This window comes from Lycorma delicatula, chromosome 2 (genome assembly GCF_047948215.1).
Source record: "Lycorma delicatula isolate Av1 chromosome 2, ASM4794821v1, whole genome shotgun sequence".
NCBI lineage: Eukaryota > Metazoa > Arthropoda > Insecta > Hemiptera > Fulgoridae > Lycorma > Lycorma delicatula.
The window spans coordinates 220,864,745-221,118,059 of NC_134456.1; the positions used below are offsets into that span (position 1 = coordinate 220,864,745).

General features: G+C 30.2%; 3 protein-coding genes across 5 annotated transcripts; all 3 read left to right on the top strand.

Annotated features, from left to right (window-relative positions):
- Positions 1-23,601: 23,601 nt before the first annotated feature.
- LOC142319665 (uncharacterized) lies at positions 23,602-80,133 on the top strand. Its single transcript, XM_075357216.1, has 4 exons — positions 23,602-23,687; positions 23,940-24,502; positions 63,577-63,745; positions 78,557-80,133. The coding sequence occupies exons 2-4, from the start codon at positions 24,192-24,194 to the stop codon at positions 78,848-78,850; spliced, it is 774 nt and encodes a 257-aa protein (XP_075213331.1). The 5' UTR covers positions 23,602-23,687; positions 23,940-24,191; the 3' UTR covers positions 78,851-80,133.
- A 22,602-nt stretch (positions 80,134-102,735) lies between these two features.
- IFT46 (intraflagellar transport 46) lies at positions 102,736-123,147 on the top strand. 2 transcript variants are annotated; one of them, XM_075358083.1, is made up of 8 exons: positions 102,736-103,010; positions 105,097-105,296; positions 106,554-106,723; positions 110,281-110,355; positions 111,746-111,974; positions 114,163-114,275; positions 116,885-117,012; positions 122,947-123,147. In XM_075358083.1, exons 2-8 carry the CDS (start codon positions 105,168-105,170, stop codon positions 123,051-123,053), a joined length of 951 nt encoding a protein of 316 aa, XP_075214198.1. In that variant the 5' UTR covers positions 102,736-103,010; positions 105,097-105,167; the 3' UTR covers positions 123,054-123,147. The 2 variants fall into 2 exon arrangements, with proteins under 2 accessions (XP_075214198.1, XP_075214197.1); XM_075358082.1 differs by having other exon boundaries at positions 102,736-102,929.
- An 8,359-nt stretch (positions 123,148-131,506) lies between these two features.
- l(2)k09022 (HEAT repeat containing 1 homolog l(2)k09022) lies at positions 131,507-228,870 on the top strand. Of its 2 annotated transcripts, XM_075357218.1 has the most exons (28): positions 131,507-131,700; positions 138,844-138,994; positions 145,398-145,614; positions 151,192-151,432; positions 153,335-153,589; positions 156,201-156,496; positions 158,021-158,297; positions 162,457-162,820; positions 169,183-169,427; positions 170,870-171,157; positions 174,294-174,628; positions 176,956-177,142; positions 179,646-179,879; positions 185,810-186,036; positions 188,762-188,899; positions 193,298-193,523; positions 193,720-193,848; positions 195,125-195,335; positions 197,171-197,299; positions 203,039-203,187; positions 205,335-205,514; positions 207,470-207,763; positions 209,505-209,704; positions 217,773-217,952; positions 220,989-221,363; positions 224,024-224,282; positions 226,715-226,864; positions 228,557-228,870. In XM_075357218.1, the coding sequence occupies exons 2-28, from the start codon at positions 138,850-138,852 to the stop codon at positions 228,758-228,760; spliced, it is 6,135 nt and encodes a 2,044-aa protein (XP_075213333.1). In that variant the 5' UTR covers positions 131,507-131,700; positions 138,844-138,849; the 3' UTR covers positions 228,761-228,870. The 2 variants fall into 2 exon arrangements, with proteins under 2 accessions (XP_075213333.1, XP_075213334.1); XM_075357219.1 differs by lacking the exons at positions 224,024-224,282; positions 226,715-226,864; positions 228,557-228,870 and having other exon boundaries at positions 217,773-217,921; positions 220,989-221,153.
- Positions 228,871-253,315: the final 24,445 nt, after the last annotated feature.

The window sequence follows — 253,315 nt, forward strand, 5'->3', positions numbered from 1 at the left end:
TACTTGATATCAATCAATATTAAAACTGTTAATATTTTAAAACTGAAATTATTTTGGATTCTTCTATTTTCTATTATATTGCTCCTGTATATTTATACATACTTCACTTCCGAGTTATGCGTAATTATCTTCTACTATTACTGCAGTTTTGAAAAATGTGACATTTTTACAGCAAACTGTAACATACTATTAATAAATCCATTTGCATTCCAAAATAAATAAAAATTGGATTGCAATAATGCTTACATTCTGATGTAATTGCAACATACTATTTTTAGTCATTCCAGTCCAATCATTTGACTTAATATAACTGAAGAAAAGGAAATTAAAAATGCCAGACCAGGGGTTTTAAAAATGAGTGTTTAGCATTGTGATCCCTCCCGCAATAGATTAATATTTTTAAAATTTATTAATAAAGTTTGAATCAATAAATCTCTTATAAATAAGATTCTATAATTTATTTTTATTTTCTATTACAAAAATGGTTAGTGAAATTAAAAACTATTAGTTGTCATATTGCAATTTGAAAAAATGATTTTAAGATTTCATCTGAAGTGTTCTTTTGCTCCCTTTGATTATATTGTTTTTTTTTAATAATCATATTATAGCTTCCTCCAAGAATTATATCCAGTTGTGTATATATACATTAAAATTAAAAAATACTATTATACAGTATGTTAAGTTGAGGTTTTAAGGGCCTGGTGTTATATTAATTTTATATTTATATGTATGTATATATATAAATATATATAATTTTATTTTTAGTATATTAAATATTTTTGCACATTACCTTATGATATTTGTAAATGTATACAATAACATTGATTTTAGGTATCTATTTAGACACCTTTTTACATTAAAATCATTTAAATATTTGTTTACCATATTTGCTTGTAATAAAAATAAGAAACAAGGTACCACCTGAAAGATTTGTTATTCGTTAAAAAATATTTTTCTTTTCAAAATAACTTTCACTTTATTTATATTTAATACTTAGGTATACTTTTGTAATAAATAGGTTGTTAATCGTGCATTTAATTGCTTTTATTATTAGTTAAAACTTTGTTGTACTTAATTAATTTACCATGACTAACCATTAGTGTTTAAAAAAATATAAAGAAAAAACAAATGTGCAGCAGAAGTGAATATTAAATATATATTATTGTTATTTTTTTAATAAAAAAAAAAAAAATCATTTTAATTAATGTTACTGTAATCAATGTATTTTTGGAGCTTTCAGTGTAATTATATTGTATTACTATTACTATGTCTTAAAACGTTTTTAGATATACAACTATTTTATAAGGGTAAATATTTTGTTAAATAATGTGATAAGAGAAAGATTTTTATAGCAGTTTTTTTTTATTTGAACTTTTTAAAATGTTAAGTTAATTTAGTAATTAATTTAAACAAGAAAAAATCTATGAAGTTAAAGAACTTGTGAACAGTTTTTAAAGTTGTTTATACTTATATCATAATTTCATTTACAGACGAGCTTACTTATAACTATCTTACGAATCATATAAGTCATTCTTATCACAAGATTTTTTTTTTATCAGTGTACTTACTTGTAGAACTTTAATTATTTCTTCCTTTTTACACCAAGCACTCTTTATTTGTAAGTTTTCTATTTATCTGTATAAAAATTATGTTCATGTTGTATAAATTTGTCCTTTTTCCTTTCTTTTAAGAGAATTGTACATTAAGGAATTCTCCTTTAAGGAAATTCTTAGGAAAAACAATTTATATGTATTGATTTCTCCGTTAATAGATCTTCTAAAGCAGTTTTCTCCTTGTACTTACACCATTGAATCTCACATGAACAAAATTTATTATTTATGTTATGTACTTAGTGTTTTTCTCTTGCGATCTAGCCTTCTAGACAAACTTCTGAAATATTAATTGGAAAGTTTCTGGGTTTTCATTTTTCTCATTTGCCAGTAGACTTTCATCTGTTCTGAGAAGTTCTTTTTTTTCTCTCATCCGACTACTGGGCACCTCCTTGGTGGCATCTTCTTTCATTTGCAAAGACTCTGATGTTGTGCAGATGTTTTCTATATTTTGGTCAGTTGTTGCATAATTCATTTATGATGTTTTGTTTATTAACCCTTTCAATGTTTGGGTGAAGGTTTAGTTGGTTTTGGTGTTCATTACTTTGGTAAAGATTTGTTTCATCCACCTTTTGTCTTCCATCTCTTTTATATGTCTGTGAAATTTAGTTTTCGTCTGATTATTGTTGAGTAAATGTTGTCTGTGTTCACAAATATTTTATGTAGGCATTCTTCTTCAACTGAAGAAGGGTAAAGACCCTTCTTCAGTTTTTAACAGCCCATATTTTATTCTTAGTATCTTCTTTATTATTTTCTGAAGGTTTTTTGGTACTGTATTTAGTAAGAGTATTTCTGATTCATAAAATATTACTGGTTTGATGACTGCAGTGTAGTGCCTCAGTTTGGTTTTTCTTGTGCAGGTTTTTGATTGTGCTCATTAGTTTTCCAACTTCCTTTCTATCCTACAGTGGTGTTTTGTCTAGAACATTGTCTGTCATTGTTTCTCTTAGATGTCTGAATTTTTTTTATAGTTTTGACTTTGTCTCTATTTCTTTTGCTATGTGTTTGGCTACACTGTTGGGCATTATTTCTGTCTTTGGAATGATATTTGTAATCCTGTCATTTGTGCAGTTTCTTGTGAGTTATTCCACTTTTTTAATTCCTTCCTCTTTTGTTTCTGCTAATAAAGCTGTTGTGTCTGTGAATGCTAGACATGGGAAGTTTATTTTGTCCTTTTTAGGTCCCAATTTTATGTGTGATGTAATTTCTTTCGAAAAGGTGTTCATCACTTTGTCTAGAATGCAGTTGAATAGGATCAGGGAAAGTCTGTCTCCTTGTCTCAGGCCTGCCTTGATTTGAAAGAGTCTGTTGACTTTTCCTCTGAATTTCATTTGTGACCTTGTGTTTGTTAGGGTCAGTTGGATTAGGTTTATTGTCTTTTGGTTGACTCTATATTCTTTCATGTATCAAAGAGTGTTTTCTGCCTAATGAATCATTAGGCATGTCATTGTAAAATCAGCAAAAGTTACGTAGAGTTTTTTCTTCAGTGTTTGCAGTTCATTAGTAGTTTTGAGTATCTGTTCAGGACATAAATGCCCTTTTCTGAAGCCTCCTTGATATTCTCCAGTTTTGGGATCTGGTTGGGATTTTAGTCTGTTGAGCAGTAATTTTGAAAAGATTTGATAGGTTACTTCTATGAGGGAGGTATGTCTGTGGAGTTTTTTGTAAGTTTTGTTTTGTAGTCTTTTTTTTTTTTTATAGGGGTTGTATTAACACATTCATTGGCATCATAAAGCGATATAAACTGGTAAGTTTACTTACCAGAAATCAAAATTTTTTTCTTATTTTACTTTAATTACACTAAAGCAGCATTTTTATCAATAGTCGAAAATAGTTGTTATTTTCAAGCAAAACTGGAAAGAACTCTTAAGTGGTGCCATCGAGCCAGTGAATGATATACTGCTATGGAGCTGGTTGACACACAGGTGGCAGCTGACCAGATCCTGTCAATGTCTGCCATCTACACTCTTTGTTTCATTAAACTTGAGACAAATTGTAAGCAACTACAAAAATAATAATCACAATGAAGATACTACTTCTACTTAACAGAAATGGCTAATCCTAATAATAATGTTTAATTTTATTCATTACTTGAATGTGTTCACCATAGCAGAAATAATTATAATGTTTACTTATGTTTAGAGTAGAACAATTAATTATCTTCACTTGAAAAAGTCTGTAATTTTTTTCTGAACAGTTTCTTCACAGTGTTTGTGTGGTGCTATATCACCCTATCTCTTCAAAAGTATATCAGATGGTGTTGCCTCCTTAGCCTGTTCCACAAAACATAATAATCAAGGTAATATCGAGCCGTTAGATTAGTCTCTGCACAAATCAACTCATACTTTGAACAGACATACAGAACATGATGTACATCATCCAATTATCCACATTGCAGACACATTTCTGAGTCCACCAGGTCCAACCTCTGCAGCCTGTCCTGGAAATCACCATACCCAGAAAGATATTGCATCATGTACTTATTCAGGCGTACCTAAGAACTAGCAAACTAACAGTGAGTCCTGCAAACTAACAACATCAGGAAATAAACCATGTGTATAACACCCGCCCTCTGCCCCTTCCCATATAGCCTGCCACAAAGCATTACCATGTTGTTCAGATTCCCAAACTTTGTCAGAAGTTAACTCGCCTAACTTCTTGGCGACATAACGCTGTTGCTACTCTGATGCAATCAAGTTATCTGTTTCATGCTCACAATCACCAAGATTGCCTCTCGTGAAATTGTATGGAAGCCACCCGCTATCATTAAAATTATAAGGCGTTGAGCCCTCAAGGTGCTGCATATAGCATAATTGCCTCGCAGACACCCTTGTACAGGATACTCATGGTCTTAAAATTAAGACCCCCAATCAGGATTGACTACCCACCAAATACCAAAGAAGGTACTACAGGTCTTCTCTGCAATGTAGTGAAGGTGCTTCTTGATTTGCATTTTCTCATCGAGAAACAACCCAAGGTATTTTGAGCCTGAATGTATTTTATGCGCTGGCCTGCCATCGAAACATGAACCTGCCTCCTCACTCTCAAATGGCTTTTAAGGAGCACCATAGTGGTCTACTCTGAGTTGAAAGTCATTTTATGTTGATGACTACACAGCTCAAGTATCCTGCAAGCTTTGAGTGGCTCTGAACTGAACCTCCCTCCATGAGCATCATTCAACCAGCAGGAGCCAATCATCAAAATAAGCCACAATGCAACACCTGCTGGACAACGTCAGTCACAGAAGAGAATCAAACTCCACCACCCACAACAAAGGACCCAAAACACTGCCCTGGAGACACCCCTTGGAAAGCGTCTTGCCTACCTCATGCCTGCCCTCGTGGCGCAGCACATCCCGATCACTGAAGTAACTTTGCATTACCTGCAATTCACTCATAATGCATCCTCTTTTCTGCAGATGATAAATGGCCGAGGGCCACCACAAATTGGACTCTTCTGAAATGTCTAAGAAAATTCCCATGCTTCTTTCCCTATTTTCTTCACAGCCTTGACAATTTCTTCATCAGTTAGTTCTATTTCCATATCGTCAGACTGTAGCCATTCATTAATTTCACTTCAACATCATTACAGTCTGGTATTTTTTTACCATGACTTGCACATTTTCATAATTTTCCTCTCCTCCTTCATATTCCAGCCCATCATACAATTTATTCCATGTTTTATTTAGCATAGTATCTGTAATCTTTTCCCAGCTCCATGTGCACCAATAAATTACATGTTTCATATTGATTGACATTAATGAATCTGTTACGCTTTTCTCAGATTTCTCACAAGCTTCCAGAATGGATCTTAACTGAAATTCATGATAGTGGCACTTGACAGCTGCCAATACACTCTGATCCATAATTTGATTAAAATTCATCACATTTCCCAGTAAAAACTTCACGAAAATATCACCACTTTGTAGCTCACTTGAGTATGTTGATGCATTGTCTATTAACAAAATAGCTTTTCTTTGTAGTTTTTTGGACTGGAGGTATTTTTCTACACCTGACACAAAGTTCTCATAGAACTAATCTTTAAAAAGATCTGTAGACATCCAACCATTCTTTTGGCCATGATAAAGAACTGGAAGTGCATAAGAGAAATATTCTTGAGAGCTCTGCGAGATTTAGATCTTCCAATGCACATCAGAGGAAATCTGTGATTTTCAGATGTCATTTGTACACGCTAAAATTGTGATGCTCTGTTTGTTTATTTTGTGCCCTGGTGCACATTTTTCCTGTACCGATGCTAACGACTTACTTGGGAACATTGTAATAATTCAATCCTGACCCATCTGCATTAAAAATATGATCTTTCGTGGGTCCTTCTGTAAAATCAAGAAATTCAATTTTAAATACATTAACAGCGTCGGCATCTGCAGATAACTTTTCACCACTCACATTTAGCTACCTGTTTTAAACCTGTCCAGCCACCATGAACAAGCAGTAAAAGTGTTGTCCCCTAACATCTTAGCTAATAATTTAGCCTTTTCTTACAAAATAGGGCCAGACAGTGGTATTCCTTTGCTTTTGCTATGTGAACCACAGAAATAAGAGCTTCACTTAACGTTTTTGCGATCTGCTAATTTCATTGCTCTTTTGGCTTGGCACTTCACTAGAATACTCAATAAGTTTAGGTTTTGATTTTATCCAATCTGACACCATTCAGATCCAACATCATAATTAGTAGCTATGTTTTTCAACAGCACACCATTTTCAACTTTTATTGTCAACCCTTACGTTTTCATTTATTTGACATAATAAAAATAAACATTTTTAACAAACCAACCAACTGTACCTTCAATACTGTAAACTCAAAACAAACTGACATGAAATAACCTTGTGCACAGTACTATATAAAAGACTGTATTGTAACGAGTGTATACAAATGCACAAACATTGTTCACACAAAACACGATAAAGGAAGAACATGGTCAGGAATGCATCCCTGTCCAAAAATGAGTCATCTCACTTCCTTTGCTACCAAACTATATAGTAGTTGATTAAAGATATTGTGGAGTTGCTGATATCTTTAAGTTTTAATACTGATTTTTTTTTACAGATTTGATCACCTGATTGAAACTAGAGCATTCAATCATAGAATATTCACTTGATTGTTAATTAATTTATTCTGAAACTGTTTTTTTTTTTTTTTTTTCGAGTTCTGTTATTAATAAGCATAGTTATTTAAAATCATGGATGGTATTTTCACTTTCATGATGTTATGGAAGTTTATATGTCTTCATCACCATCATATCAATGATATGAATTGCAAATTTCTTTTACCAACAAATGGTTTTTCTAGCACTCTGTAATAGAAAAGCACTCGGTTTATTATATTCTGCAATAGGTTTCAGTTTCTCTTTAGTCTTATTCCTCCTGTTGACTGTTTCTACATGCACGTTTTTATGTTCACTTGATATGTACATAACTTCTCTTACCGATGCCTATAACTTGCCACTTACCAATGCCTATTCCTTCCAGATATTGGCAATCAGATTCATCAATTTTCAGTTTTGCCTTAGAATCATGACAAAGAGTGTCTTTTCTGTTATTATGAACCGTATCAGTGATGTATGCGTCAAGTTCTAATAACTTTTTGAATAAATTAAAAGAATTATAAAAATTATCTCTATAAAGTGAATGACCTACATTCAGTTTCTCCCCCATGAAATGGAGAACATTAGCAGCATGACCTTTTCCACCCATATCATCCATACGCCTGAGTATACTTTTACTTTTAAAATAGTCCCACCATTTTCCGTAAGTAGATGGTATCTTAATGCTGTATTTGTGCTTTGTATTTTTTATATACTGTTGAAATATCAAACGACTGCACCACAAAACCATCGACTCATAAATGCAAGTTCTTTATTGGAGTTGTATAAACAGTCTAGAAGCAACTTTGGTTGATTTTCATAAAAATGAAAGCATCTAATAATGAACATGAATCTGTTTTTCCCCATAAAATCAGTTGTATATTATAGAACTGATGAGTCAGCCAAGTAATCCTTTAAGATCATTAGTCTAATATTTCCCATGAGAAGTACAAGTTATAAAAATATTTGAAGTTCATCTCATTCAAGCGATGACCGTATAGACATTGCAAGTGAGGAATCAGTTTTGCTTTTAAATTATTTACATGACTAGTTTCTACCATAAGTGAAAAGAATTCATCATTAGCTATTAAATAAGAAAAATGATAGGCTTACCTTCGTTTGGTATAGGAACAAGTAAACCAGGATTTCTGGTGAATGGTATATTCTTCAAGCTTGGTGGGTTGGAAACCCATTTATTATCATTATTAGTTGAAATAACTGCAACTTCCTTAAAATTTGTAGTCTATTTATCTGCATTGTCTGGGTAGTTGTTTGAAGTCGGGTTGTCTGCATCATCCAGGAAGTCTGAGGGATAGAATCAATATTATTGTCATCAAGATTATGACCATCAATAATTGATTTTACATATTCACTCAGTATCACTACAAAATTCATAATCGCTATTCCAAAAACAATAATCAGAATCATTATAACTACTGCTATAATCCTTGTCACTGCTTTCATTTCCGATCTGGCCTTGAACAGGAAATCAATGCACAATGTTGTTCACTCTCTTAGATTCTGTTAGGCTCATACAAAATTGGATAAATGTAAGATTTATAATAGTTTTATCAAACATGGCCTATTAGTATGATATGTATTAATAATTAAAAAACCCACTTACCAACAATTCTTTTATATATACACGTTCAAGCACTTTCAAAATAAAATTCCGTCATCAGGAACTTAAAAAAAGTATGTTATAATCTTAATAAAACAAAAACGTGTTCATCATGTAAATTTGTTTGTGTAATGTAATATAATATAACAGTAGTCGTCAAATGTTTAAAATTATGTCAACTTAACATCCTGTCATTGTGTATGTCTCCACCATTATGGTGAAATATAATGGCAGTGGTATGGTCAATTCACTCTATAGTTATTATTTAGTACTTTTTTAGGAAATTATTTTTCAGAAAATATACATATTACCAATAATTAAAAAAAATACCATATATAATTTAACAATGATAAATTAATAAGCGAACAAACAAGATTTGATAGTGATGTATTGTATAAGCGAGTAATAACTATTGTATAAGCAATAATAACTATAGACCGAGTTGACCATACCATTCCCATTACATTTTACTAGTGGAGACATTCATAATGAAAGGACGTCAAGTCGACGTAATTTTAAACATTTGACAACCACTGTTATATTATATTATGTTATATAAACAAATTTACATGACGAAGAAGTTTTAGTTTTATTAAGATTATAACATACATTTTTTAAGTACCTGATGGAGTTTTATTCTGAAAGCGCTTGAATGTATATAAAAGAATTGTTGGTTTTTTTAATTATTAAATGTAAGATTACAATTTTGTGTCGGGCGTGCATCTGAGAGAACAGGAGCCAAGTTTTGATAGTATTGGGCCAAAAATTTTGAATATGGTATAAAAAAGTATATACTTAATTTGCAACTTTTTTTGCATCTCCTTCGGTGTAAAGATATATTGCATAAGTATATTTTTCATATTCATTATGCAAAATGTAAACACTGATCTTAAATTTCCTTCACAGGAATGTTTGGCAGTGAGAGATTTTGCATGAAATTGAATACAACACCACACACGGTTTCATTAGTTTGGCATAATTCTTTTGCTAATTTAAGTTCTGTATAGAATCGTTTACTTCTGTATTTATGGATCATTATTTCACTTTCTGTGGCACATTTAACCGATTCACAGACATATGGGGTTTTTAATTTTGATTTGCACTTACTACAGATATTTGTTTGTGGTCTTCCAAAATTTAATTTAAAATTTGCATTAAGATATGATAAGTAGCTACTTATCAAAATCCGAATTATTTTGTTACTTATTCATAAAAAAATACAATTACTTTTATAAACAACAAAAATAACCTCACAGTACTAGTTACTGGCTACAAAACTTCACAGCAGTAAACAGTTGTTATAACACAATGAAACAAGTGGTAAGCATGCCCTATGGGTATTAAAAGGAACTAAGTACAGTAATTCATCGTTTTCTCCACCAGCTGAAAAAAGTATGATATTCATTTTTCTGTAGCAAATAACCATAGTTCATTTCATCACCAATCAATATGTGTTGATTGGTGATAAAATGAACCAATAAATTATAAAATTTGAACCATAAACTATATAGAACATGCTGTAACCCATTTTTGAAAAAAATTGTTAGTGCCTTTTAATTCTAGCCAATTGATGTCTTTTTTATCTTTTGTGGAGATTGAAAAATGATAGAGTTGGAATTCTCCCAGCATTGGATTTGGGGAGATTCATGTTTTCTGTAATCTTTGATTACATAAAAGATTTATCTGTAATCTTTGTGATTGATAAAGTTTGATCAGTCCTATTGTTTGTATTTGTTTCTCTCCCCAGTTGTGCATTGAAGTCTCCTAGGAGTATTTTGGTGTGTTTGGAGTCTACTTTGTCTATTGTGTTGTGTCCTGATGCCAGAAGTCATCTCTCTTATATGTGTTTTTTTTTTTTTAGTATGTATTTTTTGTTTAATGCTTTAATTGTGAGTAGTGAAAGACATTGGTTTGTGCCGTTAAAGTCTGCTATGTTGCTTAGAAAGTTGGTTTTCATCAGGTGTTGCTTTTATGATTCTTTTCCCCCTGGTTTTCCTTTTAGTACTCTGTAGCCATCTGATTCAAAGGCATCTGCATTCATGAATTTTCTCTCTTGTATAGCTGTTATCACAATGTTTGGTATGTGTAATTATGTTAGTGTTTTCAGTTACCCCACTTGTATCAGTGAATGAAAGGTTTATATTAGTGTTAAGTTTTATTTTGGGTTGGACCAACATCCAAGTTATAACTAGACTGTTAGCGTAGAGGTTTCCAATTTAATTCTATCTCCATTTGAACTGAGCTACCAGATGGCTCACACATGAAGATTGCTCCACATGGAAGCTTGAAATTTATTTGGAGATTTTTTGACAAATTTCCAAAATTTTTGCAATCCGTACTTAGTGTTCATAAAAACAGTTTATATTTAGTCTAATAGTATATGAGTAATAAAGATGAAAATTAGTTTCCCTATGTTAATCTAACTAAAGAAGTGCAGATCAATTTAAAAATTATATACAAAATTAAACTGTAAAATTAACATACATTATATATTGTTTATTTTGTGGCTAAAGGCAATTAAACAATTGGCAAATGTAAAAGAAGTCTCTGAGAACAGATTATCTGAAAATTTTAGCATCACAGAGATGAAGAAATGTGGAAAAACAAAGCCTAATTAGGAAAATATTAAAAACAATTATATATAATTATTTTGCACTAATATATAAGAAATTTAAAAAAAATTAACATTTGCAAACACATTAAAAGTATGACAACTAATAACAAAATTGGCTGTGTCCATGCTAAGTTATTTTGAGATAATCTGCACTTTTTATTACTGAAAATTTCACAGCATTACATTCAGTTTTTGGTTCATGTTCTGTAATTAAGATTAAAAGTGGAGAATTATTTGAATATTATTATTAAATCATTATCCTCAAGTTATCAAGGAAAAAGCCTGGGACATGACAAGATTTGATAAGGATGTTTCGACATGACAGGTTCTGTTTCTAAACTGAGCAAACTGAGATGGTTTTGAGATTAACAGAAAGAACTTGTAGAATTTATATTGCTATAAAAAAACAAACATTTTATTCTTTAAAAACTAAACTAAATTATTGTAATCAGAATAAACAGAATAAAAAAATACATAAAAATTATCTTTTAAGAAATTACTGATACACTTTAATTACAAGAGAAATATATAAAATTGCATTCAAAAAATAATGATTAACTTGAACAGTGTAAATAATGTTGTCATAAATAGAAATTACAATTTAAAAAAAAATGAAACTTGGTTCATTTTGATATTCATAGATATTCTTCCTCTTCATAATCATTTTCTGCAAAGCTACAGGATTGTCAATTATATCTTTATATCACTGCAAAGTCTGTATTTCTCGTCACTCGTCAACAAAATGTTTTTTCAACAATTTGTTGACATCTGTAAGTTTTACCTTTTTGATAGCATCTCTGTATCTTTTCATGCATCCATATTAGTTGTGAATTCAAGTTCTGAAATTTAACTACCTGTGGACGTAGCCCATTTTTGAAAATGACTTTATTTTTTATTGCTGATTTTAAATAGTATACGACTACTATTGACCACAACAGCCTCTGATTTTATGGCAAGGGTGTTATAAACTAAAACAAAATCTCAAAGTTATCTAAAAGTTGGATAGCCAATTTTGTTATTGGTAGTCACAAATAATTTTAAACTAAAAACATATGAACATATTAAAAACCCGTTTTTTAGTAACTTTTCTTTTTTTGGAGTATTTTTTTCTCTGAACTGTTCTTTTCCTTTACTACGACAGGTTGGTGAATACATGACAATATGATCAACTTAATTATTTTTTATTTTTCTTTCTAAATATCAAATTCATTGTATGAGCATTTCACTACATTCTTGAATGTTGGCTTATTACGTGGTCAAATTCGCTTTATCTTCAGAAAATAATATTTTTTCATCTGTGACTGAAAAGCCATAGACAACACTGACCATCAAAGCTTGATTATTACTCTTTTCGACAGAAAGTATAATACATTGATCAGTTGCCTGCTATTCTTTTTTCACTTACCATTTATAATGGAGAAATATTAGGAGAATATGCTACTACTCTTGGTCTAATAAATATTTTAATTTTAAATGTAAGCAACAATTTATTTTTTACTTAAAATTTTATATATCACTGACACGTGTTCTCTCATCCACTTTATAAAATCTTAATCTGATTTTTTCAATCCCAGTTACATTTTCTAGGACATTTTTTATGTTTTTACATAAACATTTTTGTCTTTAAAAATAGATGACATTTTATTTAATTTCTGTTCGTCTAAATTAATGTTATTAGTGTTGTCATTTTACAAAAAATTAATATTAAATATGCTATGCAAACAATTATTTACATAGCATATTAATCATAGTAGCAATACTACTAAGATTTAGATTAACAGAAATTAAATAGCAAAAATGTTTTTGGAAAAATAATTATTTCATGTCAGTTAATAAACTGGTATTATTTGGTATATGATGTTTTTTATCAGGAAAAGAAGTAAAGAATATAAGCTGTCATCTTGCCCATTATTCATCCTTTAAATTACCTCTGCCAAGAGTAGACTTAATAAAGGTACTATGAGAAATTATGTCCATAGAGAACCAAAACTAGATAAGCAATACAACATATTTTATATTTAAATTTTTTTCTATAGAAGAATAAAAAATATTTATTTGATATTTGTCTAAGACAAGTCGAATTATATATCTGGAGTTTTATAACAGGCACACTGAAGAGGTTATATCTTAATGAACAGTTGATTGAAAAAAATTGAGTACTTATATTTGGCTCTTTGTAAAAATAGAATTCTTTTTTATACCGAACTGTATGTTTTAGCAACATTATTATTAAGGTATGTGTATAACTTCAATTAATGGCTGATAAAAAAATGATTGTGAAGGAATGAAGAATTTCCATTATAACTATTAGCAGTTCTGACTTTCAGTTGATAAGGTAATAAACACTGTTCAAATAATAACAGTATCAGTTATATCTCCATCATATTTGAAGCAACTATACCATTTACTTACAATCTATGAAGATTCCTGATAATTATAATAGAGATTATTTCCTTTACAATCTGTTTGCCTTTTTTTGGTTAACTGTAATTATATTAAATATAAAAAATTATGTTTTCTCTTACAGACACAAAATAGCAATTTTCTTTTTAAAAAGTGGCCATTGTATTAAACTGATCCTTGGAATAACTTCTATTAATAAAGTAAATTAATGTTGGAAGTGGCAATAACAGAATGAAAAAAAGAAATATTTTGTATGTGTAATTTGACCAATTTCTACTGTTTGCTGTAAATAAATTGAAACTATCAGGAAAAGAACTATGATATGTATAAACTCCATTTTTTCTGTTAAATGGCTCGCACCTTTCTAAATAAAAGGTTTACAATTAGGGATCTTCCATATTAATTTTATTCTATCTATAAACTTCCTTATATTATTTACCATCCACAATTAAAGTGGCTTCTAATAAACAATATGTTTTTCATTTGCTACTGAGATCTAAAGCAACACTGCTTCTATAATAATTGTAATTAAATAAGCCATATCTTACATTAAGGCACTTTCTAAAATATTGAATGAAATAATGATAAAAGTTAATGAATTATACAAGTTTAAGGACATTTATATAGGTTGTTTTGTCAGTTACTTTGCTTGTCTTATCATTTTTCTGTAACTTATGGAGAAGTGGTCTTTTATTTTAAGTCTGCTATATAATCAAAAGAATGCATACTTTCTCATTAAAAGTGAAGTATTTTTTATTAGGTTCTAAACAAGAATTCTTAATGAAAACATTTTTTTATAATTAACAACAAAAGTAAGCTTGTTCGTTTTAATTTTAACAGGGTTTTGATGAAATGATTTAAAGTGTAATTTATATATCAGAGAAAATGGTGCCATAAACAATTTTGTAATACTTTTATAATTAGTTTTTTTTTTTTATTTTTAGTTTTAGTGAACTTTTATCCGTTGTGTAATGATTTTATTTTAATTTGTATTTTATAATACTTTCCTATATGCTATATACAATTTAAATTATTTAATCTGAAATTGTGGTTGTAGAAAATATATAATCAATTAAACACTAATGTAATAAATCATTATCTTGTGTACTTCTGTGTACAGTGTAAAAATACATTTATTTTTGGTATATGAAACAAAATTTATAGTTCCTATGACATAATCCATTATTACAATATTTTGTTAATAATAGAATTTGTATTTGAAAAGGTTTATTGAGTATGACTTTTAAAATTATTATTAAATTTTAGTTAAAAGAATTTTACATTTATATCTTTAAGAATTTCAGTATTTTACTTTTCTAAATTTTGAAATCTTTATTTCTCAGTTTGTTTTAATATTTTTTTAAATAGAAATAGATTGTCTTTTTTAAATTATTTGAATTTTTTTAGTATGTGTGTTTGTAATTCAGTTAATATGAATTTTAAGTTTATTTTTAATAAAATTACATTAATTTATTTTTGTATTGATTACCATGCATTTCATAGCCATATTCTACACTCTTCTTTTTATTTTGTTGATCCCACAAACATCAGGAAATCCAAGGCATCCCTCTATTCCCTGGTGAAATGATGATTACCAAAACACAATTAGGAAATGACAGCAGCTCCTATGTAAATTTAACCATTGACCTGCAAATGACTATCTAAATTTATATAGTAGAGCTTGAGGGAAATGTCGTCAAGTATTCATAAAAACTAAGAGAAAGTCATAGAGGAATTATGTAGACACCATCTCATGCACTACTCCCATGTTTGCTGTGTGGAGAAAACTTCATGCAATTTGTAGATCTCACAAACAGTCTATCCTCGCCCTTATTCATGAAGGAGTGCTCCTTACATAATCACCTGCAGTCGCAACTAACCTAGCTGATTGTTTTCATTCGGTGTCCCTAACTTCATCATATACCAATGAATTTCAGAGATGTAAGATACGAATGAAAAGAGTATTATTAAAAATTGGTGATTTGGTCGGGGAATGAAATATGCCTTTTACATTCAACAACTTGTCACATGCATAAAAAACCATGTAACACCTCCCCTGGACCTGTTAACATTCATCTTAATATGCTTTCAAATCTTCCTAATTCGGCTCTTCATCACCTACTGCATATATATAATGTTTGTTCTCTGCACAAATCTTCCCACCCATCCGGTTGGAAGCAGTTTTACCAATCTGTAAATCTGACACAGACAAAGCATGCTCCTCAGACTACCAATCTATCTCCGTGACGAGCATTTTGTGCAAAGTTATGGAGAAAATGGTTAACCGGGCTTACCTTTTATTTAGAGAAGCACACTCTGATATCTCCAGAGCAATGTGGTTTCTGCCAAGGACTATCTTCCATTGATAATATGGTATCACTGAAAACAGTTATCCAAAATGCCTTTCTGTTCCGCCAAGATGTTGCCATTTTCTTTGACATCAGGAGAGCATACAACACAGGCTGGCGACAAGGTAACTCTTAAAGAATGGGGAGTTGTAATATGCTTGCCTGTATTAGGGGTACCCTAATGATCATCCATTCCATGTTCGTGTAGGAGATTCTGTGTTGAGTGAATGGAGAATGTGTTCACCTTGGAGACTGAAGTGCCTCAAAGAAGTGTATTAAGTGCCACCTTGTATTAAGATCCAGCGTATTCAGTTTTTAAATGAAGGTTGGCATCCCTGCTAAATTCTCACTTTTTTGTTACTCGTTAGCTCAGGTTGGCATCCCTGCCCAATGTTCAATTTTTTTGTGACTTCTTTTTAAATGAGGGACTTTAGATTTTATTTAAAGAAAGACTTAATTTTTAAAAAGTCCTTTGGACAGCTGCACTCAGCATCGTATGGCTCACACAGTTCACTCAGCAACATCCACACTATAAAACCTGCCTCCGCACTAGAATATTTTAGTCTAGTTCCTTCATCCAGAGACTCAACTTATGTTTGTTATGAATGTACAAGTAATTAATGTAATAATGTTAAATATATAATTTACAAATTAAATTAACAATAATGAAATCAACACTTTTATTTATTTGTATGAACCAGCAAACAACAGATATTTAGAATAATTTAAACCCAATCGAGGTATTAAACCAAGGTGGCAAATTATTCGACACCTTGTTTACTATAGCCAACAACAGTACTACTAAATGTGTGCAACCACCTGTTTCATGTTTTCTATTTGTTGATTTTGCTACATATATCACGACTCTTTCAACAGCCATGGCTGAGAGACTGTACAGAATATCTCGCCTTGAAACTTGGTCCAAAGTGGTCCACGTTCTTACTGGGAAAACAAAATGTATAGTCTTTTCTTGTCTATGAGACCATTTAACTCCACAAGTCCTGCTCAATGGAGATCCAATTGCTATCTCTCCTGACATTAAATTTCTAGGTTTACTTTTTGACAGTCATTTTATATGGGCCAAACACATTAAACAGTTAAAGATGAGATGTTCAAAAATTCTAGATATGCTGCGAGTCCTTAGAAACACCAAGTGGGAAACTGGCTGATCATTGAGTATGCACGTGACATGGTTTTGGTTCTTCCTATGGAATCATCTACAACAGACACACAGTTGCATAAACAAACACGCTTGGACATCTGACAAAAAAATTTGGATTACTATGGTAACAAACAGGACATCTTAGACAGAATCATCACTGGTGACGAAACATTGATTCATCATTATGAGCCGGAGAGTAAACGGCAGACTATGGAATGGAAAATCCAAATTCGCCCTGCAAAAAAGAGCTCAAGGTCTAACCATCCGCAGGAAAACTGATGCTTGCAGTTTTTTGGGACTCATAAGGCCCAGTACTGGAACATTATGAGGAAAGGAGCACGACAATAAACAGTGTGCGATACAGTGAGATGCTTACTGTCAAGCTGAAGCCTGCAATTCGAAGCAAACACCGAGGACTGCTGTTGAAAGGTGTATTGTTCCACAACAATGCCCGTCCACATACTGCTGAAACGCTCCAGAAACTCAAATTTGAAGTACTGGCTCATCCTTCATGTAGTCTTGATCTTGCCCCTTCTAACTACCACTTGTTTGATCCACTCAAAGAGGCATTAAGGGGCCGTCGATTTACCTCAGATGAAACAGTGAAATAAGCGGTGCATTCCTGGCTTTTATGAGGTTCAGTGCTCTTATCTTGGAAATCTGGATCCTCTTTTACCTTCTTATTTTCTAAATCATCATAGCCTTCTTCATTGTCAACATTTTCTTCTAAACTCCATGTTTCTGGTATAGAACTCTTAACAGGTAACTCTTTACTGCGTGGAATAGGTCTTATGGCTGAAGGAAGGCTAGAATACCCAACAGATTTCTGGAATTTATTTGTGATATAAAAATAAGTCTGTTGAGTGGTTCTTAGGCTATTATAGGATATCATATTATACTATGATAATATGATATCCTGTAATATACCGATATCCTATTTTATACCTAAATACCTAGAGTTCATATGTTTTTAACCATATTTCTTTGATATTTAAAGTTAATTCACCCACAAGTAGTAAAAACTATTAGAATGATTTATACAACTACAAGGTATTTTTATATAAATTAGTAACAAAAAAACAATACATATCTGTTAGAAAAAATAAGAATAAAACAAAAGACCAAACTTACAACAGTTCTTGCAAAGTATTACAACTTTGTTGTCAGATTTTTTTGAGTTATAAAAATAAGCACAATTTTTTGACAAAAGATTATACAGTTAGTGAATATTAGGTGAGATTATGGAATGCAGTTGAAATAATAAATCAGAAGATAAGATGACATATATGATATTTATAATAAACTCTTAATAAAGGATTATCTTAGTAAGGATAGATTCAAATGTATATACATCCTCCCTCTTACATATTTTGTGTACTGTTGATGTACTAGAAAAGATATTTGAAAAAATGATGAGAACTAATGGCAAACTTGATTGATATTAAAAGAGCAAGAAAAAAACAGAAAATAAATGAATTTAAGTTAAGTGAGAGAAGAAAAGAGATTTTGCTTTTAAAATTCTTACAAAATATAGGACCATAACCATAGAACTGAACCAGGTGGTAAAATCTGTGGGATGGCATTACTGCAGATTTATAAGACACTATAAGTGTCTTATGGTGATAAGTAAGATAATAAAAAAGTAACATGAAGAATTACTGGATTAATATTTATTATTTTTATGAGTGAGCACTATCAGCCAAATATTCAAATATTGAGGATTTTCATATTTGTTGTTTTTACTAATTACAACAAGGGAAAAAATTGTGCAGACAGGCAATGTTTGGAATTGTTAAAGATGTAGGGGGTATACTGAAATGAAACGACTAGCTAGATAGGGAATCTTGGACAGCTGCATCAAATGACTGGAGACAAAAAAATTACAAGGGATGCTAAGATCAACAATTTGTTTACATACATGCTAGGAAGCTTATAAATGATTTTTAGTTTTGTTTTACACTGGATGTGCAGTCTAAGAATAAAAAAAAACAGATTCTGGAATTGCCAATTTTATCTATAGGTTGGGAAAAGCTCAAATTATTGACTTGTTTCACTGATGGGAAGAAAATGAAAATGTAGCACTTCTTGTGTAGTATTCTGTGTAAATTTTTGTTTACAGTATTATATTTTTTATAACTGCTGTACAAAAATATATAAATAATTTAGTACCATTTATTGGCAATATGAATAGTATGGTATTATTTGTAAAAAAGTTAACATTTAGTAGTGACGACTGTATTTAATTTTTGTGATGTGACTGGTTTGGAAATTAAATGTGTGTAAAGGTCAAAAGTTTCCTTAGTAAAAATAAGTGAAATAGAGGAAAGGAAAATTGATCTTCAATCAGGGATCTAAGTTTGCTACCTCTGGTTGTAGCAATGTAAATTAATGATTGCAAACACAATTTAAAAAAATCATAAGATGATGGATAGGGATGGGAGATGAGGGATGGTAGACAGATAATGAGTTGAGATTTCATAATCAGAGTAATAAATTGTAAGATGTATCCGTGAACAGTTATGTATACTGATCATAATTTACTTACAAAATGTAAATTAAAGTTAATGAAATTCTATAAAAATGTGGGATTCAGTTCAATTAAAAGATAAAAGCAAACTGAAGAAGGAATAAGTAGAAATTAGTAAAAAAATATTATGTAAAAGAAAATGAGTGGATGAATAAAAAGGAAAATATTAAAGTAATAGGAGAGACTTTATGAAGAAGGCTGATGACTGGAAACCTTCATAACAAAACATATATTATTACTAACAGATCTTTGTAAAATGTAAACTTTTTTATTTAACACATGAGATTATAGATATTCCAATTATTTGTAATTGTTAAAATGTTTTTTAAGGTAACTGCCATAATCAGTTAGCTAAAGAGAAACATAATAAAATGTTTATCTTTACAACAAAATATTATAGAAAAAAATGTAAAAATAAAGATTTTCAATAAATGCATGCTAGTATTTGCAGCTGGAACAAAATTATATGATTCCAGATATTATTGAATCGATGTAAATGCTGACTAGAGTTTGTTAAAAATCTGTTTTTCCATCTGTAATTTTGTATTGAACTTATTTAAATATGTTGTTTTTTTATAAATCTCTTATTGAATAGACGTTTTATAATTTATCTGTTGTGTAACTGTATCGCTAAGTGATGATGAAGATATGTACTTCAAAATGTATTTAATTGAAACTTAATTGGAATGTCTACAAACTTTATTCATAAGTAAAATATCTTATACTTTTTATAAATTTTGAACGCATTCTCAACTGACTAGTTTAACAAATGAATGAATAACGTAGATAGTGTATACGACAAACTGTGCGATTATGTATGAGTTATTGTGAAATAAAATAAATAGGCATTAGTAACTGGTAAAAAAGAATTGGTTGGAGTACTGGTGAGAAAAATTATTTTCTATTTTGTTTAAAAATAGTTATGAGGAGTGGCTGAAGTATATTGGACAGTTGATTGCAACTCACAAATGAAATAAATATGGCATAAAAGTGTTTTTATTTTTGTAGATTTCATAAGAAAGCTACCTATTGTAATGGGTACCATGATTTGACTTCCATAAAAGTTTTACATATCTTCACGTTTGACATCCCCCAGACCTCAAAACCAGTCTCAGCTCAAAAGTTTGTATATACATTTATATATATATATATATATTTCACTTTCTTGTGGATACGATAACTGCTGTAATTTTGTGCCAATCACTTTCAAATTATTCTTTAAAAATAACTCATTCCATAATCAAAGTTGAGTTTGTTAATGGCCAAAATCGGACCATTGGGGGTGGAAATGGAGGGCTTTTTCAAAAAAACAAAATATTGCTATAACTTTCTTATTAAGTAAAATATCGAATTCATTTAAAGTTTCTACTATTCTTTAGATAAGAGCCTAAAACTTATGTAAGTAAAGTTTTTTGATATCACCAACCATTGGCCCACGGGGTGGAAAAAATGGGGGTTTTGAAGACAAAAATAATCATACCTTCCTTAATAGGCACATTATCAAAGTGGTTGTTAGTTCTCTAAACATTACCTAAAACTATTGTCTTAAACAACTTTTGATATGACCAACCCTTACGGCAAGGGATGACCAAAATGTTGCTGGAATTGTAAGATGGGACTTGTCATCGGCTAAACCGTGAAACTTTTTTCACATGCAACCATTGTTGTATTGAGTAAATTTGAAGGTGGAAATCTTTTTTATCCCCTACTTAGCACTGGTGAAATCTACTTCCACCTTCTAGCATGCCAAAAGGGATTTTTTTATTTGTTACAGTAAATTATGTTTATTTTTCCACTTGTCAAATGTACAGCTACATATTTCTCTTAACGATGAACTAGTTTTCTCATTGATGGTTTTTCCTTGATTCAGAACCTTCCTGCGTCCTTCAATTCATCATCTGTGGTAAAATGAATACGCTTAATATCCCTCTTTAATTGCAGAAAGAAGTGAAAATTGTAAGATGCCAAATGTGGTGAGTATGTAGGGTGTGGAGTAGGTTGAAATTGCGACTTCTCAAGAGCCTCTGCAGTTGCAAGCACTGTGTGTAGCCGAGCATTATTGTGCTGCAGAATTATTGGCTTCATGGATTGTCGAACACGACATACTTTACTCCTAAGGTGTGTTAGCATATGTTTTTAAAAGTTCTCATTAGTCACTGAAACTAGTTGACTACTGCAAGATTCATACTTCATATTTGCTTTACTAACTTCTGATGGATAAAATTTTAGTGCCCTTCTACTCACAGTACTTCAATCAATAGTTTCATCACTATAAATTAATTTAGTTGATGATGAATGTTGCTAGCATTCACTTTTTCCACTGCTAAATATTCAGTTACTACTTGTTTTAGATCCACTGACATAGCAGACATACTCAACTCCTCAATGAAGTGGTGACTGACTCAATGAAATGAGAGGGTGTGAGTCAATGTGTTTTGGAATTGTAGTAGTACAGGAATGAAACTATAAGAAGACTCCTGTGACTTTGTGCAACATTTTTTTTCCCATTATGTTCCAGTGTATATTACAATTCATATGCCTCCAGTACATTTTACATGAAAATAATTTCAGGGAAGTAAGATATAAAAATTAGAATAATTAAGAAGAATTTCAGTCAAATGAAACCTAAGGTGGCTATTTGTAGTCAACATGAAGAGGGAAAGTAATGAAGGAAGTAGTAGGTGGCAAAAATATATAGTAAGACAATATAGAAGGGAAAACTAACTGATGACTTCTGTGAGTAAGAGAAAATAGTTGGCAAGTTGAAAAACTGGATATGAATTTGACTGGGATTTAAATCACTTAAAAACAGAAAGAGTGGATAATGTACTATCTAAATGATGGAATTTAGCTGAAATAGAATTTAATAATATATAATAATTACTGCAATTTCGAAGAAATCAGCAGTAGCAGATAATTGAGTGAACCACCGTGCCATGAGGTTTACATTTTATTCATAAAAGATACTGACTAGGATAATTTTTAGGTGAATTGAACAGGTAATGAAGGTACCTGCACAAGGTGCAGGTACATCTTTCAGGTATACCTGCTAGGATGATTGTGTATTAGGATTCAGAAAGAGGATGGGAACTAGGAAGTAATCTTAACTCTAAGATTAATCTCAGAAAACAGGCTGAAGAAAAGATATGGCTTTAGTAAAATCTGAGGCAATCGGAAGCAGAATAAAAGGTATAAAATTTGTTAGCAATAAAAGACTGAAATTTATTTAGAAAAAAAGAGTTATTTGTAATCTACACAAGAGTCAGCTACCAGTGATTAAAGTATAAAGCCATGCTGTAATACAGAAAGGAATAAGACAAGAATGAAGTCTATCCTTGTTACTTTTCAGATTGTGCATTGAAGAGGCAATAAACTATTTGAAAGAGAAGTTTGAGACTTTATAACAATAAAAGAAAAAAATTACTAAAATGTTAAGATTTACAGGTACTTATCTATAATTGAAACTTAAAATGAGTTAGAAAAAATACTACATGAACTGACCAATTGTTAGGAAAAGCAAAGAAGTGTTTTTTGGATTTTTTTTAGGATATTGATTTTAAGTAGATTGAGGTTTTAGGACAATTTGGATGATAAAGAAGCTTGAGGCAAATTCTTGCTAGAAGGAATTTGGTTGGTAGATCATATATAAAGGCCCCTATGGTTAGTTAATTTAATAATAATTTTTTCCAGGTCTAGAAGGTAAAAACTCTAGGTGGAGACAAAGGTTGGAATAAATAAAGCAGTTATGAAGCTGAAAAATTAATTTAACTCAGTGGTGGAACAAATAATTCAAGTAACTAATGGCAGAAAAAGTCAGCTGTCCATGCTTCAGTAAATGAATTCCTTATTTCTTTCATAAAAAAAAGGTTATTACACATTATAAAAAAATTATTTTACTTGTTTTAATAGAAAATTCTAAATATCTTTCAGCAAGTTTTTCTTTGCTTTTACCGTCAGTTTTTGTATTTTACAGGATAGAATTTTAATTCGTTTTAAGTTAAAAAGATAACACTCAAATAATATGTAATAATTGGTATAATTTATACGCCCAGTGAAATATTGTTTTATTGTGTATTTAAACTCTGGCGGTACGAGGGGCCATTGCCCCAGTAATCAAGAGCAGAATGACGTCACACAAGTACAAAGCACGTGTTTCCTCAACATGAATGAGAGCAGCACTGTGATTGGTCAATCGCGATTTTAGAAACGTAGTTAGTCGTCACTTGTTTTTCCTTTCACATTGGTATTGCAAGTTCATTCTCGATCCGTGTTGTACTCGATTTCAGTTTAGTTTATATGTAAGTAATAATAACAACCTTTTAAGTGATTTTAAGTTTGTGTTTTGTATACATTTCATTGATTAGTTTTGTAAATGTGTAGCTACATTAATAATACAATGCAAACAGGCAGGGTTATCCACTTAAGAGTATAATTATAGTATGGTGTGGCGATAGAAAGTATAGCTAGCGTAGGCTTATTAATAGTATCTTACCTACGTGGCTGTAACGTTGTTGTTTCTTTGTTTCTAATTCTAAATATTTCATTTTCAGATTCTTCTTACACTTCGTTTGGGAAGTGGAGAAACGAGTAGGCTTAAAGCCTTGAATGAGGAAAATATTTTTATAAGTTTCGTAGTGATAGAGGTTGTGTTATTGAGGAAATAGTGCAAGTGTTCATCGAACTGCTACATTTACATTCATTTGGGCCTGAATAGTAGCCTTTTTTTGTCAAAACACATATGTGTGTCAAGCTGCACGCGACTATTTTTCAACATCATAGTATCAACTCAAGTAATTTGTACAATGCGAGACGAAATTTCAGCAGCAGTTCTCTTTTTAGCCCGCCTGATCGAGAAAAGCGAAAACTTTAACAAAGGACAATTAGAAGAATTCAAAGCCCGTTTATCTGAGCTTCTTGTTGAACGTTTTGAAAACCATTGGTTTCCTGATCAACCTTTTAAAGGGCAGGGATATCGGTGCATTAGAGTGAATGAACGTGACAGAAGGGATGCTACTTTAGAACAAGCTGCTCGAGCATGTGGGATCAAGTATGAAGATATGAAGTTGCCTGTGGAACTGACCATCTGGGTAGATCCAAATGAAGTTTGTTGTCGGTAAGTTATGCATTTAGTTATCTTAATTTTTTTTTATATTTTTGCATTCTAGAATAAATATGTAGAAAATGAATGTGCTGAACTACGCATGATGTTGTTTTTAGGCCTTAGTAACATTTTATTTCCTGTTTCATTAAACTAAGCTCTTAATTTACCTTAACTGGAGATACTTCTGAAATCAAATGTTACTGATGTAAATTTTTACAATTAATTATCTACAGGTGGTAATATTGTGTAGTAGTTCCTGGAAATGAGATAGGATCTTGGATAAAATATTTCAATAATTTTCTGTATGAAAGCTTCATCAATTGCTTAAAAACTGAACAAAATTTCTTTGTTTATTTTTTGTTATATGCTTGTATTTTCTATATTCTTAAATCACTTTTAAGAATAGTTTCTACAATTCTTAACAACTAACTTACTAATGTGTTATAGAATTATGATTTGCGTTAATTATGTGTATTCTTTTGAAGGGTTCTCTTCATATCTAGGTAGATATTGCTGAAATTATCACTTTATTTGTTCCTTTGTTGGCTAGTTATCTGTACTTACACTAGTTAAATGGTTTGTTGACATAATTTTTGTCAATACAATGGGTTATAGATAGAATTACATTTAGGCCTATCTTCATAAAATTATCTTTATTAAAACTATAGTTTAAATTTGTTTTGAACAATTATATTATCGCTTATAATATAGGTCTGGTTAAATTGAATTTTGTTTTACGTTGACAAAAATGTCAATAATTTAATGATTTGTATAATCATACGATACTTGACTCAAAAAGAACAAACTTAAATATAGCTGAATAAAGGCGACTATTAAGTTTCCTTCTGGTCATAAAATAATTTTTTTCTAATTTATATTTTATAAGGACTTCTCATATGATAAATTATAAGTATAAAAACAAAAATTAATAACAAAAATGTATGTGTTTAAAATCTATATTAATTATTTATATATAAACGCTTTAAATAATATTAATGTTTTTCTAAAGTGAATACTTGTAAGAGCCATATTTCTCTGTATCAATATATTGTAATTTTATAATCAAAACCCAACTTGAATAACCCAAGTACGGAATTACAAAGTAAATGAAATGACACCTTACATTTTTTATTCTAACGGGATCCTGTATCCTCAGTTTTATATAATTTAATATAAATAATTTTAGTTTAATTTCATATAAATATATCTTATATACAACTGATGCGGGATCCTGCAAAAGTGCTTTTGGAAAAAAAAAAGGTAATTGTCGTTTCATTTACTTTGTAATTCTGTACTTGGGTTGTTCTAGTTTTTTGTTGATTATAAAATACAATATTAAGATTATCTGATAGTTAACTACAAAGATGGTTAACTACATGTAACATCATTAGATTCTATTAATCTTTTCTATGACTTAAAAAAAATTTACTTATTGAAGTTAATACAATTAGTGATGCATATTTTAAAAAATGAACAAAAATGTATTATTTTTATAAAATTTATTAGAAAAACATTAAGAAAGGTATAAATTGTGAAAACTATTAATAAAATTGACAAAAATGTTAGTTTAGTATGTCTAAGAAAATCAGTTTAGTTAAAAACTATACCAATCTTTCTGGTGTCCACAAAAACAAATTTTGCCCCTTTTACTTCTGATGCCACAAAAATTTCACAAAATAAATACAGTGCTGTTTAGAACATAAGATTTAAATGTCTGGCAGTATTAAAATATGAACAATATAGGATGAAATGAAATGAAATCAGTCTGACAGAAAATACTTGAGGTGTTTGTATTAGATTTCTTTCTGCAAAAACGTATTAAGGTAATTGATTTATATTAAAATTGAATAGTCTGTAATTTTACATCTGAAATGGAACATTTTTTCAATTGGTAATGGATATTGGTGCACTTTGTTGATTGGGGGTTCAATTAACCACACATCTTAGAAATGGTTGGCTGGAGTCTGTACAAGATTATACCTCATTTACATGTCATACACAGCATCCTAATTTCATTGGGGCATGCAGGAGTTGCTTATTGTTGACTGGTTGAACAGTTTGCAAAGTACACAATAGGAATAATAACAATAATCATCTGGTAGTTGATTCAATTTTTTGGAAAGATTTCTGTCCCAGGACTATATGTTTTTATTCTGCAATTAATAGTATTTTTTTTTGTTACTCTGTATTTATTAATATGTTTCACTAGTGCAAGATGGTCAATGTAATGTTTTAATTTTCAGATTTTGCCCACTCATTTATATCGCCATTTATTATGTTCATGGTTTTCATTTTGAAAGTGTTGAGGAATAGAGTACTTTTATTAGTGCACTTTAATTTCTGTTGTTTTTTATTTTTTTATTATTTTTGCTGTATCATATCCTTTAGAGTCGCTTGATTTATTTTTAATATTACTTCAGAAAAAAAATATTTCCCTACTCTGTTAGACTAAATAAGTGTTTGTGATTTTTATTCTAATCCAGTACAGGACAGCTAAATTTACATATATACTTTTAATATTATTCAAAATTTCACAATATAAAACATAATTTTGAATAAATTGATAAACAATTAAAAGAATATTTTTTAATGTAATAGATATAAAATTTAATATCAACTGAAGGTGTGAGATTCTGTGAAAACTAGTTATTGGAAATTAATTTAGTAAGATTAACTAAAATGATTACTGTGTTTTAGTGGTTTATATTTCATATATATATATGTATTTTTTTATTATAAATTTATTTATTTATTGGTTTTGTGTTAATATTTTTGCACCTGGGTGCTTAACATGATTATAATATGTTTAGTAAAGAATTACTATTTTTTCACATCATACATTTTAATTTCTTTGTGTTCTGTTTGATTATTTCTGAATGATGGTAGATTTATTGTACAAAATTTTGATGACCTGAAAAAATCAACCAGAATGTGAAAGAATTAGGCTTGTGCGTGAAGTTGATTATTTTTATTATAATCATATGCCCGAACAATATAAAAATGTAGGGCTCAATATTTAGCTAATATTTTGATTTATTGTTTAAATAGAGAAGTTGTTTTATATTTGTGATTTTTCTTTGATATGTCTGTTAACTTCTTTATATATTTATTAATGAAGTAGAGTGACTTTATTTTCATTAAAAATACATAGCTACAATTTAAGTAAAATAATGCCTTGTTAAGATTAATTTAAACTGTTGTATTAATTTATGGTTGAACAATGACTAAATGTGGTTCACAAATGTTACTTCAATTAGTTAAATCATGTAAATATTATAAATGTGTGTGTTCAGAACATCTAATTTTTTTCCACTTTGTCTATATTCTGGTCACAATATTAAATAAAATGTTAAATCTGAAAATGTTTTGTTTTAAACCACCTATTTTGATAAAGATTAAAGTATTTCATCTGCAAAGTTTTGATTCCACTGTGTTTTGAATAGTCCACCAAAACTAATTAAATTTAAAAATCTTAGGCTTTTAAAACTCTTAAATTTGTATATTGTGAACATAATGTTACACTTTTTTTTTATTTATTATTACAGTTTTTAAACTTATTTTATCTTTTATCAGTCCTTAGTATTTTTAATTAATTTATAATTTAATAAAATATTGACTTTCATAGTTAACATAGATGAAAAAAAAAATGGTAAGTTGAAATTGGTGATAAAAATTACTGTTTTTTTTTTTTTTTAATTTTTCTTAGAATGTTAAATTAAAACGCTGGTAATAATTAATATTTTATTTTAAATTCCCTTTAAGGTTATTGTGTAAAAATAAGGTATAATCATTCGCGCCCGCGCCATCTAAATTATCTAATTAAGAGTAAATTGTGACTATCTTAAAATCTTCTCGTATTTTTTGTTTGTGAAAGAAATCCCAACTACTAAAAAATCGGTCAGATTTTTTTATTAAACTATTTCTTTTACCGTTTAAGAAAGTGTTGTATGTTTACAGTTTGGTTACAGTTCAAATATTTATTCAGTGAAATATATTTTTGTATTTTAAATGCGTGTAAAAATAAGTTTTTAAATTAGCGTACTGCATATGAGCGACAATAATCCTAGCAGTAATAAAATTTTCTTAAAGCTCTTAAAAGATTGTAAAATTTAATGCAAAGCTATATTACCGTCCAATTAAATTTAAAAGTGGTTTCTTTTACATTTTATTTATTTGTAAAAGGAATTAAGAGAAAAATCTACGGCTCGGAAAACTACTTAATAAAATGAACAGTTTAGATGTACAATTATATATAACTACATAAAGAAAATAGGGAATCAAAGATTCTCTTTGATAAAGGCTCTATTGTCGTTTAAATTAATTTCAAAAGTGAGGCAATGCAATTCGCAAAATTACAAAAATACGATGGAGAATGAGACGCACATTACGCATATTATTACGTCACTCGTTAATACGAATTTTTTCATTGCCGTCGTTGGTAAATAAGTCATCTGTTTCCGGATTACCTGATTATACGAATTTTTCATGAAAAAGAATCTAATATTTTTTCCACGTTATCATGGGATTGTTTATAGGACGTAGCAATATAGCAAATGCATTATCGCGTTGCAAATTTTGTGTGAAGGTTCGATCAGAATTTTAGTAAATAAGACTCGCGCCGTTGAAAAGAAAACAGTAATAAATTTTTAAATTTCATCGCTTTCTGATTACTGTTCATTATGAAAGCATTATTCATGATTTACTTTGTGTATGTTAGAATTACGTTAAATTTTATTAGAAAAAAGTATTTATTGTAAAACCAATAACATTTAGTTTTTTAATGCGTTTTTATTTATTAAAGCGTGTTAATTAAATTGTCCGATTTTTTTTTTTGCCTGCATGAGGTTTCTAGTTTCTTTAGAAAACAATTTTTTTTTAAAGTCTACATATTTGTTATGCCTGAGTAAGAAATTAAAAAAAATATTATTACGAAAAAAAAAGTTGTATGTTGATGTATATTTGTTAAAGTGATTATAATTATTTAGATATTTAATAATAATTTTAAGAAATTTATTGATGTTAATTGCCATAAAAGTAAAGTGAATGTATTTGTGTTATTTTATGGTAAATTTACATATATTTTAATATATGTTATTAAATCTTAACTTTTATAAATTGACTCCACTTTATTTAACTAGATTAAAAGTTCAAATTTCATTTGGTTACTTGTTCAATTTTATCATATTTTATATGAGATCCTGTTTGTTTAAACAAAAATTTTTGAAGTATTTACAATTTTTCTTTAAAAAAAATAATATATATATATAAAAAGTATTTTGTCTCATTTTTTTTTTGTATTATTTCAAGTACAGTTTTTGTATGTAGCTATGGAATTAGTTTTCATGATGTAGTATATAGTAATAAGACTAGTATGAAAATAAAAATACCCTGGGCTTGTTTGAATACATCTGCTTCCTAGCATATGCATCTAGAGTACATATGGTGGTATGTGAATGAATTACCATTAATTTTGTGAGGAAATAATAGTATGGAGTCACATTTGTATGGCCTATATTGTGTTATATACTGTGTAGGTATAACTGGTTTTCTCAACAGGCTTGTTTTTTTCTACAATCAAGTTTTTTTACCTGGAAGTTCTTACTTGGTTTTGTTTAATGCTAACAATAGCATAAATTTATGCTTTCCCATTTTAAGTCTACTTATGCTTATTAGTTTACAAAATTATTATTATTTTACTTTGTTAAAAGAAGTCATTTTACTAACGTATAGTTTACTGTTTCCTGGAAACTTGCATTATTTTTATCCTAAATTTTTTTTTAATATGCATTACTTATGTATGAAATTGCCCTCTTTTATTAGTTAATATTATTAATTTTTAAATCTTTTCTACAGTTTGATTTTGAGTGCAGTATTTTAATTATGCACCAAAAGTTCAATAATACTGTATAACATTGCTGTTCATTAAGATGCTATGGTTATTTTTTTATTTCTCTATGGTTTTTAGGTTCTTTGATCCCCCAAAGCTTTCAATTAACACATAAGTCCTCTTCCTCTGTGTGTGTGCATGCGCGCGCTTTGTGATTTTTAGATGTATTAACTACATAACAGCTTAAGATAAACTTCTAAAAATTGCAATGATTATTCCTATGTGTGAGGAAATTTTTACATTATTAAATTTTGGATATGATTGGATAAGGCACTTAAGCGATTGATTTTAAGAAAATTATTTTTCTGAATAAATAAAAGAGGGTATTTGCAAAAATTATTTTTGGAAAAAAAAAAGTTTACCGTTTTATAATATAACGTACTTTGTAAGGTATTTTATATTTTTTTAGCAACATGGCTGTAAGTGAGTAAAAAAAACTTTTCTTAGAAATTTCATTTTTTACTGAAAATGAATGTTTTTTAAAATAATTATTATTATGAGTTTCCTTACATTTAATTTACAAATTTTGAATAAAAAAAACTAAATTAGTAAACTTAAAGAATTTTTAAAAAGTAGTAAATAAATATTTTGCTGCATATGAAAATTGAAAATAAACTTTCAATCTTGTATTTTTAAATAAAAATTGAAAAAATGTGTGGAGTTCATTTAATAGAGAACTTTACTTAAAGTACTTTTAAAGGCCATCATTTATGTTTATAAAGTTTTTGGTTACTCCAAGATGGTTTGTAATTACGTTTTCTTGTTAAAAAAAAACTTTGATTTTTATCTTTTCTTTTATGTTTTATATGAGTGTTAACATACTGCAAAATATCAGGCATTACTTGAAACTGTTAGTGTTACACTCAACTTGTTTCCTCTTTTGCAAATTTTTACCTCTGATGCAACTCATTTAATATTATCAGTTGTCTTCTAATACTGATTATTTATTATTTACATATATATTACTTTTTTTTTTTATTTTAATTTTTAAAGAGTAAATGATATGTTAAAAGTATTTTATTAGTCATTAAAACGTTTAATAAATACTTGATACTTCTAATATAAAATATAATATATATAAAATAAATACTTCTAATTTCTAACTTAAAAATTAGCAATCCACTTACACCATTTATATACCTAACTACGTACCTGTAAAGCAATTTGTCCTAACCGACTTACTTATTGTCTGACTGATTCATCAACGCTTAGCTAAAACTACCAAAGATAAATCGAAAATTTGTATACATGTTTTTCTTACGGTGTAAGTACTAAGAAAGAATTCTTTGAAATTGCTAGTTTAAAGGGTTAAAATATAACAATAAAATTTACAATTTTTCTTTATTTCTTGTTACCAAATGAAGATATCAATTTGATTTTTTGTATGTGTTATCTTCATGTAAATATCTGAGAACTAATATGTAGATTTTTGAAATTCTGAGTTTAAAGGGTTTTTGCTACAAATCATTCATCTCATCCTCTGAAGCAATACTTAACGGCGGTCCTGGAGGTTAAACACAATAAAAAAATGTTTAAAATTAAAATGGATTCTGAGATTTTTGAAACCCGGCTATTTTTTTCTTTTTTTTTAATTTCTAAGTAACAAATGAAGATATCAACTTGATTTTTGTGTGTGTAATTTTCATATAAAAATTTAAAAACCACTATCTAGATTTTTTGAAATTCTACCATGAAAGCTTTCTTGATCCCTTTGAAAGTGGTGAAGAAGGTAAAAAAAATTTGGACATTGATTGCAAATTATATCTCCAACTATACCAAACAGATATTAACTAGATTGGGGCTTGCAAATACTCTTCAGATAAATTTTTAAAAACCATTGGGTATTTTTTTTTTAATTTCAATTTTTTAAAGAGTGCGACTGTATGGCAATGGCGGCTCAACCAACATAGCCACTGTTACTGTATCTGCAATGTGACTGGTTACACCTGTCTCTGATTACTTGACTAAAAAAGTATAAAACAGAAGTAATTAAAAAACTGAAAAAAAAGGGAAACGAAGTACGGTCACCTAGTGGTGTTTGTTGGGTAATGCATAGAACCGGGCAAAATACATTTTTACCTCTATGAAATATGGGTAACCGGTTATAAATAATATTTTTAAGATGGAAGCCGACTGTTTTGAAACCAGCATTCTTAGATTACTCATAATTTGCTGCTCTGAAGAAATTATAATATACAGATATTTTTTATAAGTTTAAGAGGCTTTAATTTTTATCAGTACTATTCTCACAAGCACAATTTTAATGAACAAAATGGGGTCTGAGAGGCAGAGCCTGCTGGCTAGATGGGAAGGACGAGTTGAGTGAGCCAGATCCCTTGACCTGTTAGAGAAACGCATGTAACCGTTTAGCACAGGCGAAGCTGCAACAGGGTGAAAGGGGGTAAATTTTTTTTTTTACATTTTTGTGCATTTCTTGGTAACGAATTTAGATATCAATTTGATTTTTGGATAGAACGTTCATTATCTAAAAATCAATTTCTCATTTTTCCACAATTCAACCACTAAAGGAGTCTGCAATATCAAAAAAATATATGCAACACAAGCACACCGCTGGAGTGTGCGTCAACAGCAACACTTTAGTGACAGACACACTTCACTAGCTACAGCAATAACTTTACTACTTCCTTCTCCTCAGCACTTGAGGGTGAATTATTGCAGGTGAAGCCATGACGGGGAGCACTGTTTTATGTATATATATATATATATACATATTTTTTTAATTAGAAGTATTTTTTAAATGTACCTGCCTGTGTATGTTTGTCAGATAATTCCAAAAATTTTGCTTTGCAATGTAGTGTTTTTATATTTTTTAAATAAAATATCCTTTTTTAAAAGTATTGGTTTTTTCTGTTATTTTTTTGTTAAATTTTTGAGTGAGCTGAGCTGTTGTGTGGCATAATGTTCTGTTTTTTTTTCTTTCTATACATATTAACCTGTTTAACAACAAATATAGTTCGGTTTGCTGTTTTTAGGTAGATTTTGTTTCACACCGGGTTGGTTACCTACCCGGAACGCGTCTTCTCAAATCAGCTGATTTGGAAGCCGAGAGTTCCAGCGTTCAGGTCCTAGTAAAGCCAGTTATTTTTACACGGATTTGAATACTAGATCAGTTTCAATTAACCACGCATCTCAGGAATAGTCGAACTGAGAGTGTACAAGACTACACTACATTTACACTCATACATATGATCCTCATTCATCCTCTGAAGTATTATCTAAACGATAGGAGGCTAAACAGAAAAAAGAGAGAGGTATATTTTGTAACAAAGTTATGTATCGTAATGGATACCATGATTCAACTTCCACAAAATTTCAACATATCTTCGCGTTTCACATTACCCCTGACCCCAAAACCACAGTCAGCTCAAAAGTTTATTTATATATATATATATATATATATATATACACACACAGGGTGTCCGATATAAAAAGCAACCCAACCTTATATTGGTAGGTATTGAAATAATAAAAAGGCATATGTAAATGTAAATGTAATTTTTATTATTACCATCCATTACCTTACATTTAGAGTAAATGTCGGAAGTGGCCGCCACTTCTTGAATACAAGCTTCAATTCTTTTTACTCCGTTTCTTGCAACTTTTTTCAAAGTTTGTGGCTGGATATTTAATACAGCATGTTCAATATTGACTTTCAAGTGTTCGTGGTTTGTTGCTGTAGGCTTTTTCTTTGAGGTAACCCCATGGAAAAAAATCCGCCGCAGTCAAATCTGGAGATCTTGGTGGCCACAAGCCTCGACCGATAACACGATTACCAAAGAATTCCTCGACGAAATCCGAAGTTGAACCTGCGTAGTGCGATGTCGCACTTTATGTTGTAGCCAGCAGTGTCTGTCTTCCTCTTCCAAGAGTGCGATGAACTGAAATAAAATATCCTGATATCGCGTTCTGCATTAATGGTGTACTCGAAAAAATAGGACCGATTATTTTCTTCCGCGTTATCGCGCACCACACGCCCTACTTCTGCGGGTGTAATTGTTTTTCGTGATAAACGTGGGGATTTTCAGCACTCCAAATTCTACTGTTTTGGCTGTTTACGTAGCCATCCAAATGAAACCGTGCTTCATCTGTGAAAAATATTGAATCCATAACATTAATTCCCTCACGCAGAAATCGACGGAACCGTTGACAATATTGTAGCCGTTTTTCTTTGTCGGGCTCAAGAAGTTGAAGAACCGTTTGAATGCGATAAGATCGTATTTGTAATTGTTTGGTCGCCCGATGAACACTTGATTTAGACAAATTAATTTCAGCAGACAAACGTCTGATCGATTTATTTGGCGAGGCGAGTAATCGGTCTTTGATTTCAGTGACTGTATCTGTATTCAACACTGACGCAGATCTTTTGGGTTCCTTGTTATTAACAGAACCGGTCTCTCTAAATTTTGCAATTAACCTTAATACTTATGTTTTGTTAGGAGCTGGTTTATCTGGGTACTTATGGCGAAACAAGTCTTGCACTGCAACCGCTGATTTCGTACTGAAAGTACGACTCAACAATGAAAACACGTTCATCTACCGAAAACACCATCTTGTCTCTAGCAATACACTGAACGTTATGATTGCATAGTTGTTACTATCGGTAGTGTTCTACTGCGTCGCCGCGATGTTCAGATGTTGGACGAGTCCATTTCATTAACTAGTAGGGGAGTAACTTGACTTTAGAAATTTCATGGATGAGTGATTGATGGGTTGCGTTTTATGTGGGACATTCTGTATTTATATTTATATTTTACTTTCTTGTGGACACGATAACTGCTGTAATTTTGTGTCGATCACTTTCAAATTATTCTTTAAAAATAACTAGTCCCAAAATCTTGGTCTAGTTTGTTAATGGCCAAAATCACACGTGGGGGTGGAAATGGGAGGGAGAACTTTTTCGGAAAGAATATATCACTTTCTTAAGTAAAATATCAAATTTGTTGAAAGTTCCTACTATTCTTTGGCCTAAAACCAGTTGTATTGTTTTAGGACCTAAAGTTTTTTGATTTCGCCAACCATTGGCCCAGGGGGTGGAAAAAAATGGGGGTTTCAAAGAAAAAAATCATACCTTCCTTAATAGGCACAGTATCAAATCTGTTTAACGTGGTCGTTTGTCCTCAAAACTACCTAAAACTATTGTCTGAAACAATTTTTGATGTGACCAGCCCTTACGGCAAGGGGTAATCAAAATATTGCTGGACTTGTAAGAAGATGGGGCTTGTCATATGCTAAACATGTGAAACTTTTTTTGCACAATTGTCATAATGAGTAAATTTGAAGTTTTTCTTAACTTAAAGGTGGAAATCATTTTTATTCCCGACTTAGCACCAGTGAAATCTACCTCCGTTTTCTGGTGTGCCGAAAGGGATTTTGTTTGTAATGTTTGTATTTCTCATGGTACAATCTATATTTCATATTGCTTAACATACTTTTTTATCTATGCATTTTAGATAGTCTTACATGAGAACAGAAGAAATGCATTAAATTGCTGGCATTTTTTTTTTGTGGCTGTACATTGTATTCTATATTATTATTATTAACTATGTTGAAGTTAATAATTTTGGTAAATTTCATGTTTTCTATTTGTTGGACTATTTCATACTACGATGGGTAGTTGTTTGTTACATACTTTTAGTTACCTTAATTCCAACAGTGCTATTTTTTAACATCTACGTATCTTTTGTTTATTGTGGCTTGCTAGGATTAGTAGTGACAGTAATGTTTTACATGTACCTTTGTGTATTTTAAGGCAGTGTACAGCTAGTTAAAAAATATGTAAGTAGTGTTTTATGAACTTAACACAGCAATTTATTTTTTAAGTTTGTTTTCATGTATTGCCTTTTATTTTATTTTTCATTTGTTTCATATTGCTGTTTGTATTTTACTTTATATTGCCATTTGTTAAAGAGCTTATATTAGAATCCATAGCTATATAAACCAACTCAGGATATGTAAATGAAATCTATTCGTTTGTCTTATCTTTCTTATAAATTACATGTGCAGTTGTATGTTTTACTATTACAGTAAAGAAAATTTGTCAACGATGTTGTTGAACTTTCTCAGCTTTTGCATAAAAGTTAAAGATTTATCCTTTCCTCAATGAAACTGTGAAAATTTTGGTAATTTTTTACCTAACCGATTTTCTTATCTGATTATTAATTTAGTCAACCAATTGGAAAAAAAAAATTAAGCATAATTTTTAAAACGAGTGAGTAACCAGGTAATTTTTAAAAAATACTACCTTCCCACCCTAAGCTGAAGCATAGCCTGAACCTAGATAAAGTCCTACATCACTTTTTACAAGTATTTCTTCTTTAAAATTTGAAAGGAAAAAGAATACTATTATCATTTTCTTCACTTTTTTTATTTGACGGATGGTGGACAAGGTAACAGTTTTTCAATTTTTTTTTAACAGTATTACTAATAGTCTTAAACATGTTCCGTAAACTTTCTTTAAATTGCATCTGGGTCAAGATAATAATCATGAGTCCTGTATGGCCCATCCCTCTGCTCTGTTGGATTTCTTTGTTTTAGGATGAAAGATATTTTTTTTTATTTGTTGCTAATATTCTTTAAAAGCTTTCCTGTGAAGTTTTTACCAAATTGCACTTTATAAGACGGCAGTCAGTGTTAAAGAATCCTTCCATTATGTCTGATATCCGTAAAAATTTAATAGCATCACTTTCTTGTTTATACAGATTTTCATACTAAACATCTTGATTATACAGTCGCTCATTACATAAAATTTAATTAAAAAAACCAATATACACATATTGTACTTACAGAACTGCACTAGTTTATTTATTTTCTTTTATATTTTTAAACTTAGATAAACCAGAAAATATGTAGAAATGTTAGAAAAGCCAAATTCTAAAATAACTTGTTTCAAAATGGCCCCTTATTATATTTTTGTATTTACCTACCTGAAAGGTAGGTAAAAACTAAAGACAAAAACAAAATACGAGTTTTTTTTTTTACGAGATTACATTATTTATTAAAATTATTTGTTAATTTCAGTTGAAAATTTTTAATTTATTTTTTGTCATAGCACAATTTCAGGACCAAACATCACCGGATTACATACAAATTTATTATTAAAAATAATTTAATTGTAATGATTAATTGGCTTAAAAATATCCTTGTATTGTGATTAACGCTAAAATGTTTTTGATGTTTAAATTAATATCTTATTGGTAATATAGTTTTGTTAATATTATAATGTAACCTCATAATGTAAATAGTTAAGTACAGTTCACAAAGATTAGGTTGGTGATTAGTTTTTTTAGAAGCTTGTATTGTTCTAAATTTTTTTTTGAACTAATTTGAATGAAATACATATTTTAATTCAACGTAACACAGTGCGTGTTACTGAACTAGGTGGATCTTTATTAATTTATTGTTTTCTTTTTTTGGCTTTAATACACTGACAGAGACTGTTATCATTAAATAAATTATTTACATTTTTTATTGTGAAAAGATTAATGGATTTTTTTATATATAAAATGATTGACATGTACAATGTGACATATACTATATCATAACTCTGTTGGGGTTAAAAGGTTTACAAGTTATTTTTATTGTTTGTTTTGGTAGTACCATACAGCAAATAAAGTCACATCAAATGGTAGTATTTTTAATAAATTATCCCAAAAGAATTGCCTTTTAAAACCAGGCTTTTAAAACAAAAACAAAGTTTTTGTTTTACTTACAGGATAAAAATTTGAATAATGCCTCATTTAGAAAAATAATAACTCAAAGATATATCATAAATATTGTGTCCAAGACACTAGATGTCACTGAGATTGATAACTGTTAAATGGTAGTTGCAATACATCCCATGTTTTTTTTTTTTTTTAAACTACAGTTTATATAATAAACATGTATAACAAAGTTAATATTTGGTAACTAATATGTACAAAGAATACCTGCCAGGCAGTGACTCAGGAATGACAGCTGTCATTGACACACTCTGCTCATAGGTTTAGCAATCTTAGATAAATTTTTTTCTGTGGAGAAAAGGTACAGAATTACCACTTAAAAATCTAATTCTCTAGATTACCAGTGTGATTCAGATTTTGATCAGATTTATCTTTTAAGTCGTATGGGCTAGAGACTGCACTGGCTCTCATTTTTAAGTTTAGTACTTGTGTTAAAAATCATTACATTTATGTTACTTTCACCTAACAGTCAGAAGGAAAGCTATGAAAAAATTACATAAAAACTGGAAAATATATTTGGTTGTGATTGCAACTGAACTAAATTTAACTAAATGAACAAATGCCATTTGTTTATTTAGTTAAAATAGGACCTCCTCTTCACATGTTAGGAAAATTTCAGTTTTTTATAGTTCTGGTAAGCAAAAAAAAGGACTATGACTAATATTGTTTCATGAACTAACTGAATAGTAGTTTGATACATTCAAACAAACAAAGCATTGAATAAAAAATCTAGTGTTGTAACAATTATAAATTAAGTATTTATTTCAGATTACATTTACTGAAAATTTGAGTTTCTTCTTTACCAGCATCTTTTAGTGTTTTCCAAAATGTCAGTGAAAATTAAAGAGATTTATAGGTATAAAAATTTTATTAGGATAAAATTATATCATGTTGGCGTTCTTGTGTATTTTACTTATCATATAAAAGGTCATTTCTGGTTACATCAGACTTTTCCATTTGTATACATTCACTTAATGTGTATGTGACTGTGTGCATGTTGTCAGTATTTAATACTATAAAAAAAGCATGTTATATGATTTATTTTTTTTCTTAATTTATACATTATGCCGGTTCTTATTTAAAATAAATAGTATATTAATTTATTTTAATTCAGCATTTTAAAAATGTTTCATAATTCTCTTCATTGATTGTGTTAGTAGCAGGCTAATAACTATTTTAAATTAATGGCTTTTGTTGATGTAACCTACTTTCTGCTGAATAATCATAATGTTAATTTGTTAACTGTTTTTCATTATTTATTTATCTAAAATGCCTTATCTATTGATTAATTTAAAACTAAATCATTTATTTTAGTCCAAAGAAAAAGAAAAAAAACCTGTTGGAAATATATATATTCTTTATGTGTATATTTTTACTTTAAATTTAGTATTGTGGCATAGTTGTTTTATTATGCGATACCTTTTTACTGTCAAGTCTTCATTTCTTAGTAGTGCTCTGTTTACCTCCTATTTTTCACTGTTGAGATAAATTATTTATTTATTTTTTGGTTCATTAAGGCCTGCTGTTAACCACAGTTAAGTTTTGGTTTAGTGCCTTTTTTAATTTTTAACTTTTTCTTCTCTTCACAATACTTCCTCATCTTCACAGATTGGGCTTTCTTTTTGTTATTCTGATCTGGTGTTCCATTCTGTTTTCCTTCTTTTTTGTGCAGTCTAGGAGTCTCTTTTACTCTAGACCAGTGGTTCCCAAACTTTTTCGAGTCTCGATGCCCTTTTTCAATTAAAATTTTTCCATGGCGCCCTACCTTAAGTAAAAGTATGACTACTTGTAAGAGATAAAAATAAATAAAACTTGTGTATCTTCATTATTTTTTTACTCTATTCACATTAAATTAATAATTATAAATATCTTGGTTCAATTAATTATGAAGCTTTTACAATATTTTATGGCAGCCCCTGTGAAGAGGCTGTGGCTCCCTGGGGTACCATGGCGACAGTTTGGGAATCACTGCTCTAGATCATTCCCAGTACTCTTGACTGTTTTTGATCACTTCTGGTTATATATTGTGTTTTTTCATGTGATTATTATTATTCATCATTTCTTAAAATTATTTTTATTTTTTTTCATACTCAAGATATTTAATTCTAACGTTACAAAATATTGATAATTAAATGTTTTTTTTTAATTGTATAAATACAAAATGTATAAATACAGATTTTTATATTATTCAGTCTCATCATTATATTACAGAATTTATATGGACCCCCCAATGTCTGTAGTTAGATGATAATCTAATAAATAAACCACATATGATGTGGTTGGTGATATGTAACATCAGTTTGTAAATTGTTTATTATCAATAATTCTGTATGTTATATTAGCAGGAAAAAAATTTTAAAAATTATTATTGATATAATCCTACTTTGTGACCTAAATTAGTCAAAAATTATGAACGTCAGATTAATTTGATAAAAGTATACATTTTACGATTGGTTTATTGTTACAAATTTAAAAAGGGAGTGATTACGGGCAGAGATTCATTTAATTAAATTACATTAGACCAATCACTTAACTGTAAGTTTAATTTTTCACTTAACTGTAGTTGGGTGGGTATGTGGACTGCTGTGAGGCAAGTCTCAAAATAGAAAAATATATCACTGGTAGGGATGATCTCAGGAAAAGTTAATGAGGCTCAGGGAAGTTCTTTAAAATGTACTTTATTTTATAATGTATGAATATAGAATTTTTTATTTTTATTTAACTGGTAGGCAGAAGTTTTATTTATATTCAGTTTTTTAAAAATTGAGTTGGCTATTGTATCTAATGTGAGTAGACATCCTGTTAGCATATGAAGCACCATTCCTTCTAAGAGCCTTCTAAAAACTCACTCAGATGCTGATATTCAGATTGATTTTTTTTACATATAACGTGAGTGGGAATATAATATGACAATTTTATAGCGTTTAAAAAATACAGTGCATATCTAGATTTTGAACATGGAACCTGGATGAAAGAAATGCATGCTACCATTCCACTCTGAAGGTCAACAATGTATTCCTGTAAAATAACTTATGAAGTTAAACGTAAACTTTGTTAACATTTTGTCAAGAGTTTTATTATTTGATAATTCACTTGCCTTAACTGATAAAATAATAAAAAAAAGAATTATAAAATATGTGATCACAATTATGTTTTTGTTTAACTTGTGTGATTTTAATTTGTTGTTATTTGTATGAATTCATACACTTTTCTTTGGGTTCATAATAAGTTCATTCTTGTTAACTTTTGGTTTTTCCCAGATTGGCTTATTAATTTGTAGTGAGCCTTATGGTTCTTTTATTTTTTTTTTTTTTTTTAACAAATCACTGACCTATTTAAAATGAAAAAAAATTCCTTTGTGGAGTCAATGATACTTATTTTTCAATTAAATTTTTAGTTGTACTTGTGTTTATATATATATACACACACACACAAACATACACAAGATATATATATATATATATATATATATATATATATATATATATAATTTAAATATAATTTAAATGTACAAATTGTCTGTGCTCAAATAATTTTAATTTTTACAAAATAGATATTTTTTTACTTAATATTTCATATACTGGATATTTCTAAATTAGTTAATACAGAAGTAACTTTCAATTATAAAAAAAGTAAACAACTTGCAGAGTTGTTTGATACATCAATGAATATCTTCAAGTTTCATTCCCATCTGACATCCTTGCTAGGTGGCAGTTAAGAATTAGTAATTCCATCATTCATCATGGAGTCATATACCAATGCAGAACGGTGCTCAGTGTTGTTTGCGATGAATCCAGATTGCCTACTACTGTTCAGAGACAATTCATGACTAAATATCGCAAGCAACCATGTCAAAGGCAGCCTGTTATTGCATGGTACAGTTGTTTTATTTTGAAACAGATTGTTTATGACATAGAGCACCAGGTCAAGGTAGACCTTCTGAAGTGGCAATTGGACAAATGCGGCAGATATTCATTCGTAGTTCGGGGAAATCAAAGGGACTTGCCAGCTTAGAATTGAGTATTCCTAGGGTTACAGTAAGGAGGTATTGCATAATCAACTGTCATTTAGATTATACAAATTACAATTGATACAAGCTTTGAGTGTAGGTGATAAACAAAAAACGAACTGAGTTTTGTATAAACATGTTAAACAAAATCGAGGCTGAAGATAATAATAATTTTTTTTAATAAAATTGTGTTCAGTGACGAAGCAACCTTCTATACCAGCAGTAAAGTGAATCGACTTAATGTTCGGATATGGGCTGGGTGGAATCTACTTTACAAAATCAAACATGTACTTGCCTAAGGTAAATTTTTTTATTTTGCTTTAAGCTGACACAAAATTTACCTTTTTTTTTTGCCGTCAACTATAACTGGCATATGTACTACTTGGTCATGCTTGAACATTATCTAATGCTACAGTTACAACAGGTTATGGGTACAGAATTCATTTTCCAGCAAGATGGGTGCAGTGCCACATTGTTATTGTGCAATTGTTGTGCATCTCAATAGCAAAGTGCCGACTTTGATTGTACGTGGTGGAACAATTTTCCTGGCCACTATGACCATCAGATTTAACTTCAATGAACTTCTTTGTATGGGGTTACTTTAAAGACAGTGTTTGTTCCTCCACTTCCAGGAAAAATTGACGAGCTGCAGCACTGTATAACAGCAGAAACAGTTACCACCATAGATCAAGTCATTCTTCATAAGATTTGGCAGGAAATTGATTACAAATGGGACATCTGCCATGTTACAAAAGGTAACATTGAAAATTTTAAAGAATTTTAAATGAAACTTGAAGATATACTTTATTCAGTGTTATATCAAATATATTTATTAAGTTATTTAGTTTTTTCATTATTAAAGGTTACTTTTGTGCAACTAATTTAGAAATACTTCTCTGCATTTACTTTTTTTTTTGTCCAAAGTGAGGACAGAACTTGTACTGGTAAATGTATTGATTTTATGATCCTAGCGTAAAGTTTGTTTTAGCTTTCTTTTAAAGTTAAAAAAAAAATTGACTAGTAATATTTATTTTTTCTTAATTAACTTCATATTTTGTGATGTTGCACTTATTAGAGAATTTTTTCAAGGATTTTTCCAGAATTCCGATCTAAATAAATACTAGGATATTAATTTTTTTATTTGTGTATTAGGGCACTTAAACAATTAAGATATCTCTACAGTATATTATTAGATATTGTTCAGAATAAAGTTGTTATTTATTTACTGCAGATTACTTCATTTCACATATTTGGTTGCTACCTTTGAACAATAGATTTTGTGAGTAGTTTGCAGGATGTGAATTGTGTTCTTGTATGCTTTTCTTTTTTTCTCCTTTGTATCTCATGGTTTATTAATCAAATTGTTGCATTTTGTTAAAGTTATATATGTTTTATTTTGGTAATTTGTTACATTAGTAAATGCAACTTTTTTTTCACCATAGAATAATTTTCTTTCATCGGTTTCTCATGGTTATTGTCAAACTATAATTTCCATCGTTTTTAACCCTTTATAGTAACAATATTCTTTAATATTGCAAAATATTTCAAGGTGCCTTGACAAGAAAAAATTGATTGTTTTTTTTAAACAAAGTGACACTGCATTGGATTTTTATTCTTTATTCATGAATACATAATATAAAGATTACACACACACACACACACACACATATATATAAAAGCATAACAGTTTTAGTAGTTGCAAAGAAAAAAAGTAGTATTTTATATAAAACACCATTTACAGTTTTTGTAGCTATTGTTGTTTTCTTCCCAAAAAGAAATGTTGTCTATTTAAATAAAATTACATTTCCTGTCAAAGTATCAAAATTTTTTTCTGTCAACTTAACAATTTAGTAATTAATTTTTCTGGTAGAGTTGAAACAAAAACCTTATGTGTTGTTAAGTTAGAGTAATGAATTTTGCATGTTATTTATTTTCTTAGATTGCCTGTATTGACAGGCATATTGGATCAGCTTATTTTGACAGGCTGAGAACAATCCATTTTTGAATTCAGTATGTATGTGTGTGAGTGAATACTTATTGTCTTTGATTTTGGATTAAGCATTGTTAAAAGAGGATTACAAAAATACATGAATAGCCATGATTGTCCGCCTGGTTCACTTGAAAATTGCCACCAAAATAAAAATTTTGCAATCATAATGCAATAACAGTGTAAGCTGTCAAGTTTGTTCAACCCACTAATGAAGGTTTACTAAAATATATAAATATTAGTTTTATAATTCAGGTGTTAAGACTCAAAAATGGTGGAAAAATTAACTTCTTAATAATTGAAAAAAGATAAAATGTGCTATAAAATCGCCAAAACACAAGATAAATAAATTGCATTAATTTAGCATATGTTCCTTTAGTAGAAGTTAATATAACTGTGTTAGAAATTAATTAATAATTAAGAGGACAGTAATAACATTAGAATGTTAGTTAAGGAAAGTCTTATTAGACTCTTCATTGATAACCGATTTGTTTTAAAATGCATAATTAGAAATACAATTTATAAAGATAATTAAGTAAGTTGTATTAAAAAAATAATTAATTGGAGGAAATATTAGTTTGGTTAAGACTTTGTGTTTGTATATGTGTTTTTAAATATGTATTTTACATTTAAACAATTTTATTGAGTAATTTGTAAATAGCAAATACATTTTGTGGTTTCATGTTAATAATACTCTATCCTTCAGCTACATTAGAGAGGCTTATAAGGTTGTAAATTTATATTTATATTTTCATATTGAATAAAATTCACATCCAAATATAAACGTTTGAACTATTGAGTTATGTATTTTACTGTACGTTTACTAATTCACTACTCTAGTGTGTTTGTGTTTAGAATGATTAATCATAATTTTGTGACCCTAACTTCATGTCTTCCTTATAGTCAAGGATTGTATCAATATCAACTACAGCGTATCAATGCTTAATACAGAGTGTACTCTTGAGTCATTACCTTATGTAATGTAGACTTTGCAACTTTTGTCACCTTTGAATTCTATTAAAATACATTTTGTATTTATTTATTTTTATAGTAAAAAAAAAAAAACTTTCTTAATTACGTGTTAATAATTTAAAAGGAAATTAATTATTTAAAGGCTATAGCCTTTAAATAAACTGCCAATGGCTTTACGGCTAATGGCAATATTAACTAAAAGTTTATGTGAATTACTTACATTCTACAAGTTAATACTCTTTCACCCCCCCCCTCTCTTAGTGGGTGTGTGTGTGTGTGTGTGTGTATGTGTGTGTGTGTGTGTGTGTGTGTGTGTGTGTGTGTGTGTGTGTGTGTGCGCGCACCCGTGTATGTGTTGACCTTAGTGATACTAGATAGAAGGGTTTGGATTTCTTAACAATATTGCTGGGTAAAATTAATACATTTTAAACAATATTAATGTAAATGAAATTAATGAAGTGTAAAAGAAAAATCCCTGTTTTAATGTACAAAACAAACTTCTAGTATTGTTATATTAGTCAAGAGCATCCTCTGATTTACTTTGTCACTGCTTACTAATAAACATTTATGTAAACTATTTTAAGTTAGTGTAATTTTATTTATAAAACATTACAAATTTACTACTGCATAGTTTAACATTGACTTACAGAAATATTTCTGTTTGATGTAGTATATATTTTAAAACAAATTATGTTTTTTAAACACAGTTTGCTACACATGAATACCAGATCTAAAATTTTGATTTTTGTATCTGTTCTTATTTACTTGTTATATTAATAACTTTCATTAATGTTTACTCGGTTGTTTTCTCTGAGAGTAATATGCTTGCTGAACAGCTAGTCCTTGAGGTAATCAGAATGAAGTTGTCATTTGTAGAGTTGATGATCACTTGCCTTTCAATGAGCTTGGCATACTGATTTATAATTATATGTTTGGCTTGATGAAGAAAGAAATAGGAAATGATTTCCACTGTGGGATTAGATGTTTGTAATTCTTGAAATTGGCTTTTGTATTTTTGGAATTTTTCTTATAATGATTCATTCAGCTTGCCTGGCAACTGCTATGATGATGCTTAATTGTAAATTTTCAGTTCTGTAAAAATTGCTTTAGTATGGGTTCATTGCTATGTCAAGTTTTCTTGTAAAATTTAATTCTCATTCCAGGGCAGATTATAACTCAAACTTTTATCAGACAACTGTGTTAATGAACCCAAAACTTCATTTAATGAATTCATTGTAAAATTAGGTTTAAATCTGTCATAGACATCCTTATCTTTGTTATTCTTATATTTAATTTTTGTCACCTACTTTTCTGTCAGTTTTTGTTCTTAAATTAAAACAAGCTATATGAATGTGTGTGCGTGTGTGTGCACACGTGCTATAGCAACAGCAATTGAATGCAGTTAACCAAAATTTTGAATAGTGGGGGATTACTAAATAATAAATATTTTATTTGCTATATTTACGTAATTGAAATATGGTTTTTCCTGTAGCCGTAGAATATTTTTGATAAATCTACAAGTAGTTTTGTTTTTTATTACTTACGTTATAAATTCTCCATAGTGTTTATTTATGCAGAAAAATATGCATATAAATTTTTTATATTACTCTTATATTGGTTAAGCCTATTAAACCTATTTAATGTTAATTCAGGAAAGTCTTGTTTTATTGTGGTTAGACCTTTAAAAAAATAGTATTTTATACCATGCTGTGGCTGAGTTGCTGTTTTGTTTGTATTGCATGCAAAATGTTTTGTCTGTATTAAATTGTCGGTATTAAATATTAGGAATAAATGATAGAGGAAGTTTTTTTTTTAATAAAGATTTAAAAAGAAATTAATGTATAGTGATAAAAATGTAGTTAACTGTAACTGTTGTAGTAAATCAGAGGATATTATAATATTAGCCAGCATTAGTAATTCATATTGACATAAACCAGAATACTGAATTGCACAGTTGTAGGAAATGTTTAGTTTGTCTTCATCTGTTTCATTTTATTTGGATAGTAACCAGATTTAAACTTTTTTGAGAAATATTTTATTCATTTAAAAGTTTTCTTACTATAGAGTGCTATTAACAGTAAGTAAAAGCTGGTACTGTGGTTGTGATTCTTTTCCTGCCTTTTTTAAAGGGAACATACCCTGCCCCTTATCCAATTTTATAAAGATTTTCACTCCAGAAAAAAAATTAAGTAAGAAATTCACTCCAGTGTTTAATCCAAGACCCAAATTGAAGTTGTAACACCTGGAAAAAAGGTTTTTTTGAGCTCATTTTTTATCCTTCCCTGGAACCGGACCTGCAACTAAGCATAAACACAGCTCAGGGGACACCATCATCTCAAGCTACCTTGTTGAAAACCATAGTTCCCCCCCAGGTAGCCTGACTCAAGTCTTTAAGTTATGTACCATTCCTTGAATGAGGGGATCCCAAAGGGATCTTTACGTCATGCCTCAAGTGAGGAACCCCAAAAGGATCTCCCACCGGAACTGCGGTCTTAATTTATCCCCGAATATGAAGTTTCAAGATAATAAATGTTAGGAACATTCCACATGGAAAAAAGCTTGTAAAGATGTGCCAACTCTTACCTCAATTTCACATTTACCTTGATTTTCTGTTTCAAGTAATAGTACAGTTTTTTTTTATCACACTATATCATCCATATTCATTTACTTAAAAAGGTTTGGCTATTAGCTCTACCATTGTTACAGTCAGAATGTCATAATCATGTGATAGTGGGTATAGTGATAATATAATAAATATTTATAATATTGTGTTGGAAGTAATAAGTTTTAATTTAAAAAAAAAATAATATTTCATTTTTTATATGTTATTTATATAAACTATTTTAATAACATATTTTAATTTTCAATTCTACAATCTGCGTCTTATTCTCTAGTGTTATTTTGTTGATTTATTGCCATGTTGTTTCAGTTTACTCGTAGGTCTTATACACCAGTAAACCGTTACTGGATTTTATATCTGTGTCATTGTATTCTCTACATACAATATAAACTACACACATTTGCTCTTTGTGCTTGTTCATTAAAATGTATGAAATGAAACATTTATTTAAAGCTTCTGTTTGCTTTTTAGTATTATGTATTTAATGTGTACTTATTTGAAGCGTGTAATAACTGTGTCAGTAAACATATTTATAATCTATCCTCTTTCATACGTTAATGTTATTCTTTCAGTTATTGCTGTTTTTTAGATTTTTTTTTTAATTTTGTAATTTTTCATCACTTTCTTTAACTTTTCATTCTTCTTGGTTTTATGATTTTCCCACCACAATTTCATATTATTTTTTACATTATGTATAAGATTGCTTAAGTATAATCGTTTAATTATCAACAATTATAATGAACGTTATTATTCTCTTATCGAAGGCAATAATGAAATGTACATAAATGTAAAATGTAAATGGATAACAAATGTTCATTTAAGAATGAATTTATTATAATGTCTTTAAATTTATATGTATATTTGTTCTGAGCTTAACGATTTATCTCTCTACTATTATGAAAATGTAATTATCTTTTAATTATTATTTATTAGAAACTTTGGAATTGTTTATCAAGTTTAATTCTAATTTAATGTTCATGGTGTACATAAATATTACTGGAAATCTTATCACTTAATTTTCTTATAAGATTCATAACTATTTTAATAAATAAGTATATTTTGAATTTAACTCATATTTTTTGTACATATACTAATACATACAAGTCTTTATAATTATGACAATATATGGCCCTCAAACTGTACAATAAGTTTCCACTGCAATATCGTACCTGACTATTTAAAAAAAATTGCAGTTAATAGGCATATTATTCTGACAATAATGTTTAAATAATAATATGAGTTATTTGTGAGCGATCTTGAATAAACAGATTAAGATTAAAAATTGTATTTGTAGTCATGAAGTTTGCAACAAACAGAAATTGTGTGAAAAGTTGTAAGGTTTTTTTTGTTATATTATATTCTAATACATTTAAAAATGTATTATGCTATTAAACAAAAACCATTTAATGTTTTCTATTTTCTTGTAATGGATAAGTAAATAAATAAATCTTATTTTGATTGATACATAATAATACATTGTAGAGATCATGTCAGGAATGGGTTGGCGTGCTACTTCACAGAAAAAAAGAAACTGTTCCACCTTTTGTCTTCGTTTAATCTCTGGGACCACTGTTAGGTATTACTCCACCTTTTGTCTGGATAGATCAAGGGAAACCGTGGTAAAACTAGTAATCAAAATTGTATTAAAAAATACAAAATTATTATAAAATAAAAAATGGGATAGATGATCTCTGCATTAATTTAAAATAAGTTGCAACATTTTGCAAAGATTTTAAATCCTTATACAGGGCGTTTCATAATGTTCTTAGGAGTTACAAAAATTCAGTACAAAAAAAGTATTTCACTTGCCTAAATGAAGGTTGTACAAGGTGATCCAGGGACTCATTGTTAAAATCTATAAATGTTCAATATGTGCTCCTCTGGTGACACGGCACACATCAACACGAAAGTCTGGCTCTTGCCAAACTCGTTCTAACATGTCATTTTCAATAGAGTTGATTGCATTGATTATGCAATCCTTTAGCTCAGCGATTTCGTGCGGAATTGGTGGGATAAACAGCTTATCTTTCACGTAACCCCAGAGAAAGAAATCACATGGCGTGAGGTCTGGTGATCTTGGTGGCCACAGCATAATGTGTTGGTCTTCTTCAGAAGCACGTCCTATCCAGCGCCGAGGTAGTGTTCTGTTAAGGTACTGTCGAACCTCGTTATGAAAACGGGCAGGACAATTGTCTTGCTGGAAAATGAAGTCGTTGAGTAGCTGAGGCATAAGCCATAATTGCAACATATCCAGGTATATCATGCTGGTTACTGCCGTTTCCATAAAAAAGAACGGCCAATACACTGCCTCACGAGAGATCGCACAAAAACCGTTTACTTTCGGAGAATCCCGAATGTGTTCCACATAAGCGTGTGGGTTTTCAGTTCCCCAAACTCGCACGTTATGACGGTTTACTTGCCGCTAATATGGAAAGTAGCTTCATCGCTGAAAATTATCTTGTTTAGAAAACCTTCATCTAACAACATCTTTTCCTGTAACTGTAAACAAAAATCGAGCCTACGTGTTTTATCTCCATCAGAAAGACTCTGGATTAATTGAAGATGGTACGATTTGCATAGTAAACATTTACAGAGAACTCTCCACTGTTGTTTTCAGAATTCCTAATTTTCTGCCTGCAGCCGCAGTCGATTTTGACGGGCTGCGAATTAAACTTGCACTCACCTGTTCTACATTGACTTCTGAGGTTGATGGACGACCGGTTGATTTTCGCCTGCACAAGCAACCTGTTTCACTGAATTGTTTATACCATGCACGAATTGAATTGTCACTTGGTGGCTCCTTATGAAATTTCAACCGAAATGCACATTGCACAGAAATTGCTGACAAGTGAAATTCTAACACACAAAACGACTTCTTGCTTCCCGTGGCAGCCATTTTCTCTCCTGACGACGCCTAGCGAGCAAATTGTTTACTAACTGTCTAGTATATGTGGAAAAAACTATTTGAAGTACTCTTTCGTACAGTAGTTGCTTTATTCTTATGAGTGAAATAGTTTTTTGTTAATGAATTTTTGAAACTTTGATGAACATTACTAAACGCTCTGTATAATTTGCAGTGAAGGAAGTTTTAGAAGTTCAAAAAGAAATTTGCTGTATAAATTGAGTTTGAATTAGCTGTAATTAGCATACATTTTGCTTACTTCAGGGACGTGGACAAACACAAATATGTCATGAGAGAGTAGCCATTATTAGTTTCTGCTTAAGCCAATAATACTAATAAATTTTCATTAATTCATTTATTTCATATAATTATTTTTTTCAAGTTTAAAAAATGTTTAACTACATAATTTTTAGTAAATAGATGTAATTAATATAATATGTAGATTTAACTTAAGGTGCTATAAAGCATATGAAATTATAATTTAGTAAAAAATTAAATGTAGGTTCTTCATTGAAGTCAATTGATTTTATAGAAAAAGAACAAATATTCCAGAAGCAAGATCTGAGTTGTCTTCCTCATGATTAGCGAAAGAATGAAGACATTTAAAAAAAAATACCTTAATCAAAATTTAATTTGTGCCGTTTGAGTGAAGCCTATTGGCCTGAAGTAAAACCATCTAGCAGGTTGGACATAAATCCCAGTAAAAATGTTTGTTGATGTGTTGTTACTATTTTCATTACACCAAAATTTGGTAACTTAGTTTTTTTTTAATTTACTTTTAATAAAATTTTTATATCACAAATTGCATTTTAATAAATTAAAAATCAAAGCATTTTACTTTTAGCTTCATTGTTTAAGATGACCCCCGGTATAAAAGTTTTAACTTTTATGCTGGGACTTAACAATAATTGAACATCCACCTCGGTCTTCGGATTGGAACTTGCCCTTTAATTTTCAGACAGAAGTTCAAAATGTAAGCATTGCATTGTAATTCTTAAATAAATTTTAGTTTGAGGTACCTGTAAAAAAGTGGTTACATTTGAAATTTTGTTTTTGTTCAAAATTCCATGTGTATATAGGGCTTCTTTCAACAAAAAAGGCCTAAAAAATGAATTTTATTTTTAAATTCTTCAATGCTTTGAACCCTGAACCCTTGACTGTAGAAAGTGGGGTTAGATCCGGTATATCTATGACTTATTTACTGATAAGTGGATTGATGTCTTGGACAAGTCTTTGAGCTATCCTAATCTATGCAGTGCTTGCAGTCTCTGTGGTTTGAGTATCCTCTCATTCACTCTCCACTTCCTTGCTCTTTTTTCTTGAGCTCTTTTCCCTGAATCGGTTACAAACTATTAACAGCAGCTGTATAAATTGCTAAATAAAAAAATAATAGCTCCTTGACAAACCTTTGTGTGGCTTCTCCATAGTGGCATATAAAATGAATTTGTTTATTTTTATCATTTGACCCCTGTTTATAAGTACGCATATTGCATATAATATTTCATTGTATTTCATGATTTTTACATGTTATTTTTGTTAAATTTATCTTATCTGTTGGTGGGCCTGGTGTGCATTTAAAACAGTTTATAGCTTAGAGGTTATTGTGTTAAATGATTAAAAAAGTTACTGTAGTATTTATTCAGTTTTATGATTATCTTATACATTATTAGTTAGTTCCTTTCTCTTCGCTGTATTTAAAAAGGAATTCTTCTGTAATATATATGTTTTTAATTTAGTAGAGTTACTGGTAAATTGGCAAATAGTATGTGTTTAATCCTTGCAGTTGTTAATAAAAATACCCTGGATGTATTTTAGTGTGGTTTCCAAAATTTGGAGTCTTAAAAATTCAAGTTTATTTTCTGTAAATTAGTTCAAATTTAGTTTGTTAAAATACTGTAAATCGAATTATATAAAACTGGCTTGATTTTGAAGGGCATTTTATTGGATTAAAAGATGATATGCTGCATATTTGTTGAGTTTAAATTACTTTAATTTATTCTGTTTTTACTATATTTAAATTCTAGAAAATTACTGTAAGATTATTTCAGTTTTTGTATTTTTAAAGAAATTGCTGATGTTTATATTTTTAGGGTAAAATACTCATTTTGGTAGGAAATGTGTATAGAATGATTCATTTGTAGTAACAACAAGGCTAACTTAAAAAAAATGTTATATTGATTGTGTTAAATTTTTTTTAATATCTTTCTGTATAGTCATTTTATATATATAAAACTTATACATACGTTTATATATAAATAAAAATATGTTTTTATATTAAATTACCAAATGAATTTTTAGTAGTTTTAATGTTAACAGTGTGGGAAATTGCTGTTTATGAGTACTTAAATTTGTTAAATGTAATTTTTTTTTCTTTTCAATAAAATTTTAAGTAAGTTTTTTAATTACTGAAGAGTTAACTGCATGTATACAGTTAAGTTATTACCAATTTTACATTGGTAAAAAAAAAAAAAGATGAGCATTTGAGTGATAATAAATTATCAAGGTTCATGGATGTAAAAAGCTTAGAGGCCACAAAAATGCCCCTCTGCTAGGATATCAAACTTCAAAATTGTTATCATCATATTACTTGTTTCAAAGGAAATAATTGTTCAGTTAATGTTATTCAGAACGTGTTGTAATAATAGTTTGAATGTATGTCTATATTGTTATTATTAATAAATAAATACTCTAAATAAGTAGTAATGTATGACAATCGGTAAAGTTAATTGAGCCTGTTGTCCTTGTATTCAATTTACAATTATTATTGTTATTACTGCAACACAAAATAATTTTTAACAAGCTCAGTGTTAATAATGATTACTTGTTAAATTTTGTTAAGTATTTGATAATATTTCACTGTATATTGTTTCTTATGAGTGTTTACAAAATCATAATATTGATTTTATATAAATCAGTTATTTAATGTTTTTCCCTTCTTTTCATTTTCTGTTTTGAATTTATAGCTATTTTAATTTTGTGTGTAACCTTCAGAGAGAGAAATGTTGTTGTATTGAGTAGCAACACACATTTTTTAAATTAATATTCTGTAATTTGTTTTATTATTAAACTAAACTAAGTCCTACTTTTTTGCCTTTATTGACTGTTTCATATCGTCTTTGTGCTGATATTTATGTACATTTCCGTATGAAATATTTATGTATATGTACAGAAGTTTATATATGTATTTGTTTTTTAAATTTTCTTAAAATTATTTTATTTTAGAAGATAAAACTTTTTGTGATGTACATTTTTCAAATTAACTTTTTTCCATTATCAAATTAACTTTTTTACATGATGATAAGCTGATTTAATTGAAAGAATTAAAAAATCTATACATCAAATAAAAAATTTAAAATCTATACATCAGCAGGTAAGTTGATGTTAACAGTTTAGAATTATAAAGGCCCATTTTATTCCGATCATTTAGAACAACATAAAATCAACAGTGTATTATTGTGACGGCTAGAAAATTTGCAGTCAACAGGAAACATCCCAGTTTTTTCTCAAAAAGTGAAATTCTTTACAACACCCCTGTATTGCTCAAAAGATACAGGAAGCTATGTGAAAGGTGGGTCAGTTACTGGCTCAACCACTTTTAACGTAGTTGTTCTGATGGTATGAGATTGGACTCGCACCATCAGAATTTTTTTTATTTGGTTCTCAAAAGAGTTTTTTTATGTGGCACAAAGTTTGGCAACAATGAGCGGGTCAAGAATGAAGTACAAGAATGATTCTGACATCGAGGTGAACAATTCTTTACGTCTTGAATGAGAAAGTTCACGCAGACGGGACGTGTCTAAATGTAGCCAGAGATTATGTTGAAAAGTTGCATTACCTTTATTTTCATTGAATAAATAATAATTTTGTTATAGGCATTTGTCTCTAATTATTTAATGACGGTCGTATGTATGCAAATTTGTTCAGGGTTTCTATTTTCAAGATTGGTAGATGCTTTGTGTGTGAGAAAGGATTAATAATTTAGTTGTAATTTTTTTACTTCTACAGCTATATAATTATATGTATTATTAATATGCACTCGAAATAGAATTGCACATATATGTGTATTTATTGTTGTTATACTTTTAATTAAAATGAATGATTTTATTCCTATTGTATAAATCCTTTGTTTTATGTAATCGATTTAAATTTATACAAAAAAAGTTCATTTGATGTTATTAATAGTTGTCATCTATTGTTACTTGGAAACTGTAATTGAATGACAGTATTAATTAAACCTTATTTAACATAGTCATCTGTAAACTGATGTTCATTACGTGGCCACATGCAGTGATCACTCGTCACATTTAAAAGGTATATGTTAATATTAACTTTAATTTATTTGTTAAGCATTATCTGTTCATTACATTTATTTAATTGCCTTTAAATAAAGAGAGTAATTGTATTTCCTTTTTTTGCCAGATAAAGTATGTTAAAGGTCACTATTTGTATATTTGTTAAACTTTTTTATATTGGATTTTTATTAATTATATGAAGTAAAAAAAAGAAGATATTTTAAGTTGTTTATTAGGTTTATCTGCTTGTAGTACGTTAATAGCAACTATCTTGCTGGGGAAGGTGACTAGTACACACATGTGCTCATGTGTGTACTAGTCACACACACACATACACTTACAAACTTTTCCCTTTACTCCTCTCCCCTCTTTCCCACTTGATTTAGACTGCGTATAAAAATAATAACTGATAAGTAATGAAAAATAACAATTTTTGTTATTGAATAAAATAGCACTTTTGGTAATAATCATTATTTACTTGAAAACAAAAGATAATTGTTATTACTATTATTATACATTACCCATTTTCATTATATAAATTTTTGCACTGATGTATTTATGCATTTCACTAGGGCCTATATCCTTATACTAGGATATTCATCTTGTATGAGCAAAATAATTTAAGTGTTATTAATTCTGGTGTAATGTATTAAGTGTGTTCCAGTAATTAGTTGTGTGTTATAAATATCTGTATAATTTTAAAAAATGTCTATTATCAATAATATTTTCATTTCCTAAGTAAAAGGAAGTTATAATGTAGGGGAATCATTTATTTAAAAAAATATATTACAAAAAAAAACAATTAAACAAGCTTGCTAAATAGTAAAAATAAAACTATTTTAATTCCTTCAAAATGTTAACTTTTAGAAGTAAATACCACTTATTAACAATGACTTAACTAGCCCTTAATTTGGTTTTGTCTTCAAAAAATTGAAATTTAAAAAACTGAAAAAAAAAAAATTATATATTTTTTAAATTATCTGGAAAATGTAGGATTACTGTACCCGAGTTCCTCAACAGAAGTAAAAGGTGTCATCAAATCTCTCTTGGGTAAAAACTAAGGCTTGTACATAATAAAAGAGCATGGGTTTAATTAACAAGTCTTTCTACTTTTTTTTTTCAAGACTGTTGAAAATAATGTAATTATTTGTTGTGCAGTCCTGAAATAAATCTCTTCAAATTTTTAGAAAATAATTTTGTTAATTTATTTACTTTATCTCTTTTCTGGGTTTTGTTGATAAGTTCATTATAATGCATCCTTGTATTTAAACAATCTTAACAGTTGTTAGCTTATGTAAGTAGTTATACGTGCTCTATGTGTATGTTGTTGATGTACGTAAACGCATGTGTATATTTCTATGTAATATTTTTTTTCTATACCGCAAAATACAGAATTAGAGAACACTCTTACCTTTACTATTTTATATTCAAAATGTTTAAAATAGGATTTTAATGTGTAAATTAAACAGATGGAAGAATTAATACAAAATATCATTGAAGATGGGCTTAGCTCAAAAACATTTTGAACATAAAAAAGTATTTTGCGGAGGCTGAAAAAATATTATATTACATATAGTTATTTAATGTACAGAGGGGAAAAAACAGACTGTTAAAAATTTAATCTAAATAATTTAATATATTTAATTATATAATATAAACTTAGTCAGTCACTCTACAAAGTACAGAATTAAAGAACACTTACCTTCCTTTTTTTCATTTTCAGAGCACGGTTGGGCGTAAGCCTATCTTCAGTAATTTCTTTAAATTTTTTTCTTTTTTACATTTACATGTTAAAATACAAGATATTTTTAAATTTTTAGAACAAATATTTGTTCAGTCGGCAACAATTTTTTTTTTAAATTTAAAATGTTAGATTATTTAAAATCTAACATGCTGTCAATTTGTCAATACAGTACTGTAATCAATACTGAGTATTTTTTATTGACTGAACAAATCCTGGTTCTAAAATTTTTAACATATCATTTATTTTAATGTGTAAATGTAAAAAAGAAAAAAATTAAAAAATTGCTGAAGATGTGCTTAGCCCAAAAGTGCTTTGAAAATGAAAAAAAGTAAGGCAAGAGTGTTCTTTAATTCTGTACTTTGTGGAGTGGCTGAGTAAGTTTTTATTATATAATTAGATATATTAATTTTAGATTAAATTTTAAATGGTCGATTTTTTTCTTTTTTCTCTGTACATTAAATAACTATTTATAATATAATATTTTTTCAGCCTCCGCAAAGTACTTTTTTATGTTAAAAATGTTTTCAGGCCTATGCCCAACTTCAATGATATTTTTTAATAATTCTTCATCTGTTTACATTTACACGTTAAATTTTATTTTAAACATTTTGAACATAAAAAAGTAAAGGTAAGAGTGTTCTCCAATTCTGTACTTTGTGGAGGCTGAAAAAGAATTATATATATATATATATAAAGCCTGAAAGCGCTTTGAATATGAAGAAAAAAGTAAGGCATGAGTGTTCTATAATTTTGTACTTTGTGGAGTGGCTGAATAAGTTTATATTATAACTAGAATTTACATATAGAGGAAATAGGCTATAAAAAATTTAATTTAAATAAATTAATATATATAATTAATATTTTTATACAGACAAATATTTATATTATCAATATGAAAACCAACAGTTATTAAGTAATTATTTAAAGACTATTATTATAATCAATACTTTTTTACAGTATTTTTTTTCTTTTCTTGTTAGTGTTGTTGACAGATACAGAAAGACCTATTTGATATTGTCAGTCGTAAAAAGGTTGAATCAGTTGTGTTCATATTCATATATTTTATTAAATTGTATTTCATTACAATTTAGTGTTATTTTCTCTGCTTAATTGTTGAGATATTGCGTAATCTATCAATTACATACATGTTTGTGATGTAAAGAGATAAAAGTATTAATTTTTTTTATTCTAGTTTGTACTTAGTAATGAAATATCCTCTCTGGAAAAGTAAAAGCTATCATATCAGTCAATACTATCGTATCGATACGTTTTTGTTTATTTTCTTATATGATTCTTGATGCATTTTAATAAGTTTTGCAAAAATGTGGTGTATTGGTGCATGCACAATATTATTTAAGAACTAACAAACCTACTTAAGAAGAACTTTAAAGTATAATTTTTCCGGTACAAAAAAATGGATGTAACTGTATTTCCAGCATTTAAAAACTCAAATTTCAAGTTCCAGTGTTTTTTTACTATAAAAACTTTTGTACTTGGCATTATTATTACTACTACTATTATTATTATTGCAAAACATTTTTAATTTCTAGTACTCAATTCTGGCAGGAAACCAGTCTTGCATATTTTTATTTTATTTATTTTTCTTTACATTCAGAGCATAGGTGAAGCTTTAATGATTGCTGTTCCTTATAATATGTCATATTTTGCATATTCTTGTATATTTGTATATTCTTGTAATGTTATATTTTATAAATGCTCTTCAGTTTAAAAATCCTGTTTTTGCCTCTTTGTTATTTCTATTCTAATACAAAAACCTATTTTCTCTATCGCTGTGCCATGGTAGCTAGCAGTTGGCACTTGGCCACAACACTATGGCTTTGTTGAACCCTTGGAGTGATTTTTATATTTTGTTGTTTTTTTATTCCAGTAAAACAAAATGCAGAACTTCAATGTATTTTGTTAACTGTTGTCTATTTTTATTTATTATTAAAAACTTCTGTTGTATTGATTTATTTTTTATCAGACTTCTTTCATAGTTCTAAAGTGACTCTGCACAGCAACATATGTTAACTTGAATATAACTTAATTAAAATATAATTTTGTTGTAGTTTTTTAATATAGTTTTAATTTCAAATTGGCTTTATAGAATATTGTTAGATGGTTTTTGATTACATTTTTATAATTTGGTCCCACTCTTGTTAAAAAGAAGCAAATTATAAATATGTGTATTAAACTATTGTTTACTGTTGTTTGTAGTAGCATCTTTGCTTTTTCGTTCAGAAGGTTCAGGGTTTAATTCCCAAACAGGCTATCTTTTTCATATGTCAAAAACGAAATTTTTACCTTTAAAAAAATATAGTGTCTATTACTGCATTAAGGTGTGAGCATGCAGTTTTAAGAGTGAAATAAATAAATATTTTAAACTGGAAAAAATTAGAAGATAAAAGTACAGAGCTGTAATGTAGTGTATTGATAAAAATAGTCGAGTTTTATGTTGTACTTCTGTATGTTCTTGTGATCGGACTTATACATTTAGGATTATGTTTTATCTGTTTGTTAAATGATTAAATAATGAAAGGAATTCAATTTTTCTAGAGTTAATTTAACTCTATAGGAAAATCTAACCAAACTATAAGAGATAATATCTTTTTATCGAATTTTTTCTGGAGGCTGTGCTCATTTTTTCCTTCATTAATTGTATATAAGTATGTCTAGCCCACTTAAATGAAGTCAATATCCATGTACTAGTAATACATTGTTCTCCAGGATTGCCGCCGTTCTGTGCAGGAAGTCTATAGATAGTGTCTTTGTACGGCAAGTCTCTGACACGCATCATGTCGTTGTTAAGCATGGTTAAGCATGCTGTGGATGGTTTCGACCTAGTTGTGGTTAGTTCGTACTTTCAGTACAGAGATCCCACTGATTTACACTTGGAAAGATGGGATAGAATTATCAGGTTGATATCGGATTCTTCTTGAACGCCAAATCGTTTCTTTGGCACAGTGGGATCACAGATGACGGCGGTGAACTACTAGAAGGCTTCATCGCGCAGCACCGTTTTGAAGGCTTCATCGCGCCGGCGAGTTGGCTACCTTCGCCGGCGCGGTGGATTGCGGGAGGACCTTCCTTGGTACCAACATTGATGTTACCATAGGCAAGGATATCCCTGGTAGGATTCTGAACTGGTCTGTAGTCGATGATTGCGAAAGCGATCATCGGCTCATAGTTTTTGATTGGATAGGTGGGCTGCGCGATGTCTTTAGGGCGGACGCCCCTGTTCAGCAGGGACGCTTCTTGCACAGGCGGGCGGATTGGCCCAAGTTTTCTAACATTCTTGCGGCCAGGATGCCGGTGTTCACTCGTACCCTGGACGAGGTCCCTCTAGATAACCTGGCCGAGAATTTCTCTTCTGCGGTGGTTGAAGCCGCAGAACTCTCAATCCCTCGGAGTACGGGTCGAGAGAGAGTAGCTGGTTGGTGGTCTCGGGACTTGACTGCGATAAAGCAGGCCGTGGGCCGACTCAGGAGAGCCGCACAGCGTGCGCGTGATCCTGACCGGCGCGAGGCCTTATTTGCGGAGTATGGTCAGAAAAGGAACGAGTATTTTCATAGAATTAGGACTTCTAAGCGATTTTCCTGGCGCTCTTTTGTTCAAGAGCAGGGAAATAAGGACCCTTGGGGTGTTGTTTATCGAGTACTTATCGAGTCACAAGCAGAAAAAAGACAGTCTTCTGTCGGCTCTCTCGACCCAAGACGGCGTTGTAGTTGAGAAAGATCGGGTTCTATCTCTTCTGATGGACGATCTGCTCCCCGATGATACTGAGGTTGGTGAGACCTCGTATCACCGGAGAGTTCGAGCGGCGGTTGTGGATTTCAATACAGACTCTGTGTCTTCGGAGATTACTGAAGCGGAAGTCCGCCAAGTAATCTGTAGCCTGGCTAGGAACAAAGCCCCCGGATATGATGGTATTACGGTGGAGCTCCTTGTTCGCACCCTGCCTGTAATTCTTGCTGGAAGCGTGGAATTTTGAAGTTATTATTCAAAGGTTATTGTCAAAGGTGACAAGGACCCCACCGTTAGTTCTTCTTACCAGTTGTTGGAAAGGTTTTCGAGAAGGTACTTTACCTCCGCATTAATAGTAGGCTGACTTCGAATCAAATGCTGATGGACGACCCCGTAAGACCCCGTAAGAGTACAGAGGATGCGATTCTTAGGGTCCTGGATCTGGCTTCAGGCAGTGAGTGCAAATATGTACTCGGTGTCTTCTTGGACATATCCGGGGCATTTAATAACTTGTGGTGGCCCTCTGCCTTGTTTCAATTGCAGAAGCGTGGTTGCACGCGGGATGAAATTAGGACTCTCTCGAGTTACTTCAGCGAAAGAACTGTTGTCCTTCGTGACGGCAGCTGGCTTCCTTCGCATCCTCGCCCAGAGCAGGACTGCCGAAGGGATTTAGTAGGTGATAGGAACCTGGGTGGCTAGGGACCGCCTGGGCAGTTGACTGGCCGAAGGTAGGCGCTTAAGGCAGCGTGCCTCGGTTAGATGTAAGTGGTGTCTTGTATTGGAATTACGCTGTCGGCGGAGTTGCGGCCGCTGCCAACGGGCATGGTTATCCTTGCCCGGGGGGGTGCGGTCGCGCTCCGACGAGGGCATTTATGAGCCAACGATGCTGTCGGCGGGGCGTCTCTGGGTGCTGCTTTGGTGGTATGCAGGGGCGGTTTGCGAAAGATGGTGAATGTCACGCGGGACTCCGCGATGGAGCTGTGTGGGAGTAGGCGTTTATTCTCCTCTAACGGGCGGACCGGAGCGGAGTCAGATAGAAACTCACTTTGAGTAATAAGCGGGGTTGTTAAGGGAACTAGGTCTAAATTTCGCTGTGTAAAACTTTTAGTGGGAAATTTTGTTGTAGAGGCTGTTAGTACGGATCTGAGACATTCAGTAATTGGCTCTTTAATAGTCAGGACTAGGCGTGGGGTCTTCATTCCGCGGTTAGGCTTCTAGCTTAGTTCCTGAGGGCGATGTGGTAGCTGCAGGTGTCCATTGTCTTCTTTCTGAAGGCATAAACATGTAAAACTATCTCGGGGTGAACTTTACCGATGCAGATGTCCCTCGGGGGACATCTGCATCGGTGGCATCTCTGCGGGGCCTGGACTGAAAGCTGTGGTGCGCAATCAGTTTGAGGGCGAGAAGATGTCCTCCGTTAAAACCACTACTGGCTAGGAACAGAGGGGATGGTGTAGTGACCAGACACGCTACGAGGTAGGATCTTCTCCCCTCGGGGGGGAATCGAGATGTTCTCCAGGATTGACTAGTGTGAACATAATTACTTTTAAAGCAAGTTACTAATTAATGGTGCATCTTGGATTGTGTACTTCATAACCATAAGAAAGAATAGAAATGTTAAACAGTTAATTGTGTACCTGTTTTCTGTTACTAAAAATTGCATGCTTCTACTGTCTGTACCCTGTGGAGAAAGTTTAGAAAGTTAGTCTACACAGAAAAAAAAGTTCCTAAATGTTAAACCAAATTATGAATTGAAGTGAACCCCATTTTTTGTTAAATTACATTTTCGTAATTACATAAAAATTTTCATCAGCCCAATTAAAATAATTGTAATGGTTTAATAGGTCATGAAGTTTGATGTATGCTTCATCAGACCATAGCACTGAGCTTGAGAAATGAGAATCTCCTTCAATAAATAATAAATATCTGTCAAAATTTTAATATTCTTTTGAATTCATCTTCATGAAGTAATCTAGTTCAGTTCTGTAAACTTCATTTCCTTTTTATAATCTTCGTAAAATGCAGCTGGTAGTTCTAGTTCTGCCTGATTATGGAGATTTTTTCAGTGGCTTCAGTGTTTTAAAATTGTATGTTCAGCTTACATTTTCATATAAAACAAATACAAGTGTTCGAAAAAAAAAGTTACATACAATTTGAAAATACATTCTTAAACTATTTTTCTAAGTAGTCTCCAAATAAATTGAGATACTTGACATATCTGTGGATGTTTTTTGTGTTCCTTCATCAAAAAATTCTGCTGCTTGGTTTTTCAGCCCCTCAGCAACAAGGGATCCTGGATAAACTTCCTGTTAAAACTCAATGGGTTTGTGGTTTTTTGCCAAAAGAAACTTAATAATCAGTCTTGCTTCACAAGTGGCAGGATTTTCTATAGTGGTACATATTTTAATAAACACATGTCAAAAATCAGCAAGACATGTACAGCCGTTCACATATCCCAGTTCAATGTGTACTGAATCAGGTTAAAAACAACCTCCAAGGTGGTGCCACTACCTCCCTCCTTCATGAACAACGGCGAAACATAAGTTAGTTCCTGGACAGCTATCATAGTAGAGAAGCAAAAATTTTTTCCACCAATGCTGAAGCATAAAACCTTGTTGTTGCTTGTGTATTCAAAAGCAATTATTTTCAATGCAAATAAAAAAATTAACTGAACAACGGTTGAACAGCAATTATATCATTTGATTAGCAACTGCAAATCCCAGTTTTTCCATCTTTTAAACAATTTACATTTACTTACAGGAGAGCTAACTTTTAACCCACTGTTCTTACTGGACATGTGATTCAGTACAGATGGTGCAGTGGACAACGTTTACAGCAATGTATACCTAAGCAGATCTGGGTATATTTGTTAGCGTTACATAGTATGTTGTAGTATGTGTATATAAATGTGCTGGATATGGATTTTAAATCTATTGAAGTGTTGCTTTAAGTTCTTTATTAATAATAATTTTATTATGTTAGGTTATCAATATTGTCCTAAAATTTGATTAAAACTAAATTTTTATTCTAATTTAGAAATTTTACATAATTAATTACATAATAATTATTGCTTATTAATTTCTGGCTATTTTTTTTATTAATGTATATCACAATTTTTCTATGGAATCATCTACGGTTTTTCATAGATATTTTATAAGTTTTAAAGTGTTTAATTTATTATTTGTTTCAGATTTGGTGAGAACAAGGGCTCCTATTGCACATTAGCTTCATTTAGTGATAAAGAAAACAGGATGGTCGATAGAGAAAGAGATACTGAAGAATCATCTGCAGGAAGTGAAGAAGAGGAGCATCACCCTAGTCCTCGTTCCCCTGCAGAATCAAAAGATGCAAAATCTCAAGTGAGTTTTAATTACATCATATGAGTAGAAAATATCATAATTATTCCCTAAGAAACATGTTCTTAAAAGAAAAGCTTTCGTTGGTCTGTGTTAAAATGTTTTTTTTTTTAATGGTAATATTATTTTTAAGAAGTAAAATTTTATTTTAAACTTCTACGTTTTAAAGAAATAAAACTGTTAGCCAGATTAAAGCTCCTCTATCAGTGATGGTGAACCTTTTTGAGAAGTGGGTCAAATTTTGTTCATTATTTTTTAATACTAGTGCGTGGGTCACCTAGTCAGTGGTGTCGCTTGGAAAGGGAGAGGCGGGTTGTGGTAAAAAGGTAACAATAATTTGGAAACTTTGTAAATTTGTTAACAGAAAAAACTTGACAGTTGACCCTTTATTTTGGTTCTCACTTTTAAAAATCCTCCAAAAGTTTACTTTTCCTTTTTGTTTTAAAAGTTTTACTTTTTCAAGTGAAGAGCAAAAAATAAAGGTTGACATCAAAAAATTTATATCGATGGTATGATACCATGAAATACTAGCACCAGGTGAAACCATGCATAGTGGCACCTTTGCACTGAGTATTTGAATGAACAAAGAATAAAGAAAAGCACATATGTATTATGAAATATTCTTTTTCAATATAGCTACAGATATGTGTATGTGCAATAAAGTTGATAAAAGTATATTTAATGTGAAATCTGATGTTGCTTATTTTCAAGTAGTTTAATATTAGGTTCATATTTTGTACTTATTAGTTTAATACATTTGCAATCAATTTATTTCTGTCAATAAATTTTACAAAATACATTGATGAAAACAATTTTTCATACAAATATGTAGACCCAAACATCGTTAGCATTAGCAAGTTTCTTCATCGATATAAAATTGTTCGAAAAGATTCCCATACACTGAATATTTCAATTTTTAATGTGGGATCATTATTATCTGCACTACTTTCAGAAATCAAGTTTTCAGATTTATTTTTCCACACTGTCTATATAAATTCGGTTAACTCCACTGTTATAATTTCATTTTGTATGGCTGTAAAATAAAGTGAAATGTATTTTCCAAACTCTTATTGTTTTGTTTCCTGTTTAATGATGAAGTATTCTTTTAATAGCATTTTCTTGAAAGTCAAAAGCATATCTTCAAAACTTATTGTGTTCTGAAATTGTTTTTGTAGTTGAGAAAAATATTTCATGATTTCCATTTCCAAATGTTAAGTGAAGATGTCAAGTTTCGTCATAAATATTTTAATATTTTTAAACATATTTAATACAAGTCATCCATTTCCCTGAAGTTTTTTATTCAGTTCATTGTAATGCTGAGTGATGTCACATAAGAATATTAAATCATTTAAATCTGTATTTGAAAATTCATCATAACAATTGTTTTTTTTCTTCATTCAAATAGAGATGTACTTCTTCTAATAAATTGAGAAACCAATTAAGAACTTGATTGCAACTGAGCTATCAAACATTGCATGTCAAAGTCCCAGAATATTGGCATTCAATTTTCTCTTATTACATTGGAAAATGTTTTTAAAGCTTGCTTTGCACATAGAACTTGCCAGTGTGTTATATAATAAAATTCAATCAGAGAATGTCTAATATTTTGCTTAAGCTGCTGAATAAAAGCAATCATTTTTCCCACCATAATGGGTGTACAGTCTGTTACAGAAACAATTTTCTGTAGGTCTATGTAGGAGAGTTTATAAAACAAGTGTTTTTAGAATGTAGTGCTACTTTGTTTGCAGAGACTTTGCAAGACTTTATAATAAAGTCTTTTTCTTTAAAATCTGCAAACAAAGTAGCACTACATTCTAAAAACACTTGTTTTATAAACTCTCCTTCTGAAAGAGGTTTCCCGTGGTGAGTAATATAATGGGCTACTTGAAAACTAGCAGCTGTAGTATTATTTTTTGGAATCAAAAAAGTTTTTAAAACCCTGGTTTGTGAATGTTTTTCTTTTTTAAAAATTATTTTCTGCTTTCTTCATCTTTAATAAGCCAAGATTTGAATGCGACTTTTTAAAATCTGTTTTTAAATTGTTTGTACTGAAGTGACTTTTTTGTTACAAACTGCACACACAATCATTTTATTCTTTTCAATAACACGTTTTATATATGAAACCATTCCCTTTGACATGGTGTGGAACTTAATGTCATTTGTTTTTATTTTTTAACCACCAATGTCGTACCGGGCTACAACTAAAAATATTTTTATTTAGAATAAAATAATTTTAGAAGAAGTTTCTTATTAATGTGCTTGCTATACATACATATTTAGATGAGAAAATTTAATAATAAAAAAATAAAGTTGAATTCTTAAAAATATCTAGACCCGTATGTACACCAAGGCTGCCAATTAGTTCACTGTTGCTAGCTTATACATCCCCATACTACGATGTAATGAATTTTCGCACTAAGTTTGTAACCAACTGCCATGAATCATACACAGGCATTGATATAGAAAATCAGTCAGCCAATATCCAGTTGGAAAATTCAGTGTAGTCCACTGTGTAGTTCATCGCTAGTTTGTGTTCAACCTATTTTAAACTTTGCAACCCAGCGTTTAATTGTTGTATTTGATGAAGAAGAGTCTCCCAATGCCTTTCAGAAAAAAGTATTTAATCGCTGCATGAATTTCAGTTTTTCCATTTTTCAAAAAAACTCCCTAATTCTTCACTTTGATGGACTGTAAATACTATACTAAGTGATGCAGTAACTTGAAACTCTTATTATAAAATAATGAAGAATGGAATCATGCTATGCTGTCAAGAAATTAAGCATACTAATACCATCTCTGTGCGAGACCCAGAACGTTTCTCCCCACCCTTGTGTAACAATGGTCTCCAAACTTAACATATTTTCTCAAAGAAGAAGGTTTTTGGTCGGTCACCTAGCCATTTATGCACTGCTTTCCACACTTCTTTGTAGAAAATCTATGACCTTGTAAAGCATCATTGAGCAGTTCAAAGAGATGATAGTTAGAAGGGACAAGATGTGGACTGAAGGCAGGGTGCTCCAACACCTTAAAACCCAAATAGGTAATGGTTTCAACAGTGGCCGGCTGTATGTTGGTGTGCAGTGTCATGTAAAACAACACTTTCTTAATAATAATAGGCCTTGGCAATTGGTATGAATTGATGGCTAATTAATCATGAACCATGATTAATTTTCACAAAAACTCCATTGTGAATGGTAACTCGCCAGTTTGCCAGTACCGTTACTCAAGCTTTCTGAATCTTACTGACGGTGGTAGAGATTGACAGGTGTCCTGTTCCCTCTTTATATATCACACTTGTCCAGCCAGTTAAACTTTTCAATCAACTCATATACACATTTCTGTGTAGAACTCTGTCTCCACATAGCCTCCAATGAAATTCAGCCCCTGGATCACCTTCGTACCAGAGAAATCAGTTCACTGCTCCTTGCTCCTCTTTGATGAATACTGCTAGCAGTGCAGGCATGGTTATACTGAAATAGAAACAAGAGCAATGATGCTATTAAGATCGTACATGAGTACCACAGTAATAACAACTTTAGCAAGCATTTCTGGAAGGCATGCTTTTTGAAACGACTAATGTTTTTAGGTTTGTGTGACAAAATTAAAGATGACAAATGTGTGGATAATTTTTGACTCATCTATGTATATTAATTTTATTAGAAGTCCGATTGTAGAATTATATTTAGTAAAGTAACTTATGATGACTATTTACTGAAGGTATATATTCTAATAGGTTAATGCAAAATTTGTTCATGTTTGAATTATTTTTAAAGAATGATTATCATAAATTAATTGGTAATATTTTATGTGATTTAATAATTATGGTTATAATTTGAAAAGTTACTGGAAATATTTTTAGTTGTGACAACTGTTTGGTATTAATGTTTTCTGATTAGTGTGCATTGATGAAAAGTTTTTTCTAAACAAGAAAAATAAAAAGAAGTATTGTCTAAAGTGTTTATTAAATATGTTTTTGGTGCTGAAAGTGAATAAAGAAACTATTGAATTTCTAATCATAAACTGTTTAAGATCTGTAGATGATATGTATTCAATAGGATGGTAATGTAATGTAAAATAGTATGATGCTTTTTAGATGGTAATGTGTATAAGTCATGGAATTTTGTATTCTTTTCTATGGAATAATTATAATAAATCTTTATATTAGCACGTTGCCTCACACAGGTTACTGAACTTATTTTAAAATGATGTAATTAAATATTAAAATAGGGCATTTAACATTTTCTACTTGTTCAGGTGTTTGTTGCAAAAAATTAAACTTCTTTTATTATAAAATGTCTTCAATTTTTTTACAATATTTTTTAATAAAATTACTGTCTGCCAGTAGTTTATATATTATATTTTTAGAAATTATAAACTTAATAAGTTTAATTTTTTGTTTCTATTATGGCTTTATAGCGTATATTATGCGTATGTATAGTATTATAACTATTGAATTAACTATTTATGCATAATTATTTTTAATGATTACAAACTTATCAAATAACACGAGTTAAAAATTTTATTTTATGATAAAGATAACAACCAGCTGTCTGTTTCTTTTTGTTTTTTAATCTAATTAAAAAATATAGCAGTTAATTCTTATTAGATTAAAAAGTCTTTGATATTTTTTAAGGTTTTTTTTTTTCAATTTAAGTTACAGTTAATTTAAAATGTAAAAAAAACCTAATGTCACAAATAAGACATAATATATTTAGTTTAGCATATATAAATCAATAAATAAAAATCATTGCTTATTGAATTGCATGATATTTGGAATGTGGTACTGCTTTTGAAAAAAATTAATTTTCTTACAAATGTTTTACGAGTTAGGCTCCTAGAATCATTGATTTGTTTATATCACATCTATGCACTAACAGAGGTACAGATATAAAAATCTGTTTGTACGTCAAAAGATCATAAAACATCTTTAATATGGCATCAAATTTTACGTTATAAAATCAGATTCCACTAGGTAATGTTTCCACTTGATACATTTAATTTTCAAATAATGTATTGCATTTTTCATCTTAAAAGATCTTCTGACTAGAAAAAACAGTAAAATATTTTCATCTCATGTTGCAGTGTTAAAACGATGCTGAGGTACCTTCTAGATCAAGTAGATATATACTTAAAAACTCAGATGTGTTATACTTAATATGTTATACTTAAAAACTCTGATTATGTGATTATCTGATTATGTGTTATACTTAAAAACTCTGATGTGGACACCACATGACTTCCTTGTATTGTATACCTGTTGAATTACATAAACACATTTTTTCTGCACTTCATTTAAACTTATTTCATTTGAAAGTGAGATATAATCCACCGATTCTTTAATAAACTGGACAGTTAGACAGTTGCTGAAATATTAGTTTTTATTAACATCAAATATTTATAAAATTATTAATTCAACAATCTTACATGAAATATTAGGATAGAGTAAAAGTCCCTTTATTACTCGTATTACTAAATCAGTATTATTCATATCTTCATGAGTTTTTTTTTTTTTTGTCTTCAGTCATTTGACTGGTTTGATGCAGCTCTCCAAGATTCTCTATCTAGTGCTAGTCGTTTCATTTCAGTATACCCTCTACATCCTACATCCCCAACAATTTGTTTTACATACTCCAAACGTGGCCTGCCTACACAATTTTTCCCTTCTACCTGTCCTTCCAATATTAAAGCGACTATTCCAGGATGCCTTAGTATGTGGCCTATAAGTCTGTCTCTTCTTTTAACTATATTTTTCCAAACGCTTCTTTCTTCATCTATTTGCCGCAATACCTCTTCATTTGTCACTTTATCCACCCATCTGATTTTTAACATTCTCCTGTAGCACCACATTTCAAAAGCTTCTAATCTTTTCTTCTCAGATACTCCGATTGTCCAAGTTTCACTTCCATATAAAGCGACACTCCAAACATACACTTTCAAAAATCTTTTCCTGATATTTAAATTAATTTTTGATGCAAACAAATTATATTTATTACTGAAGGCTCGTTTAGCTTGTGCTATTCGGCATTTTATATCGCTCCTGCTTCGTCCATCTTTAGTAATTTTACTTCCCAAATAACAAAATTCTTCTACCTCCATAATCTTTTCTCCTCCTATTTTCACATTCAGTGGTCCATCTTTGTTATTTCTACTACATTTCATTACTTTTGTTTTGTTCTTGTTTATTTTCATGCGATAGTTCTTGCGTAGGACTTCATCTATGCCGTTCATTGTTTCTTCTAAATCCTTTTTACTCTCGGCTAGAATTACTATATCATCAGCAAATCGTAGCATCTTTATCTTTTCACCTTGTACTGTTACTCCGAATCTAAATTGTTCTTTAACATCATTAACTGCTAGTTCCATGTAAAGATTAAAAAGTAACGGAGATAGGGAACATCCTTGTCGGACTCCCTTTCTTATTAGGGCTTCTTTCTTATGTTCTTCAATTGTTATTGTTGCTGTTTGGTTCCTGTACATGTTAGCAATTGTTCTTCTATCTCTGTATTTGAACCCTAATTTTTTTAAAATGCTGAACATTTTATTCCAATCTACGTTATTGAAAGCCTTTTCTAGGTCTATAAACGCCAAGTATGTTGGTTTGTTTTTCTTTAATCTTCCTTCTACTATTAATCTGAGGCCTAAAATTGCTTCCCTTGTCCCTATACTTTTCCTGAAACCAAATTGGTCTTCTCCTAACACTTCTTCCACTCTCCTCTCAATTCTTCTGTATAAAATTCTAGTTAAGATTTTTGATGCATGACTAGTTAAACTAATTGTTCTATATTCTTCACATTTATCTGCCCCTGCTTTCTTTGGTATCATAACTATAACACTTTTTTTGAAGTCTGACGGAAATTCCCCTTTTTCATAAATATTACACACCAGTTTGTATAATCTATCAATCGCTTCCTCACCTGCACTGCGCAGTAATTCTACAGGTATTCCGTCTATTCCAGGAGCCTTTCTGCCATTTAAATCTTTTAATGCTCTCTTAAATTCAGATCTCAGTATTGTTTCTCCCATTTCATCCTCCTCAACTTCCTCTTCTTCCTCTATAACACCATTTTCTAATTCATTTCCTCCGTATAACTCTTCAATATATTCCACCCATCTATCGACTTTACCTTTCGTATTATATATTGGTGTACCATCTTTGTTTAACACATTATTAGATTTTAATTTATGTACCCCAAAATTTTCCTTAACTTTCCTGTATGCTCCGTCTATTTTACCAATGTTCATTTCTCTTTCCACTTCTGAACACTTTTCTTTAATCCACTCTTCTTTCGCCAGTTTGCACTTCCTATTTATAGCATTTCTTAATTGCCGATAGTTCCTTTTACTTTCTTCATCATTAGCATTCTTATATTTTCTACGTTCGTCCATCAGCTGCAATATATCGTCTGAAACCCAAGGTTTTCTACCAGTTCTCTTTATTCCGCCTAAGTTTGCTTCTGCTGATTTAAGAATTTCCTTTTTAACATTCTCCCATTCTTCTTCTACATTTTCTACCTTATCTTTTTTACTCAGACCTCTTGCGATGTCCTCCTCAAAAATCTTCTTTACCTCCTCTTCCTCAAGCTTCTCTAAATTCCATCGATTCATCTGACAACTTTTCTTCAGGTTTTTAAACCCCAATATACATTTCATTATCACCAAATTATGGTCGCTATCAATGTCTGCTCCAGGGTAAGTTTTGCAGTCAATGAGTTGATTTCTAAATCTTTGCTTAACCATGATATAATCTATCTGATACCTTGCAGTATCGCCTGGCTTTTTCCAAGTGTATATCCTTCTATTATGATTTTTAAATTGGGTGTTGGCAATTACTAAATTATACTTTGTGCAAAACTCTATAAGTCGGTCCCCTCTTTCATTCCTTTTGCCCAGCCCGTATTCACCCACTATATTTCCTTCCTTGCCTTTTCCAATGCTTGCATTCCAATCTCCAACTATTATTAAATTTTCATCTCCTTTTACGTGTTTAATTGCTTCATCAATCTCTTCGTATACACACTCTACCTCATCATCATGGGCGCTTGTAGGCATATAAACGTTAACAATCGTTGTCGGTTTAGGTTTTGATTTTATCCTTATTACAATGATTCTATCGCTATGCGTTTTGATTCATGAGTAGTTGATTAATAAAAGTTTCAGATTTCTGGTTTGTTGTGTAAATAAAAGTTAATAATTAAACTATTCTGTTTAGTGGACTCATGTATACTGGTTTCAAATATTAATTTCGACCTTACGATGTAAAATATTCAGCTTTTATTATTAGATTATTTGGTAAATAATCAAAAATGTAAAATAAAATCATACAGGAAAAAGAAAGATGACATGAAGAAATAGATCTCTAAAAAACGACAAAAAGATGAATATGAAGAGGAAGAAAATGTTAAGAACAAGGGAAGAATAAAAAATTAAGAGAAGATGATAAATATAAAATATGAAGAGGAAGAAAACGTTAAGACCAAGGAAGGAATAAAATGATTAAGAGAGGATGATGAATATAAACAGAGAGAAAATTTGAAAACTAGGCAATGTGTGCACAAGTTAAAAGATCAGAATTATATCAAACCAAAGAGTGATTAAATGATTGGCAACAAAAAACAAGTAAACAAAAAAATGATCAACTCTGACTTAGGGAGAATATTATCTAACAATATCAGAGAAATAATCAACTAAAAGAACAATTTTTTGCAATTTATTAAAGATCGGGCATGTATGCCTCAGTTTATATGTTTGTTGTTCTTGTGAGGGTCTATTTTTCAGTCACAAATTAAACAGAAATTCCTGAATAATTAAATAAAATTGAACACAAATTAAACTAGAAATTCCAAAAATAATAAGATTCTAAATTATAATTTTCAATTGATATTAAATAATCGGATTTTTCACCAAATCTATTACATATACACATGTAATAATGCCTATTAAATTACATATACACATTTTTAAAAGTACATAACATTTTATTTCACTAATAGCTCCTGATTTTTTTATTTTTTTTATTATTGAAAAATTATTTACTGTAAATATTTATTTACAATTGCAGGTTAATAATTATTAATAAATCAATATATTTAAAAAAAAAAAAGAAAAAAGTTAAAAAAAGGAGATGAAAGTTTGATTCAAATCGATGTGCCTTTCCGTGTAAGATCCAAATATTTCATTAATTAAAATTTCATTTGGATCTAACTCTGGAACTAATGAAAATAAGAACTACTTATGATATATTGTTGAAAAGCTCTAAATGAGGGCTTATTACTGCAGTTAAGAAAAAGTCCAAAATCCAAGTTTTCTTTGAATTTTTGGCTTTTTTTTTGGCACTTTTGGTTCAGATTATTGCAATCAAAAGGAGAGGTGCACAATTAGATGTTACAACAGTTTTAGTCCAAAATTTCAACATCCCATGGCTAATCGTTTTTGAGTTGTGAGAGGTATGTACAGACATCATGCTGAAACTAGTCAAAATTTATTCAGGGATAGTCAAACTGGATAATTCCGTCTGAAAACCAAATTTTTTGCAATCACAATACCTCACAAGGAAGTAAAAACGTTTTTTTTTTAATTATAAATTGCTACATCACTATTAATAATTTAAAATAATTAATCATACAATTTGTATTGCTATTTTAAAAATCCATCCGTCTCAAGGGTATATTTTTTATGATCTGTATACAAATATTTTGCAGCTATTCTCTTGTAATTTCTCTGATTTTATATCATGATAAAACTTTTTTTTCCACTATTACTGTTATAAAATATTTATTTTTTATTTACATGTGGATAATTGCAATAAAAGAAGGAGACTGTTGATTCAATGAACAGTCTTATGACTTTATAAATAAAATTATCTTTCTAAATAAATACAATTTGCAAAAGAGAACATTCCAAAAATAAACTATTTTTCAATTCTTGAAATTTCAATTTCAATTTATTTTACTGAACAGGCTCTATTTTTTTTGTTTTTATTTAAATAAAATTTATGTCATATAATTTTAATTTCTGATATTAAATATCTGAAGTACTGTTCTATTGAAAAAAAATGCTCTTGGAATACTTTATTATATGTTTTTACAAAAAATAGGAATTCAAGACAGATTTGTTAATTACAACTTAGCTTATATGATATACAAGTTATTGGTGACTTGATATATTGAAGAAGTACATATCATTTCCAAAATTAAAATCTCCTTAATAATAGCTGAATAATTAAGATCTTAAATAATTGTTGTGTACAATCCGTAAAAGGTCATTGCCTTTCCCTATCTGTTGTTAGATGAGCTAGCTGTAGTCATTTAAATATAACTGAGAATATGGCTTATTTTTATTATAATGTTTATAAAAGAATGATTATTATTAGATAAATCGTTAATTTCATCTGAACTGAGGAAAATTATAATGTATTTTCTTGCTATTTATTGTTATTATTTTTATTAAAGGAAATATACTTATCTTAAATAAAGTAGATAATAAGTAAAATATTATTTTGTTTATTTACAAAAATTTACTATTAATCTGTTATATGTCTTATCAGAGTAAATTTTAATTCGATAAGAGTAGTATAATCTGATATACTTAACTTATTTAATTGGTTGCTTAAAAAAAATAACAATTTAAGAAATGTTTTGTGTTTATTGTATGCAAAGCAAAGTTAATTAAATATATGTTAAGACTGTTGATTCACTGCTAATATATTTCTGACTAATTTTATCATTTGTATTATGTGACAAGCATAGCATAATAAATATGAGTTATTTTGTGTAGTATATATAAAAAAAAATCAATATTAAAAAATTTTTATGAATTTTTTTCATAACATCTAATTCTTTTTTTAAATTATTTCATTAAGTTAGTTGCAAAAAAATGTATAATGGGAGCAACAATATCCATCACTGAATAAAGTAAGGATCATCAGACTTCACTCATAAATAAGGCTTGAGCTACAAAAAAAAAATAAAAAAAAATAAAAAATAAAAAATAAAATGTATGTGTGTACTGTGGGTTAAATTGAGGAGATTCTCTTTTAAGTTTTTATACTTACATTTTTTTTACTCATAATACAGTTTAATTTATACTGTTATATTCTGTTTGTAGTTGATGATAAATTTGCTTGTAATTCTTAACCTTTCTTTTTTCTAAATATTTAATTTGTTTTCGTTTCAGAAAGTACTATTTCTGTTTCAGTAGTTTAAAATCAAACTTACTCTGACCTTTAATGAAGATTTAAACATTTACCTCTTTAACTTTAGAATTGCTTGCTATTTTTGTTTTATTATCATGGCTGAATTTAAAAAAAAAAGAAGAAAATCATTTATAATAATTTGACCTTTTTTGAAATTGAAGGTTATATAAATACAGTATTATATGAATGTTTCATTATCTTGAGTAATTAGTAAATAGTTTGTATCATATTTTTTTATTCTTATATTAGGTTATCTTCTTTGTTTTTATAATAATTTAAAAATATATTATTCTGATTTACCATAAAAATTACATCATATTTTTTTAAAAGATTAAAAGAGTAGTTTATTCATAGATTTGTTTTTTAAAACGTTATCGGAACCCTTTTAAAAAAATTATTTCTATAAATGTTTATACTGGTATAGATATAGTATTCTTATTGTGTTAATCAGAATTATTAAGTTGCTTAGCATCAGATTTGTTCAGAAAGTAAGGTTAAGGTTATAACATTTTACAAAAATAAAAAAATGCATTCATATTAATGAAAATTATGACATATTACAAATATACTCCACTATTTTTTTTACATATCCACCATTCATATGGTGGATATCACAGCTGTCCAGTCAGCTGTGATATCAACTTTGGTATTCTTGTGTCACATGTTCCTGCTGCCATCTCCTTTGACCATTCATACACAGTATTCTTCACCTCATTGCTCAAATGGTCATTTAAAAGGCTGAAAAGAAAAAAGTCACTAGGTGTCAGGTCAGGACCATGGGCAGAATGGTTCAGAATATCTCCTCAACCAAAAGTGTTGATGGGATCGACTGTTTTGCGTACGGTGTGGGGCTGAGTGTTATCTTATAACAGACACACTTGCTTTGTCAGCTGCCCTTTTCTTTTGTTTTAAATGAAGCAACAATGCTTTCAGGGGTCGCTCAGTATCTGTTAGCATTTATGGATTACCTCAATCATCTCATCCTCTGAAGCAATACCTAATGGTAGTTCTGGAGGTAAAAAAAACACCATCATCACTGTTTCACCATGGAGCCCCTCGTGCAGAATTAACCACCCATAGGAGATTATTATATGCCATATATGAATGAATAGGGCACACTTGGTTCACTCCATGGCTAACTGATGATTCAAACAGATGCACCAGTTTGTGCTCACTGCCACTGCCAACTCACAGTGCACCACCACATCCTTGTGGATTGTATCTGTTATGTGGCATTGCATCACAAATTTAAACTGGAGGCTGCTAATATGCAAACTATTCTTTAGAACAATGGAATGTTTTTATCTTATGTTTTACAGTTTCTTAGGGCCATCAGTCTATATTTATATTCCTGTAGTGTATTTCAGCTATTCATGCCAGTTGCTGTATAGCAGTTGGAAATTTTATTACTTTAATCAAGACATAAAATGTAATATCCGTTTGTTTATTACAACAAAGTGTTGTATCTGTGCATTGATAACACTGAAGTATTTTTCACCCAGAATAAAATAAACTTCACACTTGATCCGATCAGAAATGTCTGGTTCATGTTAAGACATGATTCTGACATAATCAGTGAAGCTACTGACCCCCACCTAGGCTTGTTCTCTTCACCCTCCTTTTCTTGCTGCAAGCTTCCCTTGGAGCTACCGACATGTTGTTATAACCTTACTTTCTGAACACACTTTATAGTTATCATTGAAATTGGTGTATTATGTTATTATATACAGGTTATGAATTATTATTGATTAGGAATTAGAAGAATAATAACACTCTTTTTACTGTATAATAGAGCCCATTTCAGGTGAATTTTAACTGATCTTTGTTTTACTAGTGATTACTTACTCTCTACAATCTAATGATCAGTTAGTTATACATTTATTTTTATTAATTAAATCTAATTACAGTAGATCCCCATTTTGTGATCGCTCATTATAGTAATCCACAGATATCTTTGTTCATTTTTGATTTCTGTGTTCATCATCTACATTCTAAGGCTATCATCTTGGCTTCAACATTTTAAATTTTTTTATAGGGCAGGTATGTTTGCCCTATGCCCAATCCTCTTAACTGTAATCTATCAGGCTTACTATACCTTAACCAAAGGTTCTTTGTTTTCAGTCACCTTTTCATCTTCTATTCTATTACGTAATGACAACCTGACATTTATGTCTGTTTGCATCAAAATCAAAACAAGGACTGAGGAAAATAGGTTTTGCTAGCAGAACTGACAAACTACTTGTATAGCAGACTCTGTCCCATTTAATATCATCAATAAGTATATTAATCGGTTCAATTATGGAATCTGTTTGACGTCTGCTCCCCTTCAGTGCCTTTTACCAGAAATGATGTTTCCCCTAGGGCTTATAACAATTTCCTTATTTTTCTAAAAGACATAGGCGGTTGAAGGGTCATTTAAAGAAAGCTGTATTTATATATACTCACACTTATGTAATGCCAATGTAGTGGTATTTAGCATTAGTCCTTGGAAGAAGATTTTAATATTTTTTTGTTACATTGCTCTCTTGATTTAAAGCTTCCTTTTGAATGAGTTGACCATTCAGTGCTACTTTTTTTAGTCGCGTAGTGTTGAACTAGATTTCTGCTACTACGTTTTTCAGTTGTGTGCTGTGTCGTGTACAGTAATATTCTACATTTTTTTATGTTGCTTTATTTTCATGAAATAAGCTATTGCTAAAACTAGGATTATTGAATTTTTTTAATAATATAATCACCAAAAAGGAAATAATAATAGTCTCTTCAAAAATCCGCAGAAGGCATGGTTTATAAAACTTTTAAAGAAATTTACATGAAAATTTAAACTAACTGTATATGAAAGTAAATGAAATACTTTTAAAATATAAATTAAACAGATGTAAATATAATAATATTGAAATAAAATTTATAAAAAATAAAGAAAAAAGTATTTGAAAACAGCAAGAAAGACTAGTTCTGTTGAAGATAATAAGAACTGGAATTCTTATATAGGAATTACAAAATTTTAAAGTACTTGTCAAATTCTAACCCCAGTCAGCTCATATATTTTTAACTTATCTTTTGGGAAATCAAGCCTGAGACTAGCCAATAGTGAACTGATTAGGTTATTATTTAGGTGGGGTGTATACTGTACTAGCTGAAATTGCAAAAATTTAACCTGCCCGTGAAAATATTTTCATGAACTGATTACATTTAAGGAAAGTACCCGAACTTAGAAAAAATTGTTAATAAAATAATGTATAAAAATAATAAATGAATCCTTTATAAACAGTTATAACATACATTGATGCAATTTATCATTTGGAAAACTAATTACTCTGTAATGTGTATGTAATAGATTCTTTTTTTCTTTGCTTCTTTTTTTCTAGACAATAATTTTTTTTTTAATTTGTATTGTTAATAAAAGCAATATGTATTTTTCAGTGACATCATTATAATATATTATTATTCAAATAATACAATCAGCAGTATATAGTCATTTAAAGTAAAATTGTGAATGGTTAATAGAAAGTGTTTTATTTGGTAATGTTGTATGTCTATAGTGATGTTAAGTGTTTAGTGATAAGTCTGAGTGCTTTCATTATTATGTAATATTTTTAAATAATATATATATATTTCTATTCCAGGTGTCTCCATTAAGTTCAAATAATGCTCGGCAAGGGAGTGGTGGAACTGGAAAGAGAGGATCAGGTGGGTCAAGACAGAAACAGAATGGAAGACGCAACGGTGGCCATGCAGGTGCTGGCAGCAACTTTCATCATCCTCTTCAGTCCTGGTACAACTTGATCTCACCGCATTGGCTTCAGCCTTCACCTCCACCTTACCATCCCATGCTGAGAACACGAGGCGGTCCTACTCCAGCACCTCTAAATAACATCCCTCGATATCATAACTGGCAAAAATCTCCCTTAAAGGTTTAATAAATAATGAAAGAAAAAAAAACAATTGATGTTCAGATAAGGAAGAAATTGTATCTATATGTTTTGATATTTATGTAAATTATTGGATACTTTTAAATGTTAAACCCTTTCATTGTTAAAATTTTATTTATGAACTACATTTTTGAACTTATTATTGAATTTATTATTATTTTTAATTCATTATAAGGGCATTTATAAATTGTAATTTCTTTCAATTTTATTATTTCAAATAATCAATTTGTTTTATTTACGTAATTACCCATTTACTTACTGTCCTTATCTATCTATTTATTTGTATCTAGTTTGTTTTAATGCCATGTAAATTTTATATGTTACTTTTAAATTCATTTAAATTATTTTTTTGGTGGGGTTTATGTGTTTATATTTAAACTCTTTAAGTTGTCATTATAAAAAGAAAGTGTAGTGTAAAAAATTATTTCAACAGTGAAAGGGTTAAGATTTTACTTTACAATATTTTTTTGTGCTATTATTTAATAAATATTTGTTGTATCAATGTACAATTTATTATTATCTAAATAATGAAATTATCATTGTAAATAACACATTTATATGATTATTTGTATATAAAAGCCTATATATAATTAATAATTGTATTCTGCTAAGTTGAGCATGATTCATTTGATAATTTATTTAGACGGTTGAGTGATAGATTCAATTGATTGATTATTTTGTATTTTTGTTTACAATTTCAGTTTATTGTACTTATTTTTAGGGGTAATAATAATAATAATAATTATTTAGTTGCCAATTGTATCATTCCATTTCTTTATGATTTTCATAAAAACATAATGTCAGATAGTATTTAATTTTTTTAATTATTTGTAATCTTTGTGATGAAAACAGAAATTTACTTTTTTATGTAATAATGAATGAATATGCTTGTCTTTTGCTCTGAATATATTTTCACTAGTAGTTTAAACCTTTATTATATTGATATTTTTTGTGATTTCTCTGAATAATTAATAATTACATGACAGTTTTGATGTAGTAGAGCAAGATGTTCCCGTTCTTACCTATTCCCATGTTTTAATCTTAACAACTAATTAGGCAAATAGGATATTCAATGCACTGCCATTATTATATTGTATTTAAATTGTAGGCTGAAAGTTTTGGTGCGATCCCTCTTTAAGACAATTTTGTGTTTATTTTCTTTTCAGTCTGATTGCGACTTCTACATTCTTTTTTTGTCTCTAAAAAATTCTACCATTGTGTGTATAGTGGAATAATTCATTCTTCAAGTAACCTTTTATCTTATGCATATTCTTATTAAAGTGTGTTTTCAATTGTAATTATATATATATATATATATATATATATATATATATATATATATTTATCTTTCATTTTTATGGTAATTGTAGTTTAATTAAAAATGATGAAACTTTATTTTAAATTTGTCTTAATGTAGGTATAAATATATGTATGTATCTGTGATAAACAAATGAAAATTAGTCGGTATATGATATACATTATAGTGCAATAGGACTTTTTTGTATGTATATTGTAAGTACATTTTCCTCTTTTTTAATTAATTGTCACTTGCCTGTTAAGAGATACTTCAAGTAAAATGTAGTAGTTAAATTTATGAAATTCTTAACTTTTAGAGTAAAGTGTCATTTATTAGTGTTCAAGATATCTGTAAAAAAACCTCTAATAAGATTATGTTGTATTTATTCTTTTTTAAATTTCCAAACCATATATTAAAGAATTTTTAATTTTGTGCCTTCTTCAAATTATTTAACAAAATTTTTTGTTTATATATACCATTTTCATTATATGAGACAGCAGATTACTTATAAGGAAACGTTAGATTATTTGAGGCGCATTTTATTTTTATTCTAAAATAATTATTAAATTTATTAATATTTTATGCGGTAATTTTGGTTGATAATAAGATACTTATTTTTGTACAAATGTGTAGTGCAAGTTAAAAAATAAATTGTATTTTAATTAATGCATATTGTATAATAATTAATGATTAATAAAATGTTATCGCTTAGTTAGATTTTAATTTATGATTGTGTTCTATGATATTTTAACATAAAATTGTATTTTTTTTTTTACAATGTGTAAGAGTCCTGATTAGATTTTAGTGAACTGCATTACTTTTTTAAACTTCAATTTATATGTACGTTTTTAGTATATATTGTCATTTGAGCATTTTAAACATGTTTTCTAAGATTAATTACGTTGTTTCTAATTTTTTTTTCTACTGATGTATTATAAAGTTATTAAGCCCAAGAAATTAATTTCTAATGATGTGTTTTATTTTTTGCCAAGTTTTAATTGTCAGTATTAATACTTAATAGTGTAAAATGTGTATTTTTTAAGGTGGTGTTATTAATAATGTGAAATAATAGATGGTATATTGTTTCTTTTACTAGTTATATATTTTTATATAAAAAAATAAGAGTGTCAGTGTTTCATATAATTGATGATTGTATGTCTAGTATCAATTAAATTTTAATTAATATTTTTTCTTGTCATTTACCATGCCAGGTTTTAAAAGATTGTTTATTATTGTAGTACATGGTTCATATTCGTATGTTGTTATAGATTGTCATGTTATCAATATTGAATTATATGGCTAACATGGTATATAAATCAATCAATGTTAGCTGATTTCTTTTAAATATACCTTTATTGCCATGTTATGAACTTTTGCCCAATTTTTTTATATGTTAGCATTATTAAGATTTACATTGTTTCATACCTTCAAGAATTGTTCTCATAGTTTATAAAATGTTCAACTTTCATAGTGTATTTGATAAAAATATTATAAGAAACAATAAATTACTTCATAATTAAGTTATCTTAAACGGTGAGTTAACTTTTATGATAAATAAAAACATCAAAATTTTTCTTCAGGTTGTCACCCAACACTCGGCTAATATTCTTGCCAAGTTTTTTAATGGAAATTTTTGTTTACAGCTTTTTTTTATCATTAAATGAAACATTTTAATGGTGTTGTGTGAACAGTTTTCTTATCTCAATTTGATATTTAATTTCAAAAAGTTGACAAGTGTTCATTAATTTATCATATTTAGAGTTTTTGCCTTTCTTTTTTTTTAAATTTGTTAAAAGATGTCTTTTTAGTATTTATAACTATGTTATGATCTCATGTAGTTTATGTTCCTTTTTTCTCATAATTACAATTTTTTTAAAGACATTTTAACATAAAATTTTTCCTCGTACCTTTAATTCCAGAGTGTACACCAAGCTTTTAGATACAAATTCATTTAATTGTATATATTTAAAAAGAAGAAAATTATTATGTGATTTTTATTATATTTTGAATTTAAGAATGGTAGATAAGTAATTTTTATAATTTTATTATTATATAGCTGTGAAATATCAAGTACATGTATAATGAGTACATTAATTGTAAATTTCTGGTATGATGATTTGACAGATACAATATATTGTTAATTATATAGAGACTTTTTCTGTTATTTTACTGGTGGTTCTTAAGTTTTCATAGGTATTACTGGATTTCTATCTGTGGTTCTTATGAAATGCTTAATAACAATTATGACAAAATATATTATCATTGTTAAAAAATATTTATCAAGTTGTAACAATTAATATTGATAAATTTTATTAAATTATTAAAAAAAAGCTATTTATATTGTTCAGCTGGTTTAGTATTAATTTAAATGTGTTTCTCTTCTTTAGTAAAGCTAGTATTAATTTTCAGATTATGTATAGTGAATTATGTATTTTTATCATGTATATCAGTTGTGTTTGATTACGCAAAATTACCACAGAAAACTGACACTTAAATTCTAATTAAATATGACATATGTATCTGACAAAAATGTTTTTTTTTGTGAATAAAATTATTTTACTCAAGATGATATATGCTTTTAGAAAATGGAGTGGATATAAATTAATGTTAAAATATGTAACAGCAAAAGATTTTTGTTTTATTGTACAATTTTATAATTAATAAAATTTATTAAAATGTTTTATGTTATTTTTACAAATATACAGAAATAAATATTTTCATTAGAAAATAACAGGTTAATTTTGAAAATATTAATAATAAATTATCTTATTTATTTGAATAAAATAGGGCCAAAAGCAATATAATAAGGCAAGTCGGGCAGTAATGCAAATAATATGTAGTTTTGTAAAAATTTAATTTACTTATGCTTGATTATGTATTACACTTCACACATACTAAACTCTATTCTTAACACATGCACATTTTAATAGCAGTTTAAAAGAAGCAAACTCATGTGTTAATTTTAAAATATTTTTTTATTCATAATACATCTTAAAACAATAAAAAAAGTATTTTAAATAATAAATGTATCGCCATTATTCTATTGTGAGAGTAAAAAGATACCCTTTATAAAAGCAACGTAGGAAAAATTCAATTTTCTTACTTATAAATAAAATTTGGTTATGGATTTTATTTAATGTATTTTCATAATTTTTGTGGTATTTATGAATTTTTATTTAAAAATTAATGGTATCATTAAAAATGATTGAGCTGTTTAACCATATTGTTTCCATTATTAAAAATTTGTATTGTCTATTAATTTGTTAAAGAATTTAGGTTGAAATTTATTGTTCTCAAAAGCAAAAATTGTTCTCAAAAAACATGAATTTGTAATTAATTCGGTCTGTATTAACACACGATAACTTATTGTAAAATAAATACACTCTTAATAGGGACAAAAACAATTATTTTTATGTTTATATTATTTCTTTAAATTAAAATAATTTATACTTTTATTTGTTTTATGTATATATTTATCTCTTCTTTTGATCATTCCTTTTTTTAACTTATTAATTATTAAGACGAAAAGTATAGAAGTGAAAATTTTTACCACATTTATTAATCAGAAACTATTTATATTTTATGTAATGTATTTGCTCAGTAATCTATACATAGTTGATATGATGAGTATAATATAAATTTTAAATAATAATTTTTATGCCTTAAATTTTTATCTACCGATTGCATTAATCTTTATGTATATTTCTATAGTGAACAGGAATTGGTTGTCCTACTCCCATAACTACTTCTAGTACGTAATTTCTGCATAGGCTTTGTATACCAACTGATTGGTTAGCGCCAGTCTTTGGTATTATAAATTATGCAACTTGTTCAGTTACATTAATTACCTACTTTATTAAAGAATGTGTAAGCAATTCTTTTTTAATTTCTTCTTGATTAAAAAAAATAAATAAATAAATTTATATATATAAAACTCATTCATTAGAATTAATTCTGAATTTTAAATTCTTTGATTTTAATGTTATCAATTATATTTTGTTTTTCCTTGGAATTATACGGTTGTGATTTTTTTGATAATTTACAAATATATATACATATATATAATAAAGATATGATTGAGTCTTAATGATATGTTTATAATGTAAAACATTGATCTTGAGATTTAATTTTATTTATTATTGATGCCAAACAAACTGCAGATACTGCCTGTTATTTCATATTGCAATTAAATTATTACAAAATTAAAAAAAACTTTTACATACATGTTACATTGATTTTAACCATAGCTGTCTTTTTTAATGGTTATTAATTAAAAGTGAATGAAAATATTCTAAAATTACTTTTATTCCCTATTTGCCTAAATTTTAACTATTGTTGCATTTTTCATTACTTAAATGGAAAACGTTTTTTAATATATTAGGTAACTGAAGAATTATTTATTGTTTTTGTGATTAGATTTTACTTTTTAATGTACACTTTCTGTACTGGCTGAATAACTTTGTTATTCATGAAGGTATAAGTATGAAATATATTTTGACAGTTTTTGATATTAAATCTACTTTTTTAAAGTACAGTTCATTTTTTTTTTTTGTTTGCTAGGATCTCGGATTTTCTTTTTACCCAATGTACCTTTTGTATTTATATTTTATAATATTCTTATAATAAACTGTATTCTGTTATCGATTATACAATTATATATTTATATGCATATACGTAATATAATTACTTTTTACATTTATATCAGAGTTTTCCTCCCTTTTTTTCTTATTTTAATTATAGTATCTAGTACGTGTTCAGTAGTACATTTTGATGTGCTTTAAGGCTATATGTGCTGTTGGGCTATATTTTGTGAATCTTGTACTCTTTAAAACTTTTTTAAGCATGATAACTAACAGAATTTAGATTATGTAGTTTCTTAAAATTTTGTATTTTTGTTAATTGACCATTCGTGTATAGATATTAAATGAACATCAAACTGTAGATTGTTATATAAATGTACCTATTCTAGTAGGATAGTATTTTTTAGATTTTTTCTTCTTGATTAAAATTGGCAAATTTTGTGCATTTCAAGTTTAAGAAAACCTTTGGCATTCATTTTTTATAGCTTTATGTAGATATTAATGATGTACAGTTAACATTTTATTAGTCTGTGAAATAATTTTAAATAATTAACTATTACTGCATTTTGCACACATTAAATAATTAGTAAATCTTATAGCAGCATAAAAATGAGATAATTTTTATTTTTTTAAATTTAAATTTAATTATCTAGAATATATTATGTAAATTGGAGTGTTAGAATTCGCGATCAAATTAAATTATATACAGGTTTTTAATATTTAGCGATGTATTATTGTAATTATTAACAATCATTATTAAAAATATAGTTCAAAGATTTTAAATTATATTTTCTAAAATTGTAAATAGTTAAGCTGCAGTATTTTAATGAGCACTAATGATTTTATACATAATTTTTAATTGTTATATGAAAATTTGATAGTTTGTAAATATATTGCATAATGAAAAAGTTTTTTAATAATAGTAAATTTAAACAATTAAAGAATTTTGAAAATGCACATGATTAATATCTTTGTTATTATTATTATTACTTCTATAAATTATATATGTTTCTATCACACATTTACACATTACACTCCACATGTATAGTTGTTGCCAAATTATTATTGATTGGTACAGTGTAGATGTTTATTTACTGTATATTTCATGTTCACTGTTAACAAATTTAAAGGGCTGGGGTTATATTTGTATCATAAATAATTTTTTACACAAATTTTGAAGTATTACAATTATGTATTTTTTATTTATAGATTTTCTGTTTATTTGTATTACATAATAAATTTTGGTTTAGGCATCCTTTGATTTATACATTTAATTTGCTCACAAATATAGAAAAAACTATATATTTATATAAAATAAAATTATATTCATACAATTATTTTATACATACATACATATATATATATATATAAAATCTATTATATCATATAAGACCGTTATGCTTATAACTGCCCAATAATTTATTTCTTTTTTATTACAGTCGTAAGAATTATTTATTTTTAGGTTCTTGGAACTTCTTCCCACTAGGATTCCGTTTGTGATGCTTCAGCTGCTTCATTTGACATATTAACCTGAGTATTTTCCTTGTTACAATAAAATTATAATATTCTGGGTATGCAATGTTGTGTCAAATTTTATACATTTTGAAATAATGTGATGTAAACATATTTTAAATAATACAACATTCTGCTAGCAAAATTTAATAAGTTTTACTTTAGAATTTCTGATGAAAACACAATGTGATAATAGTGGGGGTTGATGGAAAAAACTAATTTCTGTATTGATTTAACGACTGTAAGACTCCTTCAGTTTTTTTTTAATTGTAAACTTTGAATGTAACCACATCAAGTCATTTAAAAAACTTGATTTTTCAGTAATCCTAATTTTGTTTCTTAAATTTTTAAATGATATGAATCTTCTTCATATAAGGCATCTCAAAAATGTCTTCTTTAATTACTCTTGACCCGTTATTACTGATGAATTTATATAATGAAGTTTAATTTTTACCAGTTAAAATTATATTTTCATATAGAACTATTATTTAAGTTATTATTATCTAAATGAAGTTATTTAGATAACATTAATTTAAGTAATAAATACGTTTCAAGTGATGAATTACTCCCGATTGAAAGCTACATTGTTTGTTTATTTGTTAATATCTATCTCTAAAAGAAATTAACAGATTGAACAAAAGATGTAGTGAAGTGTAATGTTAAGCATATACACTTAATTATATGTTACAAGTTTGAATTAATTGAATTTGATTTATTTAATACTTTCCTTATAAAGTTAGCGGTACAGATTACAATAAAATGATTCGGAAATTATTCCATTTAAAAAAAATAACCATGTTGTTTTACTGTTTGGAATATACTTCCATAGAATTTTTTTTCCGCTGATCATGTTGCAGTTTTGGGATTAAATTTTTTAATATTTATAAATATGTAGTTTGTAATTTTTTTCTTATGAATTTTACGTAGCTTATTCATTTTTTATAATTGTAGACTATGATATGATTTTATGTTTGTGTATGATTATGGAGCTTTAAAAACCAGCTGAATAAGGTGTACAAAAAATATATTAAGAACTATTAAAGAATTAAATATATTAAAATGTGTGAATCCAAGGGATGCCGTTGTAATTGTTTTAGTGAAATATTTTTACTTTTTTTATCATAAAAATGCTTATTTTCTTAGCATATTAAAAGAAATTATGTATAGAAAATGGAAGAACACAATTTATAAATAGGATCCCTAACTTAAACTTAATTACAATTGTATTTTTCAAGTGGAATCAATTAATTGTATTTGGTCGTGATGTACTATTAATGAAAAACGGACTGATTTTGTAAATGTTTACTACTTAGAGGTGTGTTTCCCACTGTGAATAATCTTTACTTGTTTATTTAATTAATAAAAATAACAAAAATAAAAAAGTATTCTGTTGGTTGCATTTTAGGTTCACTTGTTTGGTTATATTTAACTGATAAATTTATTAATTCCTGGCCCTTATAATATTTTCATTATTAGATATGTTGTGTATTTCACTATTTGAATATTATATATTATATTCTGTTTAGTAATGAAACACCTCCTTGGATGGATGTTTAAATATTAAATTTATAAACATTTTGATAATAGAAATTGGATTTTATAAATAGGTATAGAAAATGATAAAATAAATAAATATTTGTATGAATTTAATTCTGATTTGCTTTTGCTTAACTTATAGTTAGTTTCTGTTTTTATTATTGTTTTCGGAGAAGACAAAATTAAAAATCACAAAAAATTGTAATTAAAACAAATAAATTTGTGTTTTGTTAATATTATATACAGAAAAAAAATTACTTTTAAAATAGTTTTCTTTTTGTAAAAGTGGTAATAAATAATGAACATATTTACATCTTTTAACTTGCAACTGTTAAAGATGATTATGCTATTCTGTATCATAATAAATGCATGCTGCATTATTAAATACATAGTGAAAGGTCGCAATTTATTTTGGTTAAAATTATTTATTTTAAGTTATTAAAGCATCATTATTTATTAGGTTTAAATTTCTTTCAATTTAATCATCATAAAGGATTTTATTTTATCTGCAGATTTTTTTTCACTAAATTGTTTTTACGATATGTATTGTGTGATTGATTTATTTTCTGTTACTTTAGATAATTTTTCAAACGAAATTAAGGAAAAAACCAAAATAATTTATTATATAAATACAAGATTAACTAGGACTTAATCTAACCTATGTTTTATTTGTATAGATATTTTAGGCTATAGCAACCTTCTCAGTATATAGTGTAGTTTTTTATATTTAATGATTTTAACCCATCTTATTGCCGTTTTAATTTATATAAAGCATTTGTAGCGATCACTAATTCATCAGGTTTTTATATTATACAAAAAAATTTTATATTAAAAAACGTTTTTTTAATATATTAGTAGAAAGAGACATCTGTTTTCTTTCATTTGAAAAACTGTTGTTTATGCTGTTAGTATTATCAGATGATGACAGATGTCTCTTTCTATATATATATATATATATATATACTTTTTTTTCACCAATTTAAAATTTGGAGAAGTAGTGATTGCTTAAGACATAGAATGAAAATTATTTTAAGTGAACAGGTACAGGTTGCCCTGTTTTTGTAGGTTTTTTGGCATGAATCAAAATCAGTGTTAAATTTAAATATTGGTAAAGGTTCCCCCTTTAGATTAATCAGTGAATTTAATTACCGCCCATTGAAAAAATAGTTTTGGAAAGTAAATTATTATTTTAAAAATCTGAAAGGGTAAATAAATAAAATCTTTCATTTGGATTTGTCTTTTTTGTATATTTTATTGGGGGGGGGGGGGGGCTTTTTTAAACAGATATTATGTTGGTTATTCATATTATTCAGTCTGTCAAAATAAACTTGTATTTATAGAAATTTTGCATTTTTAATAATAATTCATCAATTATGTATTCATCTACTTTTGTTTAGTCAACTTATATCTATATTTTCCTATTAAAATTGTAAAATAAATGTAATACATTTATGTAAAATAAATCTTATACATAATACTATTTATATTTGTACACATGCATACATAGCTCATATGTGAGCTGTGTTATGTACGTACATATGCATAACATAATTACATGTACAGTACCATCAATATTGTTAATGTAAGAATTTGATTGTTATCAAGCAGTATATCACTTAAAATATTGTAATTAAAATTATAATTTAAAATGCTAGTCTTTGATTTATGTAATTAGAATTTCTAACAGAAGTATAAAAAGTTGTAAATATGTATCTAATTGATTTAGTTTGTGATAAAACTAATATTTGTTACCATATTATCATATAACATTCAAAAGTTATATTCAACTTTTATTTCGCTGATTTGTCATATTTATTATTTTTTTAAATTGCGTAATGTGATGTTAAAAATTTATTTAGATTTTATTACCTGTTACTTGTGATTAGAAATTGTATGGATTACTTAATAATAATAATAATATATAGTACAAATAATGCAGAAAAAATTATATATATATATATATATATATATATATATATATATATAAATCTGTATCGAGTAGTTTTGCCAATTTTATTCTACCAAATATTAATATTTAACCTTTTATTTTTCTTTCTGTATTTAATAAATAAGAAAACAAACTTGTTTATGTGTGTAATAATAAATTGATCAAATTGTTCCTGGTTAAGGATGAGTAATATATAAAAAAAATATATATATACATATATATTTATATTATGTAAATTATTTATTTTTAAATTATTGTACAGATAAATTTTAAAATTTTTTAATCATGTGTTTCAAAATGAATATTATATTGTTACTTTTAATAATATATATATATATATTTGTATATTTTATATCTGAATTAGAATTTTAAATTTTAATGCTGCTATTTTTTTTTTTTTTTTCGTAGTACTTAACATATTGATAGGAATGAATATGTATAAAATGTAGGATTTTAATTTTTATTTGCCTATTTTCTTGAGAAATTGCTGTCTTAATTATTTCAGAGAACTAGTGGTAAGCGGTTTTATTTTAATATAATGTGTAATTATAATTATTATTAGAAATGGAATTTTAAAATGTAATGTGTAGTAGTTATTTTAATATTATATGGTCAAAGCAGATTAATTTTTTGATAGTATGTTATTATTGTGTTTACTTTTTTATATTTGCATAAACCAGTATATTGATAATAAATTTTATAGATGGAAATATGTTAGCCTTATGTGATATTACTAACTTTTGATATTGTGTTAGTAAATTTATTTTAGTCAATGCATATTTTGCAGATTTTCTTTATTTCATATAAATTATTATTTATATTAATAAATCCAAGGAGGGATATTTGTAATTATTAACTATTGTTGGTGTAGTAGATTAAAATTTAGTTTTGCATCATGATTTGTATTGTGTTTTTTGTTTTCATTTCCTGTTAAATTCTTCAAAACTAAAGTTATTTCAGAAAAATACCACCAATTGATTGATAAACTTGAAAGACATGATCATTTTGTTTCTATAATTTTTTATCATTTAATTTTAAAGATTGTTTATTTACCTTAACTCATCAGGGTTCTGGCTGAAACTAATAGTAAAATCATTTCCATGGAAAAGTTGAACAGTGCACAAGTTTTAAAAAAAGTCCCTCATAAATTAGCGAGAAAGCTGTTGAAAGATGAAGTATTGTCATTCCAAAAAATTATATAAATTTTAAACAATCTTTTAACTTGAATTCAATCTTTCTGTAACTTTATTGACCAACTCGTTCTCAGGAATCTCTCTAGTATTAAAGTATTTTCATTATTAGTATGGAGCAGATGTAAACAAAGTGAAGTATACAATGAAAAGCATATACATCTTGATCTTGATAAGAATAGTTTTCATTGTATAGAAATGAAATGTTGGGAATTTAAAATCACTTTCATTACATTCTACCATACTGGTATTGTGATGTAAGATTTATTATTTTTTTAAAGAAACAATAAAGAGTTGCCATTAAAAAGAATAAATTTGAAATTTTCTTTACTTGCATGTCAAAAAATAAAAATTTTAGTATAAATGTAATATTATTCCGACAAATTAAAATGAGTTTTATTGAAGACAAATAAAATTTTATAAACAATTAAATATAAGTACTTGTCTATATACATTTCTGTTATAATGAATTTTAGTTAGGAGTCATCATCTGGCAAAGGAATAACACTCCCACATTGCATTGCGATTCTAATTCAGTAGATTCATTTTCATTCAGGTTATTTAATTTTTTAACAATGATTGACAAATTAACAAGTTACCACATTTTTTCTTCCTGTACAAGATTATTTGTATAATGGTCCAGTTTTGGTCATTATATTTTAATCTACCACTTGCCTGTCATTCCTTGGATACGGCGAATGTTTTGGGATAATTTAAATTTGTGACGTAAGGAGGCATAACATACGCAATCTAACAGGAATGGCGCACAATTAAACAGCAGTCGCATCTTACGGATAGTGATGCATGTCCTGCTGACGTGAGATATTCGTGTGTGGCTCTGTTAAGTCCTAACCGCAATTACAGAGGCCCACTTCTTCATGAAGAGTTTTTCTCTATGAGGAGTCCCATGGCAACACAAATATGGCATAATTTGTTATTAGTGGTAGCTGTCCGTCACCTTGCCACTTTGCTCAAAGAGACTGTTTTATACAATTAATAAAGTCAGAAGCAGCAACACGACTGGTGAAAGGAGGCTGATTACATGTGTGTTTAGCAGCAGAGTCTGTACATTCATTACCTGGAATTCCCATGTGACTAGGAAAGAGCAGAAACTCACTTGTGTGTTGTGATGGTTCAATTCAGTGATTGTGGTATAAATTTCAATGACCAAAGAATGTCTAGAGTAAAAATCTTCCATAGCTTGGAGTGCACTACAAATAAGGATATTTCGGTACTTAGGGCTAATGATATACAAAGCCTTATTTATAGAATACAGTTCAGCAGTAAACACATTTGTAATAGCAGGTAGACCAAACATATAAGTTCTATCACTGAGAATAAATGCGCAACCAATGGTATTGTTCTATTTCGATCCATCTGTGTATACTACTGCGATTATGAAGAGAATATAGTGAAACATTTGTTGGAAGACAGCAGGTGGTGTTGATTATTATATATCGTAAGGTCAAACATAGAATTTATAAGGTCGATTCCCCATGAAGGTAATGAGCACGAATGTATTGGAAAAATAGAAGGTGTGTCGACATTTATAAGGTGCAGCAGACGTCAGGAATGAACACCTACAGGTAAAGTACAACATGGATGAGCCTCACACCTTCCTAAATTAGGATTCCCAAAGAGTGAGTCAAAAGTCGGGTGATTTGACTGTTGTTTTAGACAGGCAAAATAAGAAGCTAAAAGCTGGTTCCGTCTATCCCAAAGTGATGGCTCACTGTACTCAACAAGGATGCTTACGACAGGGTTTGATCTAAATGTACTTGTAGCAACCCAAAGGAAAGCATGATGTACAGAATCTAAAGCTGAAGGGTAAACGACAACCATAATCTAAACGGGAACGAACTAATAAAAACGTATACATGACCGATCGGCTCCCCAGTTGGTGTTGCTAAGAACTTGCATCATATCAAAAAGTTTGGAACATTTTGTTTTTAATTCTTTGATGTGTTTGACCCAAGTAAGACGGCTATCAAAAATAAACCTAAAAAATTGACATCAGGAGAGGTGGCAATAAGCTATCCGTTCAGAAAAAGTTGCGGAATGTAACTGTCTCGCAGCCGTTAAAAGACTACACATTATGTTTTCTCAGGAGAAAAGGTGAAGCTGGTAACCCTGGACCAAGCTTTAAGGCAAGATATAGTCTTCTGTAGTAATCTCTCTGCTGTGGGTGTTGAATGTAACACAATGTGTATAGCAAAACATTGTGTATAGATTTACTTTTATACTGTTAATTTACTGTTTTAGTACCGATTGTGGTAAAATACTGTCGTTAGGATTAGTAAACTGTAGATTTTAAAGTTAGAATAGTCGATTGTTAATTAAGTAAGACTTTAGGAAGCACATTGCTAAACTATAAAGCCACGTGCTCGTGTAAATAGGTTAGTATCCGGTCGGTTGGTTTAATTTATAGTAAATTCGAAGTTTTAGCAACTCTTGTACCAGCCAACGAGATCCATACTTTCAAGACATCTCTTTGTTCTGGCGGTGAACTCAAATCGAGCCAAGTTTTTTTTTGAGACTAGTTTCCATGATAAAATGAAAGTGAAGTGTTCTGAGCGTCGAGATGACATAGAAGACGCAACTGCAAGGGCCAGCACTAGTCCGACAATGACTGTTGAACAGCTTGGATTGTCCCCTAGAACTGACACGGATAATAAAAAACCCAAACACACGGTGAAAAAACCCAAACGGAAGCAAATCCTCGCGGAGGGAGATCGCACTATGGAACTTGAGAACATAGTATTGAGATTAGAAAGGTTGGCTTCTGATCTCCGTAAGAGTATTGACAAATATGTAAAACGGAGCATCAAGGAGGTTGACGAGGAGTTGAGCAAAACTGTGAAGGAACTTAGAAAGATGATGAGCGATAGTATCCTTATACAAGGGAAAAACAGACAGTGGAGGTGGAAACACAAACACTGGCTGCTACGGGCTGCCCTATCCAGACGACCTAGATGAAGTTATCCCTGGCGCACAAGTGGCAGAATTCATTAAAAAGGTATGACCTAAAAATGCGTACCGTTATACCTCCTCTGGACTACCGGATAAAAGAGATGGCGCAATGGACACCAATTCGATCATTGATATAAAAAATACATCAGAGAATAAGCAGAAATTGGCAGCAAGGCACCCGTAAATTGTGTGGCTACTAAACGGTTCAAGAATTAAGGCTGGGAACGTTCAGACGGCTACCCTTGAGGCTAAATTCATTGGAGAAGACATGGGAGAAGGGGTCCCCGTTAAGAACTTATTCCACCTGGCGTATGTAGATTCTGGAGGAAGCAACGACCCTACACAGGATTTTATAGACGTCGTTGGCAAGGTTGACAGGATTAACGGTGGGAAGTTGGGCGCAATGCAGGCGGAGATTTATGGCCCAGCGACCGCCACTCTCACAAGGAATATATTGGAGTACGAAGGGAGAAAGACGGGGAAAGATTTCATATAATTGTCCCTGGAGGAAAACTCCCCTTTGCGGGTAGTGAAGTACAGTCTGCTCACAAACGCAAAACGGAAACGATAATTCTGAAATCTGATGCTACATATGCAGAGCTGCTGAAGACAGTTCGTAGCGGGGTTATGGTGTCTCCAGCTGCAGAGATTTTCTCCATTCGGTGGGCGGGAGAACGAATGGAGATAAAAGTACGAGAAGACAAGAATGCGGGAGAATTTAAGCAGGTAGTCACTGCTGTTATCAAGGAGGGAACTGTGACAAAAACTAGAACTACTGCCCTGCGCATTAGAACCCTAGAAAACCCTAGTTAGAGGATATAACAGCAGGATTACGCGAGGTTGTTGGTTTCGAACTGCCTGATAACAAACAGTACACGTTGAGGACTGGATACGGAGAGACTAGGATTGCCATCTGCCAATTGCCGGCCCCCATGGTTGCCTTCATTGCAGAGAAGAGCGGTGTGAGGATCGGCCTTGTCTCCTGTAGAATCGATGTTAGAGGACAGCCCCTACGATGTTACCGCTGTTTTGAAGTGGGTCATACTGTTCGTGAACAGTCATACTGTCACGAACAGTGACAGTGGGTCATACTGTCACGAACAGTATGACCCACTGACGGTGCCATCCGAGGGAAGACCGGCCGGATTATGTCACAACAATGAACCTAAATATTGTACAAGTTAATCTAAACCATGCGAGGTTGGCCGATGGTATGCTGGCGAGATATGCCTTGGAGATGAGTGCTGATATTGTGCTCATCTCAGAGCCGTATCTCTCTCTCATCTTAGACTGGGATGGATCCTATCGGAGGATAAAATTGCTGCCATATGGACACGCAAACAAATGGCAGCTAGAGAGGTGCATCAAGGGTTAGGATTTACCAGAGCTCGGATAGGAAGCGTGTACTTCTATGCGTGCTATATTTCATCTAATACATCCATTGAACCGTACACTGAGACTCTGACGTCTATTTCGAAAGACCTTGCACCCATAGTTATGACTGGTTGATAATGACAATCGCGAGCTTGGTGTGAATACGGTGGCAGGTTGGAGTGTTAGGACTCTCAGTGCAGGGGTATTGGCTGAAACTCTCGACTTTCGGTCTCATTGGACTAAACTCAGTGGAGAAAGCCTCTCATCTGACAGACACTATCAAAGTAGCTTGTGATGCAATTCTTCCAAGAAGATATTGTTAATGGTCATCCACCTGTTTACTGGTGGGCCCATAACATAAATGAGAAACGGAAGGAGTGTCACAGACTTACGAGACTGGCCATACGCACTCGCCTTGATTCGCTCAGGGTGCTATACATCGCCCAATTTAAGGAGAGCAGGAGGCACTCTGTGTGCTCATACGCGTGTCCAAAAAATACTGTTGGCGACGTCTACTAGCTGAAGTTGACTCAGATCCTTGGGGTAGACCCTACCGGATCTTAGTTAAAAGAGCCTTGCGATCCAGTGTACCCGCTACTCGGGATAGAAACGAGATAGGTCGAATCATTAAAGGGCTCTTCTCCCTTGCCGAACCTGTTCCGATGGGTGAGCGAGGCGACGGGGAGCCTCCACGCGTTTTCACCAAAGAAGAGCTGGGAAGTTTATAATGCATGCCTGGTAGAAGGAGTCTTTCAGGACGGATGGAGAAGACAAAGACTAGTACTCGTCAACAAGCCCGGGAAAGACCTTCCCTCGTCTTATAGGAGTAATGCGTGAGATAATGTTCACGTATTTCGTCCCTGACTTCCTTTTATCGTCCAAGAATACTCGATGGCATACCGCTCTAGCCCTGCGGTGTAAATTTAGATATTTAGTTGCCGGCCTGCGGTTAAATTTGCGTAGTGCCTGCCGTCGGTTTCTAAGAGCATTTTGGCAATCATCATTCCACCATGGAATGGAAGGACGTGTAGGGTAATCCGATGTTTGTGGGTTATATCATTTTCTCAGGTATCATGGACATAAACTAGGAAAGTTGATTAAGGATGTCTGTGCCATCGTCATACTGTGATTGAAAGGCTTTATGGTATACGTTCCAATCCGCCTTTTCAGCAGTCCATCTTCGAGGCTTTTTTTTCTCCTCGCGGTCATAATCGAAAGAAATAATAATTGGCCTGTGATCACTGCCATGGAAGTCATCACAAACAGACCAGTTAAGATGAGGGAGTAAACTCGATGAGCATACGTAGAGGCCGATGTTGGAAAATGTAACAGATGATAAGGATATGAATGTGTGTGACTCATCATTCAGAAGACAAAGCTCCAAGTCTTGTCTCATCCTATTTATCATATTTTTTTGAGAGCAGCAGAAAGATGAGCACCAGGAAATATGGTGGGTATTGAAGTCTCCTAGTATTAACGACGGCGATGGGATTTGCGACAGGAGATTTGACATTTCTAGATTATTGTAATCAGAGTTCGATGAGAGGTACAAATTGCAAATATACAATTTTGAAGAGAATAGAGACCTTCACAGCAACAGTAGGAATAAGGGTGGCTAGTAGAATCCTTGTAGCCGACACCTCATTCTTCATGAAAATAACAATTCCACCACTCTCGTTATTATCAACCAGATAGTCGTCATACCTCTCACACGTTTAGCCTCTGAGTGTTACAGCATCTTGCTGTAATAGATACATTAATAACATGCTTGGAAGCATGTTATTAATGGTTCATGTGTGCTCATCAACACTATAACAACTTCATTCTGGGACCGAGGACGTCTAATGTTCCACTGAATAATGTTCTTAAAGTATTTAGACAGATACAAAAATACAGATAAAATGTATGGAAAAGTAGTTGTACATAATCCGGTTTTCTTTTTCGCATTTTTAATTTTAAAGAATTCCGATGCCCTCGGGTTGGGCGGTTCCTCAATCATATCCTTCAGTATACGAGGTGATAGAGGAGGAGATCTGGAAGAATGGGAAGTCAAAGACGACATCCCAGAAGAGGTGGTTGTGTGGGCTCCCTTAACAGCAAGCTTATTTGGTAGCTTACCACCAGCTGTATTTACTCCTGTCCGCAAAGGTAAAACTTTAGAGACCGGAACTTTCATAGGGATCAAACTTTTGGTTTTACTGGCTGCAACTATCGACTTTGTATTCATTTTAGTAAGCTCTGATATAATAACTGTAAGTGAAGAAACTTGATCAGTTAACATCTGCTCAAGCTTCTCCAACTCACTGTAGGATCCACATTGTTGGTTATCTGCATTTAAATGAACTTTGCTAAATGGCGGCGAAAGAGATATCAGGTTTAACTAAGTTACGAGAGTTGATTAATTTTCCATATTCTCTTCGTGCTGCTGGAAAGGATAGTTTCTGCTCCGTAAAGATTCTGAAAATTGCCTTCTCTTCTTTAAAAGTTGGGCAATCCCAGGAGCGAGCTGTATGTGATCCACTGCAGTTTGCACGTTTCTTGTTTTCTTGGCAGTTAGTGTCACTGTGGCCTTCCTTAGCACATCGAGCACAGATCTCTGTTTTTGAGCAAGACGTTGTAGTGTTCCATACCCTTGGCATATGAAACAACACCGTGGATTGGGTATGAATGGTCATACTTGAATCAATAGATAATCTACTTTTACCTTCTCTGGTGGTAATGAAAGGTTAAATGTCAAGATAAGGGAAGATGTAGGTTCTTCCACTCCGCTTTGCGTTTTCATTATTCGTTTCATTCCGCAACTTCCTGAGTAGAAAGCTCAGTAGCTATTTCATTAACATCCATCTACAGAAGATCCCAGCAAAAGATTACTCCTCGACTATTAGTTAAAGATTTATGGCATGCCGCCTTAATGTTTATATTACTCATATTGGTAAGACGTAAGAGAGGTCGGTTTTTTGGAGAACCAACTGAACCCATTATCAGTTTATTTATCAGGAAGGGAGAGACCTTTTTGAGGGAGCCTCCTTCCGGATTGTTCTGAAGAATGATAACTCGTATATTTCTATACAGTGGATGGGATGCATCACCATTCAAAGTAGTTTCTTCATTTCAGTTTTTATCCTCATCGGGCAACGCCATGTGAGGTCTTTTCACATGACTAATATTAATGGTTTTTCAGATTGACCACCAACCACATCGTTATTTTGACCACCAACCATAATATTATTTTGTGGACTAGAAATTTTGGTACCACAAGTACCGGTGGTAATAACGGACACTCCAGCAGAGCACATGCGTACTGGAGCTAAAGCTAAATACAACTGGGTTCGCTCTGGTGCCCAGAGGACATCATTCAAGACTTACTACGTAAAGACATTCACCTATCGGCATGATAGTTCGTTCCCACCTTGGGTTATGGTTGCATTTTGTAAGATGTCGCAACATCACTGAGTGTAAAGCTGCAGTGGCTCTACTTTACCCCCTGCAGCTTTACCCCCGACTTTGGGGGTTGGGATGCCAACCCCCAAAGTCTTAAAGAATAAGAATCCCCATCAGGGTTCAATCCCTCTTGAAGGTTTGTTGTGTCTACCCACAATTTTGGTGTCGCATGACTATTACCAATGTTGATTTCATGTGTGTATACTATCGACCTTTCTTCTTCTTGAAACAGGGAAATTTGTTGTAGAAATTTTATTCTTTGCATTTTCATGTCATGCATTTCTATCAGTATTTTCTGGTTGTCTTCTGTTTTTTCATCTGAATCCCATTTTATATAATATTCTTAAAGATCTTTACCTCCGTTTGAAATTAATTTCACTTTTGCGTGCTTTTTGCATAATTCTTCTCACAGTAGGCACGAATTTTTCGGTTACATAAAATTTATTTATTAAACGCCCCAAAGCATCCATGTCAAAAACATCTAAATTGCACACAGCAATGGTGCGATTTACATGTTTTTCGATGAAACAAACATGGATAGATTCTCAGTTTCAGTTTGTTTTCCCTTTTGCTATAATTCTTTGGACTGTTCATTGTGATACTTTTGTCGCTTGAACAACCATATTCAACACTTCACTTTTCCTCACTACTCTGGTTCCAGCATTGTTTTGTAAAAAGAAATTGTAAATATTGAATACAATTTCCCTCGCCTGACTATGAACTACTTTTTTCTTTTTTCAGTTTAGCCTCCAGAACCACCATAAAGTATTACCTCAGAGGATGATATATATGAATGTAAATGAAGTGTAGTCTTGTACTGTCTCAGGTCGACCATTCCTGAAATGTGTTGTTAATTGAAATCCAACCAACAAAGAACACTAGTTTCCATGATCTAGTATTCAAATCCGTATAAAAATAACTGCCTTTACTAGGATTTGAACCTTAGAACTCTTCACTTTCAAATCAGCTGATTTGCGATGATGAGCTCACCACTAGACCAACCCGGTTGGTTAAGACTATGAACTACTGTACCTTTTCCTTCTAACTTGGGCATTTTTAAAGAAAATAACTATATTGAAATATTAAAATTTTACGTAACTGAATTTATGACAAAGCCATAAAAAAAACAAAAAATTGTAAAAATAAATCGCTAACACTTCATTAATTAATTTACTTCATTCAAGTACATCTTTAATAACATCTCAGTTCTTTCATCCTATCAACTTTCAATTACTAGAAATCCTTATTACTCTCCCTGACAGCAGACTCCACATTACACTCTGTTATAATTGTTGCATCATTACATAACACAACACGCAGATAATTAATTGGAATTAGAAAATGCTGCCAAATGTGTTATGACAAATAAATAAAAGTGTAATTTTTGTGAAGTGTGTGAAAACAGCCCCTTTGTTATGAAGTAGTTTGCTTTTCAGCAAACCACTTCAGGTGTGAGTAAACTCCATGCCCAAAATTAGAATTATAGCTAATAATACATTTGTTTTTTTTATCTTTGCTTTTGTACATTTTGAGTATTATTGAAATTTATTTTTTTGTTTGGTTTAATTTACATCATTTTATTTATATTTTTATTATGCAAAACAATGAACCATATAAAGTTAAAATTGAAACTACATTTTATGTATGAGTATGAAACAGATATCATTTACTTTATTTCTTAGAAAAAATTACTCATTCTTTTAAAATGTATTTATTTCATTTTATATAGTAATTTTTTTGTTTGTTTTAGTGTAGAGGCTTAAAAAAATTACCAAATGGAAAGTTACACTATATATAGTATGTATGCATGCGCACATCTAAATAATATTTATAGTAATACACTATAGATTTAGAAAATTGTATTTAACATTCTAATATAATTTTATTTCATTCCATATTTTGAATAGTTTGTAAATTTGTAATATTTATAATCAATCTTTATTTAGCATGTTAATTACTATTCTTTATTAAGTTAAAAAGTAATTGAAGACAAGTCTAGAATTAATAATTAATTTTTTTTCATTTTGCCTAATTGCTTATTTTTTTAAACAAAACTTTTGCTTGAAACAAATAAAAGAACTACTACATAAAATTATATGATAAGGAGTTGAGCTGAATTGTGAAAAAGGCTAGTTCATTATAATACATTACGTGTTAATGAGTCATATAAGTTTTTTATGTATATATGGCTCAGACTTGGTGAGTACAAATGTTTTCCCTTGCCGTGCTGAACATGTTAATTAGGTAAAAAATTAATGTAGTTGAAATTAATTGGTGCAATATTCTATGTTATGCTGATGATAGCTGTTCTTAAATAATATTATTGGACTAATATAGAATAAACAGTTGCTGGAGAATTTAAATCAACACTACATATTTCAGATTGCTTTAATGGATATTATTCTCTTAGGTATCTTAAACTCAAAACTATTTATATGCAGATCAAGTTGTTTTTACATTATAAAATGTACATTTTCTTTTATATCTTTCATTTATGAATATTGTACAATTTTTTAAGGCTTTTGCATGTCACCTTTAGCCATGAAAATTGATTTCTAGGAAACTGAAATGACCTAACCAGGAGGAAGTGCAAGAGAGCGGTAAAAAAAATCCTGACTTCTGAAAATATTGTTAATGTAATATTTATAATGAAAGAAGATATGTTTATTACATGCTTATAATTAAATTTCAAATAAAAAGTTTAATTTAAATAATAAATTTTTGCAGTATGATTTTTTTAAATCTGTAATGTAAATATTAATCCACCGTTTTAACTGCTACTGTAGTAATAACTTTACTGTAGCCACTCTTTTCCAGGATCTATTTTTTTATTTCAAATCAATATCACTTTTTTCTAAATCCTCTTTAACAGCTTTACCACTTAAATTTCTTAAATCTTGGAGGATAAGAATATCTAACTGCTGAATCATCTCAGGAAGTAACTTCCTGGAAATTAAAGTGTGAATAGAGATGACAGCAGGAAGCAGTTTGTTTGTAGTTAGCGGCTGATAGACCCACGGGGTTGGTCTAGTGGTGAACTCGTCATTGCAAATCAGCTGATTTTGAAGTTGAGAGTTCTAAGGTTCAAATCCTAGTAAATGCAGTTACTTTTATACGGACTTGAATTCTAGATTGTGAATACTGGTGTTCTTTGGTGGTTGGGTTTCAATTAACCACACATCTCAGCAACAGTCGACATGAGACTGTACAAGACTACAGTTCATTTACATTCATGCATATCATCATCTTAAGTAATACCTTACGGGTGTTCTGGGGGCTAAACAGAAAAAGAAAAAAGTTACTAGTTAATAACCATCCAAATCAATAGGACTTAAATTTATATAAAAAAGTTAACAATTCTGTTAAATATTTTAACCCCGTCTTTGCTTAAAATCAAGCGAAATAATCCAGAGTTGATAACCATTTATTTGGAATAAAAAATGTCGATTTCTATTATTTAAAATTTATGGCATAGTTCACAAATATGTTTTTATTTTAAATTTTCCAACTTACTGATATATTTTTTAGTTTATTACTGATATATTTGTTCACTTTTACGAGTAAATTACATAACATCGCCATATAATTTAACTTTTACCATTCTTGATTAAAGCGCAAAAATGACTTAAAATAGTATCTGGTTTCAATAATGATTTTTAAAACTATAAAATTAAATGCTAGTCGAACACTTATTTTTCATTATGTTACATCAAAACAGTCGTTTTTTTTAAAGTTAAAAGAATATATACAGATGAAACGAATTTATATAATGCTACATGATTCGATATTTCATGTTGAGTACTGAAGAAAATACAAGCACCAGCGGTGTTAGTAAATTATAAATATTAATATATATATATATACTAGCGGACCCGACAGACGTTGTACTGACGCGGCATTAATTTTGATAAGAGAGAAGATAAATACTATTTTACGAAAAACATATGTCATGTTAGCTGTTATAATCAGCGTTTATGCTTATTATACGCATAGTTTTATTTTGTACTAAACGCAATGCACTCTTCTATTCACTTGCTGTGGTGGCAATACTAATATTAACATAGCAACGGTTGCTATGACAAGAATGGTTTCATCATGGAATGTGTGTGATATTAGCGTTCGATTGTCAATACGCTATTTTGTTTAAATTAATCTGCTTAATTACTGTGTAATGATATGGTTATGTAACTCATATATTCCACTGATTAATGGGAATTAGGTTTGTCTGTTATTATCAATGAGTTATTTTTAATGTAATCCCGATTGTGTGGCCGTTTATTTAATTAAATATGATTTAAAGGTAGTTCAGTTTCAAGTTAATATGCAGTTTTATTTTATGTGGTAAAAATCATGAACCTAAAATAAAAATATAAGTTTTTATGAGCAAAGAATTAAAATGTCTCGTTTTTTAAATATGTAGAAATGTGCTTCCAGAAGATATTTTCGGAACTCATACGCTTTTTTCTCTACCGTTAGCTACATTAGTTCTTAAAAGATCTGAAGCGTATTTTCATTAAAGCTGGAAAATGTTTTATTACAGCGAGCAGTTACTAATTTTAAGATGAAATAAAGAGTTGGGGGGAAGGTACATTAAATTTAGAGAAAAAAGTGTGGTACAAATAGATCTCTATAAAAATTACGTCGTAAAGAAACGATTAATATTTTATTGTTTACTAATGAATGATTTGTTTAACTTTGTGGTTTAACCTTGACATTGATACGGTTTTATTTTTCAAAAATTCGTTTTTTTTCTACAACACTTTTTTCAGTATATGTTTTCATTTATGGACCTGGCCATTTCACTTTCCTAGTCTTAATTAATAACTAATATGTCTCAGCAGTGAAAGCATGTCGTTAGGAATAAGAACTGTTATTTCTTTGCTATCGTTTTCTGTATAGAGTTCGTCGGCACTACGTAACGTTTGTTGATTTGTTTTCATCATGGCTCTGTCTGTAAATGTTGGAGACTCGTTTGTTTTCGTTGGCAGTTACTTGCTTATGAAAAATTTAATGTCGTTCTTACGCGATGATATATTTAAGAAAATATAGGTTTGATTTCATTTTCTCAGGTTCAGTTTTTAAAAAAGGAGAGAGAAATAGTAACTTGTATTATTTTAACATTACGTGCGCGCATGCTACTTTTATTAGATTATTGGGAAAATAAACATAGTTTTTATTTCATTTTAAATTTATCGTTTGTACCGTATAAGTTGATTGCTTGAAATTAGGTACAATGTTTGAAGGGAGGTGAACCAAACATTTGTAGCTAACGGCAATGTTACTTGTTATATAGGATAATAGCTGATACATATATGTACTGAACTCTTTTTTCTAAAATGAACAAATCATTTATATTATTGAAAATTGCTTGTGGATGTGATGCATGACTTAATTAAAATTAACAATTTTTCTTGTTAATTTATTTTTCAAATGGAAATTTTATGTTGTTAGAGAAATATAATTGAAACGTCACCATCAGTTGGAACATGATTAATATGTTCTTTTAATAAGTTATTTGTGTTATCCATATTTAGAAAGTAATTTGTTTTAAATAAAAATTTAAGTTAAATTTTGTCATTATGATCTGTGTGACACTTATATTGATATTTTGTTTCAAAAAGGCGTTTCATTTAAGAATGAATAATTGTCTGAATATGGTGGCATCTGGGCAATTGCCTCTCTGTGCTGAAGGTAAGTGTACAAGGCTAGCTCAGACCAGTTGTCTTGAGCCATTGAAATGGTTATATTAAATTGCTCCATAAATGGGTTCCATTTAATATATCCTCGTCTGGTTCAATTTAGAGATTGGTTCTAGTGACAGCTGCTTACAGGTTCTGAATTTATAAAGGACAAAATATCTGCTTATGAAATATTATATGAATCAAAGAGTGGAAGGTTCTTGTCGAATGAGTTTTTGGCTAAACCAAAAAAAAACCCTGATTGGTATATATTAGTATCATATTCACATGTAGTTTATAGCAATGAGATCTTCAAGAATCAATCTCATTCATTCTGAGCAAGAACTATCCAATGTACTTTCTTATAGTAATGAAAAACATAGCAGTATGTCATTAAGATGACTCATGGAAATTAGTAATATTGTAATTTAACAGTTTTAAGCAATTTATTTACTACAATAAATTATGAATTGTAAATCTGCTGTTATAATTTACACATATGACAATTTATATGCTATGTATTGTTTTTAAAAAGTTCTTTTCTAGAGTACTAATTAATAAGAGATTATGTTGTAATTACAGCAATTTGTTTACATTAGTGTATTTCTTGCACAAAATAAACCTCTGCATTCAAAGTAATTTTGCCCTGTTGCATTCTAGATCTCTTTTGTAATGGGTATTTGAAAAGTAATTATTGATTTTTTTCAGCTCGGTTGAGAAAGAGAAAAATTAATTAAAAAGATAATTCAGTATAAAGTAACATTAAACATCCATTTACAATGTACGATGAAACGATTGATGTTCAAAATGCTGAAGAAGTTAGGAGTCCTACTCCTGAAAGTGCAGAAAGTGGATATGATAAACTAACAAAGCAAACTGGCGATGAGCTTTCACAAATTGTTAATAAAGTATGTTGAATTGTAATTTTATTATTTTGGAATAGACTAAATTGCTTTGTTTACGTTTGCTTTGTAAAACCTATTGCGACTGTATAGTAGGATTAATTTTTCATAACTGCATTAAGTTTTATTGTAGTTTGTTGGGTCTGTAATATCACTCAACAAATACCTGTTGACTAAAACCAGTCAAAATTTAATTTATTTATTGTTTAATTTCCAATTTTTAATTTATTTTTCCTATATATTAATATATTTTTTATTTATTTTAACTATTTAATTAACAGTCAATAAACTCATACCAAAATGTGGAGCAGAGGACAATAAATCCTTTGAAGAAACTCTTCTTTGCAGTAATCTCTTATGCCAGTGGACTGGTATTTTGTATTCTTTTTACTAACAGACAATATATTATCTTTTTTAAAAATAAACATTTAGACTGAATCAATCAAATTTTTTCGTGCCACTCCTCTTTCCAATGTGCTAATTTACACTATAATTGTTTTTATTTAGGAAAAAAGACATTGTAGAAAAATACAACTTTTTTTTTTAATATCTATTAAATATATTGCCTGGTGAGAATAAATGAAAAAATCACAAAAAATCAGTAATTTTGACCTATTGTGTTTTTTGTAATCTTTACTGAGAAAACCTGTTGCTATTTTTCAATAGCATATGGTTTTGTTAGTAGGGCCAGCTCAGAAAAAATTATTAAGAGGCTATTAGTCATCTCAGGGATCTGTTATTGTGGAGCATAAAGAGCTTACTATATAAATTTTTTTAAATTAACTAGTGAAGGGTCGATTATGAAAAATGAGAGTTAACTGAAGCAAGGAGTATGATTTTACATTAGGTCTAATTTCATATAGAAAGTTAATATGGCTATTAACCCATAACGTTCAAGTATGTTATAACTGTATAAAACCAGTGCACTAAGTAGACAGTTTAAATTTAATGTAAGAGTAATGTACTTTTTTACCATATTTAAAACTTTTTTTCTTATTCATATACTTCCATTAGTAATTTTTGTTCATTCAAAGACATCATTTTTGTCTTTTAATATAACCTTAACGGCTGTTAAAAATGTTTGGATGGAATTAGAATATGCTTGAAAAGGATGGAAAAATATGGGATTCACTTGTCATTTGGTCAGTATAAGACCATAGTAATGACAAGTATCTTAAAGGGCTTTATCATTATCATATTATGTTGTATTTCAAAAGAATAACTAATTTTTTTATTTGTTTGACAAATGGGTATGTATTTCAGGGATCATCAACATTAAATCGACCAATGTCTGCTGTGAGTAGATCTGATCATTCAGTGATAAACCCACATCGTATAACAGAATTAGAATCAGATTTGTCAGATCATTCTGATGACGACGACGATGAAGATGATGATGATGATGATGATGTTCAAGCACCAATTTTGGAAGGGTAATTATGAGGGTCACTCAGTAATTAAAAGAGACAAGTGACTAGAAAAATTATTTATTCGAAGACAATGAAGCTATTACTATTTTTCATTATAATCCCTGGCTACATAAGGCTCTTGTCCTATCTTTCTGTAAACTTTCTTATTTCATTATTAAAGAATTGTTCACCTTTGTGTCTGAGCTATTCTTGTGTGGTGCAAGAGTACAGCACAATGGTAGACTACTACCTGCTCATTGTTCCTGAAATCTGTGTCAAAAACACTTTGAGAACACCAAACAAAAAAATGTGATTGTGTGAGATCGGAACTATTAAGAGAGAAGTGGCAACACTCAACTTTACAGTAGCTTCTTGTGTTTTAGAGGGTGTCTTAAGAGGCTTCTTGTGATAAGAGGGTGGAAGAATTATGCTTTTGAGAAAAAGAGAGAAATATGAAAGTGACATTACTTCCTTATTCTAGGTTTCATTTCATTTTCTAGCATATCACAATAATAATTACTGTTGATTGAACATTGTACTTCCAAATAATCACAATAAATCTGATCTTTATAGTCCCAAAATACAGGTAGCCTCATTTTACTGGCTGACACATAGGTTTAGAATTCTCTTCACGGTGAGCGAACTCAGCTGTTTCTGTTTCATGTTTTTGATCTTTTGATTCTGGTCTTCCACAACAATGAAAATCTGTGATATTTGTTCTGTCCTGTTTAAACTATACAATCCACTTAAAAAAATTTGGACACTTAATAGAATTTTTACTACACTGTTTGCAAGTGAATTTTGGCTAGTTTTACACCTGCATTAAATAAAAATCTTATCACAGCATACTTTTCTTCTATAGTACAAATCTAATGTGAAGCCAACATTTTGAAATGAAACAAAAGAAATTAGAATAATGGAAATTCTTTTCTAACAGCTGATATTTTCTATGACAGGGTTGCCAATTTGGACATTAGTCAGTTTCAAATTATTCTATACATAGTTTTTCCATTGTTGCCATTTGTCTCTTTAGTTACTGAACAGCCCTCATATTTTATGAGCTTCATGTATAATTCATAAATATATACAGTTTTTTTTTTTATTACAGCGTATATTATAATTGATATTTTTGAGGTTATCCATTTTTACTGTTTTGTATGTGTAAAAGGTGTGGTTCAGAAGTAAGGCCAATTGGTAACAAAAGGAGAACAAAAAAAATTTAACAATTTATTAATGGTTTCAAATACTATTTATGTTAATTTCTACTCTATCACCATTTTGTTCCAAATACTTTTGATATCATGAAACAAGCTTCTTCAAATCCATTGAATAAAATTCTGCTGCCTGAGATTGTAACCACTTTTGCAGAGATATTTTCATCTCTTCACTTGCTTCAATTGTTGAGATGCAAGCCAGTTTTTGAGTTATAGGAAGAAATGGTGGTCATATAGTGTGAAATCATGATTGTAAGGGTATAATAAAAAATCTCTCATCTGAATTTTTTAATAGTTTATATTGTGCATGCATCCATGTGTGGATGTACATTATTGTGAAGAATAATTTCTGATCTAAGCACTCCTTGTTGTTAGTTTTGAATGGCATGATGAAGTTTAGAAAGTCACAATATACTTGTGATGCGATGGATGTTCCACATCTCAAGAAATCAGATCAATCATTGGTCCCAGAACACATTTGCAATGATTTTGGCACATGAAGTCCCTCAACAATAGCATCAGAACATGATTTTGTTGAACAGTGCGAACTTAAAACATACATTTCATCCAAATAAACAATTGTAGCATTGCTTTGTCTGTACTTAACCATTGCCTGCAAATATTCAATTCTCTTCCACCTGATACATCAGATTTCTCAATTAAAAGTTTTCTGTTTTTCAGTTTTATGCCATTTGAAACCTAACTCTTTCAAAATAACAACCAAAGTTGATTCACTGCCTTTAAAATCAGTAGATGACTGAAGTTCTTGCCTTATTTTTTTTTCATTCTTCTTTGAATGAAATTCATTAATTGTTCTTTTAACTATACCTAAATCAAAACTGTCCAGTCCAATGACAGATTTCAACTGTCATTTATACTTTTTCAGTGTGCTGAAAGAACACAATTGGGATGTTGATTGAAGAATCATGTTTTTTTTTCTCTTCTGAGTTTTTGAACCTGTGTTATTGATATCCCTCAAGCAGCAGCAGTTATTTCTTTGCATTTTTGAATGCCAATTATATGTTTGTTATCAGTTATTTACAAATTTAGAGTTTCTTTTTTCATAAAATCATAAACATTATTGATAATTTCACGTGCTTGACTCCTAAGTATTTTTTTCTTAACTACATATTTAAATTCTGCCATAACAAACTGCACTAATAATATACAAACAAAAATAAAACAAAAAAAAATATTATGTTACAAAAAATTTGTGAAAAACATGAGTAATTATAAAATAATATGGTCTAACAAAATTGCTATCCAAATAACTTCACTGAACACGATATAAACTGGACTAAGTTTATTTCTTTATACACACATTGTGTACTATGAATGACAGATCTAAATATAATCATGACGAAAGACATGATTTCTAACTGCATGTATAAATTTTTATAGGCCTGTACATAATACCAATCAGAGCATTAGTCATTGGTTAATGAATTGTGTTAGTGTTGAATCATTAGCCATTTTTATACATGTAATCAGCTCAAGTGGAAAGAATTGAACACACAACAACATAAATGTATTGTTTGGGTGCTTGTATTGTATGTAAGTTGAAAAATTAAATAAAAATAATAATTCCGCGCAAAAATAATGTTTTGGAAAACAATAATATAATGAGATGTCAGCATGTGACATCACAAGATCGTAGATTCGCTGGGGCAACTATAAGAGTTATTTGATTTCAAGTAGAATGAAAGTGTTCATAGTTACAGTTTTGAGTGTCACATCTATTATTTGCGTTATTATTCTTAGTAAAATATCACTTCTTAAAAATTCCAAGACTTGTAGGTAGAATTTTTTTCTTCATGTAGACAGTCTTCATATAATTCTTGTAGACAATGCCCTCCTTGAGGATGGTCATTTACAGGACGTTATTGGTAATGGAATGCCTTTGTCAGAAATTTTAGAAATTTTGTAAATAGATGAAATGCTTGTAGTAACTTAATTTGATTGGTTCATTTGTAGCTTTAGGACTAACTTTAATCTGTTGTAGTGACTTTTTTTTACAAGTTCAACCACCAAGGCTTACCCAGCTGTTCTATTGATATATGTCTTGACCTGTCATTCTTCTCTTCTTGACTGCATCTGTGGAAAAGAGCTGGTTTAAAAGGGGAGATGGTGAGGCTAATCCAAAAATAAATAAAATGTTAATTAAAAAAAACCATTAATAAATACAGAAGTTTTTCTGGCATGAAAAAGTTTTTTCTGCAATGAGCTGTGGTATAATAGTAGGTTAACTACATTAAGTGTTTTTTGATATTTTTAATTTTGTATTTCCAAGAAACTTCATAAAATGAGTATTACAGCAGATCCATAATTATAGAAGAAATTAACGTGTAGTTTTTGTTTGTTTTCCAGGAGTTATGACCCAAGGGATTATGACCATTTAACAGTATCTGCAGATGTAAAAGATGTATTCAAATATATCACATGGTAAGGAATTTTAATTAAGAACGTTTTCAGAACCGTCAAGTAAATTTTTGATTAGTATTTTATTGCTGTATTAAGTAATTAAATCTGTGTGATTGATTTTGTTCTGTCCTAGCACAGAATGTTTGTAACCATTGTAAATTCTGACCTAAATTTAAATGAAATTGAATTGGCTTATTTAAATTGGTGAATTTATTTGTATTTTATTTTATTATAAATTATTTTGTTATATGGATTTCTTAATACGTCGACGGATGATATTTTTTAAAAACTTAAAAGTTAAATTAATAGCAGCATGATTCATTCATTAGAATCAGAAATTCCTTCTTCAAATAGACAGTAACTTCAAGAAAAATATACATTTATAAAGTAATTCACATGCACTTGTGAGTTGTGTGCATATCAATATACCAAGAAAATTGCATCCATGTTTCAGTAAATTGACAGTTTATGATTTTAAAATTAATCAAACATCTTAAAATATATAGTCTGTATGAAAATGCAATTAGGTTTTATGAATCATTGCATGAAGTAATTGTGAAAGTATTCCATTTTATATTCAATCACTTTTTTTTTCACTGTAATAATGGATGCTGATATAACTGTGTTGATGTTCTATATATATATATATATATATATATATATAAATTAAAAAGTAAATTCAGCGAATGAAAATCTGAGTAACAGTCAAATTTTATTCCTGAATGAAAGACTAAATGTCATTAATCCTACAAGAATGTATTAAAATATGGAACTGTGAACAAAAATGTAAAGTAAATTTGACAATGGAGCACCCAAAAATGGATATAATTATTATGTTTGCTAAATGTTGTACTTTAGTATCCTAAAAATAACTAGCCAAGTTTGGAAACTTGGCTTGTTATTTTTTATAGTGGCAATTGTGATAGTATTTGTAGCAGTAGCCTTGAGTGTTGTAGTGCCAAAACACTTCAAATATGTTTACATTTTAATTATTATTATTAATATTTAATAGTAATTTAATTTAATAATTAAGTATTTATTTAATTATGCAGGAAATAGTGTTAAATAGAATTTATAAATTCACATATTTTTGTAACTGTGATTTTCTCTTTGCTTCTTTGAAGTTGTAAAAACACTTAGGATCTTTTTTTTCTTATTGTTAAATTCTAATACATTTACACTCAAACCTGTCAAGGTAATAATCTATTAATACTGCTGTATGTACATGGTTAAAACATTAGCAACAGATGCAGCTACCCATAGGCTCTACTGAATTATTAAATGTAAATAAGTCCTGGAGAGTTCTGATTATCAAAAAAATTGGCCAACCAAGATTGTAATGTATTTTATTAATTAATCTAAAGAAAAGGCTCATTATAACCTATTATGTATTGATATGTTTTTGTTATAGTTACACTCCTCAAAGTATTGAGTTGGAATATAAATTGAAACCGTTTATACCAGATTTCATTCCAGCAGTAGGGGATATTGATGCATTTCTGAAAGTGAATAGACCAGATGGTATGCAAGATGATCTTGGTTTACGTGTGTTGGATGAACCTTGTGCAAACCAAAGTGAACCGGCTGTCCTTTATTTACAGTTGCGAGCAAATACCAAACAAACTTCAGCCAAACCTGTAGTAAGTTATATAATTGTGAAAAGAAACATTTATAAAATTATGTTATTAGAGTATTATATATAGGTATGTGTGTAAACAGTATCTCAAAAATGAATTTTCATGTTATATCCACTTGTGCATGTTTGTTTATATTTTCGCCTAAAATCTCTCTAAAATTTAACTAAAAGATAGTTAAATGTTTCCTTTCTTTACTGAGAAAATCAAGGTAAACTAAAAATGAGTCGATTTTACTGATACAAAAACTGAGCAATTGCTGAAAGGAATATTGGTAATTGGGCCATGTTTTGAATTATTTTTAATTTTTGTTTTATATTGAAAACTCCAAAAGAATCCCTTGTGCTGTAATACTTGCAAACATAGAAAGAAAACAAAAAAATGAAAAATATCAAATTTTAAGTTACATGCTTTTAAAGCAAGAACAGTGCTTATGTAAATTTACAGTACATACATTGCAAGTTAAATAAAAGCATGTAATAAAAGTCACAATAGGCTACTTACCAAAAAATGTTCTAATATCCATTTTTTTATAATAAAGTGGCTGGCACAAAAAAAAAAAAACTTTAGAGTCATAAAAAATTGTATACACTACATACACACTTGTGTGAAATTAGCAATCCCAGACTCTCTAACCAAAAATGCATGTGCTCTTATGTACTGTGTAAATAGCTTCTGGAATATTCGCATCATGTCGTAAAATGAGACGAGATTGATGAGATTATTCTAGAAAACTCTTGTTGCCACAAGTAAGATTTAACAATAGTAGTTGTTAAATCTTCTCACAGATTGTGTGAGTGTCTATTTTGTAATCAGTTTCTTTCTAAATGTTGCTTAATTTAACATTTTTCATAATTTATTTATATATTTTTTGATTATTTCTATTTTTTTAAATTCTCTCAATCTTGAAAGGGGGGGGTCATTGCCCCCTCTGGTTACACCCATGTCTATATCCACATTTCACCAGTCTCTAATCTTCTTTCATCCTTAAGAGTTTACATTTCAGTAAAATACAATGTACTACACATATGGCTGTTTTGTTACTCCTTTTCCTTAATTCTACGTTTAATGTTCCACAGTGTAACCTTATCCTAACCTTCCTTTGCCATTGCTACTCAAATTCTTATCTCTTCTACAATGTGTATCCTCAGATACTGTGCTTTGTGATGCTTGAATCATTCTGCTCGTTTTACTTCACTGTTCAATCTAATATTTACCTTTTCACTGTTTTTTTCTACTACTATACTCTTGCTCTTATTCTTATTCTCATTCTGTATTTTTCATGCTTTTGATCAAGATCTTCAAGGATCTTGGTCACTTTCAACTTAGTATCTGCTGGGAGAACCATATCATCAGAAAATCTAGAACATTCCACCTATACTCACTCCTCTTTCCCCATCAGAGCATTTTCAGATTATTTCCTCTAGACATTGGTTAAACAGAGAAGGTGAGAAATTTAAAAATTCAGTTTTTTTTATCTAATTTTTCATTCAATTTTGTATTAATTGTTCGTATCAATATTTTGGTTTCATGGGATATCAGAATTATGGTCTTATTCATCACATTTTTTTTTTTTAGTTTTAGTATCATTAAATAATCAGTACCATTATTATTTATTTAAAGTCTTTTGATCATTTTCTCTTTCAGTATATTTCATTGAAAACTCTTACTATCTAATGCTTTCAATATTTCTACTTAACTTTCATCATACCACATTGTCAACATCCTTCAATTTCGTTATGGATGTCTCTATTTCGTTTGCGAATATTACTCTATTCCTTATAATCATCCATTATTCTCTTCCTCCATCTCCAGTTCTTCATTTGCCCAATCCTCAGTCATACAGTTCTTCCATTTACTCTCTCCATTTCTTCTTAACCTCGTTTGGTTCATTCACTTTTCCCATTGCTAGTTTCTACTTAATGACTATCTTTAACTTTCCTCTCTTACATCAGATCAAATCTTCCTTCTTTTTTATATTTTTCCATGTCATTGCATTTTTCTCATCTATTTTTCTTTGGCTTAATCAGTTTCTTCTGAGCTATTTAGCTTTCTGTGTTTCCTTTTGCCTTCCTCTGTGCAAAGATTTTTCCATTTTTTCCTTTCCTTATTCTTCTCCAGCATCTCCTCTGTGATCCATTCATGTTATAAAATATAATATACAGTAGTAATGAGTTTTAAATTATTTTAATAGGTTGTGAAAAAAGTAGAAAATGCAGAAAAGAATCCAAAAGCAATTGATCGTTGGATTAAAGATATAAACGAACTACATAAAAGTAGACCAGCCCAAAATATTCAGTATACTAGGTAAGTTTCCATATAATTAAAATAATTTTAATTAACAAATTTTGCATTTATTTATTTACTTAGGCTGCTACATGTGATGCTCAGTCACACCTAAACTTTATCATGGTGGAAATTTTTCAGCAAGTAAAAAGTGTCAAACGTGATTGTTTGGGTTTTAAATCCATAACTTTCTGGATGAAAATAGAGATGCTAGTACTTACTTCTCCACGGAGGCCATTTTTTAAATAAACTTCTACTACTTTTAAGTGAAAAGTTGCACGCATTATTTATAATTTTTTTTTTATTTGTTGCTTTTGTTTTTTTCTCTTAATTTTGGTGCTTTTGATTTTTTCTATTTAATTTTTTTTCCGCTAAAAAAAAAGTTGAATTAACTGTTAAATTAATTGTTTAATAATAATAATAATAATAATTATAAAGTATATGTTCAGATAATTTTGATTGATATGAATTTTAAAAATAATTTACTGAGAAATGCTTACCCAGGCAAAATTGTTAAATTATTTATTTTTTAATATATTGGTTTGATAATAATAGAGCATTCTTATGATAATTCTTTCGTATAGTTCACTAAATAATCAGTGGCATTCAGCATTTGTTTTATCTCTGTTTATTTTTAAAGTTTTCAGAAATTAAATTTTGGTTAAAATATTTTTTTAAAGCTTTTCAAGTTTAGAAATGAAAATATCACTGGAGCCAAATCCGGTGGATGTGTTATAATAATTCAAACTTTAATTCCATAATTTTGGCCATCGAAACTGTGGAGTGTGCACCTGTGCATTGTCTTGATGGAAGAGGATCTTTTTCAAATGAGGATGTTTTTTTCTTGATTTGTTTGTTCAACCGATGCAATAATGACGCATAACACTCTCCAGTTATTGTTTTCCCTTTTTCCAAGTAATCAGTGCTGATTATACTACATGTATCCCAAAAAACCGTAGCAATCACCTTGCCAGCTGATTTCACCATCTTCACCTTCTTCGAAGCCCATTCGCCTTCAAAAACCCACTTTTTTTACCATTCCTTTCTTTCTGGAGTGTAGTAGTGTATCCATGTTTCATCCATAGTTATATATCGATGCAGAAACTCATCAGAATTGCTATGGAAAAGCGGCAAAACAGCCTCAGAGTTGACCACACAATTGTGTTTATTCTCCACTGTGTTTAAACACAATTGTGTTTATTCTCCACAACACGACACCCATCTTGCCAAAATTTTTTTCACGTCCAATTTTTCATGCAAAATTGAAGACACTGTTCTTTGCAATTTGCCTGTGGCCTTAACTATTTCATGCACTTTGATTCGTCGATCACTCAAAACCATATCATGAATTTTGTCAATCATTTCAGGGGTGGTCACTTCCACTGGACTCCCTTACGATGTTTAAACTCATTTACCCAATTGTACTGTACCCAACTGTTGAAAACACAGGAGCAAATGATGAACTTCATCCAACTCAGCTTTGATCTCTTTTGATGTTAAGCCTTTTAAATATAGTTAGTTGTTTAATCAATACTCAAAACTCACTTTTTTCCATTTTTCTAAATAAATAATAGCTTGTTGCGTCAATCGACTCTGACAATGAAACCTCATGATGGATACAGCTGAAACTTTAACTGCACTCTAGCGACAAATGATGCTTACTAAAAGGAAACCATTTTTGATACTACGAGCGCCATCTGTTGGATTTTCTAAGGACTTATTGAACCACCCTTTTGTGTGTGTGTATGTATTTAAAAAGTAGTCAATATTAACATATTGACTACTGTGTTAATAAAATTTAATATTATAAAAAATAGAAACCACCAAAATACAGTAATTAGATAAGTTAATGGTTTTTTTTGATTGAGACAATCTAAAATAACAATTTTTTAAAAGATTTATGTATAATGTAATTATAGAATTCAATACCAACTGAAGATGCAGGATCTTGTGAAAATTGCTTAATATGAAAATTAATATGGTAAATTTAACTTATCTAATTAACTGTGTTTTGTTTATATTTCATGCGGTTTTAAATATATATATATATATATGTCATTCTGATATTCAAAGTATTTTTATGCGAAAATTGAATACAGTTAGTTGAAAGCTAAAGTAGTAAAAAAAAAGTAACATGTATCCCTGTGTTTCAATAAACCTTGCCTCATGTTCATGACAATCTCTTCATTATTTCTTGCTATTCCTTTTCTTATTTTTATCAGTATGCAGTTTTCTTGTCTTTCTGCTTCTTGTGAATTGCTTTTTTATACATGCAACACTCTTTCTGTGCTTTTATTTTAAATAATAAATAATCAAAAAATTGCAAAATAAAGTAAAAACCAAGTTCATTAGACTTTTTTACATTAGCACCAAATTACAAGTAATTTAAATTAAGTATAAGTTGTTTATTTTTAATTTGGTGCCAAATTCTAATTGTAAAAATTTAGGCTTGAGATAGTACTATTTTTTTATTCTTAGTTACTAATGCAGATTTTTTTTGAAGTTGGATGTATATATTTTATTTTAATAATATAAAATAAATTTAAAGCTTATGCAGTAAATAAAAAGTCATAAAATTATATTAAGGTATATAATACATTAAGTTATTTTTATCTGATTTCACTTTTTAGGACTATGCCAGATATTGATGGGTTAATGCAAGAATGGCCACAAGAATTTGAGGAATGTTTAAATAAAATTGGTTTACCTATTGGTGATTTGGAATGTGATCTTCTAACATTAGTTGATATTGTTTGTTGTAAGTTGTTTTTGACTATAAAGCTTAGTACAGTTTTGTAAAAATTAACAAAAAAATTGAAGACTGTTTGCCGTTCCCGTCTCTATTTCTGATACCACTAGTTATAAAATCATTGCTTTCTGCAGATTGTAAGTAGAACATACTGAGGTATATGAATTGATTCATGTTCTGGGTTAAATAATTGTTGTTCAAGGTTAGTATTGATCAGCAGTAGCTTTATTTTAGTGTTGTTAACAAGTCTGCTGTGCTAAGATTGTTTACCAATTTATGATATAGTCCTAATTATTTCTGTTACTGTAGATGAAAGGAGGGAGCTCTTACAGATTGTAAGGCTTATAGTCTGAACTCTGTAATCAATCTGTTCCTGTATTGAAATCACAGATCAGTGAAGTAATTATACTCTTAATGGATGTTATACAGAGCGAGCAAACCCAACCACTACAGACTAAACATTGTTGCAACATGAATGAATGAACATTTTACCAATGAAATGGAAAAATTAAAAAGTAAATGAAATTGAATTCATATTTACATTAGCAAAAGTTTATTTATTTACCATATTTTTATAAAAAAATATTCAACTGAGCAGAAGTGCATTTGTGCTCAAGTGAAATTAAGAATTACTTGACACAAAATACTGATGTCAGTGGCATCAATTTATTGTTGCATGGCTGCCACCAGTTCACTGATAGCGTGTGGATTCAATTCATGAACTTTATCCTTCAAATAGACCAAAAGGAAAAAAATATAGACAAAAAGGATAACTAGACAAATCTAAAGGCCACTGCCCTCCACTGACTGTTCCTTCTTTTGTAAAAGCAGCATGAACACATGCTAATGAATCATGTGATATGTGACACGTTGTTCTGTCTCGTTGAAAGAAGCTGTACTATTTTTCACAATCTGTTAATTGAGCATAAAATTCTTAAAAAATTGTTCGGTTCTGTATTTGCAGTTTAGTCAAAATATATTCGCCCAGCTATACACCAGAAATAGCACACCATACACTGATTATCTCATCGTGAAGTGGACTCTCAAACATCGACTGAGGAATTTCAGTTATCCAGTTCCTCTTCTTTCTTTTTCTGTTTAGCGTCTGGAACCACCATAAGGTATTACTTCAGAGGATGAATGAGGATGATTTGTAAGAATGTAAGCAAAGTATAATCTTGTATAGTTTCAGGTCGACCATTCCTGAGACTATACAATAGGGCTGCAGCCTCTGGATTCCTAATGAAAGGTTGCTACTTAATTTTTCTTTTGAAACCAGTTAGTTAAAAAATGGTGTATAATGGGGTCCTGTTGTTACTCATGATTCCCATTTTTTAATGAAATTGTATATACTACTTTTTGTTTATATACTGGCATTCTGAAATTTTTCTGTGAATATTTGTGAATATTTTTCTGTGTGTAGGTGACAACAATAGTTGCAAGTAGTAACATACTAAGCCAGTAATGGTGCTGTAGTTTTTTAATTTATCTAAGCATACCCTTTAGAAGAATTTTGTGAGAAACCAATAGCTTTTGTTTTTAACTATTAATACTATCATCAGAAAGTGATGAAAATTTTTATATACATTCCTAGTAAATTATAATAACAAGGTTAATAGAATTAATAAATATGAGTTTATATGTTTGAAGAATTAGAGGCTGTTTGTTCAATGGACTTTCAATAAGGTCTGTTTGCAAGAAACCTTTTTTTATTGTTAATATCTTCTATATATACATGATGTGGTTGAAATGTAGCCAGATCAGATTTATTTTCTAGACAAAATTACATATATGTGCGTTGAAAAAACTACTGCTTGAGTCAATACCAAGAAATAAATGTGATTATTTGGCTTTTTAAATTTTTCGTTTTTCTTGTAAATTTTTGGTATTATATATTTTAAATGTTAAGAAAGAAGGGGTTTTTGTACAACTTTATTTATAAATTATTGGTTATTAACTATGTTTACCTGAATATTTTCACTTATAATGCATTATTTCAAATATCTGTTGTAATGTAATTGTTTATTAGTACAATAAAAGCTTGCATCTATCAGTGTTGATAAATAATTATGGTAATGCCAAATTATAACTGTTTATAATTATGAAATTTTAGTGTATAATAATACACTAAAATTACAGTTGTTAAATATGTGTATTGTTACGTTATGTAAGTTTATGATGATTTTTAGTTATGCTACTATTTTTTATTATCCAAAAAAAATGATCTTAATTTTTATTAAATCTCTGACATTTTATTTCTATTTTCAGCTTAGAAATGATTATGCAGTGAGTAGGATTTATTTTGTTAAAATGGATTAATTTACTGGCTTCCAATATAATTTGTCTACAGCATTATTGTAATAATTGAAATCTTATTTTTTTAAATTATAAGATAAAGTGTAAACTGGACATAATGTTTAGGATCAGACGTTTTAACTTTTCTCCTAAGAACAGCTTTAACAAAAGTCAGATTGAGTCTCATGAGGTGTGCCAGGATTATCTGGAACAAATAGGAGAAATTTGTTTGGTGAACTGAATTTAAACAAACTGCACTACTTCATCTATCAAGTGATACCTCACTAGATCACATCTAGAGTTATAACTCGGAATGTAATCCCATCACAGGTGAACCCTTGACAGTCAACCGTGAAAGGTCTTTTAAGGATTACTCCACCAGCTGAACCAAGTAACATCAGAGTTCATAGAAGGCAGCACTCAGATATGCTGGGTTGCCACTTAGAAGATAACATGTGATTGAAAACATTGGAGTGCTGTAACACCACACACACAAAAGAACAATACGAAATCCAAAATCAAACTGAAGCAAATCAACTACATTTCCAGTTTACAATGTAAACTCCATTCATACAGACTGGTAAACTAAAAATAATAACTGATCTAATGGACCAACATAAAATTTCCATCAAGGGAGTAGAGGAAATAAGAAACATCGACCAGGATGCCATGGAATTTCAAGGATATAGGTTGTACAAAGGTATACTTGGGAAGAGAGTGATGAAAAGTGCCCCACAGTTTGAAACAGGCTTTTTGGGTCAAATTCAAAATATCCATACAACTATTCATCTATAAAATATCTATACCATAATAAATGCCCATGCCTTGCTAATAATGCCACGCTGCTGCTAAGGTAGAGAAAGAAGGTAGGGAAACATCATTGGAAAATGGCCTACCCAAAAGTGAACTAATGAAAATTGACAGACTCATTGCTTTCTGCAGAAAAGACTAACTAATCTTGAAATCCATGTATTTCAAGAAGAAACCACAAAAACTCAAAATCTGGAAACAACCAGTGTACTAAAGGAGAATACAAACTAGATCATTCGTGCCTTCATGGACAATCACCACCACAAAGAAATCTAAAATGTGAAAGTCTTCAAGAACTAGACAAAGGCTCAGATGACTACATAGTGAAAATTAAAATTAAATTCACTTCCGAAAGAAAGCAACAAAATCAAGTCGCTAAAACTAAAAGAAAAATAGGCCCTACCAAACTAATCAAGAATGAAAATTACTAAAAAGCAATTGAAAAAATAACCACGGATAAGACTTTGTTAACAACCTTAAACAAATCACAGAAGAATTAGTCCCAATAAAACCTTGTAAAAAGCATCAATGTTGGAACAGCGAATGAGATGAAACAGTAGAGAAAAGACATTAAGCTAGGCTGTTTCACTAGTTCCAAAATCAAGTAAAACAAAGAAAATAAATACCATAAAGACAGACTGAAATCAATAGAATAATTCAAAATCAAGAATAATTCAGCAAAACACAGTTGAGAGATTATCACAAAACCTTCAAAAAACAACTCCAAAAATACAAACCCCAATCCTACTAATGAAGGATGAAAACCATAATCTGGCCCATAACAAACTAAATATTTCAACAAACTCCTAAATTGTGAAGAACTGACAGAACTCCAAAACTTCGACACCAATAACACCACTGGAAAACATCAACCCTCTTGCAGTAAAAGAAGTCTACCAGGCACTGGGTGAGATGAAGGGTGACAAAGCGGTGGGAGAATATTAGACCTTTGTAGAGATTTGGAAAATATGCAGGAATACCAGAAAAAATCGCCCTTCATCAACTTGTCAACATCTGGATCATAGAAGAACTACCAAAACACTGGCTGACTGGAAGATTGGAAGATTTTCAACACATGGATATCGCATGGCATGGCATGGATATCAGAATGTATGAAAAAGTACTGAGAGAACTGCAAGTGCCGAAGAGACTTGGATAATAGACTGACTAAAGTGATCCTGTGTGGTTTATAAAAGATGAAAAACCATAGAATAATCTTACAGTGAAGCAAGAAATAGTATTAGCATTATGAAGAGGCTTTACAAAATTTTTATCACTGCTATAAGCAAAAGCAACTGAAAGTGCGTTAAATTGCTGGAGTGTTTTAATTAACAATAAGTGAGTACTGGACATTTACGCAATTGATTCTTTAGAATACTTTTAATTAAAAATAAAAAATATCATAATAAAATAAAATTATTAAAAAATAAATAAATAAAATTATTTAGGTTTGCTTTTAGATAAGCTGCAGTTGCAAAGTTTGTTTCAAATAGCGACAAAAAAACCTTTGTAAAATGTGTCCTTTGGTTAATTGTGCTCTTTGTTATGTTATTTTTTAATTATTAAAAAGTTTAAATTTAAGAAAAAAGGTACTTCCTCTTGCAATCTTACTGTGCCCCAAATTTCCTTGATATAATTCTTATACAACATTCTGAAGGTGAAAAACTTAACTAACAATGTATTTGGGTTTTTTTTATTAGCAGTTAGAGTAAGGTACCTTTTACTGCTAAGTAAGGTGTATGTGATGGTTATTCCTAATAAGATAAAGCACACATTTGTAAAATGTGTACTTTAAATTGGATGCACTAGACTCACTCTTGGCCATCTTATGACTTTGACCAATGCACCTGTTTTTGTTCGCTGCGACTGCCAACTGACTCTACACCACATACTTGTGGAATGTATTTTATGTGGCATTGTGTCAGAAATTTAAATTAGGGGCTAACATCCATAATATTTTAGGGAACAATATGATGATGTTATCCGGTCCCTTGATGTTTAAGGCTGTGCATCTATATCCACATTTTTTATTATTCCTATAAATGTGTTTCACTCATTTATAACCCATCTATGTGTTTTAATTGATGATTTTTTATTGTTTTATGTTGCTGTTATCTAAATTTTTGAGTTTTTGATGTTTGGCTTAATTGCTTACTGTAATATTGTGTACATTAACTGATTGATAACAACACTTCATTGTGTGCCCAGAAAAAAAAAAAAAAAATTAAAAAATTAAAAACTACCACCCTCCCTCTTTCTTAATTTTGGCCATAATTTAATGGCATCAGTGCCTCACAGAAATTTATTGATCCATTTTTAAAGAATTTGTTGAGTCAGAAAAGAGATGTTAATCAAAATACAGGCCAACACATATATGTACATAATCATTTAGAAGTCTGTAAAAAAGTTTTTTGTTTTTTGAACTGGGGGGGGGGGGGGGGGTCTTGAAACGTCAATAATTGCAAAAATATTGATGTCCAAATTTTTGGTCAATCGCTATTATACTTTGCCATCATAGCTATGTTTCAGCAGATAGCTATAGTTGGGAAAGTAAAAATGTTAAGTAAGTGAAATAGCCTTGCCATTTAAGCTGTATATTTGTATCTATGCCAAAAATAATGAAAAATTTGTTTATTCATACAGAATGAAAACATTGTAGTAGAGTATGTGAGTAACAAGTGTGTTATTGTAATCTTATTTCTAATTATCTGCAAACGTTTTCAATATATTTTTTTGTTAAATTTCATAGCGATAATTAATTAATTAGCGAAAATGAGATAATTAAATTTAATATAGCACTGTCTTTAAGTTTAATCTTATTGTTCTTATTTATTACAGGTTTACTTGACATTCCGAAGTATGAGTCACGAATAGAATCACTACATGTTTTGTTCTACTTGTATTCTGCTATTAAGAACACTCAAATTAGTATTAGAGAATCATAGATTTCTTATTTTTGAATTATTACTTTTTAAAAAACATAAAATGCTTGAATTTTTTAATGTTATGTTATAACTAATAAATGTATTAAAAAAATAATTGGATGGTTATTTCATCTACTTATAAATCAGATTGATTCTTCAGTCAGTTTAAATTGGCTTTCTAGAATAATACAACCTACTTTTATTTAACCAAGATGGTTTGAAGATGTTAAAAAGCTTTATCTTTAAGGGTACCTGCATAATATTTAACTCATCTAGAAGTCATTACACTGAAGTTGATTTTATTGCAATTGGTGAAGATGTTAACATCAGATTTGCATTTGTGAATGTTATATTAAGTGTTTCTCAATTGGGTCGTGATTTCTTTTTTATTTTTTATTTTCTTGAATAATATTTCTGATCAAGAAGCTAAGGAAAAACCTGTGGCAAATGAATTTGATATTACTTGACCATGCCTTTTTTATATGTACATACTTATGCTCTTAAATACTGGTGTGAGGTCTTAAGCTACAGTTAATGTTTAGCCTATTGCAGACTAGATTTTATCACTTTGGCAGTTCTGTAATGTTTCATTTTGGTTGGTCTTCTGTCTTTTTTTATTTTTTATAATTATATTTCTTTTTTATCTTATTATAATAATATTTTAACCTTCATTTAAGAAGTACAGAGGCATTCAATGTCTTGTTTTTTTAATAAAGATTAGATAAAATATTTTTTTATTTCTGTTTAACTTTTTTTATTGCAGTTAATTCCTGAACTCTTAAATCGATTTTCAAAATTGAAGTTTGCATTTTCTTATATGGTAAGTGTAAAACTTAAATATTTCAAACTTAATTTCTCAATTATTGAACAGATTTTCGTCATTAAAATATCAATGTCTTTAAACTTTTCTGAAGATTAATTAGTTTGATAATTTTTTACTACATTGTGTTCTAATCCTTTTCGATTTTGTAGTGCAATAAAGAAAAATGTTTTTATGTAAAAAAAGAATATTACAGTAATTTTATTTTCAGATAAAAGGAAAAATTTAGGTCATTACTAGAAATATTGGAAACTAAAAGCAGTAGTTCCGTCCTTCTGAATTACAGATAAACATAATTTTTATTTCCTTACATGAGATTCAAGATTTTAATGTTTTTTTGATGCTTAAAACAAATATAACTCAGAATCTTTCTATCGCCCACCATTTTTGAAAAATGCTTAAATTTTAATTAAAAGGATTTTTTCATTTTTCATAGGTAACATTTTAAGCTCCTTTATTGTATTTTGTTAGCTCATTTTTTATTGTTTAACTTTGTTAACATAATTTTTAAGCTCTAAATAAACAATATTAGACAAAGAATTAAATCATATCATAATCACATATTATGACATCATATCTAGTACTGAAGAGTGAGCCTTCATGGTCAAGATTAATCATGTCTATGCAAGTCAAAACATGTAGCTAAAACACAGCTGTGTTGTTTGTATTAAGCGCTGGGTTTAGGAATGAATTAATTTTGTTCAATGAATTAAGTTTGTTAACAGTGCAGTGTCATAATGTCTCGAAATTGTGTAAATGATGTGGATGCCTATTGTTATGTATGTGGTAAGTTTACCGTAAAATCGGATAGAAACAACATTAAGCCTTTAATTAAAAAGCATATCATTTATACTTTAAGTGTAAAATTGATGTTCAGGATAAGACTTGGGCTCCTCATGTAGTATGTACTAATTGTTCTGTTTATTTAAGAGGATGGCTGAAAGGTACACGGATGGCTTTGCCATTTGGTATATTTATGGTTTGGCGTGAACCAAAGAATCATGTAACCAATTGTCACTTTTGTTTAATAAGTGTGTCTGGAATTTCTAAAAAATCTAAACATACTGTAAAACATCCTTCATTGCAATCTGCACAGGCCTGTACCTCACATTGAAATTATTCCAGTTCTTGAGCTACCTGTGAATGTATGTTTTGAAAGCAGCGATGAAGAATCAGGCAGTACTGAGGAAGACAATAATGATTTTGATTTATCTTCCAATAAGCAACATCTTATATCACAAGGTGAATTAAATGCGTTTGTTAGGAATTTAAATTTATCAAAAAATCAAGCTGAACTTTTAAGAATCAAGACTGCAAGGTTGGAATTTACTTCAAAAAAATATAAACATTTCGGTCTTTCAAAGCTGACAAAAAGAAGTTTCTCAGTACTTTATTGATGAAAATAATTTGGTTTATTGCACAAATATTGATGAGCATATGTTGCACTTAGGACAAGTTCATAAACCTGAGAACTAACTGGTGCCTTTTCATAAATTTGTCATATTTTAATTTGTCATATTCTACTACAAAATGGTAACAAATATACTTCGATACCAGTCACTTATGGTAATAATTTGAAAGAGACATACGATGTGATGAAACATGTTCATGAAAAAATAAATTTAAAAAAAAACAGCTAAATTACAAAAAAAAATTTGTTAGGCATGCAATTAGGCTATACTAAGTACATGTGTTTCCTTTGCGTATAAGACAGCCGAACTAGAGAAAAACATTATGTTACCAAAGAGTGGAAGAAATGAGACAACTTAACTCCAAATGGGAAAAATATTATTCATGAGCCCTTAGTTAAACCCAAAATAATATTTTACTCCTCCATATCAAGCTAGGCCTAATGAAAAATGTTGTAAAAGCAATGAAGTTGCAAAGAATATTGCTGGATTTTGTACATCTGGCAGAAATTTCCAAATGTAAATGAAGGAAAAATTAAAAAGGAATATTTTTTGATTCTCAAATAAGAGAGTTAGTAAAAAATTATGTATTTAACTCAATGTTAAAAGTAGTAACTCAATGTAGAAAGTGCAGCCTGGGAAATGCAAAATTTAAAGACGTTTGCAAAACTTTTCTTGGCAAACAAAAATCCGACAATTACCACAATATTGTTAATCAACTTCTTACTTCATACAGAGCTGCGGGATGTAATATGTCTTTGAAAATACATTTCTGTCATTCACATCTGGATTTTTAACTGGACAGCTTTAGAGTCATAAGTGACGAACACTGTGAATTTTTCCACCAAGACATTTCAGTGATGGAAAGCCATTATAAAGGGAAATGGATTACTAACACGCTAGCCAATTACTGTTAGACATTAATTCAGGATGTGGCTGAGGCTGTTTATAAAAAAAAAGCATCAGTGAAATCATTTTAACACAGGTATGGCCATGCAAAAATATAAATTTTACACATTTTAACTATATTTTCCCCTTAATTTTTTGAAGCATAATTTATTTAAAACTAAGGGTGATAGAAAAATTGTATTTACAGATCTGTAATGTACGCAAAAAAGCAATTCAAGAAATGGTATCAGACTTAGAGAAACATTAAACTTTTTTTTCTATCAGTGTTATCGATAAATATTAAGCTTTACTATTGTTATTATTAAACTTGGACCATCATTAGCAGATTATTAAGTATCCAAAATTGGAATTTTCCAATAAGTTTAATTATCTTATTTCTCTTTTTTCTTGCTTAAACAATTTGTATTTCAAGTATGATAAATTTTTCCACAAAAATTTTCGCTACAGTATGTTGAGCATTGGTTCAGTTACTCTAATCATGGCAACCATATAAGGCAGTTTGGCAGACTGAACCATATAATGAAATTCACCAGTTAAGCAGCTAGTCTTGTGGAGTTCTATGTTTCTAAATATTAAGTTATTACTTCTAGATTTGTCCAAATGGGTGCTAACTTACCATCCAAAATGTTTTTTACTATTTTGATACACATCACTTATTGTATCTATTTGCTTTATGTTCTTCATTTATAGCACCCCTAACTATTTTACCCCTTGTCTATTATGTGGATCATCGTCTATCTGACAATGAGCTCGTGATTGGTCAGGAAGCAAAATACCAATCTGGACGAGGCAATTTTTCAGGGTGAATGTTGGTTCCTTTTTAAGACAAGTAAATGTGAAGCAGAGTATTACCACACAGTGTTTGAGGTGGGACCTGGTCTTCTATAGAAGTTTGATTCTGAAGGCAGGTTGCTTTGTCTTCTTGTCTTGTATAGTGAATGAATATATAGATGTCCAGCCTTGTTTTAAGTGTTGTCATTATGGGCACAGTTCTGCCAGTTTCCACTGCTGTGTCCTCATTGTGGAGAGGAAGGATACAAGCGAGAGGATTGTCCCAATAAGTACGAGGGATTGTGATTTGTGTCAATTGTATGAGGTTGCACAAAGAGCATAAGCACTCTCTAGACAATAAGGATTGTGGGTCTTTCTTGAGAGCTGTTGAGATGTACTTCAATTCATTGAATGGTTAATTTCGGGCAGTTAAATGCTCAGGGTGCTTACATTGCGCAGATTGAAGGAATCTGGATATAGTTCTTTTGCAGCATCCTTATGTTATGGCAGGTAATCTGCCAGGTTTTAGTGGCTGGCAGAAGTTTTTGCGTAATCCTGCTAGTATGTCCACCGTTCTGTGCGAGAGACATCTGGATTGTGTCTTTGTTCGGTAGCTCTCTGATTTTCATCATGTTGGGAAGCTGGTAAGTGGGGACTTGCAAGTTTGTAGTTTCAATTTATGGAGCAGGATTGTCTGGTTTGTTGATGGCTGTCCTATTCTGCACAATTAATGCAAAATCTTTATGGTGGACCAGTACTTTGATGGATGAGAAAGGAAGTTGGTGGAGAGTTTCATGGTACAACACTGTCTTGAGGTTTATAATGTTTTGGATGAGTTGCCAACCATCACAGGAATGGTGGATGTTAGAAGTTTGTTTGCTGCACAAATGACCTGACTCGTAGAGCAGAGCTGAAGGACCTCAATGATCTGTATCGAGTCGATTTGGTTGAAATGATTCCTTACTCTAAAATAAATAATGGGTATATGTATATAATGGTCATAATATTTTTCTTTTCTATATTCGTATTCAATATTCTGATAAAAAGGAAGACTGCTGATGACGTGATAACGGCTTTGACTCCCATACTGAAAAATATAAAATGAAATGCTTAAGACATGTGAAATGCTAAAGGATTATGGTATCAACTACTACTCCACTCACTCTGAGAAAAAAGCCTCTATACTGGAGTGGTTGAAGAAGACATTAAGGACAAAGATTTGGATAAAATTCACAGAGCAAGGGTCGTTAATAAAGATGTTAATAAAAGCAATTAAGAGCTGGTACTGCGAAGGATTAACTCCAGTACAGTAAGACCTGCTAATATAAAATGAAATTCAAAGTGGACAAGCAAGTACAAGAAACCATTTACCAAAGGCTATCTGCCAAAATAATCCAATGATATCTTTGAGATCTACGCTGTGCATACTGAAAGCCGACTCGTAATTTATGAATTGATATTTGTAAATATTGGTCCTGATACTCGTAGTGAAGTACTGAAAGGTAAATTTAACGAATATGAACTGAACAAGCAAGCAAGACGTGTACCTAATTGAAAAGGTTATCCGTCGTAAAGGTGATAAGTTACTAGTTAAGTGGTTGGGATTGGATAAATCATAAAATTACTGGTTTGATAGATGAGATATCGTATTGAAAAAATAATCTAAAAACTGCTACATAAAGATGAAGTTGATAAAACAGAAGCAAAAGTTGACTGTGTCCAGTGCTGGCTTATAGCGAAAATTAGTGGGGGTACTGCTCCAGAAAATTTTTTGGGGCTTTTTCAAAGCCATGGTTAAAGCTTTATGTAAAATGAACCGAAAAAAATGAATCCAATAGAATAGCTGGAAGCAGGTTAAATCTAATTCTAAACTTTATCGCATTCAAGAATTTGTTACACAGTTTTTACGCACATTGTGCTTAAAAAGCTTATTAGGTTTAACTGAATAAATAATAAAATGTCAATACAGATAATATTTTTAAGTATAATTAGATAACTTAATAAAATGTCTGCTTGAAAACATTGTTGTCCAATGTTGCTTAATTTAAATTTCTATGTAGATAAATACATAATTAGTTTTGCAAGTTCTCTCTCTTTCGCCCTTCTAGCGTGTTTCTGGACAGATTTGGCAGTCAAAGAGCCCTGGCTTCTGCCATCTTCAGATCACTACTGAAAAAACAACTAAACCAGTTTCATATTCCTTCCACCGACTAAACTAGAAAAGGGAACGAACAAGGAACGTTCCATACAGACGCGGAGTAAAAGAAAAACCTTCCACCAGCACGCCAGGTCGGCACTGCGGGAGCGACAGTTCTCCCTCACTCTGTTTCTCACAGCCTCGCATACAGCTTTCTATGTGCGCATGCGCACAACAGTCAAAACACCACGCCACTGGAACTATGAAGCGCACAATTCCATACAAAAATTTTTGTATCGTTTTCATAAACTGAGGCATGGCTATTGACATTAAGCTTAAGAATTATATATTGCACAATTATAAAGAAGGAATTAAAGAAAAAGGGACTCGATTATATTAACTGTTATCGATAATATCAAGTGGAAATAAGGGGTACTGCAGTTCCACAGTGTCTATTCGCGAGCCGCCACTGACGGCGACATCGACGTTACCGTAACAAGCGGCTGTGACAGTGATGGTTTAAGGCAGAGATACGCGGCCCACTATTGCAGAGTACAATCAAGTACCGCATAATATGCGGTAGTTCAGGATGCTGTAAGACAAACTCCGCCTTTAGTTTACTGTTCCATACGAACGGTTTACGCTACAGAAACATTACGTATTTTAAAGTCGTTATATCAGCTCAAGTATCGATTCTTGGCAATTTTATGGAGATCTATTCTTGAGATCGGCTACTTCCTACACTCGGAAGATAAACAGTTCATATCACCTGAAGAAGCCCGATAACAATCTAATGATATTCGATGATGTGATTGAAGAGAAACAGCAAAATATTAGGAAGTATTAACCCGCGATTGATACAACCCTGACTCATCTTACTCTGAGACGCCGAAACATCTGATCCGTATCAACTGTAAGTTCTGGTAGTGTTCAAACAGGATGAGCGCATGGGTATAACGACCATGTGAGTACTGAAATGTCACTCGACGACTTTAAATCTGCTTGCTCCACGGCTTGGAACAATGACCGTCATGGCTTTATAATTATAGATAAAGAAAGTGAGTGAGAAATATCGCGTCGGTTTCGACACATTCATCACAAATATTAGTCATCGATAATGGGTCCGTTTCACCGATAACAGCACCCGTAACACCGTTGTTAAACATAATATATAATTACCACAGTGTAGATTGTGTTTATAATATACACAGCGTCGATCATGGCGAAGGATGGAAAGCTGAAATTAGACATGGCTAAGTAGCATGAATCGATTAGACGTAAACCTACAGCCTCTGTCAACAATTTTACTGAAACGATGCCTAAACGAAGATTAGTGAGATCCTGGATCAGACCGAATCAACCACACCACCGGTAGTATCATCTACGCCTTCGAATAGTAAGGAAGAAGAGTTACGCGGTGATGAGATGGATGACGAGAGCATATCTAGTACGAGACTAGTAATGTAGGTGAAAGGTCAATTGAAGAGGAGACTCACGATATCGTAGAAAATAAACGCATGGCATATTAGTCATTAGAATTCCTACAGGTACTAGATACTCGTGCCTACAAAAATTTAGACCATGTGTTTTGAGTTAAGAACATTGACGATCACTGGTGCATGGGAGAGAAGCTGATCATCTTTGACTAAGATGGAATGCATATCGACGAACAAACGTTTAACGTTTAAACTCACATCAGATTGGTGGAACAGTTATTCTACAAAAAAAATAACTTAAAACCGGAGGATGAATCGTATAAAAGCGACATGCAAACCTACATAATCATACTCAAAGCGACAGGTGCTCATTTAATGCCAACGGGTCAGGTGAAAAAAGTCGAAAAAACCGGTCATAACTTTATGCAAAACCTATTTATTTTGTATCATTCCTCGATAAGCACCTATTAGCAAAAGTACACCGAAACCGTAGGTGAATCCTTATACTGAACACATGTTCTAATCACCGCAATCCCTGCGAGCTGGCAGTGTGACACTTAAAACTTTCTGAAGCCACCACCGTACCATATGCTGACTTTGTGAGCAGATCAGTTATTAAGAGATATCAACTCTCTTGTGGGAATAGAATAAAAGTCTTCAGTGATGACTTTTCCTGGAAGTATGTTTCTAATATCAGAAAAACAGATTTTTAGATTATTTCTAATTGAATTCATCAGTCTCTATGTGATATTTTTTTGTTTTCTAGGATTTGGTTTACAATGACGAAGATGTATTCTGTTGACCTCAGTTGCTGTTTGGGTAGAAATATTTCCTTATTGGCAAACAAAGAATTAATACATTTTTAAATAATTTTTTTCAGGGTGTACGTTTAACGACTTTCTCAGCTCAGTTTTGAGCGTAACAATCTATGCGAGTCGATCAGTTAACAAGATCCTGTCAGTTACCCGTTCATTCTAGATTGATTTCTCGAAACTAGTAAGGTTGTGTGGTTGTGACCGTACTGCACGTGCTGATTGAGGTTATCTGCTAAATGTGTTAATTTCATTGGTTTATAAGATTTACATTTATAAGAATTTATTTATGAACGTATTAGTAGCACTAGAATAAACCAGAATCCTTTTTCTTTTAGTGGTTGGGTTGGATGCACATTTTTTAAGATACCATTGTAAGTTTTAGTTTTATTTGTGAATTGTTTATATTTAAGCTAAAATAAAAAAACACTGTTTTCAGTATTAGTGTATCAGTATCTACATAAACTTATATTAATTATTTATTTTGACTTACGAAGTTTATTTAGCATTCATTTTATTAACTATTTATATTACTAAAACTGCGACGAAATTGTTCAAATATTTGTCAATTTTGGCAACCATTTTGTTAATAATTCGATGCTTGGCGTTAACTTAGGTGAACCCAGAGATGAGTTTCGTAATTATTAATAATATGTAGTTGTTATTTACTAGTCCAAACGTTTAGACGAATCAGTATTAATCTTTAACAAACACAACACATAAAGATAAAACGACTCTAGAAAATTCCAGACCTATAAGTTCTTTTACATCGTCTTCAACAAAAAGTATTTTTAAGTACATGGTTTGTTGTTCAATAAGCTAAAATCTCATTTGAATAATATAAATATATTATTAGCAAAACAAACGTATACGAAGGAAATTGCTAGTCAAAATTTTAGGGTATTTTGAGATAAATAAGGCTTTTGGTTGCTTTTACAAAAAGTTAAGAAAGATATAATCAATGTAACCAGTAACTAGTTAAGGTCATGTGGGATAGAAAATATTGAGATAAAGTAAGAGATAAAAGGTGGTTAGAAATTATCAGTTGCAATTTGTTGATGTATTGGTTGGAGTTCTAAATTCAGTACTGTTTTATCATCCCCAAACTCTGTTATTGAGGTTTATTAAACTAAACAAACAAAGTATGAACAGTAGAAAAATGTTTAATACGAAACTCATAAAGAAGTAACGGTACTTAAGTACTATAATGGCGCCACTATGGTTGAAAGCCTATACATAATACGTTTGTAAATCTATGATGGCAGTTGGAATTTGTTAGAATAAAGTAGAAACACAAAACTAGAAATTGAATTATTTATTCAAATTAACCCAACCTAACCTGCAAAAATCTAACAGCTTCCTCTTCACAACATGGGAGATCCCAAATTCTAAGTGCACACATTTTACTTATAAGTTCACCATTAACTTTAACAAATATTTTTATTTTATTGTGTTACTGAAAAGAAGTAGAATGTAGTTATTTAACTACCACCAGTTTCACTGGTTATAACCTTCCAACAATAGAGATGCTGTTATAATACATAAGTACCAAACTAACCTTAAATTCAACCTTCTGTAATAGTTATCTTTAGAAGATTCAAAATTATATGTCGGATGCTGTATATCTGTATGTTGCTGGTGCTTAGAACCATTGTAAAGCTGCCCTATTGCTTTGGACAGGGCATGGATTCACAGATTTGCAGTTCGAATTGAATGTGTGGGACATGGATTTTTTCAGTTTGAAGACAAAATGGTATTTTTGGTTAACGTTCCTACGCTTATTTGCCTGACTTAACATTACATTCTTTCTATTATTTGCATATGAGCCTCAATGTCTGGGTTGACTAAATTTACCAAGTGGTAACTATTAGGTGGTTGTAAGTTTTGAATTGCAAACAATTTCTCCAATACTCATTAAAAGTAGTAGTGCTGAGTAATTTTAAAAATTTTGAAATTTTATTGCTAATAAAATTTTACTTCTGCGAGTTGGAACTGAAACAAAGAAACATTTATACTGATTTTATACACTCAATATCTCTCAAGAGCCACTTACCCTCAATCAGCCTACCTCTTTTATATTTTCTATGACTTATTTTGCTTCATTTATTTTTACACTTTCTCCTACACTAACAATCACTGAAAACTTCTGTAATATTGCGTGTGCACAAACTTCATGAAGGTATGAATGTATCCAGTCTATGCATGTATAAGATTTGCCAGTCTTGTTAAACAAGAAATTTTGACGCAGTGGTTTTATTATAATCCAAAATGCAACAAACAAGTGTTTTAATTAAATTTTAATGGAAAAACAAGTATTTTTATTTTGTGAAATTGTTTTGTCACACTTTTTTATAAATTTTTTCCTGTGAAAATTAGTTACAGTAATTTTTTTTATGACAACAAAAGCTTTCCCCTTCTTAATTTAATTTTCTTTCCTTATTGCTCACAAATTATTTCATAGAATGTATCTCAATATTAAACAGTTTAGAGGCAAATTGTTTAATAGAGGCAAGGGTAAAAAAAGTAAACAACTATCAGCGATCAGAAAAGTGTTGTAGCTTATACAATACCGATATAATTCAGTGCTATTACAAATTAGAGATAGCAGAGATGTGCTATTACAATTAAAGATTGATACGTGTATCATAAATTCAAAATCTTATCAGTGCTGTGATTAGTACTGTAATAAATGAATATAAATCCAATTTTATTGACTTTAAAGATAAGCAAAGATCTTGTTAGCAGGAAATAATGTTATGGTGTAACACTATTGAATAATCATTACCAAGCTTGTAGGTGTAGTGTTTGATGATAATCTAAAATTTTGTACTCTTTACTAATCTCTAGACTTGTTTAATCAATTACATTAATATGTAATCATGTTACATATTCTTTTTTAAAATTATCAATTTTTTAATGACTAACTGAATCACGTTTACAAAATACAAAGTTTTGAAAATCATGACTTGCTTTAAGGGAGTGAAAATGGCTTCATTGAACATGCCAGATAAATTTAGTCCAGTTTGTTATTTAAAAAACAGATAGTTTTAAATAATTATCGTTGATGATCATAATGGATAAACCTGTGGCAAATTTTGTTTGTAATTACATAGGTCAACAATGATTTTGTTACTTGGTCAATATTTGCTGAATCTTATTTATTTTTGGGCACTGATTCCAAATGTGAAGTCTGAATTTCCCTATCAGCCTCAGATTTTCTGTAATTGCCCTTCCTATTTTCTAGCAAGTACATGTACATGGAAAATGTAGGTGCAATAAATATATTATTTGTTGGCAGCAGTTAAGTCACTAAATAAACTATAATTTATTTGAGTTGAAAAATAGCCATGAAAAAAGTATTATTTACGCAGTAATTAAAAAGATTACAAATGATTATCTATGTTTAACATATTTTTTCTAAATGTAATTATGCTATTCATTAGACAAATGTTGTTCAGCATATGTGAATTTTGTTATGATAACTCACTGCTAGATGTAATAGTGTAAATAATAATAACAATGTATCATGCCGGCTAAGAAAAATCTCAACTACATCAGTCAAATGCAAACTCTTATGTGTGTAACATTTAGCGGTGTATCTAGTTTTCCTAGCAATTTGTGATTTTATTTTTCCCTGTAAAGTCAATGTATGTACATATTCCATTAATATGTATATAAAGTGTTCAGAGTTTTGTAATACATATTTGTGAGTGCATTGCAGTAAACACTTTAATAAAAATTTCACTTAGTTATATTAACATCCAGACAGTTTCTGGTGCATTTGTGGTGAGGTAACATTAAAGTTTTCCAAGGGGAAATATTTCATAAAAAAAAAAGTCATGAAGTTTATTTTAGATATAAAGTAGGTGATTGGTCAATCCATTTGAAGTGTTCCAAAAAAACATAAGCGGTTGCTTGACTGATTAAAAAAAAAAATTGAAACTTACCCACTTGTTTCCTACATGTTTCAGGACGTTAAAATTTTTTTTTTTTAAATTTTAAATAGTTTACTTGCGGTGGCCATTTTTGTTGCGGTGCACACACCTATTTTTGTGATTTTTAAGGGTTTATGGAGAAAATCATAACTAAAAAACTGTTGGTCCTGGAAAGATGAAACAAAAAGTAATTTATTCATAATTTCAAAAGGTAAAAAAGATTAGTCCACTGTTATTTACCTATCTCTCTTCTTTCTATGAGAAAATTACCAACAAAATTGAACATGAAAAATGGTGAAATCTCACTTTTGATAATTTTTTTCAAGAGGCAGGGATGACATACACAGTTTGAATTATTTTTTTATATGTATGTATATGCTAGTAGTAGTTTTACCATAAGTAATATTAATGGTGATATACTTATCCCTAAAGTTTTATGACTTTTTGAAAACTAATTTAAAAAAAATTCAAATTCTGGCTTCAAATAACTGTGGTGGGGCTGGTGATAAAAATGTCAAATTTGCACAACTTACAATGTTTTTATAGTTGTTTATGGCAAATAAAAAGTTTTTTGTGTATTGTACTAATAAAAAAAGTTATAACCTTTCAAAATTCATGAAAAACCAGTTAAATAAAAGTGATATGATTTTGACTCGCTAAATAAGTGCTCCAAGTGGTTTCTTGTCTTGTTTGCACTTAATATCTTTATACTTATTACTATAGTTGAAATAGAGTTGTTTGAACCATTTAACAGCAGTGTTCATGTTATAACAGGCGCGTGAAGTCATTTCCAATTGTCACGAAAATTCATGTTGCAATATACTCATTTATGCTTGTTGCATCATTTAGCTTTGCAGTTACAGACAGGTCAGTCTGACATTAGTCAGTGACCTGTTCACATCTTTACCGAGTGTCTCAAATTTCAACCTGTGTTTGGAAGCGTTTATTAAATAAATAAGTTTTACTTAGTAATATTTTTAAATTTTAAAATCTGTTAAATTTTTACATTATTTTCAAGTAATTTCACACAAAATAATGGAAGAACAATGTTCCATAGGAATTTATGTGAATTAAGAGTGTCATAAAACAGTGTGTGGTACAGTGCCAAAAGAACATATTAAAATTTGTGAATTTAGTGATGAAAACCAACCTATTTTTTTACGTGTTAATTCAGATGTCTCTAGAGTTTGTAAGTATCATGAAAAAGGTTTTTATCAAAATTCAGTCTGTATGGACAGTTCTGTTGTGATCCTTTGAGAACTCATAAAAAAACAGTTAAGAAAAACTTGAGACAAATAAAATTAGAGCAAACTGAAAGAACATATTTATCCAAATTTAAATTTAGTTGCCGGAAAGTCTCTTTGTATTGACTGTTTCAAAAGTATTTTTTCGTAGCAGAAGAAAGAACTGTATGAATGCTAAGAGCAAGAGCATTACATTGCCCCACGTCACAATATTGAGCAATTGGATGCTGTTTTTAGCATTTTGAGTGTATCACTGCCATCAAAATTGAAGCTACCTCAGGTATATTCCTGTGTCAGAAGGCAATGTAAGATGTTACTTTACTTCAGACTCTAAGAACTATGAAGACCATCCTGTATCAAGTATTGTAAAAAAGACTCTAATGCTTGTGTGTATGACAATCAGTTGTGGATAGGAGAAGTGGTATTAGCGTCGGAAATGACGATGTGCAGGTTCATTTTTTCTATCCAGCTGGACCACGTACATCATTTCAAGTCTCAACAAGACAAAGTGTGAGTACCGATCTGCAAAGTCGTGAGAATGTTGACATCGCTTGAACTAACTACTCAGATGGGTAGTTTTTACACAATTGCAAGAGAATTATCAGAAGAGATATCACAGCTGTTGGTTAACCACACTAAATAATAAACTTTCATTGCTACATTAACAGGCTTATTTCATTGAAGAATACTTAAAAATTTTGCTACAATTTATTTTTTCTTTGATATTGTTTACAAAAATAAACCAGTATAAAAATAAAAATGAATTCTTGAAAAAAGATGTTGGCTTCTCATTGAAATCTCAGTATGGGTAAGTTTTACAAGCATTTTTGAATTAAAATTGTATTAGGTTACTGGTATTTGTTATCATTAAATTATAACCTATCGCTAATAATTTAAAAAAAAAACTATTTTAAAAATACTAAAAATGTGAACTTCAACAACATATTTAAAAACTAAATTTAAAAAAATGTTAAGTACAAAGAAGACAAGAAACTCCCTTGGAACACTTATTTAGCGAGTCAAAATGGTATTGCTTTTAACGGGTTTTTCATGATTTTTGAGAGGTTATAACTTTTTTATTAGTACAATACACAATAGACCATTTTATATTTGCCATAAACATCTACAAAAACACTGCAAGTTGCAAATTTAAGCACTGCAAGTTTTGAAAATTTGAGATTTTTATCACCAGTCCCATCAGAGTTATTTGAAGCCAAAATTAAAATTTAAAAAAAAAATTCGTTTTCAAAAATTCATAAAAGTTTTGGGGGAAATATATCACCATTTATATTATTTATGGTAAAACTACTAACATATACCTTCATATAAAAAAATAATGCAAAGAGGCCATCCCTTCCTCTTAAAAAAATGACCAAAAGTAAAATTTCACCATTTTTCATTGTAATTTTCCACCACTGTATCAGTAATTTTCTCTTAGAAAGAAGAGAGATAAGTAAATAAACCACTGGTCCAATCTTTTACCTTGAGAAAATATGAATAAATTGCTTTTTGTTTCATCCTGCCAGGACCAATAGTTTTTAAGTTTCAGTTTTTTTGAATTTGTCAAGCAAGCAGCTTATGTTTTTTGGGACACTTCAGTTAGTTTGACCCTTTTGTTAATATCCAGAAATCCTAGTTTGCAGCAGAGTATTAGCATTTAACCTTTTTATCTCAAAGTCTGGGGTTTAAAGCCTTGTTTGGTTTATATTTTTTCATGTGCTACAAGAACTTGCATACCACATTTCCAAATTCAAAGTTCGAGCTTTTGTGGTAAATTAATCACAATAAATATATATATATAATTTTTTAGTTATATTTTGGTCATTTCATATAACTCAGACTATGGGTTAGAAGTTTTTTGATGATACAGATTTTTTTTAATTTTTGGTTTATAATTTTCTTATAGAATCTATTCAGGATTTGAAATATTGGAATTCTGTATTATGTAATGTTTCAGTTAAATGTTGAAAGTGGTGAAAAATTCATGTTTGTGTGAAACTTCTCTTACTGTTATGTACTTAACATTTTCTTATGATCATTTCATTATGGGAAGCTTAAAATCTTGTATAAAGAAATGGAATAGCGTTTATGAGAAAAATGTTAAACGTGATCACAATTTAACTACAGAACCTTCTGGATGAGATATTTGTTGACACTGTGTGGAAATTGGGAACATGTAAAAATAAGCTTTTTTCAGTCTGTAGGACATTTTTATTCTATATTAACAGTGAATAATTTTATGATAACACTCTTTGTAACTTCTTTCTCTTGCCTTTCTTCATATTTTACAAATTGATTTTTTATTTTAATATTTTTCACCTGGTTTTTGTTATTTTAGGGGAAGATGCCGGAGACATCATTGTCTCAACAGCTGAAACAGCTTTCAGCTCCACAAACGTCACAGCTTGTGGATAAGACTTGGAGGCCATCATTATTGTTTAATGTTAAAGAAGCTGCTAATATTGATCGGGATACTTTTTATTCAATAGGTGAAACATAAACTGCAACTACATGTTTCTTGGTTTAAAATATACACTTTTAAATGTAACCATTTAATACTGTAATACTATTATTCTTAATTTTAATTTAAAATTAAAACTTTGGTATTGACAAACCAAACTAAATTGAATAATAAAATGTTTTTAAAAAAAAATTTGTAACTTTTTCAGTCATCGTTTTTAATATTTCCAGAGATTGATGGTAGAATTCTTATACTAGTGTTAGCTGATGCTATTATTTTTTTAATTAGCTGAACATGTATTAAGAATTTGGTTGCAAAGAAAGTGTGATTTGAATTGTGTCTGTTGCTTTAGTAGTGTGTTATGTATTTTAATGGGTTTGGAAGTTTCAAAATGTTCAGGAGTATTGAAATGTGATCCTTTTTGTGCATGTGTAAAATATCAAAGCTTATTCTCACTGTTGGTAGGTTTGCAATTTGTGATTGCAATTGTTAATGCTATGTTGTTGCAGAGGGCTGTAAGCATTTATGGTTTCTTTGTTTGAAACTTTGTCCCATTGGACACAGTGAGGAATCGGAAAAGCTAGTAATTTTTATATTCCAGGGACATATGTTTGTTTGGTGATTGTTTTCTGTTTTGGAATATATAATTACATTTAGTTATCAGCTTTGTTAATTGTCATTTATGAAAATGTAGACTTTTTTGTTTAATTTTGTAAGTCAATATTTTTTAATGTAATTTTGTTAGTTTAACAATAAGTAAATTAAGCTCAATTGATGGTTATGTTACAGACATGCCAGTTTATCTGGCCCACTATTCTCAGAATTTTCTTATTAAAATAAAAGCAGGCATGTATCTCTTCTTTATGGTTGTGTACTTAAAAAAATGTAATAATTTGTTAGTGAAGTACAAATATACAAATGAGGTTTGTAGCATATGTGTGACTCAGTTAGCCAACTGGTTCAATAAATAAATTTTTTTCAAAAAATTATTCATTTTTTAAAGTAAAAGTGGAAATTAAAGTAATCAGTAATGATTAAAAAATCATTAAAAATTAAAAGTCATTAATTTAAGTAATGTTTGTTTTATCTTATGATGATTAATAAGAAGAATTATTAATACGAAGAATTAGTACAATATGAAAACCATTTTTAAGTGTAATTTGATTGTCCCATTAACAAAAAAAAATTTATATATAAGTATAGAAATTTACAATCGCATTTTGCTTGACACAACATTTTTTTCAACAATTCTTAAATATTAATTAATTTTTATTAATTATCCTGAATAATCTTTTGTTCTAAATTTTTTTTTGATATGCTAACTTATGCTAATTTTTGTTATTGTTATCCTAAGGATTTGACAACATTGACACAAGTTTAAATTTAATTACAGTTGTGTAGGTATTAGTACAAGTTTATTTTCATGCTGTTTATACCAAGCATAAATTTCTAGTTAATAAAGCTGACTCAACAATATTAATATTCCAGTTCATAGCTTTATAGAGATTGTGACATGTCAGTAATAGTATTATATGTGCTTAATAAATAATAATATGCATTAACTTTGAAGTCTGCGCTGGAATTTGGAATTTATGGTTTGTCATTGTTATCTTCTTCATTTGAGTTTCTGGAGAAGCTTAGATTAATGATTAACCTTTTAAGGAGTGGTGTCACTTGTACATAACAAACTATCCGTCTAGCCTACTCTTGCAACAATTGTTCTGAAAGTTTGAAAACTGTAACAGTATCATTATGTTAATAAGACCTTAATTTTGCTCTGTCATATAGTTTTAAAATGTCATTGTTATTGGCTTTAAAATGAATTATTTCTGTTACTTATAAGTTAAATTTAATATCAGCTAATATAATGAAGTTATGTCATCAGTGTTCTTATCTAGTTTCAAATGTCATTTGTAAACAACTATGTTGAACTTTTGTTCCATTTTTATAGCTGTGCATTATAAGGCTAAAAAAATTAGTTTTTAATAATTTTGTAGCTTGTAATGAAATACATATACATATTATAAATTATTTTGTCTTTGTTAACTCCAATTATGTATGAGTTGTGGTGTATGTAAGTTTTTTGAGGGTCCATCATAGCAAATTGTTTTTTTTTTTTGTCTTCAGTCATTTGACTGGTTTGATGCAGCTCTCCAAGATTCCCTATCTAGTGCTAGTCGTTTCATTTCAGTATACCCTCTACATCCTAAATCCCCAACAATTTGTTTTACATACTCCAAACGTGGCCTGCCTACACAATTTTTCCCTTCTACCTGTCCTTCCAATATTAAATCGACTATTCCAGGATGCCTTAGTTTGTGGTCTATAAGTCTGTCTCTTCTTTTAACAATATTTTTCCAAATGCTTCTTTCTTCATCTATTTGCTGCAATACCTCTTCATTTGTCACTTTATCCACCCATCTGATTTTTAACATTCTCCTGTAGCACCACATTTCAAAAGCTTCTAATCTTTTCTTCTCAGATACTCCGATTGTCCAAGTTTCACTTCCATATAAAGCGACACTCCAAACATACACTTTCAAAAATCTTTTCCTGACATTTAAATTAATTTTTGATGTAAACAAATTATATTTCTTACTGAAGGCTTGTTTAGCTTGTGCTATTCGGCATTTTATATTGCTCCTGCTTCGTCCATCTTTAGTAATTTTACTTCCCAAATAACAAAATTCTTCTACCTCCATAATCTTTTCTCCTCCTATTTTCACATTCAGTGGTCCATCTTTGTTATTTCTACTAAATTTCATTACTTTTGTTTTGTTCTTGTTTATTTTCATGCGATAGTTCTTGCGTAGGACTTCATCTATGCCGTTCATTGTTTCTTCTAAATCCTTTTTACTCTCGGCTAGAATTACTATATCATCAGCAAATCGTAGCATCTTTATCTTTTCACCTTGTACTGTTACTCCGAATCTAAATTGTTCTTTAACATCATTAACTGCTAATTCCATGTAAAGATTAAAAAGTAACGGAGATAGGGAACATCCTTGTCGGACTCCCTTTCTTATTAGGGCTTCTTTCTTATGTTCTTCAATTGTTATTGTTGTTGTTTGGTTCCTGTACATGTTAGCAATTGTTCTTCTATCTCTGTATTTGAACCCTAATTTTTTTAAAATGCTGAACATTTTATTCCAGTCTACGTTATCGAAAGCCTTTTCTAGGTCTATAAACGCCAAGTATGTTGGTTTGTTTTTCTTTAATCTTCCTTCTACTATTAATCTGAGGCCTAAAATTGCTTCCGTTGTCCCTATACTTTTCCTGAAACCAAATTGGTCTTCTCCTAACACTTCTTCCACTCTCCTCTCAATTCTTCTGTATAAAATTCTAGTTAAGATTTTTGATGCATGACCAGTTAAACTAATTGTTCTATATTCTTCACATTTATCTGCCCCTGCTTTCTTTGGTATCATAACTATAACACTTTTTTTAAAGTCTGACGGAAATTCCCTTTTTCATAAATATTACACACCAGTTTGTATAATCTATCAATCGCTTCCTCACCTGCACTGCGCAGTAATTCTACAGGTATTCCGTCTATTCCAGGAGCCTTTTTGCCATTTAAATCTTTTAATGCTCTCTTAAATTCAGATCTCAGTATTGTTTCTCCCATTTCATCCTCCTCAACTTCCTCTTCTTCCTCTATAACACCATTTTCTAATTCATTTCCTCCGTATAACTCTTCAATATATTCCACCCATCTATCGACTTTACCTTTCGTATTATATATTGGTGTACCATCTTTGTTTAACACATTATTAGATTTTAATTCATGTACCCCAAAAGTTTCCTTAACTTTCCTGTATGCTCCGTCTATTTTACTAATGTTCATTTCTCTTTCCACTTCTGAACACTTTTCTTTAATCCACTCTTCTTTTGCCAGTTTGCACTTCCTGTTTATAGCATTTCTTAATTGCTGATACTTCCTTTTACTTTCTTCATCATTAGCATTCTTATATTTTCTACGTTCATCCATCAGCTGCAATATATCGTTTGAAACCCAAGGTTTTCTACCAGTTCTCTTTATTCCGCCTAAGTTTGCTTCTCCTGATTTAAGAATTTCCTTTTTACCATTCTCCCATTCTTCTTCTACATTTTCTACCTTATCTTTTTTACTCAGACCTCTTGCGATGTCCTCCTCAAAAATCTTCTTTACCTCCTCTTCCTCAAGCTTCTCTAAATTCCACCAATTCATCTGACACCTTTTCTTCAGGTTTTTAAACCCCAATATACATTTCATTATCACCAAATTATGGTCGCTATCAATGTCTGCTCCAGGGTAAGTTTTGCAGTCAACGAGTTGATTTCTAAATCTTTGCTTAACCATGATATAATCTATCTGATATCTTGCAGTATCGCCTGGCTTTTTCCAAGTGTATATTCTTCTATTATGATTTTTAAATTGGATGTTGGCAATTACTAAATTATACTTCGTGCAAAACTCTATAAGTCGGTCCCCTCTTTCATTCCTTTTGCCCAGCCCGTATTCATCCACTATATTTCCTTCCTTGCCTTTTCCAGTGCTTGCATTCCAATCTCCAACTATTATTAAATTTTCATCTCCTTTACGTGTTTAATTGCTTCATCAATCTCTTCGTATACACACTCTACTTCATCATCATCATGGACGCTTGTAGGCATATAGACGTTAACAATCGTTGTCGGTTTAGGTTTTGATTTTATCCTTATTACAATGATTCTATCACTATGCGTCTTGAAATACTCCACTCTCCTCCCTATCTTCTTGTTCATCACGAAACCTACTCCTGCCTGCCCATTATTTGACGCTGAGTTAATTACTCTAAAATCACCTGACCAAAAGTCGCCTTCCTCTTCCCACCGAACCTCACTAATTCCTACTATATCCACATTCAATTATTTACTATTTCAACTTATTAAACTTCATTATTATTAAAGATAGTTTGCTGAGATGTCTTATATTGCATTTGTGCTTCCAATTTTATGACTAACAATTTTTATTTTCTTCTTTTAAAAAAAAGTATAGATACAGTCGAACCTTTATAACGAACCTTGATGTTATGAAAATCTTGATTTTACAAATTTTTTTTATTACACTGTGACATTTTAATAATACTACTAGATATAAATTTACCTCTAACACATACTCCCTTATTGTTCATTGCATACATCCAGTTCAGCAATTATTTTGAGATTAATTCAGTTGGTCTCTGTCTTTGGATTACGTTGCTCGCGTTTTACAGTACTGTATTGTACTGTTTCTTTAGTGTGTCATATACAATTTCAAAACAGGAGTGTCTTAGTGTTTTGGAAAAAATTAGTGCTTTACACAAGTTGACAAAGGTGTTAAAAAAACTATATTGCAAAAACATTTTGAATTCCACTGTCAATTCATTGTCAACAATTTTAAAAAATCGGTAAGTGATACTACAAGAAAGGGACCGGTGTAAAGATCTAGTGAGAAAAAATCAAAAGGTAGGATGTATGATGATATCAACAAAGCTGTTGTAAAATGGATGACAGTGATGTGCGAAAAAAGTTTCCATTATCTGGGATATTAATTAAAGAAAAAGCCCATGAATTTGGAGCCGCATTAGGACACAAAGATTTCCAGGCTAGCAATGGGTGGTTAGAGAAGTTTAAAGAAAGACATTGTGTTATTCATAAAGTAATCTGGAGAAAGTGCAAGTGCCAGTATAAGTGACTGTGAAACTTAGAAGCAGACTGTGTTGAACCGATTTTAGAAGAATATCTGTGCAAAGACATTTTCAACACGGATGAGACGGGTCTATTTTTCAAATGTTTACTCAGTAAAACATTAACTTTTAAAAATGATCCGTGCCTTGGTGGTAAATAAAGTAAACTAAGAATTACGGTGCTAGTGGCTGCAAACATGCAGCCACAGCATTATTTATTCTGTACTTTTCAGTAAATTACACATACAGCCTTACACCATTGATTTATTCTGTACTTTTCAGTAAATTATGAGTTTTTGAAGTACTTCTATTATTAATTTTCTTGCTTGCTGATATTGATTCATATTGTTGGAATAATATCAAATAAAAAGTAGTGAAATTCAAAAGAAAATGTTTCACAGAAATTCATGTTTAGATGCATTTGTATTTCATTGTAACATATTACTATTTTATTTTGTACGTAAAACATTAGCAGTGATCCAAGTTGTAAGATTTAGGTATTCACTATTTAGATATAATTTTTGTTAAGTATCTGTGAATATTTTATACTATGAATAAATAAAAAAAATAATCCAAATTGTAAGATTTAGGTATTCACTATTTAGATACAATTTTTGTTAAATATCTGTGAATTTTTTATCCTATGAATAAATAAAAAAAATAAATTTAATTTTCTAGAAGAATATTTTTTAAAATTATTTCTTTCTCTTGTGAATAATTATCTGTTATTAATATTTTCAGGATTAAAAGGTCTCGAAGAACTTGAATCTATAGATTCACATTTTGAACATTATGAAAAAACTTTATTTGATCCTACTGCTGTACACCTTGCACGATCTGTTGAAACTTTGGAAACAAATAAGAAATTAGATAAGGAAATAAGCAATTTTCTAATTCACTGTACTCCATATTTATTGTTAAAACCGACACATAATGCTTTGGAATGGCTTATCTACAGGTTTGTATTATGTTAATGTTTTTAATAACAAATTTTTATGTTTTTATTGAAAAGGTTTGTTTGTAGAACTAGTTATAAAATAGAATTTTTAAGAAGAAGAGATTTAGTTGTCTAGACAGATAAGTTGTATTGTCTTGATATCAGAAAGAAATTAGAATTCAGCAGATTACTGAGGTAGCAGAATCAGTTAGACAGTAAACTTTGTTTAGCTTGTGCAGGGAGATTTGATGTACTTTAAGGTAAATTTCATAAGAAAGCTACCTATTATAATGAATATCATGATTCGACTTCTGTAAAATTTTGACATATCTTTGTGTTTCACCTCTCCCAGACTCCAAAACCATCGTCAGTTCATATGTATATTTATATATATATATATATTTAACTTTCTTGTGGACACGATAACTGCTGTAATTTTGTGCTACTTACTTTCAAATTGTTCCTTAAAAATACAATGACTCAAAATCTCAGTCGAGTTCGTTAATGGACAAAGTTGGACCTTTGGGATGGAAATGGAGGGTCTTTTTCGAAAAAACAAAATATCGCTATAACTTTCTTATTAAGTAAAATATTGCTATTACTTTCTTATTTAGTAAAATATCAAATTTGTTTAAAGTTCCTATCATTCTTTGAATAAGGGCCTAAAACTTATCTAACTAAAGTTTTTTGATATCACCAACCATTGGTTCAGGGGGTGGAAAAAATGAGGTTTTGAAGACAAAAAATTCATATCTCCCTTAATAGACACATATCGAATCACTTTAAAGTGGTCGTTAGCCGTCTAAACATTACCGACAACTTTTGTTTGAAACAATTTTTGATATGATATGAGGGCTGGTCAAGCCCTTACGGCAAGGGATGACCAAAATGTTGCTGGAGTTGTAAGAAGATGGGGCTTGTCGTATGCTAAACATGTGAAATAATTTTCATATGCAACCATTGTTGTATTGAGTAAATTTGAAGTTTTTCTTACTTTAAGGTGGAAATCTTTTTTATTCCCTACTTAGCACCGATGAAATCTATCTTCGCCTTCCAGTGTTCCAAAATGGATTTTATTGTTTTTGTCGTACATGTCAGTCACCTTGTCTACAATAATCATTGTCAGCGTAAGTAGATTAATTATGTTATCTACTATTTAGGGAATTCAATTTGTTTTGTATTCTATTTTATTATAAACCATAGTAGTAATAATATGCTAAAAAGCCCATTTTCTAACACTGCTACTTGTTCATCCGGAATGCTCTGATTTCTGGTTTTTCAATCTATCTGTTTAGAATAAGGTGTAAATCAGGTTAAAAATGTGGATGTAGGTCTTTTTTGTGCAGGAAGTCGCTTGCTAGTGTCTTTATATGGCAAGTTTCTGACGCACATCATGTTGTGGTCAGACTTGCCATTCGCGGACAGAACCTTACAATTGTTAGTTCATATTTCCAATACAGGGATCCTACTGAGGAACACCTGGCAAGATGGGATAGGATCCTTACTATTGTGGTTAATGGTCCAATCTTTATTGGTGCTGATGTTAATGCAAAGTTGCTTTTCTGGCACAGTGGGATCACTAATCATGGCAGTGGCCTAATTGACAGTTTCATCGCACAGCACAATTTTGAGGTCTTTAATGTTGCAGACCAGTTGGCCACTTACGTCTGTATGGTTAACGGACGAAGGGCCTTTTCAGGTACAAATATTGATATCACCATTGTTAGGGATATCCCTGGCAGAGCCCTTGACTGGACTGTGGTCGATGACTGTTCTAGTGATCATCGGTTGATATTATTTGAAATAGCAGATGAGCTGCATGAAGCCATGAGGGACACCTTCCTGTTTACTGGGGGCGCTTCCTGCATAGGAATATGGACTATCGAAATTCTCCTCTTTGTTGGAGTCCAGACTGGAAATTTTTTTCTCGAGACCTTGACGGCCTGCCATTAGATGTCCTAGCAGAAAATTTCACTTCTGCAGTGGTGGTAGTGGTGGCGGCTGAAGCCGCCATTCCTAGAGGCACAGGCCGAGAATATATATCTGGTTGGTGATCTCAGAATCTGACAGCAATGAAGCAGTCTGTTAACCAACTCAAGGACTGCGCAATGAGAGGGTGATCCAGATCGGTGTGTGGCCCCAACTGCAGATTACTGCAGGGTGAGCACTAGGTACTTTCATAGCATTAGGTCCTCCAAGCATAATTCCTGGAGCTCCTTCATTTAGGAGCAAGGGAGCAGAGACCCTTGGGGCGTTGTGTATAGAGCCCTTGGACACAAGTGCAGGAAAGATGTTTTCCCGTCAGCTTTGTCAACCCGCAAGGGTGTGGTAATTGATAAGAATTGTATCTTAATATTTTGCTGAATGATTTGATCCAGGATGACATAATAGTGGGTGAGGTTTCATACCACTGGTGTGTCAGTTGGGAAATCGTGATTTTCGAGACCATCATACAATCTTCTAAGATAACTGAGGCGGAAGTGCGCCAGGTGATCTGTAGCATGGCATGGCACAAGGCACCCGGATATGATTGTATCACAGTGGAGCTCCTTGTCAGAGCGCTTCCAGTAGTCCTTGGTCCTGTAACTAGAATATATAATAGGTTGCTCTTTGCTGGGCACTTTCTGGCGTGTTGGAAGCATGGAGACTTGGTGTTGTTGTTCAGAGGTGGCGACAAAGATCCTACTGTTAGTTCTTCTTACCGTCCACTAATGTTCTTGCTTTTGAGTGGCAAGAAGGATTTTGTGAAAGTCCTATATTTACGTATTAATGTTAGATTGGTCACTGATCATTTGCTAATGTACAACCAGTATGGTTTTTGACCGGGTAAGAGCACCAAGGATGCCATACTAAAGGTGATGGATATAGCTTCCTCCAGTCCATGTAAATATATATTAGGGATTTTTCTGGACATATCCGGGGCATTTAACAACTTATGGTGGCCCCCTGCACTGTTTCAGATGCAAAAGCGTAAGTGTACATGAAATGAACTAGAAGTGCTCTCAAGTTATTTCAGCCATTGGACCGTTTCCCTACGTGATGGCTGCTTGGAGGTTCATAAGACCTTAACTAAAGGATGCTCTCAGGGCAGTGTTTTGAGTCCCCTTTTTTGGATCATAGAATTCGATTCGATATTGCGTTTATGGCTGCCATGTGGTTGTCGTGTCATCGCTTATGCTGACTACGCGCTGCTACTGATTGAAGGCGAGTCGCCTAACGAGGTAGAGTTCCGAGCTGCTCGTGCTTGTGAGACTCTGACTGTGGAGTCTCCAACATAAGATGATTTTCAGCCCAGAGAAAACCACAATGATGTTGCTTAAAGGCCGATTGGCTGCTTCCCGACGAATCCGGGTTCAGATGGCTGGTCTCTCCATTTAGTATGTTACAACTCAAAAATACCTGGGTGTTATCCTTGATGAGAATTTTCAGTTTAAGGAACATCTACAGTTTATAGCAAAAAAAGGCTGCTGATGCTTTTGATGGAATCCGTAGAGTCAGTCATCCCAATTGGGAGTTGAATTACCGTACTATGCGTATCCTTTACAAAGGTGTCAGTGAAGCTATTATGCTGTATGGTGTGCCTGTCTGGGCTCACTGCATAGCTTTTAAGTATTATGTGGACATTTTGCTGCGGGCCCAGCGACTCCTCTTGCTGGTTCTTATAGGCGGTAACAGAACAGTCTTGCGGGAGGCAGTCTGTGTTGTAGCTGAAGTCAAACCAATAGATATCTTGGCTAATGAGCGTAAGGAACGCTACATTTCCAAGGTAAATAACCTATTGATGTCTGAATGAAAGCAGTAGATTGAAGACTGGGGCCTTGCATCTTGGCAGGTCAGATGGGATGAATCCCCCACTGGTTGCTACATGCATGGTATATTTCCTATAGTGTCTAATTTAGGTGCAATTAGATGGGTTTCCCCCAATCAGTATATCACACAGTTTCTCTCCAGGCATGGTTCCTTTCGGGCAAGTTTGGCTAGGTTTTGTTTGGTGGATTCTAGTCAATGCCCAGATTGCAGGACTGACGATACAGTGGACCACTTCCTCTACGTCTGCCCCCGATATGAGGTCGAACATTCACGAGCTGTTAGGGAACTTGAGAGATACATTCCTTTCTGGATCTTCCGTATCAACTGGATGACCCGGGAGAAATGGTCTGTAGTGGCTGGTTTTCTTCGCGCCATTGCGCTGTGTAATTTAATTGAAGTACTTGATTGTGGTAGGGTTCCGGCTTAGGCATTGGATTGGTTGTAGGTAGGTGCATTGGCATCGTGCCACAGTTATATTGGTATTGTTTGTGAATCGATTTGGGGCTCCTGCTGATGGGGGTGGCTGCGCTGCTGGGTATGGTGCCCTTGCGACTGGGGGTGTGGTGTCCTTCTGCCGGTGGTGGTCCTGATTGTGACTTGGTAATGCCACGAGAGACACCATGATGGGACTGGGTGGGGGTGCGGGGTTTAACCCCGGCTCCTGTGCAGACTGGAATGAGGTTGCATTCCCCTTGTTAGGTGACCTAAACTGGTCGACTTATTTGGGTGTAGGTCTGAATTTCTATGTTGCGTAAAACATAATTTTTATTGGTTTGAGTATGGCACTGATTTATCTTTAAACTCGTTTATTTTCCGAGGCATTCACAGTCACAAATGCTGTTGTCAAATCTGTACTAGGCGCGGGGTTTGCGCTTCTGCAGTTTCGGTTAGTTAGTTTGAGGGAATCATGTTAAGTTGGATGTGAAGATGTCCATTTGAGGCCTACGCGAAGGCGAAATTTGATATGTATTTACTGATGCAAATGTCTGCCGAGGCATTTACATCGGTGGCATCCCGACCGAGGCCTGGCTGATGACTGTGAGATGTAATCAGTTAGAGGGTCTAAAGACAACCTTTGGTAAAGCCCCTCAGGACTTGGAATGGAGGGGGTGGTGTGGTGACTGGTGACGTCATAATGTGGGTTTCTTCCTCTTACAGGGTTGGGATGTAGGTCTTTTCTGATTTCAGTATGACTAATTTTGAGACATTATTATTAATTGATTCTCAACAGTTGAGCACTTAGGGATTCAAAAACAATTAAAAGTAACTATATGTTTAATGAATTTGAAATTTTACTCTGTATATCACAGAACATTAATTACCAGCAAGTTTTTTATTTATTTATTCCTATCTAACATTGTAACATATTGAGCGATGTAGATCAATAACCACCCATCAGAAAGAGTTATTATCCATCAGAGTTTCTTTCTCCAAGAGTAACTGTCATTTTCAACTAGTCCCTATTGTGAACATTGTGATGTCACTTGTAGGGCTGAGTATCAGTTACATTTTTCTGGGCTTGGCATATGATTTGCTAGTATTTAGCTATTCAGTTCTGTGATCAGTGAGGAAGATTACAGGGAATGTTCAGTTCTCAAATTATTCAGTAAGCTTGTCATGGAACTTTTTATTCTTGAAGATGACTACAGTTTTTAGAAGTGATTGGTGTCTCTTGTTGGATCAGAAAGATTGGTACCTTAATGGTGCTAAACATATAGCTGTTTATTTTTCTTAGCTTATTATTATTATTGTTATTATGCCAGTGGTAATTTTATGATTTTTTTCCAGATTTCAGATTCAGAGTTATAATACAGATAGTCTTATGATGCTAGCATTACCTTATTATGAAACCACTACATTTGCTCAAGTCATTCAATTGTTATCCACCAAAAAGAATGAAAAATGGGCATGGTTAGAATCTGTAAAAAAGCATGGAACACCGTTGTCTAAAACTGCCCTTCTAAATAGGGCTGCAACAGATATTTCTTTTTTTAAATTTGTTTGTAATATGCCTATTTTAGTTACGGAGGTAAGTTAGTTATTAAGGTATTGAGTTTTAGTTACTTATATAAGATAGGTTCAAAAAATTTCCAGAATTAGTTTATTTTTTTACAACTACTTACTTGAAAAAGGTTTGGAATGTATTCTCTTTCAAGCAATTTTCTTCAGCAGCTACACACTTTAATAAAGTTGGAAAGTTGAAACAAGTTTGAAAGTTGTTGGAAACACTAGAGTCTATTTTGAGATATTCTTCTCAGTCGCTTCATCACATTGGCCTTCAGGTAAATCTTTTATCTTTTCCTTCCCCTTCAGAGCGATTTTAATGGAAGGAAACAAATAAAAATCATCTGGTGTCAAGTTGAGAAGGTATGATGGGTGCTCCAGAATTGTTACATTATGTCACCAGGTACTCTTTGACAAGTATGGATTGATGTGCTGGTGTGAGGTCATGCAAATTCAGTTCTTTATATCCCATTTTCAGGATGTCAATATACATCCTTGTTCACTGTCTGCCTGTCCGTAATGAATTTGTTGTGAATAATGCCCTATAAATAAAAAAATCCCTAAGTACTTTTCCTCTTCTGTCCAAACAAATTTTCTGTAATCACAGCGGGGTTGTTAATTTCCACAACTATCAAGTCTGGCATTTTGTCTGTGGGTTGCAAAAAATACAATGTCTCATCTCCTGTTATATATTGCTCAGAAAATCTTGATCTTGATGAATGATAGTGATAATGTCTTCTGCCAGTGACATACTAATTTCTTTCTGATTTATAGAAAATATTTTTGGAGTAGTGGTTTACTAATGTGATAAATGTTCAGATCATTATGGAAAATAATGTGGTAATTTCAACTGAAATTATTACTTATTTGATGCTATTTGCTTGATTGTTTTCTTCTATTACTTTGAAATGCATTATTGATATGCTTCATATATGCCAATTACTACATCATGACTATCACTAAAACACTTTGCCAGCCATTCATATGGCACTTTGATTCTCCATACATATGCATGTTTAAGCAATGTTAACATCTCAATAGTGATTTTATAAGCAGAATGCAAAATTTGATATTTTTTTGCTGTTCAATTGCTGTCATTTTTCATTGTGATATACACCATACATAGCAAACACCATTAGTATTGTCTGCAAAATAAGAAACATGTGATCTAGCTATATCATCATGAAAACCAAAATATTTCTTAATATGACTGCTATTTTAAATTGCATGAGGGAAATTTCTGAACCTGTCTTTTAAGTATACATACATATATGTTAATTTAGTAAAATTAGTTCTCCTTTTATTGTATTTATCCATATCTTCCTCTGTACTAATTATATCAAAGATAAAAGTAAAACTTAGCTTTCCACCATCAGTACAGAATCTGACAGTATTTCTTACCTTATCTTATTGCTTCTCTAATGTTTACATTAAAAGTGCTTTTGAGGGTTTCCCTCATCGTCAGTTAATCAAACATTTTTTTAAAATTAAGCATTAAAATTAAAAATTGTCACATATATTGAAATAAGTAGTCAAAAATTAAAATAAAATATTTAAATTTAATATTTTTTTAAATTTTTGATTAATTGACGATGAGGGAAACCCTTGAAAGTGCTTTTAATGTAAAAATTGAAGAAGCAAGAAGATAAGGTAAGAAATATTGTTAGATTCTGTACTGTTGGTGGAAAGCTAATTACTTTTGTCTTTGATGTATATGCATTAATAAAAAACATGAGTGAGTAATATAAGAGAGGAATTGTGTAAGAATATTGACAATAAAATATTTATTTTATTTTATTTTTATAATATTGACTTTCGACCATAGAATATTGACTTTTAGAGATGTTGACATAAATGTATTTTATTTTGGGTCCTGTTTTAACTTACTGTAATAAATTATTTTAATTACTTTATTAAATTTTTGAAGGTTTATGAAGGAGAGGATGCTAAATGTTTAGCTTCATTATTTACTTTTTACTGTACTACTGTGATTGGTGCCTTTGAACATTGTGGAACTATTTCTGAGCTACACATATCGCATCTACTGCCATCTCTTATTGCTGGGTTGTCTTCTAAAATTAAGGATTTTATTGCTTCTTCATTTATGATTCTTAGTTGTTTAGTTGCTAAAGTTCAGCTCAATAGGAATGTCTTAGAAACATTATTTTATAAAGTCGTTAAGGTAAGATATTGATTTTTTTTTTAAGCTAACAAACATTTTTTTATGAAATTATTACCTGTTTAAAAAAAATATTTTTTCAGATTAACAAATTGCTTACATTAATAAATGTACTGATGCTTGTGCAAAAATGTCATTATTTTTACTTATTTGTATTTTAATTTGGATATACTTTGTATATAATTTAATATGGAAGATAACAAATATGATTTGTTTGGGTTGATCAAAATGATAAAGAAATTCTAGAACCTTGCTGAGAATTGAACTTGAGTGAACAGGAAGCTGTGTATTAACCATTATACCACTAGCCGACTTATTGATAAATGAATAATAAATAAGTTAAGAGCTAATTTTTTTTTTTGTTATAAAATACTTGTTTTATAATCTGATAAAAATTATTTTTTGCAATTAGCAATTTGTGTTTATTTTTTTGCTTTTAACTTTTTTTTTGTTTGTGAATGTTTTGATTGTTTTTAATATTAGGATATTAAAATTTTCTTTCATGATTGTTTGTAACAAGTTTGTTTAAGAATTACTTTACCTTAGAATTTTAAAGAAAAAGTGTCTTGATTTAATGTTTCGTTTTTATATTTTTGTTTTCCAGGTAATGATAATATTAATATAAAACTGTTTTTTCGCCTCAAAAAAAAAAATAAAATATTTCGGTATATGATCCTTTTGATTCAAAGACCTAGCTCAGCACATTTTCGATTGTTCAAAACATCTGTAGAAGACTAGTTTAGAATGGCAATCAGCCATGGGTCATGTTTTTCGTAACGTATTTTCTGTCAAGAAACTGCTCCCTTTTAAGTGATATTTTCAATTTGGAGAATTAGATGAAAAGACGGGGAATATTCATGCTTAAATAAAAGTTCTGGAATAGTTGGTGAGAGTGGAATGGAGTGTTGTGATGAGGTTTCCAATTGTGATTTCTTTGGACATATTCTTTAGTGATGATTAGCATCATGAAGACAATGGAGAATTTCTTGATGTCTGTTAACGCTAACTTTTTAGAGTTTGTTCATAGACCGTGTGACATCACGATATTAAAACCAAACCGTCAGCATCACTTTGTGTAATCACCTACCTTGTTTTGTTTGATCTCAGAGAATTTGAAGATATCTGGTTGAATAATTCTTTTATTTATAATTTTTAGATGAAATTACCAAATGCTTGCTGAACTTTGTATATTTTTTCAGCTTTGATATTATTAAATTTATACATGTTCAAATATGTTCTGTTTGTTTCAAAATTATATACAATAAAGGTTTTTATTGCAAACACGAATATACATAAAGACTGGGACTATGAATAAGTACAATGATTGCAGTAAGAAGGAAAATCATACATGTGCAGTAAGGTTAAGGTTAATTGCAATGTTGTGCTAGCTCCTCTTTGCTCTAGGTGTACCAAGAAAATAGTAAGGTTGAATACTTTTTGTGAGTTAAACCACATATTGTTGGTGGCAAATTTATAAGACCCAGAGTTTGAAGTAATACAGAAAACATATTAATATGTTTGAAATTTGGTTCTACTGGATCATGTTGAAAATTATGCAGGTGAATAAAGTTTTAAGTGAAGAGGTCTTAAGATGAAAAGAACAGAAAAAAATTGTGGGAAAATCTTACTTGGCCCTTTGATGGGTCATGTATTATATCATCCAGGTTTAATTAATATAATTTAATGATATTGCGACTAGGAGGTTAAATCTGTTGAGGTAGAAAAAATTAGAATAATATATATTGAACAGGAAATTGAGGAGTTTTATAATTTCTGAAAGTAAATTATTATTATTATGATTACTATAAAGTTATCTTTCATTATCTATGAAATATAAATCACGTCTAGTTAATATATGAAAGCTGAGCAGTTTTGTTTCACGTTGGCATGACTTAGTTGATAAATGTATTTTTAGTCTTTTAATAACTATTTTTAAAAAAAGGATTAATTATTAAACAAAATTATTTAATACAATCAGATCAAATTAATAAGATTTATATCTTATCTTTCAGTTTTATGTATTGAAAGTAAACTGATGAATTAAATCAAAATCACTGCTTTTCAGATTACTGCAATTCTTGACCATTTTTTTTATAATATATGTTTGAAAAGAACAGGTTCACAGTACAAAATGTATGGTATTTGTAGTTATTAATTATTAGAAGTAAATTGTGAGAGATCTAAAGGGATAAAGTGAGAGAGAATGTGAGATCTGTTGACAGATCTCCATATATATGGAAGAGATTGGTTTATCTGTACAATTATTTTTTATTAAGGTTCAGTTGATTTTGTTTTTTATTTTATTTTTGCACATTATATATTTTTAAGCTTGATTTTTATAAATGTTAAAGCATGTTTTATTTTTACTATTACAATGAAAAATGATATAGTTGTGTAGGAAACAGATCTCTGTTCACGGTTCACACAGTTTAGAGTTCTTTTTGTTTCCAAAGTCTATGGAAACGATGTATACACAAGTTTGTGGTGTCTGAGAACTAATTTATTCCTAACAGGCTTTTGTTTCTACTTCCTAAGGATTAATTTGATTTTCAAGGTTTTGTTTCCTGTTTTCGTAAATGGTTAATTGGCTGTTATTTGTTAATTTTTTCTACAGGTTAGGACAATGAAGAGTGAAGCGATTCTGTTAATGGTAATCCTTTGCCAGTGTAACAATGCTGTGTCAGAAAAATCATTAGCTGTTCTAATGAAATCCAAATGGTTCAAGAAGTCATTGATCAGCACCATTCAAGCTGGTGTATCTGTTTTTCCACTTGTCATTAGTATTTTATCATCTTGTATTGATGTTATTAAACATCAAAAGGGAGATACTGTTAATGAAATTAAAAGTTATGTGTCAGATATTTTACATAAAATGTGTTTTAGTGTTGAAGAAGCTGAAATAGTTTTTAGGTGAGTTTTTTTGTGATTAATACTAATGTTTAATGATTACACTTAAGTAATATGTTTATTTTATTATTCATTTTTATTGCCTTTTCCTCATTTATCATTTATTTTTATTTTTTACCAAGGAAATTTGTAGATTTATTTTTTTTCTTAAATAATTAACAGTGTGTTTTCCTTCCTCGAAGCTACTTTAAAGGAAACATATTCAAAGATTTCTGTTTCTTATTTTTTTTAAATGTGCAGTGGAAGAATATTAAATTTAAATATTGTTTCTTTCGTTATGTTATTAAGATGGGCAATTTAGTTTATCTAATGTCAGTACTTAGATAAATCTTTATCCAATCTACATAATTCAAACTTACATTACAAAATTTTAAATGTAACAGCCTTATGTATATTTTCAGCTTGTACATATTTTAAATTTAAGGGTTAACACCATTACTCTGCAAAATCCACATAATTTAAAGGATGTTATCCTCATGCTACAATGGTGATGTGATTTGGGGTAGTCTAAGATTACATTAAGTTTATTTTTATTTAATGATAAAGCACAGATTAATTGAAAACATATTTGAAGTTAAAAAAGTTTTTTCAAATAATTTTAAGTTGAATCCTGGTACTGACTATACATATTATTAATGGAAGTAATAATAGTGCACATTTTATTTGGATCGAATTCTACTCTTGAAGAACATAAATATCAGCCTAATATTATGTGAAAAAAGGTTTTGTGTTTTGCTAGAGGCTAAGTTTCTTATTAAAATCCATTTAAAGATAGTTAAATTACTTTTAATTTTTCAGTAGATGTGTAGGATTTACAAAGTGTATTCTAAGATTTTACATTTTGTGAGCTCTATTTTCAGTCTGATAAACCTGTATGTTGTAGGTGGTCATATTTCAAGGGTATGTAGAAAATTGGAAATCTACAAATAGATTAGTTATTTCATTTCACTGGTAAACATGTTTGAAAATTATCTTGGGTGTTCCTTATATCTCGACATACCTGGTTATGGTTTTTTTTTTTGGTTCAGAGTAATTTATTTGTTAACAGTATTATTGTTGATATTTTCTTTTCATGGATATGTTTAAGAACTAAACTAAATAACTTAATATAGTGGTTATAAAACAGTGTATTTCAGATATTTATATTTATTTTATGAATTATGCAGTGACATTTGAGAAAAAAATTCAGTGTTACCAATAACATAAGTTCCTCACATATCGCTCTAGCCAGAGAATCTATTTTCAATGTTTGGGTTGTGCAACTTTTGAATCACCTGTTAAAAAGTATGTAGCTTATGGGGATGGCATTAATTAACAAATTCTGATTTGATTTCCATCTGTTATTACCTGTACATTGCATATGTAGTTACAATTACATTAAACAAATATTGAGAAAGTATAAAATATTATAAGTTGTTATAATTATTTTATATAATGCAACTGATAAATTATTTTATCCCTTCACTTATCAGTTTTTTTTTTTTTACTTTATTTATTTGAATTTTGAAATTGGATTTTTTTAAACAGGATTTTTGTAGATTCATGTACCAGTATTACAGTGAAAAAAAATCTGTCTTTAAGAAATTGGTTTGTAGTATTAATGAAGAAGTTGGAAAAACAGTATCCGCAATCGTTTGATTCTATTATATCTGATAATAAATATTCATCAGTTGCAAAAGAGTTAATGGGTTTGAGCCCAGATTATGAAGGTCAGTCAGAACTTTTTGAAAAGTTACATCATCCAAATGCCAATGTTAGAATTGAAGCAGTTAAAGCAGTCCCTGAGCAGCTTCAGCCTATTGAGGTACTTAATAATTTTATTATGTTTGCATACTAAGCGGTATTTACAGAATGTATTTTCTGCAAATCCATTCATAATTTCAACATTTTTAAAACTGAAAACAATTTCAACAAATTATAAACAGTATATGTTTTAATGTAGTTACAGAATTCAATACCAACTGAAGGTACAGGATACTGCAAAAATCGATTATAGGAAATTAATATGGTTAAGTTTAACTTATCTAATTACTGTATTTTGGTGGTTTATATTTCTTAAAAAAATAAATTTTATTAACAGTGGTGAATATGTTAATGAATTATACAATAATTATCTATTGATTTAATAGCCAAATATGTACATATAGTCTTCTCAGTTTATATGAGTAATTAAATTAAAAAAAAAAACAGGTATGGTCAACTGCTATCACCAAATGCCAATGACTTACAGTGAAACTGCTCTCAAGATTGCTAAAATTTTATTCTATGTGAATTCACTTCACATAGAAACAGGCACAGCAGACTGATAAATTGTGCAGGTGCTGTACAAGCTGATCTCTGTAAAAAAAACTCATAGACAAATTTTACACATTCAAAAGATCAAAAATTGATCTTTCCTGAGAAAATGTGGTGATCCTACCTTCACTTGTCAATTGAGGAAATGTTGCCATAAATCCAGACAAAAATATGAGGGCTGTTTTTTTTTCAATATCCGATGGGCTATAAAAAAAGATACATTGATGTAACAAAATGATTTTTTTACTAAAAGTTGAGTAGTATCTAACTTATTTTTCTACATATTCGCCAAAACGATTGAGGCATTTGTCGTATTGTGACACCAGCTTTCTGATGCTCTCTTCAAAGAAGTTTGCCCCCCCTGGGTGCGGTAAGGTATATCTTGACAGCCTCCTGAAGTTCTTCGTTGGTGTTGTTCACCCAACCATGCCTTCAATTCTTGAAAGAGGTGAAAATCTCTAGGTGCTAGGTGTGGACTATATGGTGGATGGTCGAAAACTTCCCAATTGAATTGTTTGAGATGGTCTTGTGTCACGTTGGCACAATGTGGTCATGGATCAAAACCACACCCAGCAAGAGGATGCCTCTTAATTTGTTCTGAATCGCTCTCCGGAGTTGATGTAAAGATTCACAATAAACGTCTTTTATTATTGTCCTCCGTTCCGTAAAGTCCACCAACAAGACAATTTATGATCCCAAAAAACTGTAGCCATTGCTTTCCTGCTGCTCAGTATCTGTTTGAACTTTTTCGGCTTGTTTGGAGGAACCCACCCGATGGTCTAGTGTCATCACAAATCAGCTGATTTTGAAGTCGAGAGCTCTAAGGTTCAAATCCTATTAAAGGCAGTTACTTTTATATGGATTTGAATGCTAGATCTTGGATACTGGTGTTCTTTGGTGGTTGGGTTTCAATTAACCACACATTTCAGGAATGGTCCACCTGAGGCTGTAGAAGACTATACTTCATTTACATACATACATATCCTCATTCATCCTATGAAGTAATACTTTACAGTGGTTCCAGAGGCTAAACAGAAAAAGAAAGGCTTGTTTGGTGAAGTGTGCATCCACTGCTTAGACTGTTGTTTGGTTTCTGGATCGTCATACTGGATCCAACTCTCCTCACCAGTAATATAAACTTTAAAAACTCTTCCTCCTCATTATTGTAACGTGTCAGAAACATTAAGGCTGACGCCATTCGCTGCATTTTATGATATTCATTCAAAATTTTTGGGATCCAACTTTAGTCACAGTTGTGTACAGAGAAGACCTTGAAATTTTTGGGATTTCTGCAGAAAGTTCACTTATTGTAAATCTTTGTTTGTCACTGACAAAATCATCAATATGCTCAACCAGGCATTCTATAGCGACATTCTTGCATCTTTGCCCACCTTCGTCATGGGCATCCGTTCGCTCTTCTTTAAATTTCCTACGTATACCATTCCTGTACACTCGTAAAGTTTTCACCATATACTAGGCTCATTCTATGAAGGATTTCAGCAGCGCTACATCCTTCTTGCAGAAAACATACCACACTCCGCAACTCACACTTGGTGGGAGCATCGATTGTAGCGGCCATATTCAATTGCTCGTAGCTTGGCTCACACAGATGCAGTGGAGCTGGCAATGGCAAAGGTTGTGGTAGGGGGTGGCACAAACACACAACATGCAGACCTGGCTCCTGTCTATCTCTTGTTTACTTAGATACATGATTAGAGGTTTAAAAAAAACAGCTCTCGTAGCTAGCATGTCTGTTTCCAACGTCAAACCTTCTTTAGCAAACCAAGGGATGTAAACTTGTAGATAAATTGATTAGTTAAAATTTATTGACCTGTTCAAATGACTTCATTTCAGAAAGTGAAGTAAAGAATGCCATCATATTATTAAATTCAAAGAAAATCTCTGATTCTGATGATTTTTTCCAGAAAACCTAAAAATTGGTGACCCAACCATTGAATTCTTTGCTTGATAATGTCTGATGACTTTATCAGACAGTAAATTTTCAAAATGATAGCCATGCTGAGGCCTGGTAAAACTCAAAGTTACAGATTCTAATGTAACTTAAACAAGAGTAACCTACAAGAGTTGCTAAAATGGATAGTGGTTCCAAATTTTCTCATCAGATTAACTACCTCCAGAACAAGTAAATTTCAAACAAGATAAGATTGTATAGATCAGATTTTGTCTAATAAAATAGATTAAAGGTGAATTTCAAGCAGACTGAAAATGTCTTTAGTCTTTGTTGATCTTCCCTGCACATATGATACAGTCTGGAGTAAGAGCTTGCTGCTCATACTGGTGATTACCATTTTGTGATTAAAGATTTTTAACTTACACCAACTAAACAATGGATACCTTCAGGGATCAGTTCTTGCCATATTGATCTTAATTTATATACCTATAACTTACCACAACGGTTTAAGGAAGTTTGTTTCTACTGATGTTATCATCATTATTACTCAAAGTTTCAATATTGAGGAAACAGAAAGTATACCTTCTCTGATCTGCAAAAACTTCTCATATACTTTAAAAGATTGAGACTACTCAAATCCAGATGAAGCAGAAAAAAGAGTTCTGTCAGATAACAAAGAAACTTGCAGAACTCTAAATGTCCATTTCAGTGGTATTTATTGAGATACATCCCTTTCTTCAAATGTCTGTTATTGCACTAGATAAATTGCTTGCTTTCAAAAAAATATCTTAAAGTGTCCTTAAGGTTTGACAAGAAATAAAGTATTACAGAAACTGGCTGGAACTAGTTGCAGTGCATCTGCTGAGGCATTCAGAACTGGACTCTGTGTACTTGGCAGGTTGACCATGTGTTATAACAGTGCACATGTTATAAAAAGTTTGATATTCAATTAAATTACACAATGAAAATGGTTGGTAAAACCATCAGTTACAAAATAAAACACAGAATTTATAAATAATAATTTAAATAAATGTTTATATATACTGTATTTATGTATAACTGAATTTTTTATTCAAATGTGCTAACTCTATCTTTACTATGAAGTCTAGTGCGTCCATATCGATCTTAGTTTGTGTAAATTTTATGTTTATTTTCAGTTAAGTTTGTATTATTAATGGTTTTTGTAATTTTGTATATTTGAAAATTTTGTTTAAAATTACACACTTTATTTAAAATTAAAATTTTATATAATTTTCTAAAATAAAATTTTGATCTGCAAAATCAAGTTAAACAAAATATACTATTAAATAAATACTATACTATAAATATATACTATTGAATAATAAATAATTTTTTAGTAAAACAATTTTTTCAGTAAGAAGATGGGCATTTATAAGTTTCGTTTTGTTGTATAATTTTCTACAGTTTGTATGTGAAAATGATCTTTTGTTAAACATTATTTGGATTGCTCTTGCGTACTGTTCTGTGATGAGCTTTTATGCAAGTCACTAATAAAACCTTTTATCTATTTATTTATAAATTGTTTTTTATTTATTGAACTTGAGTGAAATTTCTAAAAGAATCTAAATTTTAGTAATAATAACAAAATTATTATACTCAAAACTACTAAACTAAATAACTGAAATTAAACTGTAAACTAAATGTGGTGGTTGGTTTAACTTTCTTAAAACTATATAGTTTAGGATAAGCCACTACAATTTTATTTTTTAAAAGATGTGATTTGTATTTGTTTTAGTCATCTTGGTTAAGTGAAACCATATTGGAACGTTTATCTGATGATGAACCGCGTGTAGTGAAAGCAGTCTTAAGTCAACCATCTGATTATTTACAATCGTTAATAGGTTCAGAAAAGCTGAGAGTTTCTTTAACTTGTCTTGCTATTAAAATATGGAAAAAAAACGAAGAAATTTGGTACAAGTTAGCCCCAGCAGTATTAACGAAACTGTCTAAATCACTTCAGGCAGATTATAATGAATTAAATTTATTGTTGACTGTTGTGCCATTCTTGTTTATTAATGAACCATATCATTTGCAAGCAGCTAAGAATGTACTTTCTGTTTTTTCTCAATATAGCTTTTTTTTAAAAGCTGTAGGCCAAAGTAAGTGTAATAATATTTGTTGATTAGTAAAATTTTAGTTTATAATGATAGATTTTATTTATGAATATTGTTGCTGATCCAAGCTGGAGAATTGGTGAGGATAAGGAATATTAATTAAATTTTGCTCAAATTAAGATTGTAAGATGGTACATTAAAAGTATCGTATTGAATTGGTTACTGATTTTTAATGGTGGGAATGGTATCAGTCCAGTCCTTTGCAACAAACTTTCCAGTTCTCTAACTAAAGAATACTTAATATTATTATATTATGGATGTTACAGGTGCTGTTCAGAAATGGATATTTCTGATCAGCAGTAAAAAAAAGATTTTATATACAAGGGTTATTTTTTTCAAGGTCTGATCGGTCACGAAATAAAAACCTGCGCAAAAATCGGATGAACCTTTGCGCATATGTGTTGCACAGCGTCTCTAGTATGGCCTTCAATCAAGCTGCGTCACTTCGTTTAGTTCTGTATATGCAGCTAGCACGTAAACATGTCTACAACAGTAGCATCTCCTGCCAAGTGTGAGTGTGTGCGGTAATTCGATTTCTTCAGGTTGAGGGGTGTAAGGCGGCTGAAATTCATAGACGAATAAGTAATGTGTACGGTAAAACTTCAATGAGTGGCAGCAAAGTGCGACAATGGTGCAGGAACTTTAAAGCAGGACGTACAGATGTTCATGATGCAGGCGGTCAGGGAAGGAAGCGAGTGTCAACCGATGATCTCGTTGAGTGAGTGGATGAGGCAATTCAAGAAAATCGTTGGTTCACAATTTCTGTATTGAGTGATTTGTTTCCTGAAATTTCAAGGTCAGCTCTCTACACCATTGTGAGTGAGAGACTTCAGTACCGCAAACTGTGTGTGAGGTGGGTTCCCAAGATGCTGTCCGACCATCACAAAACAATGAGACTGGATGCCTCCCTAATGTTTCTCCAGCGCTATCACAATGAAGGAGAAGATTTTTTGAACAAAATTGTCACAGGGGACGAGACATGGGTCCATTTTGAAACTGAAGAAACAAAAGAACAATCCAAACAGTGGATGCATTCTCATTCTCCCAGTAAACCAAAGAAGTTCGAGCCAACCTTCTCCAAGAGAAAGTGTATGACTACTGTGTTCTGGGTTCGGAATCGGAATGGAGTTCTCTTGGTGGAATTCATGGAACGTGACACGACCATCACTGCAGCCTCATTACTGCGTGACTCTTCAATGTTTACGAAGGGCAATTCAGAATAAGCGGAGAGGAATGTTGTCATCAGGCATTGACTTTCTCCATGACAATGCTCGGCCGCACACCGCAGCTGTAACAAAGAAGCTCCTGCAGCATTTTCGTTGGGAAGTGTTTGATCACTCACCATACAGCCCGGACTTGGCTCCATTTGATTTTCACCTCTTTGCTCACATGAAACGCTGGCTAGGACAACATTTTGGCACAGACATCGAGCTGCAGACCAGCCTAGAAACATGGCTGAAAACACAGGCGACTCCGTTCTATGACAAGGGTATTGGAAAGTTGGTACCACTCTATGACAAATGTCTAAATCGGAGTGGTGACTATGTAGAGAAATAGTGTAACTATGTAACTACTTGTTACAAATAAAAAATTTTTTATTTTCACTGTGGTTTTAATTTCGTGACCGATCGGACCTTGAATAACCCTCGCATTTATATATATATATATATATATATATATATATATATACACTTTTTTTTGTGTTTTTTTTTTTTGAATGGTTTAGAACTGAACAGGTAATATATTTGCAGTTCTGAGTAAATTGTTGTGAAAGTTTTTTTGTTTTGTTTTTTCCAGTTTTAAATAATTTGATTGGTTTTATATTTAATAAATATTAGTCTATTATAATGTCTGTGTACAATTAAAATAAAATATAAAAACATTCTGTTTGAGAGAAAAAAGAAAAGATATGTCTTCTCTTGTATCTCTTTGCCTCCAATTTTTTTGTTATACCCCATTGGTTCCAGTTAATTTTAGTTTTTTATTATTTTTGTTTTTTCTTTTTGTTCTCACCACTACAGATCATGTTTGCTTTGTCTTGACTTTTTTCCTTTCTTAAAAGGGTTTCATTCTTTTGCTCTGTTGTTACCTTTTTCCATCCATCTATTCAGATTTATACCCTTCTTTTTATTTCTCAATGGAAACTTAGATTCTCAAATCACTTTTATAAATTTATCTCTGGCTTTACACAGATCCTTAGAAAATTTTTTCTTGATTGTTGTGGTTCTACTTATGTAGAAATTAAATATTTGTTTTGTCAATCTTTGGTTTTTCATTCTGCATAAATGTCCATAAAACTGTAATCTTCTTTTCCGATTAAGTCTCCTATTTTTTCTGTATATTTGTAAATTTCTTTTTCATTTTTCAATTGTAAATTCTATCTTCATATTTTGGTCTATAAATTTTGCTTAAAATTCTTTTGTCTATTTTTACTATTTCTTGTTCTGAAAAACTGCATACATTCAGCCCCATACAGTGTTTCTGTTAGGACTATAATTTTATAATGCCTCAATTTGGAGTTATATGACGGATATTTTATCCGTAAACATTTGTAAGGTAATAGGCAGTTTCCATTTTTCATACTCTACTTTCATTCCATTTTTTTTCAGTTTTATTCTGTTATTATTTCTCCTAAATATTTAAATTTTTGAACTCTACTTATTTCATTCTTGTCAGAAATCTTAAGGGTTTGTTTTCTGTTCTCTTTGTCATGGGGAAAAACCAGTTAGTTTTTTCATAAGAAATTTTAAGACCAATTTTGCTTGCACATTAGCTTATTTTTTGAATTTTGATTTTAGCCTTGTCTATCTCTCGCAAAAATTTCAATATCGTCTCCGAAGGCCAGAATGTGTGTATTTATGAATTTAGTTTTAGGCCCATTGTTATGTTTTTGTGTATGTTTAATTTTTTAAGTTCTCCCATTTCTTACACCTTTTTCAAGGGCACGATTAAAGAAGATTGGAGACAGTTTAGCTCCTTACCTTACTTCAGTTTTAATTTTAAATGGTTCAGAATGTTCCCTTAAGAATTTCACTTTTGATTTTTGTGTTTTTTAAAATGTTTATCATTTTGGGATGTATTTTAAATTCTTAAGGATTTTTAGTAGAGATTCCCTATGCATGGGATCGTAGGCTTTCTTAAAATTATAACAGTTTTTAATTTTTTGGTATTGTAAAATTTGTTTTAGATTAAAGATTTGCTCAGCACAACTTCTTCCAGGTCTAAGTCCACTTTTATATTCTCCAATTTCTTTTTCTATTGTTGGTTGTCTTTTACTTAATATTTTGGACAAAATTTTGTATGGGACTGACAACAATGAAATTCCACGATAGTTGTTGATATTTTTTTAAATTTCTTTTTTTGTGGAGGGGATATATTAAAATGTTTTTCCAATCTTCTGGAATTCATTTTGTTTCCCAGATTTCTTTAAGATTCTTTTGTAAGTTTCTGGTCCCTGTTTGGGCGCCAATTTGTAAGCTTCTGGTCCCAGTTCAGGCACCATTTTGTAAGCTTCTGGTTGATGATTGGGCACCTTTTTGTAAGCTTAAACATCAAAAACATCAAATTTAAATTATACACAAAAATAAAATTTTTAATTTTTAAAGAATTAATTTTTAATGAATAAAAAATGAACTTACTATTGTGGGATTTGCGAAACATTGTACTAAGACTATGCTGCTTATCTTGCTCTCTCGAGTTTTACAAAAAAGACAGTTACAATAACTCAACACATCAAAAAATGTTACTAATAGCAATGAATAAATATACATTATTTATAAAAATAAAAAAAAAGACCACAATAAACACATTTGACTTTGAACACCCATAATTAGTCTATTTGAATTCGTGTTAAATATTATTTAGTATTGAATAAATTAACCAATTTAATTAAGCCTTATGAGCTTAATTTTTGTCAAAATTTATAATGGTTACACTTTCCAGTATTTTGCTCAGTTCATCGCTAGCATATTTCAGCATTTCTTCAACTTTACTGTCTTCTCCAGATGTTTTATTATTTCTTTTGTTCCCTCTGTGTTTGGTGGTTGAAAAATTTGGGAGTTTTGATTATTTTTTGTAAGTTAAAGGTTTCTTTAGGGTCAGGGCAATTCAGCAGGTTTTCAGAATATTTAGCTGATCATGATAGATTTTCTTGATTATTCATTATTAGGTCCCCCTTTTAATTTTTAAAGTTGGTACAAATTGGATTAAAGCCGATAATTTGGATTTAAAATTGTGGTAAACTCTCTTGTATTATTTTTAGCAAAATTTTCTTCTAAAATTGTTGTTTTTCATAATTTCTTTTTTGATTTCTAGTAATTTTAGGATTTTTTTTTGATTTTATCCAGTTTTCAGTGTTTTCTTTTGTAAGGTAAGAATTATAATTTTTCCTTATTTTTTCTGTTTCAAAGAGCATTTTCACAGACATTATTCCACCGAACTTGTTTTTGCTTTTTAGCTGTGGAGGAAGTTTCTTCTGCCTACTCTGTTATTTTGTTTTAAGTTTTACCAATCTTTATCTTTGATCTATGCAATTTTGTTTTTAAATTTTTCAATAGTTTCTTCATTGTCTTTATTATGGTAATAAAAAAACAAAAAAATTGTTACTGTTCATTTTTTTTTTTTTTTAATGTTGACAGAAAGTACATAAATTGAAAGGAAGTAAATATATCATAAAATGTTTAAATAAGAAGTAATAATAAACAAAATTATTGTGAAATTTAATCATAATCAGATTCCAAAAAAATCAAGATTCCAAAAATCAATTTCATCTTCTGACAATCTTCTAGTTTTTTTATCTTGTCATCTGTATTTTCCAATTGTAGGTTTTCCTTATAATCTATATTCTTGTAGAAAGATGGGTTGATGACTGGAAGAGTGTATTTCCAAAGATCAGTCAAATTTTTATACCTCTCTTACCAAGACATTTTAATTTCTACATCCATTTCTTTAAATGGGCAGAACAATATCACTTACATAATTTTTATAAAAAAAGAATTTTTTTTTCTTGCTTGTTCAAAATGTAACTACTACATCTTATTGATATCTGGTACTCTGCATGAAATTTTATATAGGAATTACAGCCTTAAATTCATTTATCTCCATATAAACTAACTAAAACTTTTTTATTGGCTTTTTTACTGATACAACTTTGAACCAGTCTTGCTGGACAAACACATATGTTACTTTTGTCTTGACTTTCTCAATGACTGAAAAATCTTTATTCCATTCAGAAAATGAGTGTCCTGAGACAAAGAATTTGTGGGCCACTGTGTATTTTTAACTATGTAAGACCAAATTTTTTTATAACATGTTTGCTTTGTTTTGACCACAATAGTTAACAGTTAATGCAATGTAAGTAATGCTGGGTAGAAGATTTTGAATAAATTTTGTTAAACAAGACATTATTTCTTGTGAGTCATGAAGTTTCACACTTTGACCACATGAACATTATAGGCTCTTTTGTAATTAAATTATGTACACAAAGATTGTATGTCCCATAACTGTCTTGAATAGTAAATTTAGCTGCAATTTAAATTAGGTGTAAGGGAGAGTCTTTTGTAAATCAAAAGCGATCACAGCCAATTAGAAGAACCTTTAGCAGATTCTATAATGGTGTTCTTGTCTTTCGTGAAACGCTAAGTTTTTGTTAAATGATTATTCTTCTTTAAAATAGCTGTATTTTTGTTAGCTAAAGTACCAAATCGTTCAAGCTAATTGAAACAGAAATTCAGCTGATATGGTTTGTAGAAAGATACAAGTGACTTAAACCTCTCTGCTTCCAGTTGTAATCTAATTTCCATCACTGCATTTATCTCAGTTTTTAGAAAACTTTACTTGTATCCCTTTGGTTCTAATCCAGACATTGTTTCTTAATGTTACCTGTGTTACTTCTTCACATATTCACCACCCAAAGTCAGGTACTTAAGGTACCATGATACTGACATTTTGTTCTTTCGTTTCTATAAAGCATAATTTCACAGGTTGCCCAGCCTGTTGTTAATTTGTGCTTTGTAGATTACAAATCATTATTTTATAGCCAGCCAATTTTAATATTTTGTGAAGAGGTAGTAGTTTGTCAGTACAATGTTTTTACTATGGGTGCAAAGTTAAAAATGTCACACAAACTGCTTTAGTCAAGCTTTTGTCTGACCTGTGAAATGAGACATACATTGCAATGCAAAGTGAAATTCTGTACAATTTGTTTTTGATTGATTTTTCTGAAGTTTGACAGAATAAAGTCTCAAAAACACAGTTGGCTTACTGTTATTACTTGGCTAAAGACACCTGTGCATTTGTTTTATTTTATTTTTTGTCTCACAATAATATTTGTGTTTTTTTTTCTTTAGAAATAAAAAAAGTAAAAAATTTGTCAAAGGAAGAGTTGCAAAAGACCTTATGGGAAGCACTTCAAGACTCATCATGTCTTACAGTACAAATTGATGATGCCGTAATTCATTCCAATACTTCATCATCCAGCATTGATAAATTTATAATAATTTTATTTTCTACAGCCAAATTATCTATTAAATCAAATCCTTTACAGAGTCTAAATCTTATTAATCTTTTGGGTGGCTTGATAAAAGAATCTGAGGTATGTCTTTTTACAATCTTTTTATAGTCTTTTTTTTTTTACTGCCTTTTTTGTGTGACTATTTACATTTGTGAGTTGTTAGTTAAATGTAATTGTATTATTGGTTTTTAGTAACATCTACTTTTAACAGACTTAATATAGATCCTTTGTGTTGGTAATAAAAAAAATTGTATTTTGTTTTTTATTTCTAATGAGATTTAGAGAATGGAAAAAAGAATTCCAACAGATTAGTTATTATACTTCATACTTACATTTTTATTTGTCAGACTCAGTTGGCTGCCTGTAAATTTTCTTAAAATCAAAAATTCGTGTGTTCTTAAACTTTTCATACCATACATGAATAGTAGGTCATGACAGTGGTGACCTGTTATATTGTGTTCGAAATATATGTTGAATTGCTCTATATAAATTTGTTTCTATGAACCTCACAAAAAAAAAAACTGGCTTCTCTTGAGCATTCATGTTGTGGCTAAGTTGTTGGCGTGTTTCACTTCCATGTGACCAAGAATGCCATCTGTGAAACTATTTTTGAATACTTCCCTTAAATAAAACCATCTGTAACATCTGCAATCTATATTTACACTGTAAAGGATCTTTTGTGAATACCTTGTATATTTATAAGCAGTTAAAGCTTTTGTGAGTAGCAAAGGTAGTGTTGCTGTTAGTAAATAGGCAGAGAGAAAGACTTTTTTTACATTTTTTGTATATGTATTACAATTACTTTCTAGTTGAAAATGGTGGGACTTCTGATAATATAAGTTGATGGGCTTTGTACGATGATTGTATTCTACAGTAAAAAATCTATAATGTAGTTAGTTAAATGATGTAAAATAACAATTAGAATTAATGAATGCACAGTTTTGATAAACATAACTGATATTTCTTGATCTTATAACAAATAGCAACTCCCCTCTACTGTCTCAAGTTGTTGCCATCTCAATGCCTGTGTAACCTCTTTTACACGTAGAGTTGCTCACATACTGGATTTATGATGTCCTCCATAAGACTATTTAGTTATTTTATAACAGATAACATAGAGTAACCAAACAGACCTGGCAGTATACTGCTAAAGGATTGTGAAGGAAAGTGTATATTAGTTCAGAGGAAAAATCACATTGTATTTTGTAAGCTGTGTGGGCATTAGAACTATCATGATAGAACATCTATCATGACCCTTCAGATACATTTCTGATCATTACAAATGAGATAAGTACAAATGTTAATTTGTACTATAAATTACTATACATAATTTGCTGAAACATATATATTTTGCTGAAAATTGAGATCAAAATATGAATATTAAAATCAATAATTAAGCATATAAGTTTTCCCTTTTGCTGTTATATATCTGTATGTGTTTATATTAATAATTTATAATTATTATACTTATTTATAGCTATGCATTTATGTACTGTACATATAGTATTATTGATTGTTTCTAGCTGATTTATGAAAATCCGAAAAAATTAAATGCTACAACTTTAAATGAAATATCAGGTCATTGCCGAAAAGGGAAGTTACCTCTTCAAATTTTTCAGTATTTCTTATTTACTGTTATTAACAAAACTGATATACGGCTGAATCAGACCAGTTATTGGTGGGATATGAAGGAACCATCTCAAGATTTTCTCTATATTGTACTGAAACACTCTCTTGCTATTCGTAATTTATCTAATGATCAATGCTTTATAGCATTCTTCAAAAAAATTACACAGGTGCTTCAAGAACAGGTTAGTAAAAATTAATTTGTCAATTTATATTGTCTATTACTTTATTTTATTACTTTCCCGCCTACATAGTGCTCTTGCAGAGCTATAGCTCTAGAACTGAAAGTATTGTAATTGGTCCAATTTGGGCTTAGGTGGTTTTCACCTGATCTTGATTTTTTGATATCTATGGAACCTAAAAAACCAGTTGGAAATTTTCAGAATGTTAATGTTCATATTTACATGTGTGTTTGGTATTGGTCTCTAATTCACCTTATATCTCCAGAACTACTGGACTGATTTTTACCAAACTGGATCAGATTAACTTGATTATTAGATTGTATATGGAGCATTGATGCCATTAAATTTTCAACATAAAAGGCCAAGGGAGGTGAGGCTGTAGAGGAAATTCACCCTCAGCATCTTGAGATATCACCTAATTAAGGTCATTTTTCTTGGCACATTTGTTAACAGTTAAAAAATAACAATATTTGCAAAATCACACTCTCACCACAAACAATACTCTAAACTACTTCTATGTTGTGATCACAGGTGAGTGGTAGAATTAAATAAATGAGTAAAATTTAAGGTGTAAAAAAATAGCTCAGTCTAGGTGGATCTTGAAGTCGATTTACTTGGTACCTGGTGCGTTGAGCCATGCAGCTACACCAGTCTGCTGACCGTGCAAGCAAAATTTGTTCTATGTAAGTTATGAAATTACATTAGTTTAGTTAGTACCGACTGTCGCCACGTGAATTAAATACGGTGTGCACACGCGTGCTTTAGTTAATATAATTGAATTAAATAAATAAAAAAATATTATATTTAATTAAAATGATAAATATCTTAAATTAAGTTGTGTGTGTAAGCCGTGATCAGAAGTAACCCACATATTTTTAGTTTTTTTTATTTGTTGTTCCTCTTCATTTATAAGTTTGCCCTTATTAAATTTTTTATCCAATGTTTGTTTACTAACCAAAATGGTTATAGGTAACCTCTAGAGTAACACGTAACCGTTGTCAGATTTATGAGAATAAGTGAGGAGTAGGTGGTTTCGTGTTGCCTTCTTCAGTAAGCTAATTATACTGTTATACTATCATTATGTCAAGCCCTTTGAAATGCGAGTGGTATTCATACCTACATATGATACCTTCACTCTGTTCACAACACTGACTGGCTGTATAATGAAAATTATTTTTTTATACAGTAACTATGATTGGTGCTTTCTGTATCTCAAAAGCATGTTATACAGTTATGAAAAAAGTGGGACAAATGCTATGAAAACGTTATGAAAAAAGCAACAAATAAATGTGCCACTATAAATGTTTAGTTAAAAAATAACATAAAAAATGGACCAGAATGAAAATGAAAAGTTTAGTTTTTACAATGTTTTTTTTTACTTTCTTTTTTTTTGTTTCCTGAAATCTTTTTGGAAAGAGTGCATGGGTATGGGCAGTACTTTCATGCTTTCATTCTGGTTTAGGTACCATTGATCAGTTTAAAAACGTTCCATGAAGTCATGTGTTCCCAAAGATTTGAGAAATTAAATATAATGAAAACATTAAGTAAGATAAATTTCAAAATGGTGGTTTAGTAAAAGAGGTAATAAATAATTTAAAAACTGTTGAAATTCCTTAGTTTTCAATCTATTATTGTTAATAGAAATAGTTTAATAAATTATCATCAGTTCTAATTTGTGATTGAAAAAATGATAATTTTTTCTTTTTTTTTAATAATTTTTATTAAAAAAAGTATATTAATTTATTCTTCTAAAGAAACAGTATGCACTGTGAAGGTATTTTAAAAAAGAACATTCAAAGTAGTGGTAGGTTGATTTGATTAATAATATATAATCATATCAGTTTTTCAAAGGTGAAACGGCTGTTTTCATCCTGATAAGTATAAAGGCTAATACCTCGTAATACCCAAGTGGTTGTGCTTGTGAAATAATACATTTTTCTGGTAAACATTCTTTAAACTATACATGGAAAATTGATTAGAATAATACAGTGCTAGCTGAACCCCTTATCAGTTAATAATTTAAATGTTTATAATTATAATTTCTTAAATAAGACAATCAAAGGTGCCAGAAATTGTAAAATTTTTGTAGTGAAATGTTCTTTTGGTTACATAATGTTAATGTAATTATGAAAGTAGTATGAAGTGTATCAGAACAGGCTCATAGAAAATATGTTTATTAATGACTATTTCTGGCAATCCTACATCATCAACTGATAAAACATGTTAATGTGGAAGTGAAAAAATGATTTTTGAGTCTCTAAAGGTTCAGATTCAATTACAAGGAAAATTTTAAAAGTATAGGGAAATATTTATTTTTTACCTAATCACATGTCTTCCTATATCGACTGTTATACTGTAAATCATAACTCATATAATTTGTTTATTGGAAGTATTGTTTCGTTGTTTGCGGTTGTGTTCAAAAATCAATTTAAAACTAATGATTTTGAGGTGCTGGACCCACCTGCCATGGATTTTTATCCGACTCAAAATGATTTTCGTTTTTTAGGGTCACTAAAGGATGATATTTGTCCATTCACAGAACAAAAGTGGTACCCTCTATGTACCCTCTATCATTTTTGTTTTGATGAAGAATCATGGGAGCAGTGCAAAATTAATTATGCATCATACCAAAATGTTTCTTTTAGCAAAGATTTCAAAAGATTATTAAAAGATGGGACTAAGTGTATAGAAGTAGTAGGGAATTTTGTTGAAAAATAAGCATTTTATATAAATACAAATAAAAGTAAGTAAACTAGTTTAGTTAGTTTTTAAGTTTCACTTTACTTTTGACTTGGTACCATAGATGTTTTAACAGATTTTTCATGAAAAATAGTTTAACATTTATGATACTTCTCACATTGACAAAATTCCAGAAATGTAAATGAATTGGGCACTTTTGACTTACTGTGGAAGATGGTGATGCATTTTTCTTTTAAAGTCATTAACAAAAGTTTAAAGTCAGTATTGTATTGCATCTGGAACATACAACCTTCATTGCATTATTGTTTGTAATGGAATTATAGTTTTTAGTACTATACTATTTAATCTGGAGTAAAAATTTCTTGATTTTTATGTACCTTTTTTTTTATCAGCAGAAAGTATTAAAGTATTTAAAAAATACCAAATTCTTTGTTTTCAGGAATATTTTAAGAAATCTGAAGATTATTGTAAATTTTTATGTAATGTAATTGTGAGAAGTCCAGCTCTTTCACTTGATTGCTTCAGTGAATTAGAATCACATTTGCAAAATATTAAGAAAATCAAGGATTTTAATTGGACTGTTGAACTTAGTTCAACCAATATTCTTCTACCTACACTGTTGATTGGTTTGTCTTCACCGGTGGAAGAAGCACGACACCTTGCGCTTGAAATAATGGCTGATATTAATTCACATTTGTCAAATATCTATCCACCATTTGTTGACTTTGTTAAAGAACTTATTTTGTGGGATGAGGAAATATCTTGTGATTCAAAGTAAGTAGTTTTTCTTATTACTGCAACTTTAGATATAAGTGGTTTATTGTATTCCATTATTCTGTTGATAGTAAACTACCTTTATTTTCTGAGAGCGACAGGATCAGACCATGAGAAGTAGATCTTATGCTTCATTGGCTTAGTCTGCAGTTTTGAAGAGCCAGTAGCTGTCTAAGTAGGTCTTACTGGGATGGCATATGAATATGTAGCTATTATAGAAGTTCTATTTTTACCTGTACCTATGCAATAGCCTTAAGCAGTGGTGGTTCACGTATAGGCACTGCAAAACTGCAGCACCCTCTATTTCCACTTGATATTATTGATAACATTTAATATAATGAGTCCTTTTTTTGCAAAACTCTTTGTATGGAACTGTCTGCTTCACAGTTCCAGCAGCGTGATGTTTGACTGTTGTGTGCATGCGCACATAGAAAGCTGCACGTGAGGGTGGGAGAGAGAGAGAGCACTGTCACTTCTGTAGTGCTGACCCTGGTGTGCTGGTGGAAAGTAGTTTTTTTTTACTCCGTTTGTGTATGGAATGTACCTTGTTTGTTCCCTTTTCTATTTTATTAGGTGGAAGGAACATGACAGCGGTTTAGTAGTTTTTTCAGTAGCGATCAGAAGATGGCAGAAAGTAAGGGCTCTTCGATCGCCAAACCTGTTCAAAAACATGCTAGAAAGGTGAAAGAGAAGGCAATTAGTAAAAACTAATTCTGTATTTGTTTCTGTGTATATAGAAATTTAAGCTCCATTGGATTATAGTGCTTTTTAAGCGGACATTTTATTAAGTTATTATCTAATAATACTAAAAAATATCTGTATTGATATTTTTTTATTTATTAGGTTAAACTGAATATACCATATTCTTGAACGTGATTAAATGAGATATTATGTTATATTCTATATTCTGTTTTGTTTCATTAGACTAGACATTAGTATATGATTAGATACCATATTCTTGAAGTGTAGAATTAAATTATTATCCTGCTTCTAGTTATTCTATTTGTGTCATTTTTTTTCAGTTCTTTTATTTTACAGAAAACTTTAACCATAATAGCATTGAAAAGGCCCAGAAAAAAGTTTCTGGAAAATTGGTTAAATAGTGACTGGTTGATACAGTATCTAACTGAATTTAAGTCCTTATTTTGTACTTATCATTACTACAAATATAATCAGATCAAATTCTTTGTAATATTATTTCACTTTCACATATTATTTTATGATGATTAAAGTAAATTAATCATTTAAGAGAAATGGTATTTCAGAATAATTGTTACTCGGTTAGTTTTGGGTAACAGTATCAGTCTGTTGTGCTCTACTGAAAGAACTTGAATATGCATTGTGTTTTTCTGTTTTCTTTAATATTTTATTCTTTACAACAGAAGATCTCTTTAGTGGAGGGTTATATAGATTTTTGTCAAAAAATTGTTTTTTATTCTCTGCTCCTAGAGCTACTACAAAAAGCTGTTTATAGTATATGGTCTCAAAATGGTGTAAAAAAGAATCTGCGAACAATTTTAAACAAATATGCAAAACATTCTTTCAAAAATATTCTTAATTTTTAAGCATACCTTTAAATTGTTATTGTATAACATGAAAAAGGGCTGAAGGCGCCAGGGAAGACAAAGCACATTAGTTTCTGTTACTTGCTTTTAAACTAAATTGCTGATTTCTGTTATAGATTGGTAGGATTGTAACCTTTTATTTGGAGCTCTAAAGTTCAAATTCTGTTTAGGCTTTGAATTTTTATATGCTACATTATTTTTATATCATGTACAAGGTTTCAGCTCATGTAATGAATCAGTTTTTTTTAAAGAAAAAAAAATTTGCCAGTATTCGATTACATAGCACAGCATAAATGATGAACCATGATTTCATCTCTTTGGTTATGTAAATTCTCAAAATATTAGTAGAAACTCTTTCAATGTTTAAAAGCCTTCATTTTATTCTGAGATTGTTTTTTTTTTTTTATTAGAGACAAATAGTTTGATATAATCCATTTTTTTGTTTTGTTAGTCAGACTATACAATTTTAACTGAGGAATATTGCTTTATATAATTTTTTGTGTAGTAGTTTTTTGCACCGATTCCCAATGTTCTTAGTTTGTTGTTGAGTCTTTTTTTCAAGTTGAAATGGTGTTTTGATGTTTAGTTTTGCCCTGGCTCATTTTGACGCGTTAATGTTCCAAACTGGAGCATGGAAGTGCTGAATAAATCCTTTTATTTAAAATATATATTTATTTTAGTTTAGATTTTAAAGAATATTTTTATATTAGATGTTTTTAAATGAATATGTGTCAAATTAAAAAAAGAAAAAAATTGTTTTAGTCAAGCATGTGTTGCTATGTATATGCTGTTGTCTCCGGATCCTGATGTTCAGTCTTGTCATTCTCCAAGTTTGAGGCAGGCTATGGATAAAGTTTGCGAAGTTTTATTTTCAATTGTAACTGATTCTACTACCCCTACACATGTAGTTGCATCATTGCTTCAACTGCTTGCTTATGTTAATTCTGTTGTAAGTAACATTTTAATAAAATTTTGTTTAGAGTAAGAAAAACTCAGAAGTTAATTGTACTTTTACTATGTAATTAACATTTAACATGTGTTTGTTGCACTATGGGTTGTACATGTCCTCTCTGTAGGTTGTATATACATATGTATTTTTATTTTATTAGATCAACCAAAGTACAGAATAAATAAAGTAGGATTATTTACCTTATTCCACTACATATATGCAGGAGCGCATTCGCAATTTACTTGCATCATCAGCTGCATTATATATTCATCTCAAATTGCATTACAAACTTTATAAGATATAATAACATAACATGTATTTATTTATTTTATTTAAAATTTAAAACCTTTAATCTTTTTATTTTAAACTTTTTTCAGTTAAAACAAAATTTAAAAATAAAATTAATTAAAATTAACATTAAAAATTAAATTGTAAAAAAATATTTGATGTCAAGGCATCAAAACAAATTAAAATTAAAAATTTGAAGTAAAATCAAATAAAAATAATTTTAAGTATAGCAATTATGCATGTTGTCCATTTAACTGAACTTAATAATTATAGTAAAGTAAGTTCAGTTAAGTTGATAACATGCAAATTGCTTTACTTAAAATTATTTGATGTTAATTTGAATTTCAATTTTAATTTAATTTTTAATGTTAATTTTAATTAATGCTATTTTTAAATATAGTTTTCATTTAACTGAAAAAAAGTTTAAAAAATAAAAAGTTTAAAGGTTTTAAATTTTAAATAAAATAAATAAATGCATGTTGTTATGAAGTTTGTAATGTAATTTGAGATGAATAATTCGAGCTGATGATTCAAGTAAATCGCGAAAGTGCTCCTGCATATATGTACTGGAATTTAGTAAGTCATCATACTTTATTTATTCTTTACTTTGGTTGATCTAATAAAATAAAAATAAATATACTTTTCTATAATACAGAGGAGTATGATTCTTAAAAGAATTGATTTTAAAAAAAATCAATATATATACAGGATGTACCATATAAAACGCAACCCAACCTTATATTGGTAGGTATTGAAATAATAAAAAGGCATGTGTAAATGTAAATGTAATTTTTATTATTACCATCCATTACCTTACATTTAGAGTAAATGTTGGAAGTGGCCGCCATCTTCTTGAATACAAGCTTCAATTCTTTTTACAGCGTTTCTTGCAACTTCTTTCAAAGTTTGTGGCTGGATATTTAATACAGCTTGTTCAATATTGACTTTCAAGTATTCGTGGTTTGTTGCTGTAGGCTTTTTCTCTGAGGTAACCCAATAGAAAAAAATCCGCCACAGTCAAATCTGGAGATCTTGGTGGCCACAAGCCTCGACCGATAACACGATTACCAAAAAATTCCTCAACGAAATCAGAAGTTGAACCTGCGTAGTGTGATGTCGCACCGTCATGTTGTAGCCAGCAGTGTCTGTCTTCTTCTTCCAAGAGTGCAATGAACTGAAATAAAATATCCTGATATCGTTCTGCATTAATGGTGTACTTGAAAAAAATAGGACCGATTATTTTCTTCCTCGATATCGGGCACCACATATCCAACTTCTGCGGGTGTAATTGTTTTTCGTGATAAACATGGGGATTTTCAGCACTGCAAATTCGACTGTTTTGGCTGTTTACGTAGTCATCCAAATGAAATCGTGCTTCATTTGTGAAAAATAATGAATCCATAACATTAATTCCCTCACGCAAAAATCGACAGAACCGTTGACAATATTGTAGCCGTTTTTCTTTGTCGGGCTCAAGAAGTTGATGAACCGTTAGAATGTAATAAGGTCGTAATTATAATTGTTTGGTCGCTTTATTTGGCGAGGCGAGTAATCGGTCTTTGATTTCAGTGACTGTATCTGTATTCAACACTGACGCAGATCTTTTGTGTTCCTTGTTATTAACAGAACCAGTCTCTCTAAATTTTGCGACTAAACCTTAATACTGATGTTTTGTTAGGAGCTGGTTTATTTGGGTATTTATGGCGAAACAAATCTTGCACTGCAACCACTGATTTCGTACTTAAGTACGACTCAACAATGAAAACACGTTCATCTAGCGAAAACACCATCTTGCCTCTAGCAATACACTGAACGTTATGATTGCATTGTTGTTACTATCGGTAGTGTTCTACTGCGTCGCTGCGATGTCCAGATGTTGGACGAGTCCATTTCAGTAACGAATAGGGAAGTAAGCTTGACTTTTGAAATTTCATGGATGAGTGATTGATGGGTTGCGTTTTATATGGGACACCCTGTTTATTTATATATATATATATATATATATATATTAAATACTTTAATTACTTTTATAATTTATTTGAATGTTGTAATAAAAATTGAAGACTGAAGATTAACTTAAAATAAAAATGTTGAAGCCTTTCATTTTTGATGTTGTGGACTAAAATTGAATTAGGCAGATAAGGCAGTTGCATTCTTTTTAAATGAAGGGTGAAAGGATCATTATTTATTTTGACACCTTAATAATTTGTTTCAGGAAATTTTGAAGAAATTGGTTCCACTAGCCACTGATATTTTAGATTTGCAGAATATTTCAGAAGATCAGAAGAGTATTGTTGAAAGTGTGGTTAATAGAATTGATCCATCCATAGTTTCTATTTTTGAAGATGATGACATATGGAGTCTAGCTGAAAAATGTATGAAATTGCATGATGGACGTATTCTTATTGGAGCAGACAAGATAACACCTGCAGTTTTATTTTTGAAGAAGGTATATAGATGGTGCAATTTCTTTTAAATTATGTTTTATTGATTAAATCAAAAAACTGTCAGTCATATTAAATAGATTATAACATGAGAGTATATAAATAAACTGTACAGGTTTTTCATTATAGATTGTAGTACAATTATGTTAACTCTCTGTTAGACTGCAGTTCAAGAATGTCTTAGCAAAATGTTTCCTAACTGTAGGTTTTTAAATTGAGAAAACCATCTATGTAGATTATACTAACAATCCAGTCGTACTGACAGTACTTGTAGAATCAAGACTCCCTGTTTGGGAGTCAAGTGAGTCTCAAATACAAACACAAGAAAGAAAAAACAAGAAAATGATAAGCATGGATTCTTTTTCTTAAATGTTAAACTTCTTATGAAAGGTCATGACTTTTTGTTCACTAAGAAAACATACACTAACGTGATAACCGGTAATACTGCTTTGTTATGTACTTTTCTTTAGATAAAAGCTACTTTCAGTATTAAATATTCATTGACGGGTTCACATGTTTTTACTCTTTTCTCTTCTTTTATGTAAAATGAAACTATCATTTTTATTTTTATTCATCATAAGCAGGCTACATTTTGTCAGATGGTGTAAGCTACAGTCACTTGGTTTACTTTTTTCTCATCAAACAAAATGAAACTACAATTTTTATTCTCTGACTCTGCAAGGAGACGTATGTTTCATTTATATTTTGTCAGATGGTGCAAGCTCTCAGGGTTCAGAAAATTTTACGATATGTTTCAAAAGGTTATTAATAAAAAACTGTTTAATAAATTATACATATAAATATAATATAATAATGTTAATGAATAATAATTATTAATTAAAAAAAAAAAATATCAATATCATATTTTTTGTGTATTATTATGTTGAAGGGTTAACACAGTAAAATTACAGATGATTATGGCCGACTGATTTATTTTAAGGTAATTTCCAGTTATATGGAAATAATAGACTTAGGTTACCTCGGGATAATTTCTGTTTTGATTAACTATATTAAAACTGGGCAGATTAAGCAAAATAGAGATGCGTTTAAAATTAAAATATTTATATTTTTTTCTATTATTCTCTATTATTGATACAATTCATATCATTTAATTGCAGCAGTATCTCATAATGGACAGAGTATGCAGACCGGTCTTGTTTATATTGTTAAAGGAGAAAACATATTGGATTATATTGGTGTAGACAATTTAAGTATTCATGAAGAAAAATGTATGTTGAAGAAATTCAAGAGATACCTGTGTATCTTTCTTAGAGAAAAAGAAATAATCAACAACATATAATAAAAATAACTGATATCACAACCACCAAAAATATTTTCATAAGGAGTGTGAATCTCTTTACTTCTCAAAAAGAAAATTTTTAGTTGAAAAGAGACCAAAAAATAGTTCTTTGTCCTGAATGCCAACAAATACAGAATGATATAAAAAAAATTGTGGTTAATTACAAACCCCTGACTAACATTACAGTGTGAAGGTACCTTTCAAAAAACAATTACTTACCCTGAATCTGAAAAACATTTATATACAAAGAAACTGAAGACTATTTACTACTCTCAGACTTCTTTTAAAGCACAATACTTTGTTTTAAATACAGAGAAAAAATATTTAAAAAATTAAGTTGTGCAAAAACTTGAAGAAAATTACAAAAATTCACTCGCCACAGGGCTGTTTCAATTATAAAATAATAAACAACAAAATAATGTTACTGTAAGCAATTGTTGCTGTTAATGAATGATTGAGTAGCTTGCTTGTTTTTTTTAAACCAGTTGTTTGTTATATTTTGTTCCAATTACAAAGTAATAAATAGTTATTTTATAAAATAAATAGTTTAGTAAATAAATAATGTTACTCTGAAAAAGTACTGGCAACTATGATATTTTATGGCCCTAAAAATTACACATGAACAAAATAACCTGTATTTTGGTTCTTACACCTAAAGAGGAAAAAAAATATTTTCTAACGTATAAGACAAGAAAAGACAATCTTTGATAGATGAACCACAGGGCTTTTAGAGAAAAACTCCATGGTGAGTGAAGTTTTATCATTTTTTTCAAGTTTTTACATGACTTAATTTATTAAATATTTTTTCTCTGTTTTGAGCAAAGAATTATGTTTTAGAGAAGTTTAAGAGTAAAGAATAGTATTCAGTTTCTTTGTATAACAATTTTAGCGATAGAAGGATTGACTCGACTGATACTAGCTGGAATTGAATGACATGTAGAATTTACATGCATTTGCGCAGACATCTCAGAGAATGTTCAAGACAAATTGGAACTTCTCGGGAAGCTGTGAGAATATCCAGTATGGTGGACATAAGGCAGAGAACAATAGAGAGGCATTGATTCTGGTTTTGTCAATGCCGCGGTTCAGTGTAGCCAAATATCAATAAATTTACTTATTTTTATAATTTTTAAGGCTTGTAATTAAGGTCGTAGTGTAGCTTTAGTGTCAAAATACATTATTATTTTACACATTGTTATTGTATGAGAGGGGGACGCGATGAAAATTATGATTGAAAATTTGGTCACAAATGCCGAAAGGTTGAGAAACACTGATTTAATGATTTCCTTTAGTATTTTAAAGATCTTATATGATTATTTTTAAAATTTCTCTTGAAGGTTATTCATTTATTCAAACTGTCAATTACAAACTGATGCCCAGTTATAATTACCTTTTTTTATATGCAGAATGAATTTTTGGAGTGTTTGAAAATTGCCAGGTCTTACTGAGATTTGAGTCCAGAATCTTCTGGATGAAAGTAAGAAATATTAACACTTTGTCATGGAGTTGGGATTTATTATATATTTAATTAAAGAATAATTTTATGTATAATTGACCGCCTCAAATGCCACAAAACTAATTGTAAATGGAAAGACACAAGATTTATTTTAATGGATGGTTTAGAATTAGGCTGTTTGCCAGCAAAGTATCATTGTCCCAAGAAGGTTGTTATTAATGAAGTTTTATTCTATTAAGGATAGAATAAATTAAGAAGATTTAGAATGCAATTAATATAAAAGTATTAAATGTGTTTTTTTTTCTGAATTTAGTTCTAGACCATTAATTTTAATTTAAACTACTTGTTCATTATAGAAAAATCATAATGGCATCAGATTGTTATTAAGGTTAAACTGAAGAAAAATGATCACATTAGATGTTATATACTATTATTAGGTAAACTATTAATTATATAAACAGCAAGAAGTCCAACGAGACTATCTCATCTTATGAATTTTTGGTGTTAATATGGATTGTATTGTTTGTTTTTATTTTTGATTGTTGATATCACTTCAAATATCCAACTATAGCTCTCTTCTTCTTGAACACAAAAATTGTCAGAAGTAATTTAAAACATTTTGGCTGAAAGTTGAATTTTGAGTGTTCAGATGTTAAAGAAATGACAGGGATTAATACAGAGGGACTGCATCAAATTTTAGCTAAAAATAAAAAAATAATGTGCATCTTTTATGCCTTATTATTTGTTAACACTGAAAAAACTTCACTGTGCTGCTTTTTCTGCTAAATCAGTTAAGTGGTCAATGATGATAGAAACCCTATAAATTGGGTTAGAATGGGTGATAAAAATTGTTCTTCATTTATGATCCAACAACAAAAAATGTCTTAACGTGCAACTTGATGAATCTAATGAAACTGAAACCCTAGAAAGTGAGACTGCAGAAATTGTGAATGAAAACAATGATGATTGCAGTTTTTGGCACCAAAGACGTTTCATTCATCATTAGTTAATGACATAAAATTAGACTGTAAGTTTTATAAAAAATAAACGTGCAATTGACTACTCTAATTCATTGTGTTGCACCTGAGTTAGCAGAAAATGAGTTCTGGTTTCTTTTGTATGACAATGCACCATCATATTTTCTGGTTACTTCCTCATATATGACAGCCTGAGAAATCACTATGTTATCCTATCCATTCTGCTTGCCAGGTTTAGCATCAGGAAACCTTTTATTTTCTATAATATAAATGGTGATATAATTTTTGGGTGTCATCAATCCAGAAAAATATGACTAGTGAACTTAAGCTGATTCCAAAAGAAGTATTTCTTTTTGATGTTCAGTTTGTTGTTTAAGCAATGTAGACATGTAGTTGGAGGACTATATTGATTGAACATAATAATACGTATTTTTATTTATTTTGTATTTTTAATGTTCTCAGGCTATGAATTTTATTTCATACAGTGTCTCTCTGCATGTGCGCGTGTGTGTGTATACATGAGGTCTGTAAATAAAGTAATGAGACTGGTTCAGGAGAACTTTTTATTTACAATCCAGTTATATAAAAGGACTCTATCACCTTTGAAATATTTCCCCTGGGAAGCAACGCTTCAAACTGTTTTCCCACTCTTCACAGCAGTGTTGGAGCACAGAAACCGGAATATCCTTCGGATGGTCGGTTACATTTTTAAAAATTTTTTCTACTGTTTCAGAATGATGTCTTTTGAACTGTTTTTTTAAAGTCTGGAACAGGAAAAGGTTGCAGGGACTCAAGTCTGGTGAATAAGGTGATTGAGGAACTACAGGATTGCTTTTCTTTGCCAAAAACTCATTAATTGAGACTGCAAAGTGACAAGGTGCATTGTCATGATGCAACATTCAGTTGTCTTTGATGGCTGGTCTCACACGGGCAATTCTTTTCTGCAGTCTATCAAGAATTTCTCAGTAAACATATTGAATTACAAGTTGTCCTGTAGGCGAAAACTTCTTATGGACAGTGCCCATTACTATTGAAGAAACAAATTAGCATGGTTTTGATTTCTGATTTGCTTTTTTGGGATGTGGTGAGTTTGAAGTGTGCCACTTCTTGCTCTGACATTTTGTTTCTGGGTCGTACTCAAATATCGAAGATTCATCACCAGTAAACATTTTTTTAGAAAATCAGGATCAGTTTCAATTTGTCCTAGAAGATCGCAGCACACTTCCACCCTATTGAGCAGTGAGGTTATTTGGGACCAATTTTGCACAAATTTTTTTCATGTCCAATTCGTTTGTAAAAAATTTGATGGATTACTGTGTGGTTCAAATTTAATTGTTCTACATTCATTCTGACAATTAATCATCAGTCGTACCGTATCAAATCTCTGATTCGCTCAACATTCTCATCAGTTTTTGATGTTAACGGTCTTCCAGAGCGTGGATCATCTGCAACTGATTCCTGGCCATCTGAAAATGCTTTAAACCACCTAAAAACTTGGACTCGTGAGTGTCATCTTCATACGTCCTTTTCAATTTTTGAAAAAGTTTCAGTAGCATTCTCACAGAGTGTAAAACAAAACTTGATTGCATAATGTTGCTTGTGATTAGTATCGTTCATTTTTGTAACGCACAACAAAAACTCGTTTAATGAAAAGTTTGTTTACGTCTCACGTGGCAACAGTAGACTAAAGTATTAATACTTAATATAAATCAGCTGTTCATATAACCATATGTTTACTTACTAGTAACTTTACAGTGTTGTCACTTTGGCTGCCAAAAAAAAAACTAGTCTGATTAGTTTATTTTCAGACCTCATATATATAAATTAGGTGCATTAATTGTAATGGTTATAGGTAATTGAGACAAGGGAAAATTACTTTCAAAAATGGCATAGCCATTTTCAAGAATAACATCCCATGTCACACTTAAGGAAAATGAGGAATGAATGATATCCCGTTGCTTTCACTGAGCTGAATACACCAAAGAATAAACAAAGTAAAAAATCATGCATCTTTATAATGTAATTTCTTATTTCTATTAAATGCCAATTTTTAGTTTTTAAATAAAAAAATATGTTTAAAAAAATAATTTTCATTAGTATAACTGAAGCAGTGGTTTTAAGTTTCTTTTACAGAATTAATAAAATTAAATCTATATAGTTTTTAATGAATATTTTAATTATTCTTTCTTTTAATTTATACAGATAACTCACGAAATATTTGATGGCCTCTCTGAAAATGGTAAACAAAAGATGATAGACCTAGTTCTTACCATGAATGCTTCATCAGAAAATGGAGAGGCAAATATTGCAGTAATAGGTATGGTAAAAAAGATTGTTTTGGATGCATCATGTGTTATTCCTATTCTTTGTTCCATGAGGGATGTTAAAGTTGTTCCTCCAGAAAACCAACAGCGGCCTAGGAAAAGATGGTTGGTATCTATTCATTTTGTTCTTTTGTTTATATCAACAAATTTTTTTTGGAATTGACCTGTAGTGTGACTATTTTAAAAGTCTAAAAAAATACACTTAAATATATTCAAATCATATTTCTATTAAAATGGAAGGAATTTTGAGTTTGTTTTGTGAGTTTGTTTGTTGTTATCTCTTATAAAATATTCAGTTACAACAAAATTCTGCAACTTCTGGTAGGTTGTATGATCCCCAATTTAATATTTAGTTCATCATAGTCTTTTCTGTTGCACCTCATTCCTTTTTTTTCTGCTCTCATTTATTTTGAAATTGAACTTCTTTCCTATCAATAAATTTATATCATTAAAGATTTCTTATAATAAATTTTTGGTTTTGGACAAAAGAAAAATTTCAGTAACAAGTCTCATAATTTTTATTCTTTCTTCTTTGATAGATACTTCACTCTCCAAATTGTCCTTCAATTCTTGTATTCTTTCTTTTTCAAGTAAGCGTAACAGAGATGGACTGCAGGAATCTGAGCCTTCTTTTTGTTTTATTCTATTCTGACAGCTGGTACTTAATTCTACACACATTATATAAATTCTTCTTTCCCTAGTCTTTTGTTTGTATAATAATTATGCAGTGTATAAATAAATACGTTTATACACTGAGGTTGATTAACATCAATCTCTTTTAAAAGACAAAAACAAACAATTCATGTTTTTTTTAAATTTGAATTACTGTAGCTTTAAATAAATGTTTCTTATTGTGATTAATATATTATATATATATATATATCTGCATTTTTTTATACTGAAACCAATTCAGAAGTCAATTACAATATAATCTCTATAATTCTTCACTTTTGGGGCGTTAGAAGTGACAAACTGGACAAAAAGATAAATGATGGAATTCATGAATGTAACACAGAGTAATTATAGTCAATTTGAAAAACAAATTTTAATATAGTAACATAGTACAACCTTGGAGGAAATGAAATTACTATATAGGAGGAAGAAATTGTTTCACCTGATTTATTTTCAACTGAAAAACAAAAAATACAGAAGTCTATTATGATGAAAAAAGAAAATAAATTTTTTTTTCATTTTATTGGCTTCATGGTATATTCTATTCCTTTCTATTCTACGTTAACCTTCTAACTTGAAAGTAATTACTACATCCTAAGTACATAGCTGTTTGCTTTGTTATAAATTGAAATTATTTGTCTTCTACTGTTTTTACCTTTCATACCTTGCTCTTATTAACTAAACTTGGATGTTTGGTAGGTATATGATTGACCATGTAGTATGTTTCTTTACTAGGCTGGCATTTTTCTACTCTACTTTTTGTCCTAATAAATCTTCAATTTATGTTTTATTTACCCACCTAATTTCAACATCCTCCTGTAATACCACATTTCAAAGGCCTCAGTTTTTAAACATGTCCATGTTTAACTATCATTAAGTCGTATACTCAATACTTCTATTTTTAAGAAACTCTTTTAATTAATAAATTAGAAAACCTAGCAAAGTTCTTTCAGCTTCAAAGCTCTCCTAGCTTGTGCCAGTTTACTTTTGATCACTTACTTCTTAAACAAAAAATTCTAATATAAGATTATGATCAACTTTCTTAATACTTAATTTCTCATTATCTTTTTTTTTTATTTCATTAACTTTGTTTAATTCGCAAGAAATTTTAATAGATTTTTGGTCTGAATCTCTCTATTAGTCGCTTACAATAAATCTATACCACTTAGAATTTTTTGTAACTCGTCTACAGTTTCTGCCAAATATACCATATATCATCACCAAATCTTAAAATTTCTTTTTTTTAAGTTTTACTTAGTTACTCCACACAGTTTTACTTAGTTTTTTTTACTTAATTACTCCACACCCTCAAATCTCTCAAATCTGTCTTTCAATTATTGAATTGTTTCAGTAATTGAAATACACATAGAAATAGTGTAGATGTGACATCCCTGTCTCACGGCCTTCTGAATGATAGTTTCCTTTCTTCATTTTGCAGTTTTATTCTCTTGTACAGATTGTACGTTAAGTCTTCTTTTCATATATTTCAGACCAATTTTCTTTAAAATTTTATACATTTTACCCCTTTCTGTATTATGTATCTTTTCTCTAATTCCTACTAATGCTAGATAAGTCATGTTGTTCTTTATAAGCCCGCTTTCAGTAGTTATTTTAAGGTCTAAAATTAATGAATGGCTTCACTTTAGTTTATTTTATTCTTGAATTGAAACTGGCCATTGTCTAGTAACCATCCTTTCTTTTTCTGGTTTAGCCTCTAGAAATCACCATTCAGGTATTATTTCAGAGGATGAATGAGGATTATATGTATGAGTGTAAATGAAGTGTAGTCTTGTACAGTTTCAGTTCGACCATTCCTGAGATGTATGGTTAATTGAAACGCAACCACCAAAGAACACAGTTATTCACGATCTAGTATTCAAATGTGTATAAAAGTAGTAACCATCCACTACATCCTTATTTCACCTATAAATTATTTTGCACAATACTTTCAATGTGTGAGGAAGATCTCTGAGAGTGCATTAGTCCTCATGCTTACCTGCTTATGATTTTTTTGGTATGGTAGCAGTAAAGCTTTATTTTTAAATCTAAGTATTGAAAATACTTTTAAAACTGGTACTTCAAAACTTATAAACTTCATATACTAATCCGTAAAGGCTTTAGAGTAGTTTTAATAACACTGTATAATTATTTTTTGCAGGCTCCATCTACCATCAATAAATCTCTTAAAAACTGTAGAATGGCAAAAGGGAATCAGTTTACTGGAACTAATACAGGATAAGAAAAAATTAACTAATGTTCAGCAGTTAGTTTCACCATTATTTGATGTTCTTAAAAGGTAATTAAAAATTTTAACTTATTATTTATTGCTGATATTACACTGGTTAAGTAACAAAAAAATTTTTTTCTTTCTTGGGGCTCCTGATTTCTCCTGTACATTAGGTGCTGTAATCAAGAGGTTGCAAGCAATGTGACAATAGACGCTGATGGTCTCCAAAATTACATAGCAATTTAAAAGAATAACAAGTGCCATGCCAGGTTTATTAAGGAAATGAAATAGTTCTCCATTGCCTTCATCATTGGATATCTGCATGCCAAATCCATTGAGATGTGGTTGACATTCAGACGTGCATTATAATGAAAAATCATTACTCTCAGAGAAAGAGACTTTAATATTGTTTGTACCTCATAAGAAAGATTGACGGGTAGTGTAAAGCAACAAATTAATGTACCACTTGCCATAGGGATCTATGTGTATTGTCAGTAGAAACATCTCTCCTAGTGTAGGTGTAAATTTATATTTGTCTCAATGTAATCTACATTTGTATAAATCTAAACTGCTAAGTTATAAAAACAATGAAGATTTCCCTGATTTTAATTCTAGGAATATGTGTTATATTAATATTTAAGAAGATGGGGTGAAGTGAATAAAATATAGAATCTACTTAGTAGTATCTTGTGCCTAGATTTAGCATCAGCTAATTTTGATGTGAATAAACAGTTGCTAAGCCTAGGTAGTTATATCTTTCCTAATCTGGAAAATTTTGTAGACTCTACTACGGTAGTTACATTTTAAAGCTTAGTCACATCTTGATTTTCATATTTTATCATGTCATCTGGTGATGGTGAATATTATAAGAAGGAAACGGCTAGTAGAAAACGGTGGAAGAAAATTGCTAGTAAATTTACTGTCACAACTTGTTGTTTTGAAAAATCTAGATCTTAAGTTTGTGGAAGAAATAAGTGCATGGAACAGTATAACACAGCATTACTGTCATGCAACCGGGAAAGAAATCAAAGTTACTCAACTGAATAAATTATTGACCGACATGAAGAACCAGGTAAAGAAGAAAACCGACTTAAAGGGAACTGGAATAAACCAATTAAATTACAGGATTGGGAAAAAGATCTAGTGGTGTACTTGCCCAAGAAGAAAATCTTGTATTTAATAAAATACCTGGAAGCATTTTAGTAGGTGCGAAAAAAGTTTACAAAAGGAACCAATGATTGTTGGTAGTAATGAGCTAAGTACTGTATCAGCAGATACGACCTTAAAGACATAGTAGTACTATTTTAAATCTCATATGCTAGACCTGGCATAAAAAAGCTGATGTAAAATTAAACTACAAAGTCAAACATATGTCACTGCTTCACTTGCAAAGGCTGGTGTTAATTCAGCAAATCAAACTCCAGAAAATTCAAACTGAAAGAAGAGAAAGAACTTGAGAAACTGAATAAATCTATAGTTGACAACTCAACTAGAACAGACTTCGGTTACTAACCAACCCTTATCCTTTTCCTTGATAAAAGATAAATAAATAAACTAGTAGAATAAAAAAGAAAGTGCGCATGTGAGCTTGTATATGTGTCAGTGTGCGTGCGTGCTGTGTAACATAAGCTGTAATAAGAATAAAAAAATGAGTTCTTTACAACTATTTTTTTTGCAGTTTTTCTTTTTATGTGAGAGGATTTCAACTTTATATTTTTTATTAACTTTTGTTACCATAATTTTTATAAAATTATAATTTATTAATAAAAAAATTATGTAATAGCATGTTAAAGGAAATTTTAATATTATAACATTTAAAAATTTTTTTTTTTAATTGATTGAACAAATATTTTATAAATATTTTACAATATTTATAATGCTTTATAAAAATTAACGTATCATATTATCTATTGTGTAAATGTAAAAAAAAAAAAACATTCTGAAGATGGGCTTATCCTGAAAGCGCTTTAATTTAAAAAAAAGTATGGTAAGAATGTTCTTTAATTCTGTACTTTGTGGAGTGGCTAAATAAATTTTATATTATATAATTAGCTAAACACACATACACACACACACACACACACATGTGCATGTACACATGCACATATATATATATATATATATATATATATATATATATATATATATATACATACATGTACACGTCACATACACATACATGTTTCAGGACCATAAAACTATGTTTTTTTTAATTTAAGCAGTTTACTTGTGGCAGCCATTTTTGTTACGGAGCACACACTTAGTTTTGTGATTGTAAGGGTTTATGAAAAATGCCATAATTAAAAAACTATTGGTCCTGGAAGGATGAAACAAAAACAATTTATTCATATTTTCTCGAGGTAAAAGATTGGTCAAATAGTTTATTTATCTATCTCTCTTCTTTCTATGACAAAATTACCAATAAAGTTGAACATGAAAAACAGTAAAATTTCATTTTTGGTCATTTTTTTAAGAGGCAGGGATGGCTTCTGCATTATTTTTTTATATGTAGGTATATGTTAGTAGTTTTACCATAAAAAATATAAATGATGATATACTTCTCCCAAAATTTTTATGAATTTTAGAAAATTCATTTTAAAAAATTGAAAATTCGACTTCAAATAACTCTGATGGGGCTGGTAATAAAAATCTCAAATTTGCACAACTTACAGTGCTTTTGTAGACGCTTATGGTAAATAAAAAAGCTTTTTGTGTATTGTACTAATAAAAAAGTTGTTATAACCTCTCAAAAATCATGAAAAACCTGTTAAAAGCGATACCATTTCGACTCACCAAATAATTGCTCCAAGGGGGTTTCTTGTCTTCTTGATACTTTAATATTTTTATACTTATTACCATAGTTGAAATAGACTTATTTGAACCATTCAAATGCAGTGTTCATGTTGTAGCAGGCGCTTGAAGTCATTTTCAGTCATCAGGAAAATTCATGTTGCAACATGCTCATTTATGCTTGTTGCATCATTTAATTTTGCAGTTACAGACAGGCCAGTCTGACATTAGTCAGTGAGCTGTTCACATCTTTACAGAGTGTTTCAAATTTCATCCTGTTTTTTGGAAGTGTTTATTAAATAAATAAGTTTTTACTTAATAATATTACATTTGTAAATTTTAAAATCAATTAAATTTTTACATTATTTTCAAGTAATTTCACATTAAACAATGGACGAACAAAGTTTCATAGGAATTTATGTGAATTAAGAGTGTCATAAAACAGTGTATGGTACAGTGCCAAAAGAACATATTAAAATTTGTGAATTTAGTGATGAAAACCAACTTATGTTTTTACGTGTTAATTCAGATGTCACTATTGTTTGTAAATATTGTGAAAAAAGTTTTTGTCAGAGTTCAGTCACCTGTATGGACAGTTCTGATGTGATCCTTTATGAACTCATAAAAAACAGTTAAGAAAAACTTGAGACAAATAAAATTAGAGCAAACTGTTAAAGAACATATTTTTAAAAATTTAAATTTAGTTTCTGGAAAGTCTCTTTGTTTTAACTGTTTCAAAAGTATTTTTTCTCAGCAGAACAAAGAATTATATGAATGTGAAGACCAAGAGCAAAAGTCTCAACAATACAAAGTGTGTGTACCAATCTGCAAAGTCCTGAGAATGTTGATGTCACTTGAACTAACTACAGTGACAGGTTGTTCTCATACAATTTCAAGAGGATTATCAGAAGAGATATCGTAGCTGTTTGTTAACCACACTAAATAATAAACTTTCATTGCTACAAAAACAGGCTATTTCATTGAGAAATAATTAAAATTTTGCTACCATTTATTCTTTCTTTGATATTGTTTACAAAAATAAACCAATATAAAAATAAAAATGAATTCTTGGAAAAAGATGTAGGCTACTCATTGAAATCTCAGTACGAGTAAGTTATACAAGCATTTTTGAATTAAAATTGTATTAAGTTACTGGTATTTGTTATCATTAAATTACGATATATCATTAATAATTTAAAAAAAAAACTATTTTAAAAATATTGAAAAGTCAACTTCAACAACTTAGGGGCTAAATTTAAATAATGTATAGTGCTAAGAAGACAATGAACTCTCTTGGAGCACTTATTTAGTGAGTCAAAATGGTATCGCTTTTACAGGTTTTTCATGATTTTTTTAGGTAAACCACTGGACAAATCTTTTACCTTAAAAAAATATGAATAAATTGCTTTTTGTTTCATCCTTCCAGGACCAATAGTTTTTTAGATATGACATTTTCTGTAAATCCTTACAATCATAAAAATACGTGTGTGCTCTGTAACAAAAATGGCTGCCACAAGTAAACTGCTTAAATAAAAAAAAACATAGCTTTATGGTCCTGGAAGATGTAGGAAACAAGTGGGTAAGTTTCAGTTTTTTTGAATTGGTCAAGCAACCAGCTTATGTTTTTTGGGACAATTCAAATGAATTGACCCCTACCAATTTAATTAAATTTTTTAGATGTTTAGAGTTTGAAGAGCAGTCTCCGGTGGAATATGCGAAACAGTTGTTGTTGGCAACAATTCTTCATGTTTGTCAGAAATTATCTGGGGAAGATAAACTTAAAGATATTCCTAAACATATAATTCAAGTCGAATTAATTGTTCAGTGTATTCGTGCATCACAGAATCCTCAGACTCATCATCATGCTATGCTTGTGTTAGTGGAAATTGCTGCTTTTGTTCCAGTAAGTTTTGCCTTTCTACATTACTTTATCTATACATGTATATTTGCACAAATTATGTATCTATATATTTATTGTACTTGGATGTGATTTTTTACAGATTGCTTATTTACTCTTAACATAATTTTTTTATCAAATATTTGATTCTTATGATTTATAATCCTGATTCATAATTTATGAAAACTTCTTTTTTTTTCAGGATAAAGTACTTCATGATATTATGCCTATATTTACATTCGTTGGATCTTCAGTTTTAAGAATGGATGATGCATATAGTTTTCAGATAATTTTAAAAATTATTGAAACTGTCATTCCTATATTGGTTCAGGTAATTAAATTTTCATTCGTTTCTAATAATTTTATGTTACATTTTTTCTTCTTTAGTTGTTTGATGTATTTTTCTGTCATTTTTTTTTTTGACATTGAATAGTTATGTTTAATGAAGATGATACATTTTTTGATAGAATTATGGTGCTTTATTTACTGAAACAAGCATTATTGTTTTTTAACTTGTGAAATTTGGGTAATTAATCATAAAATTATCGATTTAATATCCCACAAGTTTTTGCATGATTTTTCTGTTCTGCTTATTAAATTAAGAGTCTGTAAGACAGCTTCGCCCCTATGTATCTCTTCCCTAAGTCTCACATTTGTTTGTGTATCCTCTCGATTAGATATAATTTCTGAGGATTAAGATGTCTAATTATATTTAGCAGACACTTTACTCAGTAATGGGTGCCATCCGCAAGTAGAAAACAGTCCTTGGACAATTCTGTAGGTACAAAAAAGGTGTATCATCTTAACGGCATATCATTGAAGAAGCGATTGCTCGGTTGGCTACTATTATGATGCCACAAATAGAGCTAGAATGGTGGTTGAACCAATTTCCACGTCATTCATCCAAATAAGAAAGGGTAATGAATAAATAGTAGAGAGAGAAGAAAAACAACCCACAAAAGCACCACTTATAATTAGGATAGAGTATAAGTTATGTATGAGCTTGTTATTATGCTTTGATTGTTAGGCTAGACTGTGCCATTAATTAGAACTGAACAGGATGGTGGCTAGAAGACAGTATTTTGGAGTCTAAGGCATATGTATTTGGTACATGACATTTTGGGATCAATGGCACATCCCTGTAGAACACCCTGGCACTCAATAAAATCGGAATTGTCTTTGCTGGTTATTGATTGTGTTGCTACCATTACACACATTTTGTTATAATACTTTCATACATTTAAATGATTTTCTATATTTTATTGACTCGGCTGTAGTTAAATTGCAATTACTTTTATTTAATGAAAATTTTTGTAAATTTGAAAGTACAAATCATTGCTAAAAAATCAAATAAGTCCTTTTAATCGCTTAATGGTTATCATATTTAAAAGAGTTGTATAATACATCTTTGTCTGAAATTTTAATTGTATTACTATGTAAGATTTACTCAAAAATTTTACTTTGATTTTAAGGATAACTCACATCTGATTATATTCTTGGATGTGTGAAAGAAAATGTAGTTTTATAACAAATTTTACTTTTCGTAATTTTTAACATAAATAAAAAATATGATTATAAATGTACATTAAATATGTGTTTCTTTTCAGAATGTTAAAAAGAAAGAAGATACATTTTCAGTTCAACAAGTTCTTCAAGTATTTGTTGATGCCCTTTTAGATATTCCAGAACATAGACGCCTTACATTACTTCTTAAATTAATAACAACGCTTGATAATGATGGTGGTTATTTATGGCTTTTTATATGTCTAGTAGCTCAGAGTGAAGTACTTTCATCTGAACTCCCTAAACCTCATACAGGTAGTATAATGTTTGATATCAAAACTGTCTATGTGTATGAGTAAATGCAAGTGTATAAATGGATGAAAATATGTTTATCAATATACAGGTGTGGAATGTTTTTGGGCTTTTTATTTATAAGAATTTTTATGTTGCCTTATAGTAAGATAAACTAGAAAGTATCTGTTTCATTAACCCCAAAAAATTATGATGCAAAATCTCTGCATTTGATTAGTTTGTTGTTTTTTCATACAAGCAAATTGTGCATGCCAGAATCATTTATAAGTCATACAGTACATTATTATGAATTATACAATATACTTATTACCTGCATCAAATAGAATTACTACCACGTTGTGAGATTCATTGTTAAAACATAATTTGATTTTTGTGAATGTATTTTTTTTAATATTTATGTATTATACTGAAAGTACTATTAAAAGTAAAATTTAACTACATTTAGAAGAGTTAAATTACTGTTACTTTTTAAATATGTTAGGTATACCCTGTTATAAAAAAAAGAGTTATGTTTAGTAGTTAGTGAAGTAATGTTGTAAATAGAAAATACTCAAAACAATTTCAAAAAAATTAAAACTGGAAGATAAATATAGAAACAATTAAAATTAAATCAAAGAATGTAATAGAAATATTAATTCTAAAAATAATAGTAAATATTTAAATAAATAGTACTTATGAAATACAGGAAAAAATTATTTTAACTTTTATTTATAAAATAATAAAAATCAGAACAGCTGTTTGAGGGAAAAATCGTATGATTCTCTTATAGATAGTATTTGAAGATTTAAAATTAGCTATAAAATAATAAATAAATTCAATAAAATAAGTAAATAAATAAATAAAAACTTTAATTTAATTTGCTATTTCACATCCTTATCAGTTACTAGCAATTTTTAACAGAAAATTTAGTTTTTAAAAATTCTTCACATCACCAAAAAGAATTTGGTTAAAGAAGTATTTGGTTAATTTTGTAAAAAAGTACATTTCTGACAAATGTAGTAATGTACAATTACTAAATAAAATTTGAATTTTTCTGACATTTCTTTGTTTTATTCAATTTATCTTATACTGTTTTGTTCAGAATTAAATTCTCTGCAAGTTTTGTTTGAAAGTTTTATATATTCATTACCCATTTAACAAAATTATTGTGTCAAACAAAAAAAAAACAGGGTTTTATAACCTAATTTATTGGTTTTTGTCCCAAATTTCTCAAAAACTACTGCAGATACAGTTCTTGGATCTACTTTATTTGATTTTTAAGGTCAAAAACTAAGAAATCATTAATTTTTCCCCTTAATTAATGTCCTAAAAATTTCAGTATGGCCCCATTTCACCGGGGTTGGTGAATCCAAGTGAAATCTTTCACTAGTTGTAACTCGTAAACAAAGCATTTTAGGACATATATTTATATGAACTTTTTCCATTATTTTCGTGAGTAGAATAAGTTGTGAAAGTCTCAGGAGAACTTTGTGATACATACCTATATATATATATATATATATATATATATATATATATATGTTTGAATTTTATGTAAGGCATATGGAAATGACTGGGATTTGAACGTTAGGACCTTCTGGATGAAAGACTGAAATGCCTTTGATTATTGATGATTAAATGTTAATTATTGATTAATATTGCAGCAATGTTAGTAATATTCTAAAAATTTAGTCCAAATATTTTAAGTATACTGAACGTATGCAGCCAGTAGCATAAACAGCAGCCAGTTTGTTAAATAAACAGCCAATAATGAAATAAATTTACTTTTTTATTGCACTCTTATTCTTAATGTAATATTATATGAAAATTATGTAGGAACTTTTATATACTTGTTTCAGAGAGTGCTGCAAGAAGGGATAGTAAACTAAAAATATTAAAAAATTTGTGTTTGGAGTTTTCTTCTATCATTCTGATTAAAACTATGTACTCAGTTATAAATCATGTTGCTTCTCTTCCAACTGATAAAGGTAAGAATATTTTTCTGTTACCTGTGGTTTAATGTAAAACTTATGCCTTGTTGCATGTATATGTTACACAAGTCTGCGATGTTTGTGTTTTTTAGTTTTTGATATTTGATTCTTATGTATTTTTTTAGTGCTGAATCCAAAAATAACCTTCATTTTTATCCATCATGTCAGGATTTTTTGCAAATTGCAAATTTCAAAATTTGTAAAGAGTTATAAAATTGAAAAAATGTGATAGAATAAAATAGATATAAAACTTTTTTTTGTTTTTTTAATAATAAATTAATATAATACATTCACTTTTTTGACTTATACTATGCATTCTTATAGCTAAACAGTTGAGTGTTCTGAAGAGGAGTGCAGGAGTGTGGCAATTTTCATTAAAATGAAAAAAATAAGGCTAATTTTTATTATAGTGTGCATTTTTAAATTAATTTATTTTTTAATTAATATTTTTTTAACTAATTTTTATGAGTTACTTCATCCCTTTGCAAACCACTCTCCCTCTTCACCTGCCCTTAATGATAAAGTATGTGAAATACTTACAATTTTGTTCCATGTGTCAAAGTGTCTTTGGACGGTTTATGTGCTGCTTCGCGCTTTTCTATGTTCTTTATAGAATTCATCTTGGTGTAACATTCAGCAATGGTCTATTATCATTGTAGTAGTCTATTTTCCTTGATACCTCCTTTTCATTTCTTTCATGTCCAGATAAAATCTATCGCCCATCTCTTCGTTAACAGCACTCAGATTTTCAGGAAAATAGTCCACATGTGAATTTAGGAAGTGAACTTGTCAAGCTCATGGAATAGCCTAAATTTTTCTACTTTTGCAGCATGTTCTCAATGATTGATTTGAAGTTTGGATCCTTCTTATTGCCCAGAAACTTGGTTACTACATTTTTAAATGCTCCCGGCTTTTTTTTCTACAACTCTCATTTGTTTCTCAAAATTACCGTCTGAGAAGTTTTCTAATGTCAAGACCAGTAAAGACACCCTCTTATGGTTTGGCGGTTGATAAGACTGGGAATTTGTCACAGCTGTATTTAAAACATTTACCTTCTTTTGATAAAGCTTTGATAAATTGTTTCATCAAGCCTAACTTGATATGGAGAGATGGAAGGAGAATTTAATTCGGATCTATGAGAGCTTTTTGGAGTATATTCTTGTTCCAAGTTCTAATGAAGCTCTTTTTGGCCAATCTTTCCTTATCCAATAATTTTCTCTGTCTCTGCTATCCCATTCATACAAAAAACAAGAAAACTTTGTGTATCCTCCTTCCTGTCCTAGGATCATTGATATTATTTTGAAATCATCACGTGTAATCCACTTATTATTGTTATATGTAATTTTACTGAGAACGAATTCCAAGTTATCATAATCCTCTTTTAAATGGACAGAATGTTCGATGGGTGTTGATGGATATGTATTCCCATTGTGAAGAAGTACAACTTTGAGGCTTCTTTTTGATGAATCTATGAACAGTCTCCAGTCAGTACTTTGTACAGAATGTTAAATCAAGTCAAAAGTCCATGTACATCAGTGCAAAAGACTAATTTTCTCTCTGTGTCTGAACCTGAAAAATGAGTTGCCAGCTGCTAGCAGGTTCTTCTCTTTAAGCCTTGAACAAGCAATTTTGAATTTTCTTTGGTCAGATGTAAGCCTCAAACAAAATCCTTAAAGCTCTTGTGCACAGATATCTCTGGGTTTGTACTCTTTGACATTACCTTCATTTAAATCACGTGTGGAACTGTCTATTTCAGGTAAATTTTCTGGTGGAATTGGCACTGGTATGTCTGGAGCATGTAGAACTGGGCATAAAGTGGATGGCGTATTTGGATATACTGTTCGTTTTTTACTCTTCAAACTGAAACCGTGAACACCAGTCGAACAAAAGTAACAATCATTAGTATGATTTTGAGGCTCTTGCCACATCATTGGAACTCCAAATCTGAAAGCTTCTTGTTCACATTTTGACCACCGTCTATATCCTTCCACACTTTTGCAGCAAATGTATAGTGGGGTTCCCAAGTTTAGTCTTGATATCCTATTTTCATTCCAAAATACATGAGATAGACTTGTCGAATGAAACTTGTTATATTTCTTTTGTCTTTCCACCATTAACTCACCACAAATGTGACAAAAAGAATTTGCAGAATTTTTGTTGCCTCTTGAAGTCATTTTGAAAAGGAAAAGTTTGCTTTATGGCCTGAAAATATATTTTCCACCAACAAAAACGCATTTGATCACTGAGGATGGAAAAAACTTGATTTATGCATACTGATAGTTGAAACAGCACTGATAGTAGTTGCATGGTGCATGAGTGGCGCGGATAGCTGGCAATAAACATGATAAATCTTATTAAGTCTTGTCACAACCTGTCGACCAAGCTCTCTCACCATCTTGTCTGTCATCTTCAGTCCAAAACCCCCTCCCCCCACCTCTTTAGACTAAACTGTTTAGCTATAAGAATGCATAGTATAAGCTAAAAAAGTAAGTATATTAATTTATCATAAAAAAAAAAACTTTTTATGTCTATTTTATGGTATCACATTTTTGCAGTTTTTCAACATTTTACAAATTTTGAAATTTGCAATTTGCGAAAAATCATGACGTGATAGAAAAAATGAAGATTATTTTCAGATTCATTGCTAAAAAATACATGGGAATCAATTACCAAAGTTAAAAAACATTCCACAACCCAAATTTTGCAGGCTTGTGTTATCAGACCCAAAAGTTGATTTACACTATCATGTACTGCTAACTTCGATACTGTAGTTTGGTGAAGTAGAACAGATCTACTTTAATTATTAACTAATTATAACTAATTAAACATCTGTTTAATTAGTGGTTATATTCACTTCATTTTCTGATATTTTTGTTAGCAGATTATGACTAGATTACATAACCATTTGTGAAATGATAATACTGAACCTCAAACATGTTTTGACTGATAGTGACATACATATCTGAGTTGTGAGTATGTATGAGGTGTGTTTTTAAAGCAACATCTGTTTTGACCTAAAAACAAAAGTGAGAAATATGAAAAATTTTATTACTTGTGCATAAAAACTATATTTATTTACTACTTTTCTACATTTAACTTCCACACTTTTTTTGTAGCGTTTCAGAAAATTTTTCATTCCCTCGTCAAGAAATACTGCTGCCAGTGACTGTTTAGTCGACTGCCAACAACATTTTTCAATTCGCCATCTGCATCAGATCATTGTGATGCAATCCTCTGTTTAAGATGATGAAAAAGGAAATAGTTGCCAAGAGCTAAGTCAGGGCAATAGGTTGGATGACTGAAGATTTTTCAACAAAGTTTTTTTGATTGTCTCTCTGTCTGATTTGCCATTGTGGCCAAGCATTATCATGAAAAAACAAAATCTTGCAGGATAGCATCTTTTATCGCATGTTTTTTATAGCTCTTCTAAGATTTTTTAACATTTTGCAAAATGTGCATTCACAGTAGTTCCATAATAAGTAAATTCAACAAGCAAGTCACTCCTTTTGTCCCAAAAAACAGTAGTCATATGCTGCTTCTTTACCTGATATTCTTATTTGAAATTCTTTGGTTTAAGAGATGATGAATACCATTCCATTAGCTACTGATTTCACTACTTTTGAATAAGAAATCCAGGTTTCATCTCTGATAAGAATGTAATCAAACAGTTCATCACCTTCATTTTTGTTACACCACAAAATCCAAGACTTTTCCTTCTATGTGTCAGTTAACATCTTTGGTACCTATCCAGCACACAATTTTTATAGCCATAATTTTCAGCTGAAACTTCGTAAAAGATCAGGAAACATCAGCGACAATTGTGATATGATGAAGTGCTGGTTTTCTCAAACTTTTTTGCCAACATGTTCAGTCAAATCATCCGTTATTGCCAATGGCTGGCTACTGCATTTTTCATCATAAATGTCTGTTTGTCCATCTCAAAATGAACTGCACCACTATACAATATCACTATACAATCAATATTTGGCTGTAAATGTCACAAATTAGTCTATGAATTTCAACCACAGAATTGTTTTTTGCCATCAAAAATTATTAATCCTTATACTTCACACTTGGCTGGATCACGAATTGTAGCACTCATTATAAACGGATGAATAAACAACTAACAACAAAACGACTAAAATGTTTTTTCTAACAGCTGACTATTGATTGAAATTACAACTATGTAAGCCCCATCTATTTACATTGCATATATATGAGGAACATTCAGAGGACAGATTGATGTCGAAAAAACTGTGTATTTTTACAAAATAAGACTTTTGCTACTTCTGAACATAATCCCCACCAATATTAATATACTTTTCCCAGTGATGAACTAGTTATTTTTTATACCTGATGCAAAGAAGTCTTTGTCTTGTTGTTTGAGCCACTTTTTTTTGCACTTTTCCGCTTTTTTGTACTGACATCAAGACTTATTCAACCTCCAAGACAGAGAACATTTGTTGTGGTAAACTAAAGAGCTTCAATGAACCATTCTTTTAAATGCTTCAAATTTCTTGTGTACTTTAATAATTCACAAATAAAAATCAATAGGGGTAAGATCTGAAGGTCATAGAAGCTAGGATCTCCCTCTTTTCTTCAGACCCATCCCACTGTTCCTTTTCCAGTGTTCTCATGTGAATGTGACATATTGCGAAGGATCTCTAACTGGAGAATGGAATTCTCCAGAATTTGAAGATTTGCACTTCCTTTTAAAATATCCAAGTTAACATTGCTAATTTGGAGTTTTTTTCTATAAAAACAATTGATGAATTACTTTGTCTGTCTGGTTGCACTTCCCACATTAACTTTTAGGCTGTCACATTGATGTTCAATAATGACATGTGAAGATTCACTGCCTTACATTCGAACATAATGCTGATGCACTCATACCAAAACTTCAAGAGCAGCTTCATTACCAATTATAAAGTTTTTAACCCCCCCCCCTCTCATAATGATCTAACCTTTCCAGATTCTCTATAGCTAATCCAAATAATTTAATTTTGTCCTGTTGATGAATTTTGTGTAACATCTAAATTTTATAACCAGTAAAGCTTGGTTGTTTTTTTAGAATGATGTTAATAGTTGTTTTTGGTCTATCTACTTATGCACTAATTTTTTTTTTTTTTGTTAGCCTTCCAAATAACATGTCACACAGCTTCTACAGTTTTGTCAAAGATTAATTGTCATGACTTCTTCAATTGGCTATCAATTTCTCTAAAATGTTTGTCTCGTCAAAGTACATTATTTTTATGTTGTGTTCATCAAATTCTTGCCAAACAAGTGTGACGGACTCAAACTTAACAAGTCACAAATATATTGAAGCTTCTGATGCATTAAAATGGTGGTGACTAATGAGCTTCATGCAGCTATTGACCTTGTAATGTAGCTCACATGCATTGTTACTAGAACTTATGTATGTTTTGAAAATTAGGACAGTTTCTCTTCACTTTGACATAACGTCATGTCTCGTGCCATACCTTATTCCAAAACTATCATTGTTTAAACCCTACCATTATTTTACAGTACCTGTCCTGTGTTTGTTTAAACTTTTTTATAAAATAAAAATATTTTTCAGATATGTTAACATCTAAGTGAATAAGATTTTTAAGTCAGAATGCTTACTTTAAGGTGTGTATTGTAGTTATTTATTTTTTGGTCATTTTTAATCGAACTATAAAATTGTTTATTATGTTTCGATTCATAAATATTTATATTATTGTGTTTTTTTTTCAGAAGGAAAAAGTAGTAATAAGAAGCGTAAATCTATTCATTCTGTTATTTTTGATGTTGAAAAGAATTCTGGAAAGCCATTGCGACATTATAAATATATATTAATAAATTTTATTTCGTTACTTCTCTCTACTCCCAGGTTTATTGACATGGTATGTATTTATTTTAAAAAAGTAGGTGTTAATGAAAAAAATATTTTTTAAATATACAAATATAGAAAAAAATATTTTGGAATATTTCCATTATTCTTGATTGGTTTTAATATTTTTAACTTATACAGTAAAACATTTTTAAAGTTATTTTTTAATAAAGTGATGAACTGTGAAAGCAGAAATAATTTTAACTTCACTTTATAATGTATAAATCAATGCTGAAGCAGAAATCTTTTTTTTACTTTACTTAAGAATGTATTTGTGAATTGGAAATGAAAGGAAACATATTATTTTGAAATTACGATAGTTTGAATGAAGAAAATGTATGTTACGTTAATTTTTTCCCAGCCGTGCTTACCGAAGTTTAAGAAAAGACATTAGGTTTTTTGTAGTAATACTGAATTCTAAAATTAGTCATCAACCAATATAAGTCAGGTTAGTTTTAACTTTTTTAATCTGGAATGCTGTCTTGATTGGACATTCTATGGTGTATTTGGAAACAGAATTCAGAAATATCTTAGATAATATTGCATCTGATATTTATTATATAATGTTAATCTTGTTGTGTATTATGTAATTTTATTTCAGTCTATTCCATTGTTTTGAGTTTCCTTGGAATGAATACTGTATGTGTTGAAATATATATCTTCTGTAAGGTGTAGATACTATGTTTGAAATTCAATGATGTATCATTCCATCTTGTTTGTATTATTTTTCTGAAAACGATATATATTTTATCAAGTGTATGTGGTATCTTGTAAAATTATATGGCTCATAGGGAAAGTACTTATGAAAGCTATACAAGAATATTTTCTGAAATACAAGGTATGTTTTTTAAGTAAGTATCGTTTTGATATGTGTCCATTGCAGCAGAGCTATTGTCGTTTCATTCATTTGCTTTAAGTAACTACATCTATTGGCTTGCTGCAGATGCTATTATGTGATTATTAGTTTTTGTTTATAGTTTAATGTGTGTGTGTATTTAAAATGCCTATGACTGTAGACATAGGCATTGCAAAAATTTTGTCAAATTTGTGCTGTAATTCATTTATTAAATCCAAGAGGTACAAAAATGGCTGAAATTCATTGACAGGTAGTGAAATGCATAATGGACACAGGGATAATGCTATATTTGATGGAGTGGTGGGGAAATGTATGTATTATGTATATAATGGTGAGGTATCTAAAAGGGGCTGTACAAACATACATGATGTGGTGCAATTGGGTGACTGATTTATGATTTCATCACTATGTAATGAATTTCCTTTAATTTCATGAAGTGTTCTCCATGAAACTGAAGATATGGTTAAGTTTATCGGAAGTTGTATTTATCTGGGTATAAAAAATGTTGACTGAGGTCACAAAAACAAACGTTTAGCCAGTGCTTTGGATTTTCCCACGAGATACAACAATGCAAGCAATCCATTTTAAGCCAAATTGTTACTAGTGACGAGATATGGTTATCACATTACACCAGAATCAAAACAACATTCCATAGAATGGAGACACTCAACATCTCCCAAGAAAGTGAAGTTCACGCATATATTATTAGCCTGGAAAAATCATATGCACTGTGTTTTGGAATAGACAGGGGCTGTTGCTTGTTAATTTTTTGCCGAGACATATTGTGAAACCTTGACTAAACTGTGTAGTGAAATCTAAAACAAAGATTAGCATGCTCGGTACAGGAATTTTCCTGCTTCATGACAGTGCTCAGTCACACACAGCTCAAGGTACCCAAGATCTTATCGCGTCATTTGGCTGGGAACAGATTGATCACTCTTCATATAGTCCTGACCTAGTGCCCAGTGACTGCTACTTGTTCCTGTCCTTAATACACCAGTGGTCATTGCCACGATGACAATGATAAGATCAAAACAGTTGTTCAGCAATGGTTATCTCAGGCAGCAGATTTCTATGAAGCTGGATGATGATGATATGATGATGTGACAAGTATCTTAATATAGGTGGAAATTATGTAGAATTGTTGATTAATATCTTGGTTTTCAGGTGAATATTAATTTAAAAAAAAAAATTTGCTTGTTATTTTCTTTATATCAAAACTGTACTCGCTTAAGAAACATGCCACATATTATTTACAGTGTATTTATCGGTTATTAAAATATTTTTTTATTATTTTTATTTAGTTGCTGGCCGAAAATGATAAAGATATTGATGAAAATATTGTGTTGACTTTCAAACAATTAGTACATGAAGTGATGGATTATTTACATGCTGTATCTGTTCAAGTAAATCGATCTGTTGGACAACCATCTTTGAAATATTGGAAAGCTATGCAACATCTATTGGAAGAAATGAATAGTAAGGTAATAAAAAATTTCTTATTGCTGAATTTTTAATTTTTCAATTAATCTGGTTTCTTCTCCTAGATTTGCCATTCACTGAAATCATACAAGCTTTATTTATAATAAAAGTTTAAACATTTTTTGTAAAATTCTCTTTTTATTAATCATTTAATCCATCTGATCAAGGTGACATATTCTACTCCCCATGGCTTATTTTGTAAATTCAGCTAGCCATGTAGAACATGTAATACATGCTCTCTTCACTTTAAACATCTCACCAGTTTATTATTATAGTGTGTAATTTGTTTAATGCATTACCAGCGAAGTAAAAGAAATTTTGATAATTATTATACGTATATACAACATTCTTTATCTGTGTATCTATTTTTTTATTAGAAGTAAGCTTTAAATTTAAAACAAAAAATTATTGTTTCTTTTATCAGTTATGCAGTTGATCTAATAATGCACTAAAAAATCATGTATAACATTATGAATGTGTTTCAGAATATTTGGACTAATTTACTATGAAGTAAATATTAAAATAAAACTATTTATGTGTTCTAATAGAAGTTATTTAAAGGTTTTAACTCAAAACTGTGTATATTTTATAGCTTGCTTTTTTCCTAGAATATTTTAATGTTTTGATAATTATTCAATAAATTATAAAAGTTCATGTAAAGAATTGTGTGACTATTTGTTTTATTCTGCATTTTATAAATAATTCCTGTGGTGGGAATGACTGAGTTATTTCTAAATCTGTCCCTTGTTATCATAATGGCCAGTATCATGAATTCTATATCACTTGCATCCTAAAATTTTATTCTCCATAAAATTTGATGCTTTATTCTAATAATTTATTTTATGGTTAATTATTTAAAGGGATTTTTTATTTATTCTGTTGCCACATAAATGCCAAGCTTTATATCTGCAAGCACAATGCTAGCTGTTCAGAGGTTAACATGAGTATGGTATACCTACATGGCTGCACAAGTCCCCACCAAGCTAGTTGACAACATAACTCTCCCACCACAGCGGCACTGCAGCCCTGCTACTCTCAGGCGCCTATAAAAATGGCAGAATTTTATTCTTAGTTTAAGTAAAAAGAGTCAAATGACAGAATATTGGTTGGCAACAAATTTTAATTTATTACCGACCACCACCTGCAGGAGAAGAAGAAGATGGAAAAAAAGAAGTTTCCTGGCTGGCCAAATGTGGGACCTTCCCCTACATCCCTTCTGGAGCAGCAGGCTGCTGCTCCAAAGGGATGTAGGCTGGATGTTGGCTGGCTTGCCGAGGAAATCACTGGGCTTGGATGCTACTTTTCTGTCCCAGTTTGTTGGGCTTCAAGCGCTCCGGCCGGTGAGCTGATCAGTGGGAGTCTGCCTAGTGTAGGATCGCTTGGGGAGAAGTACCTTGACCGTGCTGGCAGAAGGCAGTTGACGCAAACCCAACACTGTGAGGCTCTGGGGGCCACATTGGAGACCAACTGCCACTGAGGGGAAGGTCAGTCTGATTCCAACAGATGAACTGCAACTCTCTGATTACAGCTGAGCCGACATCTCTGGACACCAGCTTCTGGACCCAGCAGCTCTTCTCAGGGCTATCTTGCATATCACACAAATGGCTTTCTTTTCAGGGCCATCACTCCAAAAATCATAAACAGCCCTTCAGGGCTACCGCATGGTTTTAAGGTGCCACATGCTGTTGAAGCCATTCGGCAACAATTCACAGTAACTTAACATTGGATATTTCAGTCAGTTTTGTTGCCCATTAAAAAAGTAAATTTTACCTGTCTTATTCCATATTTTCTTATTAGAAGTTTATAATTTAACTCATGTAATTTTTTTTTTTTACATTTAAGAAATCGATGGTTCTTATAATGCCACCACCATAGTGCAGTGATTTTAAATTAGCATAGAACAAACAATCTTAGTGATTAAAATGATAAATGTTTATGTTTAATTTAAATGTTTCAGATCAGTGCTGTATTACCTAATACAATATTCTTAAACATGATGAGGTCTATATTATCTGTGGAATCTCCACCCAAAATACAAAGAAAAATGCTGGAAATACTTAACTGGAGATTGCAGAGTACTGCTTTGAACAAAGATGGACTTGTTTCACTGGTTCCTCCGCTTCTAAACATTATGAACAGTGATATATCATCATCAAGTACTGACATTCAAATAACTCAACAAGCTGCATTTATATCATTGAAACTTCTTGCAAGACAGGTTGCTTCAGAATATTCAGCAGAATTTGAAAAGGTTAGTTTGAATAGTGGTTCATCTTTATAATTATCTATTTTAATTATGAAAATTTTGTAGTTACGTGAACAAAATAAAGTTGTTTGTTATTAATAATTGTTGGTTAATATTGAGTGTATAGATCAAATGTGAATATTGTACATAGTTGTTACTGTCCTTTGCAGTTTCAGATTTGATTAAGGTTTGAATTGGTTAAGATTTTTAAGCAATTGCAGCTTGTACTTAAATGACAGTTATCAGTAATACAGAGCAGTAATTTATCAACTTAAGAAAACTTTTTTTTTTTGAAGGTGTGTATAGTATGTCTTACATATACATCATGTGTACTTTTGAGTCAAACAAAACAGTTTTTATCCAGCTTAGAATCCATTTTTGTTGTAGTAAGATGATGACTTCACCATTTAACTGTTTCATTTTGTAATACGATGTGTGACAGTTTAATTCCTGGAATTCTTCTTAAAAAAAAATAAACAAATTTTTGGAACTGTGCATTAGTACTACTGTGTCGTCTTTGAAGTACTCACTTTTTTCATTTGTGTACAGTTTTAGATGGTATTACATTTCTGAGAACAGGGATAGAACTTTTTTCCCCGCAACATTCTTGATCAAATTATACTGGATTATGACTGATGCCAGAAAATCTCTGTCCTTTTAGTGCAGTCTTTAATTTTTAGGACAGCTAGAAATTATGATGTGCTAAATCAGAAGAATAACCTGATAGACATAATTAATAATCAATTTTTGATTATTAATCAAAAATTGATTAATAATTTATTATCCTTGACGATCGACTAACCATGTCAATTTAGAACTACTCTTGTAAACAGAATCTTGCAATCTAATGTTTTCTGTAATAAGTATTGTTGGATGATTGTTCAACAAGTTCAGTATGGATTACTGTCCCCTTTTCATTAAAGATATGCTACAGCATGATCTGGAACCATAAATGTGACATGAACCACTTTTTTTTTGTAATTCCTGCTGAGCGCCTCTGGTGTTTTGTTTTAGGGTTGTTCTGTAAACAACAGGTTTTGTAATCTGTAATTTCTCTAGTAAAGTTACAGATAGTTTCAACAAGATTGGTGGCAACTTGACGTCACTGCTACTTCTATTCATCTGACAAGATCTTAGGTAGAAACTTTGCTGAAATCTTTCACTTGCCCGATTGTTATTGTAATAAAACTAGTGTAATGCCAATATTTTTAGTGTGAGACAGTTACTAAAAAGTTGTCCTTTTTCTTTTGCATTTGAGGCACAAAAAGTTAATATGAATACCTTTTGTCTCTGGTGATCTTCCAGTATGTCTCTTGAATAATGGTGCTCATATTCCAGCTTCTTATTTAATTTATGGATCATTGAGTCTAGAAATTCAATGTAGTGCACAGATTTATAGTTTTTTGATAATAATATAGCTAAAAATGGAAATTTTTTTGAAGTCCTTTAAGCCAGTTAACCTTTAATCTGAATTTTCTGTATTTTGTGGTGCTTTTCATTTTTGGTGGGAGCCCTTTACATTCCTTTCTTGATTTTTTGAGGCTCATGATTTGTTGCTTGTTTATTTTTATTAATATCTTTATTCTTATTTTTATATTTTTTACTTTTTCTTTTTTTTTAATTTGTAAAATTTTTTAGAATATTTTTAACTTTTATTATATTTTTTGGTTTAATCACATTTAGATTATTAAGCACAATGTTACTGTAGCATAAGATTCTAATTTTTGTGATGTGTTCCTTTTTTCAGGCGTTAGCCCATGTAACAAAATTAGTACAAATTGGACTAAAATCTGACACTAAAGAAAATTATCCAATAGTTCTTGCCAGTGCAGTTCTTTGTCTAGCAGAATTAGTTTCTACACTTGGTTCTAAAGCTATTAGGTTCTTACCAAAATTTATGCCGGCTATTATTCAGACGGTTTCAAAAGCAAGATCTGATCCGGATTTGTAAGTAAAATAATTTAGTTAACATTTAAATTACTTTATTAATTAGAGTAAAAATTGAATGTCCCAAATTTAGTTGTAAAACATATTGTAAAATGTACAAATTATATAACAATAGTGTATTATAGTAATTATAGTTCGCAATAGTGTATTTCTAGATACTCGCTTGTTAATTGTAATATAATTAAACCAAGAAAAACTTGAATAGAAAGAGATTATGTATTTTTAATTCTTTATGTAGTAGGATTCATGATTCATTTCTTGAAAATAATGAGTACCTAAAGGAATAATTTTTTACAAAGCATCCTTATGAAGTGCCCCTTTTAGACACTTTGGTAACTACTTACCATAATGAAATGATTCTCTCAGAATCTAGAAGGAAGTACATATAACATTTTTCTGTGTTTATTTAATCTTCTTCTTTAGTTTAACTAGGATAAGGTCAATAATCTGCTCGAGTCTCAGTAATGTGTTTTAATAAAAATAAGAAAAGGGTAAAAGTACATTGTTATTTGATAAAATAAATCATTTAACTTTTCTTTGAACATTCTATAGCTTACAAAAATGAAAATTCAGGATGATATAATGTGTCACAATATTGTTGCATGTTACGGTTTGCCAAGGATAATGAGAAATAGCACATGTAAAAATTTCTTACAAATACAATTTTATACTTTTAAATAACTTCTTTAAGCATAAAATAGGTAACTTATAATAGTGAAACACAGTTCCGATTTACTATACATTTACAATAGCTAATAGAAACTAATAGAGAATTAACAAGATTAGTAGAGACTAATAGAGAATATTAACAAGGTAACAATCACAAAATTAACATGTCACTTAATGTTGGAATTATTCACTTCTAATGTTTATGAAAGGAACTACCTTACACTTTATAAATTAATAATGCCACTTTCACTCCTCTTCACAAGAATAGCATCTCGTTTTTAATCACTATCCAAAGTGGAATACTTGTGATGCACTCTTTGCTTGTTTGCTTGTTTGTTACTGCACATTCACTCTTGAGTGTTTTTGTATTTTGTGCATTTATTGTAAACCACACTCATGCGCTTTTCTATACATACTTTTCTAGAAATAATTACTTTCTTCTAGATTTATTTTTCCTCACTTTTCTCTTCTTCTGGAATCTTATCTTCTCAGCTTGTTACAATATTAATTTTTAAGAAACATAAAATAAAAAATATAGAAATACTTGATAAATATCAAGAAATACTTGAGATTGTCAACAGTAATGATAGAATTAACATAGTTGTTCAACAATTGAAATTTTTTAAAAACATAAATTTAAATATAAAATAATAGTCCACCAAGTAGCTTATAAACAGAATAATTTATTTATTAAGTGGAATTTTGAACAGTTACCTGGTGTGTAAATATGACAGTGGAATTTGCTCATAGATGGCTCTAGCTGTCAATATTACTGTCAGACTGCTTCATTGGCGCCATTTTCTTTCTTTGACAGCTGACAAAGATTTACAACACAAGTTTCATACAACAGCATAGTTTTAATAATTAGCATTGAACATGTCGAGTTTTGTACCTATAAACTACGATTGGCGGACAGCATTGAGTTTATGTTACCATTTAAAGAAAACTGTTGCAGAATCGCATCAAATACTTGTTGAAGTGTGCTGTGAGCATGCTCTTGGTAAATCACAGTGCTTTTGAGTGGTTTAAAAAATTCAAAAGTGGCAATTTTGATGTGAGAAAAGAAGAATGTAGAAGACCACAAAAAAAGTTTGAAGACAGTGAATTGCAAGCATTGTTGGATGAGGATGATGTTCAAACGCAACAACTCGCAAATCAATTAAATGTAACATGAGAAGCTGTCTTTATATATGGGAAAGATCTAGAAGATTGGAAAATGGGTTCCACATGAAGGGAATGAAAGAAACAAGAAAACCGAAAAACCACTTAAGAAATGCTGTTCACTGGGTACAAAAGAAAGTCATTTCTCCATCAAATTATGACATGTGATGAAAAGTGGATATATTTCAAGAATTCTAAGTGTAAAAGGTTATGGGTAACTCCAGGTGAACCATCCACATTGATTTTAAGGCCAAATCACTATGGAAAGAAGACAATGCTCTGTGTTTGGTGGGATCAGAAGGGTATGATCTATTATGAACTGCTAAAACCTGGCAAAACTGTTAATACTGAATGCTACCAACAACAAATGATTGAGTTGAATCAAGCATTGTGTGAAAAACGACCAGAACATCAAAAAAACAACACAGTGATTTTGCTACATGATACTGAACCATCACACACAGTAAAACAAGTCAAGGAAACGATTGAGGCGTTCAGTTGAGAAATACTTTCACATGCGGTTTACTCACCAGACTTGGCTCTGTCCGATTACTATTTATTTGCATCAATGGGACACGCACTTGCTGAGCAGTGCTTCCCTTCTTATGAAAATAGCTCGATGACTAGTTTGTCTCAAAAGAGCAACAGTTTTTTTGGCTTAATATTCATAAATTGTCAGAGAGATGGGAAAAATGTGTAGATAGTGATGGACAATATTTTTAATAAAATATTTTTTATTATTTTCATACAGTAAACCTGTATTTTCTATAGAAAAATTCCAGTTTCATATTTACACACCTCGTACATTGGCTGTATTTATTTTACATTTGGTGTCTAAGATCTCAAACTGTAAATGGGTATAGACTTAGACAGATTCGACAAACTGTTCATCTTATTGCCACATGCTGTGCTTACTATTTGCAAGTGACACTAGCCAGTAGAATTGGAAGAACTTGCAGACCACCTAAGCGCATACACATGTGTTCCTCCTGCCAAGCCAACTGACTGCACAACACCCTCACCAGAGCAGTGCTGTGGCCCTACCACATGCTTGGCTGGCTTTATAAACAGGAGTCAAATACTGCAAGAACATTCTCTTGGAGATCACCATCAGAAGCACAAGAAGAAGAAAAAAAGAAGTCCCTTGTTCAGCCCAACATGAGCACTCTTGGCAGATGCTGACATTCCTGCCAGAGCAGCAGGCCTGGCATGAAGCACGCTAGTGCCAGGGTAGCAGTGAAGACAGAATTGGTTGAATACTGCTCAGAAAGAAAAGCCTCTACCATACTAGCAAAGATGACACCGACAAAGATGATTGACACCAACCTGATATTAAGTAAGGACCTAACTGCCGCTGAGAGGAAGCTTGGTCTGATTCCAATAGACGACCCACAACTCCCTGACTACCACTTTGAGCTGAGCTGATTTTGCTGGAAACTACAACTGGACTCAACAGTCCTTCTCAGGGTTTCCTTATCAATGCACAAACCGCCTTTTTCAGGGCCATCATTATAAAATTCCAAACAGCCTTTTTCAACGCTATCGCAAGGTTCTATGTGCTACATGCTGTCAAAGTCATTCGGCGACAGTCTGTAAGCTTGATTTACCATTTGCAGAAAACTTTTTGTCAAACTGAACGGCATTCCAGACATACTTGTTAATGTGACAGAGCAACATAGAGATGATCAACACTCTTGGTCCATGCTTAGTCTTACCAAGTAAATTGAAATGTGTAAATCTGTGTATATGTTTTCATTATATTTTCACTGCACGTTACTGCCGTGATAACTGGAGACTGAAATTAGTTGCTGCTGCATCTATATACATTTATTTATAAAATACACTGAGAAAGAAAAAAAAAACTGATGGCAATCAATTTTGTATATAACAAGAGGAATATTGTAGTAATAATGTGTTAGTTGATTTAAAATTTCAAGAAGTTAGTGGAGAGCATAAAAATTTCATGAAAAACAGCAGACTTCTTACAGAATACAAGCCAAATGATTCAAACTCACTTAGCAACGTAGGTTGGCAGCATCCTTTGCTGGTTCACTGAAATATTGTCTCTGCAGAAAAATCAATGTACAAACTTTTGCAACGAGTTATTGTAGAGTTTGGTCCGTCTTAGCAATGCAGTACTAAAAGGTGCATCAAATTGTTTGGTTGCAAGTCTGAACCTTATTAACCTTAACATTGAAAATTCTCATTCTATAGTAAGATGCTATCCTTCTGGATAAATATTTTTCACAAATTGTGCATTATACAACTATTAACGCAGATTCTTAATTGGTATTAAATTCCATCACAGAAAAATTAATTTGTAAGTGGATAATTAATACTTAAAATGTTGATAGAATATTTTCTTCTGCTGTAATTATTTATTTTCCCCAATGATTTAATTTATTTAGATGTAACTTCATGTATTCCTAGAATCACTGCTTTATTTCATTAAAATTAAACTGTTATATCTTCATTGTTGTTCAGATCAGCACATCATCTTCAGAATGTCTTAGTTGCAGGCAACATTTTTATCAAATGAAATATAATATTGCTCAGTAAATAAATAAATTAGTTATTATTAACAGATTGGACTGAAAATTTTGTTGTGTTAAACAAGAACCCCCTTTTGTAAATCTAAGCCTAATAAATTAACTGTTGTATAGATAATATTGTATTATAAGAAATTATCTAATTGTTAAAAGTAAACCTAGGTAAATTTATCCAAGTTTTCATTCACAGGTATTTCTCACTATAATTATAACTACCAACTGTAAAGCTTTATCAGCCCATTGGTGTTGTGATTAGGGATTTTGTGGCAGAACCATGATTTTGGGTTTGATTCCGACCATTGGGGTGGATTTTAAAAACAATATACACCTATAACAAGTTTGAATTACTTTGGTAACAATTCTACCTGGTGTTTGGTATTTGATTTGTGCCCTTTTTTGTCAAATCAAACAAAATTAATAGTCAATCATTGACATTGTTACATTAAATAAATAAAGTTCTGGATTACATTCACAAAAGCAAGATTATAAAACTTATACAATATCTAATTAACAAATTCCATACCACAATTGAAGAAATTGTTAATAAACCCAAACACAGTACACCCAACATATAAAAACATTCCTAAAACAAATCCACCCTAATATCACCTTTCAAGCATTACCAGAAATACAAAAGCCCTACATTTCTATACCCAAGACCATCAGAAAATTATATACATTAAAATACGAGGTTTATTTTTTTTTCAAGGTCCAATCGGTCACAAAATTAAAACCACAGTGAAAATAAAAAATTTTTTATTTGTAATAAGTACTTACATAGTTATGCTATTTCTCTACATAGTCGCCACTCCGATTTAGACATTTGTCATAGCGTGGTACCAACTTTCCAATACCCTTGTCATAGAACGGAACCGCCTGTGTTTTCATGCATGTTTCTATGCTGGTATGCAGCTTGATGTCTGTACCAAAATGTTGTCCTCCTAGCCAGCATTTCATGTGAGCAAAGAGGTGAAAATAGGATGGAGCCAAGTCCGGGCTGTATGGTTGGTGATCAAACACTTCCCAATGAAAACGCTGCAGGAGCTTCCTTCCCTGACTGCCTGCATCATGAATATCTGTACGTTCTGCTTTAAAGTTCCTGCACCATTGTCACACTTTGCTGTCACTCATTGAAGTTTCACTTCAATGAAACTTTAATTCATTGAACTTATTCGTCGATGAATTTCAGCTGCATTACACTTCTCAGCCTGAAGAAATTGAATTACTGCATGCACGTCACACTTTGCGAGAGATGCTATTGTTGTAGACATGTTTACGTGCTAGCTGCGTGTTCAGAACTAAACAAAGTGGCACGGCGTGATTGAAGGCCATACTAGAGACATTGCGCAACATATATGCGCAAAGGTTCATCCAATTTTTGCGCGGGTTTTTATTTCGCGACCGATTGGACCTTGAAAAAAGTAACCCTCATAACATATATACATAACATACATGTATACATTTATGTTATGCATATGTTATAAACTATAAAAATACAAAAAAATATCAACATATCTCATAACTAAACTTAGCATAATTTTAAATAATAAACCTATATAAAAAAGGCATGAAAAAAGTTTTGCATTATAACTTTATTTTTTATAATTTTTCAAAATAATTTCCACTACACATTATACACTTCTCAATCCTTTGAAACCATTCTTCAAAAAACCCTGCCATGTTTTGTGGAGATCTGGGCACGCTCATCATCTTGAGCCCTTAGGAGGTCATCATTTGTAAAATGCCTCCCTTTCAGTCTGTACTTCACCTTGGGGAATAGCATGAAGACACATGAAGCAAGGTCAAGTCTGTAGGGAGGGTGCTCTAATAGTTTCATTCCAGTGCTGACCAAATATTCAGTACAAACAAGGAGCAGTGTACTGGTTATTATTGGGGTGAAGAAACCACATATGTCCATTCTTGAGTTTCGTTTCAGCTTCTTGTGAGCTTCGACAACTTTAGGGAAGCATTCCTCAGTATATCACTTCCCATCTAACTGACTTCTGAGTTTTCCAACATAGCATTCTCTAAGAAACTCCTCTCACACTAAAAAATATGGCCACCATCTCTTCTTTACTGATCTGGATTTTTGAACAGCCACAGGCGTCTCCTCATCTTCAAATGCTCGCCCTTTGTTCTGAGCCTTGGTTGGAACATCAGTAGTACAGCCAAGTTTCATCACCTGTCGCAATACTATTCACGTAGGAAGATTTCCCATTTTCACACTTTCTCAGCATTTCACGGCACCATGAAACATGATGTGCCATATGATCCTTGGTCATATTATGCAGAACCCATAGGATACAAAGCTTACTAACTTGAAGGTGATCTTGCAGAATAGTATAAACTGCTGATAAATTAATGCCCAAGGATACCTCTGTTTTGTAGTAGATGACATGCCTGTCTGTTTCAAGTATATTTCATACTACAGCAGTGTTTCTATCAGACACAGATAGACACTTGGAGAACTGACTGGAGAGTTCTCAAGGCTAAAACTTTATATTTCAAACTCTCGGTATCACCTAAATATTGTTGTACAATGAGGGTAGTCCTCTCCAAACATAGGAATCATTTCCTGTAAACAATGATCAACTCTTAATCCACCTGCAAAATTGCCTGGTATTTAGTTTTCATCCACAACATTACTACCACTTTTCATTAATATAGCTAAAAAGCAAATGAAACTGAATTAGTGAGTAGAGTGGGTACAGTACAAGTTTGGATCTGTCTAAATATACACTAACATGTAACTGCCTGTAATTATCTGTTCCATCAAATTGCAAAACTTTCCTTGTGCCATTTGTACTTACATCCCACCAACGGAAATATATTCTCTATTATAAAAAAAATCATTAAAAAAAAATCAACAAAGTATTGTAGAAATGCATCTCAGAAATCATAAATATTCTAAAATTACTTTCATTCCAAAACAAATATTACACAAAACTTGATGGGCCTTTCTATAATTTCCATATTTCTAGCCACCTAACTGAAATCTCTGTACAATATAGAACAAACACCAAATAACATAATCACCAATAACATATCACCAATAACATAACCACCAATAAACATAATCACAAAATAATACTTGAGTACAGATATATTTATAACACCATCATATTATTCTAAGTTCAACATTAGACAATATGAACAGATATTAACATACATAAAAAATACACCTTAGATTTATCTTTACAACCAAATATGAGCATAATAAAGTATTAAATTTTATTCATTTCACCGTCCCAAAATAAGCATAAAACCAACAGTGACAGACATTCTTGTTCACAACACTTTAAACCACCCACTCCCAAATAAACTGTCAGCTTTCAGAAGTATGATCCACAGACTATTCAACACACCTGTCATTTGGAAGACCACAAAAGAACTCAGCATTATAAAGTAACTAGTACACACAAACAGATGTAACAGTACGCTAATTGAAACACTTCTACAAGATATGAAGTAAAAACAAAGATAAAATAAACAGAATACATTACATTAACACAGAAACAAAACCTCAGCTCACAAAAAATAATAAATCTGACGAAAATAGCTCAAATATTAAAATCTGGATGCAGTGTAACCTTAAACTTAACTTTTTTTTTATTAACCTTTATTCATCTTGTTTGATTTTTTAAATTTTTTTTGTTTTGTTTTTTATTCTAATTTTTATTTTGTTTTAGACCAGAAGTACTTTTGATGAGTGTAGTAACGACTGTTCAAAAGGTATTAGAGCACCATACAAATTTTATTAATCCTTATTTAGAGAATCTACTTATTGAACTGTGTTTGATTTCATCTTCTTTTGAAGTCAGCAATGCCGAAAAATCTGGTAATGTTATCAGCAAACTAGACACAATTAGGTCAGAATAATTAATTTGTTTTTTTAATTTATTATTGTGTAATTTTTTATTACATAAACCATTTTTATTTATATTTTGTTACGCATCATTTGTGTAATGTAAGAAATGCTTTTGAAAGAAATTTTGATGAGAAAGCATAAATATTTTTATAGGTTCATGAGTTGAACTCGATTGAACTATCTTATCTTATCTTGGTACCAGGGTATAACAAAATTTTGTGAATTGCAGAAATCTTTGAATTTACCTGCTAGCTGAGTTTTTCTTTCATGACTGGTTTCAAAGGTTTATTTATTATTTTTTTTTTTTAAATTCCCATTTTTCAGGAGAATTTTTTTTTAGTTTAGGTAATTTTTATAAAATTCTAAATCTAATGTAAAACATTTCTGCATTTTCTTCTTTTATATTCACTTTATTGATTTGAAGTTTAATAGCTCATATGGACACGTGTGCATTATGCTTGTTCTAGCTGTAAGATAAGAATTGTCTTATAATTAATAAGTGTTTTATCCTTACAATGATTTGTCAGTGTATTGAAAGGTGTTACTTCTAAAAGTTTATATGGAAAGTATATTTCATAAAAGTTATTTTTTATCACATTGGTAATAGCAATGTTTTATCTACAAGTAAAATTGGCCAGATAGTCATGGGTGGGGGGGCTTTGGGACCCTTGCATCTGGTGACTTTGACTTTACATATTTGTTTTACTTAGACAAAGCATTTGGCAAACTTCATTTGTTCCTTAGCAACAGATTTTGTAATAATTAACTCATTGAGAAAGAAGGCCCTTGAGCACGAGCTGAACAGCCTCACTTCGGCCAGACAGTCTTACTTAATAGAGGGGGTACTAGACAGCAGTATAAGTAAATTGATACAACTAAGTAAACAGTAATACCAAGTAATAGGTGTAGTTAGTTACTAATGTTTTAATAAAAATTACTTTTACACATTATTTTATGCTTATTTTCACTAGAGTTGTAAATGTTTTTATTCTTGACTGTATGAAATTTAAGATTATAGTAAGTGTTATTTTAATAATATCTTTACTTCATTATCAGCATGTATTATGTTCATTGTATAAATTTTGAATATTTTATAAATTTTTTATTATACTCAAGTGAAATTTCATATAAATTTTCCCCACGTTTAAAATTGGCTTTAAATTAAAGAGTAAATTGGTTTAAATTTTTAATGATTAAAATAAATAGTAACTGTATTTTAATTGTTAGTGCTCAGAGTAGGCTAGTGAAAAACATTAAAAAAAATATGTTCTGTCTGAAGGAAGATGAATTTGTATAAAATATTTTAAAGGATAGATTGCCCTTTTGTACTTAAATAAAGTAAACCAATATTATGAATCTAAGTAAGGTCTAATAATTATATTTAATTTAGGTTGTAATTTTTAACCGTTATTCTGTATTTTGTGTTTAGTATGTCAATATAGACAAGCTTAAATTTGAAGTGATCTATAAACCCAAAGTCCAAATTGAAACTAGGTTTCATGGAAGTTGAAGAAAGTAAACATACGAAAAGTATACAGATATTGTAAATGTGTATTTAATACATAAAAGGTCAAGAACCTATTTCAGTAACATAAAATAGATTCATTTTTATATGTTTTTGTTTAAATAAAGTTGATAGAAATTATTTTTCTAGTTTAATATTGATAACAAGTCATTGATTTGTCTTTTAAGTATATTATCTGGTGTTAATTTCTATATACGAGGTCTGCAAATACAGTAATGAGACTAGTTTTTTTTTGGCAGCCAAAATGGTGACATTGTAAAGTTACTAGTAAACATATGGTTATATGAACAGCTGATTTATATTAGGCATTAATATTTTTAGTCTGTTTTTGCCATGTGAGACATAACAAACTTTTCATGAAACGAGTTTTTGTTGTGTGTTATAAAAATGAGCGATACTAATTATGGGCAACGTTGTGCACTCAAGTTTTATGTTACTCTGTGAGAATGCTACTGAAAATTTTTCAAAATTGAAATGGTGTTTGGAGATGACGCTCTGTCACGAGCCCAAGTTTTTGGGTGGTTTAAAGCATTTTCAGATAGCCAGGAATTAGTAGCGGATGATCCACGCTTTGGAAGACCGTTAATGTCAAAAACTGATGACAATGTGAGCGAATCGAAGACTTGATTTGGTACAACCAACTATTAATTGTGAATGATTACAGAACAATTGAATTTGAACCATACCACAGTCCACCAAATTTTGACAAACCAGTTGGGCATGAAAAAAGGTTTGTGCAAAATTAGTTTAAAAAAACTCACTGTTGAACAGAAAAACAACAGGGTGGAATTATGCCGTGATTTTGTAGGGCAAATTGAAACTGATCCTGATTTTCTAAAAACTGGTGATGAATCTTCGATATTTGAGTGTGACCCAGAAACAAAATGCCAGAGCAAGGAGTGCCATATTCCAAGCTCACCATCTCCCAAAAAAAAAAGCAAAAATGAGCAAATCAAAATCATTGTAATTTGTTTTTTCTGATAGTATTGGCATTGTCCATAAGGCGTTTTTGCCTATGACAGACTGTAAATCAAAATGTTTACTGAGAAATTCTTGAAAGACTGCGGAAAACAGTTGCCCATGTGAGACTAGCCGTCAAAGACAACTGGATGCTGCATCATGACAATGCACCTTGTCACATTGCACTCTCAGTTAATGAGTTTTTGGCGAAGAAAAACATTTCTATAGTTCCTCAATCTGTCTTGATTCACCTAACTTGAGTCCCTGTGACTTTTTTGTATCCTTGACTTTAAAAAAACACCTCATACGACACCATTTTGGAACAGTAGAAAACATTAAAAGAAATGTAACCGACCATCTAAAGGATATTCCGGTTTCTGAGTTTCAACATTGCTATGAAGAATGGGAAAACATTTGAAGTGTTGCATGGCTTTCGAAGGTGTTGAGTCCATGTATAATTGGACTGTAAATAAAAAGTTTTTCTGCACCAGTCTCATTTCTTTATTTTCAGACCTTGTGTACATATGTATATATTTTTTTTTACGCTTACAGGAAGAATTTGTCTGAAAAACTAGAATTGCGTGTGATATTACCAGCTGTTAAAGCGAGCTATTCACAGTTGCTACAATTGAAAGAATACAAATCGATATCATACTTGATGTCATTATTGGGAGATTCATTCACTGGACAATATAGTTTAAAAGAACTTCAATCATTTTTATTAAAATGCCTTAATTTTCGGTATGCAATTTCTGACATAAACGCTGTTGCTATTGTTGAACCAGCTGTAATATCTTGTACTGTATCAATGGTTTTAAAGATGAATGAAAAAGAATTTAATGTGTTCTATAAAGCAATTACTGGATGGATAGCTATTGATACTCATACACCTGAACGTTTTAAATCTAGAGTGATTTCATTTTACAAGTATGTGTTTTTTCATTTATTAACATAGTATTAGAAGTTTGCATTGAAACTCTGTTGTAATATTTTAACTCTATATTAGTAAAATATTTTTTATTGAATAGTTTTCTGTATTGATATGAAAATGAAGTAAATTTTCTATTAGTATAAATTCTTCAAATTATGATTTTAAATGTTAGCAAATAAATTAATCCACAATAAGTGAATATATTACATTATTTAAAACTAAGTAATTTAAATAAGTTAATAAGTGGAATGTTCTTCAATTCAATTAATTTTAGTTTGCAAGTGCTGTTACACCTGAAGAAGGAAACTATTTTTTGAAAACATTTTGGAAAGAAAGAACAATTGTATTTTCACACTTATACTTAATGTAATATTTTAAGTTAATAGTATGTAGAGAATTTATAAATTAACCTCTGGTTGGGCATTAAAAAAACAAACTGGGTTCCTTAGCAACAAAGCATATGTGCGATAGATATCATTTAATCTATATTGCCATCCATACAATCAGTAGTCAATTTTGCTCTGTACTGCTGAAGTAATATGTGGTGAAATATGGAGGCGATTGTTGTGTGTTTTGTTAGATGCAAGGTACTAAGTGTCATTCATTTTTGGTAAGCAGATGGAACGTTTATAGTAGAGATTGGTTGTTGGCTGTGCGTGTTTTATAATAATAATATAACGAGTGATGGGTCTGTGAAAAAATGGTGCAAAATTCATTTGTGAAAGACAAACTTTCATTATGAGTGATGAAGATGTTACAAAATTGAACGTGCAATTCATGATAAACACCATTTTAAAACTATTGAACTTAATGAAAAACTTTCCTCAAATTTCAAGGTCCATTTTTTATAGAATTTATATAAACAGATTGGGTTTTTCGTTAGTAACTGTCCACAATGGTTACCAAAATAACTTACAGATGCCCTCAAAAGAAAAAGAATGGGAGCAGCATTGATATATCTTCAGTCATACCAGAATAAAGGAAGTGAAATTTTTGACAGTACTGTTATGGGAAATAGACTTTGAATTGGTCTCATCACTTTTGAGACAAAAGAAGAACTTAAACAGTGAATCTCTGCCTACACAATGTATGAACAAGCCCAAAAAATTCAAACAAACTAATTTGAACCAAAAAATGAATTACTGTATTTCAAAACTGTAAAGGAATTTTGTTCGCAGAATTTGTGAAGCAGGTATGACAATAACTGCAGACACTTATTGGGAAATGTTGGTAAAGCTTAAAAGAGCCAACACAATAAATGACGAGGGATGTTGACGAAGGGGATAGATTTTTTGCATGATAATATAAGACCCCATACTGCCATTTGTATTAAGGGTGTACTAAAAAAGTTTAAGTGACAGATTGTTTGCCATCTACCAGGACTGTGTACATTTTACAGTCCTGATTTTCATCTGTTCACAAAATTGAAGAGTGGATGGGTATTTTGGCAGTGCCATTCTTTCATTACACAAAAAAATATTTTTTTTTAGGATACCAAAGCAAAATTTTAAAGTGAATAAATACTTTTTTGTTTTCTGTTTATTTGTATGTGGTTGGCCAATAATTGAGAGTATTGTTGCTATACCTTTTAATAGGAAATAGAGTATACTATTACAGTTATACTTACTATAGAGTTAACTATTTTTTTTTTTTTTTTTTTTTTTTAGCAGTAAGGCATATACGGTAAAAAATGTGGCAGAGATTTGTTTTAATTAAAATTCTGTCTGTAGTATGTATATTTTTTTTGTACATTCAGTGTAGCTTTAGAAGGGAAAGTACTGTAATCGATCCAATTAGAGCATTTTAACAGATCTGTACATTTTGACACCTAAGGAACCCAAAAAACACAAAAATGGGACATTGATGCCATTAAATTTTCAACTTAAAAGGTCAAGGGGGTGAAGCTGTAGAGCAAGGTCACTCTCAGTATCTTGAGATTTCATTTAATCTCAAGATTAAAAATAAGTTCTTATTTTACTTAGGCATATTTGTTAACAATTAAAAAATAATATTTCCAAAAAAAAACATTTTGCAAAATTGCTCCCCCACCACAAAAAATTCTCTAAATAAACTAGTGGCTACGTGGGTATAGTACTTCATTAGTACCACCTCACATCACAAGGAGTGCTAGTGTAGCACTGATGTACAGTTGTAGTCATCTGCTATGTTGTAATGTCACAGGTGAGCGGTAGAATTATATTAATGAATAACATTTAAAGTGGTCGTTAGTACTGCCTCACCTGCGTGAATGAAATACGTTATGAATGTGCGCGCATTATATATATATATATATATATATATATATATATATTATAATGTATGGAAAATGATTTGCCAAGCTAATATTCAGTCTCTCACTTTGAGCCTGTAGATAAAATGTAACTTACTACCATTCCACTATGGATGTTTTCCTGGTGTTTGGAATGCTTCCAGATTGTAATAGGTGTTTTGTTGTCACTTTCATTCTTCTGTGTATTTTGTTGAGTATATGTTGAAATGTGATTATTATCCATATGTTGAACTCTGTAATGTGTTCTGTTCAGAAATGGAAGAGTTTAGTATGAGTAGAACACAAAAAAATTACAGTTGTATTAAATTTGTTTATGTTGTGTATTACAAACAAATTTCATAGAAAAATTTTCAATTTCTTTTCCAGTTTATGCGGTTCTCTGGCTGAAACCCTTAAAAGTATATATGTACCGTATGCAAATGGTTTATTAGTAACTGCATCTAATCTTCTTGAAAGATGTAATAGAGTGAAATGTAACCAAGAAACCCAACTACTTGATGATGAAATTGCTAGAGATTTGTTAAAATCAATAATTAGTTTATTTTTATCAGTGTTCAGGTACGATAGTGAACATTTTGTTACTGAAGACAGATTCAATGTTATAATGCAACCTTTAGTGGACCAGGTAAAAGATTTTTCATTCTTTTGTTTTGTAGTTAATATGTGCACATTTGATATTGTCTAAACTCAATGCTATTATGAAATTTTACAATTTTGCTCCAAAAAGTAATTACATACATAGTAGAGTTGGTTGTATTTTACATGAAAATTCATAAATATACATATAGCAATTGGATTATTACTTCTGTGATACTACGAATAGTTTAAAACTATAATAATATTTAATTTTTCTTGTTTTTTTCACTTAATTTTTGCTGAATGTATTATTTTTTATTATTTTCTTTCTATAACTGTACAAATCACTTGTCATGCAGGGTACATTTTATATATTCTTGTTAGTAGTAGAACTAACACAAAACACAGCTTCTTTTTTATTTTGTGAATCTTAATTTTAGGTGAATCTGTTTAATAAAGATTAATTATCATTTAGTTGTAAAATTTATGATTTGTTTACACTAATTTCTTCATCTTGTGACAGACACAGCCTCTTTTTTTGAATCATACAACTTTGCAACAGTCCTGCATGACCTGTGAGAATCAGAAATTCTAAAAAAACTTTCCATTTTTACTGACATTTTGAGACTATCTGTGGCTTTCCCTTTATGTAATGTAACACAGATTTCTGAACTATTTGATTAATATTTCTTTATAATCATATTATTCAGAAGTCAGCTGAGGAATCTAGACAATAATTTAATTTAAGTCATCTAAAGGTAAGTTTTCTTTTATGAATATATTTGGATGGATTTTTGTCGCTCAGTGTCCTTTGAGACTTTTTTGACGAGAAGGTATCTGTATGATCTGTTTACCTTACAAAAACCATATTTTTAGTATCTTAGTTTTAATGATGAGTGAGTTGGACATGAATATAAAAACATGTGATAAAAAGATATTTACACTTCATTGTCCATTATTGATTTATATCAAACGCCACAACATACTGTAGTTAAAATGGTTTTTACTTTTCTAAAACATGTAATAAGCACTTTGTTTAATACTAATGTGAATTTACCTGTTTCAAAGCTTTTATTAATTGTAAACACTACTATGTGTGAAATGCTTTTAGCGCATTTTTTTAAAATAAAATTCAATATTTATATTGTCATGACCCTGAGATCTTTTACATGGCAGAGAGGAAATAACCCTTTCAATCTCTTCCTTATTAGTTAGAGATATTAAAAAAGATCTACTAACAGAGATCAAAGAAGAATGCTGATGAAAGTCATTGGCCATTTCTTTCAGCTTTGTTTTTATTTCTGTTTTATCCTTATTTAAGTTTGTATCTTGCTGATTTTTTTGTTTTTAACGCCTATAATATTATATATTGCTCTCTGTGCATCCTCCATCAGTTTCTCCTTTTTAACTTTATTTATAAATTGTTGAACTATTAATCCTTCCTTGGCTGAACTTGGATACCCTATGTTTAGCATTTATATTTTCTAGTTTACTTTTGATTCTGATAATTTTTAACTAATTTTCTCCTCTAGTTTCACAATTCCATCTATCTCAATGTTTTGCGCTCTTGAGTATTGCTCAAGATCATTTAATTGGTCTTTGATCATAGTTAATTCCTTTCTATTTATTGAGTTCTCAGTTTTTAATAACTTGTTTTCTTCTTTGATTGCTTTAAAGTGTCTGTTATAGATAATTATTTGAGTCTTCAATTTATCGATTTTGTTTTAGAAAATAAATTGAAAGCTGTTTCAAAATCCTCACCTTTTTTTTATCCTTGACTTCTTCTAGCCGTCTCTTAGAAACTCTTTTGTTTATCCTGAACTCATTGTTTTACAGTCATCAGAGTTCTACTGCAACTGTTATTGCTTTTATCCTGCTCCTCAGTTCTACTAACACCTCTCTTGTACATTACTTAATATATGTAATATGAATTATTTTATGCAATACGTTATGTAATATGCATTATGTTACATAATAATGTTATGTTATATGATATAGTATGTTTTTTGCAAAATTTTATGTCACCACCCTTTATTTTATAAAGCTATTTACTTTATTCAGTTTAGTTGTACAAGTATATACATGACAAGCACTGCTACACTGCACGTCCGCGGTTGTTGATGGACGATTCCTACTAGACTTAGAGACAACTAATATGGAGATAACAAATGTCTCCATATTGTTAGAAATTTTTCCATTACTCGAATATTGAACAAAACTATTAATTGCAAAAATGGGTTAATATGATTTGGGTAGGAATACTAAATTTCTTTTGTTGAAATGAGGTTAATAAATTTTATTGACAGGCTGTGCATTTGGTGATTTGTTGAATCATATTTATCTGGTGTAATTTAGTTAACATATTTGTTCATTTAGTACAGTAAAAATTGATGCCTTGTTAAATTCAATTTTTATAATAAGTTTCATACTGTGTTCAAATTGTTCAATGAAACTTTAACTTAACTTTTCAATGGCTTTCAGATGGAGAATGAGATTTGTTTGAAGGATGATATCTGTGATAAATTATTAATTCCTTGCTTGGCTCAAATGGCAACTTCAATTAGTGATGATTCTTTGTGGAAAAAATTAAATTATCAAATCCTTCTAAAGACACAACATGTGGACTTTAAGGTAAGTAATTTAGCCATTCTTAAAGGAATATTAAATTAATTATTTATTAGTTTTTGAAATAAATTATCATACTTGAAAGAGTAAATATTAATTGAAGTTTTTTCAGAATTCATTTGTTATTCTGTAAGTATGTGGGAGAATTTGAAATCAATTCCCTTTAGTTCATCATTATTTTATTAAATTAATTTAATTTTTTTTTATTCATTCCGAATCATAGTCAGTTTAGATCAAATTAATTTTTCATATGCTCATTTTAATAATAATTCAGAAAGTAGAGAAAGTATAGAAGTGAAATTTACATTTAAAAATATCATTGGATGAATCTTAGATAAATTAAGTTAAATGTGTTAAGATTTCTGAAGATTTTTTTCTTGGTATTTTAACTGCTATTATCCCACTAGCAATTATATATGTCCAACTACAAAGGGTAGGATGTCTGTCCATAAGGAAAATTTCACTCAGTACTGCTTAACTTCAGTGAACTATAGTAACCCATTTGTGTAATGTGGTCTTGAAAGCTGATATATATTTTTTATTTTAAACTTGACACTGTAAATAAAGGTTGGCTGTATAACCAACAAGATGTAAAAGATGCAGTTGAGTGTTTTTCAGGACCATAAACTTAGTTATTGAAAATAAATCTTTAATGATGAAATAAAAGAAATAGAAGATTAAATAAAAGAAATTTAATAAATTAAATTTGAATATTACATACATATATTTATTTTAATTTGATGGATGGTTAAATTTCCACACAATGATCCAAAGTAATGATAACTACCTGGCCAATCTGATAAAAAAAAATCTTTTTCACACATCAAAAAAACACAGTTGGAAAGAATTAAAAAATCCACTTTTATTAACCAGTTGGACTGATCTCATTCTTTTATTCATCTTGTGGTGCAGTTGTAAGTTCCTTCCACCCATAAATCTGGTGGAAAATTTTTTTAAAGCAAAAAATTAACTATAATTTAGACAGTTTATCACATTTTTGTTGTTTTCATTGCTCAATATTATTTTTTTTATAACATAATGATGGTATAATCTAATTTGTCATTCTGATATTAAAATTATTTCTATGCAAAATTAAAAAAGAAAAATTGTTAAAACCTAAGGTATTAAAATAATATCATTTCTGCAAAGAGCCTCACACTCACACAGGGCTTCAGCCCACACTCAGTACCAGTATGTTTTTCATTTCTCATTTTTATTTTAATCAAAATGGAGTAAAAAGAAAAAAATATTAATAAACTGCTTTTCAGAGAGAGCCTTGGCTAACACTTGCTGTCAGTATCTTTAAATCATTTCCCCAAATTTCTTTTCTTATTTTTATAAATATGAAAGTTATTTGCTTGCTTACTTTTTTCATATTGGCAAAGTTTTTTCAGGCCTATCCAAATTTTAAATAATAAAACAAAATTTTAAATGTGAATTAGAATTTAAAAAGCTACAACACTATACCTGTAAAGTTGTTACCAAATTGCAGAACAGTAAGTTTATTATTATAATTAATTTAATTAATTTCATTTCATTTCTTCCATTTTACTGTACTTCATTCTAAATTGTTTTTCTAAAACTTTTTTCATTCTTGTTTTCAGTGTGAATTTTTGATTGATGCTAGTCATGGCAAATAGATCATTACTTCCTAGTGTCAGATCATTATATGTTTTTATTTATATCCTTTTTTAACAGGTACGACTTGCAGCTTTAAATTGTGTCTGTGAAGTTGCTAAAAAGCTTGCAGATTCATATTTACCTTTGCTACCAGAGACAATGCCGTTCCTTGCTGAGCTACTCGAAGATGAAGAAGAAGTAGTGGAGAAAACATGTCGTGGTGTTGTTCAAGAGTTAGAATCTGTATTAGGAGAAGAAATCAGCAAATATTTCTCAAAATAAATTCTATTCATTTATATATTTGTTATAAAATAAGTAAATAAATATATATATATATATATATATTTATATATTGTCTTCAATATTTTTTTTTTTTTTTGAATATAATTATTGTACCTTAATATCTTGTTCCTCAATGAGTTGATCCACCCACACTGCTTGCTTACAGTCTTTCACAAAAAAATAGAAAGAATTTCAATGCATTAAACATTTAAAAACTGAAGGCATTTTTTAAAAGTAATGCACAAGCACTGTAATTTTCTTCAATTTTGAAAGCATCAAAAATTAATTAAGTGTACTTATTTAAGTGCAACTAATTTAAAAAACTCGCAGTTTAAAATAAAACCAAAAATAAAAAAAAAACTTCATAAGAAATCCTTTGAGAAATTCTAGGAATACAACTTAAAGATGATCAATCAGCAATTATAATGGAATAAACCTGTAACCCAAAACAACACAAAAAAAACCATAAATAAATCTAAAAAAATTGAAACTAAAAGGAAACCAACAATTAAAACAGTACAGTATTCAATTTTTTTCAAAACTTTTGCATACCCGTATTTGAGAATATTGATTCTCATTGAGTTACATGCAAAGTTTAAAATTTTAATAATTATTTTACCAAGTATTTAATCTACTCATTTAAAAAAAAAAACTGAACTTATGAATTTTACTTGATTGGTACTTACAAATGGGTAAATCAAGCACCAATACTTCTTAAATATATAACTACTGTAAATTTTCAACTATCTTTTAAGGTAATAATAGAACAGACTTATTAACAACCATTGTGTAATTTTCATTTGATTAATGTCACTTTTATAAATATTTGCAATCAATAAGCTTTAAAGAAAGATAAAATGTTAGTCTTAATAATGGTAAAAAACTAGTTTTTTGCTTTGAAAATGAGACTGATAATGCCTGGGTGAAATATGTGGTAGAAACTACAAAAAAAACAAGCATACTGACACCTTAATTAAAATAGTTTTGACATTAGGTCTTCCTGTCTGATTCAGGTTTCAAAAAGATGACAGTAAGAGATGCTGGAATATAACTAACCACAGTTTCTGAAACATTTTATCACATTTTGAAGAGAATAATATATGAAACAAGTGATTAGCTTTATTTCAATAAAATGCAGATAAATTAGAGGAAAAGAAACAGAATTTCTTTTAAAGTTTTCTTGGACACTAGGTCAATGGCTATACATACACAAAATTAGAAAAAAATTACAGTTTGGGAATTTCATAAAAACCAAAATATATATATATATGTAAAATGTATGAAAAAAAATCTACAAATATTAATGCATAATAAGGCAGTACTCATGATAGTTAAGTTCAGGCATTTTTGAAGTAATACAGAAATTTAGTAGGATTGTGGATCTATTGAAGCTAAAACTTCATTTAATGTACACTATGTACATACACTGGTGATTATGAAAAATTATTACAGATTATTTCTGGATGCAAATATGTCTTTTCATATCAATATTGTTATTTACTTGAAAAACGTAACCAATTAATGAATAAATAATAAGCTGAATCTAAGTTCAGATACCCAAGTATTTATTAAAAATTTAGGTAAAAATTATTTCACATAATTTTAAGTAACAATTATTGATTTTTACCAGTATTAATAAATATCACTTTAGTTGAAACAATACTTTAAGCAGAAAGAACCTGAATTTCTCTACTTCAAAAACATTTAATGATCGTATATAAAAATTAGAAGTTCCATGAATGTTTTTCATTATCAAAATTGAGCAATTCATTCAGTAGATATCAGAGATTTAAAAGAAAATCGTTACTAGTTACTATATTGTAAAGAAGACAAAATCATACAAGTCTTGGATATTACAATGGCAACAGACACATTTCAAATCTATAGAAAACCTACTACAACTGACACTTGTGCACACAACTGATCATTCCATTCTACATAAACTTCAACTTTCAGAAACGTGCTACACAAATTTCATAACCTTCCACTTTCATAAAAAGACTCAGGATAAACTAAACAAAATAAAATATTTAACTGAAACAAATAATATAACAAAACACTGAATACAACTATGCAATGCACACCACAGGAAGAATAGAACAACAAATAACAGAAGCATTATGAATTCATTTTCTTTTATTGTCAACATGTACATTAACAACACTGAAAAAATTGAACAAAAATTAAAAAAATTAAACTGTACTGTTTACAGAGCCACAAAAAAAAACAAAATACATGTTATCAGACAAAAATTCTCATTATCAATCCAGCCAATCTGATCTAACTGGGGTACATGACTAACTTATCAAGACTGTAATAAGTTTTACATAGGGCAAACATAGTCAACATTTCATAATAGTACAACAGTACAAAAATGCACTTTACTCCACCAAACAATCTACTTTCACAACCTACTTAGTGAAATAAACCACATATTCATAAATATAAACATAACATCTTACAAACAAACAAACAGCAAAGGATGCAAATTAAGTAACTTGAAATGTATAAACATACAAAAATATTTTTTAAAAAGATATTCTAAATTAATAAACAATTTAATTACACACACTCATTGAAATCAACAAAGATATTTTGTTTTGTAAATAAAAACATACAAAAACATGTAAACCCATTATTCACACCAAATTATTTATGTTTTTTCATTTGTTTATTTATTTCTTTTTCTAATTCTTTCTATTTATTAATCAAATATTAAATAATTAAGAATAGTGTAACGTCATTTTAATGTATCAACACTTTTAAATAAAACAGAATATAGCCACCAGTAATGTTTATTTTAATATAATGATAGATTTATTTATATTTACATTTAAAATTTTAATTTAATAGAATAAATTTCATCCTAACAGTAAAACTCAATCACAAAATTATACTTGGCATATTAGAGTTTGGCAATTCCAATTAAATTATCCTACTCAATTTACATATATTTTTTTAATGTCATTCATGATAAATCAGTTTCTCATAAATAAATTAAATTATAATTGTTTATTCTAATAAAAGTTTGCAGATTATAATTACCGGTAATGACCACCAGATGATTGGCCTGAAGAAGTAAACCAAACAGACACACCTAAATCAGTAAAGTTGACTTTATTAACAAAGAGGTTTTCAGTAGATCTGAAATCCAGTTTTATTGTTGAATTTGATAATCTTTTTTCAGTCAAACCTAAAAATAGAATAAATTTGTTTAATTAAAAGAATGTATTAATTACACTGAACAATAGAGTGAACAAACAACCAGACACAGATATAGTTACACAGTAATAGGTCAGTCTATGAACTGACCTTTTATGATACTTATTCTGTAATGTAAATATCTGATATTAAATAACAAAAATTATAATCCAAAGAGAGCCATGTTTCACCAAAAAAATTAACTCTGAGTTGAAACTAAAAAAAGCTGCTGCTTATCTAACAAGGAAAGTTAATCCCATTTATCTTACAAAAAGATTGATTATATTTAATTTTCTTGCGATTATATTTTCTTTGTGGTTTAATTTTCTTCCTAGAAAGGGAATATTTCCTTTTCAAAAAAAACTCACATATTCGATGAATTTGTGAGTGGAACCCTTCATCCATTTTCTTTTCTTATCAGATCAATTCGATCTCTGCAACATATCCATAACATTTTCTTCAGCACTGATGAGCATTCCCACCTCAAATTTTTCAAGTTTTTTTGTGCTTTGACAGCTACAACTGTAGTAAAAATGCCTCTTCATATATACTTCGCCATTACGGATCCATAAAAACTGGATTGTCTCCTTAATTTGTTTTGTAGTTGCTTACTCTCCTTAAACAATTTTGCTCTTGTTAATGACAAGTACAATTTGTTCTACTCTTTCTTTCTCCGCTTACAAGAAAGTACCATTTTTATTAAATAAAATTTATTTTACCACAAAGACAGTTTTTATGATGATTTGTTTCAGATATTAAATGGGATACAATATAATACTATGCATCAGATTAAAAGTAACTTTTTTCTTTCACACTGGTAGCTAAATTAGCTATTCACAAATGTTTAATGAAAAAGAATTTCCTTCAAAAATTCTTAAAATAAAAACTGTCTTTGTAAAAGTACATACTTAAAAGCATATTTGAAAAAACAAAAGTAATATGATAAAAGCAGTACACAAATATAGCCAAACTCATTTATTAAGTACTACACCAGTCTAATTATTAAGTATTATACTCTTAATATGCAATAAGTGATGAATATCTAGATTTAATCACAAGACCACAAGAAAACTCACTAGAACAATCAATCACTTATTTTTGATAAAGCAGGTACAACTGGAATGTAAAACAATAATTATGTATGTAACTAAATTTCATATATCAAGAACAGCATAATTTTATTTCAGGATAATTATTATTTCCCACACATACTTATGTGAATATCTAGCAAGTTAAGAAACAAATTATAAAAAAAAAAGAAGAAATTATTACCTAGAAACTGAACTATAGCTACTAGTTTTATAAGACACTCCACTAGATGCACTGCAAACACTAAAAACAAAAACATCACAGAATGAATACCAAAATATTAATGTTTAAAAGTACCACAATAAATTACAACTACATACCTACACTATTTTATATTAAAACTACAAGAGGAAATTATAATTTTTTTTTTTTTGTTAAGCCCTCATACTTTCATGCACGATAGAAGGGGAGTTTAGACATATGATTGAAAGAAGATTGAACATTATCTTATACTGTATAAAGGTTCATACACCAACACATACTCAGAGGGAAGCAAAATGGACAACTCTGCATTCAAAACTTAGATCTACTGTACTTAATTAATTATTAGATAGAATAACACTATAAATTTTATTTTTTTAATTTTTCACAAAGGATACACAATGATCCTTCAACAGTCATTGAATATACATGATCCTTATTTGCAACACATGAAGTAATAATACTTTCAAGTCTTATGCATGACACCACATTTGGCTGCTTAGAAGCCAACCACTCAACTACCAAAAGCCACTGGTTATTTATGCAAAGGACTAAGATATTTTGCAATAAAGTAATTGGTAAAACAGTTATAGCACAATCAGAGAACGCTGAAAAAAAAAAACACGTTATTTCAATACTATATACACATATAAACCAACAATACATATATGTATTGTATGTAATACATATATATATATATATACACAATATATATGCACAAACACAATATAATATATATACACACACAACAATAATAATAATAAATAAACTGTGCTATTTGGCAAAGCAATGTTCATATTCATGGAGGAGTACAGCACTCTTGTTTTGTTTGGCTATAGACAGAGATGGAGATATTAAACAACAGTAAATTCTAGACTTAGTCCTTTTGAACAAAGTGACATGCTCGTCAATCCGTTCTAAACAAGAAATGTTGTCTGTTTAAAATAGATCACTGTATTTTATTAGTATACATTAGTAACAACATATCACCAAATTGCATATTGCTTATAACTACATGCCTATTTTAAACTTTTAACCCATAATTCTATGACACAGATCTCTGTTTGTCATACTATCATTACTTAAACCAAAACAATTTATATAAGAATTTTTTACTTTATTTACTTTTTTTTTTAGTACGATATATTTTCTTCATGCTTGTGCTAGTACATTGACTAAGAAGCAATTATTTTTATCTTATTTAACGCTCTGTAATTCTCATTAAATCTGATTTAAAATTTTCTTTTCAATAATTAAAAATATTGCATTATTTAATACAATCACTGCATATCGAACTGCACATCTGACATAAAATATTTATTTATCAGTGTTATTTTTATAGTTTTAAATACAGTTGTTTAATACCTTAGTTTGTAATTTTATTTATTAAGTATATTTATAATTTTATCTGTTTATTTAATATACAAATAAGTATTTTTTTATCAACTGTATTTTTAAATGTGGTTAATCTTTTTAAACATCTCAAACACTCCATTCCCTTTTTTTAATGTTTAATTACACTTTTTGATTATTCATGAAACATTTCCTATGTCCTTTATCTAAATTTTTTTAAATATTTATTCTATATTCATAAAACATAAACATAACACTCCTGTCTTTATTTTACTACTTTTTCTGATTATAAATATCTAAAAAGAAAAAATTAATAATGTTGTTGTTGCTAATGGTGGCTGTTAGCAACAACACAATGTTGGAGATGATCTCTGAAGTTTTGTACGGTTCATTCACACATATCTCGGGGTATGGCATTATCTTCTTCAATAATTTGCTATCTTAGCTCTGATACCCATAAGGGCAACGTTTAAACTCATTTTCCTTCAGATATACTCAAAGAAATAAATCACAAATGCTCAAATTGGGTGACTGAGCTCCCTCAGTCCTCATCACCCCCTCAGAGAGACCAGATGTCCAGGAAAAATTTCTCTCAAAACATTAAGTGAATGTCAGGCTGAGTGAGCTGTAGCCCCATACTGTTGGAATCACAAGTCTCCCAATCCCTCTTCTTCAACAATCCATTCTTTGCTGCAGAAAATTTTGCAACATTGAGAAATAATGTTTGGGTTTCACAATCACATCGTCCTCCTCAAAGAAATATGGGTCTATCATACCACATTGTGATATAGCATAACACACCGTTAGTTAAGGAGATTGTAGTGCCATTCATGAATAATCTAGGGTATATTTTCAGTCCAGTAGTAGAAATTTTGTTTATTCACAGCTCCACTGAGGTGAAAATGTCCCTCATTGCTACTGAAGAAAGCTGCCTTAGGAGTGATCTGTGCAAGCATTTTGCTCATACAGATTTTGGCGGTTGGCGGTTAGTCTGTTGGACTCAATTCTTGAGACATCATTATTTTGAAGGGTGAAAATTCAAATTTAAATGCAGAAATCTCCTCAAACTATGGTCTGACATTCCTAAAACAGCATGCCTCTGAGCAAAACATCTTGGCGATTTCTCAATTTGCAACTATCACCAGCTGTACATTTTCTGGTGTTCAAATGGATCTGCATCACCCAAGTGTATCTCTTCTTAGTGTGCTACTAGTTTCCTCCAACTGCCTAACCCAGGACCAAACTATGTTCGCATTAGGAATGACACTGTTACGTGTAATGTTGAACTGTTGCCAAAAAGCTCTTTGCGTCATGATCACAGGTTGGCTGTTTTCAAAATATGTGTGCATACAAAGCCATGATGTGCTTCGGTCCACACCATGTTGGCTACTGAAATGGGGTCATCTCGACAGAACAGAGGGAAACCATGTGCATCTGCCTACTCCCACCACCACCCAAACATTGACCCCTCCTAACTGCTTAGTCAGTTCTGCTAGACTCTTTAAAAGGGTTATTTATAAATTAACAGTCTGGTAATAAAAATGAACAAAATAGAAGGGGAGCAGAAAATGTTCAGACTCCTGAAATTTTCCTAGAACACAATTTTTTCAGTCAGAAATTTACCCAAAATTCCAAATTTATCACATCTGCCATGCCAGTCACAAAATGCACAGTTTACACATCTTGCTTACTTTTAAATGTCAACATAGTTAATTAATGTACAATTACAATATTTTATACTCGATATACTGTATATTGTCTATATCACTTAACACTATTAAAAGTAACTTAACTACTTCAGTATTAAAAGAAAACTATACACTTGCAGTCGGCCAACTAATAAAAACAAAGAAACACTATTGCCTAACCAAAAGCAACTAAACAAATAGTGCATTACAGAGGAGACAATATCCACCCATGCATGCACACTGTTGACCATAATGCTTCTAATCAGTAAGCGTCCCTTGCCTGTCACAATTTAAGTCTATGAGTCATCGCTCACCAGGAATGATGTTGCTGTCTTTGTTCTCAATATACCTAATACTCAATAGGATGAATCTTTTTTTTCAAAACTTGTTAAAAGATCAATTATTCCAGTTAATAATTGTAAAAATGATGTGAATCCAACATCAGTTGTTATTTTCATCATGATTTCTATTTTTCGTAAGTAGTAAAAATTTCTGTGAATTTCCCCGGACAACCCAAATTTCCCCTGAACCACGTTCGCGCATTCTGACATATTCTGCCAAATAATTTTTAAAATTTACTACATGCAAAAGTTACATACATACTTATAAAATATTTAAATATCACTAAAAATATTATATATATATATATATATATATATATATATATATTACCAGTAAGGTCTAATAACTCTTTAAACTGATGTGCAGACAATTCTGACTGCTGATCCACTTGATTATTTTTAATAGTATATAAGTAAAAGGCATTTGTATCTGTTTTAATGAAAATTGTATCATCACTTGAAACAAGGATACTCTACTCATAACCCTTAGAGGGTTAATCTCAGAGCAGTTCCTGGAAACCAAGAACCTTAAATGTACCAATGAAGCAGACCAATCAACTTTCTCTAAAGAATGTTGGTGCTATACAAATTGTTGATTTTATAATTATTCATTTTATTAAAAATCCTGTAGTTGGAGGTATACCTCTTATTGATAATGATGAAATTATTAGGGATGTTTTTGTTAGGTTTGTTTGTGTATTAATTTGGTTTAAAAAATTGATATTATTTTTTTGAATGTGTTTATTATAGTTAAGTTAATTATGGTGTATATAATTAATAGAAGAATAAATTGTTGTTTTGAAATTATTAATGAAAAGATTATTACTGGTGAGTTTGAGATTGATGAGTATGCTATTAATTTTTTTAGTGAAGTTTGTTTTATTCCTGAGATTGGTGCTATAATTATTGATATAATTATTGATGTTATTATTAATTTAATTCTGGTTATTTGGGTTGCAATAATTGTGGGGATGATTTTTTGTATAGTTATTATTATTATACATATTTCTCATCTTATTATTTGCATAATTCTTGGGACTTTTTTTTGGGACCCCTTTTTTCATATTAATTTATGAAAAAGGGGAAATTCCCCTTTTTCATAAATATTACACACCAGTTTGTGTAATCTATCAATCGCTTCCTCACCTGCACTGCGCAGTAATTCTACAGGTATTCCGTCTATTCCAGGAGCCTTTCTGCCATTTAAATCTTTTAATGCTCTCTTAAATTCAGATCTCAGTATTGTTTCTCCCATTTCATCCTCCTCAACTTCCTCTTCTTCCTCTATAACACCATTTTCTAATTCATTTCCTCCGTATAATTCTTCAATATATTCCACCCATCTATCGACTTTACCTTTCGTATTATATATCGGTGTACCATCTTTTTTAATGTTAAGTTTTATATTTAGGACTGTTGTAACATCTAGTTGTGCACCACCTCCCGTTTTGATTGAAATCGATATTTCGAATAACTGAATGTTATGTAGGTATTAACCATGTTTATTATATCTGATTATTTAATATTAATTGAAAATTATTATTTTTTGAATTTTCTTAGCAAAATCTTCCAAAAATTGTGTATTTATTTTTAAAAAAATATTTTATTCAGTTATTTGACAGAAGAATGAAATATAATAACTGTACAGTTTTGAATTGTATTCAATTTAAAGTGATCGTTGAAAATATTTTAATTAATTACGTTTGACTTTAGAATTTAAATATTTGTATTTGCTAGAAAACTTATTTTCATTTATAAGAATGATTTGTAAACTATAAGTTTAAATTACTTATTCTATCCTTCAAATTTATGAAGTGCAGCAAAAAATGTGTATATGTAATTTAATAGTCTTACAAGGAAGTCGTGTGGTGTCTACATCAGATTTTTTTTTGTTTTGTAAAGGGTTATTCATGAAGAGAGTAAAAAAATTTTAGCACACGTTGTACTGATGAAATAAAAAAGAAATTCATAAAAACATAGCTTCGGAAACGCTTCGTTAGCGAGTATCGGCTGGCGAAAGTTTGCGCTCTGATCTCTGCGTCTTCGGTAAAATTATACCAGACTGTAGTTTCTCAGGTTTAAATTAAGGCGTAAATTTTGCGGTTTGATATTAAAATTGACCAGAAAAAGTTTTTATGAATAATTCCCAGAAGTTTATTTTTTTAGTAATTTTCGAGAAAAATGACGTAAAATGCAGAAATTATGGTTGAAAATAACATTATTTTATATTTGGCGAAAAATTGTTAAACGATTAATGAACTCAAAAAGGTTCTAAATAAAACTTCTAAAGAATTTGATTTGTGTAAGTTCACAGTAACTATAAATATAAATGTAAGAATTCTGAAGTTTATTTAATACAAGCAGACCCGGTAATGCTTCGCTATTCCTAGATTTGAGCATATATATATATATATATATATATGTATATATACTAGCTCTACCCGCCACGCTTCGCTGTGGCACATTGTGGTTGCATGGATGAGAAATGAGAAACAAAACAAAGCATACGCTTCATAGAAGTTTAATTTTGCAATACTTGTGGATATACAATATTTTTTGTTTTTCCACTGTCTGCGTAGATATAAAGGCTATCTGGTTTGCCGACTCGGGAACCCGCAACATACAGTTGCCCATGTGAGAAGCAATCCGCATCTAAATCTAAACCGCACAATTCTAAAGATTGACCTTGAGCTTTATCGATTGCGATTGCAAATGCCAATCGAATTGGGAATTGAATCTTTTAAATTAAAATGGTGTATCGGTCGGGATTATGGGTATTCGAGGAATAAGGACATCTTCACCTTTGAAAGGCCCCGTTAAAATCGTTGCTTCCACTACGTTATTCATCAATTTCTTAACTGCAAGTCGCGTGCCGTTGCAGATTAATATTCTGCAACGTTTGGCAGTGAGTCGGCAAGTACGTGTTTCGATCTCAATTCACCCCGAGGGAGAAAAAACCCGCCTCGCAGCGTGTCTGGTCGCTACACCACCCCCTCCGTTCCTAGCCATGAGTGGCTTAATCGGAGGACATCTTCTTGCCCTCAAACTAATCACATTCCATAGTCATCAGTCCGGCCTCGTGAGATGCCACCGATGCAGATGCCCCGAGAGGCATCCACATCGGTAAATTCCGCCCTATTCAAGTTTGCCTTCAAAGAAGACATCATACACGTAACTCTACCACGTAGCCCTCAGGAACTAAGCTAAAAGCCTAGACGCGGAAGATCAAAGACCCCGCGCCAAACTCTACAAAATCTATCACCACCTACAACCGTAACTACCCCCCTTACAAACGATTGCAATAAAAGTTATGCCACGACAGTATATCAAGTTCAGTCAAATTTATTTGCCTCGATAGCATACCGTTTTAATTTAATGATTGGAGTGCTACCAGCGTGAAAATAAAATGTCCTAGAGGACCCAGAGGTCTAGTCCGTTCGGGAGCTGAGTATAACCTCTAGTCTCTCCCATTTCAGCTCCAACTTTGAGGACCCCTTGGATTTTCAGCTAGCTTGATCGCAACCAACATTTAACTTATTAACCCCAGTAATAAGTGTGCACTCAAATTCAACAAGACGCCATGCTAATTCAGTAAAAATCAGATCCGGGAGAGTGAAAATCACACTCCCGGACACGACCCCCATTCGATGTCAGCCAGCGTATCAAATATGTTCAGGTTCAGAAGTACCTCGGGATGTTTCTTGATGAGAAATTGCAATTTAAGAAGCAGCTTCAACACGTCGCGGAGAAGACCTGTAGCGCCTTCTTTGGTATTCGAGGTGTGGTCAATCCTGATTGGGATCTGAACTTCTAGACTATGAGTATCTTATATAAGGGCGTGTGCCAAACTGGCACACGCCCTATGCTATATGCGGCGCCTGTTTGGGCGGATAGGCTAAAATTCAAAAGCTATCGGGTTATATTATTGTGTGCTCAACGCCTTATATTGTAATGGTAACAGGTGGTTACAGTACGATTTCACGGGAAGCAATCTTGGTGATTGCAGGCGTGAAACCGATAAATTTCATTGTGTCTGAGAAGCAACACCGTTATGTAGCTAAGAAATCCGGTGAGTTGACTTCAGAGAAAGTGCGGGTAATTGAACAACATTGCAATGCTTTGTGGCAGGCCAGATGGGATGAGACAGAGAGACATTATACGCATGATCTCTTTCTAAATGTTGTTAGTGTGCGGGGCGCCTCTTGGGTGCACCGTAACTACGGGACACAATTTCTCTCTAGGCATGGCGCTTTCAGGGACAGATTGCAGAGACTCGGTATCGTGGACTCCGGTATGTGTTCACAATGTGGGCAGTTGGACGATGTCTATCCTGTTCTTTGCGTATGCCTTAACTACGAGCTAATGTGCACGGAGACTATTTGTCGGCTCGATATTTGTCGATTATCGGGTCAGCGTTAGATCTCCGTGTAAACTAGAGGGACCGAGCCGAGTGGGCGATCTTTGAGAATTTCATCATTTACTTGGGAAGGGAAAGGATTGCCGAAGGAGTTTAGGGTACCGCTTGGATTTTCCTTATTCTACATTTTATTGTTGTTTTGTTTTGTCTTTTCTTATGGTTTATGTTTTTTTGTTGTTTTTGGTTTTATGTTTTTGTTATTGTTTCTTGTTTGTCGTTTATAGGATTTTAGGATATTAACGAAAGAAAGACGTTCTTCTGTCCGCTCTCTCGACCCAGCAAGGTGTACTGACTGACTGACTGACAGGACAGAAATATTGCGCACTCTGTTAAGTGATTTACTGCTTTACTCCTGAAAAGATGATGTCAGTATCATCTGCGTGTTAGGCGTGAGTTCGTTTCTTTTCTTTCGGGTATAGCATCTTTGGAGATTACTGAAGCTGAGGTGTGGCAGGTTGTTTGCAGTTTTGCAAGACATAAGGCTCCTGGGTATGACGGAATCACTTTGGAACACTTTGTTCGCTTGTTGGGCGTAAGCATAGGTGCAATAAGGAAGGGTCTGAATAGAGTGCTTTATGCTGGCTATTTTCCTCTTTGTTGGAAAATAAGTGTGATTAAGCTTCTTTTTAAAAGGACAATGATCCTACTGTAAGGTCGTCGTATAGGCCTCTGACGCTTCTGCTAGTGCTTAATAAGGTGTTTAAGAAGGTGCTGTATTTGCAGATTAATGGAAGGCTGGCCTCGAGAAATCTTTTGATGGAGGACCAGTATGACTTTCGACCAGAGAAAGGTACAGAGGATACAACTTTAAAACTGATTGGTATCGTTACTAACTCCGATTCTGCGTATGTTCTGAGTATTTTTTTTTTTTATATATCGTGGACATTTAACAACTTGTGGTGATTTTCACCTCTTTGCTCACATGAAACGCTGGCTAGGAGGATAACATTTTGGCACAGACATCGAGCTGCAGACCAGCATAGAAACATGCCTGAAAACACAGGTCAGGTGGCTCCGTTCTATGACGAGGGTACTGGAAAGTTGGTACCACGCTATGACAAATGTCTAAATCAGAGTGGCGACTATGTAGAGAAATAGCGTAACTATGTAAGTACTTGTTACAAATAAAAAATTTTTTATTTTCACTGTGGTTTTAATTTCATGACCGATCGGACCTTGAAAAAAATAACTCTTGTAAAATGTTCATACTGGAGTATGCTTCATGACTATTTTACTGAGTCTCCCTGCCTAATGACTGCTGTGAATTTTCAAGCTTAATATATATCTTTTAACTACTTGTTCTTTTCATTATCCATTAGTGTACTTTTCCACTATAGACTCTTAGACCTCTCACTTGTCACTTTAAGAAAACTTATTCTAATCTCCTCATATTCCAACTGTAGTTATACACATTTATTTGCCTGGTGAAGCAGTTATTACACTGATGGGTCTAAGCATAGTAATTCCTTAGATGGTTTTTTTTTGTCACAAAATTTGATATTTCCTTCATTGAACGTGTATACTTTTGAATCGAATGCTATACTCATGACTCATCATGTTCTGTTGTGCATAGCTCAGCAAGTGCTCTTTAAATATTCTTTGATACTTACTCTACACATCTAATAACTGTAGATATACATATGTCGATCTTTAGTTTCAGTTGGGTTTCTAGTTGCTTAGGAATCCCCAGTGACAAAAGTGCCCAAATAGCCACATAGGAAACATATACCCAGCTAGCTTTATTGAACTATTCATACGTTCTGGTTGAAGGCAACTTGGCAGAATGAGTGATTGACAGTTATTGAAAAGCTGCGACACAATTGAGTATTACCATAAAAAGTAATTGGTGAAAAACAGTTGTGAAGTGAATTTTGTTTATAATTTGTAGTTTAACATAACAGGTTAATTTATGGATTCCTCATGTCATGGTAAAAGAGGACCAATGTGATCCTTGAGTATGCATAATATTCTTTTTGGTTATTTACATTAATTCATTTGTAGTATATTCAGTATATTCAGTTCATCTGTATGTATATTATTGCTTATTTATTTTAAATCTATTCAGTTTTTTATTTCTATATGTGTTTTCTGACTGTTGTTTTGTCAATTGTCTGAATAAAAGATTTTTACTCACATTTTAGTTTTTTCTTTTTTTTTAGGTCTCTTTAAAACTTAATTGTTTCAGTTAGTATATACACAAATTGTAAAATCACTCACTTTGGAAGCAGCTACTTATGGGTTTCAATGATTTATTTGCAGAAAAGCAAAGATTTCACCCCATCTTAACAAAATGTAGTTTATCTTACACAAAAGCTATAGACTAAAACTACAAAGTGGATGCACTTACGTATGGGTTTTGATCAACAAAACTACTCAAGATACCTGGAGAGTTACATAAATTATGTGAATCTATTTACTTAGTAAGATGTGGAAAAATGTTTCTGTTTATGAGCTTAGGTTTATGTTCTTAAAAGTGTGGCTGTTGTTTCATAGGCAAAAGCCAGTATCAAGCTACTATTGTGGTCATTTACTATGGTTAGTGTGAATATTAGAGATTGACATTTAGTGGAGTATTAACTCCAATGAATGTTTTCCGTGTAAATCTTTGTATACATGAATCTAATTTGTTGCATCGTGGTATTGTTTTTATATATATTGTTCAGTTTTTCTTAAATAAATTTTGTTGTAATTTTTGGCTGTAGTTTGACGTTTTTTTTGTGGTTTTCGGGTGATAATAATACTTTTTTTGTGGTTTTCGGGTGATAATAATACTTTCAGTGTCTTGTCTGCACGTATGCGAGTTTTTTGGCCTCTTGTTATAAGAAAACAAGAGTAAAATAGTTTCTTTTTCAGACACTCTCTGCATTAAATTAATGACTCAAGGGTAATTAAGGCTGAAGATAGCTATTTGTAAAACACACACACTAATTCTTTTACAGGAAGTATTATTAAGTACTGAAGAGAATACTACTTAATTTACTACTTTATCAAGTAGTAAATTAAATATATTTGTCAACTTTTTTATGCTGTTAAATATAAAATAGTCTACAATTAGTAATTTAACTGATTTTAAACATGATGAAAATTAGTGTAATTTTTATTTTTTACTTTAGGACTTTGTTATATTTAAAGTAATAATTTCTGATTTTTAATGTGTAGTTATTATTTTATAATTTTTTTTTCATTGTTATAATAGGTAACACATTATGAAATGTAATAAATTTTGAAAAAAGATATTGCAGTAGTAACATATTTCATAATTTTTGTAATCATCAGTTATTACGAATCATTCAGTTGGGTGTTGTACTGATTCTGTTAATTCTCCTATTTTGATTGTAGTATTTCCTTTTTATTTTTGTTATTTTTAAGAGAATTTTCCAATAGCAAACTATTTCATTAAATTTATTTATTTTTGTCTGTTTTTTCTTTTTGCTGAATCCGGTATGTAAAAATGATGGAACCAGTATTGTGCCATTTCAGTAATAGTTTATTAATACTGTGTATATTTAAAATACAAATAAACGACCATTTATAAATATATGATTGAACTAATTATAGAATTATGTATAAATTGTTGTATTTGTATACGATGTGCTCATCAACGTTAATATTTTTATATTGCACAGATATTACATCTGTTAAAATAGATATATCTGTTGTTGATGTTTGCTGTAACAGTTGATTTGTAGCAGCATGTGATTTAAGTTAAATGTGCCTTACATATGTAGTTATTATGTACATAAACATAATAAATATTAATCAATAATGACTAAAAATTATAAAACCGTTAAAAGTGTGTGTGATTGTTACCAGTGGTGAGGCATGACCTTTTTGTATAAATAGCGGTAATTATATCTTCCAGTTGAAGTTTCAGTCGCTTTGTATTTATTTGCAGAAAAGCAAAGATTTCACCCCCTCTTGACAAAATGTGGTTTATCTTACATAAAAGCTATAAACTAACACTACAAAATGGATGCAGCTACTTATTGGTTTCAATGTATTTATTTGCAAAAAAGCAAAGATTTCACCCCATCTTAACAAAACATAGTTTATCTTACACAAATGCTATAGACTAAAATAACAAAATGGATGCAGCTACCTATGGGTTTCGATCAACAAAATTACACAACATATATGGAGACTTACATAATATTATGTGATTCTATTTACTTAGTAAGATGTGAAAAAATGTTTCTGTTTATGAGCGTAGGTTTATGTTTTTAAAAGTGTGGCTGTTGATATAGGCAAAAGCCAGTATCAAGCTACTATTGGTGGTCATTTTCTATGGTTAGTGTAAATAAATTGAGATTGACGTTTAGTGGAATATTAACTCCACTGAATGTCTTCAGTGTAAGTCTCTGTATACATGAATAATTTGTTGCATCGTGGTATTGTTTTTATATATATTATTCAGTTTTTCTTAAATGAATTTTGTTATGGGAGTACATTAATAGGCTTAACTCAACTCCTGAATGCATTTGGATGGACAGACATGTTTTATTAATTAATTTTCACCTCTTTTTTAATGATTGTTAATGAGATTTCTTTGAATGGTTTTTCTTTTAATTTCTACCTTGATGTTAGGCAGTGTTCATAAGAGTGACTGAACCATTAAATAGCTCATTGTGGATAAGTGCATAGAAAAATTGTATTGAAAATATGAGTTGATATTAAAGACTGCATGCTAGGAGAGTTCTTACAGTTAATTTACATTAATAAATGGAAAAATTTGTATGAATATTCAGTTGTTTCTTGGCTACTATTTGTCTTAATGGTTTTATTGTAATTCTTTTTATTATTTGTAATGGTAGTACAAGTGTATTAATTTTATTACTTCTGATCTACAGTAGTTTGTAAACCGTGTTATTACCTTAGCATTTGAATTAAAACTAAGTGCCACTAAAGCTTCACCACTGGACACTATTTATTTTCATTGTTTCTTACTTTAAATAATTTTTTATTATTTTCATTATTTATTTTTACTATTCCTTGATAAAAACTTATTGTTATTAATTTTATTGTTCACCGAGGGCTTGAATAATATTATAGTTCTATTTTGATATATATTTCTATTATTGTTAGTGGTACAGTTAAACTCAGCCTTTGTTTTTTTATTACTATAAATTCAGTCCTATTATAAATACAGCATTTTTATTTATAATTGTTTATTTTGATCCTAATGTTATGCACCGCTAAATGTGTAAAATTAGTGGAGTAATTTTGTTTAATTTTTTTATAATAGTAGAATTGTTTTAAGCCTTTTAATCTCATTGTTAAATACTAGGGCCGGTTTTTTTTCATTCAATTCAAGTATTGTTAAGGCTAAATTATCAGATGGTAACCCAGTATTAATGTTTTGATCAATGTGATTTTGTTTGTTTGCCGTGTCAGAAATGGCTAAATTAAGGAGAAAGTTTTTAAATTAGATTACTTTCTTGTAATTTCAAGTTTAATAAATTTTCAAATTGTAATATTTTGTATTTATTTTAATATGGAAAATTACTGATACACATTTTATTAACAAAATTTGTTGTGCAATACTGTCCATTTATTGTATAAAATTTGACTTTACATTTCTGAGCTTTATATTGTTCTTTGTATTTTACTGAAATAATATCTATTTTTCCAGTAAAAAAAAAGTGTAAAAGTAGGTGTGAATTTCAAGTTGCAGCTATGTTTAAACATATTTTTAAAATTGTACAAAATTAAAACTGGGTTTAACTGTATGTTGTTAACACGATATTTTAATTCAGTTAATATAGGGTATTTGTGTTTTCTTTAAGAATCTTAATGAGTGAATCTCTTTATATCTTTTTATAAGATTTTTTTGATACTTTTTATATAATATTCCACTGTTATTTCTGATCTTATTTTATATATTGTTACTAATATTTCTATTATTTATATTACAAATTATATAATACAAATCTGTATGGTTGTTGAATGACTATGAATTTTCAAAAGTACGTGTGTGAGATACACTTCCTATTAACGTCTTCAGACTGAAAACAAATGTGACTTGTTGCAAATGAAAACTGATGGTGTACCATGAAGTGATAGCTGGCAAAAGCACATCTTCATCAATTAATATGCAATTTATTATTTTTGTAAATATACTGTGATAAATTCAAATAAACTGTATAATTTTATCAGTTTTTTTTAATATTTTCGGTTATTAATTAATGATTACATATGTTGTATGTAGTTATGTGATTTTTCTCTAGTATATTAAAACAACTTTTATTACTTTCATTTTGTACATTCAACCAAATTTTATGTATTACCTTAACATTGTTATAAAAAATGTACATCTTGCTTTGTTTGAAAGTAAAAAAAAAAAAAACATATTTATTTAAATAAAAAGTAGTAGGGAAAATAGTTTTCCTGCTTTACTCAACCTTCTCTCATGACTGTTCTTGCTCAAGCTACTGTACAGTTTTTTCTATTTACTTATTTAATCCATTTCACTCTTGTTTGTTGACTAAGACCAAGTTGTGCATTTTATAAGTTGTAATAATTAATATCCATTTCTTTAGCACGCGTGCACACACATACGTGCATGTAGCGTTTCATTGTTCTTATCTAACATTATATTCATAACATAGTGTTCTTCATATTTACTGAAATACCTTCATAGTTTAAACACAAGCATGTCAAGTGTTTTATTTAATAAGTAATAATCCTTATATATTTTTTTTTCTTTTTGTTAATCACAGTTTACAGCTATTACGCCCCTAGCTGTTTGCTATTGCCAATCCCTGTAGTTTATAATTATGTTATATTTGATTGTAATTATGAGGTTTGTACACTTCATAAGTGTACATAGTGCATAAAAGCAGCACTATGTAATTTTTTTTAAATAGCATAATGGTCTATAATCTATAATGATTACAGTTTATTAATACAGTCATTTAAAGGAAATTTTTTAAGTCCTTTTTTTGTTTTAACTGTGAATTTACCCTATATATTCGAAATAACGTAGAAAATATTTCAAAACAAAGTTTAATTTATTATTTGCCTAACAAGGCAAGTGAAACCAGTAATTTTTAGGAAAATAAATTATGTTCGTTTTCTTTTTCAAATAAATGCCCTAACATTTAAATTGTAATATTTTTCTCATGATACCACTGGGAAAGTTTTCACATTTAATGTAATTTGAGTATTTTGTATTTGTTTTATATAATTTTTTTTTACATATAAATTAAAAATATTACTTTATTCAACTACATAAATGTAATTCTATTATTTTTAAATTAATAAAAAATAATCTAATTTATTATTAATTTATTATTTATTTAAATATTATTTCATGTTTATTTTCTTTTTCTAATAGTTTTAAATTTTGTTTATACTAAATGGATTGTACTAATTACATTTGTATTTTATTGCTATTTTACACCATTATTAAAATTTAATTTGTTGCAGTGTATTAAATTTTTCACATAATTGTTTAAAAATATAAATTTATAAAGTAACATAATGAATGTATAATTTTGTTCTAATTGTGTATTTTGATATAGAGAATAAATGTTAATTATTTTAGATTTGCTGTTTGTTAATTTAAAGAAAAATTTTGGTTTATGTTTAGTGCTTTTAAATTACTAAAGTATTGCAAACTTGTTGTTGTTATTAAGAGTAAAGTATCATTTTGAAGACTGTTTTGTTGCGACTATTAATAATAATTTTCTTAATTATTTAGAAGTTCAACATTCCATGTTTAACATTACTTTTGAAACAGAACATTTATTTTTACTATATTCAGTATTAACCTCTGAACAATATGATAGAAGGAATTTCATTACTGACTTTATTAAATAATATTATGTCTTACTTCTTCCTTCTAAACAAACAAAAAAAAAACTTATAACAAAAACAAAAAAGAGCTTATATTTATGAGTTTATGTAATCTTTATCTGTTATGTAGACATTTTCATAATTCCGTTTTATAAAAGACATTATAAAAAAACGTTTTACTATACTTGTCAATTTTATGTTTGTGTTAAAACTGATATATATTTATAAACAAAAAACATTCATTTTTAGAAATGAACAAAGTTCATTAGATTCAATTGTAAAATGTTTGACTTACTTTACTATCTACTTTGTTCTAAGATTTAATACAAAAGATTTTAAAGTATTAGTGTTTTTATTGTTAGGCTTCTTTTTTTTTCTGAATTTTTGTGATTGAAATTATGTGAAACTGTGAAACAAATGCACATGGAATGTTGGCTGATTTAAAATTTGTAACCAAATTTTTTTATTAAAGACCTACATTGATCAACAAGATGAAAACAGTATGAAAATTATAACCAACAAACATACATTGAGTCTTTAACATGTTTATGATGTAACCCTCTACTCTAAGATAATTAAAACTATGTAGTTTTAATACGTAATACATAATTGTGCTTTTTATTTATTTAAGGAATTGAATGTTTTTGTGTTAAATATTCAAGATGTACTTTGATTTAAAAGCAAAAATTAATTTTTCCTTATGATCCATTTATCTTTAATTTGAAAAAAGATGTGTATACAGTTACAGTTATTTTCTTACTAATAATGACCATTCATTTTTTAGTCTATTTTTAAAAATATGACAATCACATAAGTACTATATTTATTATTGATACTGCCATCTCATGTAGAATTCAATAGCTTTCTAATTTACGAGTATTGCGTAGTGTTAAGTATTACAATTTATTTCCAAATGAAAGAAATGGTATGATATTTTTATTATTAGATTATTTCTTATTAGATAGCTTAACAACAGAATTATGCAGTAAATTTTGTTTATATATTTTGTGATAATAAAACCTTATCTAAGTAATACAGATATTTTTAGATATACAAATGTGGAATAAACTGCAATATTTATAAATGTAATTTATATATAAATAAAAACTACTTGGAATTTTGTATTTTTTTAATTGTTCTCTATTTTGCAATAGATTTAAATTCATTTGATGATGTGTGCTTACATATACTCATTTCATTTACATTTTGATTGGAATATCTCTTACAGTATTGATTACATTTTACTATAGATTTTGTTGTACTCTAGGATGATTGCTTTATACCTTCTCTTTAAAATTAACTCGCAACAAAGAAAAAAAAATCTAGGAGAGATGCAACCAATGAACATGGAGTAAAAAGATTTTCAGATAATTTTTTATCATTGAAGAAGTTGCTAAGCAACGTAATTATTTCACTGAAGATTTGACATGGCCTTGTTGTAACCAACAGTAATATTCATTGCTGCAAGCACACCTACAGATTGATGTATGATGTCTTCTTCATACAATCTTAATATGTCAAATAAAAATAAGATTAACAATTCATTGACTAATTGATATATCACATTCCTTCTTTTGCTGGATCTCGTGCAGTGAATGATAATTTTTACAGCCTAAATCTGGATATTCTGGCTGTTAAGATATATATAAATAAAACTAAACCCCATCACTCAAAGAATAACATAAAAATGTACTAAAAAAAAATTAACTACATTATTATGAGCGAGTCTCTTAAACCACTTATAACAGGTGTTACAGTTTTTCTGAATCCAAAAATGTAGTTCTGGAACTAATCAAATTTAATATGATCATAGCTTCAGATGTTTAATAGCCCTTTGGCAGGTTAAGGTATTCTTCAACTTGCCGAGGCAACTGCCACAGTGATTTACCCAAAAGTAAGGCATCTTCTAGGCTATTTTTAACATTTCTGTAATCACAAAAACGCTGAAGAATCCTGGTTGTTTCCTTTGAATAAGAGCACATTAGGAAATTCCTCTTGAAACAACTTAATGCAATAGTTATGATTTACAATATAATCTCAAAGTGCCCTTCTGATTCTGTGTCAGATTCATAATAGACAACATTTCTTGCCAATTTCAACACATTTGATTGTGTAGAGTGATGATGCTCATCCTCTAGCATGATCCAAGATTACCCATACTTTTGATTAGCAACAATATTAACAGTCTTCCTTAGTTTTACAGCAGATCATTTAAAAAGCTAATTCTGGGGATATTTTAATCACTATTATGTATGGTACATGTTACTGAAGACATTTTTGTAGTTATATGCATATTAATTAATATATTACAATCTCATAAAAATGAATATCATATTTTCTACTTTTGCCTCTCCAGTAATTTCATTTTAATTACTGTAGAGTCCTTGTAATGTAAAAGTGATTTGAATTTATGAGCGCTTCTGTTATAGTGTACGTGTTGTTTTCTTTTTAATTTTGTGATTTTAAATTATTACTTTCTTCTATTTGAGTTTACCAGTTTTCATTTATAGCTTATTATTTTTCATAGGAAGGATAATTTGCGTGTTATCTTGTTTGTGCTTTTATATTGTAGTTCAAATGTAGGTGAGCTCTTGCAAGTTTTTCTTGCTTTCAGAAATTTTTTCCAGTTTGTTAGTCTTGTACTCTCATTCTAATGAAATTTAGTTCTAAATGTTATAATTACCTGATCCAGCAGCTTACAAAATAATAAGTAAATGTAAGTTAAAGAGATAGTGTTTTTTTAAAGGGTAATGTATGCAACATTTTAGTTCCTTTTTGTTAAAAGCAAGTAGAATTGAACTAAGTCAACAATTATTTATGTAGTTTAATACCGTATGTAGAAAAAATTTTTTGAGCTTATGAAATTTCGATTTTATGTTTATTAAAATTTATTTTAAAATTTGACATAGTTTGTTCAGTTATCTCAATGTTTTAAATTTATTTAAACTTGCAAGTTTTTGAATTGAACTAAAGAAATTTTTCTTGTTTTATGTACAGGCTGTTCAAAAGATCTGAGTTTTCATTCAAGTTTAATATTATAGATTGTCCATATGCCCTCTGCCCTAGAATTTGAGTGAATGTTGTATATTTATATTAAAAATACAGTATTCTTCTTATAGGTATTTCTGATTCTCTGTTTAAATGTGTTAGAGTTATTAACTTTAAATATGATAGTTATTGAAGCTAGTTATTATCAATGTTTATTGTCACATTTCAAAAAAAGTCAATGCGAATAAACCTTTTCATTTAAAATATTTTTTTCTATTTTAAAAAAATGATTTCTTTTATTTTTCTACTTTTTTAACTTTTCCTTATATAACTTAAGGAATGCTAAACGTTCTTTCAAATTTTATCTTTTTAGAGCTTCCGGGGTCTGATTTGTGTACTTTTCTTTGTTGGAGAGTATTTAAAAATCGGTTATGAAATTTTTTGATAAGTTTTTACATAATAGGCAATGTATTTTTCCTTTAATGAAACATATAACTCTATAATAGTAATTATTCATTAAATTTAATAATGATGTAGAATTATGATATTTATTTACTGTTACCATTTTATTTTATTTTTTAATAAATTTCATATTTATATATTAATATATTATGTAGATCAACTGTTAATCATTATGATGCATTAATATGTATATTTTTAAATATATTAGATATATATATTTCACTGTTGACATAATCATAGATCTATTATTGATTCATTAATAGATAGCATATAATTTGGAGCTGTTGATGTTAAAAGTATTTTGTGCAATTAATTATAAAGGATCGAAATATATCACATTTAATTAGTCATTTAATGTAGATTGTATGCTTGTTGTTATATTACAGGGACCAAAAATATGTCATGAAATTGTTAATGTGTTGTATATTTATGTAACTCAAGGAAAAATGTTTTTTAGCTGTGTTCTTATTCAAAAATATGTCAAAATTGCTGTAGAATCTAGCTGTTTTTAATGTTGTTATAATTTGTACTGCTCAATTAATTGAAATTTTTATTGTAAATTTATTGTTATTATTAAGTATTATTTATATTTTTCAATTAAATGTGACAGTTTTTATATTTCCATGATGGGAGAACAAGTATGTTTGCTACTTGTTTTAACATTTCATGATTGGGAAAAATGAACTGCTCTTCACATGACATCATTAACAAATATATAATTACCATAGTTTGATCTGGCTTGTATGTAATTATATATACAAAAAGGGGAGAAAAGGCATTTTATTATTTTCATTTGATATTAATAATATTGATTATTACTGCAAAATATTTATTATTTTCTTATCAAAGATGTCATCAAATGAAAATAATAAAATGCTTTTTCTCCCCTTTTTGAGGCCTTGTAAACGCAGTTGCTTTTATATGAATTTGAATGGTAGACTAGACCAGAGTTCTATTAATCACATGTCTCAGGAATGGTGGACCTGAGTCTGTTCCAGACTACAAGTTTACTGGTACACAT

Excerpts from the sequence above, each read along its gene's own strand:
- LOC142319665 (XM_075357216.1), top strand. The coding sequence starts at position 24,192 with ATGCGAGACGAAATTTCAGCAGCAGTTCTCTTTTTAGCCCGCCTGATC. Across the intron at positions 24,503-63,576 it reads CCAAATGAAGTTTGTTGTCG|ATTTGGTGAGAACAAGGGCT; the intron begins GTAAGTTATGCA and ends TATTTGTTTCAG. Across the intron at positions 63,746-78,556 it reads CAAAAGATGCAAAATCTCAA|GTGTCTCCATTAAGTTCAAA; the intron begins GTGAGTTTTAAT and ends TTTCTATTCCAG.
- IFT46 (XM_075358083.1), top strand. The coding sequence starts at position 105,168 with ATGTACGATGAAACGATTGATGTTCAAAATGCTGAAGAAGTTAGGAGT. Across the intron at positions 110,356-111,745 it reads GTATTCAAATATATCACATG|TTACACTCCTCAAAGTATTG; the intron begins GTAAGGAATTTT and ends TTTTTGTTATAG. Across the intron at positions 114,276-116,884 it reads CAAAATATTCAGTATACTAG|GACTATGCCAGATATTGATG; the intron begins GTAAGTTTCCAT and ends TTCACTTTTTAG.